Below are 247230 nucleotides of genomic sequence, written 5' to 3'. Positions count from 1 at the left end.
TTGAGCAGAACTTTCATTTCTTCCATTGTAACTCAGCTGGACAAAATACTGAAAATACGGTGTATGGGGAAACCTTATAATAGCATGAGGAAAGACTAGTTGACTTACTAAGGGTTTTGTAGTGTGACTTCAGGAGTAACCAGGGAAGCGTGTCAGTAAAATGTGACATTATAACTCTTCATAAAGGAAAAGAGAAAGAAACCGCATTCTGGAGTGAAGCAGCTTGCATGCCTACATCTGTGTCACTCTGCCACTCTTTGCCTTGCTGTGCACAGCATGGCAACATCCATGTTCCTAAGGAAAAATCATCACTTAAAGCTCTTGGTGGTTACTGCTGCAGGCTGATAGTTTTGGAAGAGCCACAATGTGAAATAGGGATGGGCAAATGAAAAAAACAAATGGTAACTCTGAATCAAAAATACGATAGCCGTTTGTACTTGAAGGCAAAGAATCTGAGCTGTGCAAACTTTGGTCCTGCACGGGTATATCCATGCTCATGGAGAGAAGAGCTGAGCGTGCACACACGAGCTTCTTCATTGTGTGGCCATAGTAATGTTGTTCCTTCAGATGCTGTGCTGAGTTTGATTGTGCAGGCTCAGCCTGTGGGATAAATTGCATACAAGTAGCATACGTGCTCAGATCTACGACTGAACTAACCCTGTTGCATTCTGCAAAGAGCTAGACCCAAAGGCAGTAAAGAATCTTCTGCTGACATCAACACAGGGTGGAAGGACTTTCCTAGGAGCTGCCTTTGGCTATCTGGGAGCCCACTGGCTGTGGGAGTAGTAGTAAATCTTACCTGTGTACCACTTCACCAGTGCCACTGATCTTATCTTAGAAACTGAATTCAGACAGCATGAGAAAATGTGGAAGTGAAGGGTGTAACACCACAGGTAAATGAAGTCAAATGAAATAAAGATCATACTGTGAAAGGAAAGGAGTTCGTTACTGGAACAGTCCAGCAAGATGGGGTAGATTCTGTACACCCCTTGATAGCTCAAAATTTAAACTAGATTGCATCAGCAGAGATGTTTCTTGGATTTAGTGCAGCAATTACAAGTGAAGGTCTGCACTTTTGTCCTGCTGTCCTTACAGGAGGCTGAAGTTGAGCTGGTGACTCCACATGTGGTAGTTTTTCTTCCAAATCAAAAATAAATCCATTCCCTACAGTGTTAGAGCTAAATTAATATGGCATCAGATTTCAGAGAAGTTAATAATATATTAAAATGCCCTTAGTAACATCATTAAAATGACATTTCTTTATAGAAAAGGGGCATTGCATGGGCAGCCCGAATTCCAGTAGAATGTTTTGAGTTTCTGCATTCCTGTGTTACTACGGTTGGATGAAGGCTGGGTTCTCCGTGCTGCATCTCTGATCTGTGAGGTTTTTGTTCTGTTGTTGATGTCACTGATTAGAAGCTGTATTCTCTTCCTGGTTAACAGTGGCCAAAGTGAGCATATGTATGGTGTCATTTTCAGAAGACTTTAAGTGTCCTGGGGAATCTGAGCATCTGTTTCTTTCAGTGTTACTTAAAATCAAATACACAATTTGTAATTCTGTTGAGAAGAGAAAAGAGTTTGCAATTTTTTTGTGAGCAGGAATCCACAAATCATTGTAGGCAGGCTTGATAGTTTGGTTTTATAACATCTACATGACTTTGGTAGGTGCAACTTGGAGCCTGGGCAGAGCTGAGTATTACTGTGTAGACGTCCTTCAGAACAATTTACGCAACACAGCTACCTACCCACCTCTGTCAAACTTCCTCTAGACAGCATTCATCACATGTATTTCCTTCTCTGTGATGATACAAAGTCCCGCATGTGTAGATAAAGACAACAGTAATCGTTGCAGTGACTCTTTATACATAGTCAGTGTAGTAGTAATGAGAAATGAAATCTTTTCTATAAACTCTGTGACTTGAATTCTTTGGCAGAGAGATTCTTTGAAAAGAAGTTCCTTATTTGGCCTGAAGAGTGCCTTGGGAAAATTGCTATAGATGCCTGCACTTTCCACTGCATTCTGTAAGACTTTCAGAAGATGATGGTGTCTAATGGTCTCTGGAGATACTAATTCAGGTGTAAGACCTTTGCTGAACATAGAGATATACAAAATAGAGCCCTTTTCCCACTCATTGGCAAATTTAGATTGTAGAGAATTATCTGAAAGGGCCTTTCTCTTGGGTGAAGGCTTGGGACTCACTGAATGGGCAACATGGTGGAAACCCAGACCCAAGGGCAGGATCACAGAATCACAGAATGATAGAATGGCTTGGGTTGGAAGGGACCTTAAAAGCCCATCCAGTCCCACTCCCCTGCCCCAGGCAGGGCCCCCTTCCCCCAGCCCAGGGGGCTCCCAGCCCCATCCAACCTGGCCTTGAACCCTTCCAGGGAGGGGGCAGCCACAGCTGCTCTGGGCACCCTGGGCCAGCGCCTCACCCCCTGCACAGGGAAGAATTTATTCCTTATGTCTAATCTAAATCTCCCCTCTGTCAGTTTAAAACCATTACCCCTCATTACCCCCACCCCCCTGATAGAGTCCCTCCCCACCTTTCCTGTCCCCCCTTTAAGCCCTGGGAGGCCGCTCGAAGGTCTCCCCGGAGCCTTCTCTTCTCCAGGCTGAACACCCCCAACTCTCTCAGCCTGGCCTCCCAGGGGAGCTGCTCCAGCCCCCCCAGCATCTTCGTGGCCTCCTCTGGCCCTGCTTGAGCAGCTCTGGCCCCGCTCGAGCAGTGACACAGTTTAAAATTGTCAGGGTCTGCTTCTTTCTTGGTCATGTATGAAGGCTGCCTCTGTTTCTTGTCCTACATCTTCACATGGCATAGTGTCACAGCAAGCGTTACAGCTGTTAAGTTGAAAGGATAATGTGATACATGCTGGACATTGTGCATGAATTAAATGTTCACAGGTGGCCTCTTGGTGAGTGACCCTTGCTGAAGCTTGCAGGCTTTTCCAGTACCTGAGGCTCCTGGTAGTGCTGCACCTGTGCCTGAGCTGTTCCTGTTCTCCCAGCTCTGCCTAAGAATCACCGAGGAGTAAATACAATTAAAAGCTAGTACTCTTTGTGTATTGCCACAGCCCATTATGTTTTGCCTTGTCTAGCAACTAATACAGCCCCATGTTAGGGAGTCTGTCTGTCTTATTCCCCTTGAACCACAGCACTGATGTGACTTAGCAAACACCTTGCTCTGTGGTCTGGCTCAGCAGTGGGCTGTTACTGCAATTTTTGAAGTTCAGGGCTGCTGGACATGTCTGACACAGAGAGCTCCAGAGAAGCATCCAATATGTAGTTGTTACCTTTCATGCTGACAAGCAGAACTCACTGCTTGGATATACTCTGAGTCCTGGTGTCTGGAGAGAAAAGAATTGCTCCCAATGGTGGGCATTAGATTCAAGGATGCCCTAAGTTTTTAAGAGCATGGAGATTTAGCCAGGTAATTCTCATTAAAGATAATGGAAGTTAAGCAGCTAATAAACTGTAACACTGAGAGTACAAATCCATCTCCTGGTGCTGTGCCTCACAGTGACTGAGCAGTATGTAGGTACCCTGCTATTATTTTTCAGATCTTATGAGGGGAAAAAAAAAAGGATAAAAGATTCGTGCCAATGCCAACATGCTTATACACCATGTGGAGTTTTCTTAATTGGAACGGACATTGAGCTCTGAGAGATGTTAGACACATGACACAACTTCCATTTACCTCCCTGTCTTTTTTTTTTTTTTCATTAGCTTTCAAAAAAAAAAATTACCTCTGGTCAAATTTTCACTTCTGAAAAAGTATGAAAGTTCATTCTTAAACTAATGAATTTCTTTGTTTTTTGCATTCCTATTAATTCAGTGGAGCCCTGTGGAAAATGTGTCTTAAGATGCTAAAAATTATTCCCAGGATTTTATAAAAATCTCTAAATTACTTTTTGTGGTTTGGATCAGCCCTGAACTGTCATACTGGGAATACAATCTAGATGTTCATCAAGCAGTCTTCACATATACTGTTAAACAAAAAGGGCTTCAGATGTGCATGATTTTGTGATTATGGCATAGGATGGTCATGAGCATTCTCCACCCTCCTGTTCATTCTGTAGCACTGACTTCATCTGTGGTGGGGTTTCAGTCCTCTAGCACTAGAAATTAATTTACTTATTTAGCAGTGAGACAGATGGATGTAGTGAATCTGAGATTTCAAAACAGTTTGCTAAACAACAACAACAACGTCACATTAAATGTCAAATTGCAGCCCAATTCCTCATTACCTTGATGTGGACATATTCAGCTGAGACTGAAGAGTAGCTGAAAATCTTTCATTGTTCTGTCAAAAAATGCAAATAAAATATATGTTGCTAAATTTCACTTCTAAATACACATGTGAGAAGAGAGTGGCAAGAGCTGTCAGTAGGAAATGTGAAAATGCAGGAGAAGGGAACCACACAAATTTTCATTCCACCCGAGAGCAAATGATGCTTTGCTAGGTGGGGTATCGAGAATACCAACGTATCGGTATAAAATAGGTATACATGCACTCAGAGGTGAGGCGCTCCTGAATTTTGCATTGATTCCAAAGCACTCATCTGCATCTGTTCCTAATCTAATCTAATCTAATCTAATCTAATCTAATCTAATCTAATCTAATCTAATCTAATCTAATCTAATCTAACCTAACCTAACCTAACCTAACCTAATATAATTTAATCCAATCCAATCCATTCCAGATATTTATAAGATACTTACCACCACCACAGTGTGTGTGCAGCTATAATTACAATCCTATAATTCTTTCTCACACCTGTAATGTCAAAGAAAGTCTGCAAGACAATTTGTAGGAATACAGAATATTTTTGTATATTTGTGTGCTGCATAAACTTCACCAGGGTATGTCAAAACACCAGTACTCAGTGGTTTACTGAAAGTGAAATAGTAGTGAAGTGTCATCACCAAGACACGCAGAAGCAATTATTACTTAAACTTTCAAAAGAGCCCAAGGAATCTACACAAATTACAACAAATCTGTGAAAGGGCTGATCTTCATGACATTCCCAGAAAGTTTTCCTGTCTGTCCTGTCTTTCCTTTTCCCTTCTTATCCAGACAATTGAATTTCCAATTCAGAAATTCTTGATCAGGTGCATCTTACTGTCAGTGGTGCACTGTAATTTTTGAGAGAAACCGCTAATTTATCCCCTTTTTATGTTAATCCATCTGATTTATAGTTTTTTGGTGTTTTTTTTTTTGTTCTTGTTCTTGTTGTTTTTGTTTTTATTATTTGTTTGTTTGTTTTTTTTAATATTATTTAGCCATGCCAGCTTTGGCTTTTGTCTTTTTCTAGTATTAATAGTAAAAAATAATTTATTTTGAATGATTTAATCTTGTATTGGAATGTAATGGGTGTTGGAGACATCAGTAAAGTAGTTGAAAACAGAGCTCTCAATCCCTAGTTGATGCCACATATTTGAGCAAATGGAAAGGGGCATTTTTCTTCTCGAGATACCAAGTCCAAATCTTCAGTCCAAACTCTCATGTATAACTCTTGTACGGACAGAATTTTGTGGGTGGGAAGCCTGGACAACATACAATTACTGCTTCTACCAAAGTGTAATATTATATAGCATGCAATGGCATTTAGGTGACTATTTCCAGCAAATCAAAAGCAGCATCAAACAATCCTTACTGATTATTTCAGAGTTCTGGGAGGAACTTCACCTTTCTTGTTTTATTCAGTACCACACATTCTGGAAAACAGCAGAAGGGGGTATGGTTCACATAAAAACAACAGACGTTCTTCCTTGCTATTGGAATTGTTGCCTAGAATCATAGTTGGTAGAAATTTGCAGGAGTTGAAAAGAATCAAAGTGATTTGTGCTTGCTGACGATATAGCTATGCATGAGAAAAGCAGTAACAAATCTAACAGATTGATCATACCATAATAAAGATCCACTTGCTGGGGCATTTCTTTACAGCTGAGATCCACCAGATAAACCCAATCAGTCCTGTCTTCCAAGGCATGACAGAAGGAGTCAAAGCAGACTGAATGAGGCTCCAATTGCAATTCAAATATACTTTTATAAAACCGTGATTAGTGCTGCTAATCTGGCCTTGGTAAGCCAAAGACAATAACAATGAGGTTACCGAACGCCTCGGGTATTATGTAATTCTTTTGCTTAGAAACTTGCTGGTGTGAGAGTGCTCTTGAAACCCATTAGTAAAACTGAACTTGCCAAATGAGCCTTCTCTAGGGAGAACAAAGTCAAATGTGTGCCAGCGTGGAGCCAGAGCCTGCCAGGGGCTGAGCTCTTGCAAATCCCATTGCTACCAGCGAGAGCTGAGGACGCAAAGTCCGTTGTGTAACTGAGCCCGGTTGTAAAATGAACTAATAGCCGTGGACCTGTCTTTCATGCTGATAACAATATTGTGTATTTACTCGTAACAGACCCTAATGCGTTGAATTGCACTAAACTGTGATGCTGGTCTGCTTGATTCTGACTGCACGCTTGGGAAAAGCCTCGTTGTCCTCCATCTCACAGCATCTGACTGACCATAAGGGCACTCACCAGCACGGCGTTAGGCCAGACTGTGGGACCATTTGTCTCTCTTGTCTAGTTCATAAAGCCAGTCTTGAACTTTCCTTCACCAGAAGATGATGATCCTTTCACATGAACAAAATTGTAGAGAGAGGGAAAAAATAGCCGAGCTGCGTCAAAAAGCCACAATGAATTTTCAGCAGAGGATGGGAACAGTGGAAATTTCCAAGAAGATACTTGTGAAATTAGAAATGGCTCTTTGAGAATAACTATCTACAGAAAAAAGTTTAAAATAAGGAAGGGGGGATGTGTTTCCTTTCATCATTAAAAACATCAGTATAAAACACACGGAGAAAAACAAACAGTGAAGACACTGTTGCTAGTGGGCTGGCTTTTTAAGTATTAATGGAACCTCACAGAACAAGAGTTTCTTTTATTCTTTTTATCCCAGCTCCCTGCTTGCAAGGTTCTTGTGTGAACATGCAGCAGTTTCCAAGGCTGTGAAATTATCAGACCTGGACCAATGCCAGTACAAACCAATTTATTGGGGTCCAGCAATTAACTAAAACCTAGAAAGCTTGATTAATTGTGGCACTGCTCAGCAGGGAACATTGAGGAAAAAAAAATCAGACTAAACTCCATGCAGTGTCTCTGTTCCATATACCAATTTACACTATAAGTAAAGAAAAGTTTCGTCTGTGTAAATACCCTTAGTGTATTATTTTGCACCATGTACAAAGAATAATTACAATGCTATTTGAGAAAATGCTAGTTGAGGGCTCTCTGGATAATCATTTCATAATAGCTCTTATCCTGTTATAATTTTTTGCTGTTGAATTTGTATCTTATTGTAATCCAAACAATGGGATATATTATTTTAAAGCAATGTTTTGTTAAGCTTCTCTCTGGGGGGACATCTTGAGAATCCAGTACTGCTCTGTTTCTTTATATTTCTTCAAACATTGATCTGTGCAAGAAAGGTGAGGGTTTGGTAGCTGTTCGGAATTATTTAGGATAGAAAAAGGCAAACAAAAAAGTTGAGCTAAGTACCAATTTATCAGGGCAGAATATGCTGACTGAAATGAAACCCTGTAGTCTGAGGAGACAGACAGGAATTTATACAATTGGGATGTTTAAAAACTGAATTAGAAATGTCTTATGCATTATGAGAAGCAATTACAAGGTGTAATTAAGGTGTTAGCTGATTTCATTATGATAGTGTTAACAAATAGTGTCCACATTGGTTGGTTTTTGTAGGGCTTGTCATAAATCCCTATGCCTAAAAGAATTTAAAAATCTCATTTCTAGTTGCCTTTGTGGTACATTGATCACTTTTAGTATAGATTGCTGAGAAGAAAGTAAATAATCCAACTAGTGTAATGCACTGCTGCAGTGTGTTGTTGTGGGTAGTACAAAACACTGGCTCTAGCAATTCATCTTAGTTCCTCTTATATCAAAATAATTCAGTGGCTAGTAACGGAAAAATAAAACTGTCTGAGGATAAAAATGTAGTGGCAAAAGGATAGTCACCCCTGCCCAATGAAAATGCAAATGTTTTTACCTTTTCAACATCATTTTGTATCCTAATGTGCATCCAACTGCGGCACTGTCACATTCTCAAGATTTAAAGAGTGCAATCCGCAAGCAGTGCTAAATCACATTAGGCAGTGGTGATAATAGAGCCCGTGTGTGCATGGCATCCAGGCAAGACATCTAGCTGGGGCTGTAGGGTGATTTGGGACATTCAGTGAGGTAGGAAGGGCTGTCTCCTCCAATTTTATCGTGTTTATTGGGGATTTAATGTATTTTTTTAAAGATATTTGCAGTGGAAATCGGTTTGTCGGAGGTCATCTAATTGAATCTACAGCCCTGGCAACCCTTCACAAAGGCTGCCAGAAATGACCGAGTTGCTAATGTTTAACTGTGAATACCCAGCAGGGGTCCTCCACAGGGCTGAATACAGTCAATTATGTTATTTTTCTAAATATTAGTGACTCAGCTGTCTCTGCTTGTGAAGAGTTGCCAGGGTCACAGATACAATCAGACAGATCCTCCCCCGCTTCACTTCTAAGAGATGGGGACAATCTTTTAAATATCACATTGAATAATCCTGAAGTAGAGGGAAGGGTTCTTGCAGGGCTGTGCTTCTCCACCGGAGCAGTTGCATACAGTCTTGTGATTTTGTGGGGCTGAGGTGGGCCAGGCAGGGCAATGTGTAATTGCCTGGGGAGAGCACTGTCATGTATAAGCAGCCTCGCTGAGGTCTGTGAAATAAATACAAATTTCACAGTTCAGCTCAATAGGCACTAGGGCTGAGATCTGACAAAAGACAGAGGTGCCAACGGCTTGTGTCTCCCCTTTAGTACTTTTTCATTCTCTCTTCTCTTCCCCTACCCCTCATCATACTCTAAATATCTCTCTGGAAGGAACATTTTTACACACCATAACAATTCAGTTTTCCATTTTCCTCTGTAGATTTGTCAATGAGGAAGAGTGGTGGCTAAGGAGAGCTTGGCAGAAGCAGATTCTGAGCAACATCCACTGTCCAGAGTGCTCTTCAGCACAGACTTGCAAGTGCCCCAGCAGCCCCGCTCCTTTGCCCTCTATGCAGAGCTCTGCAAGTATTTTAGTTTTTGATTGCAACTTCCTTAGTTTTTGCCACACAGGCTCTTTTCCAAAGCCCGACCTTCTCCAGCAGCAGCATCCCTATCCCTGTGGTACACAGCCCAGCTATTCTTATCTGATCGACAGCTTTTGGCAGAAGGGAAAAATCCTTCTAGAGCATTTGAGTGCCAGTGCATCGTTTTGGCCCAAGTTTGAAGTAGTGCTTTGGAGTTGGCAAAGTTTCCTAATTTACTGCTGTTAAATTTTATCCAACTTTAGGAATATTATGTGGATGTGGCCAATCTCCAGCTATTCTGAATCCACTGCAAATACTTTGCCAGCATGTGTCCAAGTATAATCCAATTTTGATGTTTTTAATGTTGATACAATTTCCCTGTAAGTACCTTCAGGCAAGGCATCTGAACTGCAGAGGACAGGAGTTCAGCAACCAGCTGTCTGGAGCCCAATTTCTAGGAGGTGAGACCTTTATTCCTTTGGGTCCCTGTCTCTCCTAGAGTTGGAAAGCCCACACTGGGTCTCTAGAGGCCGCTGATTTTGCATCTCTGACTTGATGAGCATATACAACATTTTGTTTGTGAGTGAGGATCTTGACGTTTCCTTGGAATGAGCAGAGAATCAAGAGTCATGAAATGTCTCTTGCTATTTGACATCAGTGCACTTCAGATTGGGGTACCAGTGTTCTAGGTGTGTTAGAAATACAGTAGCTAGATAATGCTGCAGTGAAAACAGAACTGGAGTTTCAAATTCTTTAGTACTGCAGAGAACTTGACTTTGAAGAACTGGACATTATCGAAAGGGTGCCTTTGTAGCTTGTTCTTGCTATAAAAACAGGGAGGAAACCAAGTCACCTTCTGTTAAAGCTGGAGTTTCCCCTGGCTGGAGCTCTCCCAGGGAGAAAGAAAATAACCCAGCAAGGGAGAGAAGGCTCGCTGTGTTTAGACAGCCTGTCCTCTTCTGATCTGCGTGTGCCTCTCAGGAGGAGGAATTCCCTAGGAAGGTTTTGATGTCTGGCTAATTACCAAGGCCATTGTCTCCCTCATGTAGGAGGATGTGGTTTGGGGCAGCAGCTGTGGTACTCTAAAGCAAAGAGGAGATGGTTTCCTCAGTGTTTTTATTTTTTCTTTACCTTCTCCCCAGATTGTTGTCACGATGGGCAAATACACAGGACAAAACTGTCCTCAGGCAGTACATGGGGACTCCATTGTAGAAAACTGCAATTTGGATGTTACTAATGTTGCAAAGTTATGTGTGACCTATTTTGGTTGCAGAAACAATCAGGTCAGGAGCATCCTATCTTGCACTTCAGCTCATCCAAGTATTCATCAGTGAGAACGGATGTAAATGATAATGTCTATAAGCAGCTGACAAACACACACGGAAGAGAGAAAGGAAGATATTTCTGACTTCTGTTTCAGCAAATACCCCTTATATTTTTGCTGACACTAGCACCCGTTATTGTTCACAGGACTTCCTGGTTTTCTGTTCATTATTCTATAACATTCAATAACTTAAATCATTAGCAGAATTAAATCAATACCAAAAGTGATGATCAGTCAGTGTGTTCATCTTGCTTTGTGAGAACTCCCTACCGATTCTGTCACCTGAGTTCCACCCGCTTCTGTGCATTCAGAACTATAAATATTATACCAGTGATTGATCATGAGACATTTTGCAGGCCAAATTCATGGCTAGAGGAAGTGGGCAGGAAAATTTCACTTCAGTTTACTTGAACTCATTAACATCAGCAATTGATTGCTTTTTGGTTCTTGTGTGCCACAGTTTTTGACAAGCTGACAGAACTGGTTTTAAGAATGTTTAACAGTATCTAATTGAATGATTTAAGTACAAGAAAATTACCATCTGGCAGTACAGTGAGAGCAAAATTATTACTGTTGTAGCATCCTTAAAAATCCTTTCCATTTGAAGCCAGTCACACTGTGAAGAGGGTGAAGGGAACAGGAGTTCCAGCAGATATTTTTTATAGGTTGCACAGCCAAAATGTACATGCCCCATCTGATGACAGGGGCCTCTGCTGACGGGGGGGTATCATGCCTTAGCTCATCTGGTGATTTCATGGCTGGCACTGCCGTATCTGAAGGAACTTTAAAACTTGTGTACATTTCAGGTTATCTTTTTTTAGAAGTGGAGAAACTGAGACACGGTAAGAGGAAATGCTTTGTGCGGAGATATCCATCAGGCTCAGAGTAGAATTTCAATAGCCCCTGTATCCTGAGTTTCGGCGTGGTGTACTACCAGCTGAGTGATATTTCTACTCAATAAATATGCTCTTTCATGTATTTATGCATTCCTTCAGGTATTCCAGGTCTCAGGAGGATCCAAATCTCCCTCTTCCTCAGTTAAGAAATGGGAGAACCACATACGAGGTCACAGCCTTATTTATTCTTCTTCTATGACCCTTGAAAAGAGAAAGGAGAAGAAGCTGGTATTAAAAAAAAAAAAAACAACACCCAAACAAAAAACCCCAAAAGCTGGGTAAAAGTTTTAAAAAGAGCCAATCCTCTGTTTGCTTTTCCTTTTGCAGGCTACCTTCCAAATTTACACAAGGCTAACTGTATTACAAGGTGTGGATTAACACAGAAAGGTTCTCTAACGCAGTCCTGTTGGAGTTATCTTTAATATTAAAAGCAGAGTGTTTGTTTTCTTTAATATGGAGGGCAGCACCAATAAAAACACCAGTGAAAGAGGCCAGTATTACTAGATCACATGTCGGCTTTTATCTCACAGTGGAGTTATAGTAGAATGATTTTTGCTTGGAAACTTTAAAGCTGGACTGCATCCTTTCATGCTGAAATCATATCTCCTGCAAGGATTATTGGAGGATATAATGTTTCCTTCAGCTTCTTATTTTCTCCACTCCTGAACTTGGACTCCTGACCTCAACTTTTCTCTGGTTATGACCGAGCATTGGCCTTCAATTGAATAGCTGAGCTTTTTACAATCAGATCAGCTCCTGCTCTTGTAATTTCAGACTCATTTTGTGACATTGATATTGTAGATCTTAATTAAAAGTCAAACATTTTATATCTTGGGTAATGACCGTACAGGAACTGCCAGGTTTTGCTCCCATGTGTTTAACCATCCAAAACATTCAATACGTGTGACTGAAGTCAGAGGAGTTGTGCACAGTTTGTATGCGGGCCCCCTTTTCCTCTTTGTGTCCCTTCTGCAGCACAGTTCTGCACCTGTGATTTGCTCTGTGCGGTCACAAAGACTAGGCCATGAATGGCAGGTAATTCAGGCTTCATGTTAGCTGAATCTGGAGCCTCTCATTAATTGAAACAGCTAATCAGGCAGAAATCTGCGGGGCTCTGCAGTTAATTACAGGGCAGGGTTAGATGGTGGGTAGTAAAAATATCTGTTGCTTGGCTATGCCACTGTCTCGCTAGCAGCAGTGGGGGCTAATTGCACCGGATTATCTGTGTAGATAAGGTTAGATGTGCTATGCAGCAAAGGACTGAATCTGGACAGCCTTTTTGTTTCGCAGGATTCATTATTTTGGGGGGGACTTTTTAATTTTTCTTTATTAATTGGATATGATGTGCCTTGTGCTTCCTCTCACTGAAGAGATGCCAGGGAGATTGGATTTTGGTTGTGCAGCTACAGTATCAGCTTGACTGTACAGCTACTGATCTTGTAGCCAAGAAATCTGAATGTCTTCGAATGTTTGAGACACCAAGCAAGATGTTGGAATATGGTCTTGAAATCATACACCACTGGGTTTGATACAGCCATATGTTATCTCTGAAACAACTGCTTCATGGACATTTCTTAGTTGTGTGAGTGTGAAAGTAAGGATAACCGGGTACCTCTGCTATATCATCCTATAAAAGCTTCACCTTTTGTAAGTAAGCAACAACCTTATAGTATATGAATTACTTTCCGGTGAAAGTGGGACTTTCAGAGTATTTTTTAGAAACACAGATTGAGAGAACATCACTTTTTGGAGTTTTTCAAGTTGATTAAACTATTTTCCAGAACACAAAATACGCCTGAAGAAATGGGACCGCTAGTGAAGTTTTGCCTCTGAATATAGCAGACATTATCTTCACTCTGAGTGAAGTCACCAGCAGAAGTGTCTCTGGTATAAATGTAAACAGAATCAGTACTTATCAAAGAGCATCAGGTTGCAGATTTACCAATATTTGAAATGCCAACATAGATGAAGACAGTTTATAAGGTTTTCACAGATATAAATTATGTATCTTGAAAAAATTAATATGCAAAAATTGATATGAAAAAAGTATGCAAAGCCATTTATGCTTTTTGATGGAAACCTGAATGTAAACCAGTTATTTTAGACTAGCAATCCTCTTAGACTTACAAGTTCATAGGAAGAATTACCTTCACTAATGCTTGATTTATTAGTGTAGACTGCTGGTGGTTGTGAAAATACAATAAATGGGCCTGTAATTCACTGTGTCATGAAGAAGTAACTTATTAAACAAACATAACATAGAATATAAAGCACTTCGATCACTAAAAGGAAGCATTAACCATTGCTAATTAAAATTGAACTTGCAGATCTGTCATTTTTATTAGTAGAACTGTAGGAAACATTGCCCCTTCGTGGTGGTAAGGAAGTATTGCTTAGGCAATAGTTGCACAATTATTTGTTCCTTTTATTGTGTACATTGTGGCGAATGTCTTTGTTGCTAGCAATTAAAAGCAGCACAGAGCATGCAAAGCCTTGAGTTATGTCCTGCCATACAACAAGTAATGGAGTCTGAAGAAAAAGCAAGCCAGCAGTAGTCAGAGGTGGTTTATTTTCAGAACACGCTGAAAGGTACAGAACTTGATCCTGACAGCATTTGTACCCCTGTGAGTTCCTCACTTTTATACCCGTGCTGCTAAACTCACACTCTGATACCCCCATACTGTAAAAAAATAATTGACAACTTCAGTTCCCTAAAACAAGCCAAAACCAAGGTGAAATGCATTTGTGCAGGTGTGTCACAGGCAGACAAAAACATACAATTTTTTCTAATGTCTTGGCACCCAGGCTTCCTCATTGCCTTTGGGAGAAGGCATTCCTGGGTTTCAGGCACTGCTCTGGAGAAACTTGCTTCTTTTTCTGTGTGCTGCAGTGGCCTATGGATTGTCTGAGGATTCAGTCTCCAAGGCTGTGTAGTTTGCCTGCAAGAAACTAATTATCATTTAAAAAATTAGGAGTTGTCATTTTCTACTCCTCAGCCTAACAGATCTAATGGCCTTTTGAGGATAATAAGACTATTTACACATGTATTTGTGTGGCTTCTTTTAGATCTTTTGAAAATCATTATTCTGTCAGGACACTGTTTTTTGCCAGTAATATTTTTTTGTCCCAACCCGGGTGTGTGCTAATTGATTGTCAACAATACAAAAGGAAGGGCATTCGGTGAGGATGCTGCTAGAGTCTGGCTGCATAATGATGCTGGTTTTGTACCTGCTCTGGAGGGTCCCAAAGTCTGACACTTCTCAATCACTCCGGTACAGCATGTAGAGATAGCATAAGCCAAGGAAATGTGAGACTTGCTAGCGATTGTCTGGATTGTATCTGCTTGGACAGTAGGCTTTTTGGGGATTTGACTCTTAAATCCTGGATATACAGGATTCTGTCTGTTGGGATATATTTGGTGAAGCTGGGTCGCCTCCTGAGAATTTTACCAGTATAGAGATGGGTCAACATGTCAGCAGGAACAGGCTCAGAATGTGTAACTATAATAATAATAATGATAATGACTAATTTTCCTCTGCTGCTCTCTAAAGATAGAAGGGAGAGGAATGGATCCTTTGAGCAGTGAACTATCTACTACCTCACCACTGCTTTTAGCCTAATTTCCTGCACTCACAGCTTGCTTCAGTCACAGTGGCATGTTCAGTGTGAAGCTTGCACTCTGAGCTTTGGAATGTCTTCAGCTGAAAACTTGTCTCAAATCCTCCATTGAGGCTTTTTAGGAGAAGAGCCCAACCTGTCTGAACATTCACATGAATGCTTTGTCTGGATCTTTCTCTTTCTTCATAGTCTTCTCCCCTCCTAAGTGCATCTTTACAAAGCTTTAGAGAGGGTCTTCCTTTGGAAATGTCTGTGGAGATCTTCTTTGGAAACTCATGAGTTACTAACCATCAATTTACTCTGCTAACTTAACAAGCAGATGTTTGGCTACAGCACTGGCCAAAGTAAAAGAAGTGGCAGTGAATAAAAGCACCATTTTTCATTAAGAATATCAGTAGCATGATATAAAAATTGCCAAGTGTTGAGGATAAACAGTCTTTGTCATTTTTCTCTTGTAATTACTTCAAATGCAGCAGAGTGTTTTTTCACTTCAAGTTCGTGGTTTTTAAGAGCATTCATTTCCTTTGGGAATTTGTCTCTGTTTTATTAACAGCAGATTGTTTTTTCATATTGTAGCATTTATGGGGAAAGATATGTAATTTTTATACACACTGACAGTATATTAGTAATAAAGTACTGATAATAACAGTGAGACATCAGTTACCAAGTTCTAGAAGAAAAACTGAAACAGAAAAAGGGAAAACAGAAGAGTGTGCTAAAATAGTAATCCAGACATGATCACCTGAAGTGACCAGCAGTTGCCAACTCCGTCTTTCATTACGTCGTACATGATGCCCATAGCTGCTAGGTAGTCTTGTATTCGGTATGTAATGCTCTATATGTACAATAATACTTAGTCAGGACTTTGACTTACGGACTGTGGGACTGACTTGTCTAGTTTCACTTCTCTTCAAGGAGGAGAGTAACTGACCACAGTGAGTGGTATAGCTGGTGCCTTTTCGATGGATAGTGTTGCTGGACATGTCTATTTTGGTAGCTTCCTGAGGCCTGTGGGTATCTCTGTACTATAACTGAGGAAATTCAGGATTCAGCCTGTTGATTCTCCTGTGCTGCCTGTTCCTTAGACTCGTGCTCTCTGCCTGCACTCCGAGCATAGAGGTTTACCCAGAGAAAGACCATAGCAGGACCGCACCATAGATCACACCGAGGTGGAACGTGTGCATGTATTGAAGAGGAGAGGGAAGAAGCTGACCCTGCTTGCATGTTTAATGGGAAACACTTGCAAGGGTATTCCACTGGCCTAGTACAGCTTGCTGGCTCACGCACATTTGTATTCCCACTTCCCAGGCTGGTCTGCTTTGCTGGAAGGTTTCCGAGCACACACCAACGTGCCTGTGAGTTGGTGGATGACACACTGGGTGCTTATGTGGTGACTCTCTTCCTATATGTTTTGTAAGATTTCATGATGTATGGAAACCTTTGGCTGTTTCTCATATCTATCACCTGGCTGTACCAAAATACGAACATTTGAAACCAACAAAGATGGTGTGAATTCACAGTATATTAACGAGTGCTGTTCTATAGCTGCCATGTGGCTCTTCAGACAGAGCTGAGAAAAGGCATCACTCATTGGGATGAAGCAAAACACAGTTCCTGTGCCCTTCGCTGCCCGTAAAGCTGTCAGTGGATTGCTCAGTGCAGTCTTTAAAAGAACAACTTTCTCTAATTACAAGCAGACTTGTACTGGAAGTGCTGTCTAGTAGTAAGAGGAAGGCATATGTGCAGATAGGACACCTACATCTTTCCGGATGTTTTAATACTTCCTGTTAGTTGATAAGCAAATCTCTGTGCCTCTCAGTTTCTCCTGTGGAGAACGAGAATGGAGGTGGTGTAAGGCTTCATTTAAGCACCATCTGTGAGATAGTTTGAGATCTCTGGGATGGAAGAAGGGTAGTGGTGGATGTGTGTGCTGACATATCATGGAAATCAGAAATGTATTTTGGGGTGTGAGGAGGGATTTGTAATAGTCTGTGTTAGGTTGTTAATGACAATTTGCTTTAATTACATTGTGGATTTGTTTGCATCAGCTTCATGCACAGTGTTGTTCCTTTTCTATTCATTTCAGGAATCCAACAGGGGATGGTTGATTTCCTACATTCATACACATTGGAGAAGAATTTTAAAAACTTGAAAGTATCAATAGTGCTTTAGTGGTTTCATGAAACAGTCGATTTTTTTCATTGGTTTTATGAAACTGCTAGATTACAACAGATGGATTCATTTATCTCGCTATGTCTTTATATATATTTAGATGGCTCCCATCTCTGTGGGACTTGTGTGCCTCCCAAGTATTTTAAAATAGAAAAAATCTGTTTCCTTCTCTGCCTTGCTTTTTATCTAGCCCATAAGAGGAATAGCTTGATTAGTTTATAGGGCTTGGATTTGTGGGGCTGGATACTAGCATTCTCTGCGTGATTTTGTGCAAAGAAATTAAGCTGAGGAGAGAAGTTTTGCATTTACTTCTGAATGCATTGAGACCTGGGTTATTTGTACCTCTGTGAGGCAAAATAAGTTCCATAGTGCAGAAATACTGTCTGGGAAAGATGAAACTCACAGAGTCTTGTCTTACCCCTTTGTCAGTGGCTGCAGTACTCCAGCAGGAGTTGGCTGTGGAAGAAGATTATGAAGGGCTTTGAATGTCAGAAAATAAGACCGAAGTCTGTGGTTAGTAAGAAACTAGGGTGAGCAAAGCACCAGGCTGCTCACCATTGCTAAGCAGACATCTGCTGTATTTTACACTAGCTGTGGTTTATTTCAAAGCATAGGGAGTTGCAGTAATTAAACTGCAAGACACAAATTCACGCATCAGTGTGTCCAGGAGTGTGCTCCTTAGGATGAGGTGCAAATCTTCTGGCCAGTCCCACCTGGAAGAGGGCATTTCTGCTGCCAAGGCTGTCAGCCATCCACCGGCAGCGTGGAGGCTGCAGACACCCCGAGGCTGTGGGAGAGATGCAGCCAGCTGACTAAGCAACTCTGTTGCTGTTGGGATGGGAAGGAAATGTTTAACATAAAACTGAGCACAGAGATGAATCTGCAGAGTCCAGAACAGCAGGTCCTACACGTGCCACCAGACAAAACAGATGCCAGCACAACTGGCCATTTCACTTCTCGCACAAGGAAGAAGGGTAAGCGCCAGAATTTTACAGGGGTTAAGTTCCACCATGATGCTGTGAGCAGATGGCTTCTGGGGACAACAGAGACCTCGGTAAAGAGTGTCCCAGTCATCTCCTGTGAACATCTGTATCATCTGATGTGAGTTACTCCTGTAGTAGTTTAGAAGAACCTTTTCCAATCCATTTACCACCAGCACCCACATGCCTCCAAACAATTATCAGGAGTTTCAGCTGCTGTGTGTTCAGGCCTGCCCAGGCTAGCCTTAATCTTTCTGATCTGGGCAATGTGAGCATTGTTAAACATGGTGGCATGGATCTTACCAAGCTTGTCAGGGGCTGTGGAGACATTTTTAAGTTGATGCCACCAAATACTCATTACTAGTGGCATCCCTGTAAACTGGAATCCCATTAACTCAGCTATATCTGTTAGGTGCCAACTTCACACTTTCCTCCTGCCTATGGGTAAGATGTGGTCTTTGGTCCACGTGCTCAGCTCTCTTTCAGGGGCTTTTCTCTTGCCTTTTCTGCCACAGGTCATTGGTGGCACCCCTGTGTGCTGTGTGACAGGGGAGGTATCTAGAGGAGCTAACTCATCTCTTCTCCTCTGCTTCTTGGCTGGGGGAGATGTTCTGCAAGTCTGTTTCAACATGATGACACATGCTGAATTCAGAAATTAACATTTGCCTTAGTTAGCTGGATGTTCATTTGGTGTCTCTCTCACTCTCTGCTCCTCAGTCTAGGCATGAGGCCAGCTGCAGTATTTTGATCTGAGCCCTCTCTGTTCTATAATGTATTGTGGAAGATGCTACGCATTTATAAAGCACAAAGCCCCACGATGCCTTAGAGCCAGTTACTTTTTACAAACAGAGCAGTTCTGCAGCAGCATGAGGCAGAAGAGTGATTTAAAACAAAACCACCGCCAGTGATGTAGGGCCCCGAACGAACACAGACCCCTCACCGTGCTGGGTTGCGCCGGTGCTTGTCGGGTCCCTCCGGAGCTCCGCTGGCCATCAGCAGTAGTGCCCCCGTACCACAGGATGTCACTACGGAGCCAGCAGACACTGCTGCACGTAACCGCATTTTAAAGCTTTTCCTCTTGTGCTACCAGCCGGAATTGCCTGTCACTGAAGTAACCACCGCCAGCCCTGCCAGCCCTTGCCTCCAGCGGGCTCTCCCCGCCGCGCAGGGCCACCGGGCACAGCGGCCCCCGGTGCCCCGGCCCGTTCCCGTAGCCCCCCGTGCGGCTCCCGGCTCCATCAGCCGAGCGCGGGCAGATTTCCCCCTCAGTGGGGAGAAGAAAATTATACCCCAACCCTCCCCCTACCTTCTTCTTTTTTTTTTTTTTTTTTTCTTTTTTTTTTTTTTTTTTTTTTTGCCGCCAAAGCAACCTCTGCTCTTTCGGGAACGGCACCGCCTCCCCACCCACCCCGCCTGGGGGCCGAGGGACCGGCAGCAGGGCAGCCCGGGATGTCGCTGCCTCCCGGGGGATGTGGCGGCCCGGGAGCGGCCGGGCTGTGGGGGCCGCGGCCGGAGCCCGCTGGCCCCGAGCCGCCGCCCGGCTGCATCCAGCCCCGGAGCATCGCGGAAGGAGGAGGGGGGCGAAAACGGGTTTCACTTCCGCCTGGTTGCAGGAACCACAAGCCCCCAGAATATATTAGAATAATAATAATAGAAAGGTTTCCCCCACCACCACCCCCACCCTTTTTTTTTTTTTTTTTTGTCTCCCCTCAAAAGAAGGGGGTGGAGGGAGGAGGGGGAGAAAAAATAAAAGAGGCTCCCGGCAGGCAGATCAATGTGGAGCCGGTGAGGCACCGCGACCGGCCCGCCAGCATCCCGCCGGCAGCCGCGGCCGGCAGGACGAGCGCAGCCTCCCCAGCGCGGAAGAGGCCAGAGAGAAGGTCTGTCCTTTGCTTTTTTACCTTGCGTGCCCAGGCACGGCCCTGTCTTGAGTGGAAAGGGAAAAGCAGGCTCCTTGCAACCTGCTTCCCCAGCCTACAGCCAGCCAGCCGCAGCAACAAAGCCCAGGCAGGGGCTCTGGCGGGGGCTGCAGGTTGGGAGGGACCAAGGAGAGCCCCAGGGCTGTTTGTCAGTTCCCCAGGACTCCTTGGTAGTTTCCAAATCTGTGCCTTCAAACCGCCCCAAAGCCTCTTCTCTTGTTCTGGGGGGGTCTGGTTAGCGTGAGGCTCCAGGGAATACTGTCCATATGGAAAATGTTCCTGCGTGTGCCTGGTGGTGCTGGTTGGGCCTGGTGGCTGCGGGGAGGACCAGGGTGCTGGGCTGCGGGCTGCCTCTGGCTGGAGAGCCCAGGGAACCTGGCAGGGTGGGGAAGGAGGGTGTGAGGCCAAGGGGAGCCAGGTTGCTTGCCCTCAGGGCTGAGCAGAGTTCACTCCAGTGCCAGATGTACTTGAAGTGATTTCCCTTTCCAGTATCCTCAGATCAGTTGTTTTTCACAGATTAACATTTCCCAATTTTTGCCTCATTGTTATTTTTAATCTGAAGGCTCAGTGGGATGGTCTTGACTGTCTTTACATGAGTCACTTCCAGACTCACAGGAAGAGAATAATTGCAATAGTCAATTTGAAGTCAATCGCAACCTAAAACTCCACGTTGCCAGTGCCGTAATCCATCTGCCAGTGACGTAATCCATCTGCCTGTCCAACCATTCCTGGTTTAGATCTGATGCCCTAGTTTAAGGGAAAACCACCAAGCTGACTCATCAGTTTAAGAGACTGGTAATGGTGAACAGAATATTAGAAATGGAGATGACTGCTGTGAACTTGTTGCAGTAGCCCCCCTCCCCATAGACCAGGTACAAAGCTCCCCTTTGCCCTTGCTACTGCCACTTCAGTGACAGCAAGTTTTCATTTTTGGTTTTCTTCAGTATTTTGGTATTTTTTCAGCATTTAGGTTTTCTCTTTTGGCTAACTCTGGGCACTCTGTCCAACAGAGATAGTGAGCACTGAGATCACATAAGAACTTTGTTGCAGCAGAGTCACTGAGAAAGATCCTGGCAGGGATGATTTACTGCCTGCTGGAACACATACCATCTTTTTAGCTTGTTTTAAAGAAGTAACTGCTCTAACTAACTATTGTTGTCCCACCTGTAAATAGTTTTCTTCACAAAAGTGAAACTTGTGGTTTGTGTGTCTTCAAGTAATTGTCATTTGAGTGAGAATTGTCAGGATGATACAAAAACTTGGCTTGGGATAAGTATATCTTAACTGAGAGAATAAATGTGTTGACTGCTGTGATCTCTGGTATACGTTTTAGAAGATAGAGCGGCTGGTAAGCTGAACGTGTAGGGCTATTCCAATAGCTCTTATGTTAAAGGTAGCTTCTTAACTAGGGATCATAAATGTGTTGATTCTGTTTATTTGCCTTTTTAAATTTATGTTTGATGTGTAAGTGAGCTGAACACCTTGAATTTCAGAGTGCTTTGATGCTTCAAACCTGTATACTGGTAGCTAATCCTTGTACTTTAGAAGTCTTTCCAGGAGCCTGCTCAATACAGTATTACTTAGAGGTGTAGCAATGTATATGGGAAGGGATTTGCTTAAGGCCACTGAAAGATTGTGGAAAAGACCCTGACCTACCACTGCCATGTGGCTTCACTTCCTCTTCCCATTCCTTTCCTCTTGCCTTTTTTTAGCCAGCCACAAGTGTGATAGCTAGAGTTGCTTAGGAGCTACTTGCCCTCCTTTCTTAACCTATTACAGAAACTACGGTCACAAGAGGAAAGAGAAAGTGCAAGTTGTTCAGTCTACATAGATGGATTTACAGAAATGAAAGTAAGGCACAGAAAAAATAAGCAGTGAGATACTGCAGACTGAGAGCTGGTTTATGAAAAAAGAGAAAAACGGCTATTCCATCTGTCATCCTACTTGTTTCATTCCATGAAGTCTGAAGGTGTGTTGAAAACAATTTAAAAGTTCATGTTCTGGAGCATGTGAATTAGGCTCTTCACTTATATCTGAGAGAGTGAAGTGACTGTACCAGTGGTCCCCCGGTTACAGCCTTGGTTAGCATCCAGCTGGTGTGCGAGAATCTGATGGTGTGATTAGTTACAAAGAGTTTTAATAATGGTCTATAGAGCACAGTTATCCTTTTGCTTGTGAATAGGCAGAGGAAAGAAAATAATTTTCTTTCATTCTGCTTCCCTTTGAATAACAACTTTTGAGATCCTTTCTGCCTGTGATGTGACTAGAATTTGTGGAGAAGACAGGACGTAACTCACTTCTTGGCCAGCTGGAGAGGAAAGCCCTGCTTTAACCTAGGTGATTATGTAGATCTGCTGCTGCAACACAGTTAACAGCTGTGATAGCATGGTTCAGTCTAACTCAACTATATCTTTTACGTAAACAGAGTCTTGTGAAGGTAATCATCACTTCAGAGTTGGTTACACTCAACTGTGAGCCTGGGGTTTATACCACATAAACATTTGCCTTGAGACAGAGAAGGCTGCAGAGTGGGTAGGAGTAACAGTAGTAGAATCTTAACTTCGCATTATATTGTTCATTTCAAAGATGTCAAAATAAGTGAGAACTGCTTCACCTGCTAATGAAATACCGTCCTGTAGGTACAAGTACCACACAGTGCCGAACAGTATGGTACAGGTAGACCCATCCCTCTGCCATGAGGCAGCAGTGATCCAGAGCCCATTGAGAAGTATGAATCTGCATCTGCTTTCTGATGTAGACATTTGAATTACAGAAATATTTCAACTTGGTCTTTAAAAATTAGTATAACAACCCTGTTCTACCTCCTCCAGAACCCCTACCAGCAGTGGCAGTGTTATTTGAATGGTATTGTATGGATTTCTCTTTTAAACTGGGTTTAGTCTACAGAAGCCAAGGAAATCTGAATATTTCTCTGCATTAGCAGAATGGCATTAAATCCAAAATCCTTAGCTGCCATGAATAGTTATTTGTATCTTAGCTGGCTTAAAACTGCATCTCTGGCAGATTGCCATTCCTGAAGGTTATTTTCACAGAGGTTTTGAAGTGGACGCTCACACACTGATACACCTCCAGATTTCATGTTCCCTGATATTTCTAAACAGATTGTCAGTAGTTGGCAAAACAACTACATGAAAACAGACAGTCAGCAAAGAAAGTATGGGTCCCAAAATACCTTTGGGCATCAATAGATATCACTTTAAATCATCAGATCATAACTATTCCAGTATATTTAAGTACTCCCAGTCTCTCACAGTGCTCCCTAAGATTAAGCGAGTGCTTTAAAATTGTCCTCCTCATTGAAGCCTTAGTCCTTTGTATAGAATGAGATGTGTTTTGAGATCCTATAGGATTTTTTCTTCTGATTTTTATCCCCAGTAATCTTTCTTCCAGTGCATCACATTCTAGAAGTGGGACCAGTTGTCTGTAGTCACAGGGTCCTGGTGTGTTGGCCACAGCAGGGTATGAGCACACCAGGCCAGGGTGGATGAAGTGTTCCTCGAGTGCACTGGAGAAGGTTTCTGAGTGTAAAGCTCTCCAGTGCAGATGCTGAACATTGTTGGTATTTTGTGGGTAGTGCTATTATTCACCTTATCTGAGCACTGGCAGTCTGCCTCCATTCTTGATTCATTCTTCATTCAGCTTAAGTATGACAAACATGTATTAATATTTCCTAAGGCCCATAGTCCCAAATATACCTTGGAAAAATCATAGAATAATTTAGGTTGGAAGTGACTTGTGGCGGTTATTTAGTCCAACCTGCTGCTCAAAGCAGGACCATTTTATAGCGGGTTATGCAGGGCTTGGTTCAGGTAAATTAACAGTATCTCCAAAACTGGAGATCCTACAGCCTCTCTGATGCCATTTCAGTGTTTGACCATTCTCATGAAAAAACTAATATCTAATTAGAATTCCCCATATTTCAGTTTGTGTCTTTTACCTTTCACTGTGCACCTCTTGGAAGAGTCTGGCTTCATCTTTTCTATATCTTCTTGTTAGATACAGATCTATACATACATACATAGATATTGAGAGAGTGTGAGGCTAGAAGAGATGTGAAAGTGGCCTTCTTAGAGGTGCTGCTGGTTGCAGACAGCCTTGCAGGTTTTTTTATATTCTGTTTTTTTTTTTTCTCTGACTAGACCTTGTTGAGACAGATTTGGAGGTAGTGGTAGTAGTGCAAGAGCATATGTAATGCACCAAGATCTTCATGTGGTTTGCTCTGATGTGAAGTTAAGATTGGCACAGCTGTGGCCTTGCAGTGAACCTGTCACAGTCTCCTGGATCCTGCCTTCGAATCCAGCATTATGTGACAGACTGGACTGTGTTATAGGACCGGATTAAGTGCTGAATTAACATGTCTCCTTCCACCCATGAGGTTTTCTATGAGCCTCTTGCTTTTTCAATGATGGAAACCAATTTGTTGGCATGTTTTTCCCCTACGGGATTAATTTGGAGTGGATCCATTCCTTAATATTGGTATGGTGTAAGACATTTTGTGCCCCAAGCAAAGTCACAGACCAATGTGTCAGCAGTTTCCCAAAATTCAAACCTTGGATACTATCAACTGGCAGTATTTTCTGCAAGGCGGCTTATGACTGTGAACATCAAACACTGCAGAAATTATATGTTTCTGTGGGAAAGGGAAAATTATAGATGACCTGCTCTGGCCTTGCATGTCACTAGCACATTATGAATAAGAACTTTGGAACATGTGTAAGCCAAAGCAGAGTACAGGTGAAACCATGTAGAAGATAAAACCTTTTTTGTAGGTGAAATGATGGATAAAGTCCCCTCCTAAATACACCATTTGTCAGTGCTGAAGTTGAGAAGTTTAGACTTAATTTTCCCCATCCTTCCCATCTCCTGGACTGCTGCTCCTTTTCTATAATGTTGTTGTTAGGTTGTATGGAGTTTGTTAATGAAATATTTTCCAATAGGCTCAAGCAGGTTAACACACTTTGACCTACACATGATGGTGTATTAAAAATCAGTTAAACACTGATTGAATTTTCAGTAATAATTTCTGTTCTAGTCCTTAATGGCTAATTTATGCAGAGGTTAGCAGAGAGCAATAATCAGACAGTGTATCTTACATAATAAGACAGAGGATCAGCTGGAAGAACTGACCTGCTGTCTGGCAATTGGTGTGAACTTTTTATTTTTGTGGAAGCATAAGAACTGCCATATTAGAGTAGGTCTGAAGGTCACCTACTCTGATGTTCTAGCCTGATGTGACTTGTCTTGGGTGGCCCAGGGGACAGTGTAAAGACCATACCATAGGAACTTGCTGGCTAGTCCATTTCCCCACATTATAGCTCATATTTTGCCTTCAGAGATGAGCCCACATGTTTTTCAGAAGTTTATCATTATAAATTTAAGAATGCTTTCCGGCAGTAGTGATATTAAATCCTAGAACAGTCTACTAGGGAGGCTGCAGCATCTTCACTGCTGAAGATTTCTGGGATGAAGAAAGTAAGTATTGCTGAATATATAAGTTTTCAAGTGGGGGACTCAGGTCTGCACCATCAGCTAAACATTGCTGAGAGCTTCCATGTCCCACGCAGGTGGTAACTCCTGCATGCCTGCAGGAAAACCTCTCTTCCTTGCCCATCTCCCAGCTCTCGCCATCAAAAACATCATTTTTATCCCATCTGTGAGTGTAGATACCACACCGGGCTGATGCAGCAGAGCTGAGGCTGGGGCACTGCAGCCTTTCTGCCGGGTTGTGTAGCTCTGAGCAGCACTGGTTCAGGACGGGTTAGCACGGAAATGTCCTGCGTACCAACTTGCTAGGATTCTTTGGTGGACTGTATTTGTTTGCATTTCTAATCCCTTTTTGAGTCTTGTTAGTTCCTGGTCAGGATGACTGCCTGGTTGATGAGTTCCAGGCCTTAGTTATCTATGGTGTAGGCAGAAAACATGTCTTAATTGCTTTAATCTGCCCACTTCGCAGGGGAAGCTGGTTCTGTAGCCTGATGGAGCATCCATGTACAGGTACACTGTAGCGAGACAGAGAAACATGTTCCTTTCATGGTGATACTGGCAAACAAAGAGAAGCTAATCGAAGCATGGGAGAGGTCACCATTTCTCTCTTCCAGGATACTCAGGTGGTTACACAAATACATTAAAATATGAGGTAGAGCAGTGGGAAAAGATATGCATAGAAAACCCAGTCATAATTCCATTGAACTCAATAGGAGTTTTTACCCTTCAGTTTTGCTCCACACCTCATGTTTAGTGTATCTCATCAGTCTTTCCATTGCACAAGGGCCTCCTCAAAAATTAATCAGCCCTTTTAATCAAAACAGTTTATTGCTGAGAAACAGTGAATCAAATCCTTTGGATAAAATGAAAAGTCAGGAAGAGCCCAAAATCAAACAAGGCAGTAAGATCACTGACCTCTGGGAGAAGCACTGTATAGGCTGTTACTGAAAGAACCTTCTCTGCCCACCTGCACAAGCTCCTGCAGCAGGGGCTTCCTGACTAGTTTGGTCACTATTTGGAATAAACATTGTCAGGACAAACTTCTCTGAGAAAGAGGATTGTAAATACAGGAAGATAGCCATTTCATGCTGAGATCACAGGGCTATAATCAGCTGATTTGGATTCTGTCCTTGACTCTGCCATTGCCTTGCTGTGAGAGGCTGAACTGTTCAGTTAACCTCCCTGCACTTTGCCTGTTTCAGATAGAAAATTATTTTTATTTATTTCTTCAAGATCTTTGTAAAAAGGATTTCAAGTCTCATCCTCACTCTTTGGAAAGATGGCTAGAGGCAAATAATATAAAAGCACCCTAAATGCTGCACATTTTGGCCTGACAGGTCTTTAACTACCATTTCACTGGGGCTTCTTAATAGTTACACGGACTGAAATGGAATATCCTCCTCCTTCTTATTCAGAAAGGAACTTCAGGCAAGTGCTTGCTCAGCCAGTTGTCCGCCCCAGAGGGCAGTGGGAGAGCACATGCCCACGACAGATGACATGAGGTTTCGTCACAGTGTGGGATTTCATTTCTGCCATACCACCCGCAAATCATGGCAACCGTGTGACAAATGGGACAGAAGCCTTATGCCTGTATTCTAGGGTTTTCCCATAGGGTCAAAGAAACAGTCCATTTTAATTTGCAGGTTATTGCTTATCTTATTAATTAATGAAGGGGGGAGATAAAGAGGTCACTTGGTTTTGCCCTCTTTAATTTTTATTAAGGGAAAAGTTATACCTTTAAGAACTGTTTACTTTAAGATTTTTCCTCTGCTAACAGCTAATGACATTTACCACTGATCTCCTCAGCCATGGCTGGAGTATCTTTGGCTCTGAGCCTGCACAGGAAGAATAATAAGCTGAAGGGCTGTTTTTAGGGGATTTTTGCCTATTGTTGTTCTCTTCATGATGTGTTTGGTGCTTGTTTCCATGAGAAAACTCTAGGTAACCACAGAACTGAGGAAATTCTAGTATCTTGGGAACTGAGGAGTGAAAGATGAGAAATCTGAGGGAGAGGAGATTTGCAGGCAAGAAACTGTTTATGTTTTTACAGAACATTCAACACTTGCCTGCAGTGTTTTAGCTACTTTTTTTTTTTTTTTCTGTAGACCACCCCAACTTGGCCGCTTAGCAGAATCTGAGAGGAATTAATTAGGTATTAGAGATCATTTAAAAATAATACTTTTATGGACATCATCCCAACTTTATGGCTATAAATATCCAGCACAAATGCAGCGTAATATCTTTACATAGTGTTTTAGTGTAATGTTTGCGTTTGTCTTCTTCCCTTCTCTTATTCTCATTCTGTGGTGAGTGTGAGAAGTCTGAGCACTGACGGGAGGGGATGACACTTCCCCTCCAGCAAGTGCTACCACCTCTCTGCATCTGCTTGCCTCCTGCAACCACTTAAAAGGAGACACCTGCAACAGTGGAAAGTTCTTTCCCCAAAGGTAATGTTAAGAAACGTTTCTAGGTTTACATTCTTCTCTCTGTTAAACAATGCTGAGTATTGAGCAGCAGGTCTTTTCAGTGAGCAGCATTCCAGAAGCAAGGTTGCAAATTCTCATTTGGTATTATTTTTATAACTTCTGTCCCCAGAAGTATCCGACCGGAAGGAAGTTGAGTGAAAATTGGAATTCTTGAAGCTCAACAGTTGTGAAAAATAATTTTTAAGCAACTGTTCTTGAGATTACATAGGGAACCATCTTTAAGTCCCTGTCCCTGGTGTTTTTTCATATTTCACCTGTCGATCACAAAATCCTTAGCCTTCTTCTGAGCTCCTCATCCAAGACAGGACACTCATAATTTGGTGGAGTCCAATGATCTTGTGACCCAAAACATCTTCCAGTTCATTCAGTAGCTTTCCCCAGTCACAAAATGTTTCTAGAGAACTCATCATTTTCAAGCAGTTAATTTAGAAGGAAATGTGTTGAGCAAGATACAGAAGTAGTTACTTGCTTCCACTGCTTAGATATGGCTTCTTGAATTTTCCAGTCAAGCACAAGAAATATTGGTATTTATTCAAGTAAGATGATGAGATGACTTATTTTCAGTTGGCAATTAGTACATTGGCTTTAGGGAATGAAAACTGTGTTACATGAGAAACAAGAACAGCAACATCAACAAAAGATTTTTGTCTGTTCCTTGTGCCAGTTTGTGTTGTGTGTAAATCTGTAACTCTCAGCTGCCTCACCATCACCCATGTCTGGAATCTGGGGTGTGCCTGTGGTGTGGAGTGACTTGCCTTTGCTAGCTTTTTGTCAGGCTTGCTTCAGACAACAGTTTAGGAAACTAATGGCTGGTTTAGCCTGCCGAGATCCATTCTAGTGAATGCATGGCACTGACATCCCTACATTTTTGCAGTTTTGATTTAGAATGAGGTTAACCATCTATTTGAAACCCTACAGATTTCTAGTCCCAGTCTTTGCTTCAGAAATTCCCATCATGGGGATCTCAAGGAGGATCCAAGCAGGTGAAGCCATGATGGCAATTTTCTACAGTAAGTGCAGCGATAAAGAAGAGGTACATGGGCACACAATATCGGTGTGGATTGGTTTAGCTCCTCTTTCTAATCCCTTGGGTTTGGGAGTGAAAATAAGACCCTCTTTTTTCCTTCCTATTTCTTGGATGGAGAAAAAAAAAAGAGCTCTGCCCTTCTGTGCCTTTCTTTCAGAGAGCTTGTGAGGTAGTAGGCAACCTCTCAATTAATGCTCATCCTGTTTTTTGATAAACTGACTTCTTGTAGGTTTTCCCAGATTTAATTTGACTGATGTGTGTGACAAGTAGAGTTGAAACTTTCTCTTGATGGTTAATAATCAGGCAGGAAACAAACTTGGCTTAGCATCCCTGTTGAAGGGGCAGAAAGTGTGAGCTACAAAAGGACTGCAAAGTCATATTTTCAGAAATCAGAAATTAATTATGAATTAACTCATCCAAGAAGACAGACATCTAAACATACTAAGCTCTGTTTGTTATTAATATTAAGATACCAGACACACATTCTGTGAAACAGCTTATTTAACGTGGAACTTACCTCTGTTTACTAGAAAGGGCAAAATATCTCATGAGAGATTGCATATGATATTCTAAGTCTTGATCTGAACTTCTCTCTGGAGAGTTCAGGCCTTGGCTGCTTTTTACTTAACTCTGAGGCTGAAATTAGGAATGGGGTGAAGTTTTGCCTCTTTTGAGATCAGGACAGTCTTACTTTTGAATCCAGGTAAGTGTGTGGATTTCATGCTATTTTTAAAGAATTTGAGGCACAGCTTCCAATTTTCCATTTGCAATTTGTTCTGGTTCTCAATGAGAGAGTCAAGTTGGATATCAATGTATACACCATTTGTGCTTACAAGTAACTACAGCTACAAGTGATTGCACACAAAATTAGCAGCAATTTAAGAAAAAGAAAAGTCTAATTTTAAGAACTCTAAGTCATTTGTCCAGAAGTGTTTTAATGCATATGAACAAGGACTGTTCATTTCCTTTTGTTGTGTGTCCGAAGTTTGAATAATGTGCTTTTGAAGTGCAAGTTGGTACAAAGGAGATGGATTTCTTTATTGCTTGAATTGCTTGTGAAATACGTTTTATGTAATGAAGCACTGATTACCTAAATTAGAAAACCGAAAAAAAATGCTGTTGTCTCATTTGGTAGGAGGCAGAGATTGTGTGGACAACTGAAAGCTTGCTTAAAGGCAATCTGTGACCCACTCCGTACTATTCTTATGCTAATGTGAGAATGGGTATCCTGGGCACCATCTGCTGTCCCTGAGGTCCCGGCCTTGGGCATTCAAAATTGGTTTGCTTTATTAATGCTAGGCCATCCAGAACAGCAGCGGTGCATTTGTTATAGTCTATGAAATCAGAAGTTCCAATTGTAAGCATACAGAGATAATTGTCACTTTTAATAATACACTCAAACATGATAGCTACCACTGTTTCCATCCTCTTAGGCAAAGATGCTGTCTTTCAAGATGTAGTTACCTTCAGCAAATCCAACAAAGGCCTCTCCAGCTTTTCAAGGAGATAGGTTTTACTTCCTTGGAAGGTCATTTCATCATATACAGGACTGATTTATTGGCTGGCTCTGTGTTTTAACTTTTGTAAATGCCCCCTAGAGAAACAGAGTAGTGTCTTGATATAAATAAAAATTAATAAATAGGACATATGATGTGATTATTTTTAGAGGGGCTAAAGGGATGGGGTTTCAAATGTCCTCAACTAGTGTAATTAAGCCAGTTGAGGTTTGAAGGACACCAGGCATCAGTTTTGCCTAAGCTTATTGGCAGAACAAACAGCTACAGTCTCAGTTGCAAGTATCTTAATAAAGTCTCCTCTAATGATGATTCTGATTGGGCTTATTAGCTATATAGTTCTTTTGGTGTCCGTGGCTCTAATTAGAAAGCAATTCTTCCTTCTGTTCAAGCATCTGAGTACTTAGATTGCTCGTTATCAAGTACCCATGAGATACAAGTCGGGATAGTTCAAGTGGTAGCCAGCAAGCAGGTCCATCTAACCTGCTGCCTTGGGCCTGTGCTCGTGAAAGAGGCAGAGCACATGAAGCTCAGAAACTGCACGTCTCCTCCTTCATCCTTGTCAGCGGTGTGGGGCCGCTCCTGAGCTGACACCTGGTCCCCAGCCTTCTGTAGAAAATGACAATTTGGCTTCCATTTTACAGGTGAGTAGGGTGAGGCTTTGGGTCCCCAGGCCTGAATCAGCACTGGGAGCGTTAAGGCTGTGCCAGATTCAGCCCCAGACTGCTCACAGTGGGAATATAAGGGGAAGTGAAGATGTTAGGAGTGTGGGGAAACGGTGAGGTGATGGTAAAGCAGTGTGACAGGCAGTGGTCTCAGCTGATGTCAAGCTTTTTGTGGTGTCCTGCTTAAAGAGCATTTTATGGCTGAATAGGAAAGGAACAGGTTGCCCAAGGCTGTTGGGCAATCCAGTGAGAGCGTAATTTTGGGTTTGTGAATCTGACCCTTCTGATCTTTCCATTTCAACATGATGTGTGTGCAGAATGTATTTACGGTGACTTCTGTGATGAAAAAAATTAGCCAACGAACCAATCATCTCCAGTTACCTAAGTAAGCAACATGGAGCCAACAGGGAGAACAACTTTTGGTAGCTGCTTTTGTCCCCTCCCTTGCCTCCAGAGCTTTCTGTTGTTTCTTTCAGTTATGGGTGAAGGAGACAAGCACTCCAGGGCCAGGGAAAATGAGCGTTAATTACACCATGGAAGGGGATTGTTGCACAATGCTAGTTTTTTCCCATCCCTGTCTCAAGTTCTTGAGAGTATAACAGAGCGAACTGAGGTGTTCTTCTGTACCACCCTTTGCTTATTCTGGAAGCACTGGAAATGCAAAGCAGGACCCTTTTTCCCTTAAATGAAGATGATGAGGAGAAGCCTTCTCTTTGGCCACAGCTTTCATGTACGTTGTGTCAAGGTCAAGTGAAATTCAGCAGAGGTGGATCTAATATTACATATATATTTTAGAAAAGAGATTGGTATTTTAGCAGTGTGTGTGTACATTCCTGAAAGTTCTGGATGAATCTGTTTCAACAGATGTAACAACCAGTAGTTTTTACTTTGGTCTCCTTGCTGTAAAAACTAGAAGGAAGTCACTGAGACATACATAGAGGAGAAAATAATAGTATCTGGAGGACTAAGTCAAACAGTGGGATGTGAAAAATTGTTCTAGAAATCACTCTAGGTAATATTCACCCTTGGATCCATCTCCGTCACTTTTGGGGATTACTTACATCTCACTCCTGCATTTGGCATGTGGAAAAGAGTCCTTGTTTAAGAAACTGTCTTAATGGAGTACTGGTGTAAAACAGAGGTGAAGAAAGGGGAGATGTGGCATTCTACAAAATAATGAGGGGGAAGCTGACAAGAATGTCCCCTTTGGCCTTTCTCAGCTGCAGTACTGAACTTTTACTGAGATCTGAGTACATAAGACATCCTCACAGATTGCTGATTACTCTTAAATTTCTCAGCAATTGAGAATGATCAACTTGGTGTAAAGTAGGGCACTTACTGACAGGAGATACATTGTCAGGCTGTTAGCAGGGGCTTCCACTCCTCTGTTGTATTGTCAGCTGCCCAGATAGAAGTTGCTCAGCATGTAGGTGCACCTGCTTATTAAAGTGGCCCTATAGATGTGTATGCAGAGCTAGTGCAAGCACTGAACCGGGTATTAGAGATTCAAGGTCCCTCATTTGTCAGGGCAATCTCATCTCACATCAGGGACTAGTATTGGAATCTGTCACATCTCAGCTCAGTACCATAATGACTGGGTTTGCATGTCCTGATTGGAAAGACTCCCACTTAAATGTGGATGATGCTTCAGAATGATTCTGCTACATTAAAACATTGGAATAGGTTTGTTTTCAACTCACTGCAGAAGGCACTGGAATACTGAAGCCTCAAAAAGTTCCATGAAGCAAAATAGTTGTCTTCTTATCAGATTTTGTATGCATTACCTTCAACTCATGCACAGCTGAGTCTGAAGAAGATCTGCAGAAGGTGTTTATATAAATGCACAGCAGGGAGGACTTAAAGAAATGCTTATTATCATCTGGGATACAGATCTTCTTCAGTGCTTGACCAAAAAATTCTACTGTGCCCGTACACACAGGTAATTATAGCAGTATTTGGTACGAAATAGTAAACCAGTTAAGTTCTGGTGTTTGTATTTTGTTCTTCTCTTGCCAGATATTATACTGACAGGGTTGATTGAACACTTTTGAAATATATTTTTGGTTTCTTCTCTTGAAATAACATATGCCACCCCACTGGAAGTCAATGGAGTTTAGAACCTAACAGCTAGGTTCTGATGAGTGAGGGAAATCAGAAATGGCCAGAAGCGATGTTAGAAATTAGGAGTTGGTGCCTGCACATGTCAGTACTGTGTTCCTTATGGTTTTCATTGTTGGCTGGATAGGAAAAATAGTCCTCTTAGCATGCTGGTGCTTACATAAGGTGTAGGAATATCTGTCAAAATCTATTGAGGTGCTTTTAAAAGTTGTGAAATAACATTTCTGCAAAGGATGCAGAAGGTCTTGGAGAGACTGCATGGATGCTAGACAACCTTTCAAGCCTTTATCACAGCCTGACAGTCTCCATCTTCAAGAAGGCCACACTTACACACGTACACAAACAACAGCAAGGGAAAGTTTGTGTCCAAAGAAGTTAGAAAGAAATCATGAAGAGAGATGTATTCAGAGATGGCAGGACTGCACTGGGCAAGTCTTGGTTCCTCTGTGCAAGACTCTCTAGTGTCAGCTTTAGTTAGGGATAGTGTAATTATTTGCTTTTGGAATGCCTAATATTGTTTCCTTCAAGCTGAGTTAACTTAACTTACTGCCACAGCGTGTTTAATTTGTTCCCTTGTCAGCGGCTACTAGATGTCTTCTGTTCTCCCTGTTATGGGAAGGACATGTGGGGAGGCCTGGGGACAAGGATGGCTCTTACAGACACTGGATGCTGGCAGTAGCTCAGCTTTGGTCTTGATTATCTTTGTGTCTCTGTCTTGATCTAAACTGAGACAGGTACTTGGTTCCTAGGCAAGTATTTTAAGATGCTGAGATACCGGTGTTGAACAAGTATTTTGGAAAATAGACCTTCTCTCCTTCTACCTAAACATGGTGACATTTGCTGGTGCTTGGTGTGATGACCCAGCTGGGAATCAGAGCCTCATGGTTAACCAGGGACTGGCACTAGGAAGTTAAAACTTGTTCTTGCACCCATTTATAGACTTAACATACAGTTAGATACGGTGGATGGGCTCTGGAAACTATTAATTATAACAGCAGCGGGAGTACCTGCTCCCCTTCCTTGTGAAACAGGAGAAGGCTCAGCAAAAGTGCTTCTAACAGAGTACCTGAGCTGAGCATACCTGGCCACGTTGGGATGAGTGTTGGCTGGAAAACAAGAGCTACAGTATGATCTCCCCAGTCACCAGCTTCTGCTTTCCCAGAACTGTTGCGAGTACTCACTTTCTACCTGCAGATTAAAACATCAGTAAACCTTAAAAATCATCTTGTGCCATGATTTACATCCTTCCATTCATGCACAGTCATGGTTCTTTTCTAAGCAGAAAGAGGAAAAGTTCTAGCAGAATACAGGTGAGGAAGAAAGCTGAATAAAACAATAACAGCAAAGGAGACGGGAAGAGCAAGACTGTTGTTTTCCTCCAGCCAGTTCTGTTCATCTCCTGGTGCTGCTGGGACAGACACCTTCCACTTACAGGCCCAGACTACGTGCGCTCAGCAAGGACTGTTTCTCAGCTCTCTGTGTGAACGAGGCAACTGATTTGCAAGGCCTAATTTAAACTGGTAGATCAAAATGCTTGCAGCTCTGCATACACTTCCTCAGGAGAAAGGAATGTTTTCTCATTCCTGTCTTACTTCATATTTCACAGCTGCAGTTTGTCTTGTTTTCCCGCTGCCTAAGGCCCAGCAAGTGCTGCAATGCACACGGGTTTAAAGGATTATTTATTTTAGGGCATTGATGCCTTCTTTGAAAAGCTATGTATGTTTAGTTTGTTTTACCAGGGACTCTTATTAGAGCAGCATAGGGAATTTGCAGGGAGAAAAGGGAGGCTGTAAGCATGCATATCTCTTCGAAAAATGTGTTATATAAAGATAGGTCTCTCAAATTATCTTAAGCAGGATGGATTGCAATGATCTTTGTTCCTGCATTCATTTTTCTTTTGCAGTAGCTGTACATCCCACTTCTCCACCTTAGTATAACTTCATCTCTGATTGCACTGATAGCTGAATGCCCTTAAGTTGTCCAACACAGATGAAAGTGGTAGGAAAATTAACTTTCATTAACTAAAGTAGGAACATGATTAGTCCTTAGCTGTACCATCTCCAGCCAAAACTGATTCTGGCTATAGCATAGGAAGTGAAGCATCAATAAACCGCTACCAAGTCCTGATACCTCACTTGTGGTCCTCTGCATCATTATGACAATGGTATGTTGCTGCTCTGCTTCTAAGAAAACTTGGAAAAGGAAGTAGACTTATATCTTGGAAGAAAAACTTGGAAACAGCCATGATGGCTCTTGAAAGCTTTCAGCCTGGTAACTTGTTGAGTGTCTCAGCTGCCTTGTGTTCCAGGGTGACCTAGCAACATTGCATCTTATAGTATGGTCAGGCTACTTCTGAGCAGGGCCGTCTTACAGATGTTGATATGCTGCCAGCAAAAAAGTGAAAAGACGTGGCTTGCCCTGTTAAATGGGAGGTGTTGCTTTTGAATCATAAGGGAGGAGATGGAAGTGTGACCTTCCTGCCAGCATGAGATCCTGAGAGGGTGGACTCTTGTTTCATGCCAAGCTTTTATTTGATTATTTCTACTAGGTGCATCATCTTGCCATCCCCCTTCTCCCAGAGTAGAATTCAACAGCGGAACTCAAAGAATGTGGCAAGGCTGAAATGTGTAAATATATGTTAAAAACTTCCTCTCTCTATGGTATCATTTGCATTTTTTAATTCAAAGGGGAACTTGAAAGTCCATCCATACTGTGCCACTTATCAGCCTCTCTCATGTCTGGTAGGCTTTTATCAGTTTAGGTCTAGTTTGTCCTTCAGTATATGGGAGAGCTGGAGGAATAGGTTGCTTTAGACATGCTGGTGTAATGTGATATATACAATTAATGTTTTGCTCCCTCATCTCCCACCCTCAAGATGAGTTAGATACAAAGCCAAATCTTGCCTTAAGCCTTCCCCAGAGCTTTGGAAATGTTTGCATCAAGGCCTCCTGAAGAGCCAGACTTCAGGCTACTTGATTATCCCACCCCAAACCGACATTGATGGGTTTAGTAGAGCCTTGATGTCTCTCATACAGCCAAGGGGCACAAAGTCTCCTGCAGTATCTCAGGCTGCATGAAGTGAGTGTGACAATGCCAACAATGTAAGAGGTTTCCTCTGAAATACATTTTGTATAGATCTGTAAGTCCATGTGCAGATGTGCTTGATTATTGAATGCAGGTGTCCCCTTTGTGATAATTGGGAGAGACTGGGTAACAAACTAAATCCGTCCCAACAGCGTTCACAAGGGGAGAAAATATTTCCAATACCTTTCTTACCTGGAAGAAACCTGCACAAGAAAACATGTTTCTAATGGTGATATATACTGTTACTCACTTTATGAATTATTATCAACCTGATGAGGCTGTATGTTTTTCCTAAAATCCTAGCTTCAGAAAACAAGGTGATTTATGGGGAGATTCTCTGTTTTCATTTAGAAGAAAGTTTCTAGTTCTCCTTGCTGTGAAGGGAAAAAAGGAAGGCTTGAATACATCGCTACAAAAGGTAGAAACACCATAAGGCAAATAAAACATATAATATCTAAAACCATCTTGTTTTCTAAGCCAATCTCATTATTTTTTAGGATCTGAGTAATGGTTTTTGAATGCCCAGGTTGGCTTTGGAGACGAGAGACCTGATTTTCACAAGTGCTAAGTACTTTATTCCAGCTGTCACACCTATAAAAATCACCCATTAAAATCATGCCTGGGGTCCAGTAGTCTGACATACACAGTTGGAGGGTGGAGGAGAGAAATGCAGATAGCATGGCATATACAGAGCTTTACTGTACCTGTAATATGACATGGTAAATGTGAACTATGGTAAGCAGCGTTGTCTTCTCTAAGGCAGAAACAAGAATAACAGTAGGGCTTCTTCAGATAGTCATTTTGGTCTTTTATAATATAAAATACCAATGTAAAAATATTACGAACCAGTTACAAAATTGGCATAGCTGAGATTTACATCTAAGGAACAAACTAGGTTAAAGGGAGGGGAAGTAGAGAAAAATACATGATAGCAAAGGGAAGCCAGAAAGGATCTTTTTCCGAGGAATATCCTGAAGTAAACCCAAGAAAATTGGAAATTTTGTCTTTGTTTGAAAAAAGGGATGTGTGGATACCAGTGCAAAGTCTTAATGGAGACAAAGCCCATCTTGCAGTGTTATTTTATTACAAATTTTGCTGTTTTGACATTTTCCTTAAGGCCTCAGCTCTTGAATTCAGGGGAGACTCTCATCATCCCTTAAGGAAGTAATTTCCTATGTTCCCCATCCATGGAAGATTAAGTGGAAATCTGAGCCAGCTGCACATTAAAGAGGAGAAACCTTCCTCCTTCCCTAACCCCAAGATTGCTCTTTGTGTGTGTTTATTTTGAGGACTGACTCTTGATTTTCAAGGGTTGGGGGTTAGTGGTATTCCAGCTTTTACCCCAAGGTCACTGATTGAACCTTGTTGTACTCTTCCCAGTGGACTTTACCTCATTTAGCACTCTCAAGGTCAGGATGTCAGTGTTGCATTTCTGCTAGGCTTTAATCTAACGATAACAATTTCCCTGTAAATACACTTTTTGGTCTTTTTGCAGTGAAGGTGGGCTTTTAGGAAAGTTCGGGTTCAAGGCCAGCAAATTACCAGAAATAATAGAAGCACTCAAAGCTTCGAAAGTTCTGTAGTTTTAAAATAACCTAAAATTTTATAACAGAAATAAAAAGGGAGAAATTGCCTGACATAAATTTTGGGAAATCAGTATACTTTGTTTGTTTATTTGGATTTTTTTTTACAGGTAAGTCTGGCATGAATCATGTGAATCTGTGTTTGAGTTATTGGCAACAAATTAGTAAGTCAGTCTTTACTTTGAGATACCTTTTATGTTTAAAAGATGCTATAAAATAAATGTTTTTTTCCAGCAGGTAGAGGACCTTGCAGGGGTCTCTTAGGGCTTTGCAGGTCTTTTGATGGGGAAAGAAGATGACTTAGCTTTTGAATAAAGACGATAGAAAGTTGTGTGTGTGAATAGCAGTGAAGAAAGGAGAGTCCTTAACATGGGGTCATGACATATATTCTACTGCTTATTTTTCCAATAAATACATATACACCAAACCCAAAAGTCCCTCTGTGGACAGTGTTGAGCCAAACCTTCCTAACAGAGTTCTCTGAATAAGCTCCTTTCATTCCACAATTCTACTGGTGCTTTTCAGTGAGATAAGCTGCTATTTCCACCTACTTGTTCTCCTGTTATAGGAGGCCTTTCTCTGTCTTTTGGGGATCTTCCTGAATGTGAAGGGTACACAAAATCCCTCTCCCTGCAGGTAAAGAAAGAGAGCTCGGTTTTGTACAATGTAGTGGTAGCTGGCAGATGAAGCTGTGTGTCCACAGAAGGAGAAAAGGGGCTGGCTTATGTGCCTGCTTGAGAGAGGAGAAGTTAGAGTCTCACATGTCTTGGTGGAAATCTCTTTTTCAGTGTATTTGTAGCCCGGTGCTGGGCTGAACAGGCAGTGAAGCCTGACAAATCAAGCAGCTGTTTGCCCCACAATAAGCCAGCTGGTTTGAAATCCAGGCTGTGTCAAGGAGTCCCTTGCATATTCAAAACCAGGGCATATTTGCTCCTTTAATTAGTGTTTCCCTCCCCCCCTCCCCGGTCCTTGGAATATGGGTTTGTGACAGGGGGCTTGTTAACAGAAGATCAAGAAAGATTTCCTGCTTTCCCAGCCTCTCCAAGGGGGAGAGGAGGAGGGCAGCTGGGGAACTACTCACTGCATGGGAGGGTTGGCGTGTGGCTGAGGCTGAAGGGATGGAAGAAAGCTGCTCCTGCTCATAGCGGAGAGGGTTTGTGTCAAACCAGTACTGTGCATTTTGAGTTGAACTACGGCAGTGTTTAAACTTGAGAGAGGATGCTGGCAGGGTTGGAGTTTGGAGATGTAGCTTTTACGACTTCAAACATTCCCTTGGGCCGATCTGTCATCAGATGTGTAGAGGAGGCTACAAAATACGACTGTCTTGGTGGTTATGTCTGTAGTGTGAGGGTCCAGCCTGTCTGATCCCAGCAGAGATCCCACACAGATGTGCCCTCCACCAGCTCCAGGATTAGAGAGGAAAACCTCCCGTGTGACTAATGTAATGCAACTAAGTAGGCTCCTGTTAAATGACTGAACTCTGATGATTCGGTTGTCTTTTGCCCCTGCAGGTCTGAGTCTTTTCCTGACAAGGTAACACAGTCCTCATAGCCTTGCTGATAAGTCCTGGGCACTTCTGAGCACAATGAAGGAATTTACTTGATGCTCCCAATCTCCACAGGGGATATTGCTTCTTGGTGTCCTTTATCAGTGACTTCTTCTGGTGATACAATCAGGGAGCTGCTGGTACTGAAGTATTATTAGTAACACTGAGAGCCTCAGATCACTTTGGGTGGATTTGCTGTCTTCTGTCTTACTGTGTAGGAGAAGCAAGGCAAACCCTGCATTTCGAGGGAAACAAAAGGTATTAAACATCCAATAAAGGTTCTTTTTAAAATAAACAATGATAAATTAGCAAACTGCTGAGTGGGGTCATTTGTTCCATGGAAGCAAAGCATTGATCCCCCCAAGATTCACAATTTTTCTTTCTCATTTCAGCAGTTTAATTGGGAGTGGAATAAACTGACTCAGTTTAACCCGTTGTTTGTAGGAATGGTGTTAGGAAAAATCCAAATGAGGAGAAAATGGAAATTGGTATTTAGTGTCTCAGAAAAGTAAGGCAAATTGACAACAGTTTGCTAATTTTTCATGTTATTATTGCCTGCTTTTAAAGCTTGCAGAGAAATAGAGAAGCAGGTCTGAAGAATCTCATTAGAAAAACCTCATCACTCCTTTCCTTTTCTATTTTACCTTGAAAGAGAGAGGGGAAATTCAAACTGAAAAATGGACCATGGGTAACAGCTGAAAGACCTTACTGCATACAAAGTGATGGCTTGGACTATAAGAATTATGTGCCAAGAGATGTCTTCCAGGAAAACCACATAGTAGGATTTGAAGAAGTAGAAAAATTTTACCAGTGCTTACAGCTTTGGCAGCTGAAGCAAAGACAAGGTGGAGGGCAGTCAATTATGAGGCTTTTAGGCTGCAGCTTCTGCTCTTTGAGAGGATCCTCTTTTCCACAGAATCAGTCCGTGTGATCAAAAAAGGTGTAGTAGGGGGGCAGGACAGGGAGGACAAGGCTGTTTGTCTGCCCAGAAACTTCAGAGCTTCTTGGAAGTGGCACTGAAGTAAGCGAGATCATGGCAGATCATCTTCCTCTGCTCTGCGTTAGCAGCTGAAAACAAATTACACCGTTGTTTAATTAATTAAGTTTCCAAGCTGTGTAATAGCATATTTTCTGGAGAGATATTTAATGGCACCACAAAGTGTCCTTGAGCAGATTGAAAAGATGTTACTTTGAAAGGTAACTGCTCTGAGCCACACAGGAACTTTTGGGAAATGCCTGGGATGTCTCAGGCAGAAAGACATGTCTTTATTATCAGGAGAGTCCATGCTCCTGGGCAACCAGTGAGACAGGGGAAGATTTGCCATTCCCAGGAGAACCTTATAATGTGGCTTTTGGTGGGAAATTCTGGCCCCAGCCCTCCAGAGGGGAAATCAAGGAAGTTCACAAGACTCTGCTGCTCCAAGATCTGACAGCAATCCTGTCTACACCCTTAGGGAAACCCATGTAGGAGCTGTGTTGTGAACCTGAACCCAGCAAACCCAGTGAGACGATTCCCACTGCTCTTGGTAGTTTTGGAGTGGGCCCGTAAATACTTTGTTGCCATAGTTAGGGCTTTTAGGGACAGCAAACTGGGGTGAAGACTATAAAACGTCAGTCACGCATCCCATGGCTCTCTTCTTCCCATCTTTCTATGTTTACTTCCCATTTGAGTTTCATTTCCCTTTGCCCAGGGCCGCCTTCTCTGGCCAGTTGACCTCCTGCAAACCCCCTCTGGTTAGTGGTGTGAAGGGAAGTTCCCAGAGTGACTCCTCCGGACTGGGGACTCTTCCCTCATGGCAGCAGGAGAACTGCCAAGGCAGCCTGAGCCCAAACAACTCTCACACCTAGGTGTTGGCCATGCTAGCACAGTGTTTTGAGCCTGAATTTGGATGTTAATTTGGATCTGAATTTGCCTGTGTAGAAAATCACTTGGATCAGACCTTTGGTTCAAGACTCCTTGTGGATGGGAACCATAGCCCGCTCCCGGAGCCAGAGGGGGTTTGGCTGAGGCACTTGGTGCTTTGGATCAGCCCAGGGGTGGGGTGTGAAGCTCCAGGAGAGGCTGGCAGTTGGAACTGGGGCAAACTAAAGCTCATTTCTTTCTACTTGGTGCTCTGCTGGCTTTCTGGAGGCTGTTGTCCTGAAGCAGAAGCAGGAAAAGCAGAGGTGTCATCACCCTTCGTTCCCCTTCCAGGGAAGAGGGACAGGGGAGAGGTGAGATGTGTGAACAGAGGGGGCAATGGGGGAATGAGGGTTGCGTTGGGCTTGCTACATTACAGACAAATACTCATTGGAAACCTTCCGTTTGCATATGTCGCTGTTGTGTGCTTCACTTGACAAAGCTTTTGGTTTCATACCTTATTCTCTGTGAGTGCTGGAGGGAGGTTTACCGCATGGAGGCTGCTTTGCTTAGATGCATCTGGGACATGCCCCAACGCTGGGCCCGGCCCCTCGCTGCTGGGGACAAACGGGGCAGGACCTGCACGTGGGGGCTGAGTGTGAAAATCGAGTGCGTGCCCTGGTACGGCTCAAATCGCAGGATGTCTCCGCACCAAATCTTGTTTTGCTGCTGCGTGTTCCTCCTTGTGCGCCCTGCCAGGTGAATTCCCGTTCCCCGTTGTCCTTCAGCAGGTGTGGTTCCCTTCTCTGGCTGCTTCCTCGCTGACAGAGAGGCAATTGCAGGGCCTGCACCTCCTGGGGAATGCACATTTATTGCTGGAGTGTTTAGGGTTTTAGAAATTACTTTCTGGTTCTGTAGCTCACAAATTCCCCTAAGACCAACACCTCTCCTCCTCCTTCCCTCCCTGCTAAATTTTTCTTTGATGAAAGCAAGCAGCACGTGCGTTCAGAGTGCTGGTGAAAGGGAATTTCCTAACTAAAGATGAACTGTTAGGGCATGTGTGGTCTCCCTTTAGGAAAGTGAGTATGTTTTTAATAAAATTGTTCCTGTGTAGATCAAGACTTTTTGATCTAAAAGTTCAAGCTGCTTTTTGGCTTTCATAATGGCTCCCTGGATTGTTGGAAAATCTTGACTTGGTTACAAAGTCTGGTATAACATGTATGCACAACACTCCAGAGCAGAACTTACTGGTTATTTAACTGTAATTCAGGGACTCAGGGGAAGACCGTTAACGTACTTGCAATATTTTCACTGTATGTGGGTGATCTTACTGACTGGTTCTGGATGTACAGACAAGGACAGGGATGTTTTGCAGTTTGTTAGCCCCATGATTTTCACAAGATACAGGAAAACTGGAATCACTCTCTGGAGAAGAGTGCACTGGACAGACATTCAGCATGTGATACAGTGGACTGTAGTGGCAATAGCACATCTGGCACCTTTCATGGTGCTTGTCAAACTGCTGTGCTTGAAAAAATCAGAATTAAAATTATTTTTTATTCTCCCCCCCAGGGTTTTGGTAGAAAATTATGCATAACTGAAATAAAACACTTTCCTAATCTTTGATAGAGATGTGGAAAGGAATCAAAACTCTAGTTTTATTTCAGAAACAAATAATTCTTTATGTGTTTGTTTGTTTGTTTGTTTTTTGCTTTGGGTTTTCTTGAATGCCTCTTTCCACCACCCCCATAATTTTTAAACTCCTGATGCAGTTACATGAATAAAGCTTACGTTTTATTTAGGGATATTTTCTTTTACATTTTTCTTTCCCCACTCTTTTGGAAAAAAAACCACCAAAACTTCTCTGTAAAATTTCCAAAGCAAAACGAAAGAGAAAAAGGCAACAGTGGAATTTTGCCACTCTGTAATTTTGCCAAAATTGGAGAGGCTTGTAAAGGTAGAAAATAAAAAAGGGGGACAATGAAGAGGAAGAAAGTCAATCTCTTTACTCCTTTTTTTGCATTTAGGAGTAGGAAAGAGAAGAAACTGAAAAATTTTCATTATGGACATTTTACCTTCCCCTCCCCTCCCTCCTCCTGTCTCCCCATATGCTTTTCATACGTTTTGTATTCAGGATGCTTTCAGGGAGGAAGGCTGGAGAGCAGGGTGTGAGTTTCGGCAAGCGCTAATGAGAAGCACCTTGGGTGTTTTTGTCTCCTGGTAGAGGAGCTTGCTGGGCGCTTTTGCGTTGGCTCCTCCTGTGTCTGGCACCGCTGAGGGGAAGCAGAGCATCCAGGATGGTGACGCCATCGGGGAACATGCTGTTTGGATTTAATCTGTATGCTGGACCTGACTGACAAACAGTGGTTAACCAGAGCTAAAGAGAGGATTGCAGGCATAGTTGAGTTAAAGGAGAAACAATGTGAATCTAATTTGACTGGATTGCTAATCACAAGGAATATTTTTCAAACTCCTTCTGAATCATTACAGGGTGGAGGGGTGTAAAAGTCGGGTGAAGAGTTTCTATAAGAAGAAAAGTCCCTGCAGCTCAGGGCTGTTCGTTCACTGTTGCAAGGAGATGTGGGAAGGATTCAAGATGCAACTGGATTGTTTGGTGCCAAAGAGATGGTTTAAATGTTCAACTTTGCAAAAGATCAGTGCAAATGAATGTTTGTTTCTTAACGCTGTGGTGAGACACCCAGCATTTGGAGTCTGAAAGCACTCTTCCTACAAGGTCTTACTATATTTCGTGATGTGATCTACACGCCAGACTGTTAAGGGTTTCCTTATAATGCCATAGGTTAGTGAGAAGAGATTTATCATCTCTTCTGGGACTCTCCTAGGCCTTTACAAATAACAGCAGGAAAAGCACTAGAGCGAATGGGGGCTCCCTGCCTAGTATTTTTCAAGTAAATTTACCCTAAATGGGGAGAAGAAATAGGTTGATCTAGATTCTGCGCCACCTCTTATCCACAAAATTAGTCTGACACATACTAAGCTGTGACTGGAACAAGCGAGCAAGCTGAACAACTCTTAGGGAACTCTTATTCAAGAAATGAATTATCCAAAACAAACTTTTGTTTGTTTTTCCTGTTTCTATAGGAAGAGTGATTTTCATTAATTTTATTTTGTTTTGGAACTGTGGTGGAGCTATACCTTCTGACATCCTCAAGGATTTGTAATCTGAACTGTATTGCATACAACAAAACCCACTTTAGATTTTTTGAAGCAGGTTTAGTTTCATTATCTGGTTGACTGTATCTGTCCAGTTGTTTTACTTCTGTGTAATTTGGATGGTAGCGGTTGTCGTCATGTGCGGTTTTGATCCATGAGAGGCTATTTCTTGTTTGATCCTACTGATTTCAGGAAAGAGAACTTATGTTGCCAGCTTCTTGTAATGAAAGCTGCCAAAGCAATGTCCAAATAGATTGGCTAAACAACTTCTTTGGGCCTAGCAACAGTTTGTTTCACTTTGTTAATTGGATGAAAATTGCTTCTGGAATTAGTTCTGCAGGGAAATGCTCATCTTTGTAGATGTAACACTGTCTGATACTCTTCCAGCCTGGTTTCAGCAAACATTCTAGTTTTATAGTTTCAGCAAAAGTTTTGTGTTTTTTGTTTTTTTGTTTTTTTTTTTTTTTTGGTGAGGAATATCATTTGCCAGGAGATGTAAGCAGAGAGAAGGTGAAAGAAACATCAGCACAGTCCAAGCAACTGTACTGTTGTGGATATCTGCATGCAGTGTTTTGTTCTGGTGTAGATACTGAAACCAGGGCCTGGATTCAGTGTTGCTCTCGTGATACCAGTTCTGCTAGTGTCTGATTTGGTTTGGGATGATTTACTATGTGGTGCATTTGTAAGCAGGGTATGCCAAAATTAGAACCATTTATCTGCCTGCCTTTTCCAGCCCTCAAATATATCACTTTCAGCTACAACAAGGCCTTGATCAAAACCATTTCTGACTTTTGTCCTTTTCTGGTAAGAAGGGCAGAAGAACAGGGTGAATCTTTGCTCTTTCCCATCCTTTATCTCTCTTTGGTTGTGTTTTTTGTGGGATGGCTTTGTTTTGCAGATTAGAATTTGAAAGGCAAGGTTGATTTTTCAGTCCCAGGAACTGGCAGGGCAGTCCCAGGGAGATCTGACGTAGTGGATGTGGCTGCAGAGAGCTGTTCCATTGCTACGTAGCTGAATTGGTTGCTGCACAACCAGCCCATGTGGGCACAGGGTGTATGGGTGATGAAGAAAGAGGTGGAGTTATTTTTTCCTTCTGAACAAAACCCAGAAAGCGGGAGCAGACAAAGCAGGGGCACTTCTTATGACACGGAGAGGTGAGGTGTTGCGGTAACTTGCCATCCTCTTTGGTTGCACTACATGTAACTGCACCCTGGAAGTCAGCCTTGTCGGGGACTGAATGCACGCCTCACTAACTTACAGTATATTCGGACTGGCAAGGTTTTCCCTGTTTATTAGACTCATTTGAAGAGGAAGCTGGATGCATTTTGCTAGCATGGCGTTTTGGCCACCTCTGTGATCCTCAGCCACCCTTTTAAACCTTAAAGTAAATTCTCATTTAATATAGGGCTTACTTTTCCTTTCCCAAGTGAGTAAGCAGACAGTTGATGGGAGAGGACATCCAGCTATCTTGGACGCTGAGGCTGGCTTGTCATTTCCCACAGGTGTAAGGGTTCCACAGCATGCTTTTCCCTCAAGCCCAATAGTAGCTTCGTGCTTCTCCTGACCTCCTGTGCCATAAGCAGCTCCCTGGGTGGACCTGTGAGCCACCCACCCATTCACCTGCAGACCTGTGAGCCATCCACCTAGCCAGTTCATCAGGGGAGAAGGTGGCCATAAACTGAGGAGGTAAGATCTATCAGAGCCATGTTTTTAAATGAACCCCACTAGAAGGCACCCCTGCCCAGCCAGGAATGAGCCCCAACAACTCCAACAAGGGGCAAAAGATGGTGAGCTCCTCAGGGAAGGTTTTTTTATGGCATGTAGAATAGGATAGTGGGTCAAATTTCTGCTCTTGGACACTGCTGCTGGACAGATGGTAAAATGTTCTATTTTGCTTCTTGCGCTTAGGAGAAAGGGAAGTAAATAGCTGCTGCTTTGGAGTGGCACGATGGGCAGGGATGGAGTGGAGGAGAAGGCTTCTGCATCTTTACACAATCTAAAGTCTACATGACAGCAACAGTCATTTGACCCTAAATTCTGGGAGTAAAATTCCAAAGACTCAAGGTGTGTTATTTGGACTGCCTACTTGCTCTGTCTGCAGGGGAGATTATCTAAATAGATCTGTCCAGACATTTCTAGGGTTTCTCTTTCCTTGGCTACGCCATGCACAGTACTTAGCTTGGCTGTTCACAGCTGACTAAATCCTTTTAAGAATGAGTCACTCCTAAATGAGAGGTGACAATGGATATGCAGACAGCAAGAAGTCAAGAGTGAGATAATGAATATTAGAGAAAGGCTAAACTGAATAGAGAATGAGCAGCGTAAACTTGCAGCTCTTATAAATAGCACTGCACTGAAAGGATGGATTTTATTTAGAAATGTTCCCAGGGAGATTTTAAATTTCCTGACCCATAAGTTTATGTCTGTGAACTTGTCCTGCCTTGCCAGCTCTTAAAAGAGAAGCAGGTTGTCACAGGTTAGTATTCAGCAGGGAAATTCCCAAGGCAATATCCCCCTCCATATTGATTTAAGATGTGGCATTAGTGACTGATGAAATGATGCTCTTCCCTCTCAGTCAACCTTGCTGGACTGCAGAGCAGGAGAAAACGGATGGGATGGGGCTACTTGTCCCAGGCTCTCAGCGTTACATCTTTGTGTGGTGAAATCCCCTCTTGGCTTATGGCTAAATAGAGCGCTCCTGCTTTGTGTTCCAGCCACTGTAACAGGTCAGCGGTGGCTGTTTTTCATTATGGAGGTGACTGTACTTCAGCGGAGACATAAGTCACCCTGGAGTTTGTTTCAGACATTGGTTCGGGGTGGACATTGGTACAAGGTTAATGCCTAAGGCAGAGATTTGCACAGAGCTGAAGGGAGTTAATTGTCCAAATCCCATTAAAATGAAATACAATTATAAAATCCCATTAAAATGCCATATAATTATATAGCTTTATTTTATTTTAGTTATTTATATTTTGTGCAATGCACAGTGATTTTTTTGCATGCATCTCTGTTACAAGCACTCAGCAAGACTAATGTCCTTCCTAGTGTTGAAAATTAACCATTTACTTTTTCTAATTTAACAGTATAGAAAGCAAATGTTTCACTATTTAAGAAATATGGTATCTCAACACTTCATTTATCTCTACCATTGACATGACTAAAAAGACAAATTACCGCTTTTGTCTTAAAATAAGCAAATCAGACTGGGAGGCAGTCAAGAATCTTGAAGTAAGGTGAAAAAAGGACTTTATGGATGAAATTGTGTCAGATAAGTGGAACATTATCTGGTAAAGTTGTCATAGTGGCTTCCTGTGGCTTTCATTCATAATTGAATTAAACGAAAATTTAGCTATATGTGGATAACACAAGCAGAAGGGCATCTGAATATTGTCTAGTAGCTATGGGAAAAGCAGTGAAGGAACCGAGAGAGTTTTGCCCATTAATAAATAAAATGGCCTGTGGGAATTGAGTTTATTAATTTCTTCTCTGTAGAAATCTGAAGCCAGGAGCAGAAGGGTGATTGGAGGGAAAGAGGTTACTTGAGTGTGTAAAAGCCATCGGGATCTCAACTGGTATTTTGGACTAAAGGTTATCCTGGGGCATTTTTTGGATCCTTGGTGACATGTTATTTTCAAATTGGTCCCAAACAGGACTTTACAACACTGTGAACAGTGTCCCAGAACAGCATCCCTTTGGAGTGTGATTCATTGTGACAGATTGTCAGGGGGATGCTAGCAGTGCAAACAATTGCAAGAGTTGGGATTATCTTTCATTTTTCTTTTTGGTAGGTGTATTTTTACCTCTACTTTCCCTCAGTTTAGAAAAAAGGTGCTGCTGGTAAGGAAGGTGCGGAGTGGGAGGACTGAACTGATGAATGGGCAGTGGAGAGAGTGTTTGCCCCAGCTACAAAAAACAGTGGTTTGTGACATGATGATTTATTTGTTTAGGAAAATTTATAGTATTAAAATGAAGTATCAGGACTCAGTTTTTTACGTGTTCTGATCTCACTGACCTCAGAGCAAATAGTTTTAATTTTCTTTGCTAATAATGGTGTTTTGTCTCAGTGAATGTAGAGTTTGGGAGTTACCTGAATCATTGATACTGGCTTAGACTAAATTATGATCTGTGCTTGGGTTATCTTCAGACTTTTTTTTTAGTTTGATGATTTTGTCAGGTGCATCCAGAGCATATGGAGAGGCTGATGATGATTTTTTTTCTTTTTTTTTTTTTTTAAAGACTAGGTACAAATAAAGTTTTTCCATCCGGTTTGCCTCTATCTTCTGTCTCAGCATCCTGCATCATCCTTCTCCGAGAGCAATGAAAGTTGTCAAATCTCATTTTACCTCACTTCTGTTGATACTGCAAAGGTCCCCCCTCCAGACTGATGGCTGCATTTCCTCCTCTCTGAAGATCTCTCCACTGCCCTTCACCTTTTCCCTCCTGTCAGACACAAACTTCATATCTTCCCCTCCCTCATTCCTACCTGCACACTCTCCTGAAGGGGCTTCCAGCCGGCCTGCCCGGCACTAGGCACTAGCTCAGCCACCCTGGAAGTCAGTGGCAGTTAGGAGGGAGCAAGGAGCCACTTCACTCCCACTATCTCACTTGAACAAACCAGTAAGGGTGCTTAGCCTACTGAGCATCATTGACCAGTGACTGTTGGGCTTTTACTCTCATATGGGAGGTTGTTCTCCAAGATCCCCAGTAAAACTTTGTTTCCTTCCATCTTGTCCTGCCTCAAAACTCCATCTTCCACAGTAGCATTTATTAAATATTATTTTTCATCTTCTTCTGGCAGTGGACGGCACTATTCACGTCTGACCTAAATTCTCCTCTTATTTCCTTATGCATCCTTAGCTGTACCTACATTACTTCACGCTCTATATTTTGTTTATCAGGTCATTGGGGAAAGCTACTTGTGCTCATTTAGTCCTCTGGGTCCTGGCCTGGGAGATGGGTCTTGCAGGCCCCACTGCAGTACTGATGATGATGATGTTTATTTTAGAGTTGGCTCAAAAAGGCAGCGAACTCTTCAATTATTAAGGACACTCAGGTAAATGCTGGTTCATTCTGTGCAGCAGCATCTCAGCTCTTTTGGAATAGGCCCTTGCTTCTGTTGGATCACACTTTCATGTTCTGCACTATTAATTTCTCTGTACTGCAATCAATCTTTTAATATAAAGAAACATTAATTATTGACACATATTTAATATCACCTCTGTAAAATTACTGAGCACGTGAGCCATGGGGTAGATCCTTAAATGGTATAAAAGGGCATAAGTATCCTACATCCCGTTATAATTGTTTGACACTTGGGACGGGAAGATGGCTCATGGGGCTTCTCACTGGTGCAAAAGTGACCTAAGAAATGGAGGCAGAGGGAACTTCTTACTGTGTGGAACATGCACCACTAGTGCTGTTATCTCTCGTAGGTCTTGCTGAATCAGGCAGCAAGGAAACTTGGGGTTGAGGAGAAGAGGTGGGTCCCCATGCAGAAGGCAAAGCATATGGCAGGGCTTCTATACATTTCTATAAATTTTAGAGCCAGCTGCTTCTGCTGTGTGTTTCGGCTCTTTCAGGAGAGGGGCAGCAGCACTGGGGAGAGGACAGAGAGGCCTGCATAAGACCATACCAGCCCTTCCACCTTCTTTTTTCTCTGTTTTGTATCAAAGGAGTTGGACATATGTAACACACATGATGGAGTCGGGTGAGCCCACAGTGTCGCAGTACATAGGAGTGAGTGGCTGCTCTGGTTCTTTGTCACTGGGCCCCTTTGGGCATTGCAGGACTCATTGTGTTCTGCTTCAGTCAGTGGTGATTTTGAACCCCTCAGCCATGTCTGGGTCGTACTACATACCTTGTGGGACAGTGAACAGATGTGTGTTGTAGTTACGTAGTACAGAAGTTTCTTGAGGTGGAACTTCCCTACTATGTCTTTGGCCTTCATCCCTGTCTTTGTTTAATTTTACCTGATTAAAGCACTCCCTCAAGCAATCCAAGAAGCCACCCACTTCTGATTCATCAATGTAGAATATTCTTTTTAATACAACTCCCAATACCCGTTTTATACAAGGCTGCAGTTCATCTACTGCACAATAACAACACAATCCCAGTCTTGGCAGCATTCAAACCATCAAGTTCACGTGTCTCGAGCCAACTGCTGACATAAGGTGCTTTCCACCCCTTTCACTGCCCTTTGTAAAATGTTCTTGAACTTCTTCAGAAACCTGATAAAATAAATCTCTGCTGTGAGCCTGGAAGGTCCTTGGAGCCAGGCTGTTTTGAACAGGAGCCAGCCATGAGCACATGGGCTGGTGACCCTGAATGTGTGTGCACCCTATCTGAATTAACCAGATACAAAAAAGATAATCTGTATGTATGCTACATAAGCTGAGCTATATGGAAAATTAGGGTAGTTCAGTGCCTGGACGAATGCAATGGACCTGGAGTTCACTGGAGAGCAGGAATGTCCTCAGAGTCTGCCCAGCCTGCAGCTCCTCTCTTTATAATAATGTTGATCCAACTTGAACAGTTCTGCTGGTTATGGAGTGGGTCTGCCATGTGAACTCTTTCGTATTCTCACCACTTCTTCATTGCTCATCTTCAAAATGTTATTATTAGTGATTTCATTTGGGAAAAGGCAGCCTCCTTTAAAATAGCAACCCATGATAAACTGTTGAAAATATTTAGTTGTGCGTCTCTTAATCTAGATTTGCACATTTTTCTTGGTGCTTACATGATAAGGAATTCAAATTTTGGAATATGTGTGCTTAGACAGTAGCCAGTGTTGTATCTAAATCCTGTTTTATCTTCCCTACATGGTGAAGAACAAAATCCCAGAGCTGTGCCGACCAGTGACATAAGAAAGGTCCTGTCCTGCTTGGAAATGATTAGAGAGTTCTGCTTTCATCAGCGTTTGAAGAGAGCTGTTGCCAGGCTACTTGACCAGTCAATAATGAATGCTCATTAATCTGTTTTCCGCTTCTTGATGACAGTTGTTTGATAGCCTGATCAATTTTATGATTGCCATTTGTATGATGGCCTCCTGCTGCTTTGCTCTGTGTTTTTGTTTTAAGGAAGAGGAGAGCAAAAATCTGGGACCCACTGTTTGTCCTGGCTTTGGGGATGGGGTGGAAATGCCACAGATTTTTTTTCAATTTACATGAGTTTTCAAGATCAAAATCTCTTGCAGTATTTTCTGTGACAACCCTGAAAGTATAAATATAGAAACCACAGACAGTTCCCTGGAGACTGAAGGCCTGACATGTGAATAATCTCACCTCCTACTTCATAACAATATCATAGGAAAAAAAAAGTTGTATTATGCATACCCAAAGCTCTGCTTCAACAGTGTCTAGTCTGGTGTGTGAAGTGTGTGTGTAAATATTTGAAGGGTAGATCTCAAGTCACCATTGTGGGAGAGACTACACAAATAAGGTGATAGAACTTTGTGCTAGCACTTGGTAAGGTTTTGAATATGCCCTCTATCCAGAAGCCAAAACATACTGGGGCTGGCCTTAGAGCTTGTGCAATTAATGCGAGGCATGAGTCTTACCAGAGCTCAGAAGCATTATGGTGTTTTATGTGCTCATAATCATGCAGTATACTTAAAAGCACAAGTTATCTAATCAAGTAATGTTTAAAATGGCCCTCTAGTTCTGCTTTGTCCTCAGAAAGCATCTCTGGACCATGAAATCATTCCAAAAGTGGCAAAATTCATCTAGGTTGCCAAATTGTTAAAATAATTATGGGACTGAAGGGGATTATTCCAGATTATAGATGCTGAGGCTTTGGGAGTAAGGTTCTTTGATTTCTTTTGCTTGGATATACTTGTAGGACAAATTAAGGATAACGTTAGTCTAGGTGTGGACTTAGACCACTGGGGCAACACCAGCACACCTTGCTCACTTACTGTTCCTGGTGGGGAGAAAAGTGATTCTAGCAAAACTTTGTGCTTTCATTGTACACAGACACCTCACCAAAATGATCTGTACTGTTAAAAGCACAGTCTTGTCAGGGTAACGTTTTTTCTGCTGGCACAGCTGAACCAGTGAGGGAAGGAACAGCCAGATGCTCTGGACTTGGAAAGTCACAGACTAAAGCACTTGACCCTGTGTCTTTCGGTTCATACAATTGCATCCAGCATATAGAAGTGTATACATGTGCATATGTATATGTATATATACACATGTGTATGAACAAAATGTATACATATATGTATATATAAATGTGTATTTTTGCATGCGTGTTTATATATGTGCAACAGTCAGAGCACTGTTGAGTGGAAGTTATATTCCTCTCTTATTCCAGACAGAATGAGGAAGGGAACAGGAGGTGCTTTTGTGAGGACAGCAAAGGGCATGGTTTTCCCCTCATCGCTGTTGGCATGCGACACGAGCTCTGGGTTTACCTGGCATGGAGGGAAACATCCTGCTCGACTTGCAGGATGCAGCGGCGTCCAGCCGCGGGAGAGGCCCATTGTTGCTGTGTGGTGCCTGTTCTGTGGTGGCCGGGGCATTCCCCTCTCTGGATCGGTTCCCTCTGACAGAAAACCCAACCAAATGCCTTTCAGAGTCAGACCTAATTTTCTAATGCTGCTTGTCCAGACAGGACTTTTTGAATGGCTTGCTGGATAGCACTGGATGTGTTGCTTTGTATAGGAATATAAGAACTATTTGCATCAGTGTAATGGCATTTCAGAAAGTAGCTCCTTTAGATCAATTCAGATGAGTGTTGCTGTAGAAATAAATGGATGCAAAGGTCAGACAGTGATTCATGTACAGCACTAATCAACTTCACGTCTGCTGAACTGCAGATTACTCTAATATTGCTTCCTCAGCGCCACACTACAACATGAAAGCTGAAGCAGAAGGTTAGTCAAACAGGACAGTAGTTTTTCATGTGAAAGGCAGCAGCCGCCAAGGCCTAACTGTTGAGAAAGGATTTTTTTTTTGTAGGTGGAAACCTAGAGAGGCATACCTGGCTCTTGTATTTTGGATTCTAACTAACTTGAAATGCTTTTGTGATGGAGAGATTATCAGCTTTGCACAAGAAACCAAACTTCTTGGTTTCTGGGAAGAGGAAACAGGGAATTTATAAAATCTGTGAGATGTAATACAGAGACGCAGCATAAATGCTTTAGTTCTGAGTCTCAAGCTATCTGAGTATGCTGAAAGACTGAGCAACCACTGAGATCAGAAGTCTTGCCTGAAGAGCAAATCACTCCTCTAGAGCACTTGTCATCAGCACATCTCAAAGTGCTTTATAAATGAGACCACTTGCCTAATTCCCCCTTCACAGTTGAGGAAACAGTCACTGAGAACGACATGGGGAACAAACAGAGCAGGGTGAAATCAGGACCAAAAGTCCATCTTGAGATGCAGGAGGAGGGTTGTCCTTGGGGTCTCCCTGCCCTTGAGGAGCTATGGAAATGGTCCAGTAAAGATGTCAGAGAAATAGTTGTCGTGTGTAACTGTGCTGGCTCTATGCAGCCCCTTGCTGCGCAGTCCTCCAAAATTATACCAGTATATCAAAGGCTGAATGTTTTTTTGATTCACTTACTAGGAACTCAATAGAATAGAATAGAATAGAATAGAATAGAATAGAATAGAATAGAATAGAATAGAATAGAATAGAATAGAATAGAATACTGTTTCCGTTGGAAGGGACCTACAACTGCTTGATCAATTCAGGGCTGACCAAAAGCTAAAGCATGGTATTAAGGGCATTGTCCAAATGCCTCTTAAACAGTAACAGGCTTGGAGCATCGACCACCTCTCTAGGAAGTCTGTGCCAGTGTTTGAGCACCCTCTCGGTAAAGAAATGCTTCCTAATGTTCAGTCTAACTCTCCCCTTGCACAGCTTTGAACCATTCCCAGACATCCTATCTCTGGATATGAGGGAGAAGAGTTCAGTATCTCCCTCTCTGCTTCCCCTCCTCAGGAAGCTCCTGAGAGCAATGAGGTCACCCCTCAGCCTCCTTTTTTCAAACTAGACAAAACCAAAGTCCATAGCTGCTCCTCATAGGACATTCCTTCCAGCTCTCTTGTCCTACCATCTCTTCTGGATTGTTCCTATGTTTGGTGTTATGAAGGTGATCAAGCAGGATGGTTACAGCAGTCTTTTAGGAAACTGTGTGTCCTAGGGCAGGCAGTGGGTTTTTCTGCACATTGTTTTTTTCATTGTGAAAATTATGGTCATGATCTTTGCGCAACCGAACTGGAGCTACTCATAGAAATGCTCTCAAGTCTATGCTCTTCTAGATTACCCCATTTTCCATTTATCCCTTTGATCTATAATTGATCACTTGGTCACCTTGAGGGAGACCTCAGCTGCTTCTCATGGCTCTCTGGCATGGCCAGGATCCCTGACTGCCTTGCAGCATAGCTGCCTTAGTGTTTAACACCCTGTGCTCTTCGGAAGGTGTTTTTCATCATGATCCAACCCTCGGGGGGACATGCACTGGTCTCACTTTCATGCATGGAGGCATGGGACTGGGGGATTGTAGAACAAGACAGGAGAGTGGATCCCATGAAAAGTTTGGCCTCCAAATTGTGTAGGGGGTCCCAGAGCAGGGAACTGAATCTAACTGCCTCATCACCCAGCCCAGCCCAACAAAATCATCACCCCACACCATATAAGCCTGCTTGGTTTTGTCCCCAAGACTGGAGTTATGGCCTTTCCCCTCTAGTCCGGGATTTAGTGATGTAATTTCAAAAAGTTTTGTTTGATGGAAAACCAGAAAGAAATCAGAAGAACCTGCAATGTGTTAACAAATCACTCTGTTGATTTATCTGCAATGTAAATCACCCTAAATGAAATGCTCTGATTTATCCATCTTTACTTCATACTTGTAGCAGGAGAGACTGATTTAGTGATGCTGAGCCCAGCCATTAATGTACCACATTCATAAATCGTGGTGTGCATGTGATAAACTGGAATTTATAAACCCCAGTCAGATTTTCTGATTTCACCCCATAGCTGTGATAATGGGCAACTTAAAAGTTTTGTCTTCTGTACAAAGTATTGCCAGATAGAGGACGCTATTAGCATGACCTTGCCTGGGATTTCCTCTCCTGGAGCCTGGGGATGCTCTGCACTTTTGAATTTGGAGATCAGATCAATAATCTTTGCTTTCCCTTTCTCATTCACGAGTCAGCAGTAAGAAGAGAAGGATGGATGTAGAGTCATTTCTGACAGGCACATGGGGGAGAAGGGAGGGAGCGGGGCTTTATGCAGCTGTCTGTAGTAATGGCTGTTTCTTTTATTGCCTGCTGCTTTTGTTTAGTGGAGTCACACGAGATCAGTGTGGGGAAGAAGGAGACAGGATTTAAAGTGAGAAGGCATTTCTACTGTCCTTCAATCTGACTTCCTGAATTATTCAAGATGTGGTATTTTGCATTGTAATTCTCACAATGAGGCTAATAACTTAGTAACTGAATTAGGCAACTGTGAAGATATTTAAGCATCCTCCCCTAGCCCCACCCCAAAAATTTACTTTCAAGTCTGTGCTGCAGAATAAGTTTTTGTGAAAGAATCAGGTTTTTTTTTTTTTTGTGACAGAAATACAGCTGTGCCTTTGCCCTGCAAAGATGTGAGTTTTCCACCTTCGTAATTTTTTATTTTACATCAGTACTGGGCTGTAAGGAGCCAGAATTGGCAAGTTCTGTGTTAGAGATGTGGAATTCATGTTTTTCCCCAAGGACATCCAACGTGCAGGAGTTTATTTTATGTAGCAGTTGCTTTTAAGTGGAATGACTTCATTCATAATTGCAGGTATGCATTGTTATGCTTTCAAAATGGAAGATGGCTTTGGCTGCTGGAACAAAATAGAATTTTAATTAGATTAGGAATTAAACCAAACTACCCCCCATTACACTCTTCCCAAAGCTAGGTAATGCCAGATGAGGCTTGATTATAATTACGGTGTCACGAGTGTTAAAGCTTTCTAATGCACATAATGATGCTTTAAAAATGACCTCCTGTACACTGAGATTTATTAAGTTGTTATAATTTCTGTATGTCTAGATTAATTGATCATAAACAGAGCTTCAGGAGGGTTGAGGAAACTACCTAAATTGAATGGTCTCCTGAGACTCATATCTGGACAGGTTGACTGAATTTCTGTGACTTACCAACCCACTTTCTCCCTTGCTGGCAGTCTGATCCTATGTATGTGATACACAGCAGCAGGGGTGGCTGCACAAACCACTCAGTGTGCGTGAATACAAATGAACTTTTCATTCCCCTCAACAGGAGTGTTTGTGCCAAAAGGATCGCTAAATATTTGCCAGTTTCTGGGACTTGGTGCTTGCTCACCCACCAGCCTGGCAGAGCAGCCCTTGTGATGGGGAGGGGTTTGCTGGGATCTGAAGCAGCAGGTCTCGGCGGGCAGTGAGGAACTGTCCCAGGGCTCAGGGCCAGTGTCTCAAACTCTGTGCTGCACTGTGGCTGGCTATTCAGCTTCCAGATTGCAGAGGGCCAGAGCAAACCCAGGCAGAAATCTTGTAAAATAAAGGCTAAAGAGGTAAAAAAATTGTAATTATGAGAAAGCCGTCTGTGAACAATAAACTGTGTCTGTCACTGAACAATGTTGCCGTTTCTAGCGTTTCCTAGGAACATCCGGTGCTGCAGAGAAATACTAATCCTCCTTTTTTTCCTCCAATTATCATCATCACTGCAAGTGGCACTGTTTACAGTTCTGCTTTTGCCTTTAGCACTGATAACTCTCTTGTTTAATGACTGTAGGGAAGTCTGGGACAGTCCCACTTTTACTTAGTGACACTCAGAGCGTTAAATGTTGCAATGAAATCCTGGTTTTCATGAAATCAGTAGCAAAATTTTTGCTGACATCGGAAGAGACAATGTTCATCTATGGACGCTTTGTGTTTTTTCCTGAAAGAGCCAAACTTAAGACTAGTCTGATCTCAGTTGATGTCATTTAAATGAAGTAATTATTGTACAGCGGCTCTCAGATCCCAGAGCAGATAGGATCATCATGCAAAGGGCTGGACAAGGCAGTATTGAGCAGCGGACTCTGCTTCACAGACATTATGATCTGAAGTCACAAGTCAGGAGGGTGCTTAATGCGTGTCTAACTTCTGAGCCCATGAATAGCTCCTGTGACTTCAGTGAGAGGACTCACATGCCTAACCTTAAGTAAGAGCTGAAATACCCAAGCCACTTCTAAATTAAGACCTAACACACAGACAGTCTTTCTTGAATTTTAGGTTTCCCTGCCTGTCTGCCCTGACCTTCTGCAAGCCTGTGGAGGGCTGATAACTGTGTTTTTGTAGATAGACTCAGCCAGTGCAGTTTTAATCTATCAACTGTGATGGCCTCAAAACTCAAAATACGGAACATTCTTAAACCCCACAGACTGTGTTCTTCTACTCTTGGGAATTTAAGAGGGAGAACAACCAATCTTCTAGGTCAGGTGAAGGTGAGACAGAAGGAGAGTGTGAAAGGAAAGACAAACCTGTTGGTATTTCTTTCACTGTATATTTGACTGAAAGGCTTCTATTTATTTTTGAGGTGTTTGCAAAATATGAAGATTATATTAAGGAGCGACATGGATAGAGTTTGGAGATGGTGGCAGTAAAGCTGTACAAGAAGGAGGTATTTGTTTCCTGCACTGGGTTTCTTTCTGCTGTGTCCCTCCCCACATATTTTTTACTTACCTATTTTCTCAATTTCCCTCTCTCCTTTAATTTTCCTATTATATCTTTACTTCATGGGGTAAGTTCAAGATATCATCACAAGCTCCATGCATGCAAGGAGGCAAGAATGAGCTCACTAGTGTTTTGGTCACGATAAATAGTCATTCAAGTGGCATTGCCAGGATTTCAGAGGAGAATAGGTCTACAGGCAGAGAGATCACAATTTCCTTAATGAGAACGCCTGCATAAAGCACCGTATAATCCAGCATATAATTCTTCCCTGTCAAACCTGTAACACTGAATACTTACTTAAGGTATCAAATGAGTGAGGGTATTGTGTCCTTTTCTTAAAAAAAAAGATAAAGAACTCTCAGTTTAGAAAATAAACCCTTAAAAATAGTTTTGCCTATTTCAGGCCAACTGAGAATCCTTCTGTCCTTCTTTGCACTGTATGTTGTACAATGTTAAAAAAGATTTTAAGAAGTAGACACTCTGCTTTCTTCTGTGTGTTTGCCTACTTTCTGCATTCCACGTCTCTTGGACCAGAAATTGCAAATGTTGATGGAGAGTGTTTGTTGAGGAAGAAAAAACGAGCACAATTCCCCTGAAAAGTTGTAACTAGAGATGGAAGCATTCCTCTTCCTTTCTGATTCCTGCAAATTCTAGTTACGGAGTCCAGAAAAACTTGACCATTTTTCCTCTTAGTTGTTTGTTCCACTGCAAGACTCTGTTTTGGGGTAGAGTTATTTCAATAGCTTTCACAGAGTTTCCTGATGCCTCACTATAGACATGTTACAGAAAAATCACAGCTAGAAATTCATTCTGGAGAGCAAGCGTGGGGCAAGCTTCTGTGTTTGTGACGGAGGGGCACAAATGATCAGGGAGCCTGAGTTCACCGCAATGCCATTTTTCTGCTCTGGGCATTCTTCCCTGCAGAGCTTGTTGCATTTGTGGCCTAGTTTTAATGAGAGATTTTTGACAGCAGTGGTGACTGTTGACATTTTCCTCTATTTTAATTTTTTTATTCCTCCTTTGGGTTTGAGCTGAGCACTCAGTGTAGTGAGGAAGCTCGAGGGTGCCTGATTTAGCCCCTCTGACTGCAGGTACCATGTCCTACAGTCTGCTTTATAAACTCCTGAAGATGGTTAATGGTTTCTTTCTCCCATTTTTTCTATTGAAAAGTAGCTTCTGCCTCATCCTTATTGTAATAGAAACATTATCATTTCGAGTCTAAATTTACTTATGGCCTTTTTATTCTTCTTTGCTTATTTCTAGTCACTGATCTTGACTAGCTATTTTTCTTTCCTGGTGTTTGCCTTTGAGTTATTTCTGGATTGCAGTGATGACCCCTCTCAGTCTCTGGTTAAGCTAAAAAAAGACAGCTACTCTGGTCTCTCGTAGAGGAATCTCCCTTATTCTGATTATCCTACCAGTCTTTGTCAGTCTCTGACTTTTTTTGGAGTTCAGTATGTGTGTGTTGAAGAGAGGCCCCACAACACCTTCTGTGTTCTGGGTAGTTCCCCCAGGTTCTGGACTGTTTAAAATGGCTTTGCTCATCACTGGAGTCACCTGTGATTTTCAATGAATACATGGTTTTGGTTTTTAAACCAAAAACCCAACCACCATTCACTGAATGCAAAAGCAGACTCTTGTCTTGCAGAGTAAGGAATGATATGTAATTCTTTGGAGAGCTAAAAGATGGAATATTTGTAGGGACAGCCTGGGTGCTGAACGTATTGAAATAGTCTGCTTCCCTTGCTCCATGAGAGTGGGACAGTTACTGCCACTAGGCAGATTGTCTTCTCCACTTTAAGTTTAGGGCTCAGCTTCTTTAGGCAGGATGCTGTTTTGTAGTAATGAGTGGAACATTTAAATACAGTATTTATGAGTTGTGTCTGAACTATCTGATTATTTGCAAATCACAGCAAAAGCTCCCAAACCTGGCACAAACTAGTCCATATTGGAGCAGGACTTGCCAGGCAGCCTGGGTGCCACACGTGGTGGCCACTGTGAGCCTCATTCAGTGGGGGGATTTGTGCCGTGCTGTTGTGGCACTTCCAGAAAGCATCCGACTTTTCTTCTTAAAACTGTTTAGCACAGCATATGTGCATAGGGTAGAACAGGGTGGGGAGGTAGAAGGGCAAGCCTGGTAGGGGTATCCAGCTGGCAGGAAAACCAGAACCAAATTACAAGGTGTAAAAAAAAAAAGTGAAGTCTGGGGAAATCTGTCCCTGGTCTGCAAAAAATAGTGAGTGGAGTTACTGTGCCATTTGAAGGTATGGGAGGTGCAGGTAGCTAGTAAGAGCTTTGATGCAGGTGAAAGCCATTGGTCAAAATTTCAGTCAGGGTTACAGAGAAATTGATGGCACTGCATGGCTTTCTGCTAGCTGAAGATTGGGTCTAATACTTTCCCAAGTAAAAGTGTTCAGTCAGTCTTGCAGCCTGCCTGGAGAACAAAGGACTGAGACAGATTTAATGCTCATTCTGTTAATTGCCCAATGGCCATTCTTTCAGCACAGATCTGTGTTTATGTGCCAGAATAATTTGGGTTTATGTCTGACACAGGAGATCTGACTTGTGGAGGGACTTCAGTCTGGGCTGTTACTCTTGGAGGACTGGGGAAATGAGGGCATATCCTCCCTGCCCATATAGTCTGCAACTGAAGACACCTTTCAGGTAGGAGTCGTTTCCTATTGATGGCCAGAGAGGTGAGTGACATGTAAGCCCTCTTTTTAAGCAAAGTGAGAGGGGAAGAAAGAGAGAGAGAAGGGACTGTAAGGTCCTGAAGGGTTTTCTTCAGCTTGTCTTAATTTGGAGGTGACACTTCATATGTCAATTTAAATTAAGCCGTTTCAAATAGCACCCATTCCAGAGCCTCTGATGCACTCGTAAGATCGCAACTGTGGGGCACGTTGGGTGACTGACATAGTTGAGGACAGAGAGGAGCTGCAGGAGGAGCTGAGCTGAGGTGCTTCATTGCGCATTGCAGGGTTACTTTGTCCCCTGATGTGTATGATCGCATGTAATTACCTGGATGTAGTTCAGCCATTTTCTTTATCATGTGTTTGGGCCTAGCATTCTGCTGTGTTAACTCCAGGTATCTTGTACATATGTCACAGTTTTCTGCAACCCTCCTGATCTGTATAAGGTTTAAATAGGAATCTTGTCTGGGTGTTGAACGGTTAATGTAATAGAAAACTAACACCTGCATCTGCAGCCTTGTCCCCTCCAATGCAGCTGAATAGCATTTCATGATGGCAGGGAAATAATTCAGTAAAACTAGGCCCTGCTCTGTGGGCGATGAATGAAGCTCAAGTGAAGTAGAGGTCACTTGTGTTAATCTGAAGCAAATAGGATTGTGGGACTGGGGGAAGAGGGCGAACCTCCTTTTATGTACAAATTCTATAGCTCAGAGGCTTAGGAAACACTTCATAGTAAACATTTGCAAAGTATCCATGCCATTAACCTTTTCTGAGAGGACAGACAAATGGTTTTCCTGCTTCATTTTGTGCAGGTCTCGCATTTTGGTACGTATGCAAATTGTGCTGGGTGGCAGTGTCTCATACAAATAAGCTTGAAATGCAGAGGCAGCCATGCAAGCAAAATGGCTTGCCTTTCCCCGCAGCTGCAATGAGACTTTTACCACAGGAGGACCAGGCAAGGAGAGAGCCTGATTTGTAAGGAAGCATCAGGAAGAGAGAAGAAAACCAGATATCCTCCTAAAATGCTGGCAGAGTAAGAGAAAGCACTTTGTCCATGCTACAGTGCTACCCTGTATTTTTGATGACTTGTGGAGCATCCAGCACTGCTTTATTTTTCTTCGTGTTTTGGAGCGTCCTTATCCTAACTTCTCAAGGCATGGAAATAGATGAGCAGCTCATGGCTATGTGGAACTGGGGAGGTGATATTTGGGAAGAAGAGATGAGCAGCATCTCTTTGAGATCAGGACCAAAATGAGTGTAGAAGATGATACAGATATGAAATGCAAGCAGGCAACTTTGCAGGGATATCGACTGCCTGTCGTAAAGACAGTGTGCGAAGGCTGGGCATTACATTGTGCTGCTAATGTTCTCTGTCCTAGATCCTTTGCGGGGCTGTGAATCAGGTTTTTCCATGCTGTTTAACCACAGTTACTGATATGCCTGTATAGCAGCATCCCAATTACAAGTCTTCTGTGTCTCTAACCCATCTGCAATGTTTCTTTTATGAGTTGGGTAGACATCAGGCACCTAGATTTCCAAGGGATGAGCCCCCTGTTCTCTCCATCTTAGTCTATGCTTACCCTCCAAGTATACCGGGAATGAGTATCCAGCATGTTAGACTGAGTTTGACTTTTTGAGTCTGCAGTGTCTCTTGATTAACATAGTGACAAGACCAAGTGTTACTTAGTTTTAGTGATAGGTGATAACAAAACAGAAGAGAAAAGGGAGTGCTTAAAAAGTTCACAAAGACATGAGCTTCCCTGGCTTTTGTTTTCAGCCAGACCTTTCAGGAGTTATGGCTTATTTGACTCTCCTGTGCTGGAGTAAACCAGCAGTGCTGTCTGCCCACAGATTGTGAGGGTGGCTCTAAGCAAGCCTGCGTAGTGCTGTCCCTAAAGCCGGGAAAAGGGGCTACTTGACATTATCGGTTTCTTCCCCGTGTAGGTGCAGACAGACACCGCTTGAACAGACTCCTTGCTTTCAGCTCGGTGAGCTGCGAGAAGGAGAGAACAGTGCAGCTGCAGATTTGCACCGTGTCTTGCTGGATCAGTTCCCTCTTGCTCTTTGATCTTTTTTCACACTGAGTAACAGGCAGCATGACTGCAATGTGATGCTCTGGCTATAGACTGCATTGTCATGTTGGAAAATGAATTGCCTCGGAGCCTTCAGTCTGTCTCCTGGGCTATTTCCTTTTAAAACCAGGAAAGCTGGGATTTCCACGTGACTTTGAAGCTGAGAGCTCTGATGTACAGAGAAATCCTATCTCTCTGTGTTCATTCATTGCTGCTTCTGATCCCTCTTTTTCTCTTCCATTATCTCCAATGCTTTTGGAAAGTTCATTTTCAAAGCACTATACCATCTCGTTGGCCACTGCTCACTGGAGTTTCCTTCTGTGGGCATCATGGTTTAGTAGGAAGTGCAACACTGGTTTGAAATGTTTGGCACACAAGAGCAGGAAAAATACATCTGTGAGTTATTAGGGGCAAGAGTAATGTTTTTTACCTTCACAGTTTACAGATATTTTTTTCCTTTCTCATCTGCCAAACGCTTACGCTTTTCAGCATTGTCTGAGTCCAGACAATGTCCAGAGGGTGTCTGTCTTGGCAGGGAATTATCTTGGACGTGCAGCCTGTGTGAAGCTGCCTTGGGCACCTCCTGAACGCTCTGACTCTGTAGCTCAGTCCTTTGGCGCACGCACTAGCTTATGTTGGCTTTAGCATTTCACCTCTGGTCACTCATGAACTGGTTCTGTAGTGGGAGATGTTGGTATTTCATTTTGCAACTGTTCATCCTCATGTGAACTGCAGGTTTCAGTAAGAACCTGGGCTGCACTCTTCCCTTGGTAACTGAAAACCTCCTTTCCCCAGAGGTGACGGCCGGCTGCCTGGGCTCGTGACACCTCTGCCTATGCAGAACAGGCACGTGATGGCAACAGTGGCATTTTTCTAGTGAGTTCCTGATCAGGCCCTTAAAACTTGCTGAAGATTAAGCAAGTTAAACCCAGCTTTTTCCCTGACCAGACCACTGCCCAGTCTTTAGACAAAAAGCTCTTTTATTGTGGAAGTGTTTTCCCAGTTGTTAGGTTTAGGTGTGGAGGTCGAATCTTTGGTTAATGTTTCATTTTCGTGGTTTGTTGTAAGTTGTTTCCCCTCCATTTTTACCATGTTCCTGGCAAAAAGGGCAAAGAGATACCATAGCACAAGTAATGCCCTCGTTTTCCCAGCTTCACTGTGACACAGAGGTATGTAATTACCAGTTGTTTTCACAGTTTTTGGCAGAAGTAGTTTTTAACTCCAGCCATTAAAAGCATATTGGACTCATGTGTTCATTATAATTGCTAAGGTGCAGGAGCTGCTTTCTGGAGGTGCCAAACACCTGGGAACTTCATGTGAAATGCCAAGTGTTTGGTGCTTCTAAAACTAGATTTACAGTGGAAGGGAGCACTGGGAAGCGCCTTTTGTGTCTTCATTTCTCTCCCTCTGCTGTTGTAGGCAGTTATACCCAGTGATGCTTTCCATGAGCGTACCAGGTGCCATATTGAAATCACTGGGTTATTTGCCCCATCGTAGGCCTGTTCCACTCTCTTCAAGGTTAGAATCTGTCTCCTAAGCTTAAAGTTTAAACTTATGGGCAGCCTATACCTGTTGCCCACATCATCAAGGAAGAAAGTGAAGATGCAAAGGCTGTATTTTAATTAGGCCACAATCTAATTAACTCACCTGTGAACACAAACAGACTGCACACTGTGATTTCTTGCTCATTCCCACTTCTTTGGGGATTTGTTACCAACCTTTCTCGCTGCGGGAGAAACCTGGAAGACAGGACTTTGAGTTCTGTTTCAGGCAGTGCTATTGATTCACTTGTGACCTTGTGCAAGTCCCTTTGGGTTTTGCTTGTAGGGCTTTACAAACGTTGGAGAGAGACAAACATACTTCCTTCGCTTCTCAGCATTTATTGTGAGCCCTAATTAACACTTAGAAAGGAAGGGGCTTTAGGCTACAGGGTGCTGCAGAACTATATTGCTATGGGAATACAATTAATAAATAATAACACATATGATACAGGAGTTCCCAAACTGCATATTGAAATAGTTTATTTTCTTTATTTGTTTACTGCATTCAATCTATATGAGTCATACTATACATCTTAATTTTCATTACTGCTGGAGAAACCCTGGGTAGGCAACATTAATATTCTACCTCCTGAAGTACTGACTTAATGGTACTGTGATCCCAGGTGATGGGAAACTATTACTGCTGTGTCCTACTGTTCTTCAGCTGCCAACTCTCATACTCCAGCTCTCCCATCATGGCCCTTTTCACAAGAGGATGGGACAGTTCTAACCAGCTAGTCTGACCTCCCATGCAAAACAGATCGCAGACTTTTATCCAAAGATTTCTACTTCAAGCTCAGTAACTTCTGCTTAATGTAGAGCATGTCATTTAGTCAGCCATCCAGTGAGGATGCAGAAACTGTAAATCAGAGAAAATCTACTACTTCACTTACTAAATTCAGTAGTGCATTGCATTCATCTAAAAATGCTCCCCTTACTTATTTCCAGCCTCCAGTCTTTGTTGTGCTTCTTATTATGCTTTTGTTTAAAATTAAAAAAGACTCAAGCACCTGCTAATCTCAGGATTTTTCATGGCACAAGTACATACAGACTGTGATTGAGATATATCTTAACCTTCTCATTCCTAAATTACAGGCACTGAGCTCATTTCAGCTCTCTCTGCAAGATGGATTATCTGAACTTTAAATTCTGGGTTTTTATCTCTTTTGCTAAATTCTGTGCCATCAGACATTGTCCTTTTTAGAATGAATACCAGAACTGACACTACAGCAACCTGGTAATGGTGGTTAATCACTTTTATCATCAGGAGTATGCATAACTCAGATACCTTCCTGACAGAGTTTGGGATCTAAGCCTCTTGCTTTGAGGTGACTCTTTGCAGGGTGAATATCTGTTTCTGGCTCCAATTCTAAGATTGTTTCCTGTGCGAAAGTGAAAAAGCAAATGGAAGGGGGTGACCGAAAGGGAGAGGACAGAGGGAAAGGGAAGGGAGAGGGGCACTGGGTGCTGTGATCTCAGGGAAGGCTAATGTGCATGTCTGTACAAGGTGATCAGAAGAGCTTGCCCTACAGGGCATTAATTGTGAGTGAGAAAGGATGAGTTTGGCTCCGTGTCAAGGACAGCCATGGAAGGAGAACGCAAATCCTAAGCCTGTGTGGCTCAGAAATGAAGTGGCTCTGCTCATTCCAGAGCTTGCATCAAGGAGACTTCATCCATCTGAGTGTGATTTTGTTGCACTTTTGGTTGTTTCATCCTCTATATTCCAGTCCTTTGCTCTCTATCTCTCAGCAGCCTTCATATTACTTGTCAGTTAGATTGGCATGTTCCCACTGTTGCCAGCTTCTCTAATTTTGCCAGACTTTTTTCATAAAGCTCCCATGAGTGTAATTATTGCTCTGATGAGGGTAGATACTGCATGGCTCTCCTTCTGTAGGCAGAGCTCATATAGCACACGGGCTCTGCTAAGACTCCTTGACATTTTGGGGGAGCAAGCTAAGCAATGGTATCCGGCAAATGCTTTTGACTTGGGCCCCTTTAATGAAATTTTCATTTGTTCAAAGTGTGCAGTTTTGGGATCCACTTGCTTTTCTCTCCCAGAAGAACTGGGTAAATTGCCCATGTTTGACCCCCCAACAGCTATCACTGCAAGTGTGGTGATTAGGGATGAGGTCACTCACGTCAGACCCATCCTTTCTGCCTCAACACACTCTGCAAGATACCTGGATATCTGAGTTGTGATGTTTTCTTTGCAGATGCAATCCTTAGAAACTGAGGTTCCAGGGGGCCAGGCAGTCTTTTGAGGAAGAAGCCAGTATACGTATATGTTGGATGGATTTTTTTTTTACATTGATGCCTTCTTATCCAGCTAGCAGAAGCATCATGAAGAATCTCTTGAGATCTCAAGTGCTTCCTTAACTGTTATCCTTTCGCTTCCAGAAAAACATGTTCATTTTACTTATACAATCTACCTGATTTATTTCCTGCAGCTGGTGAGAATGGAGAGGTTGGAATATTGGACAAGATGCAGACTGTTTCCTCTGCGAGGGAGGGGACAGGAGCCAGTGGTACCTGTGTGCTCTGGGTTTGGAGAGCTCCACACCCCACAAAGGGACTTTGTGGAGATTAATTAAGGGAGAAGGTGCCAGTAGATGGCACTCATGAATATATAACATTGTCTCAGGGTTTTGCAGGGCCACGATCACTTCTTTTGGGCATGTGTAGCAAAAAGTGCAAAATAGTGCAGCATTCACATGCTGAATTCACAGACACAGCTCCAAGACATGTGGCCAGTGCTGGAGTAAGCAGATAGCCTTTGGATTAAGAGCCCAGGAGGTGGGGAGGAGCAATTGCTGTCTGTTAGCAAGAAAACTGATGATGACCCTGGCTTTGATGGCCATCCTCATAATCCCCCCATGCCCTTTCCAGCCTTGTCTGTGCAAGGACATGACTGGAGGGAGGTGTAGTGACAAAGGCCTGCCAGTTCAGTGTGGCAATTCTGGAAGGACAGTTTACTACAGGGTCAAAATGATTTTTGCTTGGAAAATTACAAAGTAGAGCAGTTAGTAAGGGAGTACAGTGGGTAATTCCGCAATGCTAACGTGTATATGAGACTGGCTGTGCCTCTCCGTTTCCCTTATGTAGAGTAAGATCAAATTGTTTCTCTTTGTCTTATTTGCATGAAGTTTGGGTAGCTCACGGAGTGGAGTTACTACAGATTGGCCGCAGTTTGTGGGCCAGCACCCCTAAAGGAGGTACAGCAGGAGACAGTGCAGATGCAGATGCCACCCTGCATTGTGCCCCAACAGGGCTGCAGCCCACCTCAGGTAGAATTTGGTTTCATATTTTTGGAGACAATAGAGAGAGGAAAAATTCTACATTATATGTGAGCTCTTTTGGTTTGGGGTTTGCCTTTTTGAACCACAACCAAAAGAGCTCAAAGGCCATGAAGCTTAAGGTGCTCTCAGTCCCAATGCTTTCTGACATTAAACCACTAAACAGCAAACAGTTAAGACCTTTCTTCTCCTTGTCTCCTGAATCCATCCAGCTGGTCCCAAGCAGATGACTTGGGTGCAAATGAAACACAGTTTCTTCGTCTCCTTCTGAGGGCACTGGTGTTAGCATCGTGACTTTCCACCTCTCCAAGGAGTGCTGAGGGTGGCAGTGACAGGAGACATGAGCTGGGGGGTGTGAGGCTGCCTCTCTGTGCCAGTTCTAGCTCGATGGGCTCTGGGAGGCACTGGCACTGCACGCCCTGGGGCTGAAGAGAGCTCGGCTTCCAGTCATGCCTACCCAGTGCCCCTCTCCTTGGGCAGACCTGTTCAGCTGCTGACTGGTGCAACAAGTGGCCAGAACGGGGGCTTCAGTTCTGCCAGCATTCATTCCTGATGGGGAAAGCAGTGACATTCAGCTTCCATTAGAAGACAAAAATGGCATCACAGGCCATCTGAGGGCACATTTTCAGCAGTCAGAGTGAAGGCAAGGTATGGGCTCTATTTCTGAGCCAGAAGAGCAGTCTGTTCCCGGTCTGTGGGACTTGTCAGCCCAGCAGTGATTAGTGAGGCAAAAGCAAAGGCTGCAAAGCTCCTCCTGCCCAACTCTGGTGCGAGAAGGTGATAAGGGATTCATTGTGCAACCAGGAGATAATTGGTAGCAGTAGCATGAAGCAATGCCAGTCCCTTTTGCCATAGCAATTGTCCAGATGTTTTGTTTACAGCTGTAACTCACCTTGCCACACAGTCAATCTGTTCTGGACCATGCACCATTTCAAAAGGAGCGCGGCTGCCACGTGAAATCAAGTGGGATGGCACAAAGGCTGTGTGTGGAATTAAGTGTGAAAATTCATTTTGCTGGTGTGGGGCTTGGGGGAGACGGGTGGTGAAGGGACTGGACCTCCAAAGGGCAAGTCAGCCTCCTCTCCCCTCTGTATTCCCTCACTGCAGACACTGGTAAGTGTAGCTAAGACTGTACAATCACTTAACTCCTTGTGAGGAGAAGGAGCTGAGCTCTATGTTCTTCAGCCTGAACTGACACATCAGATCTGTTATGGGAGATAGAGCCCATGCTGTGTGTGGTGGCAAGCTTGAAGGAGCCAGGACTGGGTCTTTGTGATGATATCTGTCTGGAAAAGAGAACAGAGAGCTTTTGGTTTAGTTGAAGGCCATACTGCCTCGATCTTACCTCCTTCTGTGTTGCATACTGCAGCCCAGGCTTGATGTGTCTGTCCTGTGTGTAAGGAGAGTGGGATGAGGCTGTCTGCTGATGGCCTCAACTGTAGCTTGACCTTCAGGTGTCAGCTCCAAGGAGACAGTGTGGTTAGGGTGACTGGGCTTGGCTAAGGTGGTCCCTTGGGACCTTCATTCCAAGTTAATGGGAACTGAAATATTGGTGATAGGTGAGCCTGTCCTGCTTGGCAACATAGGTCTCTACTCGCCAGTTTTGAGTCTGTGGCCATGTGGCACATCATCCTGTAAAGAGTGAGTGTGCTCTGGAGCTGCCCAGCCCTGCATCAGTCTCCGAGCTCTGCCCCAAGGAGCTGCTGTCTCCAGAAGTGGCTTCTTACCTGCCGTCTGCAGGGCTGCATGCAGCCCTCTGAGATGCAACAAAGGCAGCACTTGCCAGAAGGATGGTGCTTTTCTTCCTCTGATGATGAGGACTGTATCTGGCATTTCCTCCCCTGCTTTGCTGAGACTTTCTGAACTTCTGGGATTTCCTTCCCTCACCATGGCACAGCAGTTAGTCCCGCCGGGGCAAGCACCCATTTCCTCCTTGAGCAGTAGCTCTCCCTGGGGCCGTGTGAGATAATTGGCCTGTTTCCGCGGTGTGGAACTAATGGCTGTGCAAGACGGCTAACAAGAAGTAGCCAGGGTAGCAACAAGATTAAAAATATGTATGAACAAACATCTTGTTTTGGCTGCAAGGATGCACTGAAGCATAAGAGTCTGGGTCCTGCAGTAAGCCAGAGGCAGACTGGATTGGCATTCAGACTGGCAGCTGCATAGTAAAGCAACACTGGTAGCACAGGAAAAGGGAGGGCAGGAACCCAGTCTTATTTACACTGGTGAAAACTGGAGTAATGTCACAGTATCACCGATTATATTTGGCTGCATCCTGCTGGCTGGAGTCCAGTGTGGGTACATGGTGTCAGGAGAGCAGGCAGGATGCCACCAAATCTGGTACTGGCCTCTGGCTCTGCTCCTCTCTGCCAGTGGCCTCGATAGAGGATGGTACCTTTCATTGTAAAGATTGTTCCTATGGAGCCATTATGTGCTTACCAGATACCAAGAGCAGAGAGGTGAACACTGAGTGTGGTGACCCCATCCTGGTGGGCTCCATCAGCAGAACCTAAGTGTGATTGTCAGTGAAGGTGTCAGAGTGACACAGAGGTAGAGTGGGTGCTCCAATGAAACATGCTGCTTTTTCTTTCATGAAAAAGTAAAGTAAAGGTATTTAATTTTAATTTCTATTTTAAGGGTGATTGTTCTTGGCTGGGTTGGGTCCCTGTAATACTTCACAAAGTGATTTCAGATAGTTGAAGGCTGTCAACACACCCCAGTCATTTTCCTCTCATGCAGTGAAGGATTTTTTGGGAGGAAGGTTTATGACATACCCTTGCTTTAAAGCAGCTCAGACTAGCGGGGAAACTCATCAGCTAACTTCATGACAAGGAAGGCTGTCTTGGTACATTTGCTACAGGTTGCACATATGCAGCCTGAAGAGATGAAGGGCTGTGGTGAGCTCTCCTCACAGAGATAAATTAATTTGCTCATGGAAAGAGACGGTTTGTCTGTTTATATGCTAGGTTTACAAGGGGCTGCAAATCCCAGAGCTTTGGATTTCATGGGTACCAAAAGAAGGAAATATCTCATGGAAGATGGGGGGTTAGTGGGATAGTTGGGCAACCATGCAGGTTCGTAGCCTTTGTGATAAATGAGAGCGCCCAGACACCACTGTCGTGACAGGGACCCCCTGACCCCGTGGCACCTTGTTGATGGCCCGGCTGTCAGCAGGCCGGGGGTGGAAGGGGAGCCTGACCTGGCACAGCAGCAGCGTGGAGCACGTCCAAAGCTTCAATCAGTCCCTGTCTCCAGTGGCCTTGATATCACGTGTTTATCTTGGAAATCAGCCCCTCCAGCCCCATCCCATGTATTAGCAATTCCAATAAAAATAATAATTGGATTCAGTCCGTTGCATTTAGCATTTTAATGTCAGCTGGGGATTTCTTCCTGATCCCAGTTCTTGATTAGATGACATCTTTAAGCACGAGATTAATAAGCCTGACAGTGTTCTCTGAACACCCGACTTTCACAACCAGAGATGAGGGCTGAAATGGAGTGCTTTCTGCACTGTCATGCTTTATATACTCGACTGAAGCTGGTCAAAAGGTCGCGCTCATGGTTCTTGAAATGTTTTTTCTTTTTACATTTGACTTTCATCTGAACTGGATGGAGAACAAAACTTTCCTAACTTTGCCATGAATTAAGTGTTCTCCCATCTTGTGAGTGCGTGCTAAAATTGATGCGTTCTTGAGTTTTTTAAAGTAGCTGGTCACTGAAAGTGATATGAAAATGTCTCCACATCTAAGACAGGTCTCACCCTCTCCCAGTGGACTATCTTGAGTTCAGGGTCTCATGAACATATCTTTCCCTAATCTTGGGGTTCAAAACTCTTCTACTGTTCAGATAAGACTTGTCAAACTTGGGTTGGTTTTTATGCTGAAAAGCATCATTTTTAGAAGGAAAATTTAAAAAATAAAATTGCCAGAAAACTTATTCTCCATTACCTTCTGGACTCTGAATTTATGATAAAGAGATTTTTTCTGGGATTGTGGCCTTCTGTCTTCAAACTAATGCTTGGTCCTGTCTACGCTACGTCAAAACAGACCTTAACTTTCACAGTGACATGAAAGATAAATCTATGGAACGAACTTCTCCTTGGTGTTTGTGCCTGCACACATGCTTAGCTGGGCCTTCACTATTTCTTACGGAATTTTCTTTGTGGCCAAACAAAACCAAGAGTTTGGGGACAAAGCGTAGTGAAATACTGCTTGGCATGAACAAATCTATAAGCTCTCATATCACACTGGCTGCATCCTGATGCACAGTGAGCTACAAGTGTGTCCAGGGAGAAAGGGAAGGTGCTGGAAGGGTTCACAGACAGCAGTGAGAAGGAGAAGGGGGTATTCTCCTCTAAAGAAGTAACTACACTGAGGATGTGTTGGGGGCAAGGTTGTTTTTTAGGCTCCAGTAGCATCTCTTGGTACATGTAAGTTTGTTTCTGTCACATTCTCCATTTACTATTGTGATGTGGTCAGTCTTGCAAAGGTAAAAGTCCTTCCTCTAGAAGAAGTTCCTGAAATCTTGTTTGAACTGTCTCACTAAATTGGGTTTCAGAGGAATATTTTTCTTCAGCTGTTGCAAATCTTTCATCTCACAAAGGCACTCAGTCCCACTGCTCTAGCTGGTATGAGGCTCACTAAAGAAAAGGGGGGACACTTCAGCTAGTGCAGTTGATGCCTGTTGGCTATAGCTGAGTGCCATTGATTCTTTAATCCAATATCAAATACTTTGCCTAGTCAGCAGCCAAAGAGTTTCTTGCATTTTAACTTTCCAGGTCACAACCCCGGTAAGCTTGGGAACGGTCTTTTCTAGGTCAAGACACACATTCGCTATCGTGCATTTTCTAATTGTAAGGCTTCAGTCCAGCAGGCTGGTATGGAAGTGCAGGAAGATCCCAGACAGCCCTTGTCTCTAGTCTTCTAGCTGCTGGGAGGACACTGCTCTGAGCCAGCATGGTAGTAAAATCTGTCATGGGACAGGCAATGAAGTCTTCATTGGTGGAATGGGAACAACATAAAGACCTTTTTTTCTCCAGACCCTCTGGGCTGATGTTATCCTGATGCCTATAGTACCTTTGCATTGCAACATCTTGGTAACCCGGCATTCTTCAGTACTCACAAGCCCTCACGCAGTGCCGTGTGTTTGCCATCCATAGCACCTTTGTTCATATTTACCCATGACCTCAGTGAAGTTGCTGTACCTGTAAAATCAAAGTTCATACTGATCTAGTATGAGTTTAATTCTCAGATTCACAACATCTGTTGTGGGAAAAGTAGTTCTTCAGGAGAGAGCTGAATGAGCAGGAGGAGCAACATGGAAATAAGGATCTGCTTTCATTTGTGGTGACAGTGGAAGGAACCACTATGGATGAAAGCAGCCTCAGCTGTCCCATCTCCTTTAAAGGAGTAATTCCAACTCTCTAGGATCTCTAGGGAAAGCAAATCATGATGAGTTTGTCTGTGCTGCAGGCCAGCCAGAGGTAAGTCAACCCAGCCTTGGAGGCTTTGTGACTGGGTTACTATGGGAGGATGTCCAAGCTGTAAGAATTGTTTGTATGGATACAAACTTGTGGAGCCGCTCCTAGCTTTGCTGTTCTCACACCCTTGGGTGATGCCTTCATCATACTCTCCTAGCAGCTGGGATGCTAAAGGAAGGGTTATAGTTCAATAGGTTGAAAACTAGATAGAGAGTCTTTCCTCTTCAGGTTGTCTGTTTCTGGATGTGAGTCCCTTATCTCCAGCCTCTTGTAGTGCATTGCTGCCCCCCTCACAGGTTGGCTCCCTCCCTGCTCCCATGGAGCCTGTCTCAGGGCGAAAGGGAAATTCTGGAATTCAGTGGCATCAGGCTTCCCTGCTCTTTCCAGAATACTCTGAAGGCAGCAGGAGATGAGGGATGGCAAAGTTTTCCTGGCAGCTGTGTGATACTGTTTCTCTTCCTCAGTAAGCAACACTCCAGTCTCCTGTATCTTCAGTTCAGAATTGTCCCCCATGTGAAATCTGGAGATGGAGCACAAAAAAGATGTCTGAATCCCTGCCTAAGCCCTATCTGTTCCTGAAACACAACTGCATCGAGTGGGAAAGAGCCAGAGAGGAAGTTTTTAATTGAAAAAATGCCTGACCAAGAAACAGGCATTAAAAAAATTCAATAGTGTCTTTAGTGTAAAAGCTGTTAATGCCATTTCATTTTCTAACAGCCTTATTGGCTTTAATCAGTTCATTTTCATAAATCAGATCTGCTACATACCTTCCCTTTGGATGTTACCTTCATGTGGTTTGGTTTGGGATGCTGAGATGCTCTGGACAGTCACAGACTATATATTGGCCTCCATATTCAGCATTTCTAAAACCCAAAAATGTCAGGTACCACCAGTGGTTTACCCCTTTCAAATAATGTACATCAAGGGAGGAGCTCAGCGGGTCTCCCCGCTGACACGTGTGCTCTCAGCACAGGGCTGAGCTCAGGTGTCAAAAGCGGAGGGCTGTGCAGGCAGGGCTGCTTCACACTTACTCTGCCTCAGTGCTGCAGTAATTAGTCTTGATGATTACATAGAGGTGAATGTAAATGAAAACCCCAGATCCAGACACTGCCACAGCGTGGCTAAGCCCGAGCGTAGCCTGTATAATAGTGACATTTCACCTCTTGAGCCTCTCTGTTTTGATGCTTCCCATCAGGCACAAGAATCAGTATCATTCCTGTTCACAAGTAGTTGGGGAAAAAAAATGGAGATTGACTTGGGTAAAAATCTAGTATGTCAGTAAATGCTTTTCAGTTTAAAACAAAGATAAACAGCTTGGAGGATAGTTTTGAGATGTCTCACCGAGCTCTAGACATTTTACAGGTTGAAAACTGAGGCACAGTAATGTGTGGCTGTTCCAATAAGGAATCAATGTTGAATGACAACTATTTTTCTAGGAGAAGATATATTTGCTGCATTTGCCCAGCTCGCCATGGTGGTTTTACTGTCAGATTTTGCCCCTAAAGCATACAGCAGCATAGTACATGTGTCTGTTCCTGAACAGTAGTCTCTCACCTCTTCTGAGACATTGTAGTGCAGGGCGTTGTGTCTGGTCATGTATCGGTAAATCTGGTGTTTGTGCTGGGCCGCGGCAGCTTGGCCACACTCCCCTGGGCCTGGGGTAACAGTCTGCGTCTCAGAGTCCTGTTCTCTGACACCAGGGAGGACTGGAAACCATTTAATTATGTAGGGTCAGTCTTGTTTTTCTCAGGCCTGATAGCAGATTGAATTCAACATCTTCAGCAGATAAAATCCAGCAGGCAGGTGGGTCATCTTTGCTTGTATTCCCTCAAATGTGATGTTCCCCATGAAAGAGGATGGGAGACGTTTAAGTGCAAACCAGACAGGATGGGACTTTACAGGGGTCTCCTGAAAAATTTTGAATCCTGTTCCTGTTTCTGCAGGAATCACAGAACCATAGAATGGTTTGGGTTGGAAGGGATCTAAAAGATCACCTAGTTCCAACCCCCTGCCACGGGCAGGGACACCTTCCACTAGATCAGGTTACTCAAAGCTCCGTCCAACCTGGCCTTGTTGTGAAGCTGTGATGTGTTCTGTTTACAAGCCATGTTAAGGTAGGTCTTGATACATTTGAGCTGTTAGTCCTGCTTCTCCTGTTGGCAGGTGATTTCAATTTCAGTTTACAAAAAAAAAGGGCCTGGGAGTGACATGGAGGGTCCGTGGGAGGCAGTGTTGCTGGGAGGTTAGTGCTCAGCTGCCACTGAGCCGCTGCCCTTTTTTGCTGCAGCTCTTTGCCTCAGTTTCCCCTCTGCCAAAACTGGAGGAGCAATGCTGCGGGACTGTACAGCCTCTCATAGGGAAGAATCACTAATTACAGCTCGGGCAGTATTTCAGAGCACCAGTTTAATCAGTATTAGCTCATATTGTTTACCTCTTGCAAAACCCTATTCCAGGATGGGGATCTCCTTGCAGTCGTTCTCATCCCTTTGTTCCTTTCTGAGAGAGGGAGGATTTGTGAACCTGATGCCTAGTACTAATATGAGAATATTTCTGTTATATGTAATCATCTATATCTCTGTCTTAGCTTTGAATTTTATATTACACATGTCCCAACAGGAGGAGAGCAGTACATTCAGTTTTACTAGTTCCTGGATTATATCCGACTTGATTGTTTACAACATTTGTGAAGATTCAACATTTTAATGAGGTGTAGCAGTGGTATGTTAAGCAATGTATCTAGAAAATGAAATCCTTAATAGTTAATTAGTATTTAATTGGCATGTGTTAATATTCTTATTACATCTCAGTTAAATCCACAGTTGAAGCATTAATTTTGAGTAGGAAAACTATGATTTCAGGTAAAAATTAAAAGTACAGCTGCTTTTAATATGAAGATTTTATTAATAAAGTCTTATACTGACTTAAGCAAGTGTTTACAGTAGGTATTTTTAAAACAGATGAAGATGACAGAAAATAAACATTCTGTCTATTATTGCTGTAAGATTCATAAAGAGTTATCTAGGGAGGTAATTTCCATCTCCTCTTAGGAAAGATTCAGACTTCATCGTTTTGCATGAAAGTTTTTTTCAAAAGTATGTTCCTTAACGTTAATGTGGGCATTCTTCTCCAGGGACCTGGTTTGGGGATCAGTAGTTTGGCAACTGAACTTCTCCAAGCTGTGACGTTATGACCATCCAAGAAGGTTTCAGGCTGCATCACCCCAATCCACTATTATTGCAGGCAGTGGTAGACACCTTGTGGGTTTGTTGAGGACAGGGTGAAACCCCTGTTTTGCAAGGACAGGGTAAAGGACAAGTTTCCTGGGGTGAGAAGGCAGTGTATGTGTAGATCCCAGGGGAAGACACTTTGTTTGGTGCCTTCCTTGATCCCCCAGGCGCAGTGTCCGGTGATAACAAGGGGACGTGTCTGTCCTGCCTTGTCATTCTTGCACCTGAGCTGAGAGAATCCTCAGGATCAGCACTGCCATGCATGAATTCTCTTTGAATGAGCTGCATTTGCTGCCAGTCCCTGCCCTGCCCCATGCAAGGTTTGCAGCACATGTACCTCCCCATGCCCCAAGGCATGGCGGTGGGAAGGCATTCTAAACATTCACAGAAGTTACCTGCAAATGGGGTAAACTAAGGCACAGAGTCTTTCAGTGACTTACTCTCTAAGAGGTGGCATGTGAGACCAGTAGCACGGTGGGAAGGCCTCTATGTGCCAGCCTCACCATGTCACATCTCCCAGGCTGTGTTACTGCCCTGTGCCCGAGCGAGCCCCAGGCACCTTCACCGCTCAGGGGCTTGAGTCGTTCCCAAGCAGCACCCGTGTGTCCTCCTTGCTCCATCTTTGCCTGGATCTCGGCACATCCCAGATCCCAGAGCTGAGCAGTTGGGACCCCCTCGCTGCTGGCAGGCAGCCTGCCTGGTTCCCATCGCTACGTGTCGGTAGGTGGTTCCTGTCTAATGAAACTCCTTTCCAAGGGAGGCTGGTGACGTGCTCCAGCATCGCCAGATGGTCCCCTTACCTCTTCTGCTCTCATGCTCCCCCGGAAACATTAACCATCCCTAAACCTCTCTGGTGGAGGGGCTCCTTTTTGTGACAACCTCATTACGTGGTTATCAGGAGCTGCCACAATCCAGGTTGTCACGACAACCAGCCTGATTCAGAGCCGCTGGGAAAGGTCTGAACCTCAGGCAAATAACCAGCCCCAGCTCCCAGCAGATGCTCACCCGCAGCCAATCGGCGGGGCGCTGGGAAACCATGACATCATGGCCCAAGCAGGTCCCAAAATTTAATTGTTAGCTTTCAGCGTCCCTCCGTGTCCATTCCACCCGGTGCTCCCCAGATCAGCCCTCTGTGCAGCTAAGCCAGTCCTGCCGCAGTGCTGCTTCAAGGCACTCAGGAGCTGCCTCAGCTCAGCAGGGCTGGCAGAGGGGCCCCCCGAGTCCCCCGCAGAATGCAGCCTTGGAGCAGGAGCCAAGGTGGCTGGGTGCTTGTGCTTCGGCAGTCTAGCTCAGGCAGAAAGCTGCAGGGTGGTATGATACCCACAGCTGTTAGGAGCCAGAATAAGTTGCTATTTTTTGGGGTTTTGTTAATGGGGATGGGAGTTAGTTGTCAGAGTTAATTTTGTCAGCGGAACGAGCTCTCTGGCAGCTACCACCAAGTATGGGAGATTAATGGGATCGTTACCCCGCCTCTTCTGGTGAAAACCTACTGACACCCAATTACCAGTCACACTGTATTGCTCAGATTGTGCCGTGTTCGCCAGCAAGGTGTGATAAATGCTGCAGAACCAGTTCTGTCATGGATGGAAAATGTGTCCATCCTCCTGCCCTGCTGAAAGCAGAGAGGGGTTTGCTCGGTGGTCTTGTGTCTTTGCTAGGGTGTATCTGAGCCACCTCTTGAACTGGGTACTGCGTTAAAGTTACATCCTACATAGTACTGACCAAGGTGTCCTGCAGATGTGAGGCTGCAGAGCCTTCCTGAATCCCTGCCCAGCTTCAGTACATTCCCCATGAAAGCAGGAGCAGGCAGCTCTTTGAACGGATTCATCTTTTTGCTCAAGAAATACTTATTTTTTAACTTCCTGGACATGCCAGCTTAGTGTACCTTTGGTTTCTAAAAATGCTGGTGCTTCATCTCTTTTACTGATGTGTTTAGCCTTGCACACCCGTCTGCCATGGGGAAAGGTGCTGGTAGTTTCAGGCAGTGTGAGTCTGTAGCGCTGCAACCAGTTTGGAGGGTCTATCTGATTAGATCTAAAAGGTGAGGTTACCTGCCTTTTGGCTTCTGAATTCCTCAGGCATCTTTTGGAGGAACAAAGCCTGTGAGAAGGCTATTTGTTGGTCAGAGCTAATATTTCTTTTTCTGTTGTCCCTGTTGTCCCTGGGCCACTCTTGGCTGGGGGTGCCTCATGGAGGGGCTGGGGAGCTTGTGCACAGCCCGGCACAGAGACGCTCCAGCATGGATGGTCCCAATACAGCCAGTCCTGCCTTTTTTAGCACAAGAGAAAGGAGCTGTTGGGGCTGGCGATGGACCTGGTTCAGCCAGGTACCTCCTGCTGCTTCTCAGACTCCTAAAGCACTGGGCATTAGGGCAGCTTCTGAGGTTACTTTTGCAGGATGAGACCCTTGCTCAGAGACCTACCTGGCTCCTGAAAAAACAGGGTTCAGGCAAGCCCTGTGGGTCCAGAGGCTGGACCTCGTGGGTATGCAGACTCTTGAAGCATTTTCAGCAAGCTTTGACACCCATGTGATAGTCACACAGAACTGACATCTACCAGGGACCAGCCTGCTTTCCCGTGCCCTGTGGGGACAAAGCCGGCACCCTGTCCATGTCTGGGCCGGATCAGGCTCAGCGAGACTCTGCAGGGCTGGCGCAGCCCAGCCCAGCCTGGGTGTCGGACCCGTGGAGCGAGTCCAGCTTGCAGTGCCGAGCCCGGCGCTCTGGGGCTGTGTGGGTGCCCTGGCCATGCAGTCACTTGGCTTTTCCCCTCTCCCAGCAGTGTGCCACGAGCAGGGCGCCCGTTGTCGGCACAGCTGGGTGCTCACAGTGTGCAGAGGAGCCCCCCAGCTCCGACGGGGTCAGCCTCCCAGGCTGAGGGGCGAGAAAGCTCTGCAGTTTGGGCAATTTCCCCTTTCTGGCCTTTGCCTTTGCTTCCTCTTTTTGTCTCCTTTCCCAGGAAGGCATGGGACAGGCATGAGGCATCAGTGTCCTAACAGGCATGGGACAGTTGGCTTCCATCCAGCAGCTTAGAGATAGCTGGAGAACCCAGGAAGGCTGAAATAGCCCAGGTTCTAGGGCTTTGTGGTGTCCAAAGGCCAACCCAAAAGGCACGGCCTTTCAAAAGCCCGCTGTGATTTTCAGGATAAACTCCACCATGCACAGTCAATGTTTGCAAGGTTTTCTTGGCTCCCAAGAATCACAACTTTGGACCAGGCTGAGAGTAAGGGATCTGATCTTGCTTTTTCACTGTGTGCAGTCACGGAGTCAGGTTTCTGCTCTTTCACAGGGGAAAGGAAGCTGAAACTCTTCCTTCATCTGCTCTCACCCAGCCTTTGGCAAAGTCAGACAGAAGCCATGGCACTGGGCTTGGTGTCTCAGCCTGCAGTTTTCTTATAGTGCTTATAAGAATAGCTTTCCTAATAGTTTATGCTAAAACTATGTTTTAATTGGACTTTTTAACATGAAAATGATTCACCCACAGATTCAGTCCTAACATCTGTAATTGCCTGACTTGATGCTGTCAGCAGCTTTTCCTTGAGCTGCCTCCCTCCTTCATAAGCCTGTGAGCGGGGCACACACCTTGCGCTGCGTGTGGTGTGGTGGGGCGTCAGGCTTCTAAATAACCTACTGCTATGTGTCCAAAGCAATCGGGAATAATTTTTACTCTGGAGGTGGCTGGTCCCTGCTTGTCCGCCACCTGCTCAGTCCTTTCCAACTCTGTGGGCTGTTTTTAAACAGCAGTTTGCAGGGCATGGCCCTTCAGCCCTGAAGAGCTAGGTGAGCCTGTGGGGACCCCTGACAGCTTCTGTAGCCTTGTGCCCTTCGTCACTGCAGTCGGGGGACATTCCCCTAAATCTTTGCACAGATTTTGAAGGGGGAAAAGCTGGGCCAAAGCCTAAGCCCTCTGCAAATGACCCTGTCTTGGCTCAACAATGAAGTGTGTCCTGTGCAGGGGTGACCCCGTCTGCTTGTCCTGAGCCCCCTTGGATGCACATCGTGCTGTCACTGGGCTGGATGCTACTTGCAGCAGAAAGTGGAAGGTGCCTCTTCTTCCACTGCCAGGGGACAGTGACCTTGTAGGGTCACTGCTGACCTTAGAGGATCCCAAGAGGCAGGTATCCACAGGGGTATTTCTCTGCAGGGATGGAAACAGCACTGACAACTTGCTCCACGGCTTGCCTGTGATCACTGCAGAGCCAGCCGGATAAGTGATAGATTTGACTCATACTGGGGTAGAAAACCTTGGTGAGACCTCAGCGCGCAGTGGGAAGGGACGGCAGTGATTCAGTCGGGGCTGCTTGTCACATCAGTGTTGACTGGGTGACTCAGTGTGCTTTTGCTTCTGGAGAACCCATCCTCTGAGCGAGCAGTAAGGCCACAGCGTGACCACTTCGAGAAGATCACATTCCGTGTGGTGGGGCTGGGAGGGTTTGTTATCTCCTCTTGGGTAATTACATGTGACCTGCCTTACCTTTGGCAACAGCAGCCAGCAGAATGCAGTCTTCATTTCTTGCCTGTGGCTGCTGCGTAATTAAACACTACCTTGTGCCTCTCCCTCAGGAAAAAATGAAAAAAAAGGTCAAAGATGTGCCCATCTTGGGATGCAACAGCATGGCCCTTTCCATAGCTGGTGGGGCACGGGCAGGAGAGCGGCTGGCAGAGCCGTCTGCCTGCCCCAGCCCCAGCACGGCCCAGTCCCACACTCCCAGCCCCGGCGCTGCTGCCATGTCCGGGGCCCCGGGGGCTCTGCTGGGGGAGATGGTCAAATCGGTGGTCACATTTGCCACCCAAACAGGGTCTGGTTCTACTTTTCAGACTGTTGATGGGAAGAGTTGAACTCACGGGTTCAGGAGGAGCAGGAGTGGGACCACGCTCCGCCTGGGGAAGCGTAGTTCTAAAGGAAAGAAGAAAGGGAAACCGTGCACTGTGAAGATGATTTTCCTTCTGGTGCATTTGGGGATCTTTGCAGGGAAGTGCTCGCTTTTGTCGCAGGAGTGGCCGGAGCTGGTTGCTCGAGGTTGCGCCTGGTGGGTTTCTCCCACGTTTGGCTGCTGACAGGAAAAGCCCGCAGGCTGTCACACGGCAAACGTCATGGGGGGGGGGGGGGGGGGGAGAACCCGAAATTTCACGGTGCGTTTCCTCTTCCCAGCGGAGGAGGACCCAGGAGCATTAAGATGCCTTTCAGGACACCTCTCGGTCCCCGCCGGGTGCCGGTCCCCGCCTCCCAGGTACCCCCCCGCGTCGATCGTTTCCCCCCTCACGCCGCTGCCTTAAACCATCAGATTTGCCCCCTCAGCGCGCCCGCCCGCCCCGCGCGCCGGAGGGGCCGCCGCCGAACCGCGCGGGTTCAACCAATGGGGGGACGCGGGCGGCGGGTGACGACACGGGCCGGGGCGCGGCGCGGCGCGTCCCGGCGGCGCGCGCGGCGATTGGCGGCGGCGGCGGCGCTGGTTTGGGGTGGGGGGGGGGTGGGGGGGAAAAAACGGGCCGGGCCGGGAGCGCGGCAGATGGGCTGCGCCCGGGGCGGGCGGGGGGGGCCCGGCGGCGACGGCGGTGGCGGCGGGGAACGGCCGGTGCAGCATGACAGCGGGAGCGCCAGGTAACGCCGGCGTCAGGGCGGGCCGGTGAGCGGCCTGCGGAGCTGCGCCCGGGGTCCGCCCGCGGAATGCGGTGCCCGTGGGTGCGGCGGGGGAGGGAGGTTGGGGGGGGGGTGCGGCCGCGGGGAGGGGTCGGGCGGCTTCGGTGGCGGGGTTGTCCGCGTCTCCGGGGTCCCTCTGCCGTCGGTGACACCTGGGTTAGCGGGCAGCCGCCGCGCCGGCCCTGAACGGGGGGACCCGGTGTCCTGCGGGAGGCAGCTCCCGGCGTGGCCGCCGCCGCAGAGCTCCCCCGGCTCTGAAGTTGTGGCAGCGCCGGCACCGGCCATGGAGGCTGCCGTGGTGCGTGTGTTCCCCATCTTCCAACAATGCAGCCTTCTGGGCTGTGCTGCTGCAGAGGAGTGAGAAATTCTGGGCTATAAATAACTCTGCCTTTTTTTTTTTTTTTTTGAATTTAAATACTCTTTATTGGCACCACGCATCCAATTGACCCCTTTAGCAATGCCTGCTAAGTTTTTCCTGAAATCCGTTCAGGGAAGGGTGGTCTCTCCCTGCACATGCATGGTGGTGCCTGATGCCACGCTGAAGCTGGTCCCTGTGCTGGGTTGTCCCTTTGTCCCAGACTTGTACACTAGCCAGCCGGGGAAGTGCTCCAGCGTGATGTCTGGCTGCTTCAGGCTTCCCTCCTCCGGTGGGGGATGCACTCGGCAGGAGTGCCCCCTTTTTGGCCATTCAGACAATTTTCAGATCCAGTTTTCACCAGTGCCAGAAATGAACCCTGTGTTAAACACAGTGATGTATTTAATATATAAGGTTGAGGGAATTCAGACGGGAAAAGCCATGGCTTCAAAGTGAGCAACATCTGAAAGAGATTGTAGGCCTGAGCTGCAAAGAGCAGGGCTATTTCTGGACTTGCAACCCCAAAGGGTGTTGAGGAGTTGCATCTTGTCTCTCCCCGCGTGGCTCCATTTGCTGGGGTGGGCACAACCTGCGTTAGGAATGAACACCCTGGTTATCTGTGTGGAGAGTTTGGCAGATGCCCTTAAAGGCTTCATTCCCCTCATCCCCCGGATGCCCCACCACCTGAACTTGATGCCGTGCAAAGATCGCGGGAGAGGGGAGTCCGCGTTTTCTTTATGGACGCAGTCAGGGATGACATTCGGCACAGGGACCCTACGTGAGCTTTGCTGAGCGACTTTTGGGCTGACACGAATCACCTCAGAGTGAGGAGGAGGACAGGCTGTCGTGAGGGCTGGGGGAGGCAGCAGGGCTGCAGCCAGGCTGCTACCTGCCTGCCTGGGGGGGGAGAGGGAAGGAAGTGCTGCGGCTGGAGGGGATGAGATGAGATCTTCTCCCCTGGCTCCTCCTCTTGTGTGAGTGAAGCCACCTTCTCCATGGCTGTCAGGTGGGGAGGAGGGGGCCCAGGGACAGCTTCGAGGGGGCAGTGGGTCCAGCAGGGACCCCGGAGGGGAAGCGGCTGGGCACTTCAGTGGGCTGGTACCCTGAGCAGGAGGTGCTGCCTAGCAGCTGCACACAAGTGGCATGGGGGATTTGCAAGCACCTTTGCCCCATCTCTCGTGGAAGCGGGGCACATGGCTGCACAGGAGCCTCCTGCTTCCAGGAAAGGTGTTGGGTCACAGGTTACCCAATGGCATGAGCAGGAAACAAAGTAAATCGGGGGATAATTTGTTGTAGGCCTGGGACGTGGGTTTTTTAAGGCTGGGGAGTGAAGATTGCCATGACGGGTTATGTGCATGGAGGGGAAGAATTGCCCTCACCCTGGGTTTTCTGCAGTGAGCACAGGGCTGGTGAGGGACAGCCGTGCTTGTGGCTGCATTGGTTGGAACTGCCTTCCATGAGCGTGGGGCTGGGCAGAGAGGGGGGCAGGCAGGGGCTGGGGGGCAGCTGGCCTCAGGGGTGGGGGGGCTGCAGGCAGCTGCCTCTGGGCTGCAGGGGAGTTTGTGCTCTGAACCGAGACCTGTGTGGATGGTATTTCTTCACTGAGTGACTCTGGATAACTAAAAGTAAGTCTCAGTAGCTCCTGCGAGCCCTGAGCTCCTGTTACAGGATTAAGTTTCCAGCCTCATAGGCCACCGCTTGCAGCAGCAACAGTTCGGGAGGCAGCTGTGGCAGCAGTGCCACAGGAGGCAATACCCAGGGTGAGCTGCTTCGGTTGTCACAGGCCCTGTGCTCAGGCCTCATTCACCATGGGGCTTTAGCACAAGCATGCCAGCTTCTTGTAGGGATTGTCTGACAGGGGCTTTGTGTCCTCTAAACTAACAAGCCCAAAGAGACTGTGTAGGGGGATCTGGCAGAAGTTGGTGAGCATTTTGCTGTTGACTGCAGTGAAGAGGACTTTACCTCTCCGAGTACACCATTCACTGGACAATATCTCTGTAAGGATCTGACCAAAACTCACTGTTTAAAAGTATACGGAAGTTGGAGTCTAAATTATCCCGTGTGTCCTGAACCAGCTCACAAGGTCTGGAAGAACAAAACTTGGCACAAGAGGTCATCTTCCTCCCCCCCCATTTATTTTATTTATTTGCAACTTTTGCATACAGGTACAGGGATAGGTGAGACAAATTCTGCAGTATACTGGTCTGCAGTATATTGTTCGCCATAACAAACCCAGCTCCTGTGCTAGCCATCTCCCGGCCTGGTAGCATTTGCACTTACAGGAGAACTGGTTTGTGGTGTGAGTCCCATTTCAGTTCCTGTTCCCTCTGCGTAGACGCTTTCTCCTTTTTCTTTTAAGACTTCGTGATTGTGGATCCAAGTGTTCCTGGAGCTGCCAGTGTTCTGGGATCAAAAACAGCCTGGAAGCTGGAGGTCTTTCAGAGCAGCCTTTAACTCCTCCTTCATTTAGCCATGTCTGCACAGAACTGGTCACTGGGGAGATGTTGCCACATTTGGCTTCTGTTTCTGCTCTGGTTGGACTCCCTGTGACTTTGGGACATTAACACTGCTGTCAGTTTGTGCCTAGCTGGTTTGAGTACTGCTTTCTGTTCCTTGCTGTGCTACTCAGTGGGCAGGCGGGAGCAAGAGTAATCTTCCTCTTTCATTACCTGCCTTAGCTGCCACAAAAGGTGCTTGAAGCTTTTCTCTCAGGGACTTAATGGGCAGGGGGGAGCAGAGTGGGTGGGTGGGGAGGGCAGCAATGGGAAGGGGAGAGAGAAACATGAATTAATGTTCATCTGCAGAAATAAACCTTTCTACTTGCCAATACTATTTTGTGTTTAGGTAGCATTTTCCTCCTGCAGCTCTATTTTGCTTTTTACCTTTCAGACACAATTAGTTGAGCTTATGTATCTTCTGTTTCTTCTATGTTTACTTTGATTTGCCTAATACTTTAAGAATGGCATTAGGCTGAGTGGTAATTGGTAGGTCTCACTTGGCCTCCGTCAGCACAGGTGGAGGTGCTGATGTGAATATCTTGACTCAGACCTGCTGTGGCTGGTGTGTCTCCTGCTCCTAGCAGTAATTCTATAATGGAAACATATGACAAAATTATCTGTGGCTTGTCTCAGTGCTTTGAGTTTTGGAGATCTTTTCCAGGTGAGCGTCAGCAGCTGTGGCTTGTGCGCAGCTGTTGGGGATAGAAAAGGGACTTTTCGTTTTGATTGTTTAACTGGACAGGTGTGACATAGCTTTGGCAGTGCCCTGTTTGTGAGTTTGGCCTGCTGGGTTTCCTGAGATAGGAGATCGGGCTGCAAGGTAGCCCTCGCCTCCTCAGCCAAGCGGTGTGGGACATGGCAGGTAGGTGCCCCTTGCTCTGGGCAAGCAGCACAGTATCCACCCAGTCAGTCCCTCTGTCATTCAGAAAGCCTATGATCTTGCTGACGTGTTCTTGTGTCCCCAGCTATTGGAATTCTTGACCCCAGGAAGCCCTGGGTGAGGGACAGACAGGCCTACAAGTGCTCCAAGCCTTCTGGCTCCTGGGCTGGGAGAATCTTCTTGTCAGCATATGCCACCAGCCCTACCTGCAAGTCTGGCTCTTGGAGCACTGGACTAGGTGCACCTCTGAGTACTCTGGTGTCCAATCTCATATCTTCCTTCTAGAGGCAGACTTAGAAATCATGTCCCTCTTAAAACAGGGGCATGTCCTACTCTGTTGAGAAAGCTCTGCCATAAATGTTGCGTAGCACAGCAGAAGTACATTAGCAGATGTTATCTGTTGGTTTGTCTTGCTCTAATGATTTATCGTCGTGACTGTGTGCATTAAGTATTCAAGGGTAGAATAGCGTTGTTATATATTCAGTGGGCTTATTTCCCAACATTATTTTTTATTGTCAGTTGCTTATCTAGTAGCGTATTGACAGATGCAACTGCCTCTTGACTGATGCAGAGGAAAGCACTTCTCTGCCCTGGAGTCTTTGCTGCTGGTTGCACAGTTTGAATAGTTTGCACTGCTTCCATGTGACAGTGCAGGGCTTGGGGTGCTCTGTGTAGTACAGGTGCAGGACGCTCCGATACAGAACTGTGTAAGGCTTGCAAAGATGGGAAATGGCAAGGTTAAGGTTGGATATGCTTCTTTGGCTCTGCCTGCTCTGGTTATGTGTGCTTTTTTAATTGCCATCAGAAACAAATTAAAGCAATTTCGATCCCAAAACATGTGTTCAGGGAATCTTTGGGAAAGTTTCACATGTTACTTCATAATCCTAAGGGCAAAAGTGTGCTTTCTCAGAGAAATGGAAACAAAGATTGTGATATGACCCCTTGACTTCTGAAAGTGATACCTTGCACATGGACCAGTGATAGCTGTGCTTTGATCCAGCTTGCTGCACACGCGTGTGCTTGGCTTTCTCCCAAGACAGTGTATGGCAATGTCATTTTTGTCCAGCCTTAGATCCCCTATAAGCCTGAAACAAACTGTCATTTCAATGTTACAGTGCAGCGCAGGCTCCAGAGCCGGACCTTTCTCATTTTCTTTCTAATCCCCAAGTGTTGAAAATGTTCTGGCACCTTAGCAGGCTCACCATTGCTTTGCAGGGTGTACACACAGTTGGCTGCATGTGACTAGGGGAGTACTAAAACATTTTCTTGTCATGTCACCTGAGTGTGCTCATTTCTCCAGACTGTGCTGATGAAGGGGCAGCAGCTATGTGCCCCCCCCCCCACCCCCACCCCCAGTCCCTGTCCCTTTGCTGGTATGAATAAATTGTATTTTGCTTTATTTGGGAAGGGCACTGGAAAGTACTTCTGCGTGTGTCTCAAGGGGAGTGAAAGGCCTAATGTTTTCCATTTTCAGTCTCCTCCTTCTCAATTCCCTATTGTGAAGGAGAAAATCCTCCAGATCAGAAATTTTCCAGGCGCTTCCCTGCAGAGAATTTTGAGTCAACCTGCAGTGCCCAGATGCCAGCTCATATTTATCAGGTGCACCCAGTCACTCCTCAGATGAAAAAGGGGGCTGCTAGTGGATGATAAACCTGAGAGGCAAGAATGGAAGTCATGCAGTTAAAATCATGGGCATTTGCTAAGACTGCTTTTAATGCCTTCACAAGCAGAAGATTGTGGACTTGGATTTGGGATGCTCTTGAAGTATCACCAGAAAAGCTGTCAAATGTGTGCATGCAGAAATGGAGGCTTGGAAGATGCCTTTAATTGTGATTCCACCCTGCACAATACAGATTGTCATGCTTTGAGCTCAGGTTTGTTTGTATCAGGGACAGACATTGATGCAACAGCTCCTATTGGGGTATGAATATTTCAACAATTGAAATGATGCTTGCCTGCTCCAGAAAAGAGCTGCTTACATCCTCGTTTGATCTTTCTAGTGAGCCTATCTAACTCAGGTTGGCATCCTGGTTATTTATTTCCTGCAGATATGGTCTCTGTTAGCTGTACTGTTCTATGACTCTCCTCTCTTAATTCCAGAGGCTATGGGAACTCAGGTTGGGAAGGGGTGAGATTTCTAGCAAGAAAAAAGACTAAAGCAGCCAGAATTTGCTCCCTGTTTTGTCTCTTTTTGATGAGGCACCTTGTACTTTGTAGGATGCATGGACCAGAAAGAGGTGGAGTAATGTTTGGAAGTATCTAGAATGGCAATCTGTAGGGACAGTCTTCTTTCCTTTCTGCCCCACATCTTGCACAACACCTTCTCTCAATGCTCTTGTTCTCTCTTCACTTCTTCTTGCACTTGGGGAATGCAGAATCTTCCTCTCTAGTGGCATAGATGAATAAGATTAAGCACTTCAGAAGGACCAAGCTGAGAGTAGAGCCTTATTCTTTTCTGTAGTATGTTGACAGTTCACACACAGAGGTTGTGTCTTGGACTCTTCTTTTTGAAAGCTATAATGATATTGAAATGCTGAAACTCCTGGTGCCATTGTGTTTCTGAAGTAAAATGTCTCCACAGCATCTGAATAAGGGGCACTTCTACAGCTACGATCCATAACGCAGACAGTGAGAGCTTTTGAGCAACTTGCTCTTCAGGGCATGCCCTGTCTTCTCCTATGGTCTGTAGAGCACTCTGGACACTCAGGGTGAATGCCATGCTTCTTCAGGTAATAAGGAAAATCTGTAGGAACCTGGGTATGAGGTAGTTTTCCAGTTCTAAGTCCTTGGTGTGGTAAGATCTCTCTGCTCTTACTTAGTAAGCAACAGCATGTGGATGAAGTTTTCAGGCTCACAGATGATGCAAGAGGTCAGTTACCTGATTCTTGAGGGTTTTGGGTTGTTTTTTTGTTTGTTTGGGTTTTTTTTGAGGTGGATTTCATGGTGTTTGCATTGCTGATCCCAGTAGAATGGTAGCGCTTGGCTTCATGGGTACAGCTGAACATGTGTGATTCTCTGTTTGAGGAATATGTCTAATGGATTGGTTATCCTGAGTATAATTGCTTGTGTACCAGAACAGGAGTTATACCTTGATAGTTATAGCTGTGGATATATTCCAGGAAGCAGTCTGGTAAACATAATCCCAAAGTCAACCCACAGTAGGGCTTACCTTTGGGCAAGGAGAGGAAAAAATTGTGTTCTTACATATTCCAAACAGCCTCTAAAGCATAAGTTCTCATTAGACTGATGGCTTTTGTTGGTCAGGTCATTAGGCAGAAGGTGCTTTGCACTGGTCTGTCCTGCAGTGTTGGTGAGACACAACGTTTTGGTCCACGGATTTGGCTGTGTCTGACTGCTGGTCCCTCTTGCCACAGATGGGGTGGCTCAGGCTGGCCAAAGCTCCTTCCAGTGTGCTTGCTCACTTGAATTTTGTACAGCGATGTCAGCAGGCAGTGAGCAGTAGGTGCACGCTTCAAGCCTTTTTCTGCACTCTGAGGATCTCAAAGCATATTTTCTGAGAAAACTGTTTTAAAGGTTTATAATAAATGGCTAAAAGTCAGGCTTGGAGAAAAAGCAGAGATGTGTTCAGGCAGGGTCTGACTGCTCCAGGGGGGCTGGGTGCCAGGTTGACTTGTGTCAGGCATGTTGGAAACACAAGGATTATGTCAGATGTCCAAGGTCATCAGTAGGGTGCTAGCAGAGCAATGGAAGATACCAATTAGCAGCAAACATGAATGAATTTTTGTGTCCTGAACTCACTGTGGGGAATGATGATGTTGGTGTGGCCAGGGACCTTGCAAACCTAGGCTAGTAGGTGCCTAAATGATAGAATTTGGGTCCATGGTGACTAATGAGGACAGTTTACTGTGGAACATTACTTCATGTGTCCTTTTTCAAAGCAGACCTGTGGTGTTTCCATCCGACAGTGCTAGGGAGAGAAGAGGCCCAGCACCCCGAGGCTGCAAGGCTCACTCAAAGCACATCGACTGAAGGAGGGACGTTTTGGATGAAGGATTGCTACTTGTGACATATTAGATGTTAAACGCATCCGATGCAATGAGCTTGTGAAAGGAGCTGGATTCAGGATGTGCTTGTGCGTAGCAGAAATGTTCTGTTGTGTGACTGTTTTGAGCAAAAAGACAAGGCCCCCCCTACCCCCCTCCTCAGCCAGCGTTGCCGGCTGGTTGCTGAGCCGAGCGTTGTAAGGTGGCCGTCACACATTACGCAGGTGGCCACGTAATGCAGCGGGATTTATAGTGGAAGATGTAGGCACCCTCTGGGGACTGGGGATTTAAAGGCTTTTTAGACACTTTGCATTGCATTTCACTTGTGCGTGTTTGGGAGGGGTGTCCTTGTATGCGTATATATCATATGCAAACGTATTTTGAGTTGCTGTGTGTTTTGTCTGAATTTAGAAAAGGAGTGATTTGGAGAAAGAATCCTCCAGGAAATGTTGTTTTTTCAAGCACGGGCCTCTTGACTGTGATTTGCGGGGGAGGAAGGAGTGGGAATGAGGGGGAGGTTCACTGAGGTTTTCTTCTTTTCTTGTAGCATTTTGGGAAAACTCCAGCCAAGGCCTACATACAGTCAAATGAATCAGCCTCCCTGTTTGCCATAAGTAATTGGCAGCCCTAGCTGCAATGCAGTTTTGATGTATGGCTAATACACTTTTTCTTGGTTAATTGAGAAGAAGCACTGCAGTAGACTCATGATGTTGTGTTGGCCTTTGTATAGAGTCTTTGAGCTAGTAGGGAGATATTGTAGGCTGCTTCTTGAGAGGTTGAAATTTGCTGCAATGTATATTCCATACTCTAGTCTGAAGCCTGTCTTTGCTGTTCATCTGCTATAGAAAATACATTTCATGTTGCTTACAAGTGTAGAGGGCACCGTAAGCTGGTGCATGGCACTGTTGCTCAGTGCAGGGTTTCCTTGGAAGAGTCTCATTTTATAACAACTTCAACAGAATAGTCATGTTCTTAGATGAGCGACTGTTCCTGTGCTGACAAATAAAGCATTTTGTTCTTCTCATATTCCTGTAACAAAATGAAATTCACTTGTTTTCTAAAGCATCTGGTGCCAATTCAGACTCAGAGCTTTCTGTGTCTGCTGTAGGATTTCCACTGGGCTCGGAAAACTTAACAGACAAGCTCAGCATTCACCACTGGAAGTATCTGGAGTAACTGTAGGGCTTTCTTGTCCGGGAAACAGGACATGTAGCAGTTGCCCCTGGCAGGCTAAGACTTGCCAAATGCCTTTTATTTCCTGTTGGAAGCCTAGTTTTACATAGAAGGACTATATTACTTTCACAACTGCAGTATCTGTTGGTAAATATTTGCTTTAATAATGCCCTTCACTTTAGCAGAGTAACAACAGTGAGGGGTGAATGTCAAGCGGTGAAATAAGCATCCTGTACTGGGGCAGTAACATGAGTGTTCTTTTACAATGTTTTACATGGTAAATACCATACCTATTATTTTCATAGCATTTGAAAATTCATTAGAAACAAGTCCCTTTGAGGAACCTGTAGTCATAAATGTGATTAACTCAGCCTTGGAGTTTTGGTCATGGCCAAGGCTTCTCTGGTGAGACAGCATTTAGTGAAAACAAGCCCGGCTTCGAGTTACTCTTTCATGGGATTGCTTCATATACAGGCAGCATGTGACCTTCCTCCCTCCAGTTGTTCTGTGGGGGGTGAAAACATTCAAAGAAAGTACAAATGTAAAGCCTTCACAGGGGGCAAATAAAATGGTTGGCTTCATAGTGCTTTGCACCTGAAATGAAACACAACAGTGGCTGGTTTTGCCCTGCACCTTTGTAGGGGCTGGAGGGGACTCTTGGATGTTTGAAGATGCAAACACACAGAAAGCAGAATGGCATCTCCTTTCCATGCATGCTTAGCTGAACACCACTCCTGCTTGTTTGGTTCAATGTGTTATGTGTGTCTGGAGAGAGATTATATCCAGGCCAGTTGGGCTGAAGTTTGCTCTTTCTCTCTTCAGTTCACTGGACAAGTGTTTTACGTTTTCTTCAGCATAACTTTAAATGGACATTGTTTTACACTATTCTGGAAGGGTGCTGGTATTTCTGCAACTCATGCTGTCATGTAAGTAACCTTTTTCTTTTCTGAACAAGGTCATTACATCATGATGCAGTAATCCTCTGCCTGTGGGATAAACCATCCTCTGTCTGTCTCTGTCTACTGCTCTTATCTGTGTTTGTTTTTTCTTAACGTGTGCATGGGGGGAGGATAAATGAGGGGCGAGCAGAAGTTTTGATTCTGGCCTGTTAAACTATGTTTAGAGAGAATAATGCATGGGTTGTGAGATGCAAAGGACTGTTGTCTCACAGAACGATTGCTTTGATACTTTATCCACAAAGAGAAGCGCCAGAGTCTCAAGTCAGAAGAGCCTGGGGATGAAATTACACCTTTGTCAGGCTCTGACAGGTTAAACTTTACGGAGGTGCAGGTAGCAAATTATCCACAGACTGAATTGCAAAGGAGGGCTTTAAAATGGGCTTTAAAAACCTGCTGGGGAGATTGAGTGGATAAAAATAGTTAGTTCTTGTATCCCTCTTTTTGTCTGTAGAGCTAAAAGCAATCTACAAAGGAAGGGCAATGTCATTATCTTGGTCCCAGCCCAGAGGAACCTGAGGGATGGAGCAATGCCACTGTGGCTAGAACGGGTCAGCGTGGGAGCCGGCAGCAGGACCCAGCCATCTTGCTGCCTGTCCCTTTGCCTGGCCATTAGACTAAGTTGCCTCCCTGCTTACTGCAGTTTCTAATTTGTCTTGGATGTGTCTGTGTGCTTTTTCCCCGAATCAGTTTACACCACAATATATCATTCACAGCCAGTCTGGGATGTGCCCGATGAAGTATGGTTCGTAACTATTTTTGATTCATTTATAAAGGGATTAGGTGACGTGGTTGCCTGGACAGCAGGGACTGTACTTGGTGACCCAGCGGGTCTCTCCCAGTCCTGTGTTCCTATGTAACCTGAGGTGATGCCACCTAAGCTGCATCAAGATGCCAGTGATGTAATTTCAAACTGTCTGGCCTGAGCACCAGTGAAGTCAGAGAGGCTGCACATGTGTAAGATAGGATTGGCTTTGATCCTGTCTATTTTGCCCAAATAATACGATAGGCAGGGTTTGATTCAAAATAAAACCAGTTAACTGAGCAGAGAAAGTAGAGCAGACGTGTTAGTGGTTGATTCCATCTTTCACCTGCTCCGAGAGGAAATAGCATGTTGTATTTAACCGTGCAGCTCCGAGGTCTGTTGCAGATTAAGACAAATAACTTGAGTCATCAGGTTGTAGTGTCTCAACAAACTACTTAAAAAGATGTCGGGCCCTCACTGTGGGTGGATGTTAAAGTGGCAGAGCTACCAAAGAAACACATCTAGAATCACATGAAGGCTTCCCTGTTACCATCATGCCGTACTTTATAGCTGTTCAGAGAATGGCAGTGATAGAGCCCGTGTCCTCCAAGCTGGAACTGACAGACTCCCATAGCTGTCAGCAGGACAGGACTATGATGGACGCCTTGCAGGGCACGCTGGCATGGGTACAGCTCTGCACTCACATGCTTTTACAGCTATCAAAACAGACACGTGCATCAAGTTGCTTGGAGTGCAAGCAGAGGAGCTCAGGTTGGGCTGTGCCCGTCTGTGGAGACTTAGCCATGGCTGAACAGTCTCTGTCCCAGTCAAAAGGAACACCAGTAACAGCCACTATATCCTCATGATAATATTTCTATGCTTTGTACTTGTCCTAATCTATTATATCCAAAATCCAAGAGCCTTCTCATAGAGATTGCGTTGCTGACAGCATTTTCATGTTTCAGCTGTGCTGCCTCTGTTGATGAGAATAGGCTCTATGTAGTTTGGTCCAATGTCAGACTGTTTTAATGGAGGAAGGGAGACTTCTAAATTAGAGTAATTCTTTATGCTCTTTTATCATTTCCTGTTACTAGAAAAAAAAAAATCTAGCAAATGAGTTTGTACTACTTCATTTGCATTATTGGTTTGCTTCTGTTTAATTTCAGCAGAATCTTTGTACTTCGATTCCAAGGGGATGACTGTGTTGTAGGAAAACATGTCCACAGCAGAACTTCCCAGCCATTAGTTACGATAGCTTTGACTTTTCAGAGCAGCATTGATTTTTATTTCTTCGTGTAACTTGTGATTTGCTGAGTTACAGCTGACAGCAGCATTTCCCTGTCCTTAAGGGGTCATTCTGCATACGTGTGTGTGTCTGAAAACTGCAAAATCCCATTTTAAAAAGAAAGTCCTCTGAACATGCTTAGCTGAGTGTAATACCTTTCCCATTGCACTTGTTTTTATGACATTTGGCTTTAAAACTAACTTTCGGGGCTTTGATGTGAGCTCATTATTTTCTCATTGATGCTATTAATATTGCATGCCCACTTGCTCCATGGTGGGTGTCAGTGCTTGCTAACAGCAGCCATCTGTGAGAAAGGAGCTGCTTCCTGGCGTGGAGTAAAATTTAGGCCAGCTGTGGATGCTGGAACCACATCTTAGAGACTGTCCCTCTGGGCTCTCTCTTCCCTGTGTTTTGCCTGAGACTCTGCACTGAGCAGAATTTCTGGTACCCCGGATCCCACAGCCTCTGGAGCTGCGTTCCCGTATTAATGTCTGGGCCTCACACTCTGAAGGCAGAAGTTAGGGCCTGAATTATTACCTCATTGGGCTTGTGCTGTTGTCATTCCAGAAAGCTGATATCCCTCAGCTCAAGGGACTTGCCCATTTCAATCCATTTAACTGTGAAGCAGTTACCAACTAATGATGCTCTTGTTCAATTTGGGCAGTACTGGAAACTTGATGTCTCCCCCTGCACCAGTTCAGCACAAGTGGTATTTTAGGGGTCTAATGAAACAAGTGAAAATGCAATTGCAACTCTGGTCTTAGAGCTTGAGGGAAGTCAGTTTTCCTGTATTTTTTCATGTGGTGTTGGAAAAATCTTGTCTCTCTGCCCTTTAGCTTTAATTCCTGGAAATATGAACAGGTTAGAATTGAGACAGCACAGGAAAACAAACAAGCAAACTTCAAGCAGCATCCCAGGTAAGTCCTGCATACAGAGGATGTGTGTTTTTCCATATGTTGAATTGTTTTGCAGTCAGGCTTCTGGGATCTGAATGGATTTACAAACCTGTGTCAGAGCTCAGTGGTGAGATTACTTTTAGCAAATAATAATCTGTCAGTACTATTCTATTTGTCTGCGTTAACTACCTCACTAGGGGTATCATGACATACCTGCTATCCCAGAGGCCAGTCCATATGAAAAATAATGGCCTTTGGCCAAGTCTTGCCTCCAGTTATGTGGTTTGACCTCAAGTTTTAATTTAATTTAATTTACAGAATTTAGGTTTATAAAATGGCTGTGTTTAATAACTGCATCGATTCTCATCTTGATGTCACACCTAAATAGAATTTGCAATAGAAACATGGTCTCAAGATTTTTGCTGTTTTCCAGCACACAGTCATCCTTTCTGTAGCTCCCTTTCAAAGTCCTTTTTCTCTCACAAAATTTCCTTTCTTGGAGTTCCTGGAAGAGGTATTTTGCAGATGGCAGCGGGTGTAGGCCAGTCACTCAGAAAAGGGCTTCCACCCTGGAGGTGCTCCCCTATAGACAGGAAAAATAGATGGTTCTGCTGTCCAAGCAGCCTTTAGAAGAATGGAAACTCGTTTCTTTGAGGGCAGGCAAACCTTCTGCAAAGACTTAGGAAGTGATTCATCTCCATTTACAGTCTGCCGTATCAGCTTGTCAGACTGGGTTCATATGTTGCACTTTATGATATAATGCCCCTGAATGTGAATCAGATCAAGACACTCTTACAGTTTGCAGCAGCCAGTTATGTTAGTGCTGCTGATAATTGCTAAAACACTATAATGATCTACTTGCATAATCATGACTGAGTTCTATCAGTAACACTGAACACTCACCTTCTGATAAAGGCCCCAGCTTTCAACTGTTGTGAAACTTTGCTGAGCTGAGAATGATACAAGCACAGAAAACTGGCACAGATAGTGCCTCGGTGGCCAGTCACATACTAGCCACATGTAAATGTTCTGTGGGATCAGAAGACAGGTTAGGTTAGAACTGGGTTTATGCTTTTCTTCTTCAAACTTTTGTCATAGAAATCAGTGGAACCAGTCAAAGGCAGAGGGGCAGAGAAACATCCCTCTTCAGCTCACAAGTCATCAGAGATTTGTATTATCTGATATGAATCCTGTTTCAGACTGAATTCCTGTTTCAGGAATGCAGTCTCACATCCTTTGGTAGCTCCCAATTTTTCCACCGCAAATACCAGAACTGCTGTTTAACCCCCACAGTGGTGATCTCTGGGGAGAGACCAGGACCTAAGTGGGCTGTATATGTGTATGTATATATATGCCCTGAATGGGCACCAGTAGCCATCTCAGTCATATAGGTGAGTTCTTGATATTGAAGGTGTTAACTTTGGCCAGGCCCCAAAGGTAATGTGCAGGAACACGTGCTCAGTACGTCTAAGTAACTCCTGCTTGGCAGATGAGTAGAAGTATTTGCTCTCCATGGTGAGACACATGCAACCAGAGCTGGATTCTCATGGGAGCTGAGCACTGCCTTCTGTGTGCACCTGAAACAGGCAGTAATTTCTCTGCTGCACTGCTGAACCCTGTCATATTCTTTGAAAGCAAATGAATGAAGTTTTGGTAATGGTTAGCAAGAAATTTATGGTCAAGATGTTCAGCACAGGAATTTTGTTCCAAGGAAGTCCGGGGAGTAAATGCAGGAGTGGCATGGATTCAGGTGGAGGCCTTGCATGAGAAGCAGATGGGCTGTGCAGTGAGGTCTGATAGTGTTTTCTGATCAGGCTGGAATTTGTTTCTTAATGAACATTGACACAAGCTTTGTTTTGCCAGAGAGAACTTGGGGGCTCTCTGTTTCATTGGTAGATGGTGTGTGTTTGTCTCCTTCATAAAATCTTTGATGGAGGAAGGAATTCTTCATGGCGAAAAGTGCTCGTGCCAAGTAAAACAACAAGAGGTGGTGGCTTGAAATAGAATTAAGTCTTTCTAGGAGAAGCAGAAAATGTATTCTATTTTCAATGCGTGCCTTAATGCCACATCTTAGATTTTCCTTGATAGCATTTCTAATCAGCAGGCCCTTATCCATTCTCTACCAGTATTAGATGTGGTTTAATGACATAATATTATACTGGTTCTTTTATCACTCAACTTGCCAAGCCATTAATCTCTAGGAAGGAAGGATGGAGAGGAGAATTTATTGCCTCTCTGCTCTTGATGTTCTGCAATGTAGATGCATATTTTGCCAAAGCCTTGGGGAAGGTGCATTACCTGAAATTGCAGGTGATTGCACACCTAGAAATGGAGGCGTTGCATGCTGCATGCACTGATAATCTAGCCAAGTCCTTTTAATACCATGTTACCCTACATCCACGGAGCTTGGTAAAAAGGAAATTAGTGAGATAGCAGGATGATAAACAGTAATTTCTCAGGTGTGCACGTATAGCACTTGCATGGGCATCGACTGGATTTTTGACAGCTGTTGCCAGCAAGTTATCAAAGCAGATTTTTTTACTGAGGATAGGTAGGTAAAGAGTAGAGGTGTGTAATTCCTGGGGCACTAGAACAACTGCAGTGTTCTCTTGCGGGGCGTGAGGTGACACTGCAGCTAGAGGGGGGGACGTCTCCATGGACTTCTCCGTGGAAGTCAGCGTGGCCTCACCAAGTGCTTGCTACCTGGAGGGGACTGCGTCCTGTGCTGGTGTCCCCACTGGAAAAGCAAACTTGGGTGCATCTTTAAGAACTGCAAGCACAGCTTTGCTGTGGAGTAGACATGGCCTTGGTCTTTTGACTTACAAAGAAATGAAGGTAATTCCGGCATTTGCTTCCACCCATTTTGTGCAGTTGGATTGTCAAATTAAGTAATACTGGCTGCTGAAAGAGTTAGGCCCACTTTAAATGTGTTGGCATTAAAGATTAGATTGTAATAAATAATTTCCTAAGGAGAATTTGGCTGGTGTCTTCCATGTTGTCAGTTTAGATGAAGAAGCTGAAGGGAAGGCTGATGAGTTCCAGTAGATCCAAGTCTGGTGGTCATCTTCTCCCCTCTGGTGGGAGTTACTGTTCTTGGAGCCGAGTTGCAAGAATGTGTGCCTCAGCCTTTGTCACTGTGGATTTGGAAGGTTAGCCCAAATCCCTTCAGTGGAACTTTAGGCTACATCAGGAGGTGCTACATACAGATGTTTTAGTACGGGCACATCTTCCCTTCTGCCAGCTGTTCTGGGTGAAGAGTAGCTCTTGGCAGAAGGGCTTCTTCACATAGTCTCATGGGGCAGAGCGGTATTGCACAGCTACATTTATACGTTAAGAGCACATGGCCCTGTGCTCTGCCATCTCCAGAGCTCTCTTATAAAAGGTTCTAGGCCAGGATCCTCATGTGCTTGTTACAACTCATGTGCTATGCTTGGAGGAACTGTTTCATGTTGAGTCCAGCATCACAGATTCATAGGAAGGACAGATCCAGGTTGTCTGTGGCATGTGTGCCAGAGAGCCACAATAATAATAGGAAATAACAGCAATACCTCACCTTCTATCTTTTCCAAGCGCTCTCCAGCCATTAACTAATTAATAATCTGCACAGGATCCCTGGGAGGTGGCCAGCAGGCTGGCTCTTTGCTGGAGGGAGGTTGAGTGGAGATTCTAACATCCTCGGACTCTTGAGAGCTCAGCTGGTGATACCCTGGTCACTGTATGTTCACAGCACTACTTACAGGTAAGTGGAACCTGACCTCTTTCCCTGTCATAGGGCCAGGTAGGAAATGGTTTCCTCTTCTATATCTCCCTGGCACTACTTTTAAAGCTTTTGAGAAAAGAGCGGGAGTGAAAGAAATTCTATTAAGAAGTTTTCACAAAGGAGTGAAAAAACTGTTCGTGGGGAATCTGGATCCCCTGCCAGGATACCTGACAGGCTGGTGCCTACACTGAACCCAGGTTTCCCACTCCTGTTAACAGCCCCAAGTCCCCACTTTCTTCAGCTGCTCTCTAAGGGAAGAGAAATGCAGTTCCTGCTCTGTTTCACCCAGAGACATATCCTTGTGCTGAAACCTTCCAGAACAGTGGCATATTCCCATGAAAAAATTCTCTTTCAAGCCACTGACATGTAACTTGCTGAAAAATTCATGACCAGCTTCAGTCAGAGACCTTGGCTCTCCCAGGAGCATGGTCTGTGCCTGTTGGAATGCAGTGTGCCTGCGGGGAGGCAGAACCCTAAGTACAGGATCAGTCCCAGGTGACCAGGGATTTGTTACAGCATAATTGTAGCCACTAAGAAATGAGGAATTGAGGCACGCTGTAATTATGCAATTGGCCAGAGTCCCTGTGATAAGTCAATTACAGAGCAGAGAACATCAGATTCCCAGCACTTCCTCCTGTGCTCCTGCACAGGGAGGCAGGACAGGAAAAGCCCTTCTGATTTTTGAATTTGATTCGGATATTGAAGTCTGTATTTTTGAAAGACCTCAGCTCCCTTTGAGAACAGCAGAAATTATGTGGATGTCAATAGCAGAATTAATCAATTTTTTTGAAAGAAGTCAGCCACTAAATGATGTAGCTGAAGGAGATCAGAGGCTGCAAACATGCAGAGGAGATGTGGTCAGTGCATTTAGCAGAAGAGTATTTGGTATTCAGTAAGTGATGTAAGAAAGTGAATGTACAATTTAATTCAGAACATAGATCTGATATATTAGATGTGTGTACAGGGGACAGAACTTAGGAACTCTGGTTGCATTTCTTGGCTGGAGAGCTTAAAACTGCTAATGGTGAATGGTAGACAGCAAGAGGAGGGATTTGGGCTCTTGGGGCATATATCAGGGACAGGTGGTGGTGGCATGTTTGTTAATTTATCTCATTTTTACATCTGTAGATTTATTAGGGCAATTTGGAGTGGTAATTTAATCTCTGTGCATTGATTTCCTAATTTGTAAGCTCTTTGCAGACTGGTGCCTGTGTTCTGGCTAGCTCAGGTAAGCTCTGTTCATCTTCTAATGCTGAGGGTGAGCTTTGCCTGGCACAGGCTGTGTGGTACACAGTCTGCAGTGTCTGGCTTTTTCTCATTTAGGCTGAAAGGATGACTTTTGGCAGTTGAAAGCCTAGGATTCTGGCCCTGTCTCTGCAGACAGGTGTGTGATTTGTCTAATAAGAATTCACTAATCATTCCAGAAGTGCTTTGAGATTATCAGATTTAGTGATGGGTGTTACTGAAATCTACCTATATGGTGTCAAGGGTTTAATTAATTGTAGCTGGTGAAGGGCTTTGTATACCTGAGATAAATGACTCTTCAGATGCACGAAATGTTATCATCCTGTTTAAATATTTTCTAGATGATGGAAGAAAAAATATTTTAAACCACAGAAAGTAATACAGGAGTGAGATCTGTAAAGTGTTGAATTTATTTAGGAGCTGTTGCAGGCTGAATTGAATCTGAAGATAATGAAATAGTAATAAACCATGATGTGATGGCCCACATTTTCCAGCAGAGACTCATTTAAATGTGCACACCATTCTGCGTCAGCCCAAATTAGACTAGAGGCTCCCAAGATGAAATGGAGAAGCGTGCCCACTGGTACAGCAGGCCTTTCACGTGCCTGGCATGCACAGAAAATGATCCAGGGCTCCCCATTCTGAGCTGTGGGCTTTGCCTTCACACTTTATTTCTTCTCAGGGTTTGTGCATTTACTAGCTGGCGTCTTGGCGTTTGGCCCCTGTGTGGCAGGCAGCCTGGTTTTCGGCGTGCTGAGCCTTAGAGATGCCCTTGACTTCGATGGGAGCAGAGGGAACTTAGTCCTTTGCAGGATTGGGCCCAGCATGTCTGAGTCGGAGAAGGGGCAAGCAGCCAGGGCATTTTCCTCACAAAGGCAAGGAAGCTGAATTAATTTCGTTCTTAAAGGGGTGTTTAGCTCCTCAGATTGGAAGGGCCCATAGAAACTTGATAAAGCATTAGTGGCGTCTATTTGGTGACTTCAGTAGGAATTGAATAGGACTCGAAATGTGTTAAAGTCTTTGCACTTTTAGCTGTAATGATGATGCTGATAAGCAGAATTGAGTTAAAGATAATAGAGGAAAGAGCTGTCTTCCCTGCACTGTTATCTGGTTTCTCTTGATAGAAATGTCTGCATCTAGATTATTTTAGGTTTTGTTTTGTTTTCCCATGGTATCATGCTCTCTTTAATAAATAATTTGTGGTTCTTTGTGACAACTTTCTTTACTCCTGAAGAGAGGAGATCCAGTTTCATATCCCTTCTGGCTTTGAGGTGTGTAGTTGGAAACAGCTTCTACCATCTCTTTTCTTCTCAGTATTTCTTTCTGTTTACAGTTGTGCCTGCACCTTAGGAAAAGTTTACTTAATACAAGGTAAATATTTTCTCTTCTCTGGTAGATGAAGGCTTTATTGTCTTATTTTGTTTCTGATGACAAATAAGAGCCATTTGAGCTACAAGAAATGATTAATTTTGCAACAGAAGCTTCATCTCTTTAAAGTGGGATGATGCTTCTGTTCAGGTATAGAGACTAAACCATCAGGACGGGTGGTCACTGCCTTTTAGTAGCAGCTGCTCCCAGTTTTCCCTCTGAAATTTACCACAAGGGAGGAAAAAAGCCCCTGAACATGTACACTAGTAGATCTTTGGCTAGTTTTCCACTGTAGCTTTCTCCTAGCCCAGGTCTGTGTGTCTCACTGATGGGGCAGATCTCTGAGCTGCCAGGCGATGCTAGCAAAGACTGGGGTGTAAGCAGATATTTTTTGTTGCTGTAACTTGTTTCACCCAGGACAGTGACACACTAATGAGAATGACTAATGACTGATAATGGTGCATGCTACCAACAGAAGTTCTGAGGGCATTTCTGGCTGGTATATCATGATATGTAGTCTTGCAAAGAGAAGGTAGTATTTTTCTTTTGTGATCTGGCCCATCAAGGAGCCAGTATTGCATTAGTGTCTGCAGCACTCTGAAATCGCTTGGAGTCTCCCATTAGAGCTAGGTAATAATTTGTCGTGTTAATCTGCTGTCTTCTCTTCCACTGAGACATGCACATTGCATTCTGTAAAGTCGCACTTTCTGTGTGTGTTTGCTGCCATTAGTGACCAACTGGGAAGTGCTGTACGCTGATGTCCTCTGAAGAACATGGGCAATTATCCTTTGGATGTAGTCCACGGGATTGTTTTCGTGGTCCGTTCTCCTGCCGTGTGACCCAGACAGTGCTGGTGACTAGTAAGGTGTGGATGGAAATGTCACATTCCAGGGAGCATTGCTGATGGCTCCTCTTCTGTCTGAGCAAATGTACTTTGTGACCTGTTAGGCATCAGCTGGTAAATGGGATGGGCCACTGGCTTTCCATACTTGCTGTGCTTAGGTTTGCTTCTGCGGCATCTTGGTGTTGCTCTGAGCTGTTGTGTAGGACTTTGGTACCTCAGGACTGGGCAGGGAAAAGCAGGCGTCTGCCTAAGGCTGTAAATTAGGGAGGAGCTGACAAAATCATGCTATGTTTATCATTTCATGTTTGCATGGCCCTGCTGCCAAGCAGTGGATGGTTCTGTCTGTCAGCTTCTGTCAAGCTAAAGTGATAATGCCTCTGGTTTTGTGAGTTTTTTTTATCAACAGCTTGTATTTGCCTGCTGACCTCAGAACATTATTTCTTATTCTACGTTTTCAACATTTGGTGGCATTTCTCCAGTCTAAGATTGCCTCTTATGATTGCAGCTGGCTCTACAATCCAGCTGGAATCAAATTGGTCTTTGATTTAATGGCATAGCAGCAAATGTAGCTGTAGAATGACTGGCAGCTTCTTTTGCAGAGCCTGACTATTCAGAGTCTGTTCGTCTGCTGAGGTTGTACTGCAGAGATCCTTCTTTTCACAGGAGCATCCTCAGTCACTGCATTCACTCTAATTTACTTTCTGGAGAAACTGCATCGTAAAGGTATTCTGCTTCCTGTATGTGTTTACCCCACTGCTCCGAGATGAGCATTTTCCTTTCTGCGTGTATCTCTGTACTGCGCTCTGGACCACAAAGCCTTTATTTTCAGTCAGTCTGTCTCTCCATACTTCCCGGGTTCCTTTAACTGCATTCTTAGTGCAGATGCTCTTGCTCTTTGGGCCTGTCACTCTATTCCACACTTGCTGGGTAGTACAGACAGCCGAGCTGTTTGGAGGCATTTCTCTAGGGCTAGATTGGGAGCCTCACAGACTGCCCTGTAAACTGGAACGGTGCGTGTCCCAGGCTGTTACCTATTTCACTAGGGGACCTCTAGTATCCCTAGAGTTACACGTAGACATGGTGACGCACAGCTCTGTAACCAAAGCATTTATTCTTTTCTCTGTTTCATGACTTTGCCTAAACAATAGTGCCTTTAGACAGGTTCATTTTCTGTGAGATCAGACAATATATCAGCTGTTCTGGGTTTTTCTTTTTTAGACACTGTCCCTGGCAACAATGTCTTGCTCATTTCTCATAGTTTTTCTGCCACTTGGTAAAATCATTCCACCTCTTTTTCGTGTCTTTTTCTCCTCAAGGACAGATCAGTGCATAGGCTCTGTTCTTGCTTCTGTTAACGCTTTTTTTCCTAGCAATCCAGCATTTCCAGTGGTTTCATATCCCCCCCAGTACTTCCTCCTCAGAACTGAAAAAACAGGTATTTTGTAGGCCTTCTTCACTTGCCATCTGGGTTGTTTTGCATATACTGTGTGCTGGCTAACAACATGATTGCTTTCAGGTTTCTGAAACTAAACTGGCTTTTTATTAGGTTTTTTAAAGTCTGATAGATCTAGTGAAAGAGAATCAACCTCCCACCTACAGTAACAGCAAGGGAGAGAGCTGAGTTCCTCACAGAGCAAGAATAGACACACAAAGACCGTGAGTAACTTGTCTAAGGTCACTTGTGAAGTCTGTGGCAGGTGTCCCATGCTTGTACCTTCAGCACATGGCTCTGCCTCTCAATATGTCCAGCAAGGAAAAACAACAACAGGCGCAGAGTCCTGCTCCCATGCCCTGGTGAAGACCAGCTCCAGGCACTGGTTTGTACCGAGGCAGAGCAGGGGGTTCTGTGAGCCCGGAGGCTGGTGGTGTGCTGCCAGCAGCTCCCTCGTATCCCACCATCTTCCCATAGCTTCTACTGCTTCTCCTGGGATGGGCCCTGGGAAGGAATATCCCTACATCGCTCACTGTGGATGTGGGCATCTTGTAGCCAGGCACCCATTTGAGGTGGCAGTCGCTGCTGGCTGAGCCAAGGAGCAGCGGTTTGCTGCTGTCTGTGTATGCATGGAAATGTTCTTTACAGTTTAGAAGTCAGAGTTTGTCAGTACTGGGTGTGGGGCATGGTGGGGCCCAGGCCCATTGGAGGCTGCCAGGAGGGAATTGCAAGGCTCTGCAGCGCTACGCAAAGCAAGCACAGAGACATCCCATCTTCTGCCTGCTCTCCACGTTGGCTGGTCCCGAGCCGTCTCTACCTCAGCACTGTGTCTGTGTATCAGGTGTGTTTGCTCTGACACGGGGCTGTGTCAGTGCAGCTGGATCTGCCACCTCAGTGCACCTCGCACAGGCTCTGCAGGCTGTGTGCCCCAGTGCCCGCCTGTGGATGTATGCCCAGGGAGAGCAGTGTACCTCCAAACCCTTGGCCCTTGTTTGTAATGTAATGACTGGAGGATAAAGACAGGCAGAGGAGCTGTTCAGATTTTCTTGGACAGCTTCAGGCCTTGCATACGGTTTCTCTGGTGTCCTCCCCAGTTCGCAGCTTGCTTTGCTTCTTAAAGAATATATAACAATGCAGCTGTCATTTTGTGCCTCATAAAATCCTCAATTAATATACTTCAGTTTTCTTTTAAGGCCTGAAGTTGTTGTAAATAGAAAGTAGGGGGTGTCAAACAGTAGTAGGCTTCAGCCAGAAGCAGGGTAAATGTTGATGAGCTGTTTTAAGAACAAGTTTCTTTGCAAAGCTTTTATGCCATAAATCTGATGTGTGCCTGGCACAAAGAATCTATTTTGGGTCCTGTTGTTCTCTTTCCTCTTCCCTTGCCTTTTTGTTTTTTCTTACTTGTTTCTGTTCTTTTTGATGGTTCCTTATTTTTGGTGCTTTCTTTGACCTGATACAAGATTGCATTTGTGTCAACTGCTGCTCTGGGAGTTTGTACTTTTGTAGGGATTTGCGTTAGGACCTTAAGCTACTTTAGAAACATGTACTGAGCAAAGGAGGTGCTTCCCTTTTAAAGGAGCAAGTGCAGATGGGTCTGCACATTCTGGACAGAGACATTCAGAGATGGGGATACCCTGATGCGTTGGCAACAGCTGTGGCTTGGCTCGTGTCTACTTATATCAAAAACTTTGTGTCCTTTTGGATCAGTGATTTGTAGATGTGATCCCAGGTTCTTCAGACAAGGCATCTGTGATTGTATGGAGAAGTTAAGTGGTTTGTCCTAGTCAGGCAAGAAGGAGTAGTGGAGCACTACTCTGGAGCAGAGGGCTATCTTTGTTTTATTGAGCAATGAGGCGTTAATTGCTGAATCCCTGTTTTAGCAGTTTAAAAAATACCAGACCATTGTAGTATCTGAGAAAACAACAGATTTAGCATGCGGATCCTGTTTTGTTTTCTGCATATAGGTGCCATTTCTCCCCTGACCTATTTGAGAATAGCATTTATACATTTGCTCTTCATTTGTATGTTCCCATCCGGCTGCTCTGAAGTTAGGGTCTAGCTGGCAACTGGAAATAAGTCAGTGCATGCAGCAACCGCTCCATTTCCCCCCTCTGACTGCTCCAGATCCATAATACCCCCAAGGTAGATATGCCATTACGCACGATAAGATCACTAACGTAGCAGGTGAATATTAGATATATGAAGCTAGTCAGCTGTAAATAAAAGGCCTGGCAAAGAATAAAAGGCAAAACATTGTCCCTGAGGAAGTAAATGGGGATATGAATGCCTTCCTGCCGTAGCGCCCTAAAGAGATGATGCAGAATCTGGAACGCATCCACCTCCCGGGTGAAAGGCATGTGGCAGCCTGGGCTTCACCCTTTCCTTACCTGGAGGCAGGAGCTGTGTCCTTCCAAACATACCATAATGTCTTAGGAAGATCAGTACAGCAAATCTTCTCATGGTGTTTGTCTCTGTCTCTGCTTGTGGCATTTGGAGGTCTGAAGCCCATCCCATGTTCTCCTGATTAGAGGTCTTTGTCTTCAGCCCCAGTAGCAGAGCTGGAGACATCCAGAGGAATCTCTGTTCTTTGTTTTTCCTTCTCAGAGTGGGGTTTGCCTCCCAGCTCTGCCTGCCAATTCTAGGGTGGTGGCCTTGACTTAAGTCTTTTAAATGTCAGATTCATCCTTGTCCTCTGTCACAGGGGTTTAGTGATGTTTACTACAGCAAGTTTCTCAGCTCACAGGCTAAGGATTGCAAAGGCAAAACGAGCTAAAAGGTGACTGGAAGGTGCTAGAAAATGGCAACTGTCTATAATTTTCAATTACTGGCATTATATTGCTGCTTCTTCATCTCTTCCACAGTGGTGTGGTGGTTGTTGGCTTGGGCTGCGTGTGTCTGGTGGGGCAGGGGCCAGTGCTTCAGCAGAGTGAAGTTGTAGTGCACTTGCTGCCTTCCTGGAGATCTGCACACGTGTGTCTTGAGGCCAAACCAGTTCTTGGCCGGCCCGTGGGGATCGCCGCAGGCGAGCGGGGTGCGGCCATTTGGTGAAGGTTGTTAGTGTGGGTTGGAATGGTGCTAAGCTGGGGGGGGTTCAGCTGGTCGTGTTTATCATGGCATGTCTTCTGTGAGAATGTCAAGCAGAGAATAAACTGGAAGAGCAGAGAAGGCACCAACACCTGCAGAGAACGTGAGGAGCAGGGAAACTGGTTCTTTTTTCTTTTTTCCCTTTCTTTCTTCTTCCAAACCTTGATTCTTTTTTTTTTTTTTTATGTAAACAAAATTAAAAACATAATAGTCGAGATGCCAAGTGGTTTATTAAAAGCAGCCTTAACGCACCAGCTGGAGTTCAGTAGGAGTTTAGGGTGCCCAAAAAATATGAACTCAAGGACTTTCATTATATATAGAATTTTCATTGTGGAAGTCCAGGCAAGAAGAGGCTTACTTTGATATTGTTTACATAGTAAAAGAGAGAACAGTGATGAGAGCAAGCTTACACCTGCTAAACTCTGTGACTGGTACACGCTCTGCACAGATCACTGGTTTTTAGCCTGAGTGCAGCTGGGGATCAAAACTCTGCTTGCGAAGTAGCCAAATTCAGGCTCCTGTGCTGGTGGTTTGTAGTGCTGTCAGCTTTTTCCCCTGCTGCAGCAGAGCAGGCTGTGTGAAACAGGCCTCAGGCCTCTGCCTTGGGATGCTCCAAATCTGTTTTAAGATGGTACAAACGGTGGGGTTGGTGGGTGGATGTGTATTGCTCTGCTGAGAGTGTGGACGCAGAGCACTGTGTGGTGCTGTGCGTGTAAGTTGGGAGACAAACCCTGCACGCAAATGCACGTGTGCTAGAGAGGCACAAGACCTGAGGAAGAAAGGATAAAAGGTAGGAGAACGTGGTAAAGAGAGTCCCAAGCTGTCCAAGGCCAGTGGAAGAACTTGCAGTTCAACCTGCATGGCAAGGAGCTGTGTTAACGGAAGAAAGTAATGTCTTCCTGCCAGTACAAAGTGATGACATCGCCCTTATGTAGTTCCAGATATATTGGTGTAAGGGAGCTTTGTATCTTCTGCAGAAAGGTTCACACATGATGTGTAAAATAAGAGATGGTTGCATTGATGCAATACCACAGCATGATTTTTCCTGGGGTATTTCTCACCTACAGGTGAAGCATGTGTGATACCTAGATACCTAACTAGGCTAAGGTAGATTCACCTTTAACACATCTTCACCACAGAAGAGAGAGGGGGTGGAATTCTTGTGCTGAGTTGCAACAGTTGTGATCTTTGAATGCAACGATAGTGTACTCCCCACCATATAAATACGGATATTGTTCAAACCCTGTCAAATTAATGTTTCAGGTGTCCAGGTGCTGTTGCAGTCTTAACTGTTGCTGTAAGGAACAAGCCCAGCATCCTGGTTTCAGCTGGGATAGAGTTAATTTTCTTCCTAATAGCTGGTACAGTGCTGTGTTTTGGATTTAGGGTGAGAATAACGTTGAAGCCACACTGATGTTGTAGTTGTTGCTGAGCAGCGCTTACACTAAGTCAGGGCCTTTTCAGCTTCTCATGCTGCCCTGCCAGCAAGGGGGCTGGGAGGGCACAAGGAGCTCGGAGGGGACACAGCAGGGACAGCTGACCCCAACTGACCCCAGGGATTTCACAGACATTACAGCATCGTGCTCAGCAACAGAACTGGGGGGAGTGGGCTGGGGGACTGGCTCCCACTGCTTGGGGACTGGCTGGTCATCGGTCGGTGGGTGGTGAGCAATTGCATTGTGCATCACTTGTTTTGTATATTCTCCGATAATTATTCTTTTCCCCTTCCTTTTCTGTCCTATTAATGTGCCTTTATCTGAACCCACAAGTTTTACCTTTTTTCCAATTCTTTCCCCCATCCCACCAGGCAGGGAATGAGCGAGAGGCTGTGTGGTGGTTAGCTGCCTGCCAGCTTAAACCACACCACCCAGGTTTGGGTTCTCTGGGTTTCTTTGGGGCCTTGCCTTTCTCCAGCTGAACTAATATAATCACATCTCTTCAGTTAAGCCAGTGCAACAACACTGCTGAAAGGCTTCCCTGCATGAATGATCTTTTGTACCAGAAAAAGATGGTGTCTGAACAGCGTAGATACTTCTACTCTGTACTCAGGTTGACTGGCCAACTAAGTGAGCCAACAAGTGTTCAGCTTGAATCTGCAAAAAATCAAGCAACATGGGTTACAGAGCCTTATGATGGCTGAAGGATTACTGCCTGTCACCTGAGCTGGGGTCAGTGACTGATCTGTTTTAATTGTCAGTTAGAAAGCATTTAAATCCCTTTCAGGATTCAAGAAGGAAAGGGCATGGGCAGGCTTAGTTGCCACACTCAAAAAACTGATTAAGTCACAGCAAGTGGATTGCTTGTAACTGCCTCTCCATACTGCTTGCAGTAGGGGCTGGTTTCTCATACTTGGTCTTGGACACTGCTTCAAGATTGACTTCAAGTTGCTAATTCAAATTAGAACTCAAACAATTTGTTTTGGCTATTTTAATCCAAATGAAGGTAATTCAGTTTTTATTGCTGCAGTTGCGATATTGGTGTCTCCAGTAAGTATATTTTCTTGGTTTACATTTGACAACTCCTGGAGAACAAAAGTGAACCTGAGGCTTAAACTCTGAACTAGGAATAATAAAGTCCATATGGAGAATTATTTCAGTCTATCTAGAATGGTTTAAATCTGTTCTTCGTTTCACACAGTCACTTTTATGTGTAGAGAAGGACAAGGGGTGCAATCCTGTGGAATGTGGGATATTTAATAGGCACAGTTGATTTTTAGACATTCTTTTCTACTTTATGGAGCCCTTCAGCTGTGCAAATAAAAAGCAAAAAAGGGAGTGGTAGGATTTTTGGGTTTTCCTCTTGCATATGAATGACTTTTCTAGGTACTTTATTTCTTATCAATCCCAGGAAAATGTGGGGTGGGGGGGAGGCTGTGACCCCATAGAGGTAGTTCTGGGAGCTTCTAGCTCATTTCGGTGTCTTTTACTTTTTCCTATTTTAGCTTCTTCTGGAGCATCCATTGCTCTGACAGTCTAAGCGTGTCTCCAAATTCAGTGGCTTAGAGCACAACCTTTCTGTCTCAAACCATGATTCAAAAAAAAAAAATGACAAAAATACCCAGGTAGCTGTCTGGGATTAGGTGCGAGTTGGTAGGGGTGCTGGTGGCCCTTCTCAAGGCAGCAGGAGGGTGGAAGCTCTCCGCTTGCTCTCTCTGGGTGGCAGAAGTGTCCTAGTGACCCAGCTAGCTTTTCTGCATCATCAGTGGACACCTGTGTCCCTACCTTCGTCATACGAAGTTAAGTCACTTTTCCTATCAAAATTAGTTACTTAGAAGTGTGTTTTTTGGTGATTTAAAATCCATATACCGTCAATGTTTTTAAAATAATAATGACCAAGAGACTGCCTGGCAGAGGGTTACTGCAGGGGCTTTCCTGGCAGCCAGGCTTTGCCCATGCACTTACTACGTGCACTCCCCTTTCCGCATTTTATTTGCTTGTTTGTGTTATGGACTGTGTGTGTTATGTGGTTTTGCAGCCACTTTGCAGGCCATCTTCTGATCCTCTGATGCTGCAGGGGGCTCACTTAATGCAAATAGAAATACACTTCCTTTTCTTGCTGTGCTGTTATGAGGTTTAATTACTGAATGCCTGGACAAGGGTTCATGTGGAAAACTGTTTGACTGCCCCACACCCTCTGTACACACACTTCCCCTCCCAGGTCATGTAACCATCCCAAAGCTCAAGTGGTTTAGGAAGCGGCCAGGATCCCTGCATGGGCTCAGTTTGAACTGATTGTTTTTGTTTTGATATGATTAAAAGACACCCACAAAGAAAAATATGTTGGGCTAGGGGTGTGCTCTAGGGCTCAGCCCCGTCCCAGCAGGATGGAGAGAGACTCTCTCCAGTTTTTCTTTCATGGTGTCTCACAGCTATGCTGAGGCCTCAGCATCCTTGTTCATGTTATCTCATACATTAAGCACAGCCCTTAAATATACACCTAACCTTAAACACTGCTGGCTTTAGTGATGGAAAAATTATCCCATTTTTTGGGACCGTGGGCTTAAGAGCCATGGCTTTGCACAGAGAGGGAAGGTGAGAGAAGCTCAGTTAAAACCTGGGCAAGTCCCAGTACTTGTTGCACTTGGAAAGGTGAACCGATGTGAGAAGCTGTGAAGCTTTTGTAGTGGGAGCGGGTACTGGGTTTTGGGAGTCTGCAGAGCAGCAGCGAGTTTCCACCATGTGGGAAGAGGCGCTTAAAGCGGGTGGGCTGAAGGGTGCTGTGAGATGAAAGTCAGATGCATTTTGTAAAGTGTTGCCTGTGGTTGCATTAGCAGTTTGCAGGGGAAGAGTTGAAAGAGTTGTGAAAAGAAATGTAGTTAGATAGGTAGACTAAGCATTTGAAGAGGAGAGATCCTTGAAGGCCATTTACTGAAAAATGCTGTCAAATGTAAATTAAGAAAGGGGGAGAAAAATGTTTGCAGGTTACTTTCATCAGTTGTGACAAGCTCCACTGCTTCAGACCGTTCCCAGCTCTCAGCAATTTAACTGAGTGACTCCTGAGGTCCAGACAAAGGACACGATAATTTAAATGTGAATAAATATTTAGTCAAAACCATTAAATTCAGAGCTACTGCATTCAGATCTCTTCTGTACTAATTTTTTTGACGCTATCACTGCAAGTGCACTGTCAAGTGAATTCTAAACTACTTACTAAATATTAGTAAGTCACTTAGTAAAACTTCATGCTGTAATTCGTACCAGATGCTTGTTTATCCCATCTCAGAAAGCAAACAGTTGCAAGTCCTTGTGACCTGAGTAGTTTTGCTTGGATACACCCTGAATTCAGAATATCCCCTCTACATAGGGAGCTGCCTATGAACAGCAAGTTCAGAGGCCAGAAGTTGCTTGTAGCAAGTTTCAGAGGATAACTTCTGAATAAATGAATATATTGGAGGAAATAATAAGCTGCTTACAGGGTGTTTGCAAACAGAAGCAGAGAGTACATTCATCAAAGAAATTACTCAGTTTGAATAATTTGTTCAGCTCAGAGCATGTTTACCTGCCTGTGAGGGGAATGGGGAGGCTTAATTGGCAAATGTTTGTATTGTGCTTTGAGACGGTAGTATGAAAGTGAAGCATTATTATTATGGTTTCTAGGGTTATACTTCCTTCTGTAGTTTGTGTGAATGCTGCCTTTTTTCAGGGTTGTATAGAGAAGGGATGCAATGGTTGTTTTGCAACACGTGCATATGGGGAGGTCCTGGAAGGTTGTCTTTACTCCCAAAGGCACCAAGGCACCTGCCTGCATCTGCCCTGCCCTCAGAGCCAGACCACAGACGCACCTCCCGGGCTGGAAGCAGCTGAGCACGGACTGCCATGGGGGCATTACGGACCCTGAGGGCCCACGCAGAGTTGAGTCTGCTTTAGCTGACGCTGAATATGGCCCTTTTTAAATCAAAGCTGCATCAGTATTGTATTTGAACTTGACCGAGTTTTGCAGAGAGGACAGTAAGCATCTTTCACATAAGTAATGAAACCGTGACTGGATCCGTTCTGCAAAAGTAACCAGCTGCTCTTTCAAATTAATTGTAAGAAAACTGCAAGAAAGCATGCAGATGTAGAAAAGCAGATACAGTTCTTCTGCAACTGGGCTGGGAAGTACTGTATAAATACTTTCAGATAGTACTTAACAGTGTCTCAGTACTCAATATCTAGAGAGAATCCTTCTCAGTTACATCACCATTGATTTCTGGGAAGTGGATGAGTATCCCTGGGAGCAGAATTTGCCCCATATAAATAACTAATAAAATATCTTTTTGCAGAAAGTATATCTATAAACAAAGAGTGAGCGTTGCATCTTCAACTTAACATTTGCAAAGCTACTGACTGAAAATTGGCATGGCTCCTTCCAGTCAAGGGATCTCAGAAACAGTTTTGCTGCATCACAATCTGCAATAGTATCTCTGAGGCTTTGAAAATGAACACCAGTGTCTCTGCAAACAGGATACTCTTTGTGAGTTTTAATTGGAACCAGTCAAGTCTGAATGCTGCAGACTTTGAAATAACGTGACTAACCTAAGAAAGCTATTCAAGATCTATCTACAAACAGTATTCCCCAGATACACAGCGGTGAAGAGCTTACTGGGATAAAGGCCCAGCATGAGATTCTACTCTGGAGTTGAACTGAATTGAACCAATTTTTTTTGTGTGTGTTGTTTTGAAGATACTTGGGTGCTTCAAATACCTTCCATCCTCTTTGGAGCTTGGCAAGAACTAGACACAAAAATATGATAAGACAGGCTTTTGCAAAGGGGGAACTGAGTCATTAAGAAGCATAATACCATATATTTAAAGTCAATGTTTGTCTTTACACTTAAGAAAACTGGTGATTGGAAGAGGTGGGGGGGAGGGGACGTTGGATTGCATTCTATAACCCTGTAATAATTGTGTAGAAGCAACTGACCTGGCTGAGAATTTAATTTCAGCTTTTGCCACTTGGCTGTGAAGCCCTAGCTAACATACTCAAATACACCTTTGTATTTTGGTACGACAGTCTGTTTCTTTAAATGCTTCCTTAAAGCCAGTGGGAATTGAAAGGAATTTTCTCTGGAAGTAGGTGGTTATTGGGTATCTGTCCTGTTTGTTGTACACATGCATGTACACACCTTATGAATTTCTTTTAAATGGGTTACCAGCACTGCCTTGATTGCACTAACGGAGTCTTTGAGGACAAAGATAAGGAAAATCCTGTTGATTGTGCACTCCATCCTTTTGATGAGCACAGGCTGGCCTCTTCCAAAAGCTGTCCCTGCTGCCAGCCTGGGTGGCTCTCAGAGCTTTGGCGTGGTAAAATGCTCTGGTAGTGGAATTGTAGCAGTGCTCAGAAGTGGGGCACAGTGTTTCAGAGTAAACCCCTGAGTGTGGGGTTTATCAGGGTTCTGTCTCTACTGTGGAATTATTCTGCAATCTCAGTTCTGCTTTTGAAAAATTTACTCTCTAGCGCTCAGGGCTGCAGGAGGAGTCTAAAAAATGTGATAGGAGTGTAAACCAATGCCACGCTGTCTCCCTGAGCTTGTGAGGGCTGTGGAATATTGGCTCAGAGACCTTGGAACTGCTCCCTACCCTTCCGTCAGAGTCCTGTGGATTTTGTGATCCTTTGGGCATGGAGTATGCTACTTCAGCATTGTTCTCCTGCAATTTGCAATTCTGATACAGGTGGGAATTGAAGGGGTTTTTTGTCTTGTTGAGGGGTTTGCTTTCGAGAGCTTCTCTGAGAGAAGATTTTCAGTGGGTTATACGCTTCTTGAAATACTGCATAGAAACTTAGTCAGCATGAAGTCAGAGACTTGGGAATTCATCTTGCACCTAAGAAATGGAAGTTTTGTGGCCATTTCTCTCCAGGGAAGAATGCAATCATCAGCACCTTGCATGTCGAGTTGAGACAGCGTTACGGGGAGCAAGGTTGCCTGGGAGCCTGCCAGGAGGCGTAGCAAAAACTCATGAAACCAGTGTGTGTTTTGAGTGGAGAGGCTTGTGTCAGTATGAACAAGAGGTATATGAAGGGGATGAGGTAGCAGAGATTTTGTGGGAGGCAGAAATCGGTGCTGCTGCAACACTTAAGGATTTTTAGTGAGGCAGTAGTTATCATTTCTGGGCATGGGAAAAAGGGTACAATCCCCACTTTATAACCCAGAGGCTGAATGCACTGCTTTGCTAAGGGTTTCCTAGGAGTGCTTTACTGTGTGCTTTCTGGTTTGTCAGATGATGAGAGCAGTGAAAGCATTTCGTTTTGAAAGGTCATCTCCAAAGGATGAAATTCTCAGCGAACCTCATATTTGTAAGAAATCAAAATAATTACCTTTTAGAATAGAACAGAATATTTCAGTTGGAAGAGACCTTCAATGATCATCTAGTCCAGCTGCCTGACCACCTCAGGGCTGACCAAAAGCTAAAGCATGTTATTAAGGGCATTGTCCAAATGCCTCTTAAACAGTAACAGGCTTGGAGCATCGACCACCTCTCTAGGAAGCCTGTGCCAGTGTTTGAGCACCCTCTCGGTAAAGAAATGCTTCCTAATGTCTAGTCATTTGACCTTCCAGTCTTATCAATATCCTTCCATGTAAAAGGCAAAACAAAATGACAGAAACCTCCCCCCCCCCCCCCCCCCAAAAAAAAAAAAAAACAACACCAGAATTTGACTGAATATGTAGGTATGGCATAATCATTTCCCATAGACAGAGGGAGCTTTTTGGATGGGGGTCATCCTGTGCAGAACAAGAGTAGCAGGAACAAGGACTTGGACTTGTTATTATGACAGGAAAACCTGGCCTCAGGACAGAGTTTAACTTGGACTATCATGCTGTTGACACTTTTCTGAAATGCAAACCTGAGAAGTTTCTGAACTGAATATGTCTTCTTGGCCCTCCATTCTTCACAGGTTCTCTCTAAGTTAAGGTTGGAGTGAATCAGTACAAAACACTTAAAATCTGAAGTCTTATGTGATAGTTAATGTTCTTTTGTCATGATGCAGTGGTACATGGAAATTCTCAAAATTAGAATGAATGGAAGAGCAGATGGGCTCTGGTCAGGAAACCCATAAATTGTAAGTCTCTTGGTGTGTATTGCCTTGTGGTTTGCTTTAGTTTTCATTTAGGCAAGCTTTAGAAAGTTAGTATCAACCATTAAACCTTTTAGGCTATCTTCCCCCCTCTTTTTTTTTTTTTTTTTTTTTTCTCTTTTTCTGGTTCAGAAGTGAATAAAAGAGCTTTGTGCAGTTCTTGAAACTGAGCCTGAAACAGCTCTGAACAAAATATAGTGTTCCTTTCAAAATCTTGGAAATAATTACATCATAGGCAAATTGGGCCAGAAACCGTTAATAGTGTTCTTTGTGGAATGAAATCCCATGGGAGGACCTATTTCAGCAAACTGGCATTGTTTACAAATAGATACAGTGACAGATACAGTTGTCCCATTCTGAAGGACAGCTGAAACTTTGTGCCCTATAATGGACTTCACAGAATAACTGTCTTGCTTTTGATAACAAGCTGAAAACGTGCCTTGGTGTCTCTGTGGTCAGCCTCATGCCGACGCTCTCAGGGAGCAAAGGCTGTTGTTGGAACTGGAAAGGTATTTGTAGGTGTGTTAAAAAGAAGATAAAAGCCTCTGTTACCATAAGCTCCTAGTCTGTGAGAATTGCCGGAGGGACGGGGAGCCGTGGCCAGGTATTTCTGCTGGGCTTCATATGCTGGGAGCTCCCTCGTGCTTCACTGCTCAGAAATACCTGGGCATCGTGCATGTTCCCTTTGCCAGGATATCATGCACAGCACATGAAGTACTCCCTATTACCTTACAGTAGTTTTCGTCACTGGCTTTGGTTTTGTTTTGTTGGCTTTCCCTCGTTACTGGAAAACCTTCTGTGTTTCAGGATAGAAATCACAAAAATTAGTAATGTTAGCTGTTCAATCTAAATCTAAAAAAGCGTTTAGTTCTCTAAGTAAATAAGCTACTCTGTACTTGAAAGTTAGATCAGCACAAGCCCTAGCCTTGGCACAATTATAGCTATTCCTTGGTGATACAAAGCACGTTACTGCCTATATATGTGCTTCCCTAGGAGGGTGGGCCGTGTTCCTTCATCACCAGAGCAGATCTCCCAGTAGATCTGTGCCTGGGCAGCTGGGCTGGGTGGGCAGAGCCATCTGTGGGGAGTGGGCACATGCTGGGGACCGTGGTTTTCTGTGCAGGATCACATCTGTGCTCTCCCAGGTGGTGTGTTCCACAGGACAAAAACATCTTTCAGTCTGACAGCTGCCTCCAGTACGAGACTTCATTAGTTATGAGTGCGTGATCTTTTCCACGCTTCCAACCCTGAAGGCAAAGCTGTAGGGACCGACAGCTGGTCGGTGGCTGCCTGTGGTTCAGTATTGCCTGTGCAGCATACAGGTACTCCATGGTGTCGGGAAGATCTAGTAGTTCACACAGGACTTGAGCCTATGAGGAGACATCCTCTTTGGCTGGTGAACACTGTATTGATGTACCAGTGGAGCAATTGTTTGAGTTTTCCCTAATTTGCTGCCAGCAAAAAATGTCAGAATAGCTCAGACCACTAATTTAACACAAACCTGTTGATGAAGTCAGCTGGACAGGGTGCTCATACAAACTGCTCCCCTGATGGAGGTGAGCAACTGGGGTCAGTAATGTCTTTAAGTGCATGTATGTGAATCAAGATCTCCAGGATCCCTGCTTCATGCTGTATGTACTAGGGAGAGGGCTGGGACCAGCTCTTAGTGGGGTTTTCAACAATGTGACCCCAGGATGGGTCCCTGGCATCCCTTGGGGATCCAGATGTTCAGGAACCCCATGTTGTGGGCCCTGGGATTGGTGCAAAACAGGGATGTGATGGTATATTTCATTTATTGTTCTCATCACGGGGCAGATGAATCTCAGATCTGGCATTTTGGGATATCATTTAGATGAAATTAAAAATGTAACTCAAGTAATGAAAAAAAAAGTGATCATTTTATGTGTGGTAATTTGAAAATGGTAACAAAGGCTAAAATGCCCATGTTGTGAAAAACAGTCTAGAATTAACATCTCTAAATGTTTCAATCAGTCATTTAATTTTTACATGGAAGGTATTGTCCGTTAAGGCAATGTGGATTTGTTTATTCCTTATTAATATATCAGCTGGAAATCCTGGCAAAATTCTAGCTATGTCAAAATAAATGCAGCTGTTGAAAACATTAACCTTGGTTCTTAAAAAAAATCCAACCAAACCACCCCAATAACCCTCAGCCATGGCAGCTTTATCTGACAAAAGCAAGAGCAGCAGTGATGTTAGCAGCTGAGCTTCAGGACCTCTGTGTAAATGACAGTCACCATGTTCAGCTGATAGTTCTGAAAAAAAACTACGAAAAACCTAAGTTGCTTCATTTTAAATTTAAGAGAATAGCTGATGACTGCAATAATTGGTGTTATTGGTGAATCAGCACAAGGAGAGTTCCGTAACACATGCACAGTGGTCTGTACATGCCTTCTGTAAAAGGAGCCACATTGATTTTAGAGGGGTTGGAAGGCAAGGTGTCTAGAATTGTCATTTTTAAAAACATGCAGTATAGCCCACATCACATCTGATCTGTCTGAAATCATACTCTATTTTCAGGTCTTAAAACAGTTCATTTTACCAAACCTTCCTTGTTTGTTAAACCAGCTGCTTAATCCAGACTTGAATTTTAATATTTAAGACACACTACAAAGATCTGGAATTTGCGAAGTTTTACATGCCCTGTGTTCTCCCAAATTTAGAAGGTTTTATAACAATTTCTGGGTATTGAAGACTTGAAGAAAGACTTGAATTGCTTTCAGGATATTATAATTTTCCTGCCTAGGTTTTGATTGATTTTAAAGCAAAGGTATTGCTCATTTTTATGTGCAAAAAAGTTTTTAATTGGTACTTATGAATGAATTTTCTTTGGGAGGGGCATTCCTTTTGAAGTCCCGTGCTCCCAGGACTAAATCCTCTCCAAACACAGAGCAAGGAGAGAACAGAGATCTTAATGCTTCCTATCTATATCCCCCCAACATGCACCTTGTTTCTCACATCGTACAAATGGTTCACTACGATACTGAGTAGTTTCAGTAAATCATTTAAATTTTGCTGTGTAAGTCTGGTTTTAGAGGAAAACTTGGATTGTAAACAACTGCAGGAAAAATGTTATAAATAAAAATTTTAGAAGCCTTTAACGGGGATGAAAAGAGCTTTATTTCAGTGGTAATACAGTATTTTTTAGGAATTGGCCACTGCATGCATTTATAGCAACCAGCAGTAACCTTATTCAGAGCAAACTTCTAATAGAGAGGCTTCCTTATTCCACCAGAAGGCTTTTCTTGCCCTCTTTCCTCCCCAGGACACCAGCCTTGGCATCCTTACTTGACAGGCATGGTTTCTGTTCTGCTTTGCAGGAGGCTGTGAGGGCTGCTGAAGATGTCCGATAGTCTGGATATTGAAGAAAAACCTCCAGCCCCACCGTTGAGAATGAACAGCAACAATCGCGATTCTTCGGCACTAAACCACAGTTCAAAACCGCTCCCCATGGCCCCTGAGGAGAAGAACAAGAAAGCCAGGCTTCGCTCCATCTTCCCAGGAGGAGGGGATAAAAGTAAAGTATCAGCAGTGCGAATGAGTGGCTACATCTCTGTTTGCTTTCTGTTGGTTGCTGTCTTTGCTTTCTGTCACTGCTTTCTTTCTGTTTCAGTGGCAGAACATGGTAAAGTCCTTCCAAAGCCTTCTGTTCCAATTATTCTAGTAGCATGTTTCAAAAGAGGAGGAGGTGTTCAGTCAGTTACTTTCTTGTCTTTGAAAAGCCAGTAAAACGTGCACACATTGTGCAATTTGCCTTTTAAAAATAACTTTATAGTTAAGCTGGGGAATCCTTTCCTTTGGATTTTGATTTGCATTTGCAGTAAAAACAGAGATGAGGTTATGTACTTTTGAAAATATATTTGCAGAAGTGAGAATGCAATATGCCTGACACTTTGGGGCTTTTTTTCTTCATGCACTTACATTCCAGGAACAGGAGCCGGGCTCTTCTTGCTTGTTGCTTTTGCAGTGAGAGTGGATGCAGAATGGCTTGGTTTAAAACCTGCTAGATGTCAGTAGCAAGAGAGTCTTTTAGACATACAGGAAACAGCATTTCAGTTGCATTCTTGTAAATGCATTTGCAGAAGGGAGTGTGTTTTGAGTTACTGTATATACAGAATTAAGGGAAGGGATCTTCTTTTTCTACAGTGCCATGGGACCTGATGGGCTGCACCCACAAGTGCTGAGAGAGCTGGCTGATGTCACTGCAAGGCCACTCTATTATCTTTGAAAGATAATGGTGACTGGGGGATGTTCCTGATGACTGTAAAAAAGCAAATGTTACTCCTGTCTTAAGAAGGAGGATCTGGGGAACTACGTGTGGACCAGTCAGCCTCAGCTTGGTCCCTGGGAAGCTAGAGGAGCAAATCCTCTTGGAAACCATTTCCACACAAATGAAGGTTAAGAATGTGATCAGGAATAGTCAGCACAAATCTACAAAGGGGAATTCGTGCTGAACCATACCGACAGCTCTCTACCATAAGATGACAGGCTTCGTGGTGAAGGGAGGTGTTCAACACAGCCTCCCATAGTATCCTTACAGACAAACTGATGAAGTACAGGCTAGATAAGTGGACAGTAAGGTGGACTGAAAACTGGCTGAAATGCTGGACTCAAAATTCGGATGGGTTTTGAGAGGGATTCTGCCTTCGATGTGCCTCGCTGTTCCTCTGAGGAGAGCTCAGAACTGTGGGGCTGTGGTCATTCCTCAGAGCTCCAGCTCACCTTTGTGGCTCGGCTGCCCCGTTCAGCAGTCTCTTTCACAGGTCATGTGGAACAGTTGGAGGTAGTCTGGTGTTCAGAAATCCTCACAGGCAGTAGAAGGCACAATTTCAGCCTCATTCCTCCCCTCAATCAGGGGCTGCCCCGACGGCTTCTCTCATGTGAAGGCTGTTGACTAGATGGGCCCATTGCTCAGGTAGACCTGACCAGTTCACTCTGCAGAGTGCTTCCCAAAATGTCTCCTGGGAATAAAATTAATTGTCAGTTGATTCTTTTTAAGGGCCAAAATTTAAATCTCTCCCAGCTTCTTTAATTCCTGGAAGCACTTGTATCACTTCTTCCCCTGACTGCCAGCAAGATGGTGTTATCCCTCTCTGAGGGAATATTTCTTAAGTAGGAGGTGCTGGGTGAAATGCACGCAGAAATGGGGAGATCCAGAAACAACCCCTCCTGGAAATGATCAGTGACATTAAAAATAGATGTAATTAACTACCAGTCAGATCAGTCTTAGGAAACATGCAAGTGTCATGATTTTAAATGTGACTGTGGGGAAAAGTAAGCTAAGATTTATAGCTTAATTTTGCTGGGTGAAATAATAAATGAGGGAGTTTAGCTTGGCTGGCCAAGCCCCTTGAGGTGGTTTCATCTCAGGATTGGTTTGCAGGTCAGGGTATCAGCTGGCCTGTGCATGCTTCACAGACTCAGCGACACATTGTTGAGAGTCCTTCTTATAAAACAGAAGGTGTTTGATACAGCTGCTCTCATCTAGTGCAGTGCTTTGCAGCATCACACCTTCATATTAATAGTCTACAACTGGTACTAGTAAACAGAAGATGAAGAAACACCATGGGTAGGGTGTTTCTGCCTGAACCTGCAGGAACTTTCTCATCTTTCATTGCTCACCAGACAGGAGGGATGTGGGGATGGATATGCTGCGATGTGTTCTCTCCAAGGCAATGGTGTATGCTGGTACTGCTGTGCTTGGGGACCAGCAATCTTTCACAGTCATCCCCCTGTTGGAGTGTAGGGTTTTCAGTCAGGGTTTGAATGCTTCTGTGTTTAAAACCTTGTTATGGCAAGCCACTGATGGCTCTGTGAGGCCCCTCTGTGCTTTTACAGTTGAAACAAGCCACTTAGGCATTAGTGTCCTGCTCCTTCCCATAGCACCTGACCTCCTTACATTCCTTGGTGTAACAACTCATCCCCATTTCTGGGGTAAAGTACCTCATTTCTTGGGGGCAGGAAGCCAAGGCAGACAACTGAAATGCATTTCCAGTGTCACGTGGGCAATCTGTGTGGAACAAGGAGCTGAACCTGCTCTCCTGTAGCCTGTGCTGAAGCTGTGAAATTGGCCTTGGAGGTAATGGTGGTGATGGGAGCCATGGTGGAGTTCATAGCATTAGTGTTTCCTTTCAGCAGAGTGCTAGCACCTCAGGAGAATTCAGAGCAGAAAGAAATGATTTGCATTTTTCCAGTTGTTTGATACAGCCTTGTTCTTCTTTCATTAAACCACCTGTAGTTGCTGTGCTATGAAACAAATAAATATTGTGTGTGTGATCTCGTGGGTCCATGAAGGCCCTGTATTCAGCGTAAAGAAATGAGAGGGGAGCAGGCCCACCACAGCTCAGATGCCCCTTTCAGCTCAAGAGGTGCATCTGTGTTAAGATTACGGGGTGAATAATATCACTTCCATCTAAGCTGCTTTAGACTTAGCTGCAGATGGGAGCAGAATCTGACCTTTAGTCATCTGATTGCCTTCTATACAGAAAAACAAGAAAAGCAGGAAGGAGGAAAACCTGGCAGGGTTAAGATTAATGGAGCAGAAAGAAAAGGTCAAGGTTGCTGGGGCAGGACAGGAGGAGCAGAGCAGGAAGGAGGATGGGAGGACAAGGTAAGTGACAGTGGAAGGGAGAGGAGGTAAAGGAAAGAACAGAATGAGAAGAAGAGGAGAGGAGCAAACAGGAGGGTGTAAGCATGAGGTCAAACCCTTCCTCCCTCTCTGGAGAAAATCTGTCACTTACCTGAGCCACACTTTTTTCCCAAACAACTGCTATTTTAACATAATGATGGTGATGATGCAGACTCTGGCAGACAGAATACTCTTTTTCCTTGTTCTCTTTTAATCTGTAATAGTTGCTGAGGTGGTATGGGTGGCCCTCATAGCTAGCTGCTGTGCAGCAGGAGTGTACTGTGAGGGGCATTTGCAAGAAAATCCAATAGAAATGTCCAGTATAAAACCCTTGAATCCAGCCAGCCATTGCTTCAAAGAAGTCATGCCTTTTCTTATCATTTTTCTATCTTATGTAAAATAGAAGTGATTTGAGTTGCAGAGCACAGACAGAAGTGTCAAAGTTTTTAGACTGTTAAAGGATAAGGCTGTTAGGAGGAGATGTTTAATTCTGTATTTAATTTATAGTTTATTGGCGTTTGGACCACAGATGTTACAGTCTGATAGGCAGAGGTCCATGAAGCAGATGAGCCAAATCTTGGGTCATGAGCTGGAATGCTTGTCCCCTGGCAGGAGAAGCCTAGAATGGACAAGTGCTGCTTTTGATGGAATGTTTTCTGTAATGCCTTATTTCACTTTGAGATTTGACTGTTGCTTTGAACTGAATTTCATCATCCTTTAAATCTAATTTTCACCGCATTTGCTTGCAAGTGATGAGGTAGGAGAAGTGAGTTTTGTTATCTACAATAGCAAGTTATGTATACTGAATGGAGATGACATCTTGTAACTGGCAACATCTATCCTGAAAATTAAACAACATCATCTTGGAGATAAAAGAAGGGGAAAAGCCTTTGCATTTGTATTTGATATACTGCTGCCATCTTTACTGAATGCTAAATGAAAAATAATTCATCAACTAACATTGTGTTAAGGGTGTGCAGTACAGACAAAAGGTGACAGTTAATTATTTAATGAGGATAAATGTGCAGTGAAAGGATTAGAAACATCCAAAACATTACAGACTACAATTATGAAGAGCAGACCATCTTCCAACTAAAGGAGGCTGTAAGGGAGAATAAGAAAGATGTGGAAAGAGAGGCCTTGTGGAGCTACTATCTGTGAGCAAAGACCAGACCCAGGCTGGGAAGGGGTGCTGATACATAGTGAGTTCAGCCTTTGGATGAGACCTCTAGGTAAACTTGTGATGCTGGCAAACATAATACTAAAACACCAAAGGAAATGTTAACTAACAGTCCATGAGCATAGTAGTGCTTTATGTTAGAAGACTGATGTGCCAGAAAAAGCTCCATCCTGGTTGATATTGGTAGGAGAGGACACTTGCTTTTGAAACAATACACACTAAATTGTCTTCATTGAGCTGTTTTTGTGCATAACATGGCTATCACTGGTGCTGCACTGAGGGGATATGGAAGGCAAAGACAGGACCTGAGCTGCTCTTTTCTCTCCTGCAGATGTGTAACTATGGCATGTGTATTCATTTTAATATTATCATTAATAAATAGTGATACACTGGCCTTCAGAGATCCTGATACAGAGTCCCATTGTGATAGGCACAGTATAAACCTCTCGTATATCTCTGGGTTTCCCACAACTGTTAGTGTGAAGTCCTGTCACATCAGATCTGTAGAGCAAGCCTGTTCAGGGCCATGATGGGGATATGTAAACCAGACACACATTAAACTGGTAAGAAGGGCAGCAGAGGAGAGGTGGGATCCTGGGGTGCAGAGTGCTTTCTTTAAAGACATGAGATGATGTGACCTTTTTGTATTCTACATGAGCGTTTTATGTGTGTCTCATTTTCTGAGTTTGTGTTAATAATTCTTGCATACTGCAGGTGGGCACTGTAATATTTGTTCTGTTCCCATCATTAGCATGTAATTTTTCCACTGAAATGACAAATGTGTATTTGGTAGAATGGCAGTTTCCCGCTCAGCTGTTAGAGATATACCACTGGCACTAGAGTAGATACTACAGATAGCTCTGTACTGTATTACTCAACCACATGGTAGTTATCCTTGGAGCATGCTGGTTCTCCAGGAAAGCCAAATATTTTAGGTCCCTGCTAGCAGGATAGATGTTTGAACATGGGTTTATGCTGTGTTTATCTGGGTGTTTGGGGGTCATCCAGAACTGGCAATGTTGTCACCAGTTTTTCAGAGAAATCTCTGTTGAACATGGATTCTTGATGCATCAGATTGAAGGCAGCTTCTCTCAGCTTTTGTTCCACTCATTCTTTATCAGCATCATTAAAACTGGGCTGAAGTGAGATTTGTCAATAGTAAAAAGCACAGGAGATGGATGACCATAGGGGATGTTACTTTCAAAAGGTGTTAAAATAGGAGGGAAATGAGAAACATATGCAGATTGACTGACTTCCAAGTCTGTCTCCTTCAATAAGATACTCCACACTCTGAATACTGGTGGAGTGATTTAAAAATAAGGAATTCCTGGAGACTAATAAAGCCTGGGGTTTATGGTTATATGTCTTAGTTAATTGAGAACTTAAATGAAGCTTTTCCAAAGGCATTTATGGGATCTTGTTGCTGTGCAGATTCTGTGGTTTCTAATACAAAGCTGCTGCTTCAGCCTTTTACTCAGAGAGGAGGTAGCAATTGGATCTTTGTCTTCTCCTGAGCTGCCTGTTTTCACAGAACTTGTAGGAACCTGGTTATCTTAACAAACCTCCCCTCTCTGATTTGGCTGAGTTGGACAACAGGTTCAAAGCATGTTGGAGAAAAGACAGACATGCAAACAGGTGTGCACATGCATGTCCTGGGTGCTGTGCTTCTGCAGGAACCCACACAACAAAGTCAAATAGGGGTTAGTTGCTGAATATGAAAACCTGATGAAAAAAAAGGACTGATAACAGAAATCATACTGGTTAGAGATGGCTTAAGGCTACTTCATGAACAGCTTGCTTTGGCAGCTGTGACACTGATTGGAAGAAAAACAAACAAAAAAAAGAAGTAACACTTTCTAGACCTTCCCAAACAGAGGTTGACAGGATGGTGGTGTATTAGCTTGGGTCTATTTCTCAAATAAGATGGATGTTAATTGATTTGTTTTCCACTTTTAAAATACTATTTTGAGCACACCTGATTGTGAAAATTTTTGAATGAAAAGCTGTGCAGAAAATAAGTGCGTGTTAACGTTTTGCCTCTAGCCAACAAGAAGAAAGAGAAAGAACGCCCAGAGATCTCTCTTCCTTCAGACTTTGAACATACAATTCATGTGGGATTTGATGCCGTCACTGGAGAATTCACAGTAAGTAACCACTGTATTGCGTGTTTACCAGAGCTTCTAGTTTCTTGATGGTAAAATAACCTCCTGTTGCCAGAAACGTCAGATGACAGCAGCCAGTCTGTGAAGAAAGAGACTTTTATTTGTTGGGCTTAGGATTTGGAGTGTTTTACTTCTGGTTCAGGCTGCTTTTTTTTCATCCAAGGATTGTCAGCAGAGTGTCTGTGGAAAATGAAAACTAGGAAGAACGTAGGTGTATCCTTTTACCAGCCCCACAAGCTGCTACAGGGGTTGGTTATTCAGTGTCTTTGGAAAAGCATAAAGAACCCACGCACATGTGCTTACTGTATGTCTTGCTGTAGACAATCAGCCCCAAAGTGCAAAGTCCAGCTGCTCTGCAGACAGTCCTTGGAGATGCCCAGAAAGTGGCAGCATTGTGGAAGTCCATTCATTTTAATGCAATATCCTTCAAAATATGTCCATAGACTAGGTAATCAAACATGTTTCTAGCCTTTATGTATTAATAAAATAGCAGTCAGCTTTTTCTACTTCTATCATGACAAAATGTATGAAGTGTTGGGAAAAATAAGTCTGATAGAAGCTCCTTGAAGTGTGCAGGGGGCTTCAAAGCATTTTCTTTCAGACTACTAGTCAGGTGCTGAAACAATTAATCCTTAAAGCTAAGATGGCAGTCAGCTTACATTTGGTTAGAGCTGTGGAGGTGAGAGGAAACATCAGCAACTCTCTGTAGCATCAGTAGTACCCTGTGAGCTAAGTGGTCAGACTGTGTTACCACCGTGCGTCAAATTGTAAAGTGTGCTAGTGCTGACTGGCTGCCTGCACCAAACAGGATGGGACAAATCATCTGCCTGGACAAAGAATGGTTAGTTTTCAGAATTCGAGCCCGAAATGTAATTTCTTCTTCATTTTTTGGCCTTGATTGCTGCTTTTGTTTCTCAAAAACATTTCAGAAAGCTGGAAACTTTCTATATGCTGCAGTAGCAGTAGTAATAATAACAATAGAAGAAAAAAAGACACGTTTAATGACAGCATGTCTTCAAAGGAGTAGTGAAATTGAATTATCCTGAGTAATTAGGAAATACAGCTACATTTAAAATTTGTGGACTAGTTAATTAGCCTTTTAAAAATAGATGTCACTTATAAAATCTTACTTCAAAATTTATTCTGTACCAAACCCTAGAGCTTGATTAAATGTTCATTTAAAAAGCCCAGATAGGGTCATTTTTGATCAGAAACGTAACATAAAACTTCTAAAATTGTGTTTTCCCTGCCATCTATCCTGGTTTTCTTCTTTTTTTCCGCTCTGTCTCTCCTTGTAGCCACTCTGTTGTTCAGGTTAATCTTCAGTGCTATTCTCTTTATCTTGGGATCATATTATATATTCTGTTAATTTCCGCTTTTGTTTTCCTCCTTTTGTGTTTGCATCCTTTTCTCCTGTCTATCTTTTCTTTCCTTCCAACCTGCCTTGTTTCACTGCTCTCCCCACTGAATGTTCAGCTGTTCTTATTCTATATTTGTTCTTCCTTTCAGCCTTCTGCCTTTATTTCTACCCTGTGCTTCAGACTATTTTCTTCTGGGTCTGTGCAAACGCGATGGGTCACAGTCGTGTTTTCTCATAGACTGACTGGTGGGGAGGATCCCAGTTAGTTTCATGTCCCTGCCAGCTGGAACAAAAAGGAGGGACGTCGAGGTTAACACACTTCAGTTCTAAGCACAAGCACTCTCTATCAGTACTTCAGAGATCACGGTTTGATCAATTTGAATGTTACTATTACCATCCAGCGTGTCAAAACGGTCTCTAGCATCAGAGATTTTTTATTTTATTACTTTTTTTGGTGTCAGATGCCACCAGCACAGGTCCTGGCCTTTTATAGAACAAAGCAGTTGTACATGGTTAAATATTTCCAGCTTTATTGGTGTAGCACAGTTTTTTTTTTTTAATATCCTTTTCCCTTTCAAAGCAGTGGACGTTAAGTGGCTGCTGTTTCACAATTACACAATATTTCTACGATAACGCTTGTTCCTAAAGCGTGGAAGTGCAGTGCTGCAGTTTGAGAAGGCTCTAACCAATTCAAAACAAACCAAAGGGACAGGTGACTTCCCCCATGCAGCTTGCCAGCACAGGACTTAACGCTGCAGTCCTTAGTGGAATAAAATGTCGAAGCAAGGGGATTTTTGCACCATTAAGAACTAGCTATTGGCTCCCCACTAATCCCAGATGCAATCAGTGTTGCACATAACATTAGGCATGTTTGATTTGTCCCAACCTGGATACAGCCCGTGTATCAGCTGGGTAGTCAAGTGGTAAGTACGTCCTGCTGAAGGGACTGCCACTAGCCATATCGTATAAAAACACTCCCACTGTCTAGTGATCACGCTGTCTGTCTCTTTCAAAAGTTTGGAAGTGCCATGGGAATGTCCAATAAATGAGCAAATATATGGTGTTTTTTTGTTTGGGATTGTTACAGTTGTCATGCCAGTAATTGTCTGCTCTACTGGTTATGTGCGATGCATTGGGCCATCTTCTGACACCCAGCAGTCACCCCCCAGCTGCATTACCTGATTGCTGTTAGTTGCATCTCAAATCAAAGTTGCATGGGCTCCTGAGTTTCAGCTTTCAGGCTTGAGCGCCAAGCTGTGTTGTTGCTCATGAACGTATGTTATATTTCCATTTCACTGTGCTTGGAGCAACCACATTTGCTAAGAAGTAGGGCTTTTAAAGCTCAAAATAAAATCGGTTGGAAACTGTTGGGCGGGAGCATGCTGCTAGAGCTTTATGTTGATTTATTTTGAAGAAGCAGTTGCATTTCCTAAATGGAGGAAGAAGTGTGGTTTGCAGGGCTTTGGGGAGTGCGTTTTGTAAGGCATGCATTTTTTGAAGCAGTTTCCTGATCCCCAGTCTAGAATAAAATGGTCACCCACCAAACTTTTAAAGTTTCAAGATTATGACATTAGCAAGTGGGAGAAAGTTGTGGCTATAGAGCCAAAGAAGTTGCACATTATTAATCTAATCAAGCATTTCTTTAGAATTGTCCTGATTTTCAGTCTGACACGCGTAGATTATTTGCTTTATGACAATACACAGCCTCCCAGCGTGAAATCTGAGTTTGACCAGCTGCTTTCTCCACTGCACTTTGACTCATGCACTGGGCAATTGTGATCTTGCAGCTAGAGAACCATTGGAAAAAACTTGTGTAGAGCCATTCAGAAATACTAACCTGGCTTTCAAAACTAGACAAACAGCAAAAGCCCAGATCTTTCTCTATTATTTTTATTTTTTAACCAAAAAAAAAAATCACAGGTAGTTTTTCCAATCACTTGCCGTTAATCCTCAGTAATGTGTTTTTATGAGGGAGAGAAAAACTGGTTTAAAAAAGAGAAGAGGGGGAATGATGCTTCCAAACTTTGGAACAGTTGTGATTTTTCTGTTTTCCTAAATCTGCCTTCCTGTAGCCTGTCCACCAGCTAATTTATTTGGTATCTACCTCGTAACTCCCATTTTAGACGGGACTTCCCCATTTTGGCCCTCCTACCACCTTCTAAGTTGTCCCACATTCTGTTTTAACTTTCTTTTCTTTCTTTATTTACGTCCATTACAGCCAGATCTCTATGGCTCACAGATGTGCACAGGGAAGCTCCCAGAGGTGCGTCACAGGCCCAAAAGACTCTTGCATCAAAATGCTTCTTTGAGATGTCATAGCACTGCAGCAGCAGGTTGATGTGTGTGCAGTAGATTTGTTGCTTGGCTTATCCCACTTTTTTTCCATTAATCCTAAACTTTGGAGGCCCATGTCACACATTGTTTTGTGGAGAACTTCTTAGGAAGAAGCTATGTTAAAGTGTTTACCTAGATTGGGGTGGCACCAAGGCTAAGTTTAAATGTACTTCAGGTGTAGTTTTTCATTCAATAAGCCCTACAATTCGCTGGTAGATGTTGGCTGTGCAGTAAATGGGGAAAATTACAGGCTTTCAAATTTAGGAAATTATACTGGATATTTAAAGCAATTTTTCATCAATATAATTCAAATGCAGAGCTGCGACTTTCAGCGATTGGATCAATTTTCAAATGCACCCTCACTCATAAGATGTCCGAGAATTCATGCAAGCCTTTGGCACTCTCAGCCTGTCTTCTGAATCCCTGGTTTCTATATATTTACAGTAGAGAATCCACAGAGCTACAGGAGCTCAAAAAAGAGACATCCTTAGCAGCAGTGGTACAACTCAGTGTTAACAATTCTGAGAATTTAAATGCAGATTCTTAACCCTGCAGTGTTCCCTGGTATGCTGAAAATTAGTTGTATCAGGGTGGGGTTTACCTTTTAATCAGACAGCAGTGATCATTTCAGCAAAATGTGTTTGCGTTATTAAGCATTAAAAATCCAGTGTAAAGCTCCTAAAATACACTGTGTTGTCCACAAATATTGACTAGTCTTGTTATGTCTGCACTGAATCACCAGGAAAACAAGCTAAGCCTTAAATCATTATTCCATGGAAGAACAGAGTTGATTTAAAGATGAGTTTCATGCACTTTTTTTCCTATCACAGTCATAACTTTCTTTTCTTTTTAAAGTTGGATCCTGGTTTTAGCTCTATATTTTGATAGAGAAGAGAATGATTGCATCTAAAGTATAAGCTACTAATTTTAATTGTAAGATGTCAATCGAAATTTCTGAAAAAAATCTTACAGGTAGCATGGGATCTTGGTAAAGATCTGTGAGGCTGTGGCTGTTCAATATTCTGAATCCACATTCTTTCCACTTGACATCTCCAGGGCATTCCGGAGCAGTGGGCCAGGCTACTACAGACCTCCAACATAACAAAATTGGAGCAGAAGAAGAACCCACAAGCTGTTCTAGATGTTCTCAAGTTTTATGATTCCAAAGAAACAGTTAACAACCAGAAATATATGAGCTTTACATCAGGAGGTAAGTCAACATCTCACTGCAAAAAAGGGAACGTCTGGCCCCAAAATGAGTCAGACTCATGTTCAACATTCAAATGATCAAGAAATAACCTTAAAGAATTCCACTTTGTGGAATACTCCTGAAATGAGTTATATTTCTTCTTTTGTCCCCTAAACGTCATTGAAACTATGACTTTTCTTTGTCACCTGTTTTTAGAACTACATAAGATACTAGATGGAACAATCATTATAATTTTTAGTCGGAAGCGTTAGTGGCCAAAGGTCATGCTTACTTTTGGTTCTTCACATCCTTGTTCCTTCACAGTGTTCAGATTGGGGTACGGCGTATACTTATTTTGTGAGTTTTATGAGTTAATTTTGGATCCTTTGAGCAATAGTTTATGGACTATGACGATTTTTTGTGATACTTTGTGATAGAGGAGAATTTTCAAGGATTTTTTTTGCATTACCTGCAGAGAAGATTAGGTTGCTATGCATTAATTCACAAACAAAACTAGAACGGCTGCTGTTGTGATGTAAAAGGAATATTACCACAGAGGATGAGAAGGCAGGCGTCAGTGTCCAGAGCAATCTCTATAGCATGGTCATTCCATCCTCATGATTTAGGCATTATGATGCAAAAGCCTGCAAATGTGATGGGGCTGTCATTGTTTCCAAATGACAAAAATGAGAGAACAAGTCTGTGCCACAGTTTGCATTTTTTTTAATTTGGCCCAATTTTTTTTTTTTTTTGCTAGACAAACTCTGTTTGGTGACACTTCTAGCAAGTAAGCAGAGGTTTTCACTAGGTGTGGTGTGTATGGGTGTTGTATCCATGCATTCTTTGGCTATTCCTTAATAACTGAGTTGGTTTTTAAACAAAAATGCCATTAAGATACCATTAGTTTGGTAAAGCTCATGTCAACAGCTTCAGCTAATAAGGGGGTGTCTCTGTCCCACAGGGTGTGGACAGTATTTGTAATTTAACCTGCAGTGGTTCAGTTCCCTACACTACAGCCTGTGGCAGTGGAGTCTGTAAGTTCCTCAGTTTGCTGGTTCAACCAATACAGCTTCCAGAATGCAGACTGGGAGGGCTTCTCAGTAGTTCTAAAAACTGTGCAGTTACCTCCAGAATTTACTAACATTTCTTTTCTTTTGAGGGAAAGCATTATTTTTTTCTAACTTCCAGAACTAAAAAATTTGTCTGTCTAACTTGACATTTAATGTTTGCTAAAATAGCAATTACTTTTGTGATGAAATGCAGAATTAATGATGGTCCTGAACTCAGAAGTTGTTACTGTGTTATGTTGGAATAGAACTGCCATGGCTAAGGGGGATTTTGGGGAAGCTTTTATGGGGAAACATTTTCAGCAAGCTGAAGAGAAACAACGCATGTAATTTAGAAAAAAAAAAAAAAAAAAAAAAAAAAGCTGCTTTAGCACTTGGGTGGAACAGAAGCACTGACTGTTAAAGAACAACAACTTACATTTTCTTGAATGAGTTTATTTTATTTACTGGCAGAGCAGGGCAAAAAATGGGCACATGAAACTGGAAAAAGCATAACCTAGTATATTGTCCTGTTGTCTTGCTTGCTGTGTGAAATAACTGTTGCTACTGGCGAGGTGTTGTGAAAGAAAAATGCTATCTATTTGGATTTACTTGTTCTGTGGGATTCCCCACAACAGGCGGTTTTATAACAGCGTCTGGTTAATTTTCCCTTGTGCATTGCAGATAAAAGTGCCCATGGATACATAGAAGCCCATCCTTCGGTGAGTGTGAAAGTAACCTTTTACTTTCATAGCATTTAAGAATTGTGAAGCAAGTTGTGAGCTTTGCCTTTTGTGATAGTGTCAGCCTTGTGAGCTGGAAGAAAGTACATTTTCGTGTCTTTGCAGCAGCAGAAGAGGGATCACTGGCTGTTTTCTCATTTTCTGTTTAAGAACTTTTAAGTACATGAAAGTCTGGTTTTGCAGACAGAAGATTGCTTGCTGTTCTTAGCCATGGTGGAATATATAATTCGCAACAATATGCATTACTGTCTAATTAGCCCATTTTAATTTAGTTTTAACAACTTAGAATCCATTTCTATTAAATTTTATTATTTATCCTTAGTACAGCTGGATATGTAGCTGAATATGAATAAGGTTATAATTGATATGTAACTCACTGGAACCACCGAAAGAAAGTTTTAAATAATCATCCACTCTAATTAATACTGGATTGCCATAGCAATCCCAGAGATGTAGTCATGACATCCACATTAATATTGACCAGATTTATTAGTGTTAATGTTAGTGCATTAAATAGCAAATGACTGAATGGGGATTTGGCCCTTATTTTCAAGTGTTAAGCAATGTAATTTTAAGTTTGTGATTACACAGCAGAGAGTGTGTATAATGAAATGAAAATCATCTTTGAATGTTCACACTTCAAATTTTCAGTTGATGCCACTTCCATTATCTTTAGTAAAACACACTTTTAAAAGGAAGTTTGGGGTTCACCAGAGCACAGTAAACCTTCCCAATAGCTTTTCCAGTGGGTATGGACACACTGGCAGATGCTGTGGTGTGGTTTTTAGCAGACATAGACAGTGGTAAGACGGTCAAGATAGCAGCTTTCTAAAGTTACCAACTCGGAGGATGCTGGTTGGATGTTATAGTACAGGGGAAGCAACTCTCTGACAGGATCGAGCAGTCATTGGAATTACTTTAATTTCATTTCACTCCTTAATGAGAGTCTGGCATTAAATAATATGACATTGTATATGTTCTAGCTGCACAATTTGGTGCTGTCAGACCAGGCATGGAGCCCAGTAGAAAAAATAGTGATAAGAATTTGACATAACAGAAATGTGATTATTCCCTTCTTTTTTTTTTCCCCCTCTTAATCATCTTCTATCCCCATGTAAGCAAAGTGCTAACGATGTGTAGAAAGCTATACACTGATCTAATGTATGACAAAGTAACATTCACCTTCCCATTAGGGCACCCCTCGTTTGACAGAGTTGGCCCTTAAACTGGTGGTTTGTGTTTGAGGTATCATTCCCTACGTTGGCCAGATTAGTAGCCTGTTTCACCATTTACCTTTAAAAGCTGGGTAACAGAATCGAGTCTCACAGAAAATAGAATACTCTGTGTATATCTCCATGACAGTGTGTTCAAGTACAGGTGACTTAAGGCAGCAATACAGTCATCTATTCGGTAAAACACAGCCGTGAAGATTAGGTCTCCCCATTTCCTGCGGGCCGTGCCTGACTGGCATTTATACTGGACCAAATTGTTGCCATTTTAAAGATAACGCAAGTGAGATGTGAATATGTAGAGCAATGCCTTTTACTTGCTTCAGTGCTCTAAGTGGGGTCTGTTGTAGCCAGTTTTAAAGCAGTTGGTAAACAATTACCAAGGCACCTTTTCAGTTTTTTGTTTCACCAGCGAATTTGTGACAATGTGATAGAATCCCCTGCCTCCGGGTAGCAGCTGGGCCTGGGGGGGGGGGGGGGTTCAGCTCACCTGACTTAAATATCTGTGCTGTAGGCTTCAGTTTACATGTAGGCAACTGATCAGTCAGACTTCCCTTGCCTGCCTCCTATTTGGAGTCTGCCTGAAGGTCAAGCGCACCCTGGCAGTGGCTTTTATTCTCCACCACCTGTAAGAGGAGCCTGGGGGGGCAGTTGGGGGTGCCAGCCTGGGGGAGCAGTTGGGGGTGCCAGCCTGGGGGAGCAGTTGGGGGTGCCAGCCTGGGGGGGCAGTTGGGGGTGCCAGCCTGGGGGAGCAGTTGGGGGTGCCAGCCTGGGGGAGCAGTTGGGGGTGCCAGCCTGGGGGGGCAGTTGGGGTGCCAGCCTAGCAGCCCCGGGCAGGTCAGCGGGATGCATGTCGCTGCTCAGAGCGCTGCATTCACTCTGCATTAGCGTTGTGGTAAGAAACAGGCAAACAGTGGAAAGATCAGCGTGTTAATTTAGGATTAGGTAAAGATGGTGCTGAAAAAGGTGCTACTAAATGTGGGAATGCAGCACTGTGGAAATGGGCAATATGATTTACCCCACAGGTAAAACAGTAAAGAAACAAAGAGCCTTTCTCTCCATTACCAAATTCCCAGCAAGATGGTGAAGGAGGCTTTGCACTTTGAGGTGTGTTAATTAACCTAGCCAGTAGACACCTGTTAGCGTAATTAACTGTTACCATTTCTGTAGAGACAAAGGCAAAGCAATTAACCAGCAACCAGATGTGATTTCTTGTTATATATTCAGGTATTACATTTTGTAAAGTTAGACTTTGACTAAGTATGGGAATGATTTAGTTGAGTTTTTTTGCAAAAATGAAAAACACCAAGACAAATTAACAGAAGGGCACAGTAATTTGTAACCTTTAAATTGCATTGTACCGTGTGTAACTTCGAACTGGGGCCTGTAGCACTGTGGGCATGTCCAGATTGGTTTCTGATGTCTAAGCAGATTAAAGTTGTGTGTAATTATCAAACCTCCCAAGTATCAAAATGGTGACTGTCACGCATGCTATTGTCTGCCCACAGAGCACAAAAACAGCATCAGAACCCCCGCTAGCTCCCTCTGTTTCTGAAGAAGAGGATGAAGATGATGAAGAGGAGGAAGATGACAATGAACCTCCACCTGTTATTGCACCACGGCCTGAACATACAAAATCAGTAAGTCCCACCTTTGGTTAGCACTGTGTTTGGTGTAATTCAGAGCTGCATGTTTCTGATCAGACAGCATTTGTCATTTGTGGATGAAGGCTGAGGGCTGGAGCCCCACCATGATGTAGTGCTTCACCCAAGCAACTGACACCAGGAAAATCTGTTTTGAACTTTCACATTTAGTCCTGAGTTTGCTGTGATTCCTGCGATTCTGATTCCTGTGTTATCTTAATATCAGATTGTGTCTTTTAGTGCTGCTGGTGTAAAAGTGAGCAACTTTGTCCAAAGTATCTGTGTCTGTGTAGGCTTCTCTGTCATGAGATGCAGTTCACACCCTTGCAGGATACAAAAGAGAAACTGTCCCCTGGAGGTACCTGTCCCTCTCCACAGACTATATTAGTAGCTAAATGAACACTTTAGACTGCAGCCTTAACTTTTAAATGCCTGAAGTTTGGTGAGAAGAATCCTACGCAGCTATGCACTGTGAAAAGAAGGTAGGTCTCTGAAGGACTGAACAAGGTTCCTAAAGGTCACCCCCTAAAGCTTGAAATGCTGATGAGAATTCAGTTCAACAGTTATGATCAGAAAAGGGAAACACTCCCTGCTTCTATTCAGACATGTACCAACTAAAGAGTCATTTTGTTACCCAAGAAAACACATCAGCATCAAGGAAAAAGGCTCTGGGGCCTTGGACAGATTTATTTCCGTATCCTTGCAATACAGTAAATTCTTTGTTTCAGTCATCTTTCAGAAAATCTATGAAAATTGAAAATTAAACTGGCCATGAAGTTATGTAAAACTAGCCTTTCATTTTTGCCTATTCAGTTTGAGAAATGGACAGCGAAACCAAACATTTTAAGAGCCCTGCATGTGGCAGACAGCATCTTCCTAAGGGTTTGCATTTGCAATACGATCTCAGGGGCACCTCTCCATGCCACCTTTCTGACACAAAATAATATCTTGTCACAGATCTACACACGCTCTGTAATTGAACCTGCCGCTGCACCAGCACCAGCTAAAGAAGCCACCACTCCCCAACCTGAAAACTCAAACACAAACACTTTGTACAGAAATACAGACCGGCAGCGAAAAAAATCCAAGATGACGGACGAGGAGATCCTAGAGAAACTGAGTATGTATTCTGTATTTCTTGTCTGATAAAGCAGTGTACTGTATGCATGTTTCAGGATTATATGAACCAAATGTTCATTCTCAGTTTAGTGTCACAGAGTCACTTACAACTCCCTACACAAACTGTTACTGTGCTCAGAGGAATCAAGAGAGCGCTCTGGGTATTCATTCAGCCTCTGAGGGAAGCTTTTACTGGGTTGGATTTGCCTGAGCCTCCTCCTGTGCTAAAGGCAAAACCAGAGATTGTTTCTGGGTGAGCAGAAGGCTGTGGCCTGGTGAACTCCTGTGTGATAATGGCCAAATTGAACAGAATATTTGGGTTCCTAAATTCTCTTTAGACTCTTGACTTCTCAGCAGTCATTGGAGCCAAAACACTTTGCAGAAATCTCTTGGGGTTTTGGGGTTTTTTGGGTTTGGGTTTTTTTTTTTGGTTGGTTTTGTTTTGTTTTGTTTTTTTTAAACGGTAGACTACAGCACTAAGGGGATTCCTTCAGCCTCAAGGAGCTCTCCTGCCCCAAATATTCTAGCAGTGTCACTTTTATGATTGTTGTTACTACTACTACTAATATATCAGAGTTCATTTTTTATAAGAATTCTATGTTTTTGTCAGAGGTAACTCCTTTGAAAGAACATCAGTTGATACCATGGATAGAGAGGAAGAGGTGTTTTCAATGTGCCCCAAAAGAAAAAAAAAAAAAACTTTTCTAACAATCCTTGTTTCATTTCTTAGCTTGATGCTTATAAAGATGTATCAGAGACACATCTGTATGGCATGACCGGGTAAAACTGCACTGCAAGCATTTCTCAGGATCCAGCCTCCAGCACATCCACTGTATATTCCTCAGCTATATGGCACTTTGTCACAGCTAATTCCAAGCCAGTTAATACTATTAGAATCCTAACCATTGGCCTCAAACCCCTGTGCAGATCATACTCTAGGAAAACACATCAAGCCCTTTGTGGTTCTGCAGTACAACCAATTTAATCTGCTTCTTGCATATAATAGCTGCCAGTGCTATGTTCTCAGATAATAAATTGTTGGGTTCAGACCATAGCCCAGTTTACACTGTGTCTGCCATTAACTGTTAGGACAAAAAAGGATTGAGCTGCACCTCCATGTGTTTGATCTCAAAGCCAGTAACGTTCTCTTTTTAGTGGGAGCAACTGCTTGTAAAGGGGTGCAGTCTGGCTGTGGCTTCTTCACAGTGGTTGTCCATGCTCGTTCTTGTGCTGTACCAACCTTTTTGTCATGCCTGCCCTGCCACTGATGGCTGGTGTGACTGCAGAGGCCGAAGCCTTCCTTAACTGTGAGATTCCAGCTGCTTCTGTGGAGTTTTCTGCACCCTTAGCAGGTTGACAGGACTATCAAGAACTGAATCTCAGTGCCATCAGGGAGTATTCGGGGGCTAAGTTCAATAGCTTTAGCTGAGGGCACAATGAAATAAATTCCAGAGCAGATAGTTACCTGCAGGTATGTCAGTTTATAAAGGGAGGAATTACAGCTTCTTCAGCTGAGGCTGTTTGAGGCAGGCTTCCAGCATGAGGTCCGCAAGTACCCTGCATACGTGAGCGTAAGTGTGTGTATCGTTTATTCGAGCTTCTGTGTGTGCCAGATGGGGCCTGAGCCCTTGAGTTATTGTGGGTTATGTCTTTGAAATGTTACATGCTTTCATGCTTTTTCTTTCTTAAGAATTTGATACCAAGTGAGCAAGGTCTGAAGGTCTGCCTTGGGCAAATTGTGATGTGGACAATGAAAATCTTTTTGTGCTTCCATGAAGCTATTTGAAAATGAGGGTAATACTTTTTTTGTTATAGTCCTGGGCTAATTATACTTAAGTATATGCGGTGGTTGGTTTTTTCTGTTTTGTATTAACTCATATGACTTCTCCACCTTACCTACTTCCCCCACAATTGATTTTATGCTACTTTTAGAAAGAGGTCCCCCGCCCTCTTTTATCTTAAATTGCTTTTATAATTCTCTTCTGCTTGAAATAGCTTGGGTTTTTTAAGAGCCATTTTCATTACAAGTTTTACTAGGGAGTAAAGACTGTAATATTGAGATAAGATCAAACAAAATTCTGTCTGTAATGAAATCATGAATATGTTCCACTGTAATTATAAAATGGAGAGTGGCCCAATTTTGCTTCCTTATCCACTTAATTTAGGAATTGATAAAGGAAGGTGCTTAAAGACATCAAAAGAGCTGATATGTTTATCTTTTGTCCAGAGTAGGGAGTGCTGTTCTGAACTGGAGCCATGTACCAGTCACTTGGCTGATTTTAATGCTGTCGTGTTTGATGTGCATTGACTTGAGCACAGGAAACCAGCCACAAACAACTACCTTGTGACAACAGCTACTCAAGTTTTGAGGAAAAACTGCACAAGGCTGAACTGCAAAATCACTGGCAAACTTGGGAATTTCTTTTTCAAAATATTTGCTTTGAAGTCTTTTTCTTTAGTCTTTTCTAACTTGAACTTCCATGAACTTCTGATATCCATTCAGATAGATACACAGTTCCATTAACTAGCTGAAAATAGCACCTAGCCTGACACTGACACCAGCATTTTTCCTGATGTCCAGCCCAGTGTTTGATTCAGTACTGCAGAGTCTCGGGGGGGTCCCTGTCCAGGGGTTAAGTTCAGCAGTTGGGGGGGGGAGTTGTGCGCTTTCCTATCTCACATCCCTTCTTCCAGTCAGTTAAAAGGGAGTCCCAGAGTCCTCTGGTCGTATTCTTCTTGACTCGAGAGTTGTTATTTTGTAGTGGAGACCCACTATAGAGAAGCAGAAAGAAGCTTCATCTTGCGTTAGGCGTTTCAGCAGTGGGCCCTGGCTGGCGTTCCTGGGGTGCCGGGTGAGGGAGCGAGTACCGCGGGGCAAAGAAAACCTCTCCTCCTGCAGGTCCCATTAGTGATTTTGCCAAGGCCAGCAAAATTGTTTTAGCGGGGAGGGTACCAGATGGTGCTGATGCCCCATCTTCCTGCTGTGCTGGCAGGCAGGATTCCTGGCTAGGCACCCAGTCAAATGCCCGCTTGGATGCTAAAGCTCCTCTGCTCCACAGAAGTGGCCTGGACAGGGGAGAGAGGTATTTGTTACTAATTACAGCAAATGGCGCATCACCTAGTTCTGTTTTGAATGCACAGGTGAACAAATAAGTATGTGTTTGTATTTGTAATACAGGAATATTGCCAGATCAGTCAAACAAAATGTGCTGCAAAACATTGGAAGTCTTTCCTCCTGAACTAAGCCTCTTAAATTATTTCAGTGATGTACGTTCCAGGTTAAATCTTTAAAAGTCATTTGCATTGAGCCATCACCTTAGGCTTCGTTGTTAGTAATTTATTTAGGAAAGTACCAGACCAGAAAAAAGAATATTTTTTTTTTAATTAATTTGTTCAAGTTTATGAGGTTTTGGCTCTTTCCTTCGACACAAACACAGTATCCTAATTAGTGCTTTCTTTCCTACCTGTTCAGACTGCCTACACCTCTGAGTGGGCAAGATGCCATCAAGAAAGTGCGTGTTGTAATTTTAACTTGCAGTGGCACGTGAGCCACACAGTGGCTGGTGGGCCCGGACTGTCCCATGCCCGGTGCCCGACAGGCCAGCCCTGCCTCCCCGCCGCACAGAGCTGCCGGGAGGCGGCAGCACCCCGGCTGGCCTGGCTTCTGAATCGCATCACCTGCGCTCATGAAATGATCAGCATCTCATTAGTGCAGCTCTCTGTGTAACACTGGCGCCCGAGGAGCGTTGCTGTTCTCGTCACCCGGCACGGCTGTGCTTACGTGTGAAGATCAGCTCGTGTGCAGCGTTGAGAGTGCAAGTCAAATGCTAGTTGCTGCTCCGAGTCAGGTTGTAGACAAGCAGTGTGGTTCTTAATATGGCACCAGCAAGGTCGTCTTCAAAACTTAGCCTGATAGTAAGTGATGAGGATCATAGTTCTTAAAGCCCCATGATGATTGATTATAACATGAGATGCTGTTCTTTAAAAACATAAACGCATTCTTTTGGCAAACTGCTGAAAAGTTCAGAAGATCCCCTTCTGGAAACACTTCGCAGTATTCTTCCTGTTCTGAAAATGGTGCCTGTTCATAAAAATTGATTCCAGGACCCAAGATTCATTTAATCTTCATAAGTATTAAACCTTCTGTTGAATCACAGAGTGTTTATTCCTAAGAAGATAAAGGCTCTGTTGTTCCAGCTCTCATTAATGTTTATAGAAAACAAACACTTGCACTGGTACTTGTTCTTTTCCGATATGTGTCTCCTGTGAGTGTTTCTCCATGTTCTTAGTTTCCTGTCAAGGTAACTCTCCAAAGGACTGTAGAAAATCATCTTCGTGGAGGCCATCTGTGCTACGGAGCTGCCTGTATTGTTGTTGTTACCCAACTGACTACGAACAACTCACAACCCCAGACACTGGGGCTGCATTTCTGATCTGCTGGAAGCTGGTATCTCCATTTTTTAAGCGAGCATCTATAATTTTGTTTCTTTCAGGGAGCATTGTGAGTGTGGGAGATCCCAAGAAGAAATACACTCGATTTGAAAAAATTGGCCAAGGGTAAGTCCAGTCGCAGTTACTTATATGAAAACATAGGCCAGGTAGTTTGCTGGTGTAATATCAAATGTGAAGTCAGGCAAGCTCCAAACATGTTCAGACACTGGGTTTAGATTTGCCTGTCTCTCAGTACAGGTCAGAATTTATAACTGGTCAGAAGGCATCATCAAAGACAACTTAATGCTGGCAATATCTTGTCTGCAGCAAGGAGCAGTGCCTGGAAGATCTGCTGTCCCTCAGATGTGTGGCACCTGTTTGCTTGTTTTCTTAGGAGAAATCATTTTTGTAGGTCTCAAAATAATACGACCACGCTGAAGAAAGGAGAAAAAACTTTATTGCCTAAAAGAGCAACTTACTACCTGATAGTTGTCAGATCAATAACACCTCTCAATAACATTTCTTTCAAATATTTTGCTTAAAAAAAATAATCAGTGATCGGGAGTATAAACACATGATTTAGAAACTGAAACCAGAGATTAAATAAGCTCTCTCTTCTAGCAGAGGTACTAAAAACCAAAAATTCAGTAATAAACACAATGTTGAGGCACAAAGTACTTGATGAGAAGATGCATCATCTCCCTGATGGCAGACCACTCATGGATTCTGCAGGTTTTAGGACTTAAATAAATGAAAATAACCAAGCTATTCCTTTTTGAAACCCGACTTTGCTTACTGTAATAGGATTGATTGGAAATATTTCCTACGTGAGGAGGCAAGAACAAAAGAAATTACACCAAAATCAGGTATCTGACTTGCGTTTTAAATGTGGACAGAATCTCTGCTCATCAGAGTTTCCTTGGCTGTGTTGTAATTCCAGGCAGGCTAGTGCCATTTGTGTAACACAAGGATCACGCTGCTGTCAGTGTGTGACAGAAAGTGTTTACTGACATCAGGAGATATTTTTCTGCCTTAACTGTCAGTGAGGTTTGAACTCAGGGTAGCGTATTGCTGACCTAGAACTGATACATACTGCAGAAAGCCAGACACACTCATGCTCTTTCTCTGGCACGCTTTATCACAGATATGTTTTGTTTGGTAGGGCACTTGTGGGAAGGTGTTTCTGCTCCATTCATTGTATAAAAACCCCTTTCTCAGATTCCAGCTTGCTTTCTACCTGAAGCTTTGGTTCTTATTGTCATTTGTAAAATGTCAGTGGACACTTAGAGCTGTGCCAGTCTCTCAAAAGATAAGTGTCAGCTGAAGAAGTGAGAGTCAGAATAAACATGCGTGTGAAGCAGATTATTGCTGTCACCGTGGAAATATGACCATCACCCTCACAATCTTTTATTTTGACAGTCCTAGGAGTGAGCTTGTACAAAGGTGCTTCAACAACTGGTGGAAAGACAAGTGGCTAATATCTGGCCTAAAAGGGTATCTAAATTGATTTCCTCCAGCTTTTAGTACAGCCCGAAGATTGCATGCCCTTTTTACAGAGGAGTGAGTGTGCTGCCGTAACCAGCTCACGACTAATGCCACAGGTCAATTTACAGTGATGGGGAAAGATCCTAAAGAAAAAAATCGTCACAAAGGTAATCAAACAGGATGATCAGGAGGAACTGTACTGCTGCATGGCTGGGGATAGCGTGTCTGTCTGCAGCAGGGCTGGGCTGAGATGCACTGCCTCGGATGGTGCTGATGTGCTTAGTTGATGCAGGTGCCAGCTCCCGAGCTGCCCACCTTTGCACCAAGTTGGGCATAGTTATGCCAAAGGCACTAGTAGCATGGGAAATAAGTAGTTTTTTAGTAGCTGTTAATAAGAGTGCACTGCAAGGCAGCAAGAGACGTGGCTGCTGAGAGAACTGCAGGTAGAGAGCAATATCTTAGGTGAGGAAAAGCAACTTGACCGGCATATACCACTTCATGGCATCATACAGCTGGTAAGTTCATAAACAGTGTGCTAATTTTACAGCCCCTTTGCAGTGGAGTCAGCAGGTCTGTGCTGAAGAACAGGTCAGCTTCAGTGCTGAGTCTCTGCTTTGTCATCTGTCTCCAGCTGAGGATGGAAAATGCTGCTGACACTGGAGGAAACATAGTTAACTGGTGCTTGATAAAGAGGCTGTGTTTGCTCAAGCAGTGTTAGCTTGTGCTAGGGAGCCACGAGCAGCCTGGGTTCAGGTTGTTGGTTTTCAACTTGTACTGCACCTGCATCACAGTGACACAGATCTAATTGCGGGCCCTGGTACTTCCCCAGCTGCATTAAAACCAAGATATTACAGAAGTGTTTAAAAGTTAGATGCAGATCAGAAATTATAGATGCTTAAAAGTAAAAGTTCATAATGCAGAATCACAGAGCCCTTGCAATTAATTCACAGCTTTATTTAAATTACCCACCTTTATCTAAACTCCTCACAGATGGCCTGGAGCATACCAAAAGCATCCTAATTTAAATAGCTGGTTTTAAATAAACCCTGACAGGACCTTGCTCAGGAGATACAGCACGGTGTTAGCAATTCTGAATAAATGGTGTTGGCTTTTTATGAAAACAAATTGGATTAATCTGAACAATTAGTCACAGGAAAATGCATTTGCATTTATATTAAAAGAATACATAGCGTGCCCAATGAGAACATTGTTCTTAACACAGACATACAGTCTCTGGTGCCTGTTGAATTAAAACGCTTCAGAAATATTTCAGCCTGCAGGTAAACAAACAAGCCAGGGAATCATGCAAAAATGGGCAAACTGGTTTTGGCATTTTCAGTCAGTGGGACGCTTGCTGGATGCATGTTCCCACTTCTCAGAATTCCCATTCCACAGGCTTCTTAAATGATGGCAGTGTAAACCTGCGGTTTAGCTCAGGAGGAAGCCCCATTAGGGTTTACAAGCCCGCAGTTGCTCTTAAACCCAAAGGGATTTCCTCTGATCGTGGCCATTCCGGCCTGTCACATCATTACAGGGGAAGAACCTCTTTTAACGAGAGGCAGATGGCAAACAAAACTCCACACTGTCTAGTCTGCAGGTGAGCACGCCGGGTGTTTCTGGTGCCTCTGCAACACAACCTGTGCCTGTCGCAGAAGCAAAACGTAGACACCATGAAGAGTCCTTCATGTGTCTGGTACACCTAACAGAAGCAGCTGCTGACACACAAAGAAGCTGTTTAAGGATCCTCTGTTTTGAGTAGTTCTCCATTTGTGTGTGAAACAATATATGCCTTAACCTGCTCTAGCTGTGACCTCGCAGGATGGCTGGAGAAAAGTTTCCTTGCATGCTGGAGAAAGCTGTGTCTAGATCCTTTCCTCAGATGGCTGTCACATGTATTCAGGGTTCTCAGAATGACTGCATGGTGTTGCCTGAATTTTGCAGATAGATTCAAATAAGAGGTTTGAGAAGGCACAACTAGACTGTGTGTTACATTACCTGGGGAAAAAAACCAAAAACAAAAAAACCCCACACCAAAACAAACAAAAAAAAAACCAAACAAACAAACAAAAAAACAACACACACATAAAAAAAAGGGGGGAGGGGGAACCCAACAAAACAAAATATGATAAAATAATTAAATATATTATTTTCCAGTTTTTGTAGACACCCCTCCCTTAAGTTTTGAACTAAAATAATTTAATATGTACATTTGAGATTTGCACCGGCCCTTTTTCTTCATGTTGGACATAAGTTTTATCTTGGATGCCCTGTGCGGCAGTGGGCTGGTGGGCTGCTGCGCTGTGCGCCGCTGCCTGAAGGAGCGGGTGAACAAAGGTGTGTTATAAACACTACAGGCAGCAGAGATTTCCTATCTGGGCTTGACTTTCACCCATAGGGACTGAACTGCTTCTAATTTTTTGGCTTCTGTTTTGTTTCTAGGGCGTCGGGAACTGTTTATACAGCAATCGACATTGCCACAGGACAAGAAGTAAGTGTCAACAGTCCCAGCAGATGTTGCAGGTATTCAGTGCTTTCCCCTCTGGTGCGAACTGTGGATGGGGCTTCCGGGACACCGGTAGATCTTTACTGCAAAGGCTCTTCCTCTGAAGCACAGACTAGTGTCAGCCTGCAAAATACATCACCTGCTAAGGCTGTTCCTCCTAAGCGCGGGCTGGTGGCAGCTGGCAAAATCCATCATCTGCTGCCTTCAGCTCTTCCGTGAAGGCTCTGTAAGGGCAATGTGGTTCTGTGCCTCAGTAACTGAACACTTACAGTGGCCATCCACTTTCCTGCAACCATTACACTGAGGTGTTGATTAATGCTTGTAAAAGGTGCCTGCAAATTCCTGGGGGGGAGGTCCTGGTGCCCCCTGGAATCAGTAGGAGCCTTAGTGCTCTCTGGGCTGATGCTTCACCCATAGCTTTTAAGATAAATTGTAAGAGAATTATTTTTTTACTTACTCTGTCTACAGAACAGGTTGGTGCTCTCCACGGTATTGTTGGTCCCAGCCTGGTACCATGTTATACCATCCCTGAATGGGTGTTTTAATTGAGAGAAGTCTGTAAAGCAATCTCAGCAAGCTTTTGGGCCTGATAAAAACTGTATAACTTTTATTGCCAGTGTAAATGTATTGGCTTAGAAATTGTTATATTTCTGTTCCCCAGCGTGCATGAAGCTGTGCTATTACAGAGAATGTTGGTCTAGATATACAATTTAACTCTGTACATTTACAGTATAAAATCTGCCTGTGGACCTGGCCATAGATCGGTTAGCAATACAAATGGGAAAATCTAAAGGTCTGTCATAATGAGAGGCCTCAGGAGAACCCTAGGGGTGATCAGAGATTCCCCCATTGCTGTGAGGAAGAAATAGCTTCATTACATTGCTTAATTTTTGACAGATTTTGTCCTCATTAACTACCAGAAAGAATGTGAGGAGGGAACCAGTATCTTTCAGAGAAGGACACACTAGCTCTGTCTTAATTACTAAATATATTAATGCATCAACTAGCTGATGGAGGCTGCCGTCATTCAGTCCCAATTTATATTAATCACAGGTTCAGATAGTAATACTATTTAGCGTTTTTTCCATCATGTGTTTTGTCTTCAAAATATAATGCAAGACCTAATTGAAGAGAGATCACGTTTAGGATGCAATTTTGTGTTTTAGTCATACTGAAGCTGGTTCACACACACACTGACAAACGAGAAAACATCTGTCAAGAGCAAAGCTGTCTCCTAAACAACACAGTCGTGTTTAGGTACAGTGTCAGTGACAGCCCATTACAGCCCGTGAACTGGTCACGGGGAAGTGGGGGCCAGGGGGGTGAGAAACAAATCTTGGAGGAAAGCAGGGTTAACTCTGACAGGCCCTGTAGTGGCCGATTTAAAGTGGCATCTCAAAGGTCATTCCTTTTCCATGAAATATAGACAAAATATATGTTTCATATTTTTGAATTACACAAATTACTACAAATTATTATTCATAATTTTTGAATATATACAAACCCTGCCTGAAAAATCCGGCTAGAAAACCAGGAATGTGAGCAGAGGTGTGGTCCCTCTCATGCCATGTCAAGAGCAGGACTACACAGAGGGGGAGGCTGGCCAAATTGCGCACGGCGGGAACAAGAAGCAGACTTGAAATAGCCACGGGGCCACACCTCCACGCAGGGTGCGTGTCGGGGGGGGGGTGGACCCCCCTGGGACCCCTGGGAACACGTGTTTGTAGGAGTCCTTGGCCGGAGCTGAGCTGGGCGGCGGGGAGGGAAGTAGAGCTGAGCCCCGAGGGCTGGGGCTGGCGGCAGTGGGCTCGGCAAGGGGGCCAGGATGAAAAGCTCTTGTGGAGCCCGTGGCTGCAGGGGGAAGGTGGGACTTGATAGAGGAGCCAGGATGAGGCAGAGGAGGGATGGCTACAAGGGTTCAGAGCAGAAGAGACAAAGTGGTGCCTTAGAGAATCCCTTTGCTCTTTGAGGCTACAGCATAAGATTACTGATTGATCGTTTCTGGCTGTCAGCAAATACATCTGAATCCTACTGGTAGTTCCTCATCCACCTGCAGCGCTGCACTGTGTGACTGCTCTTAGGTAGAGATCTACAACGGATCTAAAAGCCCTAAGCCCTGCTTATAACCCTGGGTGTATCCATAAAATACCACAGAATGGATCATTCTTTTTTAATAACTGCAAATCTAAACTGTGTTGAAGAAGGTTATTTAGAGTTGCAAAAACAAAATTCAAGAAGTTGGAAAGTGCTGGGATTGTATTTTTTGTGTGTAACTTGAATGGTCTTTTTAGTACGGCATTTTATATGTAATGTCCATATGTGTTTTCTTTCAGTTATGCAATCAAGTCAAGAATAAGAGCAGTTGCTGAAATAATGATCAAAAATCATATAATTGCCAAAGTATTACCAGCTGTTTTTATATATTTTCACAGTAACAAAATCACTTCCTGCTTGCAAAATGTGCATGAATAATAATAGCGGTGATAAACTAAGGCCATTTGAGAAGAATGTAAGTCCAGAGAGTGTTGTTAGAGATTTGTGGTTGATAGTTTAAAGACCATTTTTACAGATCTTACAAGGCAGAACGTATATGTCCATGAGTCCTGTAACTAGCACCCAAGCTAGCAGAGAATAGGGTGTTGTAATGTAAATCACCGAGCTCTTCTGTCTAATTACAAGACGGTTTGGCACAGCTCTGCTATGTCATTCCAAAAACACTTGCTCTGTGTTCATTCTGTTCTCGTGCAACAGACTACTCAAGTTAATGGGTTTCTATGTTATTTTAGGTGGCCATAAAGCAAATGAATCTCCAACAACAGCCCAAAAAGGAACTAATTATTAATGAAATCCTGGTCATGAGGGAAAATAAGAACCCCAATATTGTTAACTATTTAGACAGGTGAGTAGTTCTGGTGTTATCATGTGAATGTTCATTTACATACTGCAAACCAAAGATTAAAAAAACCCTTTGGTCACTGGCAGAAAATTGACCTCTTTATTATTTATCTACTCATATACAACATATTGGAGGAGATTGCATTTTTTCTGCATTAATCTTTTCTGGCATATAGAGTTTGAAAACTTTCCAAAAACCTGGATCAGCCGTATCTTACTAGAACAACAGCCACTTCATTACCTCCATGTTTTTTTTTTTTTTTATTTGATCATATTTTCGGTGTCTTATGATAAGTGCTGGTAAATCATCATAGAAATTATTTCCCTTGGGCTGTTCCTACTATTTTCCATTGCTGTGGATGCCAGGAAGACTACGTTCTTGTTTCCAGAAACACATAATTTGCCAGTTTTTAAATTGTTTTTCCTGTTTCTGAATGTATTTTATGTAAGGTTTTCCAAACTGTTGACCAATTTCTGTCCTCAGTGGTACACACCCTCCTACCATGGACAACTATGAAAGTTCTGTTGCCTTGTTGCTGGAGTTATTCATGGAATTTATGTGTTAAGATGATGAGCCAGACGATGTGATATGTCCTGGTTCAAAATTTATCTTTGCCGTTACTAAACTGCTTTTTTCACTGGCTTGCCATCCAAGACATCTAATTTTTCACTTATGTGCCATTCTCATTTAGATTGCACAGTTCCTAAGAACTGTAGAGACTAGGAGGAATGTCTATTTGTTTTATTCTGTCTTCATTTAAAAATGACCTGGAAACAAAAATCAACTGTAGTCTTTTTTGTAAGGTAATTTAGCTGTGCATATTCATCCCAATGCCATTGTTTTCTTCTTTCAGCTACCTAGTTGGTGATGAACTCTGGGTGGTTATGGAATACTTGGCTGGAGGCTCTTTGACCGATGTTGTTACGGAGACGTGCATGGATGAAGGACAGATAGCAGCTGTCTGTAGGGAGGTAAGGGATCCCACCTGTGCTTCCGATTACTTGGACAGGATGGTATGTCTCAGCAGGTGGTATGAATGTGAGTGATTCCACGTTCAGAGGGTTCTTTCTGTGTTGCTTTTCTAATATAGAGAAGAAAGAGCATCTTGAGTGAACTGCCTGCCACTATCACTGCAACTATACTCTGTTATTATACTCTTCTATACTGTTATTGTACTACTTTTTTTTAGTTCTACTATTCTCAACTTTGCCGCTTTAAACATTTGCCCAGAGTATGTCTGCTCTGCATTCCTTGCCTGTAAAAGCAAATATCCTGGTGGCAGAATTTTAAAATAATAGCAAAGAAAAATAAGATTCATTTATCACAGTGCTCAGCTTAAAAGGGATAGCATTCCACCCAGAACGGTGTTTGCTTCTGAAAAATGACTAACATGCTGTTTCCAAATCTGGTGTAGAGCCTGACAATAAAATCTTTGTCATGCAACCTCCTACCCAAAAGTGATCCACTTCAGACTAAAGGAAGGGACAACTTCTCTTCTGGCAAACAATAGTTTGTAATGTGGATGGAGATAGCACATTCATTGCAGCAGCAGTCATTCTTTCTGTGGATAGTCTATAACAATACTTGACATTTCTCTTTCAAAAGCTAATACGCCTTCATTTAGAAAGTTACTACTCTAATAGGGTTGAAGCAGCAAGCTATTCCTCTTGACAGCACAATATCCTGCCATTGCTCACAATTCATCTAGAAATTAAATCTTTTAGAGCCATTTCCTTTCTTGTGTGATGAAATCAGGTCATTAGTTTTTACCCTCCTGTTTCTTTTTTATCTATCAGTGCCTGCAAGCACTGGATTTTCTTCATTCAAACCAAGTGATTCACAGAGACATCAAAAGCGACAATATTCTTCTCGGAATGGACGGATCTGTCAAATTGAGTAGGTATTCTTGGTCAGGCGCAGCGTTTCCAGGATGTGGTGTGGGGCTGCTTTTGACTGACTGCCAGCTACCCGAAAGTGGTACCTGTGGGAGTGCGCTGACCACTGCTGCGAGCTGAGCACAGCTCCAACGTGCAGAGAGGCATAGAAAAGAAAAAGGTGTAAAGAGAGGCTTTGGTTCGTGTCCGTCCCTCCCAGAGGGAGGGAGTTACAGTCTAAAACTTCAAGTGAATAAAAGCCACTGCATGAATCGTGAGGGGTTTTTTAAGTGGCCAATTCCATATTTCCTTGGCTACAGCACTGAGCAAACAGAGCATTGGCCGCTTTTCCACAAAGATTCCACAAGGTGTTCTCAGTCATATAGTGGGGATTTCTTTTGCTTGGTTTCATAATTCAAGCTGGCTTTAACAATAATTGTTTTCCTCCTCAGCTGATTTTGGCTTCTGTGCTCAGATCACCCCTGAGCAGAGTAAACGGAGCACAATGGTTGGGACTCCTTACTGGATGGCACCAGAAGTGGTGACAAGAAAAGCATACGGCCCCAAAGTGGACATCTGGTCACTTGGGATCATGGCAATAGAAATGGTGGAAGGAGAACCTCCTTACCTTAATGAAAATCCTCTCAGGGTAAGATGCTAATAAAATGAGATACCACTGTCTTTCTAATCTGGCCTACATTTTGTCTTCCATGAGTCAAACTCCCAGTGACTTCAGCTTGTACTGGTTCCACCAAGGCCCACTTCTAAAAATGTCGCTGGAGTGTATCAGCACTTACTGTAGCTTTGGTTTTGTCAGCGGGAGGACCTCAAAAGAGAAGTGACATGTAGCCAGTTACGCAATGTGCCCTTTTCAACGATGCTTGAAATTTCTCACGTGGTTTTTGAACTCTCTTTTATCTCTGAATGACAAGAATTTTTCACCAGGCAGTTTCTTGAATTAGGAAATTTTTATGAAAAACATTTTAACTGTATCTGCAGGCAGAGAAGTCTTTTCAAATTCAGATTGGTGTTGATTGCTTGCCTGAGCCTTTCAGGAAGTGTCACTGGTTACAGAAATGCCATTATTATTTACTATCAAATACATTTCTAAAAATATGTTTTAACACATACTTGTGGTTAACTAATGTATTTTTTGAAGTTTCCAGTTTTATCATAATTCCTTAAAATGAAGTGACCGGTTCTTATACCAAATGAGTGTGTAATAGTGGAGGAATGAATACCAGGATAAAACCTCATGAGATACCTGCACTGTTAATTCCTGATAGGATGCAGGAATTTACGAGAAAATCAATTTTGATGTATGTGTCTAGATACAGAATTTTTGTTAAGGCTAGAATTAAAATATAGCACGACCTGTAGATTTTCTCATAGCAGTAATGCTGCGTCCTGTCTGGTCTGTGGCCCCCAGACTGTGTGCTGCAGAAAGAAGCAGCAGAATGCTCAGGAAATGCCCCCAGCCGTGCTACTTAAAAAAGGAATACAGCAATTTCAAAATACAAATTTCAGTCTCCCACTCTTTTTGGAAGACGGTTCCTGAGTTTTCTTGGAAGACTTCATTTGGTTTGATAGGTATCCTGGGTTTTTGGTTTTTGGTTCCAGTGCACACCTGTGTAGCAGTGTGTGCTGTGCCACCTCCTGAGGGGGGATAAGAAACAAACAGGTCTGGACTCAGACTGATGCTGAATAAGCAGAGTGCACCACAGCTGGCAGGGTGGCAGTAAGGCCTGTGTCACTGCAGCCCAGTTTTACCAGCAGAGACTTTTGTGCATCACCAGTTTTGCTTCAGTTTCCTGCAAAGAGAGAACCCCATATTCCACTTGCTTCCATGGAAGGCCCTTGCAAAAAATGCATTTGCCTTGTGTAAGGCAGCAAAAACAGATGAAGAGAATTATCATTACTGATCTGGATGCTGAAAATTCCCCACTTCCTTAACCTCAGATGTTGATTGGGGCTCCTCAAGAAGCCTCAGGTCAACTGTTAGAAAGGTAACTGGATTTCTTATCTCTGACCAAATTCACATTCGGCTGTTCCTGCCCTTACCCAGATTATTTGAGATGCTCTTTTTCTTCATACGTGCCTCATCTCCTGCTGGAGTTAAGATCAACTTGAACAGTTAGAGCTTCAAGGCATGTTCAGGTGTCTGAGAAAAATTGCAGTAGATTAAAATCAGGCATCTGAAGTTGGTACCATCTGCATTAGCTTCCTGGACTCTTGCAGAGGTGGTTGCCTCTGAGCTAGGAACGGTGAACAGCTTGTGATGGACCGCCTGAAGTTCCCCAGTTATCAGCTACTTTCATTAGGGTAAATCAACCCCAACAGAGACAGAACCCATCCACTGCTGTATGTGGAATCAGACTTCAGTGAGAGGCCTCAGCTGCATCCAAAGAGGAGATCTTAGAAGCAAGACCTGGTTTTGCAGCTACGTTTAACTGATGGCACACAGCAGTTGTTGGGTTTAACAGTCACATTTAGACCACATTCAGGGAATTCTGCAAAACCCAGAAACAAAGAGATGTTCTTTCATTTTTATGAATGATTGTTTTAATAATGGAAGGCATGCAGGAGCTTCAGTTACTGACACTAATTTAAATACATAAATAAATTATAAGGGCATTAAAGGACCACTAATCTTAGAGTTAACAGCAGTCTTAATGTAGATGCATTTGTTGTTTTCCACACGTAGAGCAAGTGCATCCCATGTTGCTCAGGTTCTTTCTAGCCTATGCAGAACTCACAGGAATGAACCATTTTCCAGCCATGAGTGTCCTGGCTATTTCTCTGATGGTATTTGTTTTCTCTCACCGTGATTTCCTTCCATCAGGCGTATGCCTAGGGCCTAAGGGACAAACATTGATGCAATAGATATCCTTTGAAATGCAAGTTGGACCTCCCCAGTTTCGATTTTAAAAACAATAACAAACCAAACCCAAAGCATTTCTGTTTGCTTTTTCATTTATTAACCACAGTGCATCAATTTTCCTCAAAACTGCAGCATATTTTCCAAATGCTGTGGATCTTCTACAGTTTCAGGCTTCTAAATTATCTGTGTATTGTTCTGTCATGTATCTGGGTGGCCTGGATAACTTTAGGATATCGTTTTCACAGACTGCAGCTGTAATTGTATGCCAAATCCTTTCTTGTTTCTTGGTATGTTAAACAAATTAATGAGCTTATTGCCCCTTTGCAGCTACTGCAAACACTCATTTCCTTTGTACTGTACTTGTTTTTCTTTGCCAGCTGTATCATAGGAAACCAAAAGATACATGATAAGAAGGTACTTTAGCTTCCCATAGACCCTTTCTCTGTTGTAGTAGAAATATCTAAAAGGTGCAGTACTTAGCTAAAGATGACTTTTTCCTTGTGATTCACGTTCTGTGAAGAAAAAAGCAACGGAAAGAGCTCCATTTGTCCTGGCACCCCCGTTTCAGGTGAAGGTAGCTGGAATAAAATTTCTAAGGCTGACATTGGTGCTATATTCCTTTACCACAGGAGAAGTAACATCCCTCAGGGAGCACAAACACAGTGAGGACAGGCACTCCAGCTCACCACTGTGTCTGGTGGCTGAGGTCAGCTGCAGATGGACAGGATAACTGATTTTTGTGACATTTATGTTGTGGAAAAAATAAAGAAACTTCATTTTATTGTTTTTACTCTACCATAGTTCATTTGCCTTTTTAGGCTTGGAAATTTTCCTCTGTATTTAAAAGGATAATAACAAAGTCAATTCTGTTTAAAAGCCAGTAGTGCAGATCTGTTATTATCATGGCAGACATTTTTATGGAGGACTCCTAGGCCTATTTCTATTATTATTACTGTATATTTTAGACATATTCTGCAAGTTCAAGTTTGAATAGTTCAAAATGTTTGTCTTATGTTTCTAAATAACATCTTACAAAAGCAGAATGAAGTAATCTCCCTAAGCTTCTCAGCATGCTAGACCTTGGTTACAAGTCAACCACACCGGACACCCTGTGTTTTGCAAAATTACGTTATAAATCCTTGGCCTGAGGAATATCAGGAAGACTTGCTAAGCTGCATGAACACTGTTACCTGCATGGAAGTGAGCGTTATTGCATTTGCTTAAGAAACTTAAGCTCAGCTTAAGCTAGATGCTGTTGAGGAGGTGAAAGGCTGGAATTTTCAAGTGTTTGGACAGGCCTGTATGCACAGATTGACTGTGCATTCAGATGAGCAGCCGGACATTTATGCACCTCCTGAGGAAGGTAATTCACAGAGGACTCAACCCTTAACACAGATGAATACTCCCAATTCTCAGGTAACACGTTGCTTTGGGTTTTAAGTTGTTCCAGTTCTGTCTGTGAAGATGACCCTGCAAACATGAAACAAGTATAATAGATTTAATGTTACCTTTTCTGAAAAAAACCCAAACTTCTCTAAACAGTGTTTGAGAGAGATGAACTACCCTCCAGTTCTTCTCACTGGGAAGCTTGCCTGAAATGTGAAGATTATAGTTTAAAGGTGACGTAGTCTATTCTGCTTCTTGTCCATTTTTGCTGAAATACTTAGTTGAACATATTTCTTTCATAGTCCAAGCCACTTTCTCCATGTCGCCAAGCCTGAGCTTTCAATAACCCAACTGCCAAAACCTCCCATTTCTTCCCTGGCAACTTCTGGGATAGGGACATCACCACTGTATTTACCTGAATTTCAAAATTAGCACAGGCTTACCATAGGGATGAAATGACTAATTTTTCTGGTTATACCATTAAGACTTTTTCATTTTACCACATAAGATAAGCCAATCTGGAATTTGGAGACTGATGAAAGACATAGTTGCAGGTGGCTCCTGTCTGCCCAATTATGCATTTCCTTAACAATGTATTTGTGCATCCAACTTATGTGTCTGTGTTGAAAATGAGGTTCCAACTTTTTTTTTATCTGGTTACCATTTTTATCAAGAACAGAGCAGAAAACTTGACTACCTTTGTTTTGTGGAAGCTGTACTTTAGGGACCAGTGAACACTGCAGAGCTGCATTTTATGTAATACTTTGAAATAATATAGGTAGACTAAATTCACTCTTTAAAATAGCCTGTAAAGCTAGTGTCAATACTTTGAGAAGCAAAGTGTGCTTTTGCTGATGTAGTTCATGCTAACTAGGTCAGCCAATGAAGTCAGCTGTCAACATTTTGATGTTGGAATAGCTGTGGCTGCATCAGGGGTTTTTTTTTGTTGGTATAGAAAATTCATCTCTAACCCTCTGCCAGAGAAGAAACTGTCACTGGAGGCTGGATCATTAAAAAATGGGCTCTATATGAGCAGTTATGGGTATGAAAGAAATAGGAGGAGTCTCATGTTTCCTTTTTCTGTAGGCGCTGTATCTGATAGCTACGAACGGGACACCGGAGCTGCAGAACCCCGAGCGACTGTCCGCTGTGTTTCGCGACTTTCTGAACTGCTGCCTGGAGATGGACGTGGACAGGCGAGGGTCTGCCAAGGAACTTCTGCAGGTAAAATGCGAAGCGGCTGCAAGTGAAACAACTGTACTACGTAACAGTTTTCTCATCAGCTAAACTCGAAGGCATCAGATGGAACCCCCTCATATTAATCTTCAATCTTGGTGCTTTTCAAATGAAAAATAAAGCAGAATCACAGAATGGGTTGGGTTGGAAGGGACCTTTAAAGGTCATTGAGTCCAACTCCCCCGCAATGAGCAGGGACATCTTGAACGGAATCAGGTTGCTCAGAGCCCTGTCCAACCTGATCTTGAACGTTTCCAGGGATGGGGCATCTCTCTGGGCACCCTGTGCCAGTGTTTCACCACCCTTATTGTCAAAAATTTCTTCCTTAGATCTAGTCTGAATCTACCCTCTTTTAGTTTAAAACCATTACTCCCTGTCTCACCGTAACAGGCTCTACTGAAAAGTCTGTCCTCATCTTTCCTGTAGCCTCCTTTAAGTATTGAAAGGCTGCAATAAGGTCTCCCCGGAGCCTTCTTTTCCAGGCTGAACACCCCCAACTCTCTCAGCCTAGCCTCACGGGAGGGGTGTTCCATCCCTCTGATCATTTTTGTGACCCTATTTTGTATTTGGTAGTATATTCAGTTTTACATGGTGGCAAAATAACTGAAGTGGAATGATACCAGGTGCGGAGGCCTGACAACCGCATACAGAGATATGACAAGGGAGGAACCCAATGAAATGAGTCACAGGCAAGTGGTCCGAGATTTGGCTGTGGGGAGCTCACTGAGCATCAGAGGGGCCCCAGCTGGTCCATCCTGCCCCACTCTTAGAGGGTTCTGCCACAGAGCCCCACTTCTAGAGGTTTCTGCCGCCGAAACAGGGACAGCTGAGCGGGACTTGTCACAGCTCCATTTGCTGCCTGGCACAGCTGTGTAGATGAGAATTGCTACAGGTTTACTGCCAGGTTTTGTGGCAGATAGGGAGTTGCTGCACGTGCCACTTGGCTGTCCCTGCTGTGAAGGTGCCAGCCAGCACGGGAGGGGCAGTGGATGGGATGGCGGGCACCGCTCACACTGCAGCCCAGACCTGAGTGCACCAGCACTCTTGTCGCTTGTCTCCCTGCTCTTGTCTTGGTGCTAGAAACCTGTACCTCAGTGGCCTTCAGAACAACACATGGGACTAAATACTACTGGGATAAACATTTCTTAGAGGTATTGGGATTCCCTGAGGAACAGCTTGTGCCCCTCATCTTTTCTGACAAGTAAAATAGCCCATGTCTTTAGAAAACAAGAACCGAAGTAAGTATTTCGAGTTTCCTGAAAGGGACAACAAGCAGCATTCCCAGCATGCTGGAAGGGCAAAAATCCCAGCAAGCTGAAGACACCTTGATAAATGGATTAATAGGATTATGGGTCATGTTTGCCTGTGATAGCAAGGCACTGGGCATGAAGGCGCGAGTGCAGATGGTCCCCTCAGTCCTATTTCTGCATATTCCTGGTAACCAGAGGAATGCTGCTGGAGCCCACGAGTAACTGAGTTTGGAAAGTAATGGTGCATTTCTTTTTCTCCTTTGGGCAGCATCCATTTTTAAAATTAGCCAAGCCTCTCTCCAGCCTGACTCCTCTCATCATTGCAGCAAAGGAAGCGATTAAGAACAGCAGCCGCTAGCGCTTCAGGCCGGCTTTCTCCCATGCCAGCTCAGAGCAGGACTGAGAACAAAAACTCTAGAAAACCTCAACTCTTGTGCTGCAGGACAGATGGATGGATGAACAAACCAACGGTCACAGTCATGGTGGTAGGAGGGAGAACAACCCAGTCCCTCAAGGAGTAAAAAATTATCATTTGTCTTCTTCCTGCTTTCTGGCTTGTTAATTTATTTTTAAGATGAAACAGGGCTTAAGACAGAGAGGTAATGACCGAAAATGCTTTGCTGCCTCAACCATTTCCAAGGTAAAGCAAATTCAGTTGGAAGATTCCCTTCCTTCTCACCCTGTGAATAAGCTGTACATTCACTTTTAAATTGTCAGTTGTTTCTTAAAGATGGAAAGTCTCTTTTATGGGGTTTTTTTTTTGTATGGTTTGGAATTGGAGAAGGGTCTCCTTTATTCATAAACTCCAGACTGCACTGCCTTTTGAATACAGCCCACTCGCTGGTATTTGCCCAGTCATGGTACTTCTAGACGAGGAAGAAATTGAAATTGCGTTTTGAACCAAAAACGAATCAAGAGTGGGGCAGACAAAACATCCTGTTCAGATACAGGCTTTCAACTGTGAATATATAGTGTTTCAGTTCTTGACAATTTGATTTGTATAACTAATTGTAACCTGTTTGCCTGGATGAGAGTCTTACTAAGATGAAAAAGCAGAAAGTTCAGTCAGTGTGCTCAGAAAGGGCTCGTCTGATGCAAAGCTGTAAGAGAAACATGAGGTAAGAGCGGGCCCAGCCTTGCCCGGTGCTGAGCCCCAGCAGACCCCTTGCAGAGTGCAGAGCAGCCTCAGCACCCGCAGAGCCAGGCTGGAAGAAGGAGCTTGCAGCAGACCAGCACTGGGTGCTTTGCCTCTTCCTGGGACCGGACTAATCATCCCGTATCAGAGCCAAACTGGCAGTGGGCTGCCCCCGAGGTGAAATCGTAGCCATGCCGTGAAATGCGCGGACTGGTGGGATTAGTCAGCCTGAGTCCGTGCAGGAGTAGAGAAGGACAAACCAGAGCTGAGTGGTGTTGTCACTTCCAAGGAAGCCTACCCTCCGGGTCGTCTTGTAGCTCCTGGGAAAGGTTAGTAGCGTCTGCGCTGCTCTCGGCAGAGGGGGAGGGAGCCGGGCGGTGCCGCAGGCTCACGTGCAGGTGAGTGTCCTTTAGGCACGCGAGTTCTGCCGTGGAAATGGAGCCCGATGCGAGGGAGTGACAGCTTCCGCAGTTTAAATATGCATGAGCCAGTGCAGCAGACAGCTCTGGGAGAAAGCACATTAAAACCTGGAGTTCTACACCGAGCGAGAGCAAACTTGTGAAATGCAGAGTGGATCGCAGAAATATTTGGAGGCACCAAGCCAGCCTGCTTTCTGCTGTCCTGCATACAGCAAGCACTGCTGAGTGCAGCTCTGAGTGGCTGGGAGGGAGGGAATCCTGGATGTGGCTGAGGATTGCGCTTGACTAGTCAACTCATTTGTAAGGGAGCAGAATAGTTTGAAGTATGCAATTTGTGTTTTATTTATTAATTTCTGAAGGAAAGACGCAATGTGGCTTCACTCAGAAAAAGCATTTGCATGGAGTATTTGTTGCTGTATTTTGGTAGTACAACTAATAAAGACCTTCAAAACAGCAATTGAAGTAACAACCACCCAGTGAGCAAAAGAAAAAGAAAAAAAAAAAAAAAAAAGTAAAACAGATTTCTGCTGTTTCTGCTGTAGATCTTCATGTTTAGGCCTGGTCCTGCAAAGGGCTAAGTAGCCTTTAAGGTACTAACCACCTTCATGATTTGCCAGTAGGAATGAAGGATGCTTGGGCTATTCTTGAATTAGGCCAGTAGCTTGTTTGGCTTTGGCTTCCTATTTAGTCTTTGTGTTGCAACTGTCATTAATGCTGCCAGCTAACCTACCCTCGCTCGGTCTGTCCTGGTGTCTTGGGCCGAGGCACCAGACGGAGGCAATGCTCTATGAGTTACCACAGCTAAGTATGAATTAACCTTTCCTGATATCCTGGGGAGCACAACAGGTCTGATTTTCAGATGCTCAAATAACATGCCAGGGGGAGCTGCCAGGAGCTGGCAGCTCGCACCACGCCTGGGCCGGGAGCAATGGTGGCCGAGCCCGCCCTCCCCACGTATAAAAGGGGAGCCCACGGGGGGCGCGAGCGACCAGGGTGGGCAAACAGGGCACGACGTGTCAGCAAGGGATAGACTACTGGAATTGCACCCCACCTTCCCCAAGACAGGACGCGAAACACGGAGGAGTCCCTGTCTTCTCTCCGCCTGGCTGAACACAGTGGCCTAAGGGACGGGGGGGAATGGTGACAAGTTCCCTCCCAGCACAGCACACACGTCTCCTCCATGGCTGCCCCACCTCCCCGCGTGCCCTTGCATAATCAGTATGAGGCTCTGCAAGTGGAACTGAACAATGACGAAGAACGATGGTTCATCTAGCTTGAAGGTGCCACCGAGGTTAGGTTGGCTTACGCCCCGTGTCAAAACTGCTTCCATAAACTAAAAAAGGTGGGTCGTTATCATAGGAGACTCTTCTGAGGGGAACAGAAGGCCCAGTGCACCAACCGGACCCACTTCTTGGGGAATTCTGCCTCCCAGGGAGCCAGGTTAAAGGTGTGAAGAGAAAGCTGCCTACCCTGCTACAGCCCTCGGATTACTATCCATTATTGATTTTTCACGTAGGCAGCAATGAAGTTGCAGCAGGAAGTCCGAGGGCAATCAAGAGAGACTTCAGGGCCTTGGGATGACTGGTTAAGGAATCAGGAGCACAAGGAGTAGCGTTCTTCTCTGTGCTCTAGTTAGTCGGAATGATGAGGGAAGAAACAGGAAGAGCCAGCAGATCAATATTTGGCTCCAAGCCTGGTGTCACCAGCAGAATTTTGGGGTTTTTGATCATCAGTTGGTTTACACAACACCAGGCCTGCTGGCGAGACAAGGTACCCTGTCGCAAAGGCCGTAAAGGATCTTTGTGCAGGAGTTAGCAGGGCTCATTGAATGAGCTTTAAACTCAATTTGAAGGGGGACAGTGATAAAACCAGGCTCGCAAGAGATAAGCCTGGTGGCAGCAGGCCAGTGTTTGAGGGATGGTGTGCTAGCAAGGCCCTTCAGTCTGCCGTCTCAGTGGAGGTAGGGGGATGGAGAGCCATGCGACAGCAGAGACGCAGGGGTTACTGATGTGTTGGAAACCGCGGAAGTGCCTGACAGTGGTCATGTAGGAATTAGGGCTTCTCCCCCAAAGAAGGTGGTGGGATGAATAGCCCCACTGAAGTGCACCTATACCAATGCAGGCGGCGTGGGCAACAAACAGGAGGAGCTGGAAGCCACTGTGCAGCAGGAAAACTGACATAGTTGCCATCATGGAAACATGATGGGAAGACTGGCACAGCTGGAGTGCTGCAGTGGGTCACTATAAACTGTTCAGGAGGGACAGGCAGGGAGGGAGAGGTGGTGGGGTAGCCCTGTGTGTTAGGGACAGTTTTTCTTGTCTAGAGCTTAATGATGGTGATGATAGGGTTGTGTGTTTATGGGTAAGAATCAGGGAAAGGCCAACAAGGCAGATATGGTGGGAGTCTGTTAGAAACCACCCAACCAGGGTGAAGAGGCAGATGAAATATTCTATAAGCAGCTGAGAGAAGTCTCACAATCGCTAGCCCTTGTTCTTGTGGGAGACTTCAACCTACCAGATACCTGCTGGAAATACAAGGCAGCAGAGAGGAAACAGTCCAGGAGGTTCCTGGAGTGTGTGGAAGATGGCTCCCTCACCAGCTGTGTCAGGAAGTTAACTAGGGGAGGTGCCCCACAGGACTTGTTTGCAAACTAAAAAGGACTTGTGGGCGATGTGAGGGTTGGAGGATGTATTGGGCACAGTGATCACAAAATGGGGGAGTTTTCGATTCTCAGAGTACTAAGGAGGGGGGCCAGCAGATCTGCCACCTTGGACTTCTGGAGGGCTGCCTTTGGCCTGTTTAGGAGCCTGGTTGCTGGAGTCCCTTGGGAGGCAGTGCTGAATGGCAGGGGAGTCCAGGAAGGCTGGGCATTCTTCACAAAGGAAATCTTAAAGATGCAGAAGCAGATCATCCCCATGTGCCACAAGATGAGCTGGCAGGGAAGACCTGCCTGCCTGAAGAGAGAGCTTTGGCTGGAACTCAGGAAAAAAAAAGAGTTTATCACCTTTGAGGGACAGGCAACTCAGGAGGACTACAAGGATGTTGTGAGGTTATGCAGGGAGAAAATTAAAAGGGCCAAAGCCCAACTAGAACTTAATCTGGGTAATCGTTTCTTTTGTGAGGTCCCATTTTCCTCTGTCAGCTCAACCTATCTGGGGGAGAGACTTTCTTGAGAAAGTAATTTGGGCTCAAGATGGGCTGCCCTCAATTTGTAAAGCATTCATCTGAATGAAACGTTTGTATTCCGTGTAAAAAGTGAAGAAACAAGTGACAATTTCTGTTTCCAGTATAGCTTTTGTTTTTTCCTACCCACAGAGGAACAGACAGCCGTCCTTTAAAAGGAAAGCACTTTTTTATGGTATGTCTTTGCTGGACATACAATATAAACACTTATGTTGACAGACTACACAATCTGATTGGGTTTTTTCCTATTTATTTTCTTTACCTATAAGTATTTCAGCATCTCTACTTTAAAAAAAAAAAGGCACCACCACAACTTGCTGGATGATAACAGATATGAAAAATAGGAAAATCAAATGGTAGCATCATTTTTTTTTTTTTTTAAATCCGCGTGTGCCCCAGCATACAGAATATAGTTGGCACTGGCTTTTTAAAGACAACTGCTGTAATAAGAGGCCTTACTTTTTATTTTATTAAATACTATATTTATTTTTCTTTGCATCAGCAAATCTAGAGACCTTTCTTCTAAAAAAAGTTACTGGGAGGCAGACAGGATTCAACAGAAATAATCTGTGCCAGTGGCTGTTTTCAGTATGGACTGTAATTGCCTAGCAGAGACTGTCTGACGTGCAGGGGAACACACCTCTGGCATCCCTGCGGCTGTGTGCTTGAGAGTCTCTGGCACTAAATTCTCAGTCGCTAGTTACTGAAAGATGGCAGCTGCTTTTATATCCTCCTGACTCTGATAGGAAATGCGGAAGAAGCATATTAATATATTAAAACCAAAACCAAGCCAGTCCTGGGAGGGGCAAGTCTTGTACATTATTTACAGGCTCACATTGTATGTTAGGATTGACAATAGCATTGACCTTGCAGAAAAGAAAGAGGCGAATACCATAAAATCTCTGGAACCATCTTGGGTTTTCTGACTGCTATCCTCAGATTAAGCAATTAGTTACATATCTTTTTGGAAGCATTAGAAATAGGCTGTTTCTGTTGTGAACTGCATAGGTAAAGAGTTTTCAAACACTTTCATTCTAAGATTTTAAAAGATTGGTTAATTATCTTCATGTTTAAATTCATTAAATGGTAAAACCCCCCTAGCCAGAGCCTATGATTCCCATCTCTGAAAATAGGATGTGTGAAAATGACCCAATAGCACATTGTGATTTTAATGCGTTTTGGGACAGAAGCATGACAGCAGGAAAGTCAGGGAAGTTTGAGAAGCACAGAAAAGTTTATTTATTTAAGAAAAAAGAAAAAAGGAAAAAAAATAACTATACCTATGTAAAATGCCATACAGCTCCTGCATGCACTCTTGGGAGCCTGCACGGGGGTGGATCTTACAGTGCTCTCAGGGTTTGATCACAAACTCGGGCCGGGGTTGCATTCTCACTTCTTGTGTCATTGCTTTTGTAAGTATGTGTGTGTGTATTCTCCATCTCTGGCTACTGGTCGGTTGACTCATGCTACACACAAATGAACTCCAGTATTTTTTTTAGATGTTTGTGCTGAGTTTCTTTGAGGCCAATGGCTGCACGTCGGCAGGTCTTCCAGTCAGTCTGTCCCCATGACCTGCCACCAAAAATGAAGCACATTCCAGTCACCACAAGAAGGGAAGTAAGTACCTGTCTCCTGTCCTCTAGTTGTAGGAAATGCCACCACACCCTATTGTCTGTATGGCAGTTATTTCCAGTATATAGTCATTGGTGTGGCCACTGAATATTCCTCACACCGAGCATGTAAATACATGTATTTCTTAGTCTAGTCCTGCACAAATCCAGTGAGCAAAGAGACAGGGAGATATCTGTCACACCCACCATTAAAGACAGGATCTGGTGTTCCTTTGCTTGACATCCATGGCGTGCACACTAATGCTGGCTTCATCTTGCTAAACATTACCAAGTTAGTGGTCCACGCACCTTCCTGGTGGTCTGTTGTTCATTCATGTGCAGATGTGGCAACTTAATGATGGATGATGGCACAAGCTGATGAAGACCCGTAAATATAAGTGTTCAGCTTTTTTTTTTTTTTTTTTTTTTTCTCCCCTGACCAGATAACTATCTTTAATTTTAGCCCCCAGTTTTCAGGAAGCAAAGGACAACCTTTGTGTTTCAACAGAAACCATCCAAGGTTTCTTTGAGTGTGATCTGCAATTCGGGGATCTTTAAAACTTCTCTTTGCTTGTGTCTTGTCCTTGAGCTGATAGGGTAATTTCTGTTTCTGGCTGAAGCTTGCAGAATCTTGCTTATACATCCATCCTCTCTTTGGATGCCATTTAGAGCCGATTGCTGTAATCTTAGGCATGCATCACGCGTATAAACCATCACTGGCATGAACCTACCACTGGTTGCATGCACCTTTGGTGACAAGAGCCATCTCAAAAGAAAAATTGATATTCTAGGAAAGAGAAGGAGGGATGCTTCTTACATGCTCTTCACGGGTGCCCTCTGAACAGCCGTGTGGGAATGAGCCTGCAAACTTTATTCTCACTGCTCAGCAATTCTCCCAAGCAAGCACTTGCATTCTGCTAGATTTGACCCTGACTGAGGAAACTCGGTGCAATATCATTAGTTAAAGTTGATAATATGGAAAATTGCTAATTGTTTTAATAATCTGTGAGCACAGTGGCTTTGCAGTGGACGGTTTCCCAGCAGACTACACATCAGCTTCAGCATCTGTGTGTCAGGTGCCTCCTGCTCTAAGTGAGTGGCACCATGTTCACAGCTGCTTAGGGATCATGCTCTGTTTCTGCAGGGCCTCCCAGCAAGCAATGTCTGCCTTGCCCAGCTTCCATACAAAGCTGAAAGGCCTGCGGTTGGGTGCACTGGCCTGAGTTGGCAGTTGTGAATGGAAGGCAGGAGAGCCGTTGGGCACATGTGCACACCCCTTTGAATCACAACGCGCTGATGTTACAGGTTTATGCATGCCGGCCACCGTAGCAGAGTCTGACCCTCAGATCCTGCTGATTAATGTAAGGTCTGAGTGAAGGTTTCAGATTCCTCTGTTATTAGTCCTCGGGTAACAGTTCAAGCTGGGTGCCTCCAGAAAGGGACCCCTACCCCAGTTCACGCCTCGCAATTATACCCTTGCCACCCATCACCCAATCCCCAAGTCCAATCATTTAATTCTGGTCAGGGGTCTCGATTTCTTACTGGTTTTCACTGTCGCTGGGCTGGCTGCTGTCTGTAGTTACTTCATTCTCTTGGGATTGTTTCCTTGGTCCTTATCTTCTTCGTTCTGCTTGTATCTGGTGGAAAAGGACCTGGGGGTGTTGGTCAACAACTGGCTGAATATGAGCAGTGTGCCAAGGTGGACAATAGAATCCTGGCTTGTGTCAGCAAGTGTGGCCAGAAGGCCTAGGGCAGTGATTGTTCCCCTGTACTCAGCACTGGTGAGGCCACAGCTCCAGTACAGGGATGAGTTTTGGGCCCCTCACTATGAGAAAGACATTGAGGTGCTGGAGCGTGGCCAGAGAAGGGCAACGAAGCTGGTGAAGGGTCTAGAGCACAAGTCTTATGTGGAGCGGCTGAGGGAACTGGGGTTGTTTAGCCTGGAGAAAAGGAGGCGGAGGGGAGACCTCGTCGCTCTCTACTACTGCCTGAAAGGAGGCTGGAGTGAGGTGCAGGCTGGTGTCTTCTCCGAGCGATAGGACAAGAGGAAACGGCCTCAAGTTGCACCAGGGGAGGTTTAGATTGAATGTTAGGGAAAATTTCTTCACCAAAAGGGTGCCCAGGGAAGTGGTTGAGTTGACCATCCCTGGAGGTATTTAAAAGACAAGTAGATCTGGCAGTTAGGGACATGGTTTAGTGGGACTTGGCAGTGTTAAGTTAATGGACTCAATGATCTTAAAGGTCTTTTCCAACCTAAATGATGCTATGATTCTATCTGCTGGATTCAGCTAGTTCTGCATTAGCAGCATTAGTTTTATCAGAAAGTTTACTTATGGTCAGCTCTTGCAGCCTAAGGATTTCAGCTACTTTAGCTGCTAATGCTAAACAAGACTATTCAGAGAGAAAAATACAGTTAATTAGATTTCTTCTATAACACTGAGGGAGGAAGTGTATGAACTGAGACCATGAGTACTGTGTGTCACCTCCTCTCTGTCCTTCAGTCCTTGCAGGGGCTAGAAACAGAGAAGAGTTTTTTTCCTAAAGAGAGAAATTAAGCAACTTGTTAGCTCTCACAGGCCTTGCTCTTTCCAGTCTCTATGCTTGACTGATTTGATCCCTCTTTCTGTGGCCTCTGTTCCTCCAGTGCTTGCTGGCTGCTAACCAAGATTATGTAACTGGCTCAGATAAAGTGCTTGAGATCCTCATCTCTCTGCCTTTTGACCTGCCTGTTCACAGCAGCCTTTTGACTCTGTAAGCTTGGGCTGGAGCGGGAGTTACCACCTCCATTTTGTGCATAACCTCCAAGAGCCCAGGGCCTGTCACCTGAAGTCCGTGCTCGCACTGAGGGCTCCCAGATGCCCCAGGCTGGTGTGACACCCTAGCAAACATGAGGGAATAGTGGCAGGTTGTTGATTTTAAAGGCAGGTCCTTTTGCTGCTGCATGCTGTGTGTGTCAGTTGTCCAGCCCAGCCATACACTTAGGGATCAGATACAGGGACTGCTGTTACTCCCACTGAAGTCAGTGAGAAATTTGGTTGTTGTTTTTGGTGACAGCACAACCAGTTGCTGAATAAGTGGGTGCTGATAATGCCAGGGCTACGGGGGCTGGAGGGTGGAAGGGAGCTGCCAGTTGTTCTTACTCTCCATCATGTAAAGCTGTCCAGGTCAGAAGTGGGTCAGCGTAGCAACCATGAAGCATGCAAGTCTCTTACATCCATGTCTGCTGAGATTGTTGACCTTTGGGTGACAAAGGCAATTGCTTTTTGTCACACTGTTCATGTTAGTGTTAAGCAATGCTGCTATATCAGTCTGTAGCACAGCAACAGGGAAAAAAAGCCTCTCAGCTCTTCAGGTGCAACTCATAAGCTGCTGGTATCTGCCTTAGCAGGTCTGCAAGTGGAAGGGGAGCTGCTCTAGGCAGGAACTAGTAGCAAAGGCCTGCACACAGCCTAGCCCCTGGTGAGGGAAACATCTTGGGCAGAGCCCAGATTCAGTGGGGGAACAACTGGGAGTTTTTCTTGTGGTGTGTCTGCACTGCACATGCTGCACGCACAGACATGTGGTTCGGGAAGATCTGCACACGAATTCTGCAACTCTTGACTGGATCAGGATGTAGCCAATGCTGAACTCCAGTTTGGGCTGAAGTAACCAGTTTACACCTATGCTGGTGTCTGCTAGATTTTTTTTTCTTCAGGGTATCCAGACAAAAGTAAACAGAGGAGCCTACATTTTCATTGTTTATCAGAAATGTATCTCATTTTGCTGTACATTCCTTTTTTAGGACGTGTTATCTGTTTAAAAAAAGAAAAAATAGAAAAAAAGAAAAAGATAAAAGATAAAAAACAAATGTGTAGTGAAAAATCTTCTGTAACTTTGGATTAAGAGGTAACTGATCTTTTTAAAAAGAGAACTAAGTTATTTACTTTGTAAATGTGCTGATGGCATGGATCCATCTTACTGACCTCAGCATCCTTTTTTTTTTTAAGATTTTGGGTTTTGTTTTCAATATTAAGTTATTTTAAATTGTGGTTGAAGCAATAGAAAATTGAAATATGGATTGTGCATGACTGTGTCTTGAGTGTAAAAATATTGCAGTTTGAAACTTGGACCTAAAGTATTGCAAATAAAAGTTATAAATACCAATGGATTGTGTCACTGTAGCTTTTCCTGTAGGATTTGCTGGTGCTTTTTGACAAAACAGTGTTGGGCTGGCTGAAGACACACCAGCCTCGATCATCCGCAGAGTTGCAAAGACTTCATCTGTATGGCTGTGTGTGCTGGTCACTTTGTCCTGTGCCACTTGCATATGATGCCATGAGACAGGACTTAACCTGTGCCATGTGTCCACAAAAGCTGCCTGCTTTTCGGCTGCTCCCCCGTCCACAGAAATCTACCATGCGCCATGACTTTTCCAGTGTTGTGCCTCCACTGTTCCATAAGGAACCGACACCCCCTCCTGATGAGTATGGCAAGTTGCACAGATGGTGATTAGCCACACTTCCTGCCTAGAAATCTTTCAAACTGCTTATGAAACACCAGTCACTGCAGCTCTTGTACTGCTGCTCACACAAAGCTGTGAAAAATTCCCCTGGCCACCTGCTCCGAAGGTCGGTGCCGCTGGCGTTGGAGGTACATAGTCAGCCCAGGCTCAACCCCATCACTACCTGCTGTGCTGTCTGCACAGTCATGGCCTTTGCCAGCAGCTGCTCCATCCCCGAGGGTTTCAGTGGTGGTTGCTGACAGCAGGGGAACGTGGGGCAGTGGGTGCTGCAGCCTCCTGTGTAGGTGACTGTGTGCCCCGCCAGCTCCAGCCCACCTTGGCCTGGTCTCGCTTGCCAGCAGCGCAGGGCCCACGGGCTAGTAAAGGGCTGCTCCTTGGCCACTGGAAAGGGCCAGGGGTGGCCCATGCAAGAAAGCTCCTGACAGGACTACAGAGCCCACAGCAGCCTTACAGCCGCTGTCAACCTGTACAGTATCTGTACTTCCCCTCTGACAGGCACCTAATTAGCAACTTATATACATGTGTTCTTAAATATGTGCGTGCGCACACACACACACACACACACACAAGACCCTTATCTATGTAACAGCAGCTCTCTATATGTATATGTACACAGCAAAACAGTAACAAACCCTCATTATCTATATGTACTATAGTGTACAATGTATGTATTTCATAACTGCATAAAAATATGTATACGCATTTAAAATTACATTTATTATAAATGGCAAGAGAGTGATGTAATTATGTACTGGTATCTACTGTGCATGTGTATAAAATAGATCTAATACCAATGAAATAGCTGGTGAGAAAGCATGTTATATGGCTCTAAAAGGGTGTCACAGAGAGACCCTTATGTAACTAACATGCTAGCTAGCCCTTTACATAGACAATACATACATTTAGTAAATGTCTGTCTATATATTTACAAAATTCACCTTATATGACTGTATAACTCTAGCCCTATACGTCTGTGTATGATAAACACACAGTGACTTACATATAACTGAACAAAACAGTCTCACACCCTAGCTATGTACTGTATAACATATATAGATATAATTTTATAACTAGACATATATACTGACATATATATACACACATCTATATAGAAAACCTTATGCTCTCTCCCTAGTGATCTAAACATACATTTCATATGTGTACACACAAATACAGTGAGACCCTTAGAACTATATAACACTTTATATGCATGATATAGTATATACCATAAGTATGTATAGTATAGCGATATATTTCTATATATGTATATACACATGTATAGCTATACATATACATAATCTATGTGCCTACCTACATATTCATAAAATATACGATATAGTATATAGACAGACCATGTCAGTGATGTGCTCTCTGTGTATAAATAGTATTACAGTATGGCAATATAGTATTTTTATATATAGAATAGAGACCCTCATATAACTATATAATTATCTCTCCATTGACATATTTGTATGTATTATATGAATGTGTATATACACATAGAGGCACGTCTATAACTGTGTAACACACTACATACTATACATATATAAATGCAGTTATAAAATATGTACATAATATAAATACATTGATAAAGAACCAGGGAGCATTAGATGGGAAGGTGTATGCAAATGTATCAAATATATACACACACAATGTACTATATAATTATATTCATAGCTAGCGAGTGTGTTACAGCGCTGCAGACATACATGCATTCTATACTGCATATAGCCTCAAGCAAGAAAGAATGAGCCGCAGGGTGGGCCTGGGGCAGGGGAGATGTGCCTGCACACAGGCGTGAGCACACACACGCCTAACACCGGCAGGGAGCCAGCGTGAAAGTGTGGGGTAGGTACAGGAAGGGCTCTAGCTATACATGTGTGTACATACGGGGGGGGGGGGAGAGAGAGCCCCTGCTGTAACTACTGAACACTGTATCTCTCACAGCCATACACAATACAGTATGCATATGAATACACATGCCCACTAAAGACAGAGCCATGTAACTAGCTAACATACACTCTCTCCCTGGCTATATATAGTACCGATTACACAGTTTATACATTTTACACGTATGTGTGTGTGCGCACACCCACATGCACCCATGCGCATGCACACCCTCCCCATATAACTCTCTCGAGCCATAGCCTCTTATACAATGCTTCCTTCTTAGCCATCTATATATTATATAGTATATATTTTATATATATATACAGAGACACTTCTATAAATGGTGCATACTATATATTACACAGTGTATACTCATATATGGTATCTTCTATAAATTATATGCTGTATATCTTTTACACGTGTGCATGCATGGGCACACAAACACACACGCACACAGAACCTTTCATATAATTCCAACTATATATAAAAAAAAATGTCGTGGTTTGAGCTCAGAGGGCCCCTATATATGGGAGGGACCAGGAGAAAGAGACACCCTTCTATAACTGTGTAACCCTCTCCCTTTTATACGTAGTTAAATTGATAGGTTTAGATATGTACATAGAAATATTTTAGTATACGTGTATATATATACATACACACACAGACACAGACCACTCCTTATACAGATACTTAACTCTATATTCTATGTATATATACACTGGCCCTTATACAACTATCATCTCCATCCATATGTTTTTAATATATTTATATATGTAGATAGAGCTATGTGTGTGTACATAAGTGTTATGTATTTTTTTATACACAGGAAAGAGCCTGTGAGCAACTCAGCTATAGAGCACTTTATCTCTCACTATCCGTGCATGTTATATATGTATATACAAAGACATATGAAAGAGATAGACCCTTATATAAAGAGACTCTTACCTAATTGTGTAACATACACTCTAGCTACATTGTCGTCCTGACAATACCACCCAAGGGTGTTAAGAGATCTGGCTGACATTGCGAGGCCGCCCTCCTTAATCTTTGAGAAATCATGGAGATCGGGGGATGTCCCAGAAGACTGGAAGAAGGCTAATGTCACCCCCAGCTACAAAAAAGGCTTAAAGGAGGGTCCAGGAAATCACATGCCCATCAGCCTTACTTCAGCCCCTGGGAAAGTTCTGGAAAGAATCCTGGGAGCTGCCCCAAGTTAAGTGAAACACGTGATTGGGAAAAGCCAGCACAGATTCACCAAGGGCAAATCATGCTTGGCAAACCTGATCGCCTTTACAACAACATAAGCTACTCAGCTGATGTAGGGTGAGTGTTGGACACTGTCTACTTGGATTTCTCCAAGATTTTTGATATGGTTCCCCACAGCCTCCTCCCAGAGAAACCGGTGTGTTACAGCCTAGACAAGAGTCTGTGCAGGGAATGGGGAACTGCCTGGCCGGCCACACTCAGGGGTGGTGGTGAACAGCTCCTCTTCAAACTGGCAACCTGCCACAAGTGGGGTCCCCCAGGGATCGACACTGGGCCCAACGCTGTTTAATGTCTTCACAAGTGATCTGGATGATGGGCTCAAGTGTAGCCTGATGAAGTGGCCTGATGATACCAAATGGAGTGGGGAAGTGGACACTTTGGAAGGGAGAGTCACCCTGCAGGAAGACCTGAATGGGCTAGAAGAGTGGGCTAACAAGAACCATATGAAATTCAACAAGTTCTTGTACCTGGGAAAGCATAACCCAGGAGTGTAGCACAGGCTGGGATCTACCTGACTGGGGAGCAGTTCTGCTGACAGGAACCTGGGGGTCACTAAGATCAAAATGAGTGATCAATGTGCTGCTGTGGTGAAGAAAGCCAATGGGGTGCTGGGCTGCATCAACAAGGGCATCACCAGAAGAAATAAAGAAGTCATTATCCCAATCTACTCAGCGCTTGTCAGGCCATACCTGGAATACCATGTTCAGCTTTGGTCCCTGATATACAGAAAAGCTGTAGCCAGGCTAGAGAAGGTCCAGAGAAGGACCACAAAGATGATCAGGGGACTGGGAAGCCTGACATGTGAGGAAAGGCTGAGAGAACTGGCTTTGTTCATCTTTGAGAAGGTTTAGGGGAGACCTTATCACCATGTTCCAGTATTTAAAGGGTGGCTACAAAGCAGATAGAGACTCCCTTTTTAAAACAGTCCCATGGAAAAGAAGTGAAGGGTACAAGTTACTCGGGGGGAGATTCTGCTTGGCCAAAAGAGGAAAATTTTTCACAATGAGAACAATCAGCAACTGGAATAATCTCCCCAGGGAAGTGGTGGATTCCCCAACACGGGGCACTTGGAAGATTTGGCTGGACAGAGTGCTGGGCCATCTTGTCTAGACTGAGCTTTTGCCAGAAAGGCTGGAGCAGGTGATCTTTGAGGTCCCTTCCAACCTGGTGTTCTATGATGCTATGTGTGATAGAATATATACATACATGTGTATGTGTGCACACAGAGAGACCCTTAAATAATGTTCCCTCCCGCTAGCCATCTATATTTTATACTACCTATTTTTATCTATTTTACATAAACAGAGATCTTTCTATAAATATAATACACGCTAGTTATACTATATATATGTCAGCATGTTGTCGCACAAGAGTCAGAGATCACTCAGCTCTGCGTATGTGCTTTACAGACACACGTATGTAGAATACATGGCGGGGGGGAGAGAGAAGAGCGTCACACCGTTACAGAGAAGGCTCCCCTCTCCCCCGACCCCCGCCATGACGCCACAGCCCTCTCCCGCCACGGACGCGCCACTCACCCCCTCACCGCCGCCCCGCGCGTCGCCGAACCCTTCCCGCCGCGCCGCCGCGCCAGCCCACACGGGGAAAATGGCGGCCGCCCCCCCTTCCCGCCGCTGCCGGCGGCAGTGCCGCGAGCGGGGCGCGGGCGCCCCCCAGCGGCGCCGCGCGCTCACGGCGGCGGGTTGGCGCGGGAAAACCGCGGGGGCGCGACGCGACGCGACGCGACGCGACGGACACGCGTGTGGTTGTCGCGCCGAGGGGACGGACAGGACAGGCAGCAGGTCACAGGCAGCGCCACGCCGGATTCGGCTCCGGAGCCGCGGGGTCCGGCGCTCGAGGCTCCGGTTTGGCGCCCTTCCCCGCGAGGCGGCTCCCCAACACGCGTGGGCGCCCGCTCCTGCTGCCTGCCCAGGCTGCGCGCCCGTGGGAGCAGCTCGCACCAGTTGAAGACCCAACTGAGCCGCGGGATGCTTTTCCCAGCACAGCGGCTCCCACACCCAAGCCCTTGCCAGCATGGTGGTCCTGGGATGGGCAGGAGAAACGCGAAGGAAGCACACCAGGCTTAACGCTGACTCCTTTGGAGTAAAAAAAGATGTTCAACCGCCATAACCCATTGCCGACAGGAGCAGTACTGACCTAGGAGTACGAGCGGAGTCAGTTGTTTTCCCCCGAACTTGCAGGAGACGATAACACTCACAAATGCTGGCTGGAAGCTACAGTTCTGGTTGCTCACCATAAACATCTGGGACCATCCTCTGCACCCCAGGAGGTGATGGTGCGGCCGTCAGGCTATCTGTCTACCCTGCAGCCATCCTAGAATGAGAATTCAAAACAGTGAGGGTTTATTTGAGGCAAACGGCAAAAACATGGGCGGAGTGGAGCTCTTCTAGCCCCGAAAGCACTGCTGTCTGCTGTGCTCAGCAAAGTCAGTCCATTATTCCCTGCAGAGGTGGCTGGTCTGGTGTGCCTGAGGAGACAAATGAGCATCAGCCTAAGCCTAACTGGGGGGGGGCGGGGGGGAGAGCGGGGATTCACAGAGCTCATCCTGGTGGAAGGAGGAGGGAAAGGGAATGGGAACATAGCAGAGGTCAAAAACTGGGCTAAACTTCACTAAAATCAGGAGCATTTTGAGTAAACATAAATAGCACTCTGCCTGGGGCCGAGTGGGTCCAAATGACACTGTAAAATCTAACAAGACTGTTGAGACGCTGATGTTGTGCAGACAGGGACAGGACGAGTCCCCAGACCTGGGGCTTGGTCTTCCTCAGCGTGAGGGAGAGCAAGGAAGGCTACAGTATGATGGAGACCATGATAAGCTGGGAACTCATCGGGGGAAAGTAGGGAGCAGCTGTGAAGTAAAAGGCAGGGGGGAGAACTTTTCAGTGAGCAGCTGTGATAGATACATTATTCTTCTGGAGCAAGCTGAAAAATGTCATTTGGGGTCATCCCAGAATGACTTCTCGTATCTGAAACAAACTGTTTCATTTCAGAAATTACTGAACACATTTATTTCTTTGTTAGCCTTTTATTTCGGTCATTTCATATTGAAAAGTAAAGAAAGGTTGAAGTGAAACATTTTCCAACTATTTCCCTCTGTTTTAATTTTCTGGGGCCAAAACTCTCTGCTGAAGGTGGCCCACGTACGTACATAAATGCAGTCCCCCACAAGAAAACAATTTTCCCACAAGTTATCATTAATTGTTAAAAAAAGCTGCCCAGCTCTGGTAACATTTGATCTTAAATTCCTGGGTCTGTTTGAAAAGGCAATCCTCTTATCTCAAAGATACCACATTTAGCTCCCCTGTGTGCCAAAACCCCACAGCGCTGGCTTTGCTTTCAGTGCATGGCAAGATGTACAAGAGAAAGAGCCCGCAGAGCAGCGGGCACCGTCCCCTGCCCAGCCTGGGCTCCCTTGCAGGGAGCAGGCAGCAGTGTAAGCCCCTTTCAACCTGCTCTTGCCTTGGCTTCGCCAAGGATCGCTCCCATCTCCCACGTGCCTGAGTGGAAGGAGAAGCCAGAAGCCTCTGTACATCAGCACAGCCAGTCCTGTACCCAGGCTGGATCAGCTCCTGCTGATGGGAAAATCCTGCCTGCTCCAACTCCTTCCAAAAACTAATAAATGCAGAGGTGCAGACATTATGCTTGGTCTTTGCATGCCTGAGCCTCCCCCAGCTACCAGCACTGGACTGCGATACCCTCAGGGCAACGCTGAGAGAGCAACAGAGCTCCATTTCCAGCCTGGCCAGCACCAGTGTTCAAAGGGCCTCATACCACAGGGACAAACTGTGGGAATGTCTTGAGCTGACATAATTATCAAGGCCTAAAAATCATCATCTTTACCCGCTCCACCCTGATTTCCCTCCTTATCAGGCTGTACATGACAAAGAATTGCTGGTCAAGCTCCGCCTGCCCCGCTGACGCTGGGGATGACCCTTACACAGATGCTGACATGGGGTGGCAGTGCTGGAAGCTGGAGACCAGGGCTGTGGAGCTCAAAGGAAACAGCCAAGGGACTCCCCTCTCCAGCTTGGAGGTGAGATGGCTTTGTGCCCTTGCTGAGCTCAGGCAAGCTCTCAAATCAGGCAAGTACTGGGGCAGGGAGGCACAAGCCTCCAGTCTGCTGCCGGCTGCCTCGGTTCACAGAAGGGAAGGCAGACTGGCTGTGCTGGGTGCCATCTCCGAGAGGAACCTTTTTCAGGCTAAACGCTGACCCAAATCAAGCAGCTGGCCAAGCCAACCCCTCCTTACTGCACCCACCTCATAAGGAACAGCCCCTGGAGAAAAGCCTATCTGAAAAGGGGGTTATTGCTGCCCTACGCGTTGCAGTGTGGGGCTTTAACCAACGCTGGAACTCCAGCAAGGTGCTCTCCACCCGTATGGTGAAGGTGTGCCAATGTGTTTTAGCCCTGAGAAGCAGCTACCACAGCATAAAATAGTGTGTGAGGAAAAGCAAAGCAAACAGGTCTTGGTGCAGGACTAGGACAGCCCAGACTGACTTGCAGTTCCCTGTTTGGTTTGCCTGAGCTCTGGTCCATATGAGAAAGTTCATGCGTTTTTAAAAGAATTGCAGTTTACAAACATATCTAAGAGTAAGCAACTCTGAACTTACAAGTTTACAGAAAATAATTATGCTTGCCTGTGGAGCTGTCAACTGCATGTAGTTCGCATCTGACAAATGTTCTGCATGCAAAATGGCTTGAGCCCAAGCTATTTAAAAGGAGAGCTGGATTTAGGTGTTTGGTACGTGCAACTAAGCTGATGGCAGTATAATGTCATTCACAGCCTTGTGTTCCCTCTCCAACATGTCAGAAAAAGCATTTTCCTACCACAGCAACGATCCTTTTGGAGCCCTGAGGAGACTCCAAAACCTTTTGTGAAAACATTAAGGCTACTGAGGGCCATTTTATGAACTACAAAAATTGCACAAAATGGCTGAAGTGGTTAAGAGGCACATAGAAATCCAAATTTCCCGTCTGTACAAAAGGCAGAATAGTCATCCTTTAGCTTCACTTTCAAGACCAGAATTTGCAACCGTATAAAATCTATTTCTTAGAGGTCTAACACAATGAGCCTCTCTTAGGCTGCCAGAATCACTGCACAGCTTGACAACACAGAAATGTCTGCTAGGAGGAAACCCTGCCATCAGGCTGTACACAACAGTTAAAAGAAAGTTTGTACTGGAACCCTGCTTTGAAGGAAATGTAGAACGATACCTGTCCTCCATTATACCCAAGTTAATATCATTGAAGACATCAGCTTTGTCAGCAATAAATCGATGCAAAATTTCAAGAGTGAAACCCAATACCTGCCAGGGCACAGCATCTTTGTTTTACAAACCCATCCTTGTCCTCTTTCAGTTTGGTGCTACCCATCACATCTAATGAAGCAAAAGGAGTGTTATTCCATTTTTAGCATCATGTGGATTAGGCAAAGCCTCCTTAGCAAGGAGGCTCCCATTACTGAATTTGTCCTCTGAGCAAAACCACAGCTGAATTGTGAGGTGCCCATCTCCTGGCCAGAGATATCAACTTGTGAGTCATCAGCCTGAGGTGGAGAATAGAAGAATAAGAAAGTCAATCAGAGAGCCTTTTGCAGGGAAAACTCTTATTTGCTGTGGTGTCCAAATAGGCACTGCAAGACCTGCCCTTCTATTTTAACGTTGTGCTGGCATGCCTGGTCTTTAGGCTATGACCTGTGATTGAACTCCCTGAGACAAGACATTTTTGCCAAGGAACAGAAACATCTGATCTGTAGCAATAGCAATGAACTTCATTAAGAATTTTATATGCCTATATGGGGGAAAAAATTCCAATCAAAGGTTAAAAATAATCCCCCTCCCAAATACCGCCTGGCAGTGAACAAGGGACTGAGCCATGGGGATCCACCTGGTGCTTGCCACCCCCCCAGCCTGCTGCTACGTGACCAAGGAGATGCAGCCATTCCTGCCTGCATCCAGTCCCACCAACGAGGATGGATGCTGGGGACCTGTGAGAACAGTCACGTGTGTTTCCAGCTTACATGCCGTGAGCTCCTGAAAGATGCTGCTGTGGAAGATGGTCACACCTTAATGAGCTTATCTGCTAATGTTTAGTTTGGCCCCTCTTCTACTGTATTTGCTGTATCATGAACATATATATGTATAAATATGTATTTTTTCCCTCTTTAAAAGCCTCTCTCCCCGTTATCCATGATAATGGAGAGAGTTAGAGGGCTTTTTCTTTTTAAAGCGATTATGATTATGTGCAACCTTTGCTCCCGAGTCATTCACACAGAAAGCACAGACAAGCCCCCCTGCTGCGAGGTGACAGCTCTGTCTGGCTCTGCGGGGCTTTGGTATTCATAGCTCCACGAGGTCATCGCTGGAAAAAACCTTGATGGTGATGTGACCTGGCACCTCCGCTGCTTCTCGGCTGCCTCTCCCTCGGAGCTGCAGAGTCTGCTCTTCTCTGGGGTCACTGGGTGAAGCTGCCAGCACCGCCTGTCCGAGGAACTGGTCGCACAAGACGTTGCTGTTCCAGACCTAGAGACAAGGGAACAGAAATAAAATCAGATGAAGCAGTGCTTCTCTCACACTCCACTTGAAAGGGTTGTGCTGGAGGAGCGTCACCCCCATTAACCCCTTGAAAAAGTAGTGAGGAGGGGGCGTACATCTAAATTTAGCTAATTGTCTAGAGAGCATGTGGGAGATTCTGGATTTGCATGCTGATTTACATACACTACGCAAATAAGGAGCTAAATGAAGCTTTTTGCTTTCTAGGTCACAGCCTGCCTAGAAGAGGAATAAAAATTACCTGTTTATGCTCATCAGTTTATGCTACATGCCGTCAGCCTGTCTGTGCCGCTCTGCCTGCTTGTGCTCACCTCTGCAGTGTCCCAGTGCTTCTCCTCTGACTGTGTCAGAGCCAGGTCCACACTGCTAGACCAAGGGACAGCAGGAGTTCTGGAGTCCTTGGACATGTCCTTTGCTACTACTCAGCATGGGGTTGGGCGTAGAGCAAGCAGCGACTGAAATGGTGTTAATAGTGGGTTTTGCTGCTGGTCTCACATGCCAGTCTCTGTTTGGTCTGTGAAGCTCCTTAGTGTCTAACTTCCAGTTATCCTGGAAAAGTCAAAGTGTTTGAGCTGCTGTCGTGGTTTAACCCCAGCCAGCAGCTAAGCACCATGCAGCCACTCGCTCAGTCCTTACCCCCTCCCAGTGAGACAGGCAGGGGAGTTGAAAAACAAAGTAAAACTTGTGGGTTGAGGTAAGAACAGTTTAATAACTAAAGTTAAAAATAATTTTAAAATATAATAGTAATAATAGCAATGAAAACAAATGTAACAAAAAGAGAGAAATAAAGCCCACAAGAAGACAAGTGATGCACAGTGCAATTACTCCCTGCCTGCTGCCTGAGCAGCAACCTGCCCCTCCCAGCCAACTCCCCCCGGTTTCTACACTGAGCATGATGTCCTATGGTACAGAATATCCCCTTAGCTAGTTTGGGTCAGCTCTCCTGGCCTTGCTCCCCCCCAGCTTCTGGCACACCTGCCCGCTGGCAGAGCATGGGAAACTGAAAAATCCTTAACTTAGGATAAGTTCTACATATCAACAAGTAAAACATCAGTGTGTTATCAACATTACTCTCACACTAAATCCAAAACACAGCACTGTACCAGCTACTAGGAAGAAAATTAACTCTATCCCAGCTGAAACCAGGATAGCTGCATACTGCAGAGATACAGGGTGAGGTCCCCCACATGTAAATCCAATCTTTACTAAGGATTAGGCAATCCTGCACATGCCAAGAACACAGACCATATTCCATCAGCTGTTGTATCATTCCCTCTAACACGTAACTATAGTCTGTGGTTTGGGGGATAACACTACTATCATCCTCCTTCTGGTTTATAATATTTGTAGAATATACCTACTAGTTCAGAGGAGTGCTGTGGCACAGGAGTACTATGCACCAGCACTGCATTAGGCAGCAAAAAGTCAGAAATGTATCTCTTCTTGCAACACAGTGCTATAAAGCTATTTCAATTTCTGGCACTTACATGCCACAGTGAATTGATTCACAGATTCGTTGTACGATCTCCCAACACAGATGAAGAAGACATAGTCCTTAGTATCTGTCTAACATTAAACAACTATGTTTATCAAACTGAAATGCCGTTCCACTCTCTCAAATTTTTCCTGGACTGTCTTATCTAAATACCAAGCTCTGTTTCTCTACCCAGTGCTGAGGTAAACATTGTGGTCTAGTTCCCACAGGACTGGAATTCAAGGTGAAAAACTTCTTAATAGCAGCTTTAATTTTGGTTTTATTTTAAACACTGGCTCTGGACAACACTTGTTTTTCCTTTGTCTCTGTTTCATCAGGTACCAAATAAGACAAAAGGTAATTCTGTATATTCCTTCAAAGCTTTGGAATGAAATATGCCTTCTGATCTCTAAGTGTCATCAGTTGCTATTTTACAGAAGAGACCTAGACTAGGGAGTCAGTGGAAGAGCTGAAGAGCTCCAGGCTTGGCCCAGTAAGGAAAGCAGAGGTTCTCACACTTCTGTCCCAGGTACCAGTCATAGGAAGGAAAAAGTTAACACACAGCAAGCCCAGTGATGCTGTTGTGTGCTGCTACCTGCTTCTGGCAGCCCACCCTTCATGGCTTGTCTCACCTGGACAATGACAGGACTGTCGATGTTCTTTCTGTAGAAAATCACTTGTGTGTCAAAGATGGCACTGGTCGTATCGTGTTGCACAGGGGAGCGCATGTTTTGGTTCTCGCACTTGATAAGCACGTAGGGATCTGCTCCTAAAACACAATCAGTAGCACGGCTATTAGGACACAGAATGGCAGCCGAGACCTACCCAAAAACCCAGCAGAAGCAATCCCCTCCTGTGCCCGGCAGCACCACTGCTACTGAGCACAGGAACAGGGCACATCACGTCCCCTGCTAGCTGCCCATCACCAGCAGAGGTGAAAAATCTCATTCTTGTAACAACTGGATGCTCAGAACTGGAAACCAACCACCAGCTGCTGTGAAACCAGCTCACTCCTAGACCAGGACTGCAATCTGTCCACATTCCCTTGCTGTGCATCCTCCTGGCTCATCTAACAGAAAGTCTTCAAAGTGACACTCTAAGCTCCCTGACACTGCTCTAGCTGTCAGATCCAAAATGCATCTGTGTGCATGCAATCTGGTATGTAGTTCTGGGCGCCCAGGCCAAAATGCAAGGTAAAAACTGTTCATCATCCACAATGGCTATGGAGGCCAAGGACAGGAACTGCACAGAAGTGGTTTCAGGGCACTGAATGCACATCTCGGTGCCCACCTTTAGACTGCCTAGCTTCAAAGTGCTGCCTACTGTATTCTAGTAGGGGTATTAGTGTTAGGAGGTAGTTTTCAAGAAGCAGTTTCTCTTCCAGAAAGTAAAATATTGTCAAAATGCAAAAACATTTTGTAGGAGTGCACTGGTTTCAACAAAGTTTTCTGTGGGAAACCGTCAAAGCAAATCCTCCCTAGTTTCTCATTTCCTTTCCATGAACGTGAGACAGTTTCTTCAGTTCGATCATTTGGATTGATGTAATTTTAAAGTTTATGTTACCACAACATGTTTGTATCTATTACAGGTCCTGGTTAATGTTTTGAATTTCACTTTAATCATACATAACCCACTGAGATTATTCAACATTCTAGAAATGCTTTGTTGTTTTTACACTGAACATTTTTACTTTGTTATAAATGTTGATATTTTTCTTTTCATTCCAATAGGGAGCAAGAATCAACTTTCAAACACCAGTCTTTATCCTCAAATAGAACGATCTGTTCCACTGTCTAATTAACTTTTAATAAAACACAGGCAATACCATTTTTTTATTTCAACACAACTATTTCTGTCCATTCCTATTAATGACAGCATACCTGTTTTTCCACACCTACTTTTTATCTATGGATTTTAAATAAACCCAATGAATGTATGTAAGTCAGACTCGTCATCATTTCTTACATTTTGTCACCATCTACTTGAAAATGCCACCACTGGAATGAGATCCGTAAGACAGCATAATTGTAAGGCAGCTTTCATTTTTTAACAATTCATTTTTCCTCAAACACATCACTCATTTGCAGGAATGGATACCAACATCTCACGCAAACAAATCACATAACAGCTACATCCAAAACAGAAGGAGCTACTTCCACTTATGAGAAAGAAACCAATTTTTCTGTTTGCTGCACTATGATTTCACCTGGCCAGAAATGCAGTAGGCCTGTTACCCTGACAACATCTCACACTTTCTATAGCAGGTAGCAATGTACTTGCTTTTCTGATAGGCAATTACTTTCTGTGTCACTGAATGTGTGGATTTAGCTCTGGGGCACGGGGCGGCACCATGCTGTGTAATCAGTGATGGAAAAGCTCCCCCCTTTGCAAAGAGATTTGGAAAATGGATCTGAATAAAATGGGGTCTTACAAGAAATGATGTCAACTACTTTGGCCAAAGGCAAAGAGCGAAGCAACATCTGATTATTAACAGTAATTAAGAGATAAAGGGCGTAAGAAGGGGTGGGGAAAGGACACTGAGTTTAAAGAGGTAACTGGCCTATCTGCTGGGCCAGGCAGCTGTTAATGAAGGGACTTTCTAAGTGAAAGGAAAAGGAAAGCTAGCATTGGAAAGAAACATTCAAATTCTCAGAAAGAGCTAGGAAAAAAGAGGTAGAAGAGGAACATGAAAGGCACACGTGACCTCATGATGGCATTGCTGAATGGTCAGTTATATTAGGAGGACTGGCTCCAATTTCAGAACAAAAGAAAGAAATAGGAGAGCTGCACATGTGGGATGAGACCAGGGCCGTTCTCAGCTACAGCTGGCCCAGTTCTTTGCAGCTCTGGGCCTGGTTCATTTAGAGTAGAAAGGGCTACTAATGTGGAAAAGCAACACCCTAGTACTCGTCATGAGCTGGGAATTCAAACAACTGGAGCTGCTACTCTGGCAACTGCTCTGGCAGTGGAAGGAGGACTGGGTTCAGTTCTCAGGCACACACAAGCTATGCCCTGAACACCATACTGTGTACAAACAGCTGTTGTATCTCAGTCCTACGGCCATGCTGTTGGATTGGGAAGTTGTATGAAAGAATAGCACAAAGGAAAAAGTTGAAATCTGTAACAGCCAGAAACACTTGAACAGTAATGACATTTCTAAGGCTTAAAGAATCTATGCACAGTAGTCTAAGACTAACTTTTTTTTTTTTTTTTGAGAATTGCACTGAGGATCTAACATCTACATCATTCAGCACGGTACCAAAACAAAAGGCTTTCTAGAAAGCGTTCTTGAGAAGGAGTTCTCTGAGACATTTCCACTCTTCTCCAGCTAGACCACTCTTACTGGTATATGGAGAGCTATGACAAACTCAGTCACTGGAAAAAGGCACAGGCCAGAGCAGACACAGTGCAGAGACACAAGCACTGCCTTGGGAATTACAACAGGTTGTTTTGCCTTTTGCAGTTGAGTCTTTGCTCATGTGATACCTCTTAACTTCTCCTGCAATACAGATAATAAAAGGGAGTCTTTCCACTGACATCAGTAAATCCTCCCCCATCTTTGCTCCATTTTCTCGTTGCTTCCCTTCTCATGCTTTGACTGGATATTTTTCCAGCTGCTTTTTGCCTCCTCCTTCCTTTTATTTCTCAGACTGCTCTCAAGGCAACTCTGCTTACCGGGTGTGTCACATACTAGGGATCACAATACCTAGTCTAGAAAAGAAGTGGTGAATGGCAATTGAGCATGCAAATTCAACATGGAATTTCAGTGGGAAGACTTAAAAATGCAAAAGGTGATTTGTTCTCAAAGATAAGCTCTTGGGAAAAGAGTGTGACAGAGTAGTGAGAACAATTTTTAAAACAGACTTGGGAACGAGAGAGAAAATCTCTAAGCACACAGTGCTTCATCTTCTTGCAAACCTGGCCCTGCACTTGGCTCACAGATAGCTGGATCGACTTCAGAACAAGCTAACTCAGCGAGAGGTACTTCCAAGAGAAGCAGCCTGTACGCGTTCAGAACTGAGTCTGGGCAGCTAGATTTATCCACTATTCTTGACAACAGCAAACCATTCATTATTTTTTTCCAGACAGGACAATGGATCAAAGACAGCAGCATGATGGAGCTTTCCAATAAACATTTAAAACAGATTAAACAACCAGGTAGCAGGGTTCTGATGGCAAGCAGCTCCTGAGCCAGGCCAGGTGTGCACTTGTTATGCAATCTTTATTCTCTTCCACTATTGTTTAAGTAGTTGCTCAGAAATTTGAGCTAAGCACAACTCTCAAATGACAGTGATGAGCTTATGTCAAGAACAGTGTATTCAAGTCTAAAATCTCTTTATCCTAGTTCTATCAAAAAAAGCTGTCTCTGTTCAGGCTGCTCTTACTTTCTACAAGTGCATATCCCAGCGTCAGAGTATAGAGACATCCTGATGTTTTCAGGACAGTCTGTCACAGAGATGTAATGCCATGTTTCAGTTGTCAGAAGCTTCTGAATGAATCATAACCTCCTCCTTTATTATCAAGCTTTGGCTTCTCTCTATGCTAAGGGATGATAGTGACAAACCAGGCAGGTGGCTGGATGAGGCAGAATGCAGCTGACAGATGACAGAGACTGAACATAAGAAAAGCAGCAGCTTTAGAGCTGAAATGCTGCAGATCAGAAGGTGAAGAAGAAGTCAGGAAACCCTTGTGAAATGCAGTGGGGCTAATCAGACACTGCAGTTCACATAGATCAAGTTGCCAGTGACATTCACACCAGAAAATTAGTAACCTGTGTAAGATTCTCTTAGCAGCAGGCAAACACAACGACTTAATCTATGTATCTTCTACTTGAATAAACATATTGACTGTGCCTAATCTGAAAGGAAACCTCTACTTGTCACTCCCAATGGCAATTGCTGTGTGGCCTCTTCCCTCATCTCTGTTAATTAGAAAGGAGGCTGCTGTTGACTTTTAAATCTAGTTCACATCAGGAAATGCTGCAGGAGCAGCAGGTAAGGCTGGTATTTCGGTAACAGCCCGTGTGACTTTGAGGTCTAAACTCACTTCTGAGAAAGCTGGTCCTTTTCAAATGCCTGGCTGCTATTTCTCCTCGAGATAAGCATGGGAGAGGGTCCAGACATGGATCCAGAGAAGCCAGAGAGGAGATGAGAGATGACAAGGAGTTGCATTCTTTTGTGGCAGTATTACAAAGCAGTCTTAGAATATGGGATATTTAATGTCCCTGGACACATTACTTTCTAAGTGTAAGTTTACAATCCAGCCAGACAGTGTGCCTCATGGAATTTCTATATCCATTCTTTTAATCTACCAAAAAAAAGAAAAAAAAAAAAACAAATGTGAGAAACACGCACCATACCCAGCCTTTTATGTTACCAAAAATGGACTCTAGTATCAATCAGGAACTTTGCCAAATTTCCCAGCGAGGTGCCCTTAGAAGGCAGAGTGCCAGTTATGGGCGTTATCTGTGTTATTGCACAGCTTGATTTTACTGTGCAGCACAAATGTTAGCAGTGCACATTTGGTTTCATGCTTTTTTTTTATTTACACACTCGCTGCTGCAAGATATGGCATTCTGCAAGTCAGTCAATGAATGTACTCTGTGAGTTGGAGATACCTATAGGAAAAAAAAGGCTAATAAAGAAAGATTCAAAAAGGGATTTCACAGCAGAATTCAAGATAATGGGGAAGCTACTGAAGTGAAGTAACTCAGCCCTCCTCCAGTGCCCACTGTATGGATGAGATTTGGAGAGACAAAGGCTTTTACTGAAAGCTTTATGTTGTTACAAAAGGAAAATATTTTAACTTTTTTGGTGAAGTTTTATTCAAAGTCAAACAATAAGATTCATTTAGGTTTTGTGTTCAAATCCTCTTATGTTTTTGATTAATTTAAAAATTACATGTTTCACACAGGGAAATGGAAACACTTCAGAAAAAAATTGACAATGACTGATTTTTTTTCAGCCACTTGATGAATTCAATACTAATTCACAAATAGTATCACTTGACCCAATTATGCATTTTTTCATCAGATAAAATAATCAAGCAGAAGTTTTGCTTGGGTTTAAACAGAATATCTGTGACTTCATTTCCTATAGGTAGTCATTTCCACAATAGGTTACCTTTTCAGCTCTGTCAGGGTAATCAGCAGCCCAACACTGGATGCTGAAATCAAAGTGGAAGAAGATGCATCAACTCAACCTGACCACGAGTGGTAGCACTGATTCCTAAAGGTATTTAGGCTATGCTGTAGTTAGAATATTTATTACACATTGGTTGAAAGTCCTATTTGTGTATTCCCTAGAGCCTGTCACAATGCACCAAATCCCACAACGCTCTCTGAGCTCAAGCCTGATCTTTGGCAGCTGCAGGCAATTGTTTTTAATGATCTTGTCAAGGCCCTAATTGTGCTAAGGACTGTGAAATGCTGGGGGTGGAGAATTGGCTTTTATTGCTTTACAGCAGGGAGTGTTAAAGAAAAATGTTTAAGGAATTTTAAAAGGAGAAAAAAAAAACAACAAAAAAAAAAATCCTTAAAAATTAAAATGTCCTTCCCAGGGCAAGAACAAGACCATACTGCCTCTTTTCAATGCACTGCTCTACTATTCTTGTCACATGTAGCCTCTTCAGTCTCACTATCCATTCTGCATTGCTGAGAACATGGAGCTATACTGCTTGCTTGACTGAGGTGTTTGTGGCTCCTGTTTTCAAGAAAAATACCAAGAAAAATGAATTGAATCCATTTTCTATATCTCTTCCCTCCAGCATTCCTGTCCCCTGAAGAGACAACCACACTTAACAGAAAGTGGCTTTCACAGTGAAAAGTACATTCAGTCACCGCTCAGTGGGTGCCAGGAAAAACTATGAAAAGGGGACTGGAATAAAACTGTAGCCAGCTGGTGGGAGAAATTTTACAGCTGCTTTGTGAGACTGATGATGAACTGTACTACAGGTCTCAGTCTAATGCCTTTTCTACCACGAGAAGTTAATGCAACTGAGCTCCACATCTTAAACTGAAGAGAGCTGAAGAGTTGTATGGAGCAAACACAGCAGATGTTTCAGGAACCTCTTTAGTTTCCTGTTCCAATTTCACCACAGTATCTCTGCTCCTTTGCTTTCTCCCTACCCACCACTCAGTGCTGGATGTGTCTACTTTTTTCTATTGCACCGGTCATGGAAAACGAAGGCCAACAGACCGAGAGGAGTAGAAAATGAGGAAGCAAATGACAACTGGACAAGTCTCCTATTTAACTGTCAACATCAGGTGCCAGAAAGACATTTTAGTGTCCTTCAGGACACTTTCTTTGACATGTAGATACACAATCCTGTACAAGTCATTTAACCTCTCCCTGTCCTAGTTTACCCAGCTGAAAATGGTTGTTGAAAACCATAATTTCCTCCCTGAAGTGCTATTAAGCTTGTGGTAATGAAGAACAAAGTGCTCTGAAGGCTGTGAATGACATTGCTGAGCTAAGTGTATAATACACTACATGAGTCTCTGCAATTCAGCTCTCTCCCTGGGTATTTTCCATTTAGAAAACACATAACCCTGAAAGGTGAACTTACTAATCCCCACCAAAAGCTTTTCAGGAGGGTCTGGATACTCCTGCCCATCTGGACCAGCACAGATGACACACAACTCTTGCTGGTTTGCATCATCTGATTCATCTGATCTCTCCTTTTGAGCAGATTTTACAACGTGCTGGAAAAAAATCCCATAAATCTTCAGTTAGTTTGGATAATTTCTGACAGCTTACATATCAACTGAGATCATATTTAAAGGACTGATGAAGCCCCTTCCACTCTTTCAGGCTTGTTTTACACTTACCACCTGATCTGTCTTGCTTCTGTAAACCCTCTGCAGAGTAAACTTTGATTTGGGTGACTCTGCGTGGATAGCCGCAAAGAAGACTCCAACATGTCATTTTAGGTTTATCTGCCTTCAGCTCCCTGAAAAATCATGGGAAAAGCAATTGAAGCAACATATGTCAAGCAAAAAATCAACGGTTGTGGAAATCTGGCATTTTCAGGATGTAAGATTTGTACTCTTCCCTCACCTACCGTTTTGGAAGATTGTGGTACAGAAATGACAGGCTTATGAAAACAGAGCAAAGAGAAGTAAACCAAATGTGTGTCATCCTTCACACGGCAGCAAAAGTGGTGGAAAAAAGCTCACTTTAAGTCATGGAAAATAGTATTGAAGCAAGAAAAAAATTCAGCAGGCCTGATTTCATGAAACACTAGTTTTGCCCATGCAGACAACCACTGGTGTCAAAGGAAATGGTGAAAAAAATAAACAATATCAACTGTAACAGTAAGCACCAGTGCTCAGTGTTCTGACCTGGAACTGGAGGCAAGTAAAAAAGCCAAAAGACCAAAACTGGATTGTCCACTAGCTTCTTATGTAAAAATGTCCTGACCATTCACAAATCCCAGTGAGCTATTTGGGCATTCTTGGAGGGGACCTTGACCATCTCAAGGGCCTAGTTCTGGAGCTACATGAGCAAGTGAGTCAGGGACAGTTGAGGGCAACCAGGCAATCATTTCCAAGGAGGTGCAGCCAATGTGGGCAAGGAAAGATCTCATGTAGCTGTGAGTGCAGCCTACCTGAGTTTTGATGGCACATCTGTGAAGAGTCTCAGGATAAATTTTGTAACAATGCCAGGATGGTATGTGGTTGGGATCAGGATGTAGCGGCCTTGCTTAAGGATCCTCTTCAAGAACACAGTGCGTGTGTTGATGTACAGAGATGTGGCCACTCTCTCCTGCACAGTCAGCTTGTGTAGTCGATAGTTTCTGTTATCCTCCACCTACAGCCACAGAGCAGTATAGGGATTAATGCAAGGAGGGATATCAAGAGCGAACAGGCAGGATGTTCTCTGCACATCACACAGCCTTTCATGGGCAAAAAAGATGATGTGCAGTAAAGGCAAATGGTTTGGAAAATGGTTTTTCACCCCCTAAATTTATGGTTTATGCTTTGTTCTGAGCCTCGAAGCTGTGCTTAACTATTAACGTCCTCTTCGGAGAACTGATATTTGCCAGAGCACAGTTAAAATTTAAATCTATTTCTTCAGCAGCTCCTGGGGGCAAAGACAGCCCTATATTATTTTCTCTTTTGTCTTCAGATAATTTAGGCCATGGTCTTCCAAAGGCCTTTAGTCACGATGTGTTAGCCTGGTGGGTTAGAACACTTCTGAAATAGAAAAATTATTGAACAGAAATAAAGATAAAGCATTGATACTTTTCTGAAGAAGTGATTTTCTTCTCCAAGCCTTTCCAAATTAGATATACAGACATGAACAAGGTAAGGTAAATTATGCTGCTTTCTCTAACGACACTTTTCAGTATCTATGGTTAGCAGGCGATTGTCAAATGAATAGGTGTGATGCAGATATCAGCAGCTCTGACTGTTAAAAACTGACTATTTCTTAGGATAAGGCCATAGACTCAAGTGTCATCCCACTAGCTATAGTAACAGATGATAATTCTGATCCTCAGTGAAAAAGCAGATGCATAGTTTTTTCTCTTGCTTTCTTCCTATGTTTCAGTTCATATGTTTTCATTTTACTCAATTTGCCCTGGGAGTGCAATTAGATTACTGTTTGGGATCCCTTTGGTTCCTTTTCACATATGCTCATTTCCTACTCACTACTCTAGCTTTTGAAAACATTCCTGACTCTTCTTTCTGAGTGGCAAAAGAAAAACTGCAGACTTTTCAAATTCATTCACTTGGCTGTATTTGCCAATGAAATGGAGGCAGGAACTTCCAGTGAGAAGGAGAAAAAAAACCTCCATGTTTCAATCGTAATATTTTTTTGTCTTTCTCTTCAAAGCTTGGGGTAGGAAAAACACTTAAAATACTTTTGCAATAGGGAAAAATGAATTATGTTCCTTTAGTTTAAATTGAATTTAGTTCAATTCAAACTCTATTTAGTGCAAATAGTCTGTCTAATGTCAGCTCTGGTGACTGAGTACAGTACACATGCAAAGCTCATGTTGAGATGAGAGCCAGACCCCACCATGATACTCATGCCTCTATCTGCCAAAGATCTCACTGCCAGGATGAAGCAGGACTGCTGAACAAACTCTGAATCAGGAGTGCAGATGGCTGCCTACCTTGAATATTTCAAAGCCAATTGGGATGCTGTCTCCTTTCCCTTCTTTCTTGTACTTGCGGCGATCCTCCTGTTGTAATGAGACCAACACTTTGTCCTCAGTCTTCTTAACATCAAAGACGTACTAGGAGAAGAGGGCAAGCTGTTAGAAATGCCTTAAGATACTGAGGATAAAGCCATCACCAGGGAAGTACTGCACACAAAGGAGGCAAATGAAAACACACTTTGGGGTGGGAGGAGAGTTCTCCATATAACAGACATTCCTAGCAATTCTCAGCTAAAAACAAATGCTAATAATAAGGATCTTTAAACCAAAAGTATCAGAGACACTGAAACCAATAATTCACATAAAGGACAGTGTGAGACAGTATTACAAAATAAGTGTTGAGGCAGCAAAAGAGAACATCTCCTATGAAGGCAAAAGACAAAAGATTAAGTTTTGTTTAGTTATATATAAATCAGGAATGAGATCAAAAAATAAACCAAACAGACAGGTGGGGTCTTTGATAGTTTTTTGTTCTTCTTTTAACTTGAATATTTAGACAGAGCCTGTAAATTTCAAACATCTTTATACAGGACCTGCAAATGAAGGAATCTTCTAAATCTTAGTTAAAAAAACCCCAAACCCACAACTTCATTCTGCACCTACAATGTATATAATAATGACAGGAATGCTAATTTTGGACTTTCTCAGTTTTCCTGGAAGTCTTAGGAATATCCAGTAAAAAGGGCTAAGAAGGACTCCTGCATCTTTAACATGCAAATCTTTCATCCAAACTTGAATCAACTTGGGTTTAAGACCAAAGGAATTTATTTCAAGTTTAGGCAGCAGTTCCCATCTCAATAAATCAGATTTTAATTGCTTACATTATTAAGACCAGTTCACGAGTAAGTACGTACCCTTTCAGTAGACAAAAAGGGTCAGATAGGTGGGGTTTTTTTATATGAAAAAGAATTAAACACTCAAATTTGTTCACTATTAGAGAATCCTTTACGTTTTGATCCTTTCATGCATACAGTGGGAAAATCTGAGTTGTCAGAACCAGTGGAGGGGAAAAGGACACTACATACGCCAAGCTCAGTCAGATGCTATATTCTTCCATCCTCAAAAATCTTTAAATGCGAAGCAAACAAATAAAAGCATAAAACTGCAGTGGTGCACAGCTGGGTACTATGTGTACCACACATTCTGATCTATGCCAAAATTGTCTGACAGCATGGAGAGGAATATCATCAGTATTTCAATTCCCCTTTCCCTGTTCCTCCAAGAGCTGCTAAAAAGCAAATCCTCATTGAGTTCTGCTCTGAGGTAGATACTGAGATTTCCTTGGTTACTGTTGTGGAACGATCTCCTGTAATGACATCACACCCCTCTGTGGTTAGAGCTCTGCAGAGTAAGGCACCATCCCATTTCTCATCCCTGACCCTCACTGCTTCAGGCAGTGTCACACCCACATGGAGGAAACACCAACCTCTAGCAGAGCTGGCTGAAGCACAGCAGTATTGGAAAGAAAATCAATACCTTCCCAAGCCTCTGGGCTTCATTAGTTGTTCACAGTATTTACAGTCCAGACTGGCCTCCTACAGAACTACTGCTTGTTATTCTGGGCTGGTTGTTTTTTTGGTACAAATTCAATGATTCTTTGTACTCTTATTTGTGTGCTGCATCAACATTGCGGCAGAGGAAAGCACAGGACCCTGAAGAGAGTCCTATGGGTTGTAAAGAGCCTCTGCAGAGAGAATCTAAAATGTGAGATATAAACACGCAGCAACACCTAGTAAAGCACATTTTAATTCTTGTCCCTGTTGAACCATATGCAGTGTTACCTTGTCAGATAGCCTAGCTTATTCCAGGGCAAATGGAGGTGTGGAAGGGGAACTGTGGGAGTGCAAGAGAGTTCTTTTGGTCTGATGAGAGGTATGCAACTGTGATGATCTTTGATCTGATGACATTTCAGCTGTCCTAAGGGGTAACAATCTGGAAATTAGCAGGTGGCTGTAGGAATGCACTTATATTTGGCTTAAATTCCCCTATTTTAAAGGGACTGGAAGTGCCACAATCCCTCTCTGTACAGACAAACTTCACAGGAGGCCTCAGTGTCAGGCATTCCATTCAGGGAGAACAGACAGAATTCATCTCTAGACTGCGGTAGTATGTGCCACAGTAGTTTATAACAGCCCTAAGCAAATATAAAATGTATTCCAGCACTGCTATTAAGAGCCTTTTAATCAACTAGCCTAGAGATAAAACTAGAATAAAAAGGACTTCTATTGCATCAGGCATTGCAGTCAACCGTAACATGTATATTTTGTTCTCTGTGGCAGCTAAACACTTACAAATGAGACCCAGACAAGCACTTGGAATACATCCAGAAGCATACAGGGGAATATCTGAATAAAATCACTATCTGGAAATGAGGCACTGACAAAAGACAGAGCATTGAAGAACTGCTTCTCAGTCCACACCTATATGACAGGATAAACTGGGAGTTTGAGATTCACTCATAATCTGAACAGCAAAGGCTCAGCTTCTCCAATATCCTGCTATGAAAGTTGAGGGGTGCAGAAACCTCCCACACAGGTGCAGAGAAGCAGACACAAGAACATCTTTAATTAATCTGAAGTATGTGGTGAATTACAAAAGAACAGAAAGGTCAGTTTTCAAAGTAATAACTAAAGCATTAAGTGCCCAGATCTCATTGACAGTAATGGAAGTTATAAATGCCTGAATTTGCATGCACTGGGATGAAAATGTGCCCTGAGAAGGGCAGGAAGGTGAGAAATGGAGTAAGGCTAGATGAACAGATAAACTGAAAAGCTTGAAATTTACCAGCTAGGATGAGACAAGGAAAATTCTGTAATGCTGATCAGAGAGGGTGAACTTGGGGAAGAGACTGGATACTTTCAAAATCTTCGATTAATGCAAAGGGACACTAACTAAATAGAGTGGACTAAATCCTCAGGTGGTTTAAGGGTGTTAAGTGAATGGAGTTCTGTCATTAGAAAAATCAGACTTGCTGCCTTTTTACAATTGGGAAACTGAAAGAAGCCCAGGCAGGACTTTACTAATCCTGGTGTGTCTGACTCATCAGCCCCAAACATGATCAGTCTTAAACAAATACATAAACTTTTCTGAAAGATTTCACAGAAATCACTGACACATGCAGTGAACCAGCATACTCCCAAAGGATAGGCATGGGCAATGAGATTTCTGCAAAGTAGTCACTCCCAACTCCTAAATGAGGTGGATACTTCAGAAGCCCTAGCTAACATGGATACAGTTTAATACCTCGCAAAATACAGGGATTCCCACCTGGGGATTCTGAAGGAAGGTCTCTTTGTTATCAAAGCATCCACCAGAGCGATTTAGTAGGGGCTCTGAATTCTTAGCCCAAGCCCCATGCATCATTTTCTTCTCCCAGGTCTTGTGGATACTGAAGTAGGAGGTATTCACAATCCGGCAGATGTCTACATCAGTGAAATTCTTACACCAGTCCTCAAACGTCATCCTATTCCATGGGACACCAGGAAAGTAATGATAAGTAAACAGTGATACTCACGCAAAGAGCCAAAATAACACATGAACTCTTCCAGTAATTCAAGAGGAGGCATTGCTCAGCTGTCCAGAGGACAAACTGATTCACTGGAAAGCTCTCCATGTGGAAATACTTGTGAAGCCACAATCACATTATCTTAGAACTTAATCTAGAGAAATATCACTTCAGTGTGTTTGGTCAGCTCTGGATTTGTTCTGTTGCAGCACCTAAGCCTAAAGGATAGGCTGTATCCACCAGGCTGGACTTGTTAACATATATTTTACAAAGGCAAAAGAGATTCCCTGCAACCAAAGCACTACTCACTCCTCATTATTATGGTCCTTATAGCTACATCTGTCTGTGTGCATGACTCAAACCTCTGTACTCTGGACGTACCTTTTATTTAGCACCATCTTAATGCTGTAACCTGTGACTGCTGAAGTGACAGACTGGACTGCAGAGCAGTTAAAAAACATTCACCTCCTCTAACAACTTGGGATCTCTGAACTACCATGATGTCCTGGCTTATTAACTGCCTAGAACCAAACCCTACAGCTGGCTTCCAGTTGCCAGTTCTGACAAAGCCAAGCAAACGAGACTTTTCATACTGAGCCCTACCAACACACTTGATGAAATATTGATGATCCACTGAAGAAGTTGCTGGACTGCCTCAGCGTGTCTAAACTTTAAGCAGAGTCAAAATTATTGGAGTCCTAGAGATTCTGTAAAGAATGAATACTTCTTGTGCCCATGCTGGAAAACACTGATAAATACCAACATTCACTGGTTGTAATTGTATTTACAGATACCTCAGCCATGGTTGACCTAGAAATCCTACAGATAGGCACAGTAGTCAGTAAACAGGACTGACTGTGTTCAATATTTGGCATCCTGTCATGTAAACCAGGACATGTGTTGTCTTGGATTCTGAGTGAATGTCCTAAATATAGATAACAAATTTTGAGAGTGTTTGAAACTTATATTTACTAAGAGCTACTAATTTTGTTCTACTAGTTTTTAATTAATTTTTTCTGTTCTTCTCTGTCATCCCTTGAGAGTTTAAAAAGAAACAGACCTTATGCCAGGACTGGATAATCTTATCCATTTGGGAAAGTTGTTTTTAATTCTATCATTTAACACCTTTGATGTCAATTACTCCATGTAGCCAGTATCTCCAAACCCTTCACATGATTCCCACTCACCAGAACTCTCCATCATTCTCAAGAGTGAGTCCCAAGCTCTTACGTTCTGAATCACTGACTTTCTTCCATTCCTCAGAACTAAAATGCAAAAATTAAATACATTAAATAGTCTCATATCGAAAAAAAATGCAAGTGAAATTCTCTCATGGTCCTTTGTTATAAAGGTAACATCAGAGTACTGAAAGGACAGATGATATCCAGAAAGAAAGCGTGGGGCCTACAGGAGGAGTTTTAAAACAATAATTGATTTGAAAACTACTAAAAAAGAAATATGAATGGAAAATTGGCATAACTAGAGCAAAACTTTATTCATGCCCTCCCTTAGGACAATTAAACAGCTGGTTTGGAAGACCATATGAGATTGACTGCATTCCCTGAAAGCCCTTCAAAAGAAACCTGGTTTTCCTCCTCAGGACCTTACTGAGCACTTCACTTAGACCAGAGTATTATCTTTGTCTTTCAATCTCCTTAAATAAAACAGGCCTGAGGTCTGGGATTTCCCCAGGGAGCCTTTGAGAAGAAACTGCTGCAGGAGGAGCCTGGTGTCCAGTTTCCAGAGTAACACTACACTGCACAGACACTTCATTGCCTGCATTAGCATATAGGTTACGTGCTCTCTATTGTCCCCTGGAGGCACCTGCCTCTTTCCACTGACTGCAGGGGAGCACAGGATCCTCAGTGCAAGCAGTCTGATGATTGAATCAGACAATGTGATAAAGGACAGCACGAGCCCCTTCCCTAATGTGTTACATCAAACAAATAGAGTCACAGTTCCTCACTCCCTTTCCAGAAGTACTTGGAGGATAAAGTTGAAGGTGGCTGGCAGGAGGGAAGGGAGGCTGTTTGCTGTAACAGACTTTTTCTTAACCTATTTGGAAATTCTCAATTTAATTCTGTTGGCCAAAAACCATAGGCCAACCTCAGACTCCTCAGTGCTTGCACTGGAATGAGTGGCAGCTGTGCCAAGACAAGGGCTAGTGGGGAACCACAAGGGCTTAAGTTAAATAAGACACAGTAGCAGTTCTGCATATTCTTCGCATTTCACCTGAAACAAAATCTTTGACAGTAATAGATTTTTGCTAGTTACAGTATGGAAGATAAAAACTTAATATGCTGCTGTTAAAATCATTGCACTATTATCCACTGGGTTACTAGAATCATGGAATCAAAGAATGCTTTGGGTTGGAAAGGACCTTAAAAATCATCCAGTTCCAACCCCCCTGCCCCAGGCAGGGCCCCCTTCCCCCAGCCCAGGGTGCTCCCAGCCCCGTCCAACCTGGCCTTGAACCCTTCCAGGGAGGGGGCAGCCACAGCTGCTCTGGGCACCCTGGGCCAGCGCCTCACCCCCCGCACAGGGAAGGATTTCTGCCTTAGATCTCATCTAAATCTGCCCTCTGGCAGTTTAAAACAGTCCCCCCTTGTCCTACCCCCACCCCCTGATCCAGAGTCCCTCCCCACCTCTCCTGTCCCCCCTTTAAGCCCTGGGAGGCTGCTCGAAGGTCTCCCCGGAGCCTTCTCTTCTCCAGGCTGAACCCCCCCAACTCTCTCAGCCCGGCCCCCCAGGGGAGCTGCTCCAGCCCCCCCAGCATCTTCGTGGCCTCCTCTGGCCCCGCTCGAGCAGCTCCTTGTCCTTCTGCTGTTGGGGGCCCCCGAGCTGGCCCCAGCACTGCAGGGGGGTCTCCCCAGAGCGGAGCAGAGGGGGACAATCCCCTCCCTGGCCCTGCTGCCCCCCCTGCTCTGGCTGCAGCCCAGGGCACGGGTGGGTTCTGGGCTGCGAGCCCACGGTGCTGGCTCACGGGCAGTTTTCCCCCCACCAACCCCCCCAGTCCCTCTCCTTGGGGCTGTTCTCCAGCCACTCCTCGAGGGCCCAGCCTGGGTTTGTGCTGGGGATTGCCCCGACCCACGGGCAGGACCTTGCCCTTGGCCTTGCTGAACCCCATGAGGTTTGCCCGGCCCCCCCCTCTCCAGCCTGCCCAGGTCCCTCGGGATGCCATCCCCGCCCTCAGCGTGTCACCCACCACACAGCTCGGTGTCCCTGGCAAACTTGCTGAGGGTGCGCTCGGTCCCACTGTCCGTGTCACCAACAAAGATGTTAAACAGCATCGGGTCCAACACCGACCCCTGAGGAACAGCACTTGTCACTGCTCTCCTCTTGGACATCAAGCTGTAGACCGCAACTCTTTGCAACCAACCAGCCAATTCCTTACCCACTGAGTGGTCCATCCATCAAATCCATGTCTCTCCAATTTAGAGACAAGGATGTCATGTGGGACACTGTCAAATACTCTGCACTTATTATTTATTAAATGCTAACAGTGGCTGGTAAGCACAGTATTGAACTGTAACATTCTGGCTAAATGTTTTTCATGTGTAAATTGCCAGTAATGGAATACATTCCCTCCAGCAATCATTTCTGTCTCTGTAGGGGTGCCTGCTAAACTCATGGCCCACATTAGAATTCATTAGAAAATAATTCAAGAAATCACAAATGTGTCAATTTTACAGCATTTTTCACCAGCCACTTAAATTATCTAAGAATAAAAGACTTATACTGTCCCCAGCAGCCAGCAATTACAGATGATAAACCGAGTCACAAAGTCAGCTGGGAACAAACCTCATGTTTGTGACTCATCACCTTAATCATAGGCTCATGCTCCAGTGTGCCAGAACAGGGATGTATACAGTAAATTAAGGTCCAGTAAGCCATAACTTCCTGGCTCCTCCAGGACGCATACATTTGCTCAGAGAATGCTATACTTGGGAAGAGATGGCACAACTCAGCCATCACCGAGTATTGCAGACTGATGTGTCTCAACAGTGTTTAACCATGCATCTAATGTCCAGTGGCCCTAATCACAGTTTCATTCCTTTGACACTGGATTGCAGCACTTACTTGTCGCTCCAGGCACCATTCCACTCTCTTTTTCCCCAGGGATTCCTCAGCCTGATCATGAACAGCTTTTCTGCCTTAAAAGAGAATATGAGCCTTTCTCCAAGGCGCAGCTTCCGAATTGCAGTCACTGAGTAGGCATGGCCAATGACAAGCCCCATCTCTGTCTCCGCTTCATTGGTACTGCCAGAGGAAGCCTTTAGCACCAAGAATGACAATTAAAAAAAAAACAATTCATATCATTGAGGGACCCGGCATCTACATGTTCAAGGTGCAGGATGGGGAAGGCTTGTTTTCTTCCACAGAGCTATACGTTTGCTTCCCAAGTGATTTGACTATGCAGGAAAACAACAGCACTGGGGCTCAAAACTGGTGGCTCACTAGTCTGGTCTTTTTCATGATAGTGCCAGACAAGTCCTAGAAGATGGAAGCCCAGAGCATAGGAGAATACTGCCTGTTACAGCCATTCTGCCTCCTCCTGGCCTCAGAGAGTTAAAGACTGGACTGATGGACAACCTTTATCACCCATTCCATAATCTTGTCATCTTTACAAAATGGCCCTTCTGGATACTGATAACTGTGCTAAAACATATCACTGTCTGGTGGTGTCCTCAACTGGACACTTTGTTAGCACCTAAGGATTTAGTTGGTGAGTCCAGTGCCTGTTTCTGTGTTGGGATAAATTTGAAGGAAGAACTACTAGCAGCGGGTAAAAATAGAGGGCACAGGCAAGAAAATTTTCTAGCCATTTGTCAAACCTGCCCTGTACCTCACTTGTGACCTGGCAGGCCTCTCCTACATGGCAGCTGCAGGCTTTGTGAGGAAATGGGTTTGCTTCTCATAGATGTCACATAAGAAGCCTAGTTTCCAGCAGTGATCAGGCAGTAAACTGTCCTGCTGGATGACCTAGGCCTGATGAGATGTTGATCTAAGTATACATGGAAATTATCAAGCTCTGTAAAAGACTACAATTTCATTTAATACATCCAGATCAAAATCTCTTAAGTACATCTAAAACCAGAAAAGCAGTATCATATAAAGTTGTTGGAGTTGCTCTGAATGACTGGCCCCTTTACAAAGCCAGTACAACGCTGCTTCTGAGCAACGCATACCAAGCAGGACAAGGGAAAAAGCAAAGCTGTGCCAGTGCTATAACCCTTATTTTGAGCCAGAAACAATTGAGATTCATCACACCCTCACAGGAGCCAGCATGGGCATTTTTGCACTGAGCCATATCCAGAGTCTCTCTCACCTATATTGGGCCTTAAGACACACTCCCTTGGACAGCAAGAAAGGAAGATTTCACTCAGTGTCGAACCTGGCATGTAAACTTGCAATAACCTAATTGAATGTTCAATGATCAATCAAGCCTTTGCTCTGGTGGAGAGAGATGGATTTCTTAGAGTTATGAAATGCATATAGTACTTTCTCAGATGTATTTACCCATTTTAAAATATCTCTGGTCTAAATAGACAGGGTCCTTCTCCTAAGGCAGGTGTTGCACTGATACAACAGTGTTCAGTCCCCAAAGATAAGAAATCAGAAAAAAAAAAAAAAAAAAAAGGAAAAGATAAATTTATATCGAATTGGAACTGACAGATGGTCTGGCAACTGTGAGACTCTCGCCAAGGCCTCTTTGCCTTTCACCAGCAGTGGTTCCTAAAGAATCAGCTCATGTGCTACACCAAGACTGGCTGACATTTCCAATGGGTTTGGGCTTTCTCCAATGTAACACTTTCACTTGCATTTTTCACAACTAAAAGCAAACAAGTCCTCGACAGCATGGGAGTCTGTAACCTCTCCTGCTGCCTTTATTATCCCCCAGGCTTTTCTTACTGCTGGGCTGCCTTTCCCACCTCATTCTGAAGGCATTTCTTTATTTATTTAAATTAGGTATTTAAACATCTACTGTCTGCTCAGATTTCTAAATGGTGAAGCTCAGGGCTATTTTGTAATCCAAGGAAAATTATGATATGTTTGTAAATCAGCAGTGCAGCCACTTGAGTATTAAATAGTCTATACCTAACAATCTTCACAGTGTGTATAATACATCTATCAAAAAGTGATAAATGGAGATGAGTCAAGCCAAACCAATAGGAACAACCCCTGCGTAATCAGTGTTGAGAAGCATCTGCGTTTGACAGGCAGAAATATAATGCCAGGAAGAAGTGAAGGCATTGCAACTCTCTAATTAACTGATTTTTAAAATACAACCCTTTGTACTTAGATTATCTTCTCACCAGATCCACGTTAAGAAACTGAACTGCCTTGGCATTTGGGAGCAACCTATCATCCCAGAAACAATGTTTACAACAACAATTCACACCAGAAATTCTGGTCTGCCAGCCTGGTCTGAGCAAACCAGATGGAATTCTTTCTAAATAAAAATTCAGACCTTGCGAAAAAGGTAAAACAAACACCAAAGATCCAGAAGAATTTGTTTCTGAGCTGCTGCTTGATGTTGCTAGGAGGGCCAGTTCAGGACTCCTGTTCTATCCTGGCTGAGTTCTCAGGTTCAAATTCATCTCCCAGAAGGTGCCATGTGCTCCTTTCTGGTACCACGACACTGGTGCAGAGCAGTTTATAGCCAGGGCCAGCTAAACAGATAATGTTTTCAGGCATCTCCAAAGATTTTCTCTTGTTCTAGACAGCTGCACAACTACCATGATACTCACAAGAATTTCTGAATGAACCAACACTTGGGGGTCCACTAGCTTACTACTTTCCCTCCAATGGCAAGGGGCTGTGCAAGGCCCTTGTCTGTCCATGGTTTGTGAGGTATATAGCACAGCTTTGGGAGCTGCCTTCTAGCACCTCAAGTGAATGCAGAGAGGTAAAGCTTCTGCAGAAGGCAACCCTGTAACACCCTTGGGGAGGCCATCCCCTCTCTAGGGACTAAGGGAACTTGAGGGTCATGGCCTCCTAATGTAGGCACCTGCGTTAGCTGCCTCACATCATGCCAGCGTAGGCAAGTTTTGCTGGTACTATCTGAATAACCACGCGATCTCAGCTTTTCAGCTCAGCTCTAGTGTTACACTGAGGAGACAACTGCATCATCACAACCAAAGTCAAGAAGTCTGAGCAGTTCAGAGCCAGAACTGTTTTCTGTAAACAGATTTCCCTTTGAAATTGAATGCTGCTGTCTGGCCTGTAAATTAGGGCATTCTAGGTGGATTAACCTCAGGTCAATACACAACTGTGACCATTCAGAAAAAATAGCATTTCAGATCCACAGTAAAGTGGCAGCAGAAATGGCTTTCGGTTTTGTGATTGTATTTAGTGGCTCATGGAGCTGTACTTGGCTGACAGCACTGGCAACTTGCTAGCTTTTTCCATACAAAGCTTTTCCAAAGCATACAAATGAAGGACATACACAATATGCTTAAACTAATAATGGTATTTTTTCCAGATTTGTTTCACTGAAATTAACTCTTAAAATCCAGCTTTCTATACATACCATAATGGAACAGCTGATCAACCCGCCTCTTTTATGCACTTTCAGCAAGTCTTCAAACAGCTTCATCTGTTCAGAAATAATCTCACCATATTTTCCCTGTACCAAATCAATAGATTCTGCCACTGCTCCAGTGAAATCCACAATTGCATCTGCAGCGCTTCCTCCATCTAAGGCTTCGTAAGATCCAGCCAGCCTGAAGGTAACACAGAACATTCTCTGTCACCAAGTGGCTGTTAGCAGTGCTGTAATTTGGCTTGAATGCAGGTAATATATTTGTGTCTCACCAAGGAAAAAACAAAATGAAAAAACCACAAAACAAAACAGCAGATGCTGATTGAAGATAAACCTTTGCTGGGTTTCTAGGAAAGGAATGTAATGATCCTTAAGGCTTTAGGCTACTGAAGTAGAGTGCATTGCACTCTTTTATGATTCATCTCCTCCATGCAAATTAAAGGAAAATTAAATCTTTTTTAGGTTCTCTACTACCAGCAAACCTAAAAGCTATGGAAAGTATGACAGAGTTGAAAGACAAAACAAACAGATGGATAGAAGGGACAGCACTGAGGACTAAAAGGACAATGAACTAGCTCATACTTTGCATAAGCTTTCTCCAATAATGCGCTCCAGAATTCATTTTTTACATTGGAATGGCAGTAGATCAACCTTCCGTCAATTGTTGGCAGCAGATCATCAACAACCACCTCTGTCCATTCTCCAAAGCACCAGAAACGGAAACGGAAAATCCCAGCATATTTCTCTGGGTTTTTAGGGTCCCACTCTTGTTCGTTAAAATCTGGAATCACCTGAGAAACCATGGAAGGGAAAATTCACCAAATGCACTACGTTAAGATTTATTCAGAGGGCAGAGTGCCCTGGAGCATACACTATGATGGTATTCAGCTTCATGAGAAGTTGACCTTAAATAGATGAAGCATTGAAAAAAGAGAGTGAATTTGATACAAAGTCAAACATATTTCCACTTCAAAGAATCTCTTAGGAAAGTAAAACTCAAATTGATCTGCAGAGAAAGACAAACAGAACCTATTGCACACTCTAGCTTTGCTATATCTCTTTTGTGCTCAATGGGACTGTGGAGTGGGGAGGTCTCATAACATGGAAAATGAAATGCTAAAGAAGGGAAAGATTTGAATCCACCAAAATTCACCACTCTTTTCAGAGGCACATTAGTCCTAGAGGGAAAAACACTGGCTGATAGACAGGGAAACAACCAAGGTTTATTAGCTTTATTTCATGCACCAAGCACATTGGTCACCTACCTGCTGCCAGAGAGTCTCCCTCAGAGCCAAGCAGGAGCACGCAGCCACAAACCAGCAGTTCCCCAGAGTGCCTTGGTGTAAGTCGTGGGAGCTGATTCCATTCACAAACAGGTGGGGGTCTTCACAGAGGTCCTAACAAAGAAAACCAGAGCTTACTGGAGACCACTTCAGAAATGATCACAGCATCCTTCCAGCTATTCTTCACACTTGTTTTGCATCACATTCCCACTGAAGCGTGGAGTTTCTGTACCAGGAAGTTCAAAAGCTCTCTGGCACTGAGTATATTTGAAAGTCAGGGTATACAGGACTACTTAAGTTCTTATAAGTAGAACATGTTGCTTTATCTAAACACCAGGATTTGACATTTTTTTTTGCCAGAGTTCCTAGTTCTGCCCTCAGCTGAAGGTGATCTTTGAGGACTGGAATGAACTCAACATTTGGAAGACTTATTTGGCAATGGGGCAGTTAATGAACTGAAAGTAAGTGAAAGAAGAAGGAATAAACATTACAGGGAAAGGCTTTAAACGAAAAAAGAACCCATCAAGAAAATCAGCAGGAAATGATGCTACTGACACCAGAACTCTAAGCTCCTCTTCCTTCATTGCCACTCCCTTGGCTGACATACTGGAAACCCACCTCCACCAGCAGCATGAGTTACTGCAATGACCCCTGCCACCCAGAACCAAAGAAGACAGAAAATACATGTCTGTGAAATACGTCTCTCATTCTCTGGGTTTCATCTTTCTCATTTATCTGGCTCTTATTAGAACCACTTGTTCCTCCCCTCCCATTGCTTTCCTGGCTCCATCTCTATCTACATGCAGATTTTCAACAAAGCATAGTTGGCTCTTCCTGTGATGTCTCCCTGCTCCTCACAAGCTTGCCCCTTGCTGTGTCTTTATAGCCTGCAGATCAAGGCACTAAAAGGAGCAGCTCTAAGTATCACTGAACATGGGAAAGCCACAGGGGTACATTTTGCAGCACTGTTGTGTTTGTTACCAAAAAATCCTTGGTTCTGCTGAACGGATACGTATGTGGCCTCACAGTCTCAGAGAGAACCTCCCAAGTAATACTTGAGAAAACAGGGAATCTGACTGTCCCATAATTGATATGGAATCTACTAGTTTCAACCCAGTGATTGCTCATGGCACTTTCATGTGAATCATTTCATGACTGGTTAAGAGGATGAAAGAGCAAACAGTGGTAAGAAATTCTGCACTTTCACAGTATAAGAATAACACTAAATTTCAACACTGTGGGAAGGAAATTATCTTACATCCAGGCATTAGGAATGCAGAATAAATAACTCCCTCTCACCTCAAAATGGCAGAAGACTCCAAATTTACTGCAGTCTTTGCAGTTTGTTATCAGCAGCAGAATAAGGAGCTGTGCTCCTTACCTCATGGATTCTCACTACTTTTTGATAATTATAGATGATGATCCCAAAATCCCAAGGTTGCGATCCAAACCTGGCTGCACACCACAGGCAAGTCAAAACCTCTCAGTCTTCCCTTTGATGGGACTGTGAAAAATCATTGCCAGTTAAACTTATTTTCAGGGAAAAGAACCACCTCAGTGCTGAGCTGAAAGCTTGTTTTCCTGGGCTGGTTTAGCAGATGGCAGCCTGAAGTCAGCTCACAGTATGTAATGCACAGAGCTGCTGCTGTTTTCTTTAAGAAAATGATATTTTTGGCATGAGACTTTTCTCATTAAATAACAATTGGTAGAAATTTTAAGTGCCTCTTGGGAAACAAGTAACTGATCATTATATGGCACTGTTCTTCTGTCAGTATTTCTTACATGTGTCTTCACTTAGAGAAATTTCAAAACTTATTAAGAGACCTTAATAAAATTCTGAATAACAAAAAGGTGCCTACGAGGAAAACTGACCATGTACAAGATACTCATCTGCATCACGAACAGATTCATTTAGTCTGCCTGGATGCTGTGATATGGAATGGTAACAGGAATGTCAGGCTAGCACTTCAGCTGATGTAAAACAACCCGGTTGCCTGTTGCAGGGGTTGACATCAGTTGACTACTTGGCCTTCATAGTGGTAGCACACATTCCAAACCCAGCTTGGATAGGCTCAAGTTTCATATCCCATTTCCCTGCATCTCTGGCAGTAATAATTTCTAGTTTATTTTTCCTTTCAAAATGTTATTTTGTTAGTATAATAAACAAGGCATAATTTGAGCCTTCAGGGTTAAAATTGTCCAAAGTTTTCTGTCAGTAGAAGAAGACAAAACTGCATTGGTTTTGATATCATCTCTTATTTGGTTTATTAAAAATAACCATATCAAAATGTCATTTTTAAATTGAAGTGTGCCTTGCATCTCACATAGTCCTCAGAGAAAAAACAGAGAGCAGCATGTGTCAACTGCCAAACATATGGACGAGATTAGCATTTGCCGACCACTGGGGTCCAAAGCAAACACAGAACAGCACCACAGTCAGTAAATTCTTCAGGATCCTGCTTGATAAACCCTTTCTTATTAAACTGCCTAAGAGCCCCAGAGTTCTGAAACTAGGGAACAGTGCAAGAAAATGACATTACCTCTGTTTCTCTTGTCATTAATTACAGCTGTTATAACAGCTTCTATGATGACTGTCACTGTGTGGCCCAGATGAGAGGCACAACGATATTCAGGTGCAAGCCACAGCTAATTTCAGCTGTTTGCTCCCTTCTGGCATTTTTGCTTTTTACCACCTACACAGCATAGCAAATTCTAAGGAATGCTTTTGAGATGGAATTAACTATATAAGCCACAATTCCCCCAACACAGTTAGAAATGTGCTATTTAAATATATTAGCCTGGAGTTCTTGTAAGGATCTTTAAGCATTTTTGGTTGCCACAAGCATGTAAAAAAGCAATTTTTTTTTTTTTTAAATCACTTTTCCAATAATGCTGTGATAATTTAGGATAGTTGAGGACTAAGCCAACTACCATCAGAGGAATTACAAGAGAGACTGACGTGAGATACGGCTCAGGCATTCCAGGAGACCTGATGCCTTCTCTCCCTTGCAACCCAAGCACTTAGGTTCTGAGTTCCACTACAAGTACCTCCTTTACAAACATAGTTGTTTAACTCTAATCCCTTTTCTCAGGGTCGGCCTGCATCATCTGTGCTGTAAAAAAAGAGAAGTATCTTCACATTTGCAAGAAAAACTTTAAAGGATGTTACTGGGTCATATTATACAACATTAACATATAATAGCCACACTGTATCTGATACAACACCGCTAATAAAAGCAGTTATTGTATTATTTATGCCCACAGGGAGCATTCCACCATCCAAGACACAGAGCTCTCCCCAGTTCTCCCCTTACACATGTGCATAATTAAACACCATCTGCAGAACTATAATTAAGCTGTACAGAGTCTGAAACTGAGGTAAGAGGTTACAAGGGCTCACGGTACTGCTGAAAACCCTGATCCTCTTATTTTCATACCAGACTTTCATTTGCATGATAGAAGTCTATCTGTGTCACCTCTTATCCTTGCTGCACTGCGTAGGCTCAAAATATTTGACATTTACTCAACCACTGATGCAGTGAGAAACAAAGTGGCTCACAAACCGCTTTTTCTGATTTTAATTGGTTCATCTCTTTATAAAAGGGCAAGTAAATGAACTGGTTAATGAGCAGACTGGGAGAACACTGAGCAGGCTGGAAATGAGAAACTCAGTTAGTGTGGGATCACAGGAAATGACAGTGGAGAGACCTTGACAGGTTAGTCAGTCCCAACACCTGCCTGGTGTCTGAACTGGATATCCCTAACCTACCTGTGACTAAAACTTCTCTAATCTGCATTTAACACCACCCACAAGGTAAAGTCCACATGCTTCCTCCACTGGTCAGCAAAGAAATGCATTTCCGAGCTGCTCTACAAGCCCAAGACTTCTGTGAATGGGAAGAACAGCCAACCATCTTTCCTTTCCTACAGCACCCCATCATATAATCTACAAACTTCTAACAAGTTTCTCTTATCTAGTCTTAATAACTAGTTCTTCATGTTTTGTATCACTGGTGAAGTGTGGTACCCAAATCCAGACACTGTACTCCAAATGAGGCTTTAGCAGTGCTGAGCAGAGCTCAGTGCTCCTTCCTACTGAAGCTGAGGTGCCATTTTTCTGTCTTTTTCACTTGAACTTCACATACTTAACTTGTGTTCAGACTGTGACCCACCCTCTGATCCTATTCTATGGGCTTGCTGCCTAGCCATTCTTTCTCCCTAACTGAGCCATGAAGTCATTTAATACCAAAGCACTGTACTTAGTTGCACTGATGAAGTGATGCTGAATTCCATCCTATTTATTCCACACTATTTTCCCAAGATATCAAGATAAGTTTGAACTCTCAACCCTGTCAACTGGCTTGCAATCCTATCCCAGTCTGTGTCCTACAGCATTCTTGTATGCGCCTTGCTAGCCCCTCATCCAAACAGTAATGAAAATACTGAAGAATACTAGACTAAAGGAGATTTCTGTAGGACTCCATTGATACAATGCCAGTTTGAGAGTGCTCCAAGTCATTTATTTCATCAGCTATGCATCCCCATTATAGAAGTTTGAATTAATCCAAATTTTCATACTTTGGAGAGATGTCTCTGATATTACCAAAGTCTTATGAAAGTCAAACTATACCAGATCTACTGTTCCTCTCTTAGACACAAGATCTGTCTCACCACATGCTGGAAGGAAATGAAGCTTGTACATAGTAGTGCATGTGACATAATATATTTTTATAATACCATCTATAACATCAGACTAACAGTCATCTGCTTAGGTCTGATAAATTGCAGTCAGGAATTTCACTGAGATACAAAAAATGTGTGAACTGTAGTACAAATATGAAAGATGGCAACTTAACTTTTCTTTGCTACAACATATCTTTCTTAGGAAAATTCAAAATAATGTGAACCATGGGAGACAACAGATACCCATTTCACTGGAGCTATGAAATGGTTTGTATGTTGCTCTGACATAGTTCCCCCCCCCCCCCAAAAAAAACAAAAAAAAACAAAAAGAAAGAATGGGCTTTGTTTCAGACCAGAAGTACCCCAGAAAAGTACAAGAGATAACTGATTAACTAGATGGATTAACTTCAGCTTGCTGTGGCTACTTTGAATCTTAGAGTAATTTAGCTACAGGAGAAAGTTCCCCTTATCTCTGAAGATGCATCTCCTGGCAAGTATCACCAATATCCATGAACTAATAATTATGTAATATTGGTTATAAATAGGAAGACACTCAAAGAGTTAATTAATTAGCTATGTGTCTTCACAGACATTATCTGAAGCTGCATGGTAAAACATTATGAGAAATCTCTGATGTCTGAGAAAAAGGAAGGATTATTTTTAATGTATTAGGATCTGTCAACTGGCTCAGACAGAAAATCAGAGATTCAGGGAGAGGGAAGAAGAAAAAAAGCAATAATGATATTTGCAGCCAAGATTTTCAAAGGATTCAGTAGCATGTAGAGCTTACTTTCTTCAGCGCCCTTTAAAGAACCCAGCCCTAACATAAAAAATAATCTACCTTTGCTTGCACATAGTATCTACAGATACAGGCACTTTCCTTGATTCTATCAGACTGATCTGCTTAAGCCCAATACATCATTCCCTTATTTTTTTTTAAAGCAGTTTAAATTATATCAGAGATAAGAATTCTTTCAATTTTCTTCTCTTCTGCTGATTTCATATCATACTGAGTCAACTCCTGTAGAGAGTGAAGTCAGTGTAGGAAGGCAAGGGGAAAGGCAATTCTTTCTGAATATGGATGCAAAAATTCAGTTTTGGCTACAGCTAAGTATGAACCAACCTGATCTAACGGAAGGTGGCAAATGCAGCACTTTTTTTGAGGTTGTGTAGCTGAAGAGGTAGAAGAGATTGTCTATCCTATAATAAATCCCAGCTGTGCTGACATGTTTATACAAACCCTCTCCAGATCAGGCTCTTTGCCAAGGCAATTGCAGTTAGCCCTGAAAAGAAAAATAACCAAGTCCAACTGTGCTAGATACTTCAATGCATGCAAAAAGCCTTTTGCAACCTTGTTATGCCTGATAAAACTCTGCCTATAGAGTGAAAAAAAGAGAAGTTATAATCATGCCATGGTACAACCCTAACCCCTTGGAGGTCAGTTCTCAAGAAAACTTCCATTAAAAGAAAACCAGGGTCAGGTATGACCCTGACTGAAACAGCCCTTGCTCAGATCAGGAAGTGACTTTATCATCAGTGCTGTTATACCATGTAAATCAAAAAAAGGAGATTTAGCCCTCAGGTTTCTGTCTGTACACCCTGAGCTCAGGATATGCAATTCTTCTGTAAACTTTATGCCCACTGCTCAGCAAAATCAGTTCCTGAGAGCAAGATAATGCCCAATATTGCTTAAAAAAGAAACCCAACTGTACATACACAAGGGGAAGAGTATGCCAGTTTGCTCCAGCCTTGTGTAAAAGAAACCTTAGTTATTTGGGGATTGAGAAATGCTTCTGCCCCCTCCTTCCTCTCCAATAAATCCTGTTACAAAACCAAATGCATCACTGACATTTTTATAGTGTTCTTTTTTTCCATTTTCAGTTTGGGGCTAGTGGTGACTAATACACAGTGAAGGCCATGGGTTTCAGCCTTGCCCTGCCTATGGGACACATGTTTTGGGGGAGGATCAGAATCAATGTGTTGGAGGAAAAAAACCCAAACATTGGGCAACGTGGTGTGTATCTTGGCTGCCTCTGGATTTCACCTGACCCTTGGAGCACTAGAGCTGCTCTCATCCAGAATGCTGACAGTTGCTGGCAAGGGTACAAATGATGTGCCATAGGGGTGACTTTTTCCTGAACCTCAGTAACAAAGTGTTCACTGAAGCTCTGAGAGTCCTCTGCCACTTCATCCCAGAAATCACTCGAGACTATGATGAAAGACTTTCTGTTCTCCCAGAGCCCTCTTAGAGATATATCATGCCACCTCTTGCAGCACTATCTCAATTTGTGATGCTTTAGATCAACATTCTGCAGAACTACAGCACATTCATAATCCTTTGCTTTTAGAGAAGAGCTGCCTTGTTTGAGGATAACATTTTTTCTCACTGACCTTACCAGACAATAACCTTTGTCACCTGCCTTCTTCCCATAGTACCTATTCCCTTCTCTAAATTCAGTACTACAATTTGTGTTGCTTTTCCTCATGAACAGCAATCAGAGATGCCATTCTTCGGATCAGATTCACCTCAGGAAAGTCATGTTCTCCCAGCTTGGTGTCCAAACTCCACTGTAACCAGAACACAAGTTCTTTCAAAGAGCAATTCAGTCATTACCTTGTCACCGCTCTCATAGTGTAATTAACACTGCACAGAGGCCTATCTCTCTATTGATCATATAAAATCAAGGTAATCATTCAGAATGGGCCCATATCTTTTAAACAGTTACTTCACAAAATGTTATCATTTGTGTCTTTGATGAGGATCTGATCACATAAAACCAGTAATACACATCACAAAAGCAGGTCCAGCTAGTTATAGTAAATGCATCCAAAATAGCACAGGTTAAAACCTAGAATATAACTATTTTAGACATTATTTCATCTGAAATTTTAAGAAAGTATTAACTGGTGATGTCAGTTAAAATCTCCCAAAGATTATTGTTGGTTTAGTGAACACAGACGCTGAACAGCCTGAGACTACTTTTGGTTGGTTAATGCTACCACCTTTTCTGGAATATCTTGTTTCCTCCACATCTCACTCATTAGTGATTCCAGCCCCTAAGGAACTTCATTCTCTGTTATTTGAAAGCTACTATCAGTTTCACATAATTTGGGGAGAATAATTTAATCAAAGCATCATTTTAATTGGCTAAAATGTTATACATTTCAATTTCTTGAAAAATAATTGTTTTCCATCAGAAAAGACACAATTTTTAGGCCACTAACACAAAATTTTCTTGTAAAATGCTTTTACAAGGATTTACTGTAATTTTGAGATGGTGATGCTCCATGAAAAACAGGTAGATATAGTAGATATATTACCTGAGGCTGGACAATATTCAACACTTACTACTGTGAGTGTAGACATCGAAAGAGCTTTTGTTGGATGAGCTGCCCACAAGCAGGAACGAGGACATTACAAATCTGTTCTTGTGTATTTAATAAAATCAATAATAAATGAGTTCAAAGTCATTATTAGAGATCAGAATGTGTATGACAGCAAGGGGATACACAGCATATCGGGAACGGCCCCAGACAAGTCAGACTCATCGCACATAAGCTACGCAGTTAGTCTCCATGTATGCTGTAACCTTTTATTTGGGAGTGCCATTTAGCAAGCTGGAACTGCTCTAAATGGGCTGCCAGCAGTCCAGGGATCTCTGACCAATGGCCTTCTTTTCTCCTGTGGAAAGGAAAAAAATTGAAGGCATTTTCAAGAAAAACTGAATGTACGGTTCTTCTGAGAAACCGGTGGTATAAACCAGCCTAATTATTTCTGCAAAGAGCAACCTACCAAAGCAGTGGAAATGTCTCTGCATTAAATGCAAGTATCAAAGGGATGGCCAAGTTCAAAGACAGTTTAGAGCGACTCCCCAACATCACTTCCAGGCACACACTAATGTGGCTGAGGTCAGACATGCGCTATAAGTCAACTCATGGTTCATCAGACTAAAAGGCCACACAGCATTTAGCTATGTTTTTTTACTGCTTCCTCAAAACATGTTTTTCAATCAAGTTCTTGAACTAGTTTCCTAAGATGGGAAATAAAAACAATAAAAAAAGGAGGTTGGAAAACGTCACACACAATTTTTCACAACACTAAAATATTCAGCGCTGGACCAGTGTGGAATAAACAATTCCCAGGTCTGTACATCTGACTCTTTGTCTCTGTCTGGGGAGGCAGCTATTTTCTTTGCCTGATAATAAGCATCATTTTGGCTCAGTGTTCATGACCTTCCTAGGCTTGTCCAGTCTGACCTTATGCTGTGTCTCAAGGGGCTGGTAACTGATGCAGACTAAATTCTTCATCACTGCCTTTTATGAGGAAGGCAATATGCTGTTTACAAAAGAGTATTTGGTAGACTTCAGCAAAGTCACCTTTTTTTTTTTTTTAATTACATTGTGGATGTTTTTTGTTATTACATTGGGCATTGTGTGGGAAAAACAAAGTCAGGTCATAAGAAACATTGACTGGAGTGAAAATTCAGATTAAGCTGGAGGTGATTTGTTTTACTTAAGATATTTCTTGTCCAATGGCAATACACAGACTTCAAAAATTGAAAAACATAAGTCTAAACCACAATATTAAAGAACATAAACCTCATTAGCAACAAGTTCCTCCTTTCCTCATCCCTTTTCCCTAAGGGTTTGGTTTCAGCCTAGATTCCAGTATCTCCTAATTGCTGCACTTATCTCAGATACTTTCTTGAAGATAAAAATCCTTTATCCTCTTCTCCCAGTCTCATCTTTTTCAGACAGCACCTTGAAGTGTTCTCCCTCACTTGCTTGCTTAAAGCAAAAAAAAATTAATGCCTGGGTTAACAGTGCACAGAGTAGCTATTGTAACCTCCCAGATACTCTTTTGGAATTGTGATATAGGCCACACCATTCTGGACTAGATGCTTGCTTCATAACATAAAAAGAGGAACTGTAAACATATATAAAATTCTGTTCATAAGACACAAGCTCCTTAAACTGTTAGATGACTTGAAATATATCAGATTTTGGATTTTGAATTTTTTTTTTTTTTAATAGAAATTTTGTACTAGCCACCACAACCCAACTTTTCTGAGCCTACATAAGTCAGAGTCAGTGGGGCCTCTCAGTTCCAACAGGACATGAATCAAACAATTCTCTTCTGGACATCTTTTCTGGCAAAGACCAGCCTAAGATCATGTGAAACACAGAGTATTTGTCTGTTAGTAACACAGAGATATGCCCAATACCTTGCAGAGAACCATAGTGCTTTCACACCATCAAAACTTTATCAGATGACCCACCTACAAGCTCTAGAAAAAAGCCTTCCCACCAGCCTGGTCCTCGAGCCTTCTGGTGTAGTTTGCTCCTTCCATTCATTGCCCAGACTGGGTGTGAGCTGCAACCAGGAGTGACACCAGTGTCTAGTGCTGTTCAGGTCTGGCAAACATCAGGGCAGCATGGTGTAATGAAGTGAGGATAACCACCAGCATCCAGCAGTGTGGTCAGAAAGGTCACTACTGTTGCCAGTTTCAGCCAAAGGGAGTATTACAGCAAATGTTGCAAAGGAACAAAACAAATACACCAGTGGAAAGAGAGACCCTAAAATATGTGATGCCTGTTTGACAGTCTGAACAACCAACCACCTTCCCATCTTAAGGAATCTCGCTGCTTGCCTAACAGTTCAAATTCTGAGCTATAAAAAAAAATGTTGCATCAAAAATGACACAGCAACCTTTGTTTTACTTCTGAATACTGAAAGCACTTTTATGATTCAGCCAAATCAGCGGATCATCTCTCAAATTCACAGAAAGTACTGCAGTGAATTTTATTTAGACATCTTGAAAATAAACAGCAGCTGCTATTTGTAAAACATCTTTTAAAACCTTATATTGGAAAGATGTTCATTTAGCAATAAAGTTATCAGCACATGAGATAAGTTTCTTCAGTTTTGAGTGATGAAACGGAAAAACTCGCAACAGTGATTTTCAACGTAAGATATTTAAGCAAAGTCACAGTTGTCATACCTGCCAGGCAATCAAGCATATGGCTTTCCCTCTGTGTAGGTTAGCTCTTATTTTGCCTAGGATAGGTCACTGTTAGAGGACTGAAATAAATAAAACATTTTTGGATAAGCCACCTTCCTTCTAATTATGTCAAAACATGAAGTTTTTGAAATTCAAGGAACCATATTAGGTGCTAAAGGGTAAACTTTTCAAGGGTAATTGTATGACTAATATGCCATCTCTGCAGCTGATGATCCCAAATGATGGCCAGTATTGCCACTATATCCTTTAATTCATTTTAATTTACATGTTAGCGAGGCACCCTCCTTTATTATGTTCTTACATTTAAGGTCCCTTCCAACCCAAACCATTCTATGATTTGCTTTTCTTCCCCACGTTCTATTATCAACTCAACACATTTCAGAAGGAATCAGTAAGAAAACTACATCCATTTCTCATGGATCTGTTCAGGAAGCTTGCTTTCTGGTATTTCCCTCTCTTCTGGGCACTCTAATATCTAATAAAGGATATGTCTTTTTCCAGGGTATCCTGCTCCCACTCAACTGCCTGTTTTCACGGCACGTGTAGTTTCACCAAATCATCTACTCATTTACCAAATTGGGTTGAAACTGGTCAATGGTAAAGCATTGTTGGGGGAAGAAGGGAGCAGACAGGCACAGACTTGGAGACAATGTAACTGTAATTGTGCTTTCTCTGGGGGGAAAAAAGGCTAAAAGGAACAAAGAGCCTGATGGCAAATTGCTAACTGCTCGATGTTCTCCATCAACACCAGTCAGTCTTGCAGATCACAGAGCATCCCCTAAATATGACCAAAATTACTTGGCTACTTAACATCAAGGCTGGAGATACCCTTTCCTCCTGCCTTGTTCAGTCTTTGATGTCAAATGCAAGTGACTCCAACCTCATGATCACTGTCAAGGTTTTCCCTATCATGATCCAGGATTTTCTTCTGTTTCAACCCAAAACAAAGACTAGAGCAGATTCAGTCAGACAGATACACTGACAAAAGCCCTAGGCTCCTTAGGAGGAGTCAGCCTGCCAGGGTATAGTCATAATGTTTACTTGGTCATGATTTTATCCCAGCTGAAGCACAGTGAGTTTCATCTCTGTGTTTAAATTGTTTAGACGCTTAAGAGACCTCTTGCTTGGAAAGACGTAATTAGAAACTTTTCTTCTTATTTATATCTTGCTGTTTCTTTACATAGCACTTTTACTGCATTTATTGAGCTTATTTTTAGTTTTCCCAATATGATACAGGTTTAGTGATTTCAATTCACTACTTCATTTCAGACAAATTCCTCTGTCAAACACTAACATTACATTTGCCTGATGCCAGCCTAAGACAAAGATGTTATTCAACTGTCAGAAAACACAGAAAGCCAATACAGCAAACAGAAGACCCAGAACCATTTTATCACAAAATTCACTGCTAATAGACCTACATCTTCACCAGTTCACCTAAAGTTAGTAGAAAGATCAGGGTGTGTGTAGAATGGATGGTAGTTCATCAAGGACCACATGGGATTCCTCCTCTGCAAGAAGAGGATCATATATAAGAAAAATGGGCTCTGTAGAACCGTCTGTGTAGAAAATCACCAAGTTAGCAGGAATTGAACAAAGGTCAGTGACAGCCAACAGATAAGTCAGTGCCATCACTGAGAAACTACCCTCCTAATTTACCAGTTTAGAAATCCTGGCAATCCCAATAAGCTCCCACCTAGCTTTTGCTATGACTACTACCAGTCATGGGAATATTCAGAGACCAGCTTCACAATGCTTTTCCAGAGAGCACAAGCTGTTTGATTAGCAGTTACGGATTTGAAGCTACATTCTGTGTAAAACAGAATGGATCCAGACCTCCAGGTCCTATTACAGTGTGTTCAAAGCACCATAAAATTTCCTTTAAAGATGAAGATTCTCTGTGAGCATTTAGGAATTGCTGTGAGAACTTCAAGCCTCCCATCATCTGAGAAGACAGAAACCTCCCAAGGTCTTCTACTGTGAGAAACAGTCTGCTTGTCTCCTAGGAAGATAAATTTGAAAGGTGTTGATAACCCAAACATGAACTTGACTCAACAAACAAATTCCACCCAGTCTTAGAGCACAGTGCTCCACCTCTAAGTGCTGGAGAACTACTCCAGCTCCAGCACTGCTCCTCTTCCGCCAGGTTTAATTTCTTTATGATGTACCAGGAAAACTACCTCAGCCAGCTGGAACTGTAAACCCCATCAGGGACGCTGAAATCATTCTGGCTCATTTGTGTCTCCAGTAACCTCTCTGCTAGTGCTCAACACACAGACCACTTCCAAGAGAAAATCATGAGTCACCTTTTAACCCCACCCTCACACTATCAATCACATTAATTATTTTATTCAATCAGGGTCTAGCAGTCAAAGTAAAGTGAGTGGAAAACCTAAGGAAACATATCTTAACTCTCAAAAGGCAAGAAAAAGGGCCTGTTTCTAATAATGTTGAGGTTTGCCAATGTTGCTTTTTTCTTGTCTTACAATTTAAGTATTTACAGTGCAGCCATTATGTTTACTAGAGGGGATTTTTATTTTTAATTTTTCGCAGATTTAGGAATATCTGCAGAAGTAACTTAGCATGATGTCCGTGTCTCTTCCAAGCGCACCATCCCCTTTAGTGTCTCAGCTGTAAATCATCATCACTTTAGCTAAGCCAAGGGTGTGATGTTGCTTTATACAAGCAGAGGCGCAAGGCCCCACCAATCCACCTCTATCCATAGACAGATACCTCTTTGGTTTTGATCATGGGAAATTCATCACGCTTTTAGGAACAGAAAAAGCCCATTAAGACCAGAGATGAGAAATGCCATGATTGCATTACATCTGAAATATTTGGATTAAATTTGAATTATTCCCCTTATAGTCCAGATATTAGCTGTTTTACCAGTTACATCACTTGACCAAATGTGAAAGCAACCTTTAGACAACTATCACTTCTGAGAACTTTCACTTGTGGAGAGCAGAGTCATTGAGTGAAAGAGGAGGAAGGAGAGGCCAGAGGATGAGGTACAGCATTCACATCTCCATTTAGGGAGGAAAATTAGATGTCCAAGGCTTAAATGACCCTTATCTGAAGAGAGGAGAAAACAGACAACAGTGATCATGCACAAAAACTACATCAAGATAAGTTCTGTACTAAGTCCTGGCAAATGGATCCAATTATTTATGGGGTTATCCTAGCGACCAAGGGAGAGCAAAGCCCTGCATTCATGTTCTTCATCAGTCCCCCAAGTGCTTGTACCCGTGGTAAAGCTGAAGCAGCAATAAAACTCTAAACGTGCAGACCAGAACTCAGCCTACAGCTGGATCATTGCTAAATGAGATTTAATTTTTTGCTCACTAGCACAGGACTGAAGGTTTGGTACAGTATTAGGAAAAAATCCTATTTTGATTACTTATTCACTATATTAGACTAGAAAGCGCTGTCTCTAGGCAAAAATCAGACCTATGTGCATTATAGAGCATAGACACTCTTTACTAGACAGGCCCAGTCCTGAAGGCCTTTTTAGTTAATGAGGACAGTTCTCTTTTCCAGGGCCAGTTTTCCACCCAAAATGTTTCAGCCAATGAAATATGCATCTGCATAAAGCTGTATGTTTCATTATTTCTGGTGAAACAGAACTTAAGGACTTAAGGAGTGAATTTTTGAGGATTTTGTGACCCTCTAAAGAGGCTACAGGTATTCTGAATTTGAAGAGTGAAGATCAAAAGTAGGGCCTGCCTTCCCAACTCAAAGAGCATGTATAGATGAATGTATATACTTGTATTATATATATGCATGTGGATGACTGCACACACAAGACCAATTGGTCTCAACATGAGAAAACTGAGATGAAAGAAAGACCACCAGACAGACACTCATTATCCAACCCAACGAGGGAATCCCAGGCCCCATTCCAACTGCACGCTCGTCAGCCTCTGCCCTGAAATCCCCCATGGCCCAGCTCTCCTCTCCCTGATCACAGAATGGTTGAGGTTGGAAGGGACCTCTGGAAGTCACCTTGTCCACCCCCCTGCTCAGGTACAGTCACCTAGAGCAGGCTGCCTGGGACAATGCCCAGATGGGTTATGAATATCTCCAAGAACAGCAATTCCATTTCCTGATGCACACAAGTAAGTCAGGATGGCTTCTGACACATGCCACACTGGCCAAAGTTCAGTGCATAAAATCCAGAAGATAAAATTTGCTCTTAAAGATAGTGTATTTTCCTGAGAATGAACATTTTGTTTCCTGCAAATTTGAAAAGATGCAAATTTAAAATGTTTTAGCCTTTATGATTAAGCTAGAAACAATGCCACATACAGGCAAGACAGCAGTTCTAAAAGGTTCTTTCAGCTGTGAAGGATTTTTAAAAGTTTCTTTTTAGCCAGGAAAAATATACATCTTTACTTAATTTTTAAACATACATTTAGATCACAGGGAAACAGCATGAAATTCAGTCAAATTATTTTGCAAATCTAAGATATAATGGCTAACAAACCCCCAAATTCCAGGACTTTACTCATCTCAAATACCCTTTTAAATATGGAAATAAAACTAGAAAAGCGTAAAGCTCTTAACATACAAATCATTTTTTGGATGTGGACGCTTTTCACTCTTGGGGAAGAGTGTTGACAGAACAGTGCCTTAATTTCTTTTGTAACTGGCATGTTTGGGGTATAATTTTTCCTTCAGAGAAGCCAGTCATTTAATTCTTTAGGAAGAATAAATCAATGAACTAACAATTACTGTAAGAAGACTTATGCTAGCCAAGGATGTGATCCTTGGGCTTTTTGTTTTACAGACTCAAAATAAATTTTACCGTGACATTCTCAGCATCATCACATTGCCTCAGGACAAATAAAAGCTGACTCTCTGAGAAACCAATTTTTATCTATTGACGACTGAAACAACTAAATAAAACCTGACATTTTAAACTTTAAAGAAACATTCAGAACATTGGACTTGTACTGTTTATGTTCTAGAAGTGACATTGAGGTCATTTAGTATTTTTTCTTTAGAGGAAACAACTTCAACAACATAAGAAAGCCTCCATCCAATCTGAAGGAGAGAAATATAAATTGGAAAATCTGCCAAAAAAGAAGAGAACAAAATACCAGCATCTGGAGAGCTGTCTGCTTGGCAAGCATGCATGTCATTTACAAATGTTTGCTCATAATTATATCCTTGGAAGACTTGAGTGAATAATACTGTTGAGAAAGATGCCACTTTCAAAACACTGCCTCTCCATCATACTTAAATAAATGTAACAAGCACTGAAGGGTGAGTGTATCTAAGAATATCACCACAAAAAAGGGGAACCCATGCCTCTCATTGCCCTGGTCCCTGCAAGACAAGGAGGAGGAAGGGGGCAGCTGTGTATTAGGACATCCACTGAGCTCCCAACAATTCGGCAAGCTTTCTGGATGAGGGAGGGCAGGGATGCTGGCAAGGTGCCACTGTGGTTTTTGCTTCCCATCATGACACAGCCAACACAGAAAGGCACAACTAAGAACAAAGAATTTGCTGAAGTGACACTAGAAATGGGATTGAGCCATCAAGTTCATGTCATACAGGGTCCACTCAGTCACCAGACTGTAATGGTGAGGTTAGACATGGGGTATTTGCTGATGGCTTTATAGTCCCTTGCTCATCTCTACTTCTGGGTAAATTCCATCTTAGCAAGATTTTCCAGGCAAAATAAAAATACGATTATGGAATTAATAAAATAAGGGTGAGCAACAGCTCCATTCTGGGAACATTTTGGCAATTACAGAAGAAACATGTCACAACTTCCCCAGATGAAAACATTAAGGACAAGATATTCAGGGAGAAATGGTTTATCCAGTCAGAAACCAAGATGGAAACCTGCCAAACAATGTTTTCATGGTGCCTCCCATACTCAACCTACTGGGGGAAAGGCAAAGTGATAACCCGGACCACAGCAAAAATTCCAGGCTTTGAAAGGGGCTAGGGTTTCATCCCCGAAAACATGTGATTAATATTGAGGTGCACCACTTTATATCACTGATGGAAAAGAGAGTGAATTTAACTGAGTTCATAAATTCCTCGTTTAGAAAATAATGCTTTTTAAAATAACATCCCTAGGAGAATAAACCAGGAACTGTTTCAGTCCCAATAGCACTTCTTAAATTAAACACTCATCTTAAAAAAAAAAAGTGAGGACCTCCGCTCCCAAGTTCTGGAGCACCAGGTCCTCCCATGTTTTCATTTTTCAAACCGTTTAACACCCAGAAGCACAATGAAGGTCTCTTCAGGGCTAAGCATGCTGCCAGAATCAGGCATCACCAGTCTGCTGCAGAAAGGTGAGGAAAACCACAAAAACCTACAAAGCAGTGTTCCACTTCCTATTTCTGATGAACCTTCTCAAATACAGAAACGGAGCCCATCTGAATGAAATATCATGAAGTTTTCGGCGCTTCTTATTTAGAGCATGGCTGAGCCACAGTACACTGAACTCCCCAGTATACCTCAGCCTTGACTTGAACTGTAGATTCTGGTCTAGGAAAATGGGACATGGATGAGGGTCACACAGCTGTACATATGCCTCTGAGACTTGAATCCTGGCCACTGCCAGCAATAACTGCCAGAATGGATTAAGGGAGTTAAGAGATCCCTACTTGTTTGTTTGGCTATGTGAGAGGAGTCCTCAGGGCACTGCACACAGCTCTGCTTGCTTCCTCACTACAGGAACAAAACAATTGGGAAGGAAAGCGCTTACCAACACATCTGTGACAGCCCTTTGCATTTGGTGATTGCTCTGTCCAATAACTTCTTCATGTTTTTTGGATCCGTCTTCTATAAAAGCAGATGGCTGTACTGTCATCTGGAATATTACTATTTTCCCATCACTAATCTTAGCACATGCAAACACTGATTCACCTCAACAAGAAAAATGTTTTAAAATACCCCTTACAAAGCTAACACCACTCAAATTTTACAGCGCAGATTCTGGGTCTCTGCCTTCAAAATGCCACAGATATACTCTAGTGTGACAATGCAAGTCCAAAGCACTGAACTTCATCCTTCTTTCCACTGCACGATTCTGCTTCCCAAGTCCCTGTCAGATGTCCATGTACGTGCATCCATGCCTGCCTCTCTGGATGGAGACCTGTGAGTGTGAAGCATTTGTAGTTTTTAGCAGTCATTGGGGCCAGACACAAAACTTCTTAGTGCATAGTGACTCTGGTACCCACAGCCCCTCATACAGCCTTAATATTTATATTAGAAATTGGGTTGGTGGTGTCACAGGTGGAAATGCTATTGCAAGCGAACCAAGATTTCAGGTTGCTGGGTATTTATACTGGTGAAATTTATAGTTGTATATTACATTTATATTGCTTCACCTTTAAAATTCTCTCTCTAGCAAAATGCAATCAAATACAAAATACTTGCTGTTAACAGGATTCTTGCAGGGTCCAATGCACAGCAAACTTCTAGAGACAAGCCTGTTAATTATTACCTTGATGTTTTGGTGGCAGAGGTTACTTTAGAAGAATAACTGGCCAAATCTGCAAAGTCAACACACATTTTTCAACCCAAACCACTGACAGTAAACTCCAATTAGAGTGTCTGCTGGAAGATAAGGAAGGACTTGCAGCAGAGCATGTCACAGCCACTGTGAAAGGATCAGTGTCATGTTGAACATGAAATAGCACAGTGGCCATTGGCTGGGCACTTCGACCCAGGATGGTCTCCCATCCAGGCTACTCCCCTTTTACTGTGATCAACACAATGTGCTCTCAAGTTCCTGAGGAGGGGTATCTTGTGGCAGCTGTCTCTTCTACTCTGGCAATAAAGGCCCTCCCCTTCTCTCTACAGCAGTTGACTCTGTACAGAGATCAGCTAACAAGAACAGATGAATAATAATGTTAATCTTAAACACAGGAGACTAAATTGAATGTTCTTCCGTGCTTCCTTTGGAGTCTCCCTGTTTCCCCAGGCTGCTTTCAGATGTTGTAGGCTGTCAACCCTGTTTTACATGGCTAATGTAACAAAGATGCTCCTCTTTGTTTCTTCCTTTTCTAGCCAGCTGGGAAAAAAACTTCTTCGCAGTTGTGAAACAAATGAGCACACTCTCAAAAAAGCACCCAACTTTGCCATTTCTCGGCCAAGTAAGGGCAGTGGACTGTATGAAACAGCTGCATATAGCTCACTATCTTCACGTGCCAGGGTGCTGCTAAAAGGTATCACACTGGTTCTGGTCCTTTCTTCTGCTCTTAACTCACTTTGGCCACCAGCTCCATCTGCCCAATTTCTGAGGCAGCAGGACACAGCACATCCCAGATACAAAAGCAACAGCATCTTGTTGCAAGTCGTGAACACCCAACCTGAGCACTCTTCTGCCTGAAAAGGGTGACACTCATGTGGTCTTTTATCTCCTCCCTCCTCAGGGAAGCACCCTTTCCCTCAAACTCAAAGCAAATCACCATAAGAAGAGCTAGAAACACACATGCATGCACACTCTGGTACCCTCACCACACCAGATCTATTTATTGTGCTGATTGAGTCCTAAAAATAGGTCCTGAAGCACAGAGACTATAAGAAAAGGGCTGGAAAAGCCCAGCATTAATTTCCTCAGAATGTTTAGATCATCAGCTACAACACCACAAACAACTGCCTGGGTGATCTGCCTGGACAGTTTGCTTCCTTTATTTCTGCAAATAATATCAGTGAAGAAATGTGATACAAGGAGGAAGACAGAAGAGCAGTGATCAAGACAGGGAGGGGAGGAACATGTGAAGTTGTGTTTCCTTGCAAATGGAAAAGTCATTTTATTTTCAGAACACATTTGGTGAAAAAAAACCACCTCAAAACCTTAGGAGAAAATAATTATGGGAGAAAGAAAGAAACAAAACAAAGCCCATGATGTTTTCAGAGAATTACTTGGCTGGACACAACTAGAACATGCTGTTCCAAGTACCTTAGAAGATCTGCAAGGGAATTCCCTTTATAGCTAGAAAATGTTTCCTTGCCTCCAAGAAAAAAATTCAAGAAACATTTCATTTTTATTAGTGTATTTGGGGGAAAGTTGCAACATTAACCAAAAAAAAAAAAAAAAATTGCTTCAACTGAATATTCCTCCCCCACAAAACCCATTCCCTGCCTCCTTTTTTTCAAAAAGTGTTTGCTCCTCAAAAAGAGCAATTCCTTAGAACAACCATGACTATTACTAATTTTTAAATTACTACAGGATCATATTAGGGGAGAAGTAATAATGACAATGTTCTTCTGTTATGATCCTCTATATGAGAACTTACATTCCTGTTTGCCAGAATAAGAACTCCAGTTCCAATGGATCCCAGCCACTTTTCTGATCTCTGTAGATCAGTACATAAGATATCTATTTAAGTTATTAGCACTTTTATTTAGGTTTATCACTGTGTTTAGGTTATCACTGACAACATAAGAGGACAGGAAAGTGAACTATAAAGTAATAATTCATTTTTTTCTTCACTCGTGCAAGAAACAGTCTATATTATTTTACAAAATAATTATACAAGCCTTTAGGTATTTTATTTTAAAAGCTTATTAAAAAATACACTAAATAATGAAATAAAGTTATATCAAGATCACATTATTTCTCATTAATCTTCTCTGTGCTCTCTAATCACAGCAGTAAATTTGAAGCTGCCAATGTCTGATTGCTCAGAGACCCTATTTTTCAGTCATTAACTCATCCTAATACCTCATAAGCCTCATCTTTAAAGTTAGATCAAGTTAACATAATTTGATAAAATTTTATTGTTGTGGGAACAAGAGAGAAACACAATTCAGAGCAGGTTTTTCTCCTATTATTTCCAGCAGTAAAGTTTCTGTTGTCCACATTACTTATGCCATAAATTCCAGATATTCCATTATAACCAATATTCCAGGCACCAAGACAATTCCCATGAAGTCTCAATTTACTGGTGAAAAACATGAGAAGCAACAAAAGGAAGATCTGGCCCACAAGATCCCATGCAATATTTTAAAGCACTGGGCTATGGTGGAATGGGGAGAGTTGCTTGTCTGCCTGTATATTCCATGTTTATTTCCTTGAAAAATTTCAACAGGTCCCTTTTCATTCCATTTCAGAACAGAAACCACCATTACAACTGCATGTATTCAGTTTCCAAGCCAACCAACATAAATGTGATGTGCTCACATAAGGGAGAACATACACAGAAGCACATCAACGTACCATTCACAGCATTTCACCAAGTCTATCTCATGTGCACTAAGTACCTGTAATTCAACACACAAATACTCCTCTCATACCCATAAACTGAAATTCTCTTCAGGTACAAATCAGTAGATTAAATGATTACTATGTAGACCAAATGCTAAATGCTTGATCCACACCCATCCTTAATATTTCTATAACATTTAGATTTCAATATCCTAATCAAAATACAGGCAGATGGTTTAGTATTTGTGTTTTTTCTAGGAGCAGAAAAACAATTAAGACAGTACTTCCTGACACTATTTCTCTCACATTTTTAGCACTCCACATTTACCTGGTCATTCACATCACTTACGTTCCATGCATAGAGGGCTTTACTGCCCAGACTTGTCAAGAACATGCAGTTGGCTTGAAAACCATTTCTGAAGTGCAACTAGAGACAAGATCAGTACCTTGTAACCAATAGTGAAAAAAAAAAAACAGTTGCATGAACCATTTTAAGCAATGATTGGTTAACTGTTATTGCTTTAGATTAAGTGTTGCTGGGCTTCAAAAGCATAGAAAACATTAGTCTCAATATGTTGAAGATATGCCGCGCTGCTGCTGAATGCTTTATAATGTTTTGAATTTCAGTGGATTCACGTGTACCTTTGTCTCAGCACTTCAGGGCAAAACCATGAGGCAACCACCTCACCTGAACATTGTATTTCCCACTGCTGGTAAAACTGATCCAAATCAACTGATTTCACCAAATAAGACAAGAAAGCAGATTCTGAATCCAGCTGTTCCAAAATTAGAGCCATACAGTAAGGCTAAGACTTGTTTTGACCTGGTGAAAGACTTCACCCTCCACTTTCGGACACCTCCTTGTAGTAGCCCAATTACACAGGGCCTTTATGAACTCCACTATTCCAGTCTGTGGATCACTAGGATGCAAGAACAGCGATAGCTGAGATGTACAGAAGATTGTCAACTCCACTAAATCTACCCTCACTAAACAAACAAAGCTCGAGGCAGATTTTAGTCTCCCCAACAAAAATACAAGGTTCAGAAGCCAAGTGCCGTCGCTGATTTTACCGTCAAAGAAACACAGCATGATGGAGTCCTGCCCACACCAGGATCTCAAACAGGTAGCAGTTCATTGTTAATATCACTAATGTTCACCCACCACCCCACCCCTTCCTCCCCAGCTCAAAATTAAACCTAACAACCTGAAGACAATTCAACTTAATTGCAACTGCTTCATCTTCTGCAGGATCTGACTGCCAATCGTTGCCATTTGAATGTGAGGTTGCTAGGGCAACGGGTATGAAGAGCATGCTTTTCTGTTGCCACATGCATCTTTGGGAGCTGTGCCAACATCTGAGCTCCCACAGCTGGGATGGATTTAACACCTTCCTCCCCAGGAGCAGCCTATCCTTACTTCCAGTGCAGGGGCTGTGGCAGCCAGCCCTTGGCAAGCAACTACTTTTCCTCTGCAGATCTACACCTGCAGAATGACAGATGGCTGCAGCCAAGCTCAGTATAATCTAGTGCCGAGGATGCTCTAACACCTTATCAAATCAAACGTTCAGCAGTGCTAGACTTCATTTGCAGGAGGTTACTGGGTACACAGCGCATCGTGTACATAGCTAATGAGGAAAGAAAAGATCATTTACCACCATTTAAAAACATCTACCTGTTGTTGTCCCTTCACCCACCCCCTCCATACTAACAGAAGGTTGCATCATACCTAGAGGACTACACAGTCTTCTCTCCGCCTCCACAATTTTAACCTATAAAACATGATTAATGTGTACGGAAACCTTCCCATCAACCTCTCTGATTATCTTCCAGGACAGACTGCTTCCCAGAGTTTAGCTGTTAGTTTCTTTCCTATTTCTTTAAGAAGTGGTTAAGCTTAGGTCAGAGCCTGCTTTGCCTATGACCTTTCATACCGCTTTCGAGTCTGCAAGGCTTATACTCTTCTGTAATAATTAAGGTGCACTCCAACCCTTTCCTTCACGTATGCACACATGTTTAGCAAAGAAACAACTAACTTAATCTTTTCCATAGCTGAGAACAATCTGGAGCTCAAGATCACAAGCTAAATCTGCTTTTTAACAGCAAGTAAAACTATTCATAGCAATGGCAAATAGCCTCCCTGCTACTGCACTGATCTGTAATCACAGCTAATTACTGCATACAAAAGCGACTGTTAAAATGATAAATAGTGTAATCTAGGAAGTGCTATAATCCTCTAGGAGCCCCATACAGCACCAGTAGTGGAGTGCAATGTCTGGAAGTCACCCACCGAAGGTTACAGCTGGTACTTCAAACTCACTTTGTGGAGAACATCCCTGATGTTATGATCTAGCATGTGACAGATGCAAAAGGTAAAAGAAGCCAGTTATGATTTATTTCATGTTAGTGCAAGGCTGAGTTATTCACAATCCCTTTTACCTACAAACATGTTCCAGAGAAGCACAACAAATTAACAAGCTGAAGACACTGGTGCATGTCTCACACAACCTACAGCCTGAAACCACCTTTGTATTCCCTTCAATGCCTCTATGTGTTTGAGGCACATAAAAGGATTTGTGAGCTCGCTAAAAGCTCAGCAGAGGCTCAACGCCACACTCTGAAACACATTTCCTCACTTATTAGATTCAGGCACATTCCACATGTGCCAGTATTTCAAGTAGAAACACAAATGTCACAGCACACAGGGCTTTGCAATTTGTGTTCATCTGCACTTCAACAAGTCAATAACCACCACCAACAGAGAAACGTGGACAATTCTGGGCATAGTCAGGGAAACAAAAGCCAAAATTTCAGCTGTTTCAGGATGTGTCAGCAGCCTTTGCAGAATAAGTCATATTTTCACAGAAGAACAATAATCAGATCCTGCAAAGCTTGTAGGGTGAGGCAGAGGAGGTGGCAAGGGACCTCTATTCTGATTAAGCAAGAGCACTGGCATTGCCCCGTATTTTTAACTGGAAAGAACAGGCTGAAGGGAGAAAAAAGCATGTTCAGATCTGAAAAAGTGATCATTAAATCAAAAGCTACACTCCAGAAGGGAGCTGGGGACATGGGGAGGGAATCTGACAAACCAGAGAAGTTTCACTATTCACAGGGGCTGTTAGAATCAAATCCATTCCTCACAGAAGGCAGCAATGTAACTACACTGTACTGCTAAGAGTTCACATCACTTTGTCATGCCAGTTTATTCCCCTTTAATCTCTACTCTCTTCCAGCTCTGGATTATCCCCAGGCCCTGTCCTGGCAGATATCCCAGGGTGCAATGAGCTGTCACTCCACTCCATGCCCCGAAACTGGGATTGCAGTGGACTGTCAGGCAACTGCCCAAATCTGGAAACCGTGCCAGAATACCTCCCCTTCCAGTGCCTCTCCTGCATGCATTACTGGATTTTGACACATAGTTCAAAACATAAACAGATGTCTCTGGTCTTGTTCACAGGCAAAATGGAAAATAGGGTTAGACTGCAGCGATGCAGCTACAGAAGAGACAGAGGAATCAAATGATGAAGCCATGCATTATCTCTGAGAGCCATTTAACCCAGGTGTGCTTACACCTGACAGCCAAGTCTTTCATGACTCTCATTCCACAAAATTTATGAGGACTTGGATACTGGAGGACTGCTTACTGTGACCACAAATCCTGTCACTGAGAAGATACGTGGAATAAAGAACATTAATGCAAAATATGTAAAGATAACCCAGATTAAGTGCCCAGTGCCAAGGCAGGCATGCCCCAAGCCTCCTCTGCCTTCCAAAGGAGGGAAAAATCTTCAGACAGGTATAGAGGTGGGTAAGGTTTCCAAAGTTCAAATCAGCACCTGCAAATATGAAGACGTTTTAGCTCCTGATTGTTTTCCACCAGTTCGAAGCAAACAAAAGCTGGTGCCACCTTCAAGAAACACATGCAGGTGCAGAAGTTGGAGGCCCTGAGCTCTCTGGCACCTCAGTTGCTCACACTGCCCTGGATAAGTCACCAACCTACTTATCCAACACTCCCCAATTTGAGAACTGAGGAGACACTTGTTCCATTTATTCCCATCACTGTATCATTCCAGAACACAGTGCCTTCTTTCCTAATCCTTTTCACTTGCGTGGTGATAGCCACCTCTGAAAGCATTGCAAAAATGGTGAGAAGAGTGGAAAATGGGGCCCATGGCATGCGGTGTTTCTAGGAACACAGGGCAGGCAGTGGGCCATGAGTATGCAGTTCTCCACTTTTAGTCACATATCTGGCCTTTGGCACCCGTGAATTAATGGGGATTTAATCAAACACAGCAGCAGTCCCTCCTGTGACCTGGGACAGAAGAGGGGTTTCTTAGGAAGCAGTTCAGTAGTACTGTCACACAGTGTTTTTCTGTGCTGTCTTACTGAAAAAGAACTAGCTCTGTCCTTCCAGAACATAAGGGTACAATCATAGCCCTTTCATAAAGAGAAGATGCAGATGAAAGGAAAAACAGAGCTTATAAAACAGAGGGTCATGCAGGGAAACCAGGAAAGCACATGATAAGACTCTCATTCTGTAGGATCAGACTATTATTTTTCTTTATGAATAACTGAAGAACATGACTTATCTCTGAAGCAAGCTCACCCACTCTTTCCCCACATGGATGTCTGCCCTGGATGGGGGAATACTGCTATTTCTTTAATGCTGACAAAGATGTCCTTGAGATTTAATACTTTTTGCATGGTCAGTGCTCAGTGAAAAAACTGAGGCAATCCCTAGGTTTAGTTAAAAGTAACAGACAAAATATCCTTTCAGCAGAGTGACTGTCATTCCCACGTATTTTCATTAGAGCTGTATGCTGCTGGAAGCCGATGCCGACCAGGAGCACCACGCAGAAGCAGTGTTTGCCCTCAGTAAGGGGTTAACCAGGACAGGTGGCCGAGTGGCTGAGGACATCCCAGGGCCAGCAGAAATAGCAGGGGGGCAAGAGGCTTCTCCTGCCTCTTGGCAGGACGCAGCTGCCCCCAGCCCCACTTCATCCTGGCAGAGGGGATGGGAAACTCCAGGGAAATCACAGGAAAAGAGCAGGATGGGCTTTGATGCTAATATCAATGGGCAGAAAACATGTCCACCAATGGGGGGGATTCTTTCTTCCTCTTTTTCTAACAAACCAGCAGGTTTACCCTACAGAAAACTGCAGGTGTTTTGTGTCTTATATTATTGCTTTTGATCTAAATGGTGGGGGGGCTAGTTCTAAAAAGGAGAGTCCCTCAGCTCTGCAATAGGTTCTAAAAGCACCTCTTGAAAATGGCTGTGTAAAATCATCCATTTATAAATCCTTGCTCACAGACTGAGCCCTTCTGTCTGAAGACAGCTCTGATCAGCTCCTGCATGACTTCCCCTATAACAGGGCAGAGACAGTGTCCCTCTGTGATGGTGTGGAGCAAATGGAAGAGGGAAGGACATACCTTGAGTCTCATGTGATGAAAGGGGGTCAAGTGCAGGTGCTGCGATAGGAAGGTGATGCCACTCTCCCTCAGTGGCAGCCTGGAACAGCACAGAAACAGCAGGAGCACCTCCCTATGTGGTGTATGAGGCAAATGAGGGAATGAGCTGTACCTCATAAAGACACGTTACAGCAAGGAGGCTTCCTACACCCTGAAGGGCTCTGGAAGATGCTGCACATTTGAAATGGTCATGCTCAGCTCAGTAATTATTTTACAGGCGGACAGAGGAACTGAGATACTAATAGAGCCCAGCATCCTGAAACACCAGCAAAGGATTGATGTTGTTGGCATCAACACCTGAACTTCTAGTCAGCAGAGATGAGGCACTTGTGGGGTGTGATTCATCTCATCCTGAAGCCAACATCTCAGGTATGTCAGTTGAATCACACCCTAAATGCATCAATTCCTCTCCACTGCCTGTAATGGGAGCTGGTGGTAACAACCCCACATCAGACATCCATGACGAGCACCTAACCTTTGGGCAAGGCAAGTCCTGCCCAAAGTGTCCATAAACTGCCTTGGGCTGAGTAACCAAAGGGCTGGCCAGGACAGGCCTCCCCTCCCCTGGGGCTACAGCGGGCCACCAAGGGCAGGGGGCAAGACACTGACTGCCAGGGCAACCACAGCCAGCCGTCTGACACCAGCCTCATCTGTCAACAATTCTGTCAGAAAATGTCACTCTGACAAAGATGATTTTTTCTATGAAATCAAGCCCGTTTTTTCCAGATTTCTTTTTTCCCAGAAGCGAAAGACAATTTGGCATTTTTACACTATTTTTACTTTTTATAACCCATCGCTGGTGTGGAGACTGTCACAAAGGAACGTGATATAGAAACAAAGCAAAACATGGTCCAAGCTAATTTTTAGGCAAATCACACATTCAGACTTTTCTTTTTCCTACTTAGAATAAAATAAGGAATTTCAGAGTGCTGCAACTTGCCAATTCCATGTTTCAGTCAGCTCTATCAGATATGCCAGGTGGGGTCAGACCTTTTGAGTTCATTTACTACCCAGCACTGAAATAAAGCACGATCAGCAAACACGCACCTTATCTCCTGTGCACAGTTAGAACCCACGCTGCAGCCCACACTGCACCCAAAGAAACCAAGACCCAGTACTGCACATAAGCAGCGCGCAGCACGCTTATTTGTGAGATGATCTTTTCGTAACAACATTTTTCCTTGGAAACTCACACAATCCTAGGGAGGCTGCACAGTAATTACACAGTGCCTTTTGTGTTCACCAGTTTCTTAATACTGGGGTGCCACAGAAGTAACATTACCCTGTCTTCGTTCTCTTTCCCAAAGAGACTTTAAAAGTACAAAACAAGTAATTAATGTCAGATTGTTAATGACCTATCGCTGTGAGTCTGACTGGAATGAGCAAACAGAACATATTTAACATTGCAGGTGCAGATCCAAGGACAAAAACAAAGTGCAAGAAAGCCCCTTACCCCTCCTCCTCTTTTCTATCTCTCTCACTTATACTCTTTTTTCCATTAGAGCAGAACAAAACCCTTTTGACTATACAGATACTCTTCCCAAGTATTTGTTCTGTCTGGTCACTGCCAGACATTTAGGGTAACTGAACAAAGCACGAGCATATTTGTGAGCTGAAACTAAAATACCATCTTTCACCTTTCCTCAGAAAAGCTTTAGATTCACAGATCCCAAATGTACTTGTTTGGACATCAGCATCAACAGGAACTGCAGTGGCATCCCCCAGCTCTGTGTGTGCTGGGCAGCACTCCGCAGCTGCTCAGACAGCTACACAGGCTTTCTAAAGCAAAAAGCTTCTTACTTGTACTGGTATACAAGTACTAGCACCTAGACAGGCTAACCACTGCCTCTGTAGATGGCGAGAAGACCCGAAACAGGGCATCAACATTTAGTGTCTTTACATTCAAGATGCTGTACAAACACCTGGGGGTGGCTGAGGAAAACACAGCTATAGTTTCTGGGTGAGTTGGTGAGGCAAGATTACTGAGTGGCCTGCTCAGAATATGTTTCAGTAGATGCCGGTTCTGGCCTTTGCCTTATGCTTACGTTGCAAGGCCATTTCCTTCTCCAAAAAAAAAAACGCTCTGGAAAGCTCATCACTCCAAAAGGACAATTAAAAATTCAGCCAGTTAACTTAGAGTATACACTATAGTTCCATATGGCAGAGAAGAGATAGACAACCCATGAACAAGCATTGGGAAGTAGATCCTCACCTCTGTTCTGCTGCACAGAGTCCTCTCCCTCAAGGTGTTCTAACAGGCTCACCATGAGAACAAAGGCAGTTTCTACCACCTCCTAGGTATCAACTTCCTTTCCCATGCAAGAGAGACAAGACTGGGATGCTCTAGCTATTCTCCACAAATCTGCAGAAGTAGCCCAACATGGACCACAAGAGCTGCTCTATCTTGGAGCAAGGAAGGCGAGCAAGGAAGGCACAGCTTTAGAATAGCACACAGAATCACAAAATGATTGAGGCTGAAAGGTATCTCTGGAGGTCATCTAGTCCAATGCTGCTACATCATCATCCAGATCGTTAATGAAGATGTTGAACAGGACTGGGCTCAGTATTGACCCCTGAGGTACAATGATAGTTACTGGCCTTCAACTAGGCTTCATATCACTGATCACTACCTTGAACGAGCACACACGAAAAAAAAAGGCCTAAAATGGCATCCTTGTCTCAAGTCTAGCTCTTGCTTCACATCTCTTAAGCAGCACAAAGGCTTTCTCTGACCTCACTGTGACTAGTTGCATGGTATTTCCCCTTCTAAGAGGGGAAGAAAGACTTCAATAAACAGGAAAGCATTACAGAAATAAAAATAAACCCAAAGACTTTGGAATGCATACATTTTTTTTCCAAATTAATTCTCCCTGTTCTTCAGTCTCATGTTACTTGGAAAACTAAAATGAGAAGCAGGAAAGCAACCCTTGCTCTGCTCAGTACAATTTCAGCATTGAAGCTTCTGTGAGAAATGAATACCATTGGGAAGAAAAAAAAGAAGAAAAAACCCAACAGTCTAATGCCATCCTGGCAAGCAGTATTGGTCAAGCTCAACTGTTACCTCCTGTCACAGAGGACAAGAAACAGTACCAGCTGCATACAAAGTAGATCACACTGTCATTGGCATCAGGTTTTCTAAGAAAAGTCACCCAAGTTTGTGCCTCCAGAAGATCAACCCTAATCTCAAAAGTAGACATGAGTGAAGTAAAGGACAAATTCATCACGCCTAAAGGTAAAAACACTGTGTGCATCTGGCTAGAGGCTTCTACTGTCCTCTTCATTACACTTGTCAGAGTATGAGAACTGATTACACACTCTGATGGAAAGCTACGTTGTCAAAGTTGGGAATGACTTTGTGTTCTTCTGAATTATTTGCTTATGGCTGTGAACTGCTTTATAAAAATACAAGATATGTGAAGCATAAAACCTCAGAGCAAACCAATAGCAGACCCCAAATATAAGTAATATTAACAATTTGAAATGTCTAGTACATTAGTCACAATTAGAAGCAAATTATGTATTTGTTTTCCCGTTACAATGCTAATAAAAGTGACAGATAGACATAAGCATTATTGGTTGAGTAAGCAAAATAGCTGTTCATTTTGAATATGAAATCACTAGTGTGTAATGAAGGTTTTAGAGAAGTCAAAACAAAATCCACAGTAACTTGAGCACAGCCATGCAGAGATCAGAGACAATATCAATCAATAAAGGAAAACTCTCCATTCCCTCTGGGTAAAACTTGCTGTTAAGATTTCACCAGAACTTCTCTGAAACACAGCTGAGGAAGAGGGTATCAAGTTCTCTGCAGAACAAAGGTTTGCTTAGACACCTCTGCATCAACTACACATCTGTGTAGGTGAGTATTCCCTGGAAGTAGCTTGTGAGCGTCCTGCCCTACATTGCCGAAGTCATTCAAAGCTCTTAAGACACGTATGTAGCTGGGCTTTGTGGTTCCAGTATAGTTAACAGAAAAGGTAACCTGGCAGCCAACTATACACACATGGTTTCCTCTTATTTTTGGCACTATGTAGAGGGCAAACCAACTGATTCTGGAAGCACACGTTAGTTCCCCATGGAACAGAAATTAATCCATTTGCTTTGACCAGAAGTGGGTATGTGCTGATAATGAGGCCGCTCAATTCATTCCACTGGTAGCAGTTAGAAACACCCAAGCATTTTTTTTAGTGTAACAAGACCACTCCACCAATGGTGCCTTGCTGTTTGCTGCCTCAGACAGACACCTTGCTGGGCAGACTATGGCTCTTCTCTTTCCTACTCATTCCTCCAAGAAAAAATACAAATAATTGGTTTATTCATATAAATGAACTAGCCAGTTCTCTGAGATTGGAAAAACTGCCCCTTGCTACTGTGAGATTTCCTGTCCCCATGTATCTTAATAAGGCACAAATTGCTCTGAAAACATGCAGAGAGCTATAATAATGAAAAATAATCCTATATTATTATTTCCAGCAAAGAAGATCTTATGTATTCAGTTAATAAAATCTCATTTTCTATAATGTTTTTGCAAGAGTTATAGCTAACTTAAAAAAAAAAAAAAATTGGATAGCTAAAGCTCAAATTTTGTATTGCAATTACTGTGCATAAATACCAGGCCCTCAGAAGTAACAGGTATTAAAGAGAAACTTCAATTAAGAAACTCGACACCTTGCTGAAATGCTTCTCAACACAGCAACCTAGACAAGTACATATACAGACTGACCCAGGAAACGAAGCATTTATTCACAGAATATATTCCTGTATTGACTGATCTATTACTGGCATTCCTAATTAACTAAAGGGCTGATTTAAACATCACTACAGCTGGAGTCACCTCACACTACTGCTTGTTATTTGAGAGCCATCAACAGTAAAAAGCTTGATTATGCTGCACAGAACGCTTCTTTTTTGTCTTTTTACAGTAAGACATGACTTTCATTTTGGACAGCAGTGTCACACAGAGGGGCTGCTGTCTGAATCACACAGTGACAGGAAATGAGGGAAAAAGGGAGATAGAATATACTCACATAACCATGTTTTAGCACAGAGAAGACAATGTAAGTAGAATAGTACAAATTACCTTTGGGCGCTTCCATTCAACTTTCCTTGGTGGTGCTGATTGATAGAAAAGGGACTCATCTGAGGCTGGAAACTCAGGGTCTTCAAAGAGCTGTCTCTGCTGGATACACTGCCTTTTCAGCTCATAGTATTTCTGATCTCTGAAGAGTTGAGCTGATGAAGACATATCTTTCTTCCTAAATAAGATGAATATTGGCTTGTGCAAATTATGAAGGGTCTTTAAAGTCTACAGATGATACCACTCATTGGTCTTTAACAACAGAGCATGTAACTTGTTCTAAACATGATTAATTACTGATTTCTGTTTAAAAAAAAAACCCAACAGACTGTCAATTAGATTATGCTAAGTAGTAGACTAGAAAACCATAAAAAAACAAGATGATCTTATATATTAGGATGGTATTTTTGGCTGAACAGAAGAGTCCAGACCAGGTACAAAACCAGCATTTTGCTTTGTCTAATTGATTGGAAGGGTAACAGAGTGGGGCTTGGCTCTCAGTTTGTACCATGTGTGAAGGGCTGGACCATCTTTCTATCCTACATTCTTCTGGCTGCTAAAGCTCTAATTATCTACTCCAACTCTTATGGAAAGACCATAAAACCAAAACCAGATTTCCACAGTTCTCCATCTTAATTTAAGTGACAATACTTTGGCTGGTATTATTGTCTTTGAACTCTATATTTCAGGGAACTGAATTCCCAAAAGCAGAAAATATTTGCAGATAATAGATGAGTATTTAAAAAACGAAAAACAAAACTCAGAACAACAACAAAAAAACCCAAACCACTTGCTCTCAGGCCTTTGTTCCCAGAATCACGACTATTTAACATGGCACATTTACAGTCACAGTGCTCAAATAAATTGCTTAAAAACAATCTACAAATCAGAAATCAACTACAGAAATAATTCAGGATAGTGTGAAGTCTGGGGGACATGAGAGCTGCTACCTGTATTTCAAGAGAGGGAGCAGAGAGAGCATCTGAACTTACTCTGTTTGGAACACTCCTGTGTGTCAGTTCCTCTCCTCTTCCTTCCAACCACCGGTTAGAGATGTATCTCCCCTTCCTTGAGTTATCTACAGCAATAAAGACAAATGCAGATTGTTCTGATGTCAGATCATAAGATTTAAATAATATGCATGCAATGGAACACGGCATCACATTGTCCTAGCAGCCTACTTGCTGTGACCTGTTGCAGTGATCCCAGCTTGTGCTCCTTGAGCCTTTCCAGGCATGCAAGTGAGCACAACAGGAGAAATACAGAAGACTAATGAGGAACACTTGGAAATATCAAATTTATCATGGTCTTTGTTCTTGTGACAGCTACTGTGGCCAAAACAGTCTAGGGATGGTTTTAACATCCTTCCTCCCTCTCTTTCTTTCTCTCCCCATCCCCTCACTACTCTCCCCCTTGCCCCAAAATAAATTAGATGGTCCTTCAAGGATGAGAAATGCTGTTCTAATGCCTTCACTCATAGGAATGAGAGTACTCAAGAGTGCTCCTCTACCTTGCTGCCATTCTTGCACCCATTCCAAAACCTCCTAGCCACACCCAGAGTAATCTACACAAGTTTAAGCACCAGCTGATTTCTACCAGCATAATCCTACACAGCACATCAATAGGACAAAGAACCCGTTTATTCTTGATATTTCAACCAACCAAATCTTTGAATGCCCACTCATTCTCCATCCTTTCTCAGGGAAAAAAATCCAGCAATAAATTTTGCACACATCAGGATTGTAACGACTGAGAGTCAAATCCTGACGCTGCTGGAATTGATGGAAAAATTCCTGTGCCTTCAGCCACGTCAAGGTTCCCCTTCCGGAACTGGGCCATGGAGTCCCTTTGTGACTGTGTTATCCAGTTTCAATAAAACAAAGCTACACTTGAATGAACTATCCAAAACCAAAATGGCTCACTTCTACTATATCATTTTTAGCATTTTTTCTTTTTCTTAAGGGCTATGTTCTTGTTAATTATCTCCCTCAAGAAAAAAGTAACAAGGCATCTCACTTGGCAGATGGCCTTCCAAGACAAGGCAAATAGACTTGCTTCCCCCCACAAATGAGTTCTTCAAATTCAAGTGCAGAACAACTTGTCAATTATACAAAGATAGCTCAGGGACAAAAAAAAAAAAAAAACAGATAGTTTGGCTAATTTGGGTGGGATATAGATTATTTCATGATAACTGGCATTCTTGCTTATTAAAAATTCCCCACGAGCTAACTTACATTCTAAACTGAGCCTATTTGCAAGATATGCTTGTTTTTAAAATAGCTCTTGGGTGATAAGGTTTTCAGCTGTCGCTGCCTAATTCACAGAGATAGGTCTTTAATGACCTCATTCCCCCACCCTTTCTCCCCTTCTATCTGCTGGACTGGAACGTGAGTCCTTCCAGGATTAACACCCCATTACACAACAGCCAGTCTTGCAGCCATAAAGCACAGCACATGAAATCCAGCTGCTACCTGCCTCACCCTGGGCTGCACGGGGCAGCATTCGCCAAGGGGAATGCTAACAAGGGGGAGGTTTCTCCTGCCAGGCTGTTAACCTGCCCCTCTCCAGGCTCCCTGTGCCAGCCTGAGCAAACGACCAAGTGCGTGTCGTACAAAGGGACTGGGCTCCCAGGGCTGCTCTCCTTCCACCCAGCAGACACTGAGCTCTGGAGCTGAACTGAAGCCCCATCACCACCTGGTAAACTTGTAGGAACCCACTTTCGCAGGAACCCAAACCCACCCTTTTGAAACACAACAGAAGTTTCTTTTCCTTGTTGGAAAGTCCATAGTCAAGAACTCAAATGCAGTTTTTATACCATAGCCTAGTGGTTTGAGTACTGAGGATGGAGGACCACAGCTGAGCCTCTCCTGACCAGGACACAGTCTAACCTGGCTGAGACAGACAGCAGGTACCTGGCTCCAAGGTTTATTTTTGAAGCAGCTCCCAGTTTTTGACCCTCAGTTGAATACTGAAGCTCCCAAACTAAGAACCACACTCCCTCCTTCTTTCTTGAGTTCACATTACACACTAGCACAGCTTCCCCTGCTCTGCACCCGACAGATTTACCTCTGGTTCGGCTGACACTCGTAACGTACAGCTGTGTTGAGGAAACACCAAGCACGACTTGGCAGCTGCTCTTTCCAGGGCCCCCTGCACTGCTATGTGACACAGAACAAGCTGTGCACAGCGTAATGAGCGTTAAGAAGCACAGTCCTAAAAATATCGTACCACAGTTTGGAGACTCTCTACTGCTCTGCAGAGAGAAAGGGACCACGCCAAGGGAGGGACAGAAGAGAGAAGAAGGGGGGAAAAAACCCCAAACAGCTCTACAGGTCATCAATTCTTGCATTTTTGCTTTATTTCCCTGACCACATACAATTACTGTTTTGCTTTTTATCTTTCCAGCCTCTGAGCCAAGTCCCCCCACACTTCACCTCTCTGGGTGGCACAACAGTTCCACAGCTGACCCCAAGGTTTCTACAGCACAGTGGCAATCCCTCTTGATAGCAGCAGGAGTACAGGAGGTCCCACATCCCTCAGCTTTCAACCACCAAGATTTGAAGCCTTCCTCTGACCCTCTCTTTTTCCAGCCAGATTCCTATTTTGATTGGAAAAAGGATTTCAGCAGAACAGTGAAGACAAGCCAGTGCAGGTCCCCTTTCCAATCAGGCTCTACTCGCTGAGTCCCCTCCTCAGCCTGACAACAGAAGCATTTCATTTTTACTTACAGTTAATACTCAGAGGTGCTTCCCCTGTTGGAGCCAGCAAGAGTACGGCTAAATCACATTCAACACAGTGGCAAATACCAGCTCCTGGCATTACTAGCAGCCTTAAATTAAAGGGACATTCACTTGAAATCCAGTTCTTCACAGAAGCATTAAGATGAGCTTCAAGTATTATTTCCACTACCCAACAGTATTTCTTTACAGTCACACTTTCCTGTCTTAAACTTTCTCTTCCCCAGCTGCTACATAGAAGATCCACAACAAACAAGAGTAACGGTCCAGACAGGCGTGTGAGGAAAAATTACACCCTTGCTACCATTAAATTCGTGCAATAAGCATACAAAAACAAACAGAAGTCATCTCTTCTCAGCCCATTTTTGTTACTCTGTGTAATTAAGTGACACACAGGGTAAAAAGTCAGAGAGGGAAGTTACTGCAGCTGTTAAGCCAACTGCAGCCCGCAGCATAGAGCTAGCTTGGATGCGAACACATCCCTCCCACTCCCATCCCTGCAGGAGGGGCACAGGGAGGGCAGAGCTGGGTTTGCCTGAACAAAAACCAGCTCTTTCAGTCCCAAAGGCGGACACTGCCAAGCAGCTGCAGCGAACCCTCTGTTCGAGATGAAACTCCTCTTCAAGGAAGAGGTTTGGTGCGTTGTAACACACAGACTTTGTCACGCACCCCACTTTTCTGTTCTAATTGCAAAGGAATTTCCATGCACAAGACCAGGACTGAAAGGGCAAAGTGCACTTCTAGCCACACAGCTTTGAACATGAAGCTACTTCTTCCAGCTAATGGATCCTGAAATGAAACTGCTCAAGCTCAGGCACACCGCAGCCTTGGGACCACATTCCTGCTGTTCCAGGAGCCCCTGTCTGGGAAGACCATGGAGGGATGCAGCACATACTGTGCTCTGGGGTAGCATCCAGGTTGTAAGATTATTATCCATTTGCAGGTACCAAGCTTGCTTTTGTTTCATGCAAACAGTAGGCTTACCAATAATAAGAACCTACACCTGGTTCTTGGGTTTCTCTTTTGTAATTGTAGTTGTGTGCCTGTCCTGACAACACACAAAAACCTCCCAACTCTAAACTCTGTTCTTTCAATACTGACTTATCACCAAACCTCAAAGCCACTGTTTGGACTGTGACAGCAAAGCAGGGACTCAAATATTTAACTGTTTGCAAACATAGTTTAGTATTTTCCCAAACATCTTTCTCCAAACTCATAGCTTGCTTCAGAGAAATCAAACCAGTGAGTGCTTCCAAAAAAGCAGCCCTGCAGCAAAAAGCTTTAAATTACTCTGAACTGTTTTTCCTGTAAAACTAATTAAAGGCACTTCCAGGGCTCCAGCTGGAAAAGGTTATTGCCTTCTCTTCCTGTGCAGAATCATCACAGGTCCTTACAAAGCAGTGACTTTGCAAATCTGCATTAAGAGTATGGGGGAATTTAAAGCAGTTGAAAAGCATCCACCTCACATACGCTGCAGTTTCATGATCTCAGCTGTTCCACTGGTACTGATGCATCAGAAGCATCGCTGCCCACAACACAGAGCATCACTACCGGAGAAATTTAATCATTCAAATTCCTTAAACAGTTCAACACTCTAACTGCACTGGGAGACTTTATGCTGGATTGAGTATCCTCTCTTCTTCTGCATAAGCCAATCTAAAAGTATAAAGTCAGTGTTAAATCTGTATTGTGTGGATATGCAATTGCATTAGTAAGAGCATATTCAATTTGAATCAAATTTGCTGCACAAGATAATTTAATAGCACTCGGTCCAGTATTTAATGACCCTGGTCTCAGGGCTTCTCAGTTGTTTTAGACTGCAGTGCTCTTCCTGCTTGGATGAAATACCATGTTTTATCTTGTGCTCTGCAGATACCATGATTGTACAGCATTAGCCTTCTTTCATCCAGATTTTGGATTTTTCAACAAAGTAAGATTAATTTGACTATTTTATGGCTTCTGTAACTCAGTACTTCAATAGGCATATAAAGGTTTCTCTGTCTAGCTCAGCTCAATAATTCGCTACGGGAAGGAGACACAAGCATTTGTCTTCTCATAGAAAACAGGAAAGTGCCAACATGGTTCTGCTGTGCAGTTTTGCCGTACTTAGCATTAAAATTGAGAGAGGAAAACTCACATGTTTTCGCCTGAGAGTATCTGCCAATATCCTATCACTTCCGAGCAGAAATACAGGGGAGACTAAGTGGATGCCAGGAACAGGACTGGCCACAACCTGTTTGCTTTCATGGACAGCATCAAGGACTGGTAGAATCATCTGGCCACAAACCAAAGCTTTACTACAATAAAATTAATCACACCACTTGTACTGCAACATCATGGTGCTTAACCAGGCTTTTCTTTCAGGTCTCACTGAGACAGAGAGACTTTTTACAGAACTTTAGCTGGGAGCCAGAACACAGTTTTTGCTGCAAAGTCTGTGTCCAAACAAGACAGCTCAGGAGGGTGGATGTCAGGACCAAGTGGGCTGTTCCCACAACCCCCGGAGCCAAGCAGGAGCTCCGCCAGGAACCCTGCCATTGATTTTCACAGTTTGTTCTCTCTCCCACCTCTCTTCTAGTCGGTTCCTGGTGAGCCAAAAATCAAGCCCATTTCTACCCCTCGGGGTGGGAGTGCTGGAGTCAGGGCTCATGCCCTACAAATGCTCAGCAGCCCTTTGGGGTACGAGATGCTGGCTAACGGTGCTGCAGCCCCCCCATCCCACAGGAAGAAGCATTGCTGCTCCAGCGCTGGGGGGCATGGACTGATGGGGCTGGGGCTGGACAGGGCCAGCAAACAGTGGCTGAGAAAATGTGCGCTTACAGGTGATCATGGCCAAGGAGGAAGGGCTCCATCTGGCTCCGGCAGGAGGAGGCTAAATTTGTAGGGCTGGTGGTTAGGGGTGTGCGCGATCTTTTCAGCTTGAAAACTGAGCAAAATCGACACGCCATGTGTGCATGGGATTACTCAGTGGTACAATACTGGTTTCATGGCCAAAACCAGTCAAAGTCCTCGCAGAACACACTCAGAGAGGGTAAACTCTGGCTTTACTCCCTCTATCCCCTCCTTGCCTTTTCTGTGAGAATTCATCCCAGTGTAGTTGCCTGTGAAATAGCTTTTAACCATTTTCTCTCTCCCTCTGGGCAAAAAATTTCAAAAGGAATGGCGTCAGTAGCAGAGCAGACTTTTCCCTCCAAGTGACCAGTTTCCAGATGAAATCTTCAACGGCTAAAAAGCTTCAAGATCATTGCGAGCAGAGACAAAAACCCAGGGCTCCTTTTCTTCAATTCAACTGAATGCTGTGAGGATCTGGCTCGCAGGGGCTGAGCTCAGCCACAGTCCCAGCTCACCTTTCCCTGCCGTGCACCCCTGCAGCAGGAAGGGCCACGGCTGGGTGCCAAGGCCAGTCCCTGAAGGGAGCCCAGAGGCTTGGCTGCCCACACCAAACAGAGAATTACTTCTCAGCGAGTGCTCTCAGGCAGCAGCTACTGCCTTCAAACAAACTAGAAAAGTGGGGGTTTTTTACTACTGTGCTTTGTGTGGCTCTTGGTCCTGTCCACACCTAACAAGGAAACTGCTGGAAGGCCTCTTGCACCAAGACACACAACTTGTCTGGCAGCCACAACTGGAAATCCACAGTGCACTGAGCAGCTCTGGTGTACTGAACATGTACTAAGTTAATGGCACACAAAGTACATGAGCTATAGGCTGTGTGGCACTTAACAGTTTAGGCATTAAGCAGTAGCTTGAGTCAAGTTTTTCAGACTATATCTTATCCTTAAGGCCCCAGCTTTTTGTCTCAGTCCCCACTGCAGATGCTCAAGTCCCTTGCTAGATCTCAGCCAGCATTCAAAAATTCAAAACTCTCCACACATCTGGACTCAGAGGGTCCCCGACTCCTAGAGCAGCCAGGGTGACAGTACAAGGATGAATATATGGCACTACGGATCAACACGCACACGTTTGCCTGCAGCTGACATGCAAGATTATCATGATTTTCTGAACATTTGTGCACCAGCACTGTGAGCACCTGCTACCTTTTCAACAGGACTCAAAAGCAAGTACTCAGAGTGGTCATTTCTGTTTCAGGACAGCAACAGACACTTGCTGTTTTTTTGCTGCCACTTTGTTGCTCCAGTGAAAGGAGTCCTGTTTCGGGCTCTGTATATTGCAGGGGATCCAATCTCAGTACAGCTTGATCCTTTAGCTAACTAAACTAATACAACATCTTTCCTTTTAGCGAAGACACAAAGTGGCCATGCGACACATTTTTAAGGATATGGCAGAGAGGATTTTCCAAAGTGCATGATGTCTGCATACTTCAAAAAACTCAACCTTCAGTAGATTACCCTATAGCCTCAAGACCAGGCAGATTTGCAGCCATCTAGAGAGAGTTACAATTCCGATTTTGATTTTTTTAAAAAGTAATTTAATATGGTAGATGCCAATTGTTATAATTAACATTAATCCAAGTCAAGCAATCTATAACAAGCCCTAAAGAAAACACTAACAGCAACGTCAGTTGATTTGTTCAAGCCAAGCTTTTGTGCTGACACCACAGGAAACATCTTTCTTCAGAATTCCAGTATCTCTCCATTCTGCCTTTTCATAAACGCTGGTTTAAAAAAAAGACCATGATTGAAAATTAATGGGTAACTCCCTAGCAGGCCACTCCATTATTTTATGTATTCACTTATCTATTATTTTAAATACGGTATAAAAGTCTGTCCTACAACAACAACAAAAATACCCACTTGAATTTCACAGTGAAACAATTCACAGAGAGAAATTACAGTATTTTTGGAATATCAGAGACAGTATGAAGCACTGAGATCAAATCACACTTTATCAGTCTGGCCCCTTTATTCAGTATAACTCTTAATGACGCCTGTATAAAGAAGACTGGTATTAGACTGGTTATCCCAGAAGAAATGAGAACAACTGTGCTTTTGCAATAAATCACAATGAGTGCTTGGCTCAGAGCATACAGTCAAGATGTGACTTTCTGAAAGAAATGTACATTACTGCACTAAACAAAAGCATTTTCTCACTGTGCTGGCTGAAGTGCTAATTACTAGTAATACAGAGAGTTTTCCTCATGGTGATAAAGGTGCAAATCAAGTAAATACCAGTTTATACACTACCTCTGGCACTTACCTGCTGAGGTCTGTCCCTGCTCTGAGGCACATCAAATTCCAAACTGACTCCTGCAAACAAAGATCCCCTCGGCTTCTTAACCTGAAACTCTTTGGACTGTACCAAGATCACATCACCAGGGGGGTGTGTTTTGGGATGACCCTTCCAGTGGTGAGTCACAGGGACACCAGGAAACCTTCCGAGCTGACCCAAAATGCTGAGCCTCGTTTACTCCCAGTAAACTGTTAGCTGCAACTGTGGCTGTGACTGTGCATGAACTCTTAAAGAAGGAGACGAGACGAGGCTGCTTGGCAAGAGTTGCAGGCATTTTTTTGTATGGAGAACAGGGCAGATTAATGTGCACCATGGCAAAAAAAAATTATATTCCTTATTAGGCTGCACGCAGTTCCACACTTGCATAAAGCCAGTGTCAATGCCTCTGCCTCAGTATGTCCCTTCCAGTAATGGCCCATCCAGGCCGTAAAGTCACACACAGCTTCTGCGGGCACACAGCTGGGTGGGGTTGCACAGACCAGGAGAAGCAGCAAAACCCACGGTTGGCTTTGTGCCCGTGACGCCGAGCACCGTGGCGAGCCTGGAGCAGCCTCAGGGACAGCTCTCGCACGCTGCCGGCTACTTTCTAGACTGTTCGCAGTATAGAACTGCCTAATTTTGCAGCTCCCATTTCACTTGTGGAGGAGAAAACAAACTGAATGAGGAAGAAACCCTGTCAGGGAGAGCCACAGAAGAGACTCCAGAGGTCCCTGGCCTCAGCCCCAAGGAGGCTGAGCTGCTCCTGGGCTCTGCACCGCTGCGAACCAGATCTCTTCATCTCTGATCCTTCATGAACCCGCCCATCCTCACTCAAGCACTCACCCCATCTTGCTCCTCGCTAGTAAAGAAAGATATACCACTTCATGGGGGTAAGGACATAGTTTAGAACTCAGAAAATAAATTTCTCTGTGCTGTGGCAAAATAAAAAAACAGGACAAAAATAAATTCTCATTAAGAAATGTTTTTGGTGAAAGAAACTCCTCTCCGTACTCTGCTCAGCCCCAATTTAATTTTGGGTAAATCCTAAACATTTGGATTAATTTGATATGAAATTTTTCTCATTTGAGGATTATAACACTTTTGTTTTACCGTTACATGGCTTTAAATCTTTAGTAAATGTAGTCCAATTTTTGAACAAGCACTCTTTCAGAATACATTCCAAAATGTAATTTGTACCAGTAGTTTTAAATATTCTCCCCAATTTGCCTCCTCCATTTAGTCCTCCTTATTTTAGCATATCTGGTCTAAGCTTACAAATAGGTCCATTCCTCCTCCCAAACTTTGCTATTCAGCAAATCTCCTATTTGCCTAAAGGAGTTTCAATCTTGGGGGATGAGTTACATCCAGAAAACACTCTGAAGATGAAATGTGAAGTAGTATCATAAATTTCTATACTGCAAGGTTCGCTGCAGGACTGTTTGCTCTCTTATAAAGCACTTACCCGACTTCATTTGGAAGGCATGCTGAAATTTGGACAGAAAGTCCCTGAAGCTGCCACTACAGTTTTAACATTTAATGAGTAAAAATGCCCTACATACTAAAGCCATGTGTTTTCAATTCATGACTGAGCAAATAGACCAGGGTTTAAATCATAATAAAAAGCTGACGTCCGCCTATATATACACCACGCGCACTGTGATTCATTTGTGCAGTTGAGGAAAGAACATGAAAAATCCCATGTGAGTACAACAAAATTCTACTTTTTGCGAGCTGATAATAAATATTCACAGCTTATATAGGCGTGTTCTCACAGTAGCTGCTTTTGATCCAATGTGGAACAAAACCATGAGAACTTTTTCATACGAGTATTAAATCTTGTGGTGTAATCCAAGAATTGTATGTGATTCGTTTGGGCTGAAGAGGAGCTCATACTGAAAGAAAAAGGAATTTCTTTAGACAGGCAGCAAGATGAGCCACACAGGAGGCAACCAAGGGCAATCAGACAGCTCTGGTCTCACTGCAGAACCATGGAAGAAAAAGCTTATAATATAGTGGGGCTATGCCAAAGCATTCAAAGAGACATGCTCACATATACTGCTGTGGTCTGGAAAGAGGTCTCAGTTATTGTGGACAGTTTAACCTTTCAACATCCTACCTGAAATCCTTGGATGTTCCCAGCAGCCTTTAGCTTTCCTGTTGGAGGTGAGCACCATCACACATTCCTCCAGGCTGGTTTAATCAATGTGTTGCATCTCCAGGTGTCCCTGGCTTGGCCCACTCCTGTCTTGCACAGCCTGCTAACACCACCCAGAGCAGTGCCCCACCACACTCTCCCTTGCTGCTTTCCAAACCTGCCTCATGCCTGCACCCTCAGCAGGCAAACAAGAGCCCAGAGCTGTCCCTTTGTGTAAAAACACATCACAGCACAAGTAAACAACAGTATCGGTACATTCAGCACCTAGCTCTGCCCCTATGCTCAGAACCATCCATACCTCCATAGATACATACATTCCCCTACGAGGGGACACCTTGCTGCCTGCACAACCCCACATCCCCAAGCAGCTCCAACACCCCTCAGCCCTCAACTCCAGCCCCAAGAACCACTCCTTGCTCCCCTGCAGCACCCTGGCCTTCCCAGGGCAGGGCAGCACAGCCCAGGCTACAGCACACGTGCTGTGCCTAATGCATAATCACTCACAGCTGCAGAGAGGACACAGCTCTGTGCTGCAACCAGGTGATTTATTACATGGCTGCCAGAGACTACAAGAGGCTGTTCTGACCCAGGCAGTGTCTGCTGGCTCTGCCTTCATGTGGGGCTGTCAGCAGAAGGTTGGACAGCAGGATATACAGAACAGTTATGGGTTTACTAAGGCCATGGACAGCACTTCTGAACAGTTATTAAAGTGGTTAAGAGGCGTCCTAAATAATGACGCTAGTGGCTATCAGCATTAATTGTGGCTACTCGAATAAATGAACTGTAGCGATCGGACAAGAAGCTGTTCCTTTGGGAGCAACTTGACCCTTCATCCCAAGCAGTAAACATGACATATTTCTCATCTTCATCTGTTTCAGCTCTGCTGGGGCTGCCATATCTCTGAGATCTGAACAAGGCAAACACTAGCAAGATCGTAACAAGCTGGAACAACAGCCAAAGCAGGTGGCAGCAGCAGAATTTGAACAGGCTATGGTCCAAAACCATCCTATTTTATTCATTCAGTATCTGCAGCATCCTGCTATCTAGAACCAAGCATTGCTCCTCTCTTCCCACCCAACCCTTACCCAGCAGAGCTACTCTTACAGAAACATTCTCTTCATGACGAAGGATGCAATAGCAGGGTCTTCTTCATGCCAAAAGACCTTTTGATTTCACAGTTCAGTCTAGTTCCAGATTGCTTTGCTCCAATAGCTGTTCTCATGCCTGTCAGAAGAGATATAGCTGCAAGGTGTCTCAGTGTGGCTTTGCCCCACTCATGACTATTTATCATAGAAGCCTGCAACATGCCCACCACCTTGCAAACACATTCAACTGTCAGGTTCTCATGTACCACCAGAGCTACATTCATCTATTACTCACTTAATTTCATGGGGCAATTTGTTAATAAAACATTAGGTGGTTTCCAGCAGTGATTCTACTTTAATCCTACACGTTTATTCTACTCTTTCTAATTTAAGCAGTTTTGTACAGAGAAGAGCCTAAGAGGCAGAATCTGAAAACTAACCAAGATTCACAAAAACCTTTCAGAGTTGTATATCCAGCCGAGGTCTGATTCTGCTCAACAGCAGCATTTTGAATCTGTACCACTCAACGCAAGCTTGCATCTTGGGATTTTAATAATAGGTCACTTCATACTTTCTTCCATAGCATAGATGACAGGAGGGATTGGAATAAGGGAACTGTGACAGACTGATGATTCACTGGCAGTGAACCTTCTGCACAGCCCTGAGTGAAAGGAAGACAACCCCTAAAAGAGGGCACGGAAGGGGCTGTGCTTCACCCCTTTGCTACAGGTGTCAGAGAAGCTTTTTGCCCACTAATTGTACAGGGTAGGACTTATCCCCCAACTACCTTAACCACAATCATGAGGAGAACTTATAAACCTTGAAAAAATAAAGGGCCAATTCTGCAACTTGGAGACAACAGTGATTTTAACAGAAGTAGGGAAAAACAAGGCAATGCTGCTGTCTCTCAGGAGGAGCAAGATTTGAAACGGGTGTTTGGAATTTTCCAGGCAGGCTGGTCACGGGGGGTGGGGTGGGGGGAAAGGAGATTGAAGAGGAGGAGAGGAACGTGGCTGCAGAGCAGACACAGCCTGAGGGAACAGCCCCAACACTCCCCTCAACAGACACAAACCTGGCTCGCCTGTGGGCACTTCGGCACCCAGCTCTCCCCCAGGCCCCAGCCAGCTTTCCGCTCACTGACGGGGCGCCACAGACGCATTCCGCACACCCCTGCGTGTCCCCGAAGAGACGTACGGCCTCTCGGGCTCGGGGTTAAGAGCTGGGCGACCCGACGAGGGGCGACCGAGCCCCGCAGCCTTCAGGCCAAGCCCCGAGAGCGGGGCGCGCGCCGCCGCCTGACGGAGCGGGGCCGCCGGCCGCTAGGTGGCGCCCTCGCACAACAGTGCGCGAGCGGCCGGGCGAGGCGGCCCCGCCTCCCGCTGCCGGCACCGCCGGCCGCCATTTTGGTGCCGGCGGCGCTGGGTGGTTTTGAGGGGCGAAGGGGTGTAGGTGTGTGGGGAGCGGGGGGAGTTACGGGGTAGTCAGCAGCGAGGTGCGGGGGTTTGCTGCTCTGCTGCGCGGTGGCGGCTTGGGCCCCGCGGGCACTGCCGGTGGGCTGCCTTGTGAAGGGCTAGGAGAGCCCCCCACCCCCCTCCACACACACACACCCCATCGTGTGGCACGTGGGTTCACCTCAGGCCGGGCCCAGCAGGGCTCGGCGAGGAAAAAGGGAGCAGGGACGGGAGGAAGAGGCTGTGTCCGCTCCCACAGCGAGCTGTGGCCTCGGGCAAGTCATTTTGCTGTTCTGTGGTCCCGTGGGTGTGGCGGGTTTTTCCCCACGAGCAGCGTGGCAGGTGTTCTCCACGGGGTGTGGACCTCCCGTGGGCAGCGAGGGCCCTGCAGGAAGGCAGCAAGACAGATGTTTTTAGAGACACGCAAGAAACACGATATGCTGCCGTTTACCATTTGTGTAGGCAGATGTCAATCATGCTGAAAAATGCACATGAAGAGGGAACTCCCCGAGGAGCTTACAGAAGACAGGAGTTTCCTTCTCTTTGAATTGCCATTTGTATTCCAAGTGTTGTGTAAACATTAAATATTTAAAACTTTGCCTGTAGCACTCTTGTTTCTCGGTGGGATTTGGATAAAGCCATTCCTGTCGCAGGGTCATGAGAAAAGCTCTCAGGCTGGCCTTCTCCATCTGAGCAGCTGAGACCTCGCGGAGTGGTGCCCCTCTGAAGCAGGCTTAAATCAAAGCCTCGGTTAACGTTAGGAGGAGCTGGGAGAGGATTCGGTCAGATTTGCTGTGTCGCTTGAGGTCTGTGGGACGCTGCTGCTGCAGGGACGGCATCTGAGCCTCTCCTGAGCTGCACTCCCAGGCAGAGGGCTTGGGATGATGATCCTTCCTGCTGGCACATGAAATCCAAAGAAATTCCAAACCCGCTTTGGGGCATCTGCCCTGTGTTTTGACCATGGCCCTGGGCGACTTCCCCGGTCACGCAGAAACCTGTGGCCACTCAGGAGTTGAAACCAGCTCTCCTGAGTAGTAGCCTACTGGACTAATTACTCTTTTTCCTAGTGCTGTTCCCTGACATTTTTAAAAGTCAGAGCTGATCTACTTTTCTGACCAGCAGCAGAGTATGTTGAGTCATTTAAAGATATTAAGGGCAGACTTGTTTTTCTGTATCTAAATCTGTGTCAAGGGGATATAAAGGTGTTTTTTAGTTTTTGTTTTAATGGAATAAGCCATGAGGGGGATGCTATACTTGCCAGTGTGTGCCTGGGAGCCTGTCCCGCGGTACTTTGTCATGAGACACTAGCATAAAGAAATTGTCCTTTAAAAGGAGCTATGAGGAGGGCACGGGAGGACACATTTGCCTTTATTCTCAAGTTCTCCAGCACATAAATGTGCGGCCTCCCCTTTTGGTTCCCCCTTCCCTCCAACCAAAGGACAATCTATTCATTTGCAGAGCTACAAAAGCTTGTCCTCATCTCACTGCATTTGGCTCATCATCCTGCTGCATATGCACAGTAGTACATGGGTGGGCGACCTCATTTGAGAGTTGATTTCATTATAGATCAAGTGTGTTCCTCCCATCACGTATCTCATATTTATCTTCTTCCCTGATGAGGACTTCTTAATTAAAGCATGAGCAGTTTGTGACAGAACAGCATCTTCCGAAGATTTTCTTTCCTGGGTGCACAAATGCATTGTTCTCCAAAGGGCAGGCTCGTAATATTAATTTAAAGGCAAGGTTTTATTGCTGCATCCTGCTGTGGATGCTGGTCACCTTTCTAGGCAGTATA

At 43.6% G+C, this 247230-nt stretch overlaps 2 protein-coding genes across 9 annotated transcripts; one reads left to right on the top strand and one right to left on the bottom strand.

Moving 5' to 3' along the window:
- The first annotated feature begins 19882 nt into the window (after positions 1–19882).
- PAK3 (p21 (RAC1) activated kinase 3) lies at positions 19883–162693 on the top strand. 7 transcript variants are annotated; one of them, XM_032996082.2, is made up of 16 exons: positions 19883–19999; positions 60804–60914; positions 118614–118810; positions 125145–125245; positions 130014–130167; positions 131877–131914; positions 134673–134804; positions 135765–135927; positions 140420–140483; positions 144282–144330; positions 147132–147244; positions 148095–148212; positions 149038–149137; positions 149568–149764; positions 154469–154606; positions 156137–162693. In XM_032996082.2, exons 3-16 carry the CDS (start codon positions 118636–118638, stop codon positions 156224–156226), a joined length of 1632 nt encoding a protein of 543 aa, XP_032851973.1. In that variant the 5' UTR covers positions 19883–19999; positions 60804–60914; positions 118614–118635; the 3' UTR covers positions 156227–162693. The 7 variants fall into 7 exon arrangements, with proteins under 7 accessions (XP_032851973.1, XP_032851976.1, XP_032851974.1 ...); XM_042807064.1 differs by lacking the exons at positions 19883–19999; positions 60804–60914 and adding exons at positions 82075–82152; positions 128842–128886; XM_032996085.2 differs by lacking the exon at positions 60804–60914.
- Positions 162694–172902: 10209 nt separating this feature from the next.
- Positions 172903–240772, bottom strand: CAPN6 (calpain 6). 2 transcript variants are annotated; one of them, XM_032996149.2, is made up of 14 exons: positions 240733–240772; positions 232834–232919; positions 231845–232019; positions 200398–200529; positions 199715–199923; positions 199121–199313; positions 195667–195860; positions 192774–192851; positions 191349–191544; positions 188037–188159; positions 186525–186727; positions 185746–185867; positions 178550–178686; positions 172903–176413 (listed from the first exon to the last, which is right to left on the bottom strand). In XM_032996149.2, exons 3-14 carry the CDS (start codon positions 232007–232009, stop codon positions 176231–176233), a joined length of 1935 nt encoding a protein of 644 aa, XP_032852040.2. In that variant the 5' UTR covers positions 232010–232019; positions 232834–232919; positions 240733–240772; the 3' UTR covers positions 172903–176230. The 2 variants fall into 2 exon arrangements, with proteins under 2 accessions (XP_032852040.2, XP_032852039.2); XM_032996148.2 differs by lacking the exon at positions 240733–240772 and adding an exon at positions 235570–235976.
- Between the last annotated feature and the right edge of the window lie 6458 nt (positions 240773–247230).

The sequence above is a fragment of the Tyto alba genome, unplaced genomic scaffold, assembly GCF_018691265.1.
Source record: "Tyto alba isolate M040663 unplaced genomic scaffold, T.alba_DEE_v4.0 Super-Scaffold_5, whole genome shotgun sequence".
Taxonomy (NCBI): Eukaryota; Metazoa; Chordata; class Aves; order Strigiformes; family Tytonidae; genus Tyto; species Tyto alba.
Note: the sequence above shows the minus strand (reverse complement) of the source record. Positions and strands in the feature narration are given on the sequence as shown.

Excerpts from the sequence above, each read along its gene's own strand:
- PAK3 (XM_042807064.1), top strand. The coding sequence starts at position 118,636 with ATGTCCGATAGTCTGGATATTGAAGAAAAACCTCCAGCCCCACCGTTG. Across the intron at positions 128,887-130,013 it reads GCACAGGGAAGCTCCCAGAG|GGCATTCCGGAGCAGTGGGC; the intron begins GTGCGTCACAGG and ends TGACATCTCCAG. Across the intron at positions 131,915-134,672 it reads ACATAGAAGCCCATCCTTCG|AGCACAAAAACAGCATCAGA; the intron begins GTGAGTGTGAAA and ends GTCTGCCCACAG.
- CAPN6 (XM_032996149.2), bottom strand. The coding sequence starts at position 232,009 with ATGTCTTCATCAGCTCAACTCTTCAGAGATCAGAAATACTATGAGCTG. Across the intron at positions 200,530-231,844 it reads TTGAATGGAAGCGCCCAAAG|GACCTCTGTGAAGACCCCCA; the intron begins GTAATTTGTACT and ends TTTCTTTGTTAG. Across the intron at positions 199,924-200,397 it reads GGGAGACTCTCTGGCAGCAG|GTGATTCCAGATTTTAACGA; the intron begins GTAGGTGACCAA and ends ATGGTTTCTCAG.